General features: G+C 44.8%; 4 protein-coding genes and 1 pseudogene across 22 annotated transcripts in view; all 5 read right to left on the bottom strand.

Moving 5' to 3' along the window:
- The window catches only part of KIF1B (kinesin family member 1B), a 170583-nt gene extending 120903 nt beyond the window's left edge, over positions 1-49680 (bottom strand). For 6 of the 13 annotated variants that reach the window (XM_032758867.2, XM_032758874.2, XM_032758869.2 and 3 more), the window contains exons 1-4: positions 32760-32973; positions 8956-9032; positions 6619-6798; positions 3038-3103 (exon numbers count right to left, since the gene is read on the bottom strand). In XM_032758867.2, the coding sequence (XP_032614758.1) occupies positions 3038-3103; positions 6619-6798; positions 8956-9032; positions 32760-32865 (429 nt within the window). In that variant the 5' untranslated portion in view covers positions 32866-32973. Of the gene's footprint in view, positions 1-3037; positions 3104-6618; positions 6799-8955; positions 9033-32759; positions 32989-49506 lie in introns of those variants that run through there. The other 7 variants (XM_032758878.2, XM_032758879.2, XM_032758881.2 and 4 more) reach the window with 4 other exon arrangements.
- Positions 49681-79190: 29510 nt separating this feature from the next.
- On the bottom strand, positions 79191-232556 carry UBE4B (ubiquitination factor E4B). Of its 6 annotated transcripts, XM_058443713.1 has the most exons (29): positions 231828-232556; positions 192827-193013; positions 165470-165605; positions 159887-159974; positions 158002-158146; positions 155524-155752; positions 154689-155075; positions 153899-154051; positions 143710-143851; positions 141699-141799; positions 139235-139349; positions 134408-134491; positions 131801-131857; positions 130628-130744; positions 130431-130529; positions 128748-128861; positions 126074-126272; positions 124089-124227; positions 116261-116360; positions 114220-114347; positions 111611-111709; positions 108926-109161; positions 102078-102204; positions 99269-99413; positions 92275-92409; positions 89227-89418; positions 81581-81755; positions 80837-80983; positions 79191-80505 (listed from the first exon to the last, which is right to left on the bottom strand). In XM_058443713.1, the coding sequence occupies exons 1-29, from the start codon at positions 231849-231851 to the stop codon at positions 80444-80446; spliced, it is 4062 nt and encodes a 1353-aa protein (XP_058299696.1). In that variant the 5' UTR covers positions 231852-232556; the 3' UTR covers positions 79191-80443. The 6 variants fall into 6 exon arrangements, with proteins under 6 accessions (XP_058299696.1, XP_032614753.1, XP_032614756.1 ...); XM_032758862.2 differs by lacking the exon at positions 153899-154051; XM_032758865.2 differs by lacking the exons at positions 153899-154051; positions 154689-155075 and adding an exon at positions 150358-150405.
- LOC116813953 (U6 spliceosomal RNA) lies at positions 97174-97273 on the bottom strand (annotated as a pseudogene).
- A 15701-nt stretch (positions 232557-248257) lies between the features above and the next one.
- Positions 248258-261060, bottom strand: RBP7 (retinol binding protein 7). Its single transcript, XM_032758859.2, has 5 exons — positions 260953-261060; positions 260420-260546; positions 256833-257011; positions 256311-256412; positions 248258-248826 (listed from the first exon to the last, which is right to left on the bottom strand). The coding sequence occupies exons 1-5, from the start codon at positions 261058-261060 to the stop codon at positions 248776-248778; spliced, it is 567 nt and encodes a 188-aa protein (XP_032614750.1). The 3' UTR covers positions 248258-248775.
- An 11853-nt stretch (positions 261061-272913) lies between these two features.
- NMNAT1 (nicotinamide nucleotide adenylyltransferase 1) overlaps positions 272914-288358 on the bottom strand; it is a 35469-nt gene continuing 20024 nt past the window's right edge. The window contains exons 2-5 of one of the 2 annotated variants that reach the window (XM_032758857.2): positions 286131-286301; positions 282066-282249; positions 276937-277076; positions 272914-275810 (exon numbers count right to left, since the gene is read on the bottom strand). In XM_032758857.2, the coding sequence (XP_032614748.1) occupies positions 275410-275810; positions 276937-277076; positions 282066-282249; positions 286131-286245 (840 nt within the window). In that variant the 5' untranslated portion in view covers positions 286246-286301 and the 3' untranslated portion in view covers positions 272914-275409. The remainder of the gene's footprint in view (positions 275811-276936; positions 277077-282065; positions 282250-286130; positions 286302-288358) is intronic. The other variant, XM_058444354.1, reaches the window with a different exon arrangement.

Raw genomic sequence — 288358 nt, 5'->3', positions numbered from 1 at the left:
ACACCACTGCACTCCAGTCTGGGTAACAGAGCGAGACCTTGTCTTAAAAAAAAAAAAAAAAGAAAAAGAAAAAAAGGCCGGGCGCAGTGGTCCACGCCTATAATCCCAGCACTTTGGGAGGCCAAGGCGGGTGGATCACGAGGTCAGGAGTTCGAGACCAGCCTGGCCAACATGGTGAAACCCTGTGTCTACTAAAAATACAGAAAATTAGCCAGGTGTGGTGACAGTAGCCTGTAATCCCAGCCTCTCAGGAGGCTGAGGCAGGAGAATCGCTTGAACCTGGGAGGCGGAGGTTGCAGTGAGCCGAGACCGTGCCACTGTACTCCAGCCTGGGTGACAGAGTGAGACTCTGTCTCCAAAAAAAAAGACAACTCTGAAAGATAAAGTAATTAATCTATTATGAGAGTAAAATAACAGAACAACAAATATTCTTTCTGACAGCAAGTCATCCTAGAAAGTGAGATGATTCTTCAATCATTGCTGTGTACTTAAATTTGTACATACAATACTGAATCCCTGGAATATATTACATCTTTTGGAAAGCTCATCCCTTTTCACACAAATGTGAGGCAAAGAGAACCCAAATAATCTAGGTAAAAGTTTATGTGCTCCATTCCTTATGCTCTGATATGTGAATCCATCCAAAGCCATCATCATTTCTTTTACTTCTGCACCAACCACTCTAGATGCCACCTGGCAGATCCAACTCACTGAGGACAGTTCTCTTACAGGCACTGTTCTAGGCAATTGGTATACACCACTAAATAAAATAGACAAAGAACCCTGCCCCAGTGAGCTTATGCTTCTAGCAAGGGATACTGATAATAAACAACAAACATAAAAAACAGGTAACTGAGAAACCATGTTAGAACATGATGAGTATGATGGAAAGAAGAAAATAGAACAGGGGAAGAGAGCTCAGGATGTGGGGTAAAGGGCAAAATACAGTATTAAATAAGGTGGTCAAGGTAAGCCTCACTGAGAGTGTGTGATTTAAGCAGACTTGAAGAATGTGAGAAACTTAGTCAAAATGACATCCAAGCGAACATTTCAGGCAGGAGAAGTAAATGTAGAGGCCTTGAAGCAGGAATGTTTCTGGCACATTCTTAAAACAGCAAAAAATGCCAGTATGGGTGGAGCAGAGTAAACAGGGAAGGAAGTAGAAGAGGCAGGTAGAGAGGTCCTGCAAATGTGGCAAGAAACCACAGTGTCAACTAGGAATCTATGCTCCACTCCAATTTAAGCCTGGAAACTCTAATACAAAAGAAAAGGGCATCTTCTTTTATTACCTGTAAGCTCAAAAATTCTATCACCTGATTCAAAAAAGAATAACTATGGGACAAGCTATTCAGAAAATTCATTTTAACGCAAAATATGCTTAGGGCAGCACATTCTCTTTTTGGTGTATGACAGTCACAAGACAGAATTCCTTAGAATTTACATATTTACGCAACACCTTCTAGGTGAAGAAAAAAACTCCAAAGCAATTAAATGAATTAACTAGGAATGAAATGCTGTAAGGCTACAGAGAATCAGAACAAATACCAAAAAGAAAAGAAAAAAAATCTCGAGATTGCTTAAAAGGCAGCCTATTTTTTCAAAACAGACTCATGGTAACAGAACACTTTAATAATTTCAGTTACTATGAAAGTGAATACCAAAAAAGGGTGTGGTGGCGGGGCGGTGAGAGAGAGAGGGAGGAAGAGAGAGAAACAGCAGCTTCTTCTTTTTTCTTTGAGACAGACTCCAGGCTGGGGTGCACTGGCATGATCTCGGCTCACTGCAACTTCTGCCTCCTGGGTTAAAGCAATTCTTGTGCCTCAGCCTCCCGAGTAGCTGGGATTACAGGTGTGCAACACCACAGCCGGCTAATTTTTTTGTGTTTTTAGTAGAGACGGGGTTTTGCCAGGTTGGCCACGCTGGTCTCAAACTCCTGGCCTCAAGTGATCCACTTGCCTCCCGAAGTGCTGGGATTACAGGTATGAGCCCCAAAACAGCTTCTTTAAGCATATACCAAACAGAGAGAATGTTTATCAAATAAGCAAATGTGTATAAAGTAATTCTATAGACTTCATGAAAGAGCCAGGGTAAACACAGGATGGATAATTACTTTCCAAGTTTTTATAAGCAATTTAAAAAGTGGGAAAGGGGGAGATTTGATTATATATATTTAAAACCTATGCCTATCAAAAACCAATATTAACAATATTAAAGGAGAAGAGTTCCCACAAATGAATCAGAAAGACACTGTGAACCCAAAATGTAAACAGGCATATGCATAATTTACAAGATGTTCAACCATACTAATAATCAAAGAAAATCAAAATTTAAGTAAGAGAATACTTACATTATCAAATTAGCAAAGATTAAAAAATAGAAAAATGTTGGCAAGGGCACAATGGGTGCTTACACCCTCCTAGTGTGACTGAAAACTGTTACCCAACTGTTACTTTCCAAAAAGGCATTTGGCAATTCAAATGTATTATTTAAAAACTAAGAAACATACAAAAGATAGTAACTGCAAATAAATGCACAGACTTATGAACAAAGATTTAATTGTGGCTGGGCTCAGTGATTCACACTGCAACCCCAGTACTTTCAGAGGTGGAGGAGGCAAGATTGCTTGAGCCCAAGAGTTCAACACCAACCTGGGCAACATAGGGAAACCCCATCTCCACAAAAAAATCAATTATCCAGGGGTGGTGGTGGCACACACCTATTGTCCCAGCTACTTGAGAAGCTGAGGGGGTAAGATCACTTTGGCCAGAAGGTCAAGGCTGCAGTGAGCTGTGATCATGCCACTGCACTCCAGGGCCTGGGCAACAGAGTGAGACCCTGTCCCCACCACACACCCCCCCAAAAAAAAATTAAAGCAGGACACTATTCATTATACCCAAAACCCAGAAATAGCCTAAAAGGACAAAAATGAAGGAATGGTGAAGTGATCTGTACCACAGTCATAATTTGAAGCCATTTGCGTGATGCTTGAGAGAATGGAAAACAAGGGCCTATGGTGTCAACCCATGGCTGTACTCACCTCTACAGAGTAAGACATTTCTTCATTACAGTTGTCATTGATCTTCTCAAAAAGTTCTTCACATAACTAGGGAAGTAGAATGAGAGAGGCATGAAGAGCACAAATGAGAGGAGTACTAAGTCATCCACGCGTGCTCAATGAATTAGCCAGATGTCCTTTCTCGCTCTATCTCAAAATATATTATGTCATAAATGTCAAGATATGATTAATGCTTTGACTAAAGTCAGTCATGCACTGCAATAACCATGATTCGGTCAATGATGGACTGCATATATGATAGTGATCCCCATAAGATTATAAGAAAGCTGGAAAATTCCTATCACCTAGTGATATCTTGATGATCCTGACCCTGTGTAGGCCTAGGCTAATAAATGTGTGCCTTAGTTTTTAACAAAAAAGTTTAAAATTTTTTTCAAAAATTAAAAATTTGGGCTGGGCATGGTGGCTCATGTCTGTAATCCCAGCACTTTGGGAGGATGAGGCAGGCAGATCACAAGGTCAGCAGATCGAGAACATCTTGGCCAACATGGTGAAACCCCATCTCTACTAAAAATACAAAAATAGTCCCAGCTATTCTGGAGGCTGAGGCAGGAGAATCGCTTGAACCCAGGAGGCGGAGGCTGCAGTGAGCCAAGATCGTGCCACTGCACTCCAGCCTGGGTAAGAGGAGTGAAACTCTGTCTAAAAAAAAAAAAAAAATTGGCCGGGCGCGGTGGCTCACGCCTGTAATCCCAGCACTTTGGGAGGCCGAGGCAGGCAGATCACGAGGTCAGGAGATCGAGACCATGCTGGCTAACACAGTGAAACCCCGTCTCTACTAAAAATACAAAAAATTAGCCGGGCGAAACAGCGGGCGCCTGTAGTCCCAGCTACTCGGGAGGCTGAGGCAGGAGAATGGCGTGAACCCCGGGGGGCTGAGACTGCAGTGAGCCGAGATCGCGCCACTGCACTCCAGCCTGGGCGACAGCAAGACTCTGTCTCAAAAAAAAAAAAAAAAAAAAAAATTTGGCCAGGTGCAGAGGCTCACGCCTGTAAATCTCAGCACTTTGGGAGGCCAAGGCAGGTAGATCACTTGAGGCCAAGAGTTCAAGACCAGCCTGGCCAACACTGTGAAACCCTGTCTCTACTAAAAATACAAAAATTAGCCAGACGTGGTACGTGCCTGTAGTCTCAGCTACTTGGGAGGCTAAGACACAAGAACTGATTGAACTCAGGACGCGGAGGTTGCAGTGAGCTGAGACGGGGCCACTGCCTGGGTGACAAAGCAAGACTCTGTCTCAAGAAAGAAAAAAAAATTAAAAAATACAAAAAAGCTTATAGAATAAAGATATGAAGAAAGAAAATATTTTTGTATAGCTGTACAAAGTGTGTGTGTGGTTTCTTTTTTTTTTTTTTGAGACGGAGTTTCACTCTTGTTGCCCATGCTAGAGTGCAATGGCGCGATCTCAGCTCACTGCAACCTCTGTCTTCTGGGTTCAAGCGATTCTCCTGCCTCAGCCTCCCAAGTAGCTGGGATTACAGGCATGTGCCACCATGCCTGGCTCATTTTTTTGTATTTTTAGTAGACACAGGGTTTCGCCATGTTGGTCAGGCTGGTCTCGAACTCCTGACCTCTGGTGATTCACCCACCTTGGCCTCCCAAAGTGATGGGATTACAGGCATGAGCCACCATGCTGGGGCTGTTTGTGTTTTAAACTAAAGGTTATTATAAAAGGATCAGAAAGTTTAAAAAATTTTAAAGTTTATAAAGTAAAAAAGTTATAGTAATTTAACTAAGGTCAATTATTGAAAGGAAACTGTTTTTAAAACTAAATTTAGCGTAGCCTAAGTGTGCAGCATTTATAAAGTCTACAATAGTGCACAGCAATGTCTTAGGCCTTCACATTTACTCACTACTCGCTCACTGACTCACCCAGAGCAACTTCCAGTCCTGCAAGCTCCATTGTAAGAGTACTATGCAGGTGTGCCATTTTAAATCTTTTATATCATATTTTTACTGTATTTTTCTATGTTTAGATACACAAATACTTACCATTCTATTATAATTGCCTGTAGTATTCAGTACAGTAACATGCTACACAAGTTTATAGCCTCAGAGCAACAGGCTATACAATGCAGTCTAGGTGTGGAGTAGTTTATACCTTCTAGGGTTTGTGTAAGTACACTCTATGATGTCTGTACAATGATAAAAGCACCTAACGACTAATGATGCATTTCTCAAAATGTACCCCCACCCTTAAGTGATGCATGACTATAAAAGGAAAATTTTAAATACAATCTTCTCACTTAATCTTTTTTTTTTCTTACGTTTTTAGGCCCCACACAGTGGCTCATGCCTGTAATCCCAGTACTTCCAGAAGTCAAGGTAGGCAGATCATCCCAAGCCCAGGATGGAGCCCAGGTCCATTCGAGACCAGCTTGGACAACATGGTGAGATCCTGTCTCTAAAAAAATATTTTAAAGGCTGGGCACGGTGACTCATGCCTGTAATCCCTGCACTTTGGAAGACCGAGGTGGGCGGATTGCCTGAGGTCAGGAAATCCAGACCAGGACCAACATGGTGAAACCCCATCTCTACTAAAAATAGAAAAATTAGTCAGGCATAGTGGCAGGTGCCTATTGTCCCAGCTACTCGGGAGGCTGAGGCAGGAGAATCACTTGAACCCAGGAGGCGGAGGTTGCAGTGAGCCAAGATGGCTCCATTGCACTCCAGCCTGGGCAACAGGGCGAGACTCTATCTCAAAAAAAAAAAAAAATTTTTTTTAATTAAAAAATGAGCTAGGTGTGGTGGCACATGGCTGTAGTCCCAGCTACTCTGGCGGCTAAGGCAGGAGGATCACTTGAGCCTGGGAGGTCAAGGCCTCAGTGAGCCATGATCACACCACTGCACTCCAGCATGGGCAACAGAGTGAGACCCTGTCCCAAATAAATAAGTAAATAATGAAGTTATTTTTAAATACTTATGTCTTTCACCATTAAATCTTAAGTGAAACGAATAATGAAAATAAAAATAAATAAATATCTATGTCAGAACTCTTCTTCTTTCCCAAACAATAAAGGATCAAATCCAATAATACTAACTGCTCTAAAAAAAAAAAGAGGGAGAATCTCAGAGTGTTTGAAGTTTAAAGTAATAGTATTAAATTAGGAAAATAAAATGAAAGTATCTCCGAATAGGGCTATCAAAAAAAAAACAAAAATGATCACATTCTTCAGAGGTAATCTACACATGGAATTTGAAAAAAAATCAGATCAACAATATTCCCCCATCTGCAGGACTTAGAACAGAGCTTTAACAAGCTGGTAACACTTTTCAAATGATAAAATAATATGGCACTGGATATATGGCAAAATCATTACAAAACACTGACTTTCCCACCTTTAATGACAGACATGTGTATATGTCAATCCTTCCCATTCAATTGTAAGCTCCTCTGAGGGAAAATAATGGGTTGTTCATCTTTGTGCCTGACATAAAATAATCCCCGCATAAATGTTTGCCAAATAAAAATAACTGTTAAAGCAATTTAAGACTAACAGTAATAATGAACAGAAGATTTTTGTTTTGGTTTGTTTTTCACCTGTGGAATGATGCCAGCCTGGCTTTCTTCTTGTTTACCCATCATTGTATAAGATTTTCCAGCACCAGTCTGCCCATAGGCAAAAATACAGACATTATATCCCTCAAAGGCGTGTAAGAGCATTTCCTTGCCAATGTCATTGTACACACGGTTTTGAGATGCAAAACAGGGATCTTCGGGCTGTAAAGAGTAAAAGGAGAAATAAATGACCTTTTATTAATATTTCTTCCTATACTTACTTGATTGCTTCCATAATAAACAAAAGTGTCTGGAATCAGAACAGTCACCTAAAATTCACTGCATATTTTTTAAGCCTCCTATACACAAGTTTACTTTTCTCATTAAATACACACACATGCACACACACACACTCACAAACACATGCACTATTAGAGTCATCCAGGTCAGCCATACATAAAAATATCTATATAAAATTATCTGGCATGATTACATTTCATTTTCTATAACCTTAAAAGTATCACTCTTTCATTCACAGAGCCAAGATTTTCTTAAGTGGAAAATGAAAATAAAAGACCAAAGGTCAAGTCCACATATAAAAATACTTCTTTGAACTCACTCCAGCTACTGGGACTATTTCTCAATAACCACAGCTTTCAGGAAACAGCATTTCCAATCCCCTTCTCAGTCCCTTCCCTTGACAATTAGGCTTTGTCAATAGTTTAAAACATCTATTCCCCAGGGCGGGGCACAGTGGCTCATGCCTGTAATCCCATCACTCTGGGAGGCCAAGGCGTGCAGATCACTCGAGGATAGGAATTCGAGACCAGCCTGGCCAACAAGGCGAAACCCCATCTCTACTAAAAATTCAAAAACTTAGCTGGGTGTGGTGGCACCTGCCTGTAATCCCAGCTACTCAAGAGGCTGAAGCAAGAGAACTGCTTGAACCCAGGTGGCGTAGGTTGCAGTGAGCTGAGATCACGCCACTGCACTCCAGCCTAGGCAACACAGTGAGACTCAGTCTTTAAAAAAAAAAAAAAAAAATACAAATCAGGAAAAACAAAACCAAAAACATGTAACGAAGAGATGAATGATGCAGAATTAAACTCTATGAACAATCCCTAAGAAGCAGCAACATTTGGGGTTCCACACTGAGTAAGTGTACCAGGAAGGGCCCTACTCTGCATTTTCCTAAATACTGGTGATCTTTTGTTTCCCGTGTGGATCTGCAGCCTCTTTCCTTTTTTTTTTTTTTTTTTTTGAGACAGAGTCACTGCACTCAGGCTGGAGTGCAGTGGTGCGATCTCGGCTCACTGCAACCTCCACCTCCTGGGTTCAAGCGATTCACCTGCCTCAGCCTCCCAAGTAGCTGGGATTACAGGCACCCGCCACCAAGCCCACCTAATTTTTTTTTTTTGAATTTTTAGTAGAGGCACGGTTTCATCTTTCAAAATGTTCAGAGCCCACATTGCTCTACTACAATTAAAAAAAAAAAAAATTGGCCGGGCGCGGTGGCTCACTCCTTTAATCCCAACACTTTGGGAGGCCGAGGCAGGTGGATCAGGAGGTCAGGAGTTCAAGATCAGCCTAGCCAAAAACAAACAAAAAAAAAACAATTTCTCTGTGGTCATTCCAATCTTGCTGGCCATTCCCTCAAAATTCAACTTAAAATTAACAGTACTCGAAGCAATTTTAATTTGGCATTTCCGGCCACGCACAGTGGCTCACACCTGTAATCCCAGCACTTTGGGAGGCATACATAGGTGGATCACTTAAGGTCAGAAGCTCGAGACCAGCCTGGCCAACATGGTCAAACCGTGTCTCTACTAAAAACACAAAAATTAGCTGGGCATAGTGCCACACGCCTGTAATCCCAGCTATTTGGGAGGCTGAGGCGGGAGTATTGCTTGAACCTCGGAGGAGGAGGTTGCAGTGAGCCAAGATGGCACCACTGCACTCCAGCCTGGGCGACAGAGTGAGACTCTGTCTCAAAAAGAAAAATAATAATAATTATTATTATTTGGCATTTCCTAAGATCAATGGGCAATAATGTTGGTAATGAGGATCCTAAGATACTGATAAATAAATCCTTGAGAAATGTCTAAATCAGTATAAATTTAGTGTACATTCAGTATAAATTTGGTGTAAACTATGTTCTATATGTATATATGTGTATATATTTATGTATATGTGTAAACTTTCCATCAACCCAAATACTTTATGAATGAAAATACTATATCACTATATCAAAGAATGAACTCATGCTAGACAACACTTAAGAAGCAAAACTTGAATCTGCTCAGCTAAGAGAAAAGACAAATTGGCAAGGAAAGAGGAAAGATGCAGGAGCTGGCAGCGCTGTGGCATGAGGGTACTCACTGAGGTATGAGACCAGTAGGAATAGTCGAAGCTGAAGGACTTTGGAGCTTCCTTTGGATTCTTTGGGTTAATAATACCTAGAAGATAAAAATGTTTCATTTTGTAAGTCACTCAATTACAAGTTCTTTAGTTAAACATGTTATTCTGTGTGTTCAAAACATCCCAATCAGTAAATTCATACCACTAAATCTGAATAGGGCAATCAAAAATTAATAGGCTGGGCTCAGTGGCTCATGCCTGTAATTTCAGCATTTTGAGAGTCCGAACTGGGTGGATCACTAGAGGTCAGGAGTTCAAGACCACCCTGGGCAACATGGTGAAACTCTGTCTCTACAAAAAATACAAAAAAAAAACTAGCCGGGCATGGTGGCACACGCCTGCAGTCCCAGCTACTTAGGAAGCGGAGGTGGGAGGATGGCTTGAGCCTGGAGGTTTGAGGATGTAGTTAGCTGTTATCGAGCCACTGCACTCCAGCCTATTTTAAGACCCAGTCTCAAAAATGAATGAATGAATGAAAATAATCATAGTTTTAAGAGGTAATTTATACATGGAACATGAAAAACCAGACCAACAGCATTAACTGCGTGTTACCAGTATTCAGAACAGACCCTGGTATAAAGTAGATGCTCAGTAAATATTCTGTGACAATGTTTATCCTCCTTAGGTAAGTTAGCAGCCAAAATTTGGAAATGAACAACATTTCTATTTCTTTTCTTTTTGAAGACAGAGTCTTGCTCTATTCCCCAGGCTGGACTGCAGTGGTGTGATCTCGGCTCACTGCAACCTCCTCCTCCCAGGTTCAAGAAATTCTCCTGCCTCGGCCTCCTGAGTAGCTGGGATTACTGGCACCCACCAGTACGACCGGCTAATTTTTGTATTTTTAGTAGAGACAGGGCTTCACCATGTTGGCCAGGCTGGTCTCGAACTCCTGACCTCAGGTGATCTGCACATCTCCGCCTCCCTAACTGCTGGGATTACAGGCGTGAGCCACCGCACCTGGCCCACATTACTATTTCAAGGCACCTGTTAAGCCTTGAAATATTGGAACACATCAGAAATGGAGCTGGGCGCGGTGGCTCACACCTGTAATCCCAGCACTTTGGGAGGCCAAGGCAGGTGGATCACTTGATGTCAGGAATTCGAGACTAGCCTGGCAAACATGGTGAAACCCCATCTCTACCAAAAATACAAAAATTAGCCAGAAATAGTGGTGTGTGCCTATAATCCCAGCTATTGGGGAGGCTGAGACAGGAGAATCACTTGAACTCAGGAGGCAGAGGTTGCAGTGAGCTGGTATCAATGCACTGCACTCCAGCCTGGGTGACAGAGTAAGACTTCATCTCAAGAAAAAAGAAGAGAAACGAAAATTAGAAAATTATTGAATGAATCCAACCACTATTTGAAAGAAGCTTTTTTTTTTTTTTTTTTTTGAGACAGAGTCTCCTTCTGTCGCCCTGGCTGAAGGGCAGTGGCACGATCTCGGCTCACTGCGAGCTCTGCCTCCCGGGTTCACGCCATTCTCCTGCCTCAGCCTCCTGAGTGGCTGGGACTACAGGCGCCCGCCACCACGCCCGGCTAATTTTTTTGTATTTTTAGTAGAGATGGGGTTTCACCATGTTAGCCAGGATGGTCTTGATCTCCTGACCTTGTGATCTGCCCGCCTCGGCCTCCCAAAGTGCTGGGATTATAGGCATTAGCCACCGCGCCTTGGCCATGAAAGCTCTTTTTAAAGATGTACTTCTGAAGTACTATGTACTTCAGAAAAGCATTTGGTAATGAAGCATTCATTACAAATATAGTGTTATTTCTGAAATCTAAGGTTGACGAGTATGTAAATGATTAGTGTGTGTGTATTTATGTAATGTAGTATATAGTGGAATCACAGACTAAGTCATTTTGGAGTGTAATTAACTGCATGTTACTGAATACTGACCTCAGGTCTGTATTCAGAACAGACCCTGGTATAAAGTAGACACTCAGTAAATATTCTGTGATAATGTTTATCCATCCTAGGTAAGTTAGCAGCCAAAATTTGGAAATGAACCACATTACAGCAAAATTACTTTTTTGACTGAAATGCATGAAGTCTCATCACCCACATTAAAAGTGATTTATTGGGTCATTAATCCAGTCACACTATATTTCAGGGACGGACTATGAATGCTTTAAAGCTTAATCTTTCTCCCTCACTCATACACACAAAGCTTTAGCTCCTCATATTTCAAATGAAACAGAATCTTTATGGCATGTGGTCATGAAATCTCCTCAAAGACTGGACATCTCAACCAATCCACTCCTTTGAGGCAAGGCCACATCCCAGGCTATCAGTGAGATCAGGATTAAAAAATAAATCTGTCTCGCACAGCTGTTGCTCAGTACACAAATAGCAACAGTTGCTACGGTGCTTAGTTCTCTCTCTTGCTGGATTCCACTGGGTATAGCCACGCATTTATATTCCAACCTCAAATGCTGACAGAGTATTAATAAAGCTCACACTGTACATAATCATGTGACAAGGAGACATGGTTCTAGAAAGAACATCTCTCCACATGCAAATGGTAATCCAAGCAAAGAAGTGTACTTCTAACCAAAGAGGTATTAAATGCAAGATTTAAGAAACAGCCAACATTCACAGAACACTTACTCTGAGCCATAAGTACTTTCTGTCTACTAACCTTTTTTTTTCTGAGACAGGATGTCTCTCTGAAGCCCAGACTGAAGTACAGTGGTACAACCACAATTCACTACAGACTCAACCTCCTGGGCTCCAGTGATCCTCCCACCTCAGCCTCTGGAGTAGATGGGACCACAGGTTCATGCCACTACACCCGGCTAATTATTTTTATTTTTTGTAGAGATGGGCGTCTCACTATGTTGCCCAGGCTGGTCTCGAACTCCTGGGCTCAAGCCATCCTCATGCCTCAGCTTCCCAAAGTGCTGGGATTACAGGTGTGAGCCACCACACCAGACCTACTAACCTATTTGATGCTCCCAAGCACTCATTGAGGCAGACGTTTCATTATCCCATTTTACAGATAGATAAACCATCACAGAGAGGTTAAATAAGTTACTCATGGCTCCAGAGCTAGCTAGTGGCAGATTCGGGATGCAGTTTTGGAGTCTGGCTCCAGAGTTCACACTCTTAGCCAAGACACCATCATTTAAATGCTTATTCCCTATATGCGCATTGTCAAAGCTAAAGGCAGGAAGGCATTTTCATGGAAACACATGTACACACCTACATGTACGTGGTCACCCCACTAAAATCACACTGTAGGCATTGTTTAAAATTCTCTTTATTGGCCAGGCACAGTGGCTCACATCTGTAATCCCAGCACTTTGGGAGGCTGAGGTGGGCAGATCACCTGAGGTCAGGAGTTGCAGACCAGCCTGTCCAACATGGTGAAACCCCATCTCTGCTAAAAATATAAAAAATCAGTGCAGCGTGGTGGGACACGCCTGTAATCCCAGCTACTCGGGAGGCTAAAACAGGAGAATCACCTGAACCCGAGAGGTGGAGGTTGCAGTGAGCCAAGATCACGCCACTGTACTCCAGCCTGGGCAAAAAGAGCAAAACTCCATCTCAAAACAAAACAAAAAAAAACTGTCTTTATGGCCTGGCTCGGTGACTCACACTTATAATCCCAGAACTTTGGGAAGCTCAGGCAGGAGGATCGCTGGAGTACAGGAATTTGAGACCAGCCTGGGCAACATGGTGAAATCTCATCTTCACAAAAAATACAAAAGTTAGCTAGGCATGGTGGTGTGTGCCTGTACTCCCAGCTACTCAGGGGGCTTAGGCAGGAAGATCACCTGAGCCCAGGGAGGTCCAGGCTGCAGTTAGCCAAGATTGTGCCACTGCACTCCATCCTGGATGACAGACTAAGACCCTGTCTCAAGTAACAACAACCACCACAACAACAACAAAAAACCCCACAAAAACAAAAAACCTCTCATTTAAAAGTGGGAACTGATGGCTGGGCATGGTCACTCACGCCTGTAATCCCAGCACTGCGGGAGGCCGACGGGGGTTGATCACTTGAGGTCAGGAGTTTGAGACCAGCCTGGCCAACATGGTGAAACCCCGTCTCTACAAAAAATACAAAAGTTAGAGAGGCATGGTGGCATGCACCTGTAATCCCAGCTACTTGGGAGGCTGAGGCAGGAGAACTGCTTCAACCTGGGAGGCGGAGGTTGCAGTGAGCCGAGATTGCACCACTGCACTCCAGCCTGGGCAACAGAGCAAGATTCCATCTCAAAAATAAATAAATAAATAAATAAATAAATAAATAAATAAATAAATAAATAAATAATAAATAAATAAATAAATAAATAAATAAATAAATAAATAAATAAATAAGTGGGAACTAGGAGGACTGTAGTTCCTAAAAGATCTAAAAGATGAATGACCACATAAACTCTACCACGAAAACGGAAATGAGTGTCATATTGTGAGTCAGATTCTAGGCTTCAGTAGCTCAGCGATAAGAACAATGATGAGACAAGGCCTGCCCTCTGAGGTAGTCCTCACCGCTCAAGAACATGGTTATGATAAACACTCCTAGCCTCTAGAAAATTTGCTGTCAAAAAACTTTTAGGCCTCTACACCATAAGACAGGGCCAAAAAATAAATGATAAAGCTTTTTTTTTTTTTTTTTTTGAGATGGAGTTTTGCTCTTGTTGCAGGATCTCGGCTCACTGCAACCTCCGCCTCCCGGGTTCACGTAATTCTCCTGCCTTGGCCTGCCACGTATCTAGGATTACAGGCATGCACCACCACACCCGGCTAATTTTGTATGTTTAGTAGAGACAGGGTTTCACCATGTTGGTCAGGCTGTTCTCAAACTCCTGACCTCAGGTGATCCACCCACCTCGGCCACCCAAAGTGCTGGGATTACAGGGGTGAGCCACCGTGCCCGGCCAATAAAGCTTTTAAGCCATTATTTCACTCAGTCTTTTAGCTACCAATTCTACCAAAAATGACTGAAAGACTACTCAGATTTTATCCCTTTGTTCTCTTCCCCTTAGTAAAAAAAGAAAAAAGAAAGAAAGAAAGAAACTACACCAATGAGTTAACTTCCTCAATTCACACGAAATCCTTTTCCTCTTCCTCAATATTCCTTTTTCCCAGACTTTTAAAGCTTCTGAAACTAACAGATTTTCCTAACTTATATCTTCAAAACCAAGCTGCTTTTATTTTATTTTATTTTATTTTTTTTTTTTTTTTGAGACAGTCTAGCTCAGCTGCCCAGGCTGGAGTGCAGTAGCACAATCTTGGCTCACTGCAACCGCTGTCTCCTAGGTTCAAGTGATTCTCCCGTCTCACTCTCCCGAGTAGCTAGGATTACAGACACCTGCCATCATGCCTGGCTAATTTTTGTATTTTACTAGAGACAGGGTTTCACCATGTTGGCCAGGCTAGCCTTGAACTCCCTACCTCAGGTGATCCACCCGCCTCGGCATCCCAAAGTGCTAGGATTACAGGTGTGAGCCACTGCACCTGCCCCCAAGCTGCTTTTAAAATAACTGCTTCTATCAACAACAAATCCATTTTTTTTTCCCCAGACAGTGTCACAGTCTGTCACCCAGGCTGGAGTACGGTCGCTCAATCATGGCTTACTGCAGCCTGCAACTCCTGGGCTCAAGTGAACCTCTCACCTCAGCCTCCCAAGTAATTGGGCCTATAGGCATGCACTACCATAGCAAGCCAGATTTTAAATTTTTTTGTAGAGATGGGGCTTTGCCATGTTGCCTAGGCTGGACTGAAACTCTTGGCTCAAGCAATCCTCTTTCCTTGCCCTCCCAAAGTCATGAGCTACCATGCCTAATATTCTAAACATATGAAAGAACAATTTAAAAATACTGTATTTACAAAAATTAGCTGGGCGTGGTGGCAGGCACCTGTAACCCCAGCTACTTGGGAGGCTGAGGCAGGAGAACTGCTTGAAACCAGAAGGCAGAGGTTGCAGTGACCCAAGATTGCACCACTGCACCCCGGCCTGGGCAACAGAGCAAGGCTCCATTTCAAAAAAAAAAAAGTTAAGAAATACTGTATTTAGGTGTTTTTTGTGACCTTGAGTATGACTGCACTTCTGTGTCCTCTCTAAAATTGAGGTAATACCTAGTTTACAGAATTAAATGAGTGAAATACTTACACATATGTTAATTTTTCTTAAATAGGTATTTTACCTTGTTTTAAACTCTCAATATTCAGTAGGTATGATAATATTCCATTTGATCTTTAAACCAAGGTAAGAAAAACACACTAGGCCCAGGTTCAGTGGCTCACGCCTGTAATCTCAACACTTTAGGAGGCCAAGGTGGGAGAATCATCTGAGCCCATGAGTTCGAGACCAGCCTGGGCAACATAGTGAGACCCCCATCTCTACAAAAAATAAAAAGCAACAACAAAAAAAGAAAAGTTCACTAACTGATAAACTAAAGCACAATGTAAGAATTCTGTTTCTCTTTTAGAGACAGGGTCTTGCTCTGTCACCCTAGGCTGGAGTACACTGGTGAGATTACAGCTCATGCATCCTCAGCCTCCTGGACTCAAGTGATCCTCCCACCTCAGCCTCCTGAGTAACTGGGACCACAGGCACGTGACACCATGGACGGCTAATTTGTTTACTTTTTTGTAGAGACAGGGTCTCCCTAGGTTGCTCCAGCTGGTCTCGAACTCCTGGGCTGAAGCAATTCTCCTGTTCTAGCCTCCCAAAGTACTAGGATTACAAGTGTGGGCCACCGTACCCAGCCAAGAGCCTATTTCTTGGCAACAGTCAAAGTACGACATTCAAGTCCTTACTTAAATGTGTCAACAAATCTCTGGTGCTCCCCCGACATCATATATCCTGAAAGTGCTTGGACCAAGTCTTATAGATCCTCTATACTGCCCTATACCAAGGACTCAGATGAATGCCCTCCATGTGTCATGTACAACTCTGATTAAATTCCGTACCATTTTCAAGAGCATAAAAAGAAAAACAGTGTATAGCTGTGCAATATATACATAAAATACCAGTAGATTTTACTAACATTCACAGAAAAAAATAGAGAGAGGATTGTATTACTGAAAGACTGGGCATAATTAACACAGTAGTTCTTGTATCAAGGTCAACTGAGCTAAAATAGTGTGTTGGACTTCTAGTTTGTTTCACAGAAAGCAAGCACATAAAAATGGAATTACAGTAATTAACGAATACATTCAACATATAAACCATATTTTCACCCACAAGCTGTTACGAATTTAGTACCCACCCCCAGGGTCACATGGAATCAGTATGTAGGCTTTGTCTAGGACAAGTTACTTTTCCTGCAAAGAATGGACTCCAGGAATATTTTTGAGGACTAGAGTCAGAAAGTAACTCTTTTATAAGTATTATAGACTTCATATTGTTTTAATTCCTATAATCCACCTTTTCAAGCTGCTTTTCAAGCCCTCTTTTACAGCTTCTGTGCCTGAGGCCTTTTCTTCAATCTGGGTTGCTCCGGACACACAGCATACTCCAGACGTGGACCCTACAAGCAACATTCCACAGATGATCTAGGAGCCATCTTTGGCTTTTTTCTTTCATCCTCCACATCTGACGTATCCTATCAGTTCTACTTTCCAAATATGGCTTCTCCCCACCACCATCGTGACCACTCTGGTTCAACCACCACCTCTCTCACTTGGATGACTGTAATAACTCCAGTTATTACCAGATGACAGAACACATCAACCACTGCAGCATGTTTGGGAACTTTGTTCTCCATCTGTATAACATAAAGACTCCCATGAGAACTACATCTTTCATCATCAGAAATCCATGAGTCCCAGTATCTGGTATTGCAGGGGCAGCGAGAGAGATGGGTCCATTCATACATCAAAAGATTATGTCAGCTGAGCACAGTGGCTCACACTTGTAATCTCAGCGCTTTGGGAGGCTGAGGTAGGAGGATCACTTGAGCCCAGGAGTTTGAGACCAGCCTGGGCAACATAGTGAGATCTTATCTCTACTAAAAATACAAAAAATTAGCCAAGTATGGTAGCATGAACCTGTAGTCCCAGTTATTCAGGAAGCTGAGGCAGAAAGATCACTTGCACCCAAGAAGTTGAAGCTACAGTAAGCCGTTACTGCACCACCACACTCCATCCAGCCTGGGCAACATAAAGAGACCCTGTCCCAACAACAACAACAACAACAAAATTGACCCAATATTCAATGATCAAAAGGTAAAGTGACCTTAAAAAAATATTTCTAGAAGACATTTTCAAAGATTTTACCGATGAAGTAGAATGCTGTAGATCAGGGGTCCCCACCCCTGGGCCACAGACCGGTACTGTCCATGGCCTAATAGGAACCAGGCCACACAGGAGGAGGTGAGCAGCAGGCGAACAGCTGTCAGATCAGTGGCGGCATCAGATTCTCATACCAACACGAATCCTATTGTGAACTGCACATGTGAGGGATCTAGGTTGCCCACTCCTTATGAGAATCTAACTAATGTCTGATGACCTGAGATGGAACGGTTTCATCCCAAAACCATATGCCCCCACCCCCATCCGTGGAAAAATTATCTTCCACAAAACCAGTCCCTGATGCCAAAAAGGTTGGGGACCACTGCTGTAGAGGTTTTAATGTGATCCCACTCTAAGTATCTAACATTACCCTAGGTCCATCTATAAGCATGTAATAAACTCTGTAAGCCTTAATTTTTAATTTTCTTATCTGTAATATGGGCATATTAATAATAGTGCCTAACTATACAGTACTGTCATTAATTCTCACATTTTGGCTCAAGGCCTGGCATAAAGTAAATGTCCAAAATATTCTTTCATTTAACAAATACTTGCATGTCTACCACGACCTATAGATACCTAGTGAAAACAAGTCCCTGCCCACATGGAGCTTACATTCTAATGACGGCATCAGACAATTAACTAATACAAATAGCATAATGTTGGAAAGAAAAATAAAGCCAGGTTAGGAGATAAAAGATCACAGTGGAAGTGGTAGAGGTGGCTATTTTAGATAAAAGCAAACAAGCTGCCACCTCTGAGGAGATATTTGAGCAGGAACCTGAATGAAGTTTAAGGAACAGCAAGACCAGCAGTGTAGCCAGGTGCGCAAACAATGATCAAATGTGAAATCAGATAGCCAGCCAGAGGCCAAATTCTGTGAGGTTGTGTGGCCAAAGTGAGGATTTTTAGTTTTATTCTAAAAGTGATTAGGACTGGGTGCAGTGGTTCACACCTGTAATCCTAGCACTTTGGGAGGCCTAGGTGGACATATTGCTTGAGCTCAGGAGTTCAATACCAGTCTGGCCAACATGGCAAAACCCTGTCTCTACTAAAAATACAAAAATTAGCTGGGTGTGGTAGCACACACCTGTAGTCCCAGCTATTCGGGAGGCTGAGACACGAGAATAGCTTGAACCTGGGAGGCAGGGGCTGCAAGTGAGCCAAGATCGTGCCACTGCACTCCAGCCTGGGCGACAGTGCAAGAGTCTGTCTCCAAAAAAAAATTAAAATTACAATTAATTAAAATAAAATAAATGTGACAGGAAACCAGTGAAGAATTTTAAGCAGAGGGGTGACATGATCTGAATGCAAAGGGGTGACATAATCTGATTTATATTTCTTTTTCTTTGAGACGGAGTCTCACCCTGTCGCCCAGCAGGCTAGAGTGCAGTGGCACGATCTCAGCGCACTGCAAACTTCACCTCCCAGGTTCAAGCGATCCTCCTGCCTCAGCCTCCTGAGTAGCTGGGACTACAAGCATGCACCACCATGCCCGGCTAATTTTTGTATTTTTAGTAGAGACGGGGTTTCACCATGTTGGCCAGGCTGGTCTCCAACTCTTGACCTCGTGATCCGCCCACCTCGGCCTCCCAAAGTGCTGGGATTACAGGCGTGAGCCACCACACCCAGCCCTGATGTATATTTCTAAAATATGACTGGCTACTGCATGGGAACAAGGGCAAAAGCAGAGAGACAGGAGGCTATTGCAGTACTTATCTTGACTAGAGTAGAAATGGCAAAAAGTAACTGATTCAGGATATATTGTGAAGGCAAAGATGGCAAGACTTACTGATTGATGTATGTGGACTATGAGAAAAATGGAGAAGGTAAGAATGACTCCAATATTTTTGGTCTGGGCAACTAAAAGAATTTATAAAAATAAAGGAGGAGCCACTTTGGGTGGTCAGGAAGGGAAAAAACAATAGTTATGTTTAGGACATGTTGAGTTTGAGATGCTTCTGTGGCCTTCAAGTAGAGTTCAGTTAGCAGCTGGGTAGACAAGTCTATACTTCTAGAGAGAGGTCTAGCCTATAGAAGTGAATCTGGGAGTTATCATCATCTCAACGACATTTAAGCCCCCCGAACTAGAAGAAATCATCTAGGGGGTCTCTCTTTTCTGGAGAGAGAGATCTGAGGACAAAAGCCTGGTGGACTTTTAACCTAAGGAGGTAAAGAATAACCAACCTGGGAGGAAGGAAGGCAATTAGGAGAGTATGGGGTACTAAGAGCCAAGAAAATGAACTGTTTGAAGTAGTCAGTCACGCTATGTTCCCTACCTTTATTACAATGATTATCATCATAACCACTTACAGGACTCTCTAGAAGAATGAGTTCAGGCTATCTCCTGATTTCCCCAATAACTTGCTCTGCTCACTCTCACCTCGGGGCCTTGCCTCTTGGTTACCATCCAAATCCCATCTGGTTTCAAGGTTGTTTTCCTAAATTTTCCTTCATAAATCTGAAAGGCAGCTTTAACATCTAAGACCTGAATGTATTTTTTTCCAAGTCCAAAGGAAAGATGATCCTTCCTTTATCCTCTCCATACAACTTTTGTACCTTTTCCCTTTTGTCTTCAGGTTTTTTATTCCTAATGGTATAGCCAACACTAACCTTAGGAGAGCTGGAGAAGGGCAGGACACTATAATTTCCATAAAGGCTGACTTGAAGACTTTTATCCAAGATAAACGTAAATGCCATCAAAATGACTATCACAAAATGTTTCAAAGGTCTTAGTTTACTGATGAACCACAACTGACCATCTTCTCTTTCTTGAAGAAGCTTCAAGTTAAGACTTAAGACAGTCTATTAAATTCTCTAATTTTACCCCCTTTTCTCCCTGCCTTATTCACAACTTTGCTACTTTAGCATAAAGATGCAGAAATAACACTTTAATTACTGAGCCCTAGAAAATAAGGCAGTCAAAACAAGATTAGTATTTAAAGGCCTTTTAATTCTCCAGAATAAATTTATCTAATATCTCAGTCTCTAGTAATTATACTGTTGTTGGCAAACTACTAAAGATTTCGCCTGCAACTATAATTAATGTTATCTGTGTGGCAACACTCTAACTTTATATTAACTTTAGTAACCAAGCATGTTTAGGGCTTGTTAAAAATCCCAATGACATCTTCAGCACAATCTTCCGCTCTAAAAGCCTCCTAGAGCAACAATTAAGAAAAATGGCGGCCGGGTGCGGTGGCTCATGCCTGTAATCTCAGTACTTTGGGAGGCCAAGGCAGGCGGATCACGAAGTCAGGAGATCGAGACCATGCTGGCTAACACAGTGAAACCCCGTCTCTACTAAAAATACAAAAAATTAGCCGGGCGTGGTGGCGGGCGCCTATAGTCCCAGCTACTCAGGAGGCCGAGGCAGGAGAATAGCGTGAACCCAGGAGGCGGAGCTTGCAGTGAGCGGAGATCACGCCACTGCACTCCAGCCTGGGTGACAGAGCAAGACTCCGTCTCAAAAAAAAAAAAAAAAAAAAGAAAAATGGCACACAATAAAAATATTTTATACACTGCTTATATTTTAAAACCATAAAACCAAACCCATAGGCAACTCGCTCCCCTCCTCACAATAAACATAGTAAAACACATTGCCATAAAGAAGATTTGAGCAAAAGATCTATAATCATAAAGTTCCTTAATCATTTACAACAAATTTAGTTTCCTACTATTTTACAAAACAGGGATAAATGTACTATATATATTCACTGTATACTCGATCCCAGAATATTAATAAATATACAATAGGAAAATAGGAAAAAAATTATAACTCTTCTATAAAACATGCTACTTAGCATACACATTGAATAAACTCTCAATTAACAATTCTGCTCTTCCTAAGCAAATTTTGAATGATTCTAAAGAGACATGATTTGGAAGGCCTAGATCTCACTCAACCTAAGATGCCCAAAGACATGTAAACTGATGATCATCTGCCCCTTCCCCCCCAGCTTTTTCCTCATAATTTCCCTCCATCAAGAAAATAAATCAAAATAAATTTTAATCTAACAGTTAAATTCAAATTAAGCATAGACATTCAGCATTACTGCACAGAATAGTAAAACTTACTTAATAAATATTGAGAGGTGATATGCTCTCCAATAGTAAGGGTTCTGGAGACAGCCCAACTTCATTTTCTACTTCCCTCAATTAATAGATATGTGAGCCCAGGCAAGACAGCCAATAATACCTCTTTGTCTCAATTCTTTCATCTGTGAAATGGGGAAAGAGTACCTGCCATATAATTATTGCAAGGATTCAGTAAGTTAAAATCTTCCTAATTGTGTCTGGCACAACTTAAGTGTTTGTTGTTGTTAATTACTAATTATGGTATTTTTTTTTTCCCCACTAAAAGGCAATTGTTTTTTGAGACGGAGTCTTGTTCTGTCACCCAGGCTGGAGTGCAGTGGCACGAACTTGGCTCACTGCAACCTCTGCCTCCCAGGTTTAAGCGTTCTTCCCACCTCAGCCTCCCGAGTAGCTAGGATCACAGGCATGTGCCACCAGGCCCAGCTAATTTTTTTGTATTTTTAGTAGAGATGGGGTTTCACTATGCTGGCCAGTCTGGTCTCGAACTCCTGAGCTCAAGTGATTTACCCGCCTCGGCCTCCCAAAGTGCAGGGATTACAGGCGTGAGCCACTGCACCTGGCCTAAAAGGCAATTGTAAAATCTCCCATTTTGCCTCCTCAAGTTTATTCACAGCTAAAGGAACTCTTCAGTAACAGACCAGAACAATGTGGTGCGGAAAGAGTAAGTGTAGTTAAATCATTTCCTCATTGTGTTGCTTCTGATACTTCTGGCCCCACAGTTTTCTGGTAAGACAAAACCAAAAGGGCTTCTTAGACATGACCTACCTTTCCCTGCCATCCCTCTCAATTACAAGTCATGCACCGCATAACGACCTGTCCATCAGCGGGCTGCATACATGAAGGTCTGCATATATGAGTGGTCCCATAAGATTATATTAATAGGCCGGGCGCAGTGGCTCATGCCTGTAATCCCAGCTCTTTGGGAGGCTGAGGCAGGGAGATCACGAGGTCAGGAGTTTGAGATCAGCCTGGCCAACATGGTGAAACCCTGTCACTACTAAAAATACAAAAATTAGCTGGGCATGGTGGTGGGCACCTGTAATCCCAGCTACTCGAGAGGCTTAGGCAGGAGAATCGTTTGAACCCAGGAGGCAGAGGTTGCAGTGAGCCAAGATTGCACCATTGCACTCCAGCCTGGGTGACAGGGTAAGACTCCGTCTAAAAAAAGATTATATTAATAATATCGTATTGTTACTATCATATTTGTACCCTTTCTATGGTTAGATATGTTCAGATCCACAAATACCCACCACCGTCTTACAATTTCCTACAGTATTCAGTACAGTAACATGCCATTCAGGTTTATAGCCTAGGAGCAATAGGCTATACCACAGAGCCTAGGTATGGAGTAGGTTATGCCCTGTAGGTTTGTGTAAGTACACTCTACGCTGTTCACACAACAAAATCACCTACCGACACATTTCTCAACGCATGATTGTATTTAGACGCCCTTTCTCGGTGCTTTCCTAATAGTCATCACATTGCTTTGATTATTTATCTCTATCTAAGGCAATACTAAAATCTCTCTGAAAGCTTTGACACCTAGGCTTGCTGAATAACAAAAACCTAATTTCCTATAGGTGCTCTCAAAAACCTAACTTCATATTTCTTATTCTTATCACCTGTATGTATGTACAAGGCATTCATCCCTAAACAACACAACTAAGAACAGCTTTCACCTACACAATGCACATTCCTTGATAAACAGGTACTACCGAAAACTGAACTATGAATGCCTGCTTTGTCTAACACAGAGACAGAAGTAGCATCCCTTTCATGGTCTCGTGAACTGCATTCCACACTTGGCTAGCTGCCATTACACCACTTCGCACTTCACTAGGCAACTACCAAAAGCAATCACCACCACGATATTGGCTAGACTTTAAAAAATGAATTCCAAAACACCTCTTGAGAGTTGCAAAGAAGGCATTAAAAAAAAAATTGGGCATGGTTGCTTTCTCCTATGAGAAACCAACAAATGCACATATAAAGGCAGCACAAAGTTTACTTTGGATTTTAATTATGACAATCTCAAAGACTACAACAACAACATGCAAAGCACAAAGAAAGAAGACGTTTCCACCAAGATGATTTTTTCCAGTATTTCTCTTAGCCATTTTGATGTGAAAAATATTTATTTAGGTAAAGAAGCTTATTAAATTATATCATGTAATAAAAAGAAATTCCGAATACACAATAGCAAAAACTGCCTCCAACTTAGTGATAGGTTCAATTATTTCTGCCTTTAAACTTTTATTCCCACTGAAAATTTAGACACTAAAACTAACCACAGGCTTGGCATGGTAGCTCACGCGTGTAATCCTAGCACTTTGGGAGGCAGAGGCAGGAGGATCCCTTCAGCCCAGGAGTTCAAGACCAGCCTGGGCAATATAGTGAGACTCCATCTCTACAAAAAAATTAAAAATTAGCTGGGTGTGGTGCCTGTAGTCCCAGCTACTAGGGGAGTGAGGTAGGCGGATCACTTGGCACCAGGAGGTTGAGGCTGCAGTGGGCCATGATTGTGCCACTGCATTCAGTCTGCGCAACAGAGCAAGACCTCGTCTCACACACACAAAAAACTAACCACAAAAACAACTTACATGATTTTTCAAATAGTATGCTATATAGTATACATTATTTCATTTGATCCTCACAACCTGAGACAGCAGACTGGGAAGGCATCAGCAATATTTCCACTCAATAAATGAAGAACCTAAGGCTCAAGTGTCTGGTAACAGAGGATGAATAAAAATGAAGTATGGTTCATAAATAGAATAGAATATTAAGTAGCTACTGAAATCATGTTCTTGAGGAATATTTAAGAAATGAGGGTCAGGTGTGGTGCTTCACACTTGTAATACCAGCATTTTAGGAGGCCAAGGTAGGAGGATTACTTGGGGCCAGGAATTCAAGACCAGCCTGGGCAACAAAATGAGAACCCTGTCTCTATCAAAAAAAAAAAGAACTACCCATAAATTCTTAAATCCATTCAATCTATTTTTATATTGATTTTTCATGTTATTGAAAGTAATGGGTATATCACAAGAAGAAAACAATATTTAAGGTAATTTCCATTACATTTTCTAGCGATCCAACTCTATGTAATCCCCTTTCTGCACTCTGAGTGCTATTTGCGATGGCACTTCTAGATCACTATGGAATTAAAAATGGTTCAGGCCGAGATGGTGGCTCATGGCTTTAATCCCAGCACTTTGGGAGGACAAGACAGGCGGATTACTTGAGGTCAGGAGTTTGAGACCAGACTGGCCAACACGGTGACACCCCGTCTCTACTAAACATACAAAATTAGCCAGGTATGGTGGCACCTACCTGTAGTCCCAGCTACTTGGGAGGCTGAGGCAGGAGAATCACTTGAACCCAGGAGGCAGAGGTTGCAGTGAGCTGAGATCGCACCACTACACTCCAGCCTGGGCGACAAAGTGAGAGTCCGCCTCATAAATAAATAAATAAATAAATAAGGTTCGGCAGGGTGCGGTGGCTCACACCTATAATCCCAGCACTTTGGGAGGCTAAGGTGGGCGGATCACGAGGTCAGGAGTTCAAGACCAGCCTGACCAATATGGGGAAACCCCATCTCTGCCAAAAATACAAAAATTAGCGGCTGGGCGTGATGGCTCATGCCTGTAATCCCAACACTTTGGGAGGCCGAGGCAGGCCGATCACGAGGTCAGGAGACCAAGACCATCCTGGCTAACACGGTGAAACCCCATCTCTACTAAAAATACAAAAAAATTAGCCGGGCATGGTGGCGGGCGCCTGTAGTCCCAGCTACTCAGGAGGCTGAGGCAGGAGAATGGCATGAACCCGGGAGGCAGAGCTTGCAGTGAGCCAAGATTGTGCCACTGCACTCCAGCCTGGGTGACAGAGCAAGACTCCGTCTCAGAAAAAAAATTAGCCAGGCATGGTGGTGGGCGCCTGTAGTCCTTGCTACTCAGGAGTCTGAGGCAGGAGAATCCCTTGAACCCGGGAGGCAGAGGTTGCAGTGAGCCGAGATTGTGCCACTGCACTCCAGCCTGGGCGACAGAGCAAGACTCCATCTCAAAAAAATAATAATAAAATAAAAAAAAAAAAATGAAAACGGTTCAATATCTAGGAACACATTTGTGTTCCAACATTGGTCCTGAATATTAAAGCATATAATTATACTTAAAAAAAAAAAAACAAAACTAGTTGTAATATACCCATATTACAAAATTTCAAAAGTTGTATAGAAAAATAGTAACATTAAAAATATTAGAAAATAATTTGCTCAGCAGCAATAGAATAAAAAAATTAGAAGACAGAAAAAGCAAACTAAAAAACAGTACATATAATCCAATTACATAAAAATCTTAATATGTGTAAAGTGCAAGGAAAAGATCAGAGGAATACAGATCCAGAAGTTAATGGTAGTTCTCTCTGCGTGGTGACATTGGAAATAATTTTGCTTGTGTCCGTATTCATCAAAACTGAAAGAACGGGCAGATCACTTGAGCCCAAGAGTTGGGACCATCATGGGCAACATGGTTTTTTGTAGAAACTCTCTCTACAAAAAATATGAAAATTAGCCAGGTGTGGTGGCACACGACTGTGGTCCCAGCTACTGGAGAGGCTGGGGTGGGAGCACTACCTTAGCCAGGGAGGGCAAGGCTACAGTGAGCCAAGATCGCACCACTGCACTCCAGCATGGGTGATAGAGTGAGACCCTGTCTCAAAACAAACAAAAACAAAAAAACTGAAAGAAAAAAGCACCAAAAAAAATCCATCAAAAGCAGCAGTATGCTGTGGTTAAGGAGGTAAGAATACAGATGACTTTTCTTTCTCATTTCTTTATTATTCACAATGTTCATAATTTGTATGCATTTACATTTATTTTCATGTGGTTATAGTAATTTATACTAGAAAAAGTATACAAATTTAAATGCATTACTTTCTTTTGGTGTTTTGTTTTTTGTTGTTGTTGTTGTTGTTGTTGTTTTTGGATGGGGTCTCACTGTCTCACCCAGGCTGGAGTGCAGCGACACAAGCTTGCCTCACTGCAACCTCCACCTCCCGGGCTCAAGAAATCTTCCCATCTCAGGTTCCCAAGTAGCTGCAACCACAGGCGCGCACTACCATGCTCAGCTAATTTTTTGTATTTTTGGTAGAGACAGGGTTTTGCCATGTTGCCCAGGCTGGTCTCGAACTCCTGAGCTTAAGCAATCTGCGCATCTCAGGCTCCCAAAGTGCTGAGATTACAGGCATGAGTCACCACACCTGGCCTAAATGCATTACTTTCTGTTTTTTTTTTTTTTTTTTTTTTTTTTTTTGAGATGAAGTTTTGCTCTTGTCGCCCAGGATGGAGTGCAATGGCTCCATCTCAGTTCACTGCAACCTCCGTCTCCCGGGTTCAAGTGATTCTCCTGCCTCAGCCTCCCTAGTAGCTGGGATTACAGGTGCCCACCACCACACCTGGCTAATTTTTGTATTTTTAGTACAGATGAGATTTCACCATGTCGCCCAGGCTGGTCTCAAAATCCTGACCCGAGGTGATCCACTAGACTTGGCCTCCCAAAGTGCTAGGATTATAGGCGTAAGCCTATATGCATTACTTTCTAAACTCTTCCTTTCCAAATCTCCATTTTGCCTTTCCTCCATCCTAAATTTTCTTTCTTTCTTTTTTCCTGAAACAGTGTCTCACTCCATTGCCCAGGCTAGAGCACAGTGGCGTGATCACGGCTCACTGCAGCCTTGACCTCCAGGGCTCAAGTGATCCTCCCACCTCAGCCTCTCTAGTAGCTAGGACTACAGGTGCGCACCACCACGCCCAGCTAGCTTTTTTGTATTTTTTGTAGAGACGGTTTCGCCACGTTGCCCAGGCTGGTCTCAAACTCCTGGACTCAAGCAATCCGCCTGCCTCAGCCTCCCAAAGTACTGGGATTACAGGCATTGAGTCACTGCACCCAGCCCCAAATTTTCAATAGTGGACATGAAATCATTATTTGTATCAGTTACGCTGTGCGGCATTTGGTTTAGAAATGTATGTGTGAATGAAAAAGCCTATAAGACATATAATGTGAGTAATAAACAGGAAAAAAAAGTCAGGGCTACTTCTATCCCAACCAAGATTGGGCACTGGGAAAAAAAAAGGTCCTGGCAAAGGAAGGTTGTTAAATATATGAACGAAATTCACCAAAGGGCAAGAGACAATTTGTGGGTAAAAATAAAGTAAAATATCACAGTTCAGTCACTTGATGGAGTGTACCTCATATTACAAGTGAAAACCAATTTTATCTACCTCCTATTTTTGAGTGCATTTATACAGGTTTAATGTCTCCAGATTTACACAAATAACCTAACCATAAATGTAAGCGGTTAGATCATTCACTTTGGCTCATTTCCCTTTTTACCAAGTAATTAGACAATAAGAAATGCTTCTAAAGTGGGAGAACCTTGGAATATAATGGGATATTATTGAACAGAGCCATTTGCATGTGCTTGGGACTCCAAAATGTCAAGGCAGTAACATTTATTTGTGCCATGGAAAATATTTCCTCCAAGACCAGAAAGTGCTTAAATAAAGTTTTCAGATTTAGCACATTCCCTAAACTACTCTTCATACTCTTCTACTTTTTCATAAGAGAGTTTATGGCAGAAACATTCTAGTGCATTCCATCTGCAATCAGTTATAATCCTTGTGAGCAGCAGTCCAGGCCAGCTTGCCAGCAAAGCAGCCTTTTTAATGCAGCTAACGCATGTGTACAGCATATTCATTTCCAACAAGTCTATGTTCAAAATGCATGCCCACTTCCAATCTAAGCCCAATGGTGTTTAAAAAAAAAAAAAAAGCCAATAATACTTTCTAAACATATCATCTTTCACACAAATGTTAAAAATCTCTCACTTAAAAATTATTTGGCATACATATTAGTCAAATTACTAAGAAATTGCCATAGAAGGCTGAAAACAGAAACAGAAAACAAGTAGAAAATGGAAAATGCAAATATTCTACAGAAAAAAGTTCCTCATACAATAGATATAATGGTTCTCATATGATTAATTGCCTTCCAAGAACAGATACCTTTCAAAGGAACCAAATTGACTATAAATCTCTGAGCCAGGACAAAGTATTTAGCTAGAAAACTAACCGGCATTTTTGCAAGGCTGATTAACCTACTGAGGATTTTTGTTTCAGCAGACTAATGCTAATTTAAAAGTCACAAATTACTCCTGCCGAAATTGTACATGCAGGGAAACAATGTGTTATAATCAGCTGAGGGTAGGAGTACCATTATCTAGTCCTAACACTGCCACTAATAAGCTGTAATAAGCTACAAATTCTGAAATTTTTCCCAAATATACTATATGGGTTTTTTTTTGTTTGTTTGTTTGTTTTGAGATGGAGTCTTGCTCTGCCACTGAGGCTAGAGTGCAGTGGCATGATCTCAGCTCACTGCAACCTCCGCCTCCAGGGTTTAAGCGATTCTTCTACCTCAGCCACCTGAGTAGCTGGGACTATAGGCATGCATCACCATGTCTGGCTAATTTTTGTATTTTTAGTAGAGATGGGGTTTCACCATATTGGCCAGGCTGATCTCAAAACTTCTGACCTTGTGACCCATCTGCCTCAGCCTCCCAAAGTGCTGGGATTAGAGGCTTGAGCCACCGTGCCCGGCCCAAATATACTGTATGTTTAGCTTAAATCTTACATCCCAAGGTCCAGCTTAAATGGAATATCATCAATAAATCCTTATATTTGCTCTCTGTCAAACTCACATTTACGCTTTTTTTTTTTTTTTTTTTTTTAAGACAGTGTTTTGCTCTTGTTGCCCAGGCTGGAGTGCAGTGGTGTGATCTCGGCTCACTGCAACTTCCACCTCCCAGGTTCAAGTGATTCTCCTGCCTCAGCCTCCTGAGTAGCTGCGATTACAGGCACACTCCACCACGCCCAGCTAATTTTTTGTATTTTTAGTAGAGACGAGGTTTCATCATGTTGGTCAGGCTGGTCTCAAACTCCTGACCTCAGGTGATCCACCCACCTCGGCCTCCCAAAGTACAGGGATTACAGGCATGGGCCACTGCACCTGGCCTATACTTTTTAATAATCCTTTATTTTGGCTGGGTGCAGTGACTCATGCCCATAATCCCAGCACTTTGGGAGGCCACGGCAGGTGGACTGCTTGAGCTCAGGAGTGGGAGACCAGCCTGGGCAACATGGTGAGACCCCATCTCTACTAAAACTACAAAAACTTGCCGGGCATAGTGCTGCGTACCTGTGGTCCCAACTACTAGGGAGGCTGAGGTGGGAGGATCGCTTGAGCTCAGGAGGCGGAAGTTGCAGTGAGCCGAGATGGTGCCACTGTACTCCAGCCTGGGTAACAAGAGTGAGATCCTGTTTCAAAAAATAAAATAAAATAATAATCCTTTGTTATGGCAATTACCACTTTGATCACTTTTTATCCTGTATTGAAATTATTTTGGCCGAGCACGGTGGCTCACGCCTGTAATCCCAGCACTTTGGGAGGCTGAGGCAGGTGGATGACCTGAGGTCAGGAATTCAAGACCAGCCAGGCCAACATGGTGAAACCCCATCTCTACTAAAAATACAAAAATTAGCCAGGCGTGGTGACAGGTGCCTGTAATTCCAGCTACTCAGGAGGCTGAGGCAGAAGAATCGCTTGAACCCGAGAGGCAGAGGTTTCAGATCAGGAGTGGGAGACCAGCCACTGGTCTCCCAGAGACCACGCCACTGCACTTGAGCCTGGGTGACAGACAGAGCAAGACTCCGTCTCAAAAAAAAAAAGAAATTATTTTAGTATGTCTAGTCTCTCCAACCATAAACTTTAAAAACTCTTTAAGGGAGGCTGGGTACAGTGGCTCATACCTGCAATCCCAACACTTTGGGAGGCCAAGGCGAGGATCACTCGAGCCCAGGAATTCAAGACCAGCCTACACAATATAGTGAGCCCCCGTCTCTACAGAAAATAGAAAAAACTAGCCGGGCATAGTGGCACATGCCTGTAGCCCCGGCTACTTGGGAGGCTGAGACAGGAGGATTGATTGAGCCTGGAAGGTCAAGGCTGCGGTGAGCCACGATTGCACCACTGCACTCCAGCCTGCGTGACAGAGCGAGACCCTGTCTCAAAAAAAAAAAAGAAAAAACAAAAAAAAACAGCCAGGCACAGCAGCTCGTGCCTATAATCCCAGCACTCTGGGAGGCCAAGGCAGGTGGATCACTTGAAGTCAGGAGTTTGCAATGAGCCTGGCCAACATGGTGAAACTCCATCTCTACTAAAAACATAAAAATTGGCCAGGCATGGTGGTGGGTGCCTGTAATCCCAGCTACTCGAGACGCTGAGGCAGGAGAATCACTTGAACCCAGGAGATAGAGGTTCCAGTGAGCCGAGATCACACCACTGCACTCCAGCATGAATGACAAAGTGAGATTCTATCTCAAAAAAAAAAAAAAAAGCTCCTTAAGGGCAGGGTCCCATGGTATAACTCTGTGATCCCTACAGCCTAACATTATAGCAAACTTGCAAATCTGATAGAAGGGATGGAAAGGATACTCAAGGCAGAGCAGAGCCACTCAGCCTATTCTCTAGAAAGGTTTTGGACAAAGCATGGTGGAAAAGCCACTAGGCATTCAGCACTGTGCTGAAAACAACCCTCTTTGGTAGCCACCTACATAAGTAAAATATGTAATATTACCTCCAGTTTATAGTTGAGGAAACCAAAACTTGGCCAGGCGTGGTGGCTCATGCCTGTAATCCCAGCACTTTGCGAGGCCGAGGCGGGTGGATCACCTGAGGTCAGCAGTTTGAGACCAGCCTGGCCAACATGGTGAAACCCTAAAAATACAAAAATTAGCCGGGTGTGGCAGCAGGCACCTGAGATCATGCCACTGCACTCCAGCCTGGGCGACAGAGTGAGACTCCATCTCAATTAAATATTCAATTCCAATCTACTTTACATTCTTTTTTTTTTTTTTTTTTTTTTTGAGACGGATTTTGCCAGTGAGTGCAGTGGACTCCGCCTCCCGGGTTCACGCCATTCTCCTGCCTCAGCCTCTCCGAGTAGCTGGGACTACAGGCGCCCGCCACCACGCCCGGCTAATTTTTTGTATTTTTAGTAGAGACGGGGTTTCACCGTGGTCTCGATCTCCTGACCTCGTGATCCGCCCGCTTCGGCCTCCCAAAGTGCTGGGATTACAAGCGTGAGCCACCGCGCCCGGCCCCGAGCATCTCTTTTTCTTTGACAATTTTTCATAGGATATAATTCACAGAACTGTTTGCAATATTGACACAGAAGAGTGAACTACAATGGTACAGCTGTTTAGCCTTCTACTTTTAAGTTTTTTTAAATATATATATGGGGTCTCAAGAACAGACCCTTTTTTTGAAGCAGGGTCTTGCTCTATTGCCCCGTCTGGAGTGCAGTGACATGAATACAGCTCACTGCAGCCTCAACTCCTGGACTCAAGTAATCCTCCTGCCCTCGCCTCCCAAAGTGCTGGGATTACAGGCATTAGCCACCACACCCGGCCTTCAGATGTTTTTTTTCAAAAAAGATTGTTGCAAGCTGTTATCTGTCAAGTTCAGAGAAGAGTATAAGCAGTGGAGCATTCAAAGTTGTATGTGAACTACCCGAAATGTGGACTGCAATATCTAGCTAGATTTTGATGGAACAAACATTTCCACCAGTAGATTCCTGCACACAGAACACTGGCAAATGGAGCACAAGCTAATGAGGTTAGAATGTGTACTTCAGCAGTAACTTGTGCCTGAAAGGGTGATGATTCTTCTGTATCACAAAATTACAGATTTAAAGACAATAGAGCCTACCTCTATTTTAATTGATAATTTGCCTATGGAACCATATCAAGAAGTTTGGTAGTGCAGGTATGAAAGAAACAACTTAAGTCATTTTTCACCTAAGCAATTCTATAGAGAAACAAACCATGAAGCAACTACTGATAGCTTTAGTAATAATGTATAAGTTTACTATATATTATATCCATTGTTCAACTCAAAGAATCACTGAAAAGTTCTAAGATCATCTTGGCAAAATCAAGTATTATTTAAAATCTAGAAAGAAAAACAATGAATCTTGCAGCCTTGATAGGTATATTTCACATTAGGACTTGGCAAAAAGCACTGTTTATACCTTTATTATCATTAAAATTTCAATTTAATAAGCATAAACACTTGCTAAATTAGTTCAGATATTCAGGGTTTCTCAATTGTACAGGGTAAAATAAATAGTCCATATTTAAATATACCATAGCAAATACCACAGACGAGAATACATTCAGTGGATCATTCAGAATAGCAAAGTTCAAAGTGTTAACATACAAATGTTCATCTATTCTGAACACAGCAAGAAGACAGGGAAAGGAAGAAAGGAAAGTAAGATACACAGCTGAGAGAAAACAACATGTACTCACTGGTCGAGTTGCCTTGCATCTGAATGATGCATTTGGATTCCTTGCTGGTCTCTCGAGAATTGAAGGGCCTTACCCGGACAGCCACCTTCACTGAGGCTCCCGACATTTTAATGGCCTTGTTATATATATATATATATGTATATATGCAGTCCAGAAATAAAGAATCAAATCTTCTTTTGAAGTTATAGCCAAGTTTCCTTTGAAAAGAAAAAAATTCCATATGAGATAGTCAGAATTAAAGCAAGAACTGGCTAACTTAAGCATAAGAACTACTATCTTAGTTCTATTTCTGTTTCCATTTATAAAAACGACATTCATCCCTTTTCTCCCATGCAAATCTTTTGTTTTGTTTTGTTTTGTTTTTTAAGAGATGGGGTCTTGTTATGTTGGTTTTGAACTCCAGGGTTCAAGTGATCCTCCTGCCTCAATCTCCCAAGTAGCTCAGACTACAGGCACACACCACTGTGCCTGGCCTCCCATATAAATCTTATATTCCCAACAGTAAATTATTAAATAGAAAATTAAAGACTAAAATTTGTTTTCCTTTTCTATTATCTCCTTCTTATACCTAAAAAGTCCCTATTTATTAATAAAAAGCATAACTATAAAGTAACAGGTATCTCTCTCTGTATGTGTTTCTGGATCGATCTTCAATAATAAACGAAAAACACAAAATGTTTATTTGCTAAAGAAGTTCCTTAAACAGATAACTTTCCAAGAGCAAACCACTTACTACTTCTCTTTAAAGAAGTGCGTTGGGCCAGGCGTAGTGGCTCATGCCTGTAATCCCAGCACTTTGGGAAGCCAAGCTGGGCGGATCACTTGAGGTCAGGAGTTCGAGACCAGCCTGGCCAACACGGTAAAACCCCATCTCTACTAAAAATACAAAAATTAGCCAGGCATGGTGGTGTGCGCCTGTGATCTCCGCTACTAGGGAGGCTGAGGCAGGAGAATCACTTGAACCCAGGAGGTAGAGGCTGCAGTGAACCTGAGATCCCCCACCACTGCACTCCAGCCTGGGCGACAAAGCAAGACACCATCTCAAAAAAAAAAAAAAAAAAAAAAAAAAAAGAAAGTGCACTGAACTCTCTATACATTAATTATAGTTTGAAACATTTGGTTACATGATGTATATATTGTGTAATTAAACAGCAAAGGACAAAGACACTTTCTAATCAATTCCTTTAACTATGCAGTAATTTCCTTTAACTTCTGGGTTTTCTTTTGTTTTGTGCTTTTTTAAGACGGAGTTTTGCTCTTGTCGCCCAGGCTGGAGTGCAATGGCATGACCTCGGCTCACTGCAACCTCTGCCTCCCGGATTCAACAATTCTCCTGCCTCAGCCTCCTGAGTACCTGGGATTACTGGCGTACGCCACCACGCCCAGCTAATTTTTGTATTTTTAGTAGAGACAGGGTTTCACCATGTCAACCAGGCTGGTCTCGAACTCCTCACCTCAGATTCACCTGCCTCGGTCTCCCAAAGTGCTGGGATTACAAGCGTGAGCCACTGCGCCTGGCCAATTTCCTTTAACTTCAAAGATCCCTCAGATATGCCACTGACTCATGGCAGAGTCAAATCATTACATTTCACTACTGAATGAAGTAATAGGAAAAATGTGAACATTTTTTAGAGGAATAGTTTCCCTCCCAACAGAACAAAGCCAACACTACTGTGTGAAAAGAATCCAAGTAAGTAACTTCGGTAAGAAACAACCGGCCGGGTGCAGTGGCTCACGCCTGTAATCCCAGCACTTTGGGAGGCCGAGGTGGGTGGATCACTTGAGGTCAGGAGTTCAAGACCAGCCTAGCCAACATGGTGAAACCCCATCTCTACTAAAAATACAAAAATTAACCAGGCGTGGTGGCACACACCTGTAATCCCAGCTATTCGGGAAGCTGAGGCAGGAGAATCACTTGAACCCGGGAGGTGGAGGTTGCAGTGAGCTGAGATCGCACCACTGCACTCCAGCCTGGGTCACAGAGTGAGACTCCGTCTCAAAAAAAAAAAAAAGAAAGAAAGAAAAGAAACCACCAATTTTTCTAGTCAGGAAAAACTCTACACTCTATCCAATATAAAATCTTTTTCAAGAATAACCAAACAGGCCGGGCGCGGTGGCCCACGCCTGTAATCCCAGCACTTTGGAAGGCCGAGGCGGGCGGATCACAAGGTCAGGAGATCGAGACCATCCTGGCTAACACGGTGAAACCCTGTCTCTACTAAAAATACAAAAAAATTAGCCAGGTGAGGTGGCGGGCGCCTGTAGTCCCAGCTACGCGGGAGGCTGAGGCAGGAGAATGGCGTGAACCCCAGTGGGCGGAGCCTGTAGTGAGCCGAGATCGCGCCACTGCACTCCAGCCTGGGCAACAGCGAGACTCCGTCTCAAAAAAAAAAAAAAAAAAGAATAACCAAACAAAGGAAAAATCTAAAAAAGAAAAGTAGTTACGATTCCAATTATCAGGAACCACAACAGAACTTAAATCTGACCAATATTTTTTCCAGATAATTAGGAATGCTAACCTCCAACTACACAACACTATAACCGATGTGTTCCCAAGAAAAGGATAAATAAATAAAATAAAAACCAAAGTCACTCTCTACCTCAATGCCCTACCCGTCCAGGCTACCATACAGTGGCACAATCATAGCTCACTGTAACCTTGAACTCCTGGGCTCAAGTGATCCTCCCACCTCAGCCTCCCAAATAGCTGCGACTACAGGCACATACCAACACACCTAACTAATATTTTATTTTATTTTATTTGTAGAGACAAAGTCTTGTTATGTTGTCCAGTCTGTTCTCAAACTCCTGCCTCAGCCTCCCAAAGTGCTGGGATTACAGGTGTGGGCCACCACGTCTGGCCCCTAATTTTCTTTTCTTTTTTTTTTTTTTTTTTTTTGAGAAGGAGTCTCGCTCCATCGCCCAGGCTGGAGTGCAGTGGCGTGATCTCGGCTCACTGCAAACTCCGCCTCCCAGGTTCACGCCATTCTCCTGCCTTAGCCTCCTGAGTAGCTGGGACTACAGGTGCCCACCACCGTGCCCGGCTAATTTTTTGTGTTTTTTTTTTTAGTAGAGACAGGGTTTCACCATGTTAGCCAGGATGGCTTGATCTCCTGACCTCGTGATCCACCCGCCTCAGCCTCCCCAAGTGCTGGGATTACAGGCGTGAGCCACCGCACCCGGCCATCTGGCCTCTAATTTTCTTAATAGCATCATCGCTATTTGAAATTCTTGTTTTTTGGAGCATGTCTATTGTCCATCTCTCACACTGTCTGTCTCTCACTCTACCACCAGAATGCTCAGAGATCTCCTGTCTCGTTTGCTAGCACTTACAACAGTACCTGACATAAGACCTCAGTAAATGTTGATGAAATGAATGAAATGTATTCAGTTGTGAGAATTATCTGTTTAAGTCCTTTGCCTAGTTTACTGATTTTTTTGTTTTTTGTAAATGTTTACATATTTTTATATTAATCTTTTTCTATTTGCTACAATGTTTTTTCTAGTCTGTTTCCCATTTTATTTTACATTAAACTGATGGTTCTTTATTTAAATATCAAATATTTTTATGATCACATGTATCAAATGAAAACAGCATTTATTAACCTTCCCAATCAATGTAGCATGATTTATATTCACTAGTTGAGTACTATGCCAACAGAATGAATGATACATTCAGAAAAAGCAAGACATAAAACACATTGCAACCTCCCAGAGTTCCCTTTGAAATATAGCCATCATCTTAACTCTCCTCATGCCCAAAAAACCATTATCTTCTCCCCTAAACTAGCAATCTCTGCCAATCTTCCCTGTCTATCAACAGTATTCTCCCAGGCCCCGATACCATAAATGTTGGAGTCATCTTTATCACTACTCTTTGAAACCTTGTATTATTACCAACATCATTCACAAAATACCATATGGAAACTTCTAAGATATAAAGTTGCTTTATTCTATCCCTCCCTTCCTCTCATTCCCACTGACATTACCTCAATCCATGTCCTTACTACCACATACCTAGGACACTTGCAATAGCTGGACTGTTCTTTGAGCTTTTAGTCTTTGATCCAATAGTCCTTAAACAGAGTTGTATGAAACAGAATGACACGGGGGTCTTTTGAAAAACAAAGGAGTCTAGATTCTCCCAGTATGGTATTCAACAGTTTCCAGATAGGCCCCAGATAGGGATTTGTTGATTTGGGTTAATTTTCAAAGATTATGTTACAAATACCCAGCTAAGAAGCACTGCTTTAAACCACTGCTTAACCCTGTTGCAAGATCAACCCCTCTAAAGCATGACTTTCAACGTCACTTCCAATAGAAAGAACGTTCTCTTGTTCCTAACATGTAAAAAATGACTGCAAATTGATTTTTAAAAATCAAATATATAAATTCATAAGCTTATGATACTTTTTTTAAAAAACTTCATTAATAGATCAATGGTTACAGAGGGGAAAAAATGCATTATCCTGAAAACAACAAATAAAACAGAATTAAGCATACATCTAGTCTGTATAGCCTGTATAAAATATTCCAGGATAACCAAATAGTCGATGAAGGTAAGTTTTTTCTTTTCTTTTCTTTTCTTTTTTTTTTTTTTGAGATGGAGTCTCACTCTGTCACCCAGGTCAGGCTGGAGTGCAGTGGCATGATCTTGGCTCACTGCAACCTCCTTCTCCTGGATTCAAGCAATTCTCCTGCCTCAGCCTCCCGAGTAGCTGGGATTACAGAAGCCCACCACCACACCCGGGTAATTTTTGTATTTTTAGTAGAGACAGCGTTCACCATGTGGGCCAGGCTGGTCTCAAACTCCTGACCTCAGATGATCCACCCACCTCAGTCTCCCAAAGTGCTAGGATTACAGGTGTGAGCCACAGCACCCAGCTGAGGGTAAGTTCTTTACAGAAAAATTCTAGCTAATAAATGCAGAAGAAATGAAAGAATTATAGAATGTTACCTTTTCCCAACTCTTTTTTTTTGAGATGAAGTTTTGCTCTTGTCACCCAGGCTGAAGTGCAGTGGCACAATCTCGGCTCACTGCAGCCTCGACCTCATGGGTTCAAGCGATTCTCCTGCCTCAGCCTACCGAGTAGCTGGGATTACAGATGCCCAACACAACACCAGGTTAATTTTTGTGGTTTTAGTAGAGATGGGGTTTCACCATGTTGGCCAGGCTGGTCTCGAACAAAGGAAATACACAGCTTAGTAAGTATTCTTGCCCCACTCCCCTTAAAATAAAAACTTTTTAAAAAACCAAATCCTGAATAACATCAAGCTTTAGATCTGACTACCAGTTTAGAAGACATATAGGGAGGAAAGAAGCAACTTAGATGACACATCAAAGATGTAAACAGGCAAATTCAGTATATGAAACAATCTACAGAATAAATCAACCAGTTTCTTCAAACAAATAGCATAATTGGGGAGACAGGGTTTTATAACCCTGGGCTTGTAGGCCAGGCACTGTGGCTCATGCCTGTCATCCTGGCACTGTGGGAGGCTGAGATGGGTGGACCAAGAGGTCAAGAGATCAAGACCATCCTGGTCAACATGGTGAAACCCCGTCTCTACTAAAATACAAAAATTAGCCGGGAGCGGTGATGTGCACCTGTAATCCCAGCTACTTGGGAGGCTGAGGCAGGAGAATTGTTTGAACCCGGGAGCCAGAGGTTGCAGGGAGCCGAGATCACACCACTGCACTCCAGCCCGGTAAGATAGCGAGACTCCGTCTCAAAAAAAAAAAAAAAAAAAAAAAAAGACTTGTGTTATTTATCAACCAAGTACAATGTTTTTGTTTGTTTGCTTGTTGGTTTGTTTTTGAGACAGGGTCTCACTCTGGTTGCCCAGGCTGGGGAGTGTAGTGGCACGATCTCAGCTCACTGCAGCCTTGACCTCCTGGGCCCAGGTGATTCTCTCACCTCAGCTTCCCAAGTAGCTGGGATTACAGGCACATGCCACCACGCCTGGCTAGCTTTTTGTATTTTTAGTAGGGACGGGGTTTCGCTACGTTGCCCAGGCTGGTCTCGAACTCCTGGACTCATGCACTCTTCCAGCCTCAGCCTTCGAGTGCTGGGATCATAGGTGTGAACCACCACACTCGGCCTAAAAATACATTTTTTAGATAATCAGCGTAGTCTGAAGATAGGCTGGGTATTAGATGATATTAAGGAATTTGTTAGGGTATGACAGAACTAAATTGCCAAAATGTTGATAGTTGTTGAACACTGTAGATATTTAAATTTTAAAAAACAAACAAGACTTTTTTCTTTTGTGTTCTACCTAGGACCTATCAAAGTGCTGAATGTTACAAACAAGACAAGAAAGGCTGAAACCTCTTTGGTGGGCTTTAGATATAAAGTACTATGTATTTGTAACTATGAACCAAAACATTAACATCTCTAATACCTAATGTCCCCACATATACACACATACATTTTTCTACCGACACTTGACTCCTCTACCTAGCCATCCTTCCAGCATTTCATTCAGTCTCACATAACTAAAGCCGAAACCTCTCTCCCCAAAACAATACCAGCTCTTTGGCCTCCTTTCTATTTCTTTTTAATGTTCTCACCATTCTGCTGTTCTCACACAGGCTAAAAGCTTGCTTTGTCTATCCATCTAATCAGTCACTAAATTACATGGCTTATATCTATAAAATCTCTCCAACACTACCACCACCATTACCTTTTAGGCTTTCAATTGTTCTCACCCAAGGCCTTCTTAACCAGCTTTCTCTCTCTTCCTCCTACCCTATCCATACTACACAATATCCCCATTTTCTTTTTTAAAAATCTTTTTTATTATCTTTACCACAGTTATCCAATTAGGTGAATTATCCCTTTTCACCTGCCCTATCTGTACCACATAATATTGCCAAGATTCAGCTTCCTGAAGTACAGATCTATTTCTATCACTGTCCACTTCAAAATCCTCCAAGTTCCCCTCCTGTCTACCAAGCAATGACTGAACTCCCCACAATGGCATTCGAAGTGTTCTGCAACATAAACCACCTATTTTTACAAGCCCACATGAACACTGCCTTCCAGCCACATTCTTTTACAACCACCCACCAGAGGGCTTCCAGAATGCATCCCAAGTTTTTCTGCCCCCGTGTTTCCGCTCCAACCTTCCCTTTCCCCACTGTGTCCTTCGTCTTGTTCTTTTTAAATTCCAATTTATTCTTCCAGGACCTTCTCACTTGCTCCCATCTAAAGTCTTGATGGATTCTCTCCACCCCAAAACCAAATACAATTGCTCCTCTATTTAACACTTTTCAAATCATTGACCTTACCCAAGGCACAATAAATTACTTTTTTTATTGTTTTGTTGTTTTTTTCAGACAAGGTCTTGCTCTGTCAAGGGAATCATGGCTCACTGCAGCCTCAACCTCCCAGGCTCAAGCGACTCTCTTACCTCAGTTTCCCGAGCAGCTGGAGCTACAGGCGTGCACCACCATGCCCAGCTAATTTTTTGTTTGTTTGTTTGAGACAAGGCCTCACTCTGTCCACCCAGACTGGAGTGCAGTGGAACCATCTAGGCTCACTGCAGCCTCAGCCTCGAGTAGCTGGGACTACAGGCATGTCCCACCACACCCGGCCTTAGTCAAGTTTCTAATCCTCTACAAGAGGGGTCCTCAACCCCTAGGCCACAGAGTGGTACGGGTCTGTGGCCTGTTAAAAACCAGGCCACACAGCAGGAGGTGAGCGGTGGGCAAGTGAGCATTATTGCCTGAGCTCCTCCTCCTGTGAGATCAGTGGTGGCATCAGAGTCTCATAGAAGTGCAAACCTTACTGTGAACTGTGCATGCGAGGGATCTAGGTTGCACACTCCTTATGAGAATCTAATGCCTGATGATCTAAGGTGGAACAGTTTCATCCTGAGACCATCACCCCAACCCCGTCTGTGGAAAAACTGTCTTTCACAAAACCAGTCCCTGGGGCCAAAAAGAATGGGGACAGCTGCCCTACAACACAGGATGGGTCTTGAATACAATAGTTAATTTTTTTGGTTGAATTCCTATTTAACTGGATGTCAACAAACTAACATTTAAACAGCATTAAATAAAAACCATGAACTGGGGCCAGGCATGGTGCCTCACGCCTATAATCCCAACACTTTGGGAGGCCGAAGTGAACGAATCACTTGAGGCCAGAAGTTCAAGAACAGCCTGGGCAACATATTGAGACACTCTCTACCAAAAAATATTTTTGTTTAAATTAGCTGCGTGTGGTGGCATGCACCGGTAATCCCAGCTACTTGAGAGGCTGAGGTGGATAGATCACTTGAGCCCAGGAGTTGGAGGCTGCAATTAGCCATGGTTCCATCACTGCACTCCAGTTTGGACAACAGAGCCAACAACATCTCTTAAAACACACACACACAAAACAGGCTGGGCACAGCGGCTCACGCTTGTAATCCCAGCACTTTGGGAGGTCGAGGCGGACAGATCACAAGGTCAGAAAATTGAGACCATCCTGGCTAACACAGTTAAACCCCATCTCTACTAAAAATACAAAAAATTAGCCAGGTGTTGTGACACGCACCTGTAAACCCAGCTACTCGGGAGGCTGAGGCAGGAGAACTGCTTAAAGCCGGGAGGCGGAGGTTGCAGTGAGCTATCGCACTACTGCACTCCAGCCTGGGCAACAGAGCAAGACTCCATCTCAAACAAACAAACAAAAACCATGGTCAGGGCTGTACACTCTGGCTCACACCTGCTGTAATCCTGACACTTTTTTTTTTTTTTTTTTTGGTGAGAAATTGTCCCCCTTTGTCACCCAGGCTGGAGTGCAGTGGCGCAATCTCGGCTCACTGCAAGCTCCGCCTCCTGGGTTCAAGCCATTCTCCTGCCTCAGCCTCTCCGAGTAGCTGGGACTACAGGCGCCCGGCCACCACGCCCGGCTAATTTTTGTATTTTTAGTAGAGACGGGGTTTCACCGTGGTCTCGATCTCCTGACCTCGGGATCCGCCCGCCTCGGCCTCCCAAAGTGCTGGGATTACAAGCGTGAGCCACCGTGCCCGGCAATTCTGGCACTTTCAGAGGCCAAGGCAGGCAGATGGCTTGAGCTCAGGAGTTCAAGACCAGCCTAGGCGACATGTGAAACCCTATTTCTACAAAAAAAAAAAAAAAACACACACAAAAATTAGCTGGGCATTGTGATGTGCTAATAACATCTATCCTTTTTAGAAGTTTATATTTAATTACTTTCCCAAAACGACCTAAACCTAAATATTTTTTCTGAATTTACTGTCTCTTGGTAAAACCTTCAGGCTGGGTGCGGTGGCTCACACCTGTAATCCCAGCACTTTGGGAGGCCGAGGCGGGAGGATCACGAGGTCAAGAGATCAAGACCATCCTGGCCAACATGGTGAAACCCCGCCTCTACTAGAAATACAAAAATTAGCTGGGTGTGGTGGCACGTGCCTGTAGTCCTAGCTGCTCAGGAAGCTGAGGCAGGAGAATTGCTTAAACCCAGGAGGCGGAGGTTGCAGTGAGTTGAGATCGCGCCACTGCGCTCCAGCCTGGAGACAGAGAAGACTCCGTCTGGAAAAAAAAAAAAAAAAATCTTGTGACCATCTTCAAAATTTAATGAAAATTTTATGCAGTCATTTGAAGCTACAGTTAAGTGGACTACAGAAAGTTATTCTGTTACTTCTCTACTACTATAAACAGTACCCATTATAATAGACATCCATCAAAGACTTACAGCTTCAAAACTCCCTGCTCCTTTAAAGAATTACTTATGTAAGTCTGAAATCAAGTTTAAAATCCAGCGAGAAACAATAATTTTACAGAGGTGTTTTTTGTTTTGTTGTTTTGTTTTGTTTTTGAGACAGTCTTGCTATGTCACCCAGGCTAGATGGAGTGCAATAGCCGTCTCGGCTCACTGCAACCTCTGCCTCCCAGGTTCAAGCGATTCTCCTGCCTCAGCCTCCCGAGCAGCTGGGACTACAGGTGCGTGCCACCACACCTGGCTGATTTTTGTATTTTTGGTAGAGACAGGGTTTCACTATGTTGGCCAGGCTGGTCTGGAACTCCTGGCCTCGTGACCCGCCCGCCTCGGCCTCCCAAAGTGCTGGGATTACAGGCATGAGCCACCATACCTGGCCTACAGAGTAGTTTTAAGAAGTTATAGGAAAACAACATTTCTTAATAATTAGCAAAAAAATACATCTTCCAAGTTTTGAAAGCCAGAGCAGAAAGGTAGAAAAGGTAACCATACATACTCTAAATCAGCCTGAGTTTTCAAAACTGCTCTGAAAGATTCAAATTGATCTTTCAGTAAAGTGATAAACAAGAATGAAATAATACTAGTTTTTTGGTTGGTTTGTGTTTGTAACATCCCTTTTCTACAGAAAATAGCCAGGATTATATTCCTAAAAAAATGATCAGTTCATGCCATTGCTTCTCCTTAAAAACCTTCAGTTGGTTGCCACAGCCTCAGAGCATAACCTAAAAGTTCAAGGGCCTCCACAATCCAACCTACTTCCCCTGTCTCAGCTTTCCTTGCCCAACTCTAAGCCTTCTTCTCCACTAGCCACCACCTTCCTACACTACACACATGGATTCCTAGAAGCCCAATCTCCCTTCTCAACCTATTACAAGTTCACATCTTTCAAGGACAAGGTCAAATGAGACCATGGAGCAGGATGCATTAATTCATTTCTTAATATCCGTCTGCTTTTCTGAGTAAAAGGGCATACCTTTTATTTTTCTGAGTGAAAGGGCATACCTTTTTTTTCCTTTGCTCCATAAAATCGCTCTACTGATTCCTCAGTTTTCCATTTATTTCATTCTGCCCCTATGTTGCAGTCAGTAGTTCCCTTACCTCTCATATACTAATACTTTATTCAGTAAGTTTGTTAGAATTAAACAGAAATGCAGTCTTTTAAATTCCATACTAGAATTAGCCAGGCATGGTGGCGCACGCCTGTAGTGCCAGCTACTTAGAAGGCTGAGGCATGAGAATCGCTTGAAACTGGGAGGCACAGGTTGCAATGAGCCAAGATCGCACCAATGCACTCCAACTTGGGCGACAGAGCAAGACACTGTCTAAATTAATTAATTAATTAATTCAATATTAGCACAGTTTGTTATACAAAAACAAATTTGAAACAAGTAGCTATTTAAAAGATAATATTTTCCTCTGGATTACATTTTAAAGCGTGAATTATAATTTAAAGAATGAACATGTACCCAAAAATAAATTTTTGTAGCTATGAAAAAGTCCTCCTTATATCACATTTTGCATTTCTCAGTCCAATACTTTCCATGAAGACCAAGCAGGTTTTCGGACCAAACACTGTGCTGCTGACAATGGATATACTGATAAAATGGCCCCCCAAAACTTAAGCATTGGTGTGTGTGTGTGTGTGTGTGTCTGTATGTAGTCACTATTTATTCTTGATTTTTGACTCTGTGGATAAAAGTTAACCATGGGGCATGCTGTGGAAGTTCAAAATGAATCATATATTAGAAAAGCAGGCTAGGCGCAATAGCTCATGCCTGTAATCCCAGCCCTTTGGGAGGCCAAGGTGGACAGATTATTTGAGGTCAGGAGTTCGAGACCAGCCTGGTCAACATGGTGAAATCCCGTCTCTGCTAAAAATACAAAAATTAGCTGGGCGTGGTGGTGCAAGCCTGTAATCCCAGCTACTCAGAAGGCTGAGGCAGGAGAATTGCTTGAACCTCGGAGGTGGAGGTTGCAGTGAGCCAAGATCACACCATTACACTCCAGCCTGAGTGACAGAGCGAGACTCCATGTCAAAAAAAAAAAAGCCTCTTTCTGTATTCTAACCCAATCCAAGAATCAGACTACACAAGAGTAGTCTCCTGACATATCAGATTTTCAATCTCCAATATGGCTAAACAGGCTCAGTCATGCTCCCCAAATGTTTTAACTACTATCTGGCCAGGCTCAGTGGCACATGCCTGTAATCCCAGCACTTTGGGAGGCCGAGGTGGGTGGATCACTTGAGTCAGGAGTTCGAGACCAGCCTGGCCAACACGGTGAAACTCCGTCTCTACTAAAACTGCAAAAATCTGCTGGGCTTGGTGGCAGACGCCTATAATCCCAGCTACTCAGGAAGCTGAGGCAGGAGAATAGCTTGAACCTGGGAGGCGGACGTTGCAGTGAGCCAAGATGGCATCATTGCACTACAGCCTGGGCGACAAGAGCAAAACTCTGTCTCAAAAAAGAAAAAAAAAAAAAAAAACAAAGAAAAGGGGTCTCACTTTTTCACTGCCCAGGTTGGAGTGCAGTGGTGTGAACGAAGCTCACAGCAGCCTCAAAACTCCTTGGCTCAAGCAATCCTCCCACCTCAGCCTCAGGAGTAGCTGGGTACTACAGGCATGCATCACTGCCCTGTTTATTTTTTATTTTATTTTGTAAAGGTATTTGAAGAACATTTCTTCCTTTTACTCAAAGAAGCTGTTGAAAACATTTAGTACATATCTATCTATCTATCTATCTATCTATTTATCTATCTATCTATCTACGTATCTATCTATCTACCTATCTATCTACCTATCTATCCATCTATTTACTGAAACAGGGTCTCACTCTGTTGCCCAGGCTGGAATACAGTGGAACAATCACAGTTCACTGCAGCCTCAATCTCCCAGGCTCAAGCAATCCTCCTCCCTCAGCCTCTGGAGTTATTGGGACTATAGGCACATGCCACCACACCTAGCTAATTTTTTTTTTGAGACGGAGTTTTACTCTTGTTGCCCAGGCTGGAGTGCAATGGCTCGCGATCTCGGCTCACCGCAACCTCAGCCTCCTGGGTTCAAGTGATTCTCCTGCCTCAGCCTCCCGAGTAACTGGGATTACAGGCATGTGCCAGCACACCCAGCTAATTTTGTATTTTTAGTAGAGACGGAGTTTCTCCATATTGGTCAGGCTGGTCTCGAATTCCTGACCTCGGGTGATCCGCCTGCCTCAGCCTCCCAAAGTGCTGGGATTACAAGCATGAACCACCGCGCCCGGCCACCAAATTTATTTTTAATAGAGATGAGATCCTGCTTCACTGCCCAGGCTGATCTCGAACTATTGGGCGCAAGCAATCCTCTCACCTAGGCCTCCCAAAGTGCTGGGATTACAGGTGTGAGCCACTGTCCCCAGCCCTAGTAAGTCTTTATTTTTTATTTTTTTGAGACGAGTTTCACTCTTGTTGCCCGGGCTGGAGTGCAATGGCACGATCTCAGCTTACGGACAACCTCTGCCTCCTGGGTTCAAGTGATTCTCCTGCCTCAGCCTCCCGAGTAGCTGGGATTACAGGCATGCACCACCACACTCAGCTGATTTTTTTGTATTTTTAGTAGAGATAGGGTTTCCCCATGTTGGTCAGGCTAGTATCGAACTCCCAACCTCAGCTGATCCGCCTGCCTCGGCCTCCCAAAGTGCTGGGATTACAGGCATGAGCCATAAGGCCCGGCCTATTTTTTACTTTTAAGATGGAGTTTTGCTCTTATTGCCCAGGCTGGAGTGCAATGGCACGATCTCAGCTCACCGCAACCTCTGCCTCCCAGGTTCAAGCGATTCTCCTGCCTCAGTCTCCCGAGTAGCTGGGATTACAGGTATGCACCACCATGCCTGGCTAAATTTGTATTTTTAGTAGAGACAGGGTTTCTCCATGTTGGCTGGTCACAAACTCCTGACCTCAGTGATGCACCAGCCTCGGTCTCCCAAAGTGCTGGGATTACAGGCGTGAGCCACCGCACCCGGCCGTACGTATCTCTTTATATCAGGATGTTTATAACAATTTTCTCTTAGAACGTCTTTAGAATTTAATACTAGGAAAAAAGGTTTCTCTTGACAAACTATTAGGCTTTCTTTTACCAGAATGAAAATTGTACAATTTATCTTTCCCTTTTTGCATTAAATTCCATGTTTCCAAATTAAATTACAATAACCACATTAGCCGAGGCAATCTATACATTTACTTTTTCTTGTTACACAAATTTTTACTTATTTATATTTTAATAGCTTCACTGTATATATTTGTGGTAAGCTGCTCAAATCCTTTCTAGAAGTAGTAACTGGTATAAATTATAAATAAATAAAAACTTCCTGTAATAGCCTATTCTGCTATTTAACACTGTAAATATGTTGTATAGTTGAAGTTCTAGTTCCTAAAAACAAATAAAACCAAACAACACAGCAAGCTTTTAAAAGTTACATAAAGATCGGCTGGGCGTCGTGGCTCACACCTATAATCCCAGCACTTTGGGAGGCCAAGGCGGGTGGATCACTTGAGATCAGTTCAAGACCAGCCTGGCCAACACGGTGAAACCCCATCTCTATTAAAAATACAAAAATTAGCTGGGTATGGTGGCACATGACTGTAATCCCAGGTACTCGGGAGGCTGAGGCAGGAGAATCGCTTGAACCCGGGAGATGAAGGTTGCAGTGAGCCAAGGTCACACCGCTGCACTCTAGCCTGGATGACAGCGAGACTCTGTCTCAAAAAAAAAAAAAAAAAAAAATGTTGCACAAAGATTTATGTTGAATGAATTTAATAGCCATGTGAGTGGCCAGAAAAACAGCAGTTTCAGAAGACTGAAACCAGCCCACAAACAGAAGTAGCCAAAAGTTCAAGGAAGAAAAAAACGAAATGAGTAACATACTTAGTACTCCAAAAGTGTGAAGTATGCCTCCTGGTTTCAGCAATAAAGGCTGGAAACCAGAGCAACGGCAGTATCCATGAAGTGGGGGGGGGCAGGAGGGGACACTGAAGCCAGTCTGTAGTGGGTTGGCACAGAAGTGGGAAATGCCAGTATCCATGATACTGTCAGAGCCTGGCTATGATGAGCAGGAGAGAGCAAATAGGAATGAAGGATTTATTGGAAGGAACAGAAACGAAGGAGGGTTTTTCCTCCCCCCATTCCTTTATTTATAATAGGAAAGACTTGCACATTTCTATACTTTATTCAATAGCTATTTACTGGGTGCCTACAATGCAACAGGCAGTTCCTGGGAAAAATAATCAGTGAACAAAAAAGATAAACCTCCTTGTCATGGAGGAATTTACATTCTAGTAGGGAGAGGGAGAACATTAAAAATAATAAATCAGGTATAGAGAATAGAGAATGTAATCAGCATCATGGGGGAGTACAGCAAAGTCAGGGGGATCAAGATTGTGGTGGGAAGGAGTGTTGTGCAGGTGCATAAATGAGGTCAGGGTGGGCCTGCTGACGTGCTGAGATTTAAGCAAAGACTTGAAAGAGGTGAAGGAGTTAGCCAAGAAGATCTCAACGGGAAAAGTATTCCAGGCAGAAGAAAGAGTAAGAGCAGCCAGGTGCGGTGGCTCACGCCTGTAATCTCAGCACTCTGAGAGGCTGAGGCAGGCGGATCACCTGAGGCCAAAAGTTCAAGACCAGCCTGGCCAACATAGTGAAACACCGTCTCTACTAAAAATACAAAATTAGCCAGGCTTGGTGGCGGGTGCCTATAATCCCAGCTGCTCAGGAGGCTGAGGCAGGAGAATTGCTTGAACCCAGGAGACTGCGCCTCTGCACCCCAGCCTGGGAGACACAGCAAGACTGTCTCAAAAAAAAAAAAAGAAAGAAAAAGAGGAAGAGCAAGGGCCCTATGGTAGGACTGTGCCTGGTGTGTTAAAGAACAGTGGAAAAGGCTGGGCACAATGGCTCACGCCTGTAATCCCAATATTTTGGAAGGCCGAGGCGAGTAGATCACCTGAGGTCAGGAGTTTGAGACCAGCCTGGCCAACATGGTGAAACCCCATCTCTACTAAAAATACAAAAATTAGCCGGGCATGGTGACACATGTTTGTAGTCCCAGCTACTCGGGAGGCTGAGGCAAGAGAATCACTTGAATCCGGGAGGCAGAGGTTGTAGTGAGCCAAGATCAGGCCACTGCACTCCAGTCTCAGTGACAGAATAAGACTCGGTCTCAAAAAAAAAAAAAGAACAGTGGGGAAGTACTGCAGGGAAAAGAAGAGTAACCAATACTGCAAGTTCCTACAGATTAGAACAGTGCTATCCCTAACAGAGGCCAAGACAGAGTAACCTCTTTCTCACACTGGAGGAAAGAATGGAAGAAGGAGGGCAGAGAAGTTTATAAGTAGAGGAAGGGAAAGCTCAGGGAGTCCATGTCCTTTTTTCCTATGAGGTGGCAGGCAAGGTATTCTGCCAAGCATGGGGCAGTGAGAGGTTTGAGTCAAGGGGTCCAGATTTTATAATAGCAACTGTGGAGAAATGGGGAGGGAACTAAGCAGAACTGCTCCGACAGGGACCAAAGACAGATTTAAGGGAGACCTCAGATTACACCTTAATTGTGGCACTAATCCCCAGCACTATGTAGGTTTCTCCATGACACAGAGTAAGACTGGAGGGTATGGATGGTAGGGATGATGTGAGGCTGGCTTCTGCATAGTAAGTCCTGAAGAATAATTAGAAAGAATAAAAACTGCAAGCAATGCAACCCAGAAGTCGTGGTATAGAAAAGGAAGGAAAAGAAGTAAAATCTGGAAGAGGCTGACGGTTTAGGAGACTTAGAGTAGGAGAACACACATAAAGTGATTATGAAAGTGAAAGCTATCAATTATCACAGTTTAAGACTTGAAGGTGAATTTGAGACCTTAACATGATGACTAAGTTAAAGATGTGGCCATAACACTAAACAACTAGAGCAGAATGAAGCCAATGTTTGCTTAAGTTCAATTCAAGAAATTTTACAGTTAAGGGTAGTTACAAAGGAAACTCAGCATAGTGATTACTTACTAGTACTTATGATCTTGGGGAAGTTACTTGGCCTGTTTTAGTTTCATCTGTAAAATGGGAATAATAGTATTTATTTCATATGGCTGCTATTAGGATTAAATTAGTTAATAAATGTAAAGTGCTTAGGAAAAAGCCTGGCACACAGAAAGTGTTCAATATGAGTAAGCTATTTTATCACTATTGTTGTTCCTGTTATTATTTATATAGTCATTGACATCTGCCAAGATGATGTCAAAAATCTGGATGAAAGAGAGAACTAAGCCAACAATATAGTAATCCAAAAGAGCAATGGGGCTGGGCACAGTGTCTCATGCCTATAATCCCACCACTTTGGAAGCCTGAGGTGGATCACTTGAGCTCAGGAGTTCAAGACCAGGCTGGGCAATATAGTGACACCCCCATTTCTACAAAAATTTTAAAATTAGCTGGGCATGGTAGCGCATGCCTGTAGTCCCAGCTACTCGGGAGACTGAGGAGGATCACTTGAGCCCAGGAGGTCAAGGCTGCAGTGAGCCATGACTGCGCCACTGCACTCCAGCCTGGGCAATAGAGTAAGACCCTGACTCAAGGGGGGAAAAAAAAGGGCAATGGTAGAGGATAGTATGGTTGAATGATATGCTTTGGTATAAACAATGTGATATTAAATATAAAAAATAGGCCGGGCATGGTGGCTCATGCCTGTAATCCCAGCACTTTGGAAGGCCAAGGCGGGCGGATCACAAGGCAGGAGTTCGAGACCTGCCTGGCCAACATGGTGATACCCCGTCTCTACTAAAAATACAAAAATTAGCTGGGCGTGGTGGCAGATGCCTGTAATCCCAGCTACTTGGTAGGCTGAGGCAGGAGAATCATTTGAACCCGGGAGGCGGAGGTTGCAGTGAGCTGAGATCACACCACTGCACTCCAGCCTGGGCAACAGGGCGAGATTCTGTCTTAAAAAAAAAAAGAAAGAAAGAAAGAAAGAAAGAAAGAAAGAAGTAAAGTGTGAGTTCCTTGAAGGTAAAGAACTAAATCTCTACATGCACCCTCAGTTAATGGGTAATGCCTATAGTAAAAGAGCATCAATGAATCAGTGGCCCATTAACCAAACAGTTCAACTCCAAGAAGTCCAAGGCATCTTTTTATTTTTGGCAGGCAAGGTCTGAGCCCAGAGTGGAGTGCAATGGTGCTGTCATAGCTCACTGTAATCTCGAACTCCAGCCATCCTCCCAACTCAGCCTCCGAGGCACTAGGACTATAAACACACACCACCCACACCCAGATTTTTTTTTTTTTTTGGTAGAGATGGGGGTCCTGCTATGTTGTCCAAGCTTGTCTCAAACTCTTGATGTGAAACAATCCTCCCGCCTCAGCCTCCCAAAGCACTAGGATTACAGATGTGAGCCACTGCATCCGGCCCAAGGCACCTTTTGCAGGTTTTTCCTACCACAGTCACATCTGTTTAATTTCTATTCTATCCTGATAAGCTGCACAAAAAAAGTTCAAGAAGTATGCATATTTATTCACACTCTTTCATGGAATCCAAATATTCACCAGTATCTGTTCAAAGGAGGCCATCTTTCAAAGAGAAATACATGAAACAGACACAAAATATCTTTAACTTCAGAGCATTATGAAATTATATCATGTTAGTTTACAAGACCAAAAGGATATGCTTCCTCATGGAAAAGATCTACTATGATTAGCAGCCTGGGAAGGGGATTACAAACAGGAAGGCAGGGGGCCCATTGTCCTTTACTTTGTACCCAGGACAAGACCACAGTGGGAAAATGGGCTAAAAAGCTTTGGCCTTAAGAAAGACCCCGTTGGCAGACTTTCTTGGACACTTATTCCCTGCACAAAATCAAAATGGGAAAGAAGAGAGAGAGAAAAAAGGAAAAGTGCATTCATATCTGGTCTTGAAAAGGAAAAACAGTCTGTTTTAAGCCTTAAAAGTTATACTTAATTGGATAAATTTTGGAAAAACACTTATCAGAGCAGAGCTACACATACTCATAAAATCTGGCCTCCGTATCAGATTCACAATCAGGTCTGATTTTACCAAATGCTGAAATTATTTTTAATCAAAAATGTTCAGATCTTTATACTAATAAAGTAACTCTAAAAATTAAAAACTTAGAAATATTTCTAACTTAGGGCATGGAATTTCAAAAGAGACATTCTGTATTTCTCTCATATTTAGTGTAATGCAAAAAACACTAGTTTCTGTTGAAGTTACATTTGATTCAACAAGTTTTAAAAGTAAAGCTTGATGACAAAAATAACAAAAAAATAGTGTTAAGACTTTGCTTAGCAAAACCTATCTAAATTTTTAAAATGTATACACACACACACACACACACACACACACACACACACATATATATACACATTTTTTTTTTTTTAGCCAGGGTCTTGCTGTTGCCCAGGCTAGCCTCAAGCAAGGGAGGGCTACCTCAGTAGCCACCTTGGGAGGCCACCTCAGTCTCCCAAATAGCTGGGAATACAGGCATGAGCCACCATGCCCAGGTATTTATTTATTCATTTATTTTTGTAGAGACAGAGTCCCACTGTGTTGCCCAGGGTGGTCTCGAACTCCTGAGCTCAAGGGATCCTCCTGTCTCAGCCTCCCAAAGTGTTGGGATTACAAGGCATGAGCCACCGCACCCAGCCCAAAATTTTTTACATAGTTCAACCTGAGAAGTTATGAGAATGTATTTATTAACAAATTGAACTTGAGTGAAAGCAAAGGCCACAAAGAAGAAAGCAGGCATGCCATCTCTCCAGGTCCTGTCCACATCTAGGATGTAGGAAAGAACAGATCTACAGACTCATGCTGAACCCAGTTACTGATCATCTCCAGACCTGCTTTACAATACCAACCTATGTGCAATTCTCATATTCCACCCTCAAACGGTACATTAACAACTCCACTTGCTCTGTAATCCAACAACCATACCAACTTAATCAGAAAGCACCATCTCACTTCTTAGAGGAACACAAGAACTAGATTTTGTTATGACTAAACTAAGGAGACAAAATGCCAGCCTTTAAATAAAATATCCACCATGATATCACCTCTTAAGAGTTATTCAAATCTCATCAGCACACTTTCATCAGGCTCAGACAGGCACATCATGACACAAAGCGGAATGTTCAATGGTGGCAGAACAGCTGCCCAGAGCAGTAAGAGATATGAGCAAGGGATCTGTTGACAATCTAATTTCAGCTACCTCGAGATTCCACAAAGATGACAGCCTGCGTCCTCAGAAATGCCGCCACTAGCCTCGCCCACTATCAGAATACTCTGGTTTACTTCTTCTCTGCAAGTTGAGCGACTCTGAAAATCTATCCATCCAATGCTCTATGGCTACTCGAGGCCTCCATACTGATACAGTGGCCTTAGCAATTCTCAGATCGGCCTATGCACATGTAAAGCATCAGCAGGCCTTTCACAGCCCCCGCGCTGGACGCAGAAGATGAATAGAGAAACATGGAATTTCACCCCAACAAGAATGGAATCTTGAAGGCAGTTCACCTTGGAAGCTCACTTAGCAATCAAGGAAAAAAAAAAGTGATCTGGAAGCTCCATTCTGGCGTTAGGGGCGGGAATGTTTTGTGTTGCATGAACAATGACTAACTTGCTCAAGCAGCCTCCCAACCCCCACAACTTGGCTTCTGGTCTGGCCAGTCACCCTGAAAGCTGCCAGGGCTGTCACTCGGTGCCTTCCAGCAACTGGACTTGGCTCCTAAAGGATTTGTCAGATCATCCTCCCAATATGGCTGCCCGAGTAATCCCAGTCGGCTGAACGCCGAGACCACACCAGCCTTCCTCACACCTGGCCAGCATCCAACAAGCCCCCTCCCTTCCCATCGCACCCCTCTTTCCAGGCCTCGAGCCCTCGGCTCCCCCAGCGCCAAGCGATGACCTTTCCTATCGCCATCTGGCAAAGGGCATAACCACATTCCCAACCGAAGCCCGATGCCCACCATAAGGGGGGAAAGGGGAGAGGGAAAATGAGAAACCATGGCTTCAAACGGAGCACAGCCGTCCCCCCGGGCTGCAACGTGCGCGGAGCCCAGGGAACGGCCAGGCAGCGGCGGGTCTGGAGAGCGCTGGGCACAGCCGGGGCCTGGCAGCGCGGGGGAAACGGAGGGCCGGTGCAGGGCACTGCGGGGGCCCCAGCCGACCGCTGGACGCCAGCCTGGGACTCGCTGCTGGCCTAGGGAAGGGTCCCCTCCCCCAAGGGCGAGGCTCCCGCACCCGGCGCCGGTCCCGCGCTACCTCCCCTCAAACCCCGCCCGGACCCCGACCCGGCCGCTCCTCCCCGCGGGAGCGGCCCCCTCCCCAACCCCGCGGCCGCGGCGCCAACCGCCGCCCGCCCCGCCGCCTTACCTCAGCCGGCTGCAGACCGACAGGCGGACCGGGTCAACAGGAGCCGCGGGGCGCGGGGGCGCAGGGGGTCGGGCACCGACGCACCTCAGCGCGAGCAGCGGCCGCCGCGAGCCGCAGGGCGCCGCTCCGCAGCCCCATCACGCAGCAGCCCCGCACCGCATCGAGGTGGGAGGTGGGCAGTGGGCGGCGGACAGGAGTGCGCGAGTGCGGGAGACCAGGGCGCAGCGACGGCCGGCGGTGACGGCTGCGGAGGACGGGGAGCGGCTCCGACGCGCGCGGGCGCCTCCCAGGACCGCCGCCGTCAGACTGCCCCGCTTCGGTCCTAGCGAAACTCCGCCCGCAGTCGCCGGCGCGGGACACCGCCCCGAGCTGGGCCACTGCGCGTCACCTCGTATCCGCCCCGGCGCCCGCGACGGACGCAGGGTGTGACCAATCACAGCACAGAGCTCGGGGCGGCCAGCCAATCGCAGGGGGAGCCGGGGAGTGGGGCTGCTGCCTGGGGCTGCAGGGACATGGAGCGCCCCCTGGTGGCCCTCGGGCCAGCTTGGTGAGGGGGTGCGGGTTGGCCAAAGCCGGAGCCCGGAGTTCCCTCCCGGGTGACCCCCAAGGGCATTTGTCGGAATCAGCCGCCCCCAGCCACCCCGATAATCCGCCTTATACGGGGACAAAAGATTGACTGAGTGGAGCGGGGCGGGGCCCAGGGGTCCTGACGCCCGCAGAGGAGCTGGGACCAACATGGGAGGCGCCGAGAGTGGAGTCATTGTCAAACGGAAAACATCTCGCAGGCTGAACCGGCCGAACGCGGCGCGGTGGGAGCGGAACCCCAAGAAGGGATGAGCGCATCCCGCGGGAAGCTGCCTGGCCTATTCTTACCGAACCCGAGCACAACACCTCCCACGCGCCACCTCGGGAGAGAAGGCGGAATGAGTAATGGAAAAGCATGACTTGGTGGGCATTCCACTTGTCTCCTTGGGAGACCGCGGAAGGGCTGTGAGGAGAGGAACAAACGCTTTGCACCGTCCCTGAGTTAATGAGCCCAGCCCCCTTCTGGGAGATGCCCTTGAAGGAGGGAGAGTGGAAGTCAGAAACCCGGAGGACACAAAAGAGGTGATTTCTTTAAAATCAGATTTAGGTTCAGCTGGAAAGAAAAATCTCACTGTTCAGAAACAGTTCAATTCAGTACTTAATAAAATATAATCTTCAGTGATAATATATTCAATTATCAGGCCCAGGCCGAGCACTATTACTTTATAAGGTTGTGAATTTTATTTTTTTATTTACTAGCAGACATTGAAAGTAAAATCACATTTCTTCCCCTGAATTAAATACAGTATTATTGTGAGTAAAAGGTATTATGTACAAGCATATGCACTAAAACATCGAAATTAATTTTCTACACTAATAATTCTGGAAAATCTCCACCACCACTCAAGTCCTCAGACTCTTCATCCGCTTTTATTGATCGCTTCTCATTTTACTTAGAATTTAAACTCCACCTACCTGCAAAAGGATTTGACATAGCTTACACTAAAGCATAGAGCAGTGAAATCGTATAGCATTAAAATAGGCATAAAATTCATAATAATAAAATAAAAGACTTTTTAAAAGATGTTTAAGAGGCATGCCTAGAAAGAAAAATTTTTTTGTTTTGTTTTGAGACAGTTTTACTCTCACCCAGGCTGAGCTCAGTGGCACGATATCAAATCTCTGCAACCTCCGCCTCCCAGGTTCAAGCGATTCTCCTGCCTCAGCCTCCCGAGTAGCTGGGATTACAGGTGCCCGCCACCACGCCCAGCCAATTTTTTTTATTTTTAGTAGAGACAGGGTTTCACTATGTTGGTCAGGTTGGTCTTGAACTCCTGACCTCAGGTGATCCACCCGTCTCAGCCTCTCAAAGTGCTGGGATTACATGCATGAGCCACCGCGCCTGGCCAGAAAAACAGTATTTTAAAAATCCAGAGTCAAGGAAATAGGTTGCCACTGAGCACAGAACTCAGCTCTTAGCTTCCTGAAGGCTAAGAGTAAAATAAAACTATAGTAGGTTAATAAACAGGAACTCATCAATTCAACAGTAGACACCACTTCATCATAGCGTGGACCTCCTTGGGTAAGTACTGTGATGAGCACCAGGGAGAGTTACAAAAACCTGGGTGGCTGTATTGTTTGAGCTCTCAATGGAGCACAATCTAAAAAGAATCTAAAACGTAGTGAAGAACCAGGCGCGGTGGCTCATGACAGTAATCCCAACACTTTGGGAGGCCGAAGAGGGTGGATCACTTGAGGTCAGGAGTTCGAGACCAGCCTGACCAACATGGCAAAACCCCGTCTCTACTAAAAAATACAAAAATTCGCCAGGCGTGGTGGGCATGCCTGTAATCCCAGCTACTTGGGAACCTGAGGCAGGAGAATCACTTGAACCCGGGAGGCAGACGAGGCGGTGGTTGCAGTGAGCTGAGATCGTACCACTGAACTCCAGCCTGGGAGATAGAGTGAGACTCTGTCTCAACAAAAAATAAAATAAAATTTAAAACAAAAACGTAGTGAAGAGGGTGTGATTGTGATTGGCAGGAGAAGCAGCTAGCCAAAGGGCACACAGAAGGGTCAATAAAGGCAAAGAAGGCTGCTCCGGGATCCAAGGCCAAACAGCCCACTCTGCATAAGCCTTTTGCCTCTCTGACAGATGAAGTCACACTGTCCAACCAGTTTCTCAGATTACAAATTCTGTATAAAAGCATCTCTTTAAAATAATAAATAAATTACTAGAAAATTGAATGTAGCCATGATCTGGTAGGGCTGTCTCTGAAATGCAAGGATACAAGAACATCAGAAGGCTAGTCATGTGGTGCACTGCCACACTCCCATCACAATCACAATCACAATCAGGTTTCTGGATACAAAATCAACACACAAAAATCCAAAGTGTTCCTTTTTGGTAGGAAGACTTTATTATTACTATTATTTTAGACAGGGTCTCACTCTGTCACCCAGGCTGGAGTGCAGTGGTGTGATCACAGCTTACTACAGCCTCAACCCTTGCCCCGTGGTTTAATCCATCCTCCCACCTCAGCCTCCTGAGTAGCTGGCACTATAGGCACACACCACCACACCCAGCTAATTTTTCTATTTTTTGTAGAGACAGCTGGTATCCAGCTCCTGGACTCAAGTGATCCATCAACCTCAGCCTCCCAAAGTGCTGGGACTACAGGTGTGAGCCACTGAGCCTGGCCGTTATTGCTATTTTTAATGGGATCTTTTTAAAAAATCAAGTCTTCCCGGCCAGGTGCTGTGGCCCATGCCTGTAATCCCAGTACTTTGGGAGGCAGAGTAGGCTGATCTCTTGAGCCTAGGAGTTTGAGACAAGCCTAGGCAACATAACAAGACCCTATCTCTACAAAAAATACAGAAAAAAAAAAAAAGTAGCCAGACGTGGTGGTATGTACCCATAGTCCCAGCTGCTTGGGAGGCTGAGTGGGAAGATCAATTGAGCCTGGAAGGTCAAGGCTACAGTGAGCTATGATTGCACCACTGCACTCGAGCCTGAATGACAGAGTGAGATCCTGTCTCAAAAAAAAAAAATAAGAAAAAGAAAAAAGCAATAAAAACTATTTAATATTTAAGAATAAATGCACCTGTAATCCCAGCAATTTGGGAGGCCCAGGTGGGTGAATCACTTGAGGTCAGGAGTTCAAGACCAGCCTAGCCAACATGGTGAAACCCAGTCTCTACTAAAAATACAAAAAATTAGCCAGATGTGGTGGCGCATGCCTATAATCCCAGCTACTCGGGAGGCTGAGGCAGTAATCTCAGCTACTCTGGGAGGTGGAAGTTGCAGTGAGCTGAGATCGTGTCATTGCATTCCAGCCTGGGCGAAAGAGCGAGATTCAGTCTCAAAAAATGTAATAAATAAATGAGCAAGATCTATATGGGAAAAAGGTATATACAACTGTACTGAAACACATTAAAGAAGCCCTGAATAAATTGAGAGGTATTCTTTATTCTGCAACAAGAAAAAAAATAATAAAGATGCCAGTTCTAAGCAAGTTAATCTATAAACAATGTAATTCTAATCAAAATTTCAACATTTCAGATTTTCTATGGAATTTGACAAGGCGATAGTAAAATTTATATGATAAATATATCCCATGTCCCTTTTTTAAAAAATCATCTAACAAAGCCACCCATGGCAATTTTGAAGAATGAGGTGTAGGGACTTGCCCATAAGTTAGCCAGATTCTCAGTAACATCGTGCAGATTGGTACTCTGTTGTATTGACAAGAATATAGAAATATAAAAATGGAACATCCTGGCTACTCAGGAGGCTGAGGTGGGAGAATTGCTTGAACCCAAGAGTTCGAGGCTACAGTGTGCAATGATCACGCCACTGCACTCCAACCTGGCAACAGAGCCAGGCCTTGTTTCTAAAAAAATAAAATAAAAAAGAACAGAATAGAGTTCAGAAACAGACCACATGGGTATAGGATCATAACATATGACTGCATTGGCATTACAAATTAGCGTGGGGAAATGGAAAATATAAATGATAAGTAGCACTGAAATGATTGCTTAACTATATGGTTACAAAAAAATAGATCCTGGCTGGGTGTGAGGGCTCATGCCTATAATTCCAGCGCTTTGGGAGGCTGAGGCAGTAGAATCGCTTGAGGGCAGGAGTTTGACACCTGGGCAACATGTTGAAACTTTGTCTCTACAAAAACTACAACAACAACAACAAAAATTAGCTGAGTGTGGTGGCGTGCCTGCGGTCCCAGCTACTAAGGAGGCTGAGGCAGGAGGATCACCTTAACCCTGGGAAGGCGGAGATTGCAGTGAGCAGAGATTGTGACACTATAGCCTGGGTGATAGAGTGAGACCCTGTCTCAAAAAAAAATAAAAATTAAAAAGGTGCAGGATAATAGGTGCAGGACAGTGGCATTTATACATAAAGCCTGAAGCATGCATATGAGCACTATACTGTTTAGGACTAAATTTATGTATAGTCAAGTGTGAAAACATGGATGACAATGACAATCATCAAATTCAGGATGAGATTAACGCCTATAATCCCAGCACTTTGGGAGGCCGAGGCAGGCAGATCACGAGGTCAGGAGATTGAGACCATCCTGGCTAACACGGTGAAATCCCGTCTCTACTAAAAATACAAAAAATTAGCCGGGCGAGGTGGCGGGCGCCTGTAGTCCCAGCTATTCTGGAGGCTGAGGAAGGAGAATGGCGTGAACCCCAGGGGGCAGAGCCTGCAGTGAGCCGAGATCGCGCCACTGCACTCCAGCCTGGGCGACAGCGAGACTCCGTCTCAAAAAAAAAAAGAAAAAGAAAAACAAAATAACAGGAAGATGGAAATGTTGACTTGGGTGGAAAAACCAGAGAATTTATTGATTTCATTAATTCATTAATTACTTATTATTCATTAATAACTTATTGTCATTTCATTATTATTATTTTTTGCTTGTTTTTTGAGATGGAGTCTCGTTCTGTCGCCCAGGCTGGAGTTTGGAGGTGCTATTTCTGCCATTGATGATTTTCTGCCTTCCATTTCTTCTCTGGAAATGTCTATTATTGATAGATTGATTGACCAATTGATTGATTTAGAGACAGAGTCTCCCCTTCTCACCCAGGCTGGAGTGCAGTGGCTCGATCTCAGCTCACTGCAACCTCTGCCTCCCGGGTTCAAGCGGAGCAATTCTCCCGTCTCAGCCTCCCAAGTAGCTAGGAATACAGGTGCCCACCACCATGCCCAGCTACTTTTTGTGTTTTTAGTAGACATGGGGTTTCACCGTGTTGGCCAGGCTGGTCTCGAACTCCTGACCTGAGGTGATCTGCCCACTTTCGGCCTCCCAAAGTGCTGGGAGTGAACCACCACGCCCAGCCCTGTCATTATTATTATTGTCTGTTTTGTTTTGTTTTGTTTTGTTTTGTTGGGAAAGTCTCAGTCTCACTCTGATGCTCAGGCTGGAGTGCAGTAATGTGATCTCGGCTCATTGCAACCTCTGCCTCCTGAGTTCAAGCAATTTTCGTGCCTCAGCCTCCTGACGTAGCTGGGATTACAGGCATGTGCCACCACACCCTGCTAGTAGAGATGGCCGGGCACAGTGGCTCGCGCCCGTAATCCCAGCACTTTGGGAGGCTGAGGCAAGCGGATCGCATGAGGTCAGGAGTTCGAGACCAGACTGACTAACATGGAGAAACTTCGTCTCTACTAAAAATACAAAATTAGTCGGGCGTGGTGGCACACGCCTGTAATCCCAGCTGCTCGAGAAGCTGAGGCAGGAGAATCGCTTGAACCCGGGAGGCAGATGCTGCAGTGAGCCGAGATCGCGCCATTGCAATCCAGCCTGGGCAACAAGAGCAAAACTCTGTCTCAAAAAAAAAAATCGTAGTAGAAATGGGGTTTTGCCATGTTGGCCAGGCTGGTCTTGAACTCCTGACCTCAAGGGATCCACCCACCTCGGCCTCAGCCTCCCAAAGTGCTGGAGTTATATACATGAGCCACCACGCCCGGCCTATTGTCATTATTTAATAAGGTGTTTAATACAGTGTATGGGTATCATGTTCGTTTTTTTGTTGTTTTTTTTTTGAGATGGAGTCTCACTGTGTTGCCCAGGCTGGAGTGCAGTGGCGTGATCGCAGCTCACTGCAAGCTCCGCCTCCCGGGTTCACGTGATTCTCCTGCCTCAGTCTCCTGAGTAGCTGGGATTACAGGCTCACACCACCACGCCCAGCTAATTTTTTGTGTATTTTGAGTAGAGACGGGGTTTCACTATGTTGGCCAGACTGGTCTCGATCTCCTGACCTTGCGATCCACCCGCCTCGGCCTCCCAAAGTGCTGGGATTACAGGTGTGAGCCACTGCACCCGGCCATCATGTTAGTTTTTATACTTTACTACCTGTTTAAAAAATACATATGTAATTTATTCTGGGCAAGGTGGGATGCCCCTGTAATCCCAGCTACCTGGGAGGCTGAGGTGGTGGATGTCTTGAGCCCAGGAGCTCTAGGCTGCAGTGCACTTTTATTGTACCTGTGAATAGCCACTGCACTCCAGCGCAGGCAACAGAGCAAGACCCCACCTGTAAAAAAGTAAATAACTTCATAACTTAAAAAATGATAGGTCAGGCTCAGTGGCTCACACCTGTAATCTCAGCACTTTGGGAGGCTGAGGCAGGTGGTCCACCTGAGGTCAAGAGTTTGAGACCAGCCTGACCAGCATGGTGAAACCCTATCTTTACTAAAAATACAAAATTAGCCAGGCATGGTGGCACAGTTCTATACTCCTAGCTTCTCAGGAGGCTGAGGCAAGGGAATCACTTGAACCCAGGAGGCAGAGGTTGCAGTGAGCTGAGATCATGCCATTGTACTCCAGCCTGGGCAACAAGAGAGAAACTCCGTCTCAAAAAAAAAAAAAAGATATTTGTCCAGAGGCATCCCAGCTGTGATGCCACTAGTAATCCTCTGCAGACTGGGTCGGCAGCTACATCAGAGGGCATGGGACCCATCCCCAGCAGCTGAGCCATGTGTGAGGAGCCGAGTGGGTGGGAGACAGCAAACCATAATCCTCTCTCTCTGACCTGGTTTTCAGATGCCCTGGTCTCACAACCTGCACTGTAAAAGGCCACAGCGTCTCGGCCACACATTTGGTAAATGTGTTATGGAAATCCCTTCCTGACTGAGTCCATATTCACTCAAAACTGCCACATGCCGACTCTTGCACTGACAAAAATGTGGGAAGAGCCCAATTTCATTTCTGGCAAAATCCTCTACAGGACCATCCATGCCCATAAAGAGAATCACTTTCCAGTTATTTTAACCAAGGTCAGGTAACACATGTACTTGAGTCCTAGATCATATTGCATGACTAAAAATAGGAACTGCTTCTATTTTTGGATTTAAGAGCCTAGGCAGCTGTCTACCCCATTAAATCTAGAAAATATATGCTTTCCTATGCAAAGTCCTTATAAATATTAATTAATGTCTATTTTATGTAAGTATGTATCTATTAAACACTGAATTAAATAATGACAATAAGGAGTTCAAGACAAATCAATAAATTTTCTGTTTTTTTCCAGTGAATACTTTAACAACCAGGATGCAATCTGGTTTAACTCATTAATATTAATGTACAGTGGCACCACTTATGCCAGGGTTATTTGGAATCAGAAAATCAAAACTGGAAGATGCTTTAGAACTGGTCTGCTACCTAGTCAGGAAATAAGCACAGCAAGTCTCTAGTTTGCTGAGGACCGAATTTTTTTTTTTTTCTTTGAGACTGAGTTTGGCTCTGTCGCCCAGGCTGGAGTGCAGTGGCACAATCTCTGCTCACTGCAACTTCTGCCTCTCAGGTTCAAGCGATTCTCGTGCCTCAGCCTCCCAGCCTCCCTAGTAGCTGGGACTACAAACACCTGCCACCACGCCTGACTAATTTTTGTATTAGTCAGAGATGGGGTTTAGTAGAGATGGGGTTTCACCATGTTGGTCAGTCTGGTCTCAATCTCAAGTGATACGCCCGCTTTGGCCTCCAAAAGTGCTGGGATTACAGGTGTAAGCCACCATGCCTGGCCTAGGGCTGATTTTTTTTTTTTTTTTTTAAACGGAGTCTCGCTCTGTCACCCAGGCTAGAGTGCAGTGCTGTGATCTCGGCTCACTGCAACCTCCGCCTCCCGAGTTCAAGCAATTCTCCTGTCTCAGCCTCCCGAGTAGCTGGGACTACAGGCGTGTGCCACCACACTCGGCTAATTTTTGTATTTTTAGTAGAGATGGGGTTTCAGCATATTGGTCAGGCCGGTCACGAACTCCTGACCTCAGGTGATCGCCTGCCTCGGCCTCCCAAAGTGCTGGGATTACAGGCGTGAGATACCACTCCTGGCCTAGGGCCAATTTTTATATGGTGGCTTCAACTGCCTAGAATCCAGAAGGAAGGAAAAGAAAATTAGCCCAAGAGATTACAAAACTCATGCACCTTCTTCACTGGAAAGTTCCTCAACCTGCATTGAATGTCTCTTTATTGATATTTCACCACTAATTCTAACATGCTGCATTGCTGGAAATCTTAGCTAACCAGGTCGATAGGGGCAAAATGGAAATGGGGGTGGGGGCAATGCTGGAAGAAGGCTTATTCCAACAAAGATGAAAATTTTAAAAGCATATGTAAAATGTCAGAAAACAGCTATTTGACGACATGTGAGTCCAAAGGATGTTTGGCTTTTTCTTTTTTTTGAGATAGAGTCTTGCTCTGTCACCCAGGCTGGAATACAGTGATGCCATCTCAGCTCACTGCAACCTCCGCCTGCCAGGTTCAAGCGATTCTCCTGCCTCAGCCTCCCAAGTAGCTGGGATTATAGGCACGTGCCACCATGCCCAGCTAATTTTTGTATTTTTAGTAGAGACAGGGTTTCACCATGTTGGCCAGGATGGTCTCTATCTCCTGACCTCGTGATCTGCCCCCCTTGGCGTCCCAAAGTGCTGGGATTACAAGCTCATGCGCCTGGCCGGGAAATTTTAATTTGGTGTGTTCTGTTAATTTCCAATGATAAATTCAAGATTTTGTTTTCATCAGCTGTGGGCTCTCGCACACGTGGCCAGCCCTGTAATCAGCATGTCTTGCTGTTTTCCCTGGTCCTGACTGGGGAGCTATCATTTAGGCTAGGTAAGAATACTCTGCATAGATTTCCTTCTTGTGAATTGCAGTTCGTGCATCATTTTTCTGTAACAGGCATTTTTACTAATTAAGAACAACCTTGTATCAATTAACTTTGGTCTTAAAGCCATGATTAAGGAAACCAAATTGTTGTTTACTGAAATTGTTGTGCCAGTGACAGATGGCCCTGGAACACTTGGGCAGGACACAAAGCCTGAAATGGGCTCCCTACAGCATCAGAGCGAGTTCAGTTGCCAGGAAGGATCCCAGAACACAAGAAGAGGGACATTCTAGGCAAAACAGAGAGCTTGGAGCACGATGCCCACAGCTGAAAATACACAGCAGAGTCATGGTATCTCAGGTGGCCCCATCGACTCCTCTGTTCTCCAATGACATCACTAACCCTATTCGGGCTCCAGCTCCCAGTGCCTCATAGAAACTCAACTTTATATATATATTTTGAGACGGACTCTTGCTCTGTCGCCCAGGCTGGAATGCAGTGGCGCAATCTCGGCTCACTGCAGCCTCTGCCCCCCGGGTTCCAGTGATTCTCCTGCCTCAGCCTCGTAGGTAGCTGGGATTACAGGTGCGTGTCACCACACCTGACTAATTTTTGTATTTTTAGTAGAGACAGGTAAGTTGTGCCATGTTGGCCAGGCTGGTCTGAACTTTATATTTCTCTTGCTTAGAGCACAGTCACTTGAGATGAATATATAATTCATGCTGACAGAAAGCATCTACTAGAGAGAGGGCATTAGAGAGGGCTTGAGAGCACCTGGTCGTTCCAGCTGGACTGTTTGGATTCTAATTCTGTCACTTGCTCTGTACTGTGGAGCAATTGCATCGCTTCCATCATCCGGTTTCCTGGTCTCTAAAGTGGGAATGAAGATAATACCCACCTCACCCTCATGTTGTGAGAATCAAAGGAGAGAGTGACTGTAAAACGCAATGTCTGCCCATGTTCATAACTAGAGAGCCATGGTCTCCTTCAAGTCAAGAGACCGGAACTCAAGAAACCCGCTCTCTGTCTCTCTCTCCATCTCTCTCTCATCCTTATCACTCCTGTGATGAGCTTTCCTATCTACAGGTTACAGAATCACAGTATCTGAAATGTTATAAGGAAATGAACCTGCTACCTCCTAGCTGTGGAGTCATGGGCAGGTCAATATCTCTGGACTTCAGTTTTTGACATATAAAATAAGGCAATTAGAGTAGATGAATTGAATTCTAAAGTATATTCAGGCTCTAATATCTTAGCACTCTGTACCTACTGTATTTTTTTTTCTCCCTATCCATAGAGAGGAAGAATTTAAGTTGTTGGTGATAACAGTAATGACAATGGCTGGTATTTATTGAGGATTGACTATCTATAAACCAAGAATCGTATTAAGCACTTCATATTAATTATCTTTTTTTTTTTTTTTTTTGAGATGGGGTCTCACTCTGTTGCCCAGGCTGGAGAGACGTGGCGTGATCTCAGCTCACTGCAACCTCCGCCTCCCAGGTTCAAGCGATTCTCCTGCTTCAGCCTCCCAAGTAGCTGGGACTACAGGCGTGTGCCACCATGCCCAGCTATTTTTTTGTATTTTTAGTAGAGACGGGGTTTCACCTTGTTACCCAGGGTGGTCTCGATCTCCCGACCTCATGATCTGCCTGCCTTGGCCTCCCAAAGTGCTGGGATTATAGGCATGAGCCACCGTGCCCGGCCTTAATGATCTTTTATAATCTTTACAGCAGCCCTATGAAATAGATCCTCTTATTGCTGCAAAAAAGGGAACTCAATAAAAGTTATGGAGCCATGGCTGGGCACAGTGGCTCATGCCTGTAATCTGAGCACACTGGGAGGCTGAGGCAGGCAGATAGCTTGAGCCCAGGAGTTCGAGATCAGCCTGGGCAACATGGTGAAACCCCATCTCTACAAACAACAACAACAAAAAAAACGGGATTATGGAGGCTGAAAAATGTCCTACCCTACAACCCTACCAAAGATACTAGGTCTTAATCCCTGGAACTTGTATATTACTATATATAAATTAGGATCTTTGTAGATGTGAGTAAATTAAAGTTTTGACATGGGGAGATTAACTGGGATTATCACAAAAAGCCCTAAATGCAATCACATGTAGCCTTATAAGGGGGAGGCAGGCACTGGAGGCCAGGCATGGTGGTTCCTGTCTATAAACCCACATTTTGGGAGGCCAAGGCAGGAGGATTGCTTGAGTCCAGGAGTTTGAGACTAGCCTGGGCAACATAGTGAGACCTCATCTCTACTAAAAGAGGCTGGGTGTGGTGGCTCACCCCTGTAATCCCAGCTACTCTGGAGGCTGAGGTGGGAGTGTCACTTGAGCACAGGAGTTTAAGACTGGCCTGGGCAAGATGGCAAGACCCTGTCTCTACAAAAAATCTTCAAAAATTAACTAGGCATGGTGGCGCACACATGTAGTCCCTGCTACTTGGAAGGCTGAGGCAGAAGGATCGCTTGAGCCTAGAAATTCAAGGTGACAGTGAGCTATGATCACGATCAGGGCACTGCACTCCAGCCTGGACAATAAAGTGATACCTTGGCTTAAAAAAAAAAGGCCGAGCGAGGTGGCTCACGCCTGTAATCCCAGCACTTTGGGAGGCCGAGGCAGGGGGATCACTTGAGGTCAGGAGTTTGAGACCAGCCTGGCCAACATGGTGAAACCCCGTCTCTACTAAAAATACAAAAAATCAGGCGTGGCGGCGCACGCCTGTAATCCCAGCTACTCAGGAGGCTGAAGCAAGAGAATCACTTGAACCTTGGAGGCGGAGGTTGCAGTGAGCCAAAATCGTGCCACTGCACTCCAGCCTCGGCAATAGAGAGAGATTCTCTCAGAAAAAAAAAAAAAAAGGAGGCAGAGGGAGATTTTACTAGACATGGCGGTGTGAACATGGAGAGACATATCAGGGAGATGAGGTCACAAGTCAAGTAACTCTGGCAACCACCAGAAACTGGAGAGGTGAGAAACAGATTCTCCCCTAGAGCCTCCAGGGGCATAGCCCTGCCAGCACCCTGATTTTAACCCGTGATACTGATTTTGGACATCTGGCCTCAAGAACTATGAGAGAATAAAATCCTGTTGTTTCAAATCACCCAATTTCTGTTAATTTGTTACAGCAGCCACAGGAAACGAACACAGAGGTAAGTAATTTATTTATGGTCACAGTCAACAGTGGTGGAAACAGGATTCAAATCCAGGAGCTCCTGGCTCCAAACCTCATGCTCTAAAGCACAACACTGGATTTCCCTTTAGAATACATGAAACAGCCAGACACAGTGGCTCATGCCTATAATCCCAGCACTTTGGGAGGCTGAGGTGGGTGGATCACCTGAGGTCAAGAATTTGAGACCAGTCTGGCCAACATGGTGAAACCCTGTCTCCACTAAAAATACTAACAAAATTAGCTGGGTGTGGTGGCGCTTACCTGTAATCCCAGCCACTTGAAAGGCTGCGGCAGGAGAATTGCTTGAACCCAGGAGGCGGAGGTTGCGGTGTCGAGATAGCGCCACTGCACTCCAGCCTGGGCAACTCCAGCCTTGGAAAGAGTGAAAACTCCGTCTCAAAAAAAAAAAAGAGGGCCAGGCACGGTGGCTCACACCTGTAATCCCAGCACACGAAGTCAGCAGTATGAGACCAGCCTGACCAACACGGTGAAACCCCGTCTCTACTAAAATACAAAATTAGCTGGGTGTGGTGGCACACGCCTGTAATCCCAGCTACTTAGGAGGCTGAGGCAAGATCACTTGAACCCTTGAGGCAGACGTTGCAGTGAGCCGAGATCGAGCCAGTGCACTCCAGCCTGGGTGACAAGAGCATAACTCCGTCTCAAAAAAAAAAAAAAAAAAGAATAGGTGAAACAAACAGAGATTGACTAAGTATTAACTAACAAAAATAAAGAAGGAGGAAAAAATCTGAAATTCTATCAATAGCAAGGTAACATTCTAAGTGGCTGATTCAACCACATTCATCCTCTCCGCTGCAAACATCCCAGCTTCAGATGTGTTACTTTAAAAGTTAATTCTCCCACACACTTTACATCAAAATTAGGTCATACCTGCATCCCCGCCAAGAATGGCCAAGAATGAGTGCGCTTGAACAAAAGGATATAGTTTGTAAAAAGAAAAAAGATGAGATATTTATGGCTAAAGAGATTACTTGGCAGCAATTTCAGGCTCTTAGTCCACTCCTGGCAAAGAGAAACAGAAACTGCTTATCTTTTTTTTAAAGATTTGTTTCCTTTTTTCCCCTTCAACTGGGACTCTGTCCTTGATTTTGTCAAAAGGAAAATTGGTAAGAACTAAGAAACTTGATTTTTATTCCCCTCACTTGCTACCTTCCTGACTGAGTTCCCAAGCAAGTCAATTAATAGGAAAGTTGGGATTTGGGGTTTGAATTCAATCCTGGTCTATAATGAGCCCATATTTTTCTCTGCAGGAATGGACCCTCAGTTCCAACTCTGCACACACATTAAATCATCTGGTTTTTACTAGAAGTATCTTATTTTCATCAGTGCATAGCTCCTAATCCACCAATTTGATTCATCTCATCTCTCTCCATTCCCTTTTTTTGCCATTTAAATGGATATGCACACTTTTTTTTTTTTTTTTTGAGATAGAGTTTCGCTCTTGTTTCCCAGGCTAGAGTGCAATGGCATGATCTCCACTCACTGCAACCTTCGCCTCTCAGGTTCAAGTGTGATTCTCCTGCCTCAGCCTCCAAGTAGCTGGGATTACAGGCATATGCCACCTCACCCGGCTAATTTTTGTATTTTTAGCAGAGATGGGGGTTTCACCATGTTGGCCAGGCTGGTCTCGAACTCCTGACCTCAGGTGATCCACCTGCCTCGGCCTTCCAAGGTGCTGAGATTACAGGCGTGAGCCACTGCACCTGGCCACAAAAATTTGAGATAAACGGTCATAACATCAGGCCAGCCTGCAATGCTCTAGGTGAAATATTGTTTGCACCCTAGATTTATAGGACACAAAGCAATAGGCATGGAGAGACCTGCAAATGGGGCTCCTTTGGCTGCCATAGGATTTCTCAATCATCCTAAAGAAATCAGCTGGTGCTGGCTGGGCACGGTTATTCACACCTGTAATCCCAGCACTTTGGAGGCTGAGTCAGGCAAATCACTTGGAGTCCAGGAGTTCAAGACCAGCCTGGGCAACATAGGGAGACCCTGTATCTACGAAAATAATTTTAAAAATTAGCCAGGCATGGCCGGGCATGGTGGCTCACGCCTGTAATCCCAGCACTTTGGGAGGCCAAGGCAGGCAGATCATGAGATCGAGAGATCGAGACCATCCTGGCCAACATGGTGAAACCCTGTCTCTAGTAAAAATACAAAAAAATTAGCTGGGCATGGTGGTGTGCACCTGTAGTCCCAGCTACTTGGGAGGCTGAGGCAGGAGAATCACTTGAACCCGGAGGCGGAGGTTGCAGTGAGTCCAGATTGCGCCACTACATTCCAGCCTGGTGACAGAGTGAGACTTCGTCTCAAAAAAAAAAAAAAAAAGAAAGAAAATTAGCCAAGCATAGTGAAGTGCACCTGTAGTCCCATTTACTCAGGAGGCTGAGGCGCGAGAATTTTCTGATCCTGGGAGGTCCAGGCTGTAATGAGCCATGATGGCACCGCTGCACTCTAGCCCGTGGTAAAGAAAATGTGCGTTGGCTCACATCTATAATCCTAACACTTTGGGAGGCCAAGGCCATGGGATTGCTTGATCCCAGGTGTTTGAGACCAGCCTGGGCAACATAGGGAGAACCTGTCTCTACAAAAAATTTAAAAATTAGCCGGCGTGGTGGGAGAATCGCTTGAGGCCAGCAGGTCGAGGCTGTAGTGAGCCGTGATTGCGCCACTGCACTCCAGCCTGGGCAAGAGACCCTGTCTCAAAACAATAACAACAAAAAAACCCTGGCAGGGCGCTGTGACTCACACTTGTAATCCCAGCACTTTGGGAGGCTGAGGTGGGCGGATCACTTGAGGTCAGGAGTTCGAGACCAGCCTGGGCGACACTTTCAAATAAAAAGAACAACGTTTTTGCATCACTGAAGGCCTCCCTAGATTGTAAGCAAAGACAGTAAAACACAGCCCTCTAAGACAAGGCAACTCTAAGGAAGAAGCTAGGCATTTATTTATTTTTAATTTAATTTTTTTTTTTTTTTTTGAGATGGAGTCTTCCTCTGTCGACCAGGCTGGAGTGCAGTGGCGCGATCTCGGCTCACTGCAACCTCCGACTCCCAGGTTCAAGCGATTCTCCTGCCTCAGCCTCCCAAGTAGCTGGGATTACAGGCAGTGCAACCACGCCTGGCTAATTTTTTAATTTTTAGTAGAGATGGGGTTTCACCATGTTGGCCAGGCTGGTCTTGAATTCCTGACCTGAGGTGATCCGCCTGCCTCAGCCTCCCCAAGTACTGGGATTACAGGCATGAGCCACTGTGCCCAGCCTAAGCATTTAGATCTATAATATTTATATAAACAATTGACTGTTTGTAACTAAAAATTAACCCTACTTATTTATAGCAGGCTTTTCCTTACAAGAGCTCAAAGTTTTCTAAAAAGCGATGACATCAGCAATTTCTTTGTACACCTGTGGTCTTGAAGGTAACATGCTCATTTACAAAAGGACTGAAAGGTAGATAAATAATCTCCAAAGAGGCTGCAAACCCATCAGTGCAGGGAACAGAGACCAGAGACCTAGTGACCAGATAGCCTGACCATCAACCGGCTCTCTGTCTCTTTCGTTTTTTCTCTCTCTCTCGCTCTCTCTCTCTCTCTACACCAACAGACTTTCGAGGTCTCACAAGGTTGGAGATACCACGTTCGATCACAATGCAGTCTGCCTGTCCCCTTTTTACTTTTCCGTTACTGGCCATTTCTCCAACGTGCTTAGCTTTCAACAAAACAGCATAAATAATTTAAACCATCATAAAAAGCAATACGCGATACAGAAGGACACAAGATTTAGAGACCGCCTGCTGGAAACCGGCAACATCAAGGTTTCTTTATTCATCCTGGTATCCCACAGGGGTTGGAAAGACGGAAGCAAAGCTCTGGCTGGTGTTTCTTTATTCTCCCAAGAGTGGCTTATAGCATTTGGGGGCAGGGAGAAAAGGCTGAGCTGCAGTGATTTCAATGAGAGGCTGTGTGGTCACAGGCAAGTAACATAACCTCTCTGAATTTTGGTTTCTTCATCTGTAGAGTGAGTATCTACCACAAGTTTCTCGGGATTATTAGATGGAGGGTTTTTTTGTTTGTTTGTTTGTTTGTTTATTCTTTTTTGTGTTTGTTTGTTTTCAGATGGAGTCTCACTCTGTCACCCAAGCTATAGTGCAGTGGTGTCATCTTGGCTTACTGCAACCTCCGCCTCCCGGGTTCAAGTGATTCTCCTGCCTCAGCCTCCTTGGTAGCTGGGATTACAGGCGCGTGCCACCATGCCTGGCTAATTTTTGTATTTTTAGTAGAGATGGGGTTTCACCATGTTGGCCAGGCTGGTGTCGAACTCCTGACCTCAAATGATCTGCCCACCTCGGCCTCCCAAAGTAGTGGGGATTATAGGCATGAGCCTTTAAGCCCGGCCAGATGGAGTTGTAATCTACACCACTGAAGTGGAGAGGCCAGAACAGAGAAGGAGGCGGATGGAACTGAGAAACCACATCGAGACTGAGAGATCCTGAGGAGAAAGAGGCATTTGGGTTCTGGGAGAGGAGGTGGTGGCAGCTTGGAAAAGAACGGGTGCAGCTCCGGGTGGAAGGGAAGCTGGGAGAGGCTGTTGTGTCTTCTGCCTGCCCCCATAACCCTGTAGTCCTGCACCTCTCAAAAGCAACCCAGGGTGCAGAAGGAGTTTCAGGGAGGCACAGATGCCGGACTGTGTTGAGAGGAGCACAGAGATGGCCAACATCAATAGATAGGCTGACCCAAAGTGTCCCCTTCTCTCCATTCCCTAAAGACCAGCTGATTAAAACAAATGTAAGGCCAGGAGCGGTGGCTCACGCCTGTAAACCCAGCACTTTGGGAGGCCAAGGCGGGCAGATCATTTGAGTCCAGGAGTTGGAGACCAGCCTGGGCAACGTAGTGAAACCCTGTCTCTACAAAAAAATACAAAAATGAGGCTGGGCAGCCAGGCGGCCGGGCGCAGTGGCTCAAGCCTGTAATCCCAGCACTTTGGGAGGCCAAGGTGGGGGGATCACGAGGTCAGGGGATCGAGACCATCCTGGCTAACACAGTGAAACACCGTCTCTACTAAAAAATACAAAAAATTAGCCGGGCGTGGCGGCGTGCGCCTGTAGTCCCAGCTACTTGAGAGGCTGAGGCAGGAGAATGGCGTGAACCCGGGAGGCGGAGCTTGCAGTGAGCCGAGATCGTGCCACTGCACTCCAGCCTGGGCGACGGAGCGAGACTCCGTCTCAAAAAAAAAAAAACAAACAAAATGAGGCCGGGCACAGCGGCTTATGCCTGTAATCCCAGCATTTTGGAAGGCCAAGAAGAGTGGATCACCTGAGGTCAGGAGTTCAAGACCAGCCTGGCCAACATGGTGAAACCCCATCCCTACTAAAAATACAAAATTAGCCGAGTGTGGTGGCACAAGCCTGTAGTCCCAGCTACTCGGGAGGCTGAGACAGGAGAATCACTTTTTTTTTTAATAAGCAGGAAACGTACTGAGAAGGCTTAGTTGCAAGCTCAGTTTTTGTTCTTTTGTTTTATGGAAAAGGAAGAAAAGATTCAGAGGAAAAAAAGAGCCAAGAGGGTGGAGCTGAGAGGCTTGGTGAACAATTCCTGGGCTGTAGGACTGAGCCCTGAACAAGGAACTGGTGACATATGCCTGGCTGGATCTCAGAATTATTAATACTATGGGCCGGTGGCTCCTGGGGGTGCCCTTTTCCACCTTTTTGAACAGGATCATCCAGAATGGGTTTCCCATGCCTGTCCCATCATTGCATGCATGGCGTGTGTGTGCACATGTTGTGTGTGCATGTGGTGTGTGTGTGTGCACGTGTGTCTATGTGGTGTGTGGTGTGTGTGCACGTGGTGTGTGTGTGTGCATGTGTGTGTAGGTAACTTGTATCTTTCATTAACAGATCTTTAAATCCGGAAGATGAACACTCAAGGAACTACGTTCAAAGAATCCCATCTGAGAAGCCTCATCTGCAGCTGGACTTGGTTTCAATGATGAGATGCTGGACTTGATTTCAATGATGAGATGCTGGACTTGATTTCAATGATGAGATGCTGGACTCGAAGCGGATGCCCTAATGGGATGCAGTTTGGGATCTCACAGGAAGGAAAGAATGCATCATTTTGTAGATATGAAGAATGCAAATTGTTGCCAGAGGAGGAAGGTGGCAGATCTTATTTGCAAGATGGTCAGAACGACACCTCCCATCCCAGAAGCTCTTCTCACAGAGTGATGCTGACCTCCCTCCCAGCATGGGGTGGGTTCTGCATTTCTTCCCCTTCAATCCAGGCAGGCTTGTGACTGCTGCTGAAGTGACACTATGTGACTTCCAAGCCTAGGCTCTAAAAGGGCAATACACAGCTTCTGTCTGGTCCTCTTGGAAGCTTTCTCTTGGGTCCTCCAGAACTGTGGAGGATAAAATCACTGTTATTGAACCAAGCCACTCACTCCATTTTGGGGTGATTTTGTTATGCAGCAATCAATAACTGATACAACTAGAATAACAAATACATGAAGAGATTCATTCATTCAACACATATATTTGCCAGGCACACTTACAGCTGCCGAGGATACAGAAAAAAATCTCTGCCCTCCCTGGGCTTACATTCTAGTGGGGGGAAGTAGGCTGTAAACAAGTAAATAATAGATATAGCATGTGAGATAGTGATAAATGCCAAGGAGAAAATGCAAAGAAAGGGAATAGCAAGGGGTGGCAAGGTTAGGTGAATAAATTACATTTTTAAATAGGGTGGACAGGGAAGGACTCACCAAGGTGATATTTGAGTAAAGATCTAAAGCAAATAAGGGAGTGACTGACCCATACGTACATCTGTGGGAAGAGGATTCTTCATAGAGGAAGTAGTCTGGTCCCCTAGCAGGGGCGGAGAGCAATGAGGCCAGGATGGCTGAATTGTTGGAGTGAGGGGAGGGTTGTAGGAGATGAGATCAGAGAGAATGCGAGATGAGAGTTTTGCCTTCCAGGTTATTGTAAGGATTTCTTTTTTTTTTTTTTTTTTGAGATGGAGTCTCAGTCTGTCACCCAGGCTGGAGTGTGGTGGTTAGATCATAGCTCTTTGCATTTGCTGGAGCTTCTGCTCCAGCAGCCTTGAATTTCTGGGCTCAGGCGATCCTCCCACCTCAACCTCTGGAAGTGCTGGGACTACAGGCACACACCACCACACCTGGCTTTAGGGTTTTTTTCCAACCCCTTTCTTTCTTTTCTTCTTCTTCTTTATTTTTTTGAGACGCAATTTTTGCTCTTTTTTTGCCCACACTGGAGTTCAATGGCACACGATCTCAGGTCACTGCAACCTCTGCCTCCCGGGTTCAAGCAATTCTGCCTCAGCCTCCCAAGTAGCTGGGACTACAGGCACGCGCCACCATGCTTGGCTAATTTTGTATTTTTAGTAGAGACTGGGTTTCACCATGTTGACCAGGCTGGTCTTGAGCTCCTGACCTCACGTGATCTGCCCACCTCAGCCTCCCAAAGTGCTGGGATTACAGGCTGTGAGCCACCACGCCCAGCCAAAGTTTTAACAAGATCATCCCACCTGCTTTTCTGAGAAAGGAGGTTAAGGGGAGAGGCAGGAGGACCAGCGATGCTGTTGGAATAATCCAGGAGACAGCCAGCAGCAGCAACTCGGACCAAAGTGACAGGAGGGGACCTGGGGAGAAGTAGTCGAGTTCTGGGATACATTTTGTAGGTAGAACAGAGGGATTTTTTGTTTGTTTAGACAGAGTCTCACTTTGTAGCCCAGGCTGGAGTACAGTGGCCCGATCTTGGCTCACTGCAACCTCCGCCTCCCGGGTTTAAGTGATTCTCGTGCCTCAGCCTCCCAAGTAGCTGGGATGACAGGCGCCTGCCACCATGCCCAGCTAATTTTTGTATTTTTAGTAGAGATGGGGTTTCACCATGTTGGCCAGGCTGGTCTCGAACTCCTGCCCTCAGGTGATCCACCCACCTTGGTCTCCCAAAGTGCTGAGATTGCAGGCGTGAGCCACTGAGCCCAGCTGAGCAGAGAGATTTGTGGACAAATTGGACATAGGAGGAGAGCACAACAGCGGAGTCAAAGATGACTCGAAGGTTTGTGGCCTAAGCGACTTGGAAGGATGGAGTTGTCATTTACTGTGATGAGGAGACTAAGAAGAGCGGGCGTGGGGTGAAGTGTACGGAGTTCAGGTTGGGATATGTTAAGTCTGAGGACCTTTTAGTCATCTGAGATGGCCAGTGTGTACAGTACAGGAGAGAAGTGGGGGTTTGAGATATACATTTGGGGTCAATGTGAGTGGCTAGTAATGAATGAAAGCCGTGATATTGAAGTTATCTAATTGTTTAAAATGGGGGTTAGATCTAGAGCTGACCTCAAGGCCAAAGTCCCTTCCAAAATGCTATGCTGCTTCTCCTTGGGCATTCTGAACTTCTAGCATTCTGGAACTCTGCCATACAGCAGGAGTCGGGAAGAGATGAGGCTGGAAAGGCCAGATGGCCTAGATTCATGTGCCAGTTCCACTACATTATGGTTGTGGAGGGTTAAATTAATTAATACATGTGGCTGGGTGCGGTGGCTCTCATCTGTAATCCCAGCACTTTGGGAGGCCGAGGCGCGTGGATCACGAGGTCAGGAGATCGAGACCACCCTGGCTAACACGGTGAAACCCCGTCTCTACTAAAAATACAAAAAATTAGCCAGGCGTGGTGGCGGACACCTGTAGTCCCAGCTACTCGGGAGGCTGAGGCAGGAGAATGGCGTGCACCCGGGAGGCGGGGCTTGCAGTGAGCCGAGATCATGCCACTGCACTCCAGCCTGGGCGACAGAGCAAGACTGTCTCAAAAAAAAAAAAAAAGTTAATACATGTAACAGTGGCTTGCACATAGAATATGCTCATGAAATGCAAATGATCATCACCAATTCAGAATGACTTTCTTACCAACACTATCTGACACCAGCATCAAGCTCATAGGCTACTGTGTCTCCTTCAATCAAAAACGTACCTTGAGGCCCGGTGTGGTGGCTCACACCTGTAATCCCAGCACTTCGGGAGGCTGAGGCAGGCGGATCACTTGAGGTCTGGAGTTCAAGACCAGCCTGGCTAACATGGTGAAACCGCATCTCTACTAAAAAAAAAAAAAAAAAAAAAAAAATTAGCTGGACATGGTGGCATGTGCTGTAGTCCTAGCTACTCGGGAGGCTAAGGCAGGAGAATCACTTGAACCTGGAAGGTGGAGGTTGCAATGAGCCAAAATCACACCACTGCACTCCAGCCTGGGTGACAGAGCGAGACTCCGTCTGAAAAAAACCAAAAAGCAAAAACCAAAAAAAGTACCTATTCAAATGAGGCCTATTCATGTCACTTTAGCACTCCAATCAAGTTGCTGTGAAATTTACTACTTGATGTACCAAACCCAGAGGTTACAAAAAGTGAACGGTGTGCTCAGCTTTTCAAAAGATATTCGATCAATATCTTTTTAAAACCTACACAACACTGAGTCACAACACAAGGCAGATTTTAATCATCTTTCTCTCAAGGATCATTTCTCTTCTGCCAATCCGATTCTCTTATTTGATAATCTTCCTTTTAGCCGAGACCTACTTTTAATATATTTTGGGATTTATTTCAATATCCACAATTAAGAGACCGCAGACAAACACAAAACAGCAACTCTCGGGACTCTAAAAATGGAAACCCAAACCATCTTCCCCCTGGAGATAGCACAGGCGGGAGACTGACTGTGTCTCTGTCCTATCCGGCGGGTCCTTGAAACCTCTGAATTATTCAAAATGACAAGTGCAGATGGTGGTATAAAGCAGCATTTTATTACATTCATGGGGACAACTGGAGGATTAAAATAAGAGTTTGGAATCTGGGATGGAGAGGAGACAAGCAGTACACACTGGTCAGATAACCACACAAACAAAATTAGGCAAGATGCCAGTCAGTATCCTAATTCTAGAGGCACTAAGCTTAGATATGTAAGTTTAGTAAAAAGTAAACCCAATTAAACAGAATCTTCTGCATGGTGAGAATATGGATTTTTTTTTTTTTTTGCTTATATTGTCTAAAATTTTTGCTATCATGAACTTTTTCCTTATTTATTTTATCATCTATCATCTATCTATCTATCATCTATCTATTTATCTATCTATCTATCTATCTATCTATCTATCTATCTATCTATCTATCTATCTATGTATCTATCTAATTTTTTGAGACAAAGTCTCACTCTTGTCCCCCAGGCTGGAGTGCAGTGGCGCGATCTCAGCTCACTGCAACCTCCACCTCCTGGGTTCAAGCAATTCTCCTGCCTCAGCCCCCCAAGTAGCTGGGATTATAGGCACCCACCATCATGCCCAGCTAATTTTTGTATTTTTAGTTGAGACGGGGTTTCACCATGTTAGCCAGGCTGGTCTAGAACTCCTGACCTCAGGTGATACAGCCGCCTCGGCCTCCCAATGTGCTAGGATTACAGGCGTGAGCCACCGCGCCTGGCCATTTTATATTATATCATATTTTAGATATATATAAATGTTTTATATTTATATATTTTATATTTTAAATATATTTTAAATACATTATATTATATATATATTTTTTTCTTTTTTGAGACAGAGTCTCGCTCTGTCGCCCAGGCTGGAATGCAGTGTCGCAATCTCGGCTCACTGCAAGCTCCGCCTCCCAGGTTCACACCATTCTCCTGCCTCAGCCTCCCAAGTAGCTGGGACTACAGGCGCTCACCACCACGCCCGGCTAAGTTTTTGTATTTTTAGTAGAGATGGGGTTTCACCATGTTAGCCAGGATGGTCTCAATCTTCCGATCTCGTGATCCGCCAGCCTCGGCCTCCCAAAGTGCTGGGATAACAGGCGTGAGCCACTGCGCCCGGCCTAATATATGTATTTTTAAAAATAGAGAGAGGGTCTCACTATGTTGTCCAGGCTGGTCTTAAATTCCTGGGTTCAAGTGATTCTTCCACCTCAGCCTCCCAAAGTGCTGGGATTACCGGCATCCGCCACCACACCTGGCCTCGTTGTTTAGTTCAAATGTGAGCAAGAGAAGCAGACATAAGAGACCGAGGGCCTGGGCTCTGGAGCCTGGACTCTGGGTTCTTAGCCAAGCAGTCAGGTGACATTGGGCAAGTTATCTACCCTCTCTACATCTCATGCACTGATCTACTCTTAAAAAACAGAGATAGGCCAGGAGTGGTGGCTCACGCCTCTAATCCCAGCACTTTGGGAAGCTGAGGCAGGAGGAGTGCCTGAGCCCTGGAGTTCAAGACCAGCCTGGGCAATATAGTGAGACCCTGTCTCTATTTTTTAAAAAAGAAGAGGCTGGGCGCAGTGGCTCACGCCTGTAACCCCAGCACTTTGGGAGGCCAAGGCAGGCGGATCACGAGATCGAGACCATCCTGGCTAACATGGTGAAACCCTGTCTCTACTAAAAATACAAAAAATTAGCTGAGTGTGGTGGCGGGCGCCTGTAGTCCCAGCTACTCGGGAGGCTGAGGTAGGAGAATGGCGTGAACCCAGGAGGCGGAGCTTGCAGTTAGCCGAGATTGCACCACTGCACTACAAACTGGGTGACAGAGCGAGACTCTGTCTCAAAAATAAAAATAAAATAAAAAAATAAGAAAAAAACTCTAGAATAAATAAATAAGAAAGAAAAAGAAAAAAAGAACCTTAGAATAATAGTCTTGTCTTCCTAGAGGATGAAACCCTTAACATTGAGGCCTCGAAGTGCCTGGCATATAGGGAATGCTGGCTAAGTGCTTGCTATTATTATTGCTATTTGCTGTTATTACATGAGCTGATAGAAATGGTTGCCTAAACTGGAGAGCCTAAGAAAAATGCTAATAAAATGGGTTGGATTTGAGGAAGAATCTTTTTTTTTTCTTTTTTGAGACAGAGTCTCGCTCTGTCGCCCAGGCTGGAGTGCGATGGCGTGATCTCGGCTCACTGCAACCTCCGCCTCCCAGGTTCAAGCAATTCTCCCGTCTCAGCCTCCCGAGTAGCTGGGACTACAGGCGCTGCCACTATGCCTGGCTAATTTTTTGTATTTTTAGTAGAGATGGGGTTTCACCATGCTGGCCAGGCTGGTCTCGAACTCCTGACCTCAGGTGATCCACCCGCCTCAGCCTCCCAAAGTGTTGGGATTACAGGTGTGAGCCACCATGCCCAGCCTGAGGAAGAATCTTGAAGGTCAGGGAAGATACTTGAGATAAAGCAGAAGAAACTCAAGAAAGGCCGAAGACTGAATATGACAAAGCTTACCCCCTCAAATCAGCAAACAGTGAAATGAGAACCAAATGTCGAGACTGACATGAATAAGAAAGTTTTCTTTTAAAAATAGCAGCTCCTAATTGGATCCAGGAAAGATCATTCACCACATGCAAACTCATTTGGCTCTTGTTTACCCACCCACCCTGCCCCCTTTTTTTTTTTCCACAAAAAAGAAGAGACTCAAAGAAGATTTCTTCTGAATGTGTATCACCATTTATTGTAGTTTGCGTTAGGAATTGAACAGAGGACATTGTCTGTGGGGGGGAAAAAAGGAAAAGAAAAAAGTATGTTTTTTATAGACTTAATTTCTTCAGAACACTTTATGGTTTCAAATCCTTTTTTTTTTTTTTTACCCCAAAGGAAATTCAAGAATTCAAGTATGTTAAGTAGGGAGCAGTAATACAAAAAGTCTTATACTTGTGTGCGCGTGTGGCTGTGTTTGTGTGTGTTGAAACCCTCTTTTGCTTTGGTAAGGCCAAACACATCATACAAATGACCCTGCCTCAAACTCACACACCCAAGGGTTGAAGAATTGATTTACCCCCAGAGGATAACTGTGAAGGTTGCGAACTGTCACGTAGCATTAAAAAAAAACCCAACCCTCATCTCCCCAAAATACGGCAAGTCACATAAGTCCTGATACACTTACATCCCTAGATTTTGCTGCAGCTGCTCCTCAGATGCCTAATAGAGGCTTATCACAAGGACCAGAGCAGCAAGATTTTCTTTATTTTGTTTAGAATAAAAAAATCTTAAAGGGACATTTCAAAAGAAAAAAAAAAACTGAAATTCAAATTCTGAAAATATCTTGCCTTTTTTATTAATCATGTCATCTAACACCAATTAAAAAAACAAATATGTGAATATGATATAAAAATACGATCCCAGGATTAACACTTGGTAGCAGGCACAGTTATCTCACAGAATATATGTTTGGAGGGCCAGGGAAAGGAGTTTATTTTTGTTTTTGCTTCTCTTAAAAAAATCCACAGCAGTGCAAGTAGGGTCAGGAAGGGGGAGAGGGGAGAAAAGATTCTTTAGCAGCAAAATGTCCAAGGTTCTCTAATCACAATCAAATCAACGGATATTGGATTAAAAAAAAAATTCATGAAGGGATGCTGCCCAGACCCATTAGCCATCACTAAAAGACTTCCGTTGCCCCAAACTGTGACATACGAAGGACGTGCTTTATTACACAAGCAACCATAAAACCTGTCCCTTAAGCTTTTGACCGTGTTTGTCACTTAAACATATGTACAGGAACCGGGCTCCTCCTCTCATCCATGTCCTTTCAGTTCTCAGCGTTTGCTCGCTCTGGGTGGGCCTGGGGTGGTTTGCCACATTTGGCCTCCAACACGTGAACGGCAGCTTCGCTGCGGCTGCTGCTTCTGCTTGCCTCGTTGGCCTTGGCTGTGTCTAGCAGAGGGTGGGCGGCGGAACGGTTTAGTGATCGCTGTTCTGTTTCTCTCTCATCCACGCCTGAATCTGCTCTTTCAGTTCTGGCACTGAGAAAAGAAAAAAAAGAGGATTAATGCCCTAGATGGGAGGGCTCTTCCTGAGAGAGGATGCTTGTCGCTCTGTATAAATGGGAAGAAAAGGCCATTCTTTCCCTCATTGAGCTGAAGACTCCAGAAGGACTGGGACATGAGAGGGAGGGACTGGACGTCTGCAGGGAAAAAGGGCCAAGAGTGTTTTGGGTCTTTGCTACAGAGTGTCATAAACTAGGTAGTTTCTGCATTTGATAAGTTTCCTTCTGTTTCATCTCCGATATGTGACTTGGGCTTTCTCTCTTGGTACTGACGCCAGCGCTGCACCTCAAACTGCGCCCTCCTCTACCTGGTTCCAGCATGCTCTCTGTCAGCGTCTGCCGGTTGAAGGGGTCCGTGGGGGAGTTGAGCAGGTGCCGCAGGATGATGGAGCGGTCCATGATGGTGCCGGAGGGCAGCCGCACAGGGTCTGTCATGAGGGTGTCCATCAGAGGGTCTGCAGGGACAAAGCAAAGCAAACTCTTATCTACTAAGAGAGCCCACGACTGAAAAAGAAAACAAAACCTATTCTACCGGTGAAAAATCTATCCAAAGGAACAGCAATCAAAGGGCCCCTGTGAGGCCCCCAGGTTTAGAAGGAAATCAGCCTTCAATAAAGGCATATACATTGCCTTTTGTAGAGGCGAAGGCGCTCCTTTGTCAGCTACTGCTGGGGGGAGGGAACAGAGAAGAAAGAGCCTGGGACAGACCCAGCAGCAGGCCCCACAGGCTCCGTGGGGAGGATGGCGGGCTGGAATCCTTTGTCTTAGGACTTCTGGGAATTCTTTGAATATGTGAATCCCCACTTGCAGAGGCAGCCCTGCCCTTAGAATCTTCAGGGTTGTTATCTGGCTTTAAGTCAGGCTAAGGATGTTTCTTCCTCTCAATTTACAATATGAGCTAAAAATAGGCAAATGTAATTTAAGACAGATTGTCTCAAAAAGCAGCTCTAGCAAACCATTAAAAAATTAATAGCACAGGACGTCCTCTTGTAATGTTATCGATTTCCAGTTAACTCAAAAGAAATCAGCATGAAAACGACAAGTCCACTTGCCTCTGAACTCATCAGGAGCGTCGCTGTAGTCGATTTCTGCACGTGCGTTCTTGGCCACTATCTCCTCCACTTTCTCGGCGAGCAGCTTAAATTTTTCTATCGCTATTGTGGATTTGATCCCTGCCTTCCGCATCTTTGAAATAACTTCTTCAAACAATTCCTTACTGTAGGATCTCTGCAAAGGAGGGATGGCAATGTGAGACGTAAATGTATGTCAGGTGGAAAAAAGCAAGCTGCAGAAAATATCCAAAGTATAACCCATTTGTGGATTCTCCCCCCCAAAAAGCCCTAAAATTATATATACACTTATATATTTTATATATCCCAGTCTTTATGCATTTATAGCCACATAAAAGTATGCACTTCTTCTGCTTACAAATTGATAAAGACTGGAATAATATGTGCCAAACTGTACAAGGTCACTCCCTCTGGAGAGGGCTGCAGGACTGAGGCAGATGAGTTTTGTTTTTTTTTTTTTGAATTTTTACAGCTAGCACGCATTTCTTTTAAAGTTTAAACATTAAAAAGAGAAGGAAATCTAGTCTATTTCAGTCCTTGGGGGGCACTGTGCCCTGGCAGCCTATAAGAAAGAAGAGGTGAAAATTTCAGCTCTCTTCCACAAAGGTAAGCATGGTAAAAACAATCCACTATTGTTCATACTCTAGAGGAGCTTTCTCCTGTTCACTTTCAAGCCTCCTTCAAGCTCATTTAGTTCAGCACTAGCACATGTCAGGGGCTCCATGGACGTTAGACCACCCTGGTGAACTGATGAATAGGCCTGGGAACAGACACGATTTATGTCCCCAGGAAGGGAAGATGTGGAGTGGAGGACAGGCGCCCACCATGGACCCAGACAAATCTGAACTTGAATTCTGGCTCTACCACCTACCAGCTGTGTGGTCGTAGGCAAATGTGAACCCTCCTGAGCCCAGGTTCTTTGAGTGTAAAATGGGCAGAGTAACATCTACCTCACAGGTGGTCTCATTCATAAAAACCACTGCCATGCCAAACAGCAAAGTATGTTGTAGTTTGTATTTATAGTAAAACATATATGGCAAAAACACTGGCCACTTGCTTAGTGATGATATATATTTGTATTTGTATCACCATCGCAAAACGAGTGGCCAGTGTTTTTGCCATATATGTTTTACTATAAATATATATATATTTTGAGACAGAGTCTTATTCTGTTGCTCAAGCTGGAGTGCAGTGGTGCAATCATGGCTCACTGCAGCCTCAAACTCCTGGGCTCAAGCAATCCTCTCATCTCAGCCACCCAAGTAGCTGCGACTACAGGTGCATGCCACTACGGCCAGTTAATTTTAATTTTTGAGACGGAGTCTCGCTTTGTCACCCAGGCTGGAGTGCAGTGGCACTATCTCAGCTCGCTGAAGCCTCCACCTCCTGGGTTCAAGTGATTTTCCTGCCTCAGCCTCCCAAGTAGCTGGGATTACAGGTGTGCACCACCACAGCTGGCTAATTTTGTTGTATTTTTAGTAGAGACAGGGTTTTGCCATGTTAGCCAGGCTGGTCTCGAACTCCTGGCCTCAGGTGATCTGCCCACCTTGGCCTCCCAAAGTGGTGGGATTATAGGCGTGAGCCACTGTGCCCGGCCTAAACCTCTTTTCTTTATAAAGTACCCAGTCTTGGGTATTTCTGTATAGTGATGCAATGGACTAACACAAGAATATCTGCAAATCATATATCCAATGATACATGTACCATCTGATATCACCTAGCATCCAGAATACATAAAGGACTCTTCTTGTTAGGCACGGTGGCTCACTCCTGTAATCCCAGCACTTTGGGAGGCCGAGGCGGGCAGATCATGAGGTCAGGAGATAGAGACCATCCTGGCCAACATGGTGAAACCCCGTTTCTACTAAAAATACAAAAAAATTAGCCAGGCGTGATGGTGCACGCCTGTAATCCCAGCTACTTAGGAGGCTGAGGCAAGAGAATTGCTTGAATCTGGGAGGTGGAGGTTGCAGTGAGCTGAGATCGCACCACTGCACTCCAGCCTGGGCAACAGAGGGAGACTCCGTCTCAAAAAAAAAAAAGAACTCTTCCAACTCAACAACAAAAACACAAACAACCCAATTAAAAAACAGACAAAGAACATGAATAGACATTGCTCCCAAGAAAATATAAAAATGGCCAGCAAGCACATGAAAAGGTGTCCAATGGTATTTGACATTAGGGAAATACAAATCAAAACCACAATGAAATACCACGTCACTCCCACTAGGATGAGTATTTAAGAAACAAAAACAAATTAACATGTTTAATTTAAACTCCATGATGGAAAGAATATAAAGTAAACAAAAGAAAAAAAATGAAAAAGAATGGAAACTTAAACCTTATACATTGCCAGTGGGAATGTCAAATGGGCAGCAGCTGTAGAAAACATTCTGGCATCCCTCAAAAAGTTAAACATGGAATTAACACATGACCAACAATCCCACTCCCAAGTGTATACCCAAAATAACTGAAAACAGGTGTTTAAATACTTTTACACAAATGTTCATAGCAGCACTATTTACAAGAGCCAAAGGTTGGAGACAACCCAAATGTCTATCAATGGATGAGGATAAACAAATGGTAGTATATCCATACAATGAAATATTATTCAGCCATGAAAAGGAATGAAATACCGATACATTCTACAACACAAATGAACCTTGAAACATGATGCTAAGTGAAAGAAGCCAGACATAAAAGGTTACACACTGTATAAGTCTGTTTATATGAAATATCCCGGATAGGTGAATAGATAAATCCGAAAATAGGAAAAGAGAGACAGAAAGCAGATTTGTGGTTGCCAGGGGCTGGGGCAAGGGGGTCTAGACAGTGACCGCTTTAAGAGTTTTCCTTTTGGGGTGATACATGTTGTGGAACTAGATAGAGGTGGTGGCTGTGCAACGCTGTGACTGTACTACATGCCACCAAATGGTACACTTTTAAATGGTTACTTTTATGTTATATATTAATTTTACCTCAATAAAGAAGAAAAAAATAACAAGAAAATGAAGCATTAAATTTGTGAGATGACTCATTCTGGTAGGTTACAGGAAGGAGCAATTACTTAGGAAAGACTGACTGCATGTGGGAAGCATGACTTTGATGGGATTTTTTATTTTATTATTTATTTATTTATTTATTTATTTTGAGATGGAGTCTCGCTCTGTCGCCCAGGCTGGAGTGCAGTGGCGCGATCTCGGCTCACTGCAAGCTCCACCTCCCAGGTTCACGCCATTCTCCTGCCTCAGCCTCCCAAGTAGCTGGGACTACAGGCGCCTGGCGCCACACTTGGCTAATTTTTTGTATTTTTAGTAGAAACGGGGTTTCACCGTGTTAGCCAGGATGGTCTCGATCTCCTAACCTTGTGATCCGCCCACCTCGACCTCCCAAAGTGTTGGGATTACAGGCGTGAGCCACCGCGCCTGTTTTTTTTTATTTTCTAAGTAGATGCTGAATCTTTTTTCTTTTTTAATGGAAAATGGTGTTAACAGACAATGCCTCATGGACGACAGATAGGCAGTCTGTCCATGGAACTGGCGTCTGCCCATAAAGACACAGTCTAGGCCACTTTAACATCTCCCTATCCTGGTCCTCTTGGCTCCCAGGACCAATGTGGTATCCCACTTCTCTGGCATGGAGCTCTGCCCTCAGATTCCTGAGCATCAAGCTCAGTGGCTCTTCATCCAGGCACCTTTTTGTCGGCCTTCTGGACATGGGTCTTCAGCCTACTCTTGGTATAGAGGGAGAGAAGCCTCTCAGTTTCTTTGCCTGCAAAGCTGTCATTTTCTTCTTCCTTTGTCTTTCCCGGAAAACAAGACATACCAAAGCAAACTAAGATACTGCTGCTTCCAAAGAAGAAAATGCAATTCTACAACCTCTTCCCCAGTGCTTGCCAACCATCCATCCTTCTGCACTTACCGACCCCTGCCCCACCAAAGCTCTCTTCTAAAACAATCAAGTAAGCAGGCCCCTAATCAGCTTATGGCCAATATAAACAGAAAATACCCAACAATCAGCATACACACCACGCTGTGAAAGGAAGCAAAAACTCTTCTTTTTTTTTTTTTGAGACGGAGTTTCACTCTTGTTGCCCAAGCCCAAGCCCAGGCTGGAGTGCAATGGCACGATCTCGGCTCACTGCAACCTCCACCTCCCGGGTTCAAGCGATTCTCCTGCCTCAGCCTCCCAAGTAGCTGGGATTACAGGCACGCACCACCATGCCTGGCTAATTTTTTGTATTTTTAGTAGAAACAGGGTTTCACCATGTTAGCCAGGCTGGTCTCAAACTCCTGACCTCATGATCTGCCCGCTTCGGCTCCCCAAAGTGCTAGGATTACAGGTGTGAGCCACTGCACCCAGCCCAATACTTCTTTTTTTTTTTTTTTTTTGATATGGAGTCTTGCTCTGTCACCCAGGCTAGAGTGCAGCGGTGCAATCTCAGCTCACTGCAACCTCTGCCTCCCAGGTTCAAGCTATTCTCCTGCCTCAGCCTCCGAGTAGCTGGAATTACAGCCGCCTTCCACCGTGCCTGGCTAATTTTTGTATTTTTTGTAGAGATGGGGTTTCATCATCTTGGCCAGGCTGGTCTTGAACTCCTGACCTCATGCTCCACCCACCTTGGCCTCCCAAAGTGCTGGGATTACAGGTGTGAGCCACTGCGCCCAGCCCCAACACTTCTTAAAATATGCCTTTCTCTCCATGTGTCACTGGCACGTGTGTTTGTTTCACCGCTCTGGAAGAACAGGATTATTTAGACATTCAAGGAGCCCCGTGTGCCACTGTGCCAGAAACTGTTGTCTACGACTCAAGCCAGGTGCCACCAGAGGCCACCACCATAACGTAAGGCATGACCAGTCAATGCAATGTGTGGTTGGTCACCAAAGAAAGGCCGCTCAAAGCACTCCTTTGTCACCAACTTGCTTTGCATCACCTCACTGGGCGTGCTGTGCCCACCCACACTGAAACCTTCTGTGTGTTACGTTAAGCGCCTGTGATGTGGCAGCCGCAGCACAACCACACTGGAGAGGGCGCACACTAAACAGCTCTTCCAAGTCTCTCTACAGTAACGATGGAAGAGCCCTGGGGCTTTCCACACTGACCTCTGGCTCGGCTGGAGACGCCAGCTACAGTCAGGTGTGGACTCCACCTCAATGGGTAAGTGCTTCCCTTTTCTTTCCCTCACTGCAGGCTATGACTTGCCTTCTGTTTCTAAATCAGTGCAGTATTATATAGTCGGGGGCTAGTGAAGCAGTATATATACATATAATTTTTTTTTTGGACATCCGTCATGCAACTCTGCCTCCTGGTTCAGCCTTTCTCTGCCTCACCTCCGAGTACTGGGATACAGGTGCCCCCAGCCTGGTAGAGACGGGGTTTCACCGTGGTCTCGATCTCCTGACCTCGTGATCCGCCCGCCTTGGCCTCCCAAAGTGCTGGGATTACAAGCATGAGCCACCGTGCCTGGCCCTTTTTTTTTTTTTGAGACAGAGTCTTGCTCTGTCACCCAGGCTGGAGTGCAGTGGCTCGATCTTCGCTCACTGCAAGCTCTGCCCCCTGGGTTCACGCCATTCTCCTGCCTCAGCCTCCCGAGTAGCTGGGACTACAGGCGCCCGCCACCATGCCCGGCTAATTTTTTGGTATTTTTTTAGTAGAGATGGGGTTTCGCCATGTTAGCCAGGATGGTCGTGATCTCCTGACCTCGTGATCCACCCGCCTCGGCCTCCCAAAGTGCTGGGATTACAGGCGTGAGCCACTGCGCCCAGCCAGCAGTATATATTTTAACATCTCCTACAAGTAACTAAAATTTCCTAACCCTCTTACGGACCACTGCTTTGTATGATAAAACTGCTTTAGACATACAGTCATGTGTCGCTCTGAGAAATGTCTTGTCAGGCAATTTCGTTGTTGTGTAAACATCATAGAATTTACTTACACAAACCTAGATGGCGTGGCCTACACCACGTCGAGGCTCTATGGTATAGCCTATTGCTCCTAGGCTACAAACCTGTACAGTGTGGGACTGTACTGAATCCTGTCGGCAGCTGTAACACAATGGTGAGTATTCTAAACGTAGAAAAGGTACAGTGAAAATACGGTATTATAATACGATGGGGCCACATGCTCTTTGTGGTCCATCACTGACAGAAACAGCACATGACTATGTATTTTTTTTCACTGCAAATCCTTTGTTAAGACCACTTCCCCTGCTACATCAGAAAGCACCTACATATGTGAGTTATAGCTCAATAAAGCTGTCATTAAAAAAAAGTACCTACAATGCTTCTATTGTAATATTACTCCTTTGGATGAGATATGGGTAAGAACCTTCTAGAATGCCTACTGATTATTGACCTGAGCCATGAATAGTATTTGGATAAATAGTGTGAACAAAGACAGAGACACAGAAACAAGCATGGTTCTTTGTGGGCATTTTAAATAGACAGCAGAGAGACTGAGGATATGGGTTCAAGGCCAGGCTGCCCGGACATCGATTGTGCCTCTGTCCCACACTAACTCTGTGACCTCGAGCAAGCTATTTAACCTCTCTGTGCCTCTTTCCTCACTTTAAAACAAAGACTTTCTAGAACCTAAATCAAAGGATTTTGTGAGGACTAAATGGGTGGAGATATGAAAAGAGGGTGAAATGTGGTGTATAATTAATAAACATTAGCCGTGAGGATGTTGAAAATGAGGCAGAACAGACCATGGAGGGCGCCAGCCCTTTATGGGATGACTAGAAGATCACACAGGGACAGCTTTGCCTAAATTGGTGGCTGTGGAAATGAAGCACACATAGACAGATCTGCTCACAGAAGACCCATGGAATAAAGGAGAGGGAAGAATGTAAAGAAAACCACACAAGGTTTTCAATCTGGACAACCCCAAAAATAACAGCACTCTAGCAGGAGACTAGGGAAGAAGATTCTGATCCCTTGAGAAACTGGGCTCTTTTCAGAAATGTAATGGATTTGTCAAGAAGGCCCTTAAAAAGATGGGGTAAGAACTCAACTGGAGAGGGATCAGAGCGCCAAATCTGCTCTTTACTTTTGTTTTTTACTTACTTACTTACTTACTTATTTATTTCGAGACAGAGTCTCGCCCTGTTGCCCAGGCTGGAATGCAGTGGCGCAATCTCAGCTCACTGAAACCTCTGCCTCCTGGGTTCAAGCAATTCTCCTGCCTCAGCCTCCCGAGTAGCTGGGATTACAGGCGTGCACCACCACACCAAGGTAATTTTTTGTATCTTTAGTAGAGACGGGGTTTCACCATGTTGGCCAGGCTCCTGACCTCTTGATCTGCCCGCCTCGACCTCCCAAAGTGTTGGGATTACAGGTGTGAGCCACCGCGTTTTTGAGACAGGATCTCACCCTCTCACCCATTCTGGAGTGTGGTGGTGCAATCATGGCTCACTGCAGCCTGGCCTCAAGCTATCCCCACTGCCTTGGCCCCCCAGAGTGTTGGGATTACAGGCCTGAGCCACCGCACCCAGCCCAAATCTGCTCTTCACACTCAAAGGAAAACAACTCACTCATCTTCATTTACACCAGACAAGTTCCCTGGCCACTGTGGTTATTATCTCCAAATCTGCCAGTAAACTCACAGAGAGACCAACTCAACTCACTGACCTGGTCGTCGGCAATGGCTTTCGCGAACCGAGCACAGTCCAGCTGTAAGTAAATATCCGTCAGTTGGTCCAACAGCTTCTTTGGTTCAAAGCCGTATTTCTCAGGGTTTTCAACTTTCAGGTCACGGCACTTGGGGCCACAGAGTTGCTGAAGATTAAAGTTCAGCATTGCAGCCAATCGGGGTCCAAGTTCCTAGGAAATCACAGGATAATAGGACAATTCATGCTGTTGAGACAAGTGAAAAGGACCAAAAACTCCCATTTCAGTGGAGGAACAGGAATTGGCTGGATTAATCTTCAAAGAATCCTTACAGGTGCTGTGTATCATAAGCTGAAGAAAGACAACATTATATTCCAACTTTACTCCCCATTTCTGATCTGGTAATTCTAATACTTAATGGAATGTTGCAGGCTGATGAAATATTTATTTATAAATACCAAGAGAAGCCAAACTTTTCTTTACATTTATGCTTTTAATTAAAAAAAGTATCACTCCAAATTCATTGAGAAACAAGTAAAAGAGAGAAAATTATACAAATCTTACCATTATCTGAGCCAAAAAAGTTTTGAGTCAGCTCTTCCAGTCAATATTTCATAAACTTTTTTCCCCATAAATGTCAAAAGCCCCTGGCAGTTCAGTCTGTGTCATTCTTATGTACTTATCAGATACAAATAACAAAGTAATGCAAGGAAAGAAGATAAAAGTTATGCCTTGAATAGTTTTAAATCTAGTCAATGAGACAGAGTAAACTTAAAAGAAACACCTAGAAAATCGTAATAATCTATGCAGTAATCTCACAAGGTGACTCAGTACCCACTACGGTTGGGCATACATGGTTTTAAGCAAACCTGAAACAGGAAGACGTGGCTTAGACAGCATTAAACACTGGCCATAAAAGGGACTCATGAAAGCGTTCCTTTAAGTCACAAGGTTTTCATGAAATGTAATAACTGGATTTATACAAATTCAACATATACTTAGCTTTTCAAGAATTTGCTTTTGTACAGAGCACTCCCGTATTTCATTGTTGAGAAGTTGTGAAATAAAGGAGTCATAACAGGACAGAGTTGGTCATTTTGTTTGAAATAGGAGAGATCTGAGCTGGTCAGTAAAGAAGGTGAAAATGCAAACCTTAAAGGTTTGCAAAGTGAAATGCCTTTATACTTTGTCTGCGAAGGCCAGATAGTAAATAGTGTAGCAAAGGAAACGAAAACATCACAGCAGGCACAGGCACATGCTGGGGCCAAAAGAACAGGACTACAGTGTACAGATGGCTCAGATCTATGAGCAGGCCTTAAAATAAATTTATTTATTTATTTTTGAGAAGAGTCTTGCTCTGTTACCCAGGTTGGAGTGGTGTGATCTTGGCTCACTGCAACCTCTGCCTCTTGGGTTCAAGTGATTCTTCTTCCTCAGCCTCCCAAGTAGCTGGGATTACAAGCATGCACCACCACGCCTGGCTAATTTTTCTATATTTAGTAGAGATGGGGTTTTGCCATGTTGGCCAGGCTGGTCTCAAACTCCTGACCTCAGGTGATCCACCCACCTCGGCCTCCCAAAGTGCTGGGATTACAGGCATGAGCCACCATGCCCGGCCTTATGCCAGGTACTTCTATATGTGTTTTCGCTTAATCTTCCCAACAAGTGTACAAAATAGGTGGGTGCTGACCTTGTTACAGAGGAATTAATCAACTATTTACTATCTGGCCTTCACAGAATTCTGCAAACCTTGAAGGGAGGCCAGTGTCTGGCCAGTGAGCTGTTTGTTTCATGCTCCATGGCCTTGCACTTTGCAAACTTTTAAGGGAGGCCAGTGTCTGGGCAGTGAGCTGTTTTGTTTCGTGTTCCATGGCTCTTGCACTGAAATCTGTTTACGAAGAGACATGAGGTGGAAAGTTAAGAGTAGAAAAGAGTTGTCCCCAGGCCAGGGAGTGGCAATAGTGCCTCTGCTGGAGATGACAGGAGTCACATAACAGAGGTAAGAGTAAATACAGAAAATCAGGGGAAATATGCAGTAACGTCATATTCCATTGTAAAGTAAACATGTCTCCACATAGGCAAATGGCTATCGAATCTTAGGTCCCCGTCTTGCCTTCCTCACTACCCTTGTCCTGGCCACACCATAAAACTTCTCAACTTTGTGGTGGGGGTGGCTGAAGCAGGGCAGAGATCTTCAGTGATGCTGCTCAGTTTCAATTTTAGAAACAGGAACCAGGTCTTATTAGTTGAGAACAAACATTCTGACTATTTGCAATCCACCATAAACCCTAGTGATAGCTGGTTCCCATTAACCTTTGGCTTCCTGAGTGTAACAAAGGTATAGCTAAGAGAGCCAAAGATTTTACACGGTCTCAATTATTCTACTTAATATCCTTCCATTGTCAACAGCTGTTACCTTATGCTTTTTCTTCTTCTTTTTTTTTTTTTTGGGATGGAGCTCACTCTGTTGCCCTGGCTGGAGTGCAGTGGCGCGATCTCGGCTCACTGCCAGCTCCGCCTCCCAGGTTCATGCCATTCTCCTGCCTCAGCCTCCTGAGTAGCTGGGACTACAGGCGCCCGCCACCACGCCCGGCTAATTTTTTGTACTTTTAGTAGTGATGGGGTTTCACTGTGTTAGCCAGGATAGTCTCGATCTCCTGACCTCATGATCTGCCCACCTTGGCCTCCCAAAGTGTTGGGATTACAGGCGTGAGCCACCGCGCCCGGCACCTTATGCTTTTTCTATAAGTAAAATATAGGAATCAATAATGGTAAAAATATGTCATGACATCAACATGAATAATCCAATGTACTGTCTAAGCACAAAGTGCAGTAAGATATTTGGATGTGGCTGTAGACTATGTGGTGACATCAGACATCTGCTCTTCAGTCCATCAGTAGAGTCTGGTATCAATTAGCACAACTGGGAACAAAATCAGTAACAGAATTTCACTTATCAATGACTGTGATACTAAAATTTCCAAGACTTCAACAACTGCTGAAGTTGTAAGTGAGAGGGTCTGAATGTGGAGTCCAAACCACCAAACAGAGCACCTGGTTTCTACTCACCGGTCTGAGGAAGGGCTTCTGGACCTGCTTCGTGAGGATATGGAACATGTCCACGGTTTCAGTGGCCAGGGCGAGGTAAGAGCGGGACACACGCTCGTCCTGAGCAAGCTGAGATTGACGAGCCTGCTGCTGATCCTAGGACACATCGAACAGACGCCGAGTAAGGCTCAGTCTTGGTCATCAGCTCAGCGCATAACTGGAAAGTGCGCGATAAACCCAACATGCTTAGGGAATGATGGAACCGCCTGCCACATGTCCCAGATAACTGAAGTTTCATCCTTTCAGCATCAGAGCTCTTTGAGACTTCCAGCCAGGTGACGTTGGTGCCTTATTTAACTCCCATGAGCCTTTGCTTCCTCAATGATAAAAGAAGTCACCATCTGCCGGGCATCGTAGCTGATGGGTGTAATCCCAGCACTTTGCGAAGCCAAAGTGGGCGGATCACGAGGTCAAGAGATCAAGACCATCCTGGCCAACATGGTGAAACCCCGTCTCTACTAAAAATACAAAAATTAGCTGGGGATGGTGGCGCACAGCTGTAGTCCCAGCTACTCGGGAGGCTGAGGCAGGAGAATTGCTTGAACCCGGGAGGCGGAGGCTGCAGTGAGCTGAGATCGCTCCACTGCACTCCAGCCTGGTGACAGAGCGAGACTCCGCTTCAAAAAAAAAAAAAGTCACCATCAACTTCTATTCAGGATGAAATATGATAATAGAACATAGTATCTGACACACATCATGGCACTAAGAAAGGGTAGTTTATTTCCCTTAATAAAAACTTTCACTTAGTCATCATTATGATTATAATTATTTTTTGAGACGGAGTTTCGCTCTTGTTGCCTAGGCCGGAATGCAATGGTGCAATCTCGGCTCACCGCAACCTCCACCTCCCAGGTCCAAGCGATTCTTCTGCCTCAGCCTCCCGAGTAGCTGGGACTACAGGCACGTGTCACCATGCCCGGCTAATTTTGTATTTTTAGTAGAGATGGGGTTTCTCCATGTTGGTCAGGCTGGTCTTGAACTCCTGTTGTCAGGTGATCCGCCTGCCTTGGCCTCCCGAAGTGTTGGGATTACAGGCATGAGCCACCGTGCCCGGCCCTCTATTATTATTGGTTTTTTTCTGTTTTTTTTTTTTTTTTTTTTTTTTTTTGAGATGGAGTCTTGCTCTGTCACCCAGGCTAGACTGCAGTGGCACAATCTCAGCTCACTGTAACCTCCGTCTCCCGGGGTCAAGTGATTCTCATCTCATGTCTCAGCCTCCCAAGTAGCTGGGATTACAGGAGTGGACCACCACGCCCGGCTAATTTTGTGTGTGTGTGTGTGTGTGTGTGTGTGTGTGTGTGATTATTTTTTTTTGAGACAGGGTCTCACTCTGTTGCCCAGGCTGGAGTGCAGTGGCACAATCTTGGCTCACTGCAATCTCCGCCTCCCGGGTTTGAGCCATTCTCCTGCCTCAGCCTCCCGAGTAGCTGGGATTACACGTGCGTGCCACCATGCTTGACTAATTTTTGTATTTTTGGTAAAGATGGGAGTTTCGCCATGTTGGCCAGGCTGGTCTTGAACTCCTGACCTCAGGTGATCCATCCACCTTGGCCTCCCAAAGAGCTGGGATTACAGGCGTGAGCCACTGCGCCCGGCCTAGTTTTTGTATTTTTAGTAGAGATGGGGTTTCACTATGTTGGTCAGGCTGGTCTCAAACTCCTGACCTCAGCTGATCTGCTCACCTAGGCCTCCCAAAGTGCTGGGATTACAGGTGTAAGCCACCATCCGTGCTCAGCCAGTCTTCATTACTTTAAAACTATGAGATGCAGTGTGCCACCGTATTGAGGCCCATGGGGTCTGCCTCTCTGCCTCTACAAGTGCCTGTGGACTACCAAGCTTTTAAAATTTTGTCTTTCCACACTGTGAGGGTGTCACACCACAGAACTGTCAGCATGCTGGCCTCTGGCGCACTCTCCTCCTTCAACTCTGCCATGGGCTGGGGAGGAGATAATAAGAGCTGTTTGACTCATGGATACAATCAGGTACTGCACTGCAGGCTCTGAAATGGATCAAACACAGACCCATCAGGAAAAGCCTCAATTCTTACATCTGTTCAGAGGCCTTTTCTTGTTGGGAAAGGAATACAGCTGGAAGAGTTGAAGCTGGCCGGTGAGTGCCCTCTGGGAAAGTGCTCCAGTCTGTGCTTGATGGAGATTCTGCAGGGATACTGGGGGGCCTGCCGTTCCCTGGTCAAGAATGAGCCTACTGAAAGAAAGGCAGCGCCAGGAAAGACACAAGAGCAGCCAGGCATGAACCATCTAAACGTGTACCTGGGTGTCTCAACAGGCCCTTCTACAGCCTTTGGGCACTGGAGATAGAATAAAAAGGCTCCCAACTCTCACGCAGCTTAGATTCCGTTAAGGAGGATCTGCTTCATAGCAACAAATAAACAGACACACAGTAAGTCTGACAGCGATGAGGAAAAATGAAGCAGGGTCAGGGGTCAGGGAATGCTATTCTGGAAAGGGTGGTCAGGGAAGGTCTCCCTGAGGGAGAGCATATCTGAAGGAGTCAGGAAAATCTGAGGGAAGAGCATTCCAGGTAGGGGAAAGAGCAGGTGTAAAGGCCCTCACGTGTCAGTGGAAGGGCCAGGAGGTGAGTCTGGCTGGGGCAGAGTGAGTGGAGAAGAGACTGTCCAAAGCTGAGAGCAGAAACACATTGTGGGGCCAGGTCCTCCTGTGTGCTGTAGGCTGCTCTCATCATAGGATTTGGCTCTGAGTGAGAAGGGAGGCCCCAAACGGCTGAGCTGAGTGGAGATGTTGATCAGACTGAGATTTTTAACACCATCCCTGATATGGACATGCTCAAGAGTGGAGGTTGAAGACCAAGCAGTGGGCTACTGCAATTATCCAGATAAGAGATGCCAACGGTCTGGAGGTGCTGAGAAGAGGTTAGATAATGGATATATTTTAAGACAGAGCCTAGAGGCATTTGCTGAGAGACGCAGAGAAATCAAGAACAACTCCAAAGCGTTGAGCCTGAGCAGCTGGTAGAATGAAGGCACCATTTACTGAGATTGGGCAGACTCAGGCAGGAGATGTGGACAACATCAAGGGTTCCGTTTTGGACACGGTGAGTCTGAGACACTGATTAGACAAATACTTGGTCTACAAGTCTACAGTCAGATCTGAGCTGGGGAGATACATTCTGGAGTCTGTAGAATACAGGTATTTAACGCCTTTGATACCTGAGCTCACCAAGCAGTGATTTTCACCGGGGGACATCAGGTTATGTGTGGCAGTGTTTCTCACTGCCTGATGGCTGGGGGTAGGAGGGTACGTCCCTGACATTAAATGGCAGGAAACAGAGATCCTAAATGTCCTGCAATATATGGGATGGTTTCTCATCATGAGTTATTATTATACCAAATTCCACTAGGCTCAAAATTCCAACTAGTGCCCTCGTTGAGAAACACTAACCTAGAGAGCACGAGTGGGAAAGAAACTGAAGCCTGAGGGCTGAGTGCTGGAGCTCACCAAGCTCAGACGTCAGGGAGATGAGCAGGAACAGCCAAGGCAGTGGGAGGTAGAAAGCAACTTCAAAGCCAAATAAAAATTATTTCTGAAATAGCAATTGTGGGAACTATTTGGGCCTTTTTCATCCATTAACACAGGAAAAATCAGTATTATTTGTTCAGTTGGCTCATAAACAAATGCTATTATTGACTATGAATACGAGAACGTGCTATAGACCTGCATTCCAACCTCTAAAATATATGCTGGCCGGCCATGGTGGCTCACAACTATAATCCCAGCATTTTGGGAGGCTGAGGTGGGAGGACTGCTTGAGGCCAGGAGGTTGTAGGCTGTAGTGAGCTAAGATCTGCCATTGCACTCCAGCCTGGGTGACAGAGCAAGACTCTCTTTCTTTCTTTCTTTTTTGAGACGGAGTCTCGCTCTGTTGCCCAGGCTGAATGTGAAATGTAGTGGCATGGTATCAGCTCACTGCAACCTCCGCCTCCTGGGTTCAAGTGATTCTCCCACCTCAGCCTTCCAAGTAGCTGGGATTACAGGCACCTGCCACCATGCCTGGCTAAATTTTGTATTTTTAGTAGACACTGGGTTTCGCCACGTTGGCCAGGTGGGTCTCAAACTCCTGACCTCAGATGATCTGCCGGCCTCGGCCTCCCAAAGTGCTGATATTACAGGCGTGAGCTACAGTGCCCGGCCAAGACTGTTTCTATTAAAAAATAATAATAATAATAAGGCTGGGCATGGTGGCTCATGTCTGTAACCCCTACACTTTGGGAGGCTGAGGTGGGTGGATTGCTTGAGGCCAGGAGTTCAAGACCAGCCGGGCCAACGTGGCAAAACCCCATCTCTACTAAAAATACAAAAATTAGCCAGACGTGGTAGTGCATGCCTGTAATCCCAGCAGGCAGAAATTGAGCTAAGATTGCGCCACTGCACTCCAGCCTGGGTGACAGAGTGAGACTCGGTCTCAAAAAATAAAATAAAATAAAATAAAAAATAATTTAATAATAAAAATAGTAAGTAAATAAAATACAAGACCAGCTTGGGAAAACTAGCAAGACTCTCTCTAATATTTATTTATTTATTTATTTATTTGAGATGGAGTCTTGCTCTGTCGCCCAGGCTGGAGTGCAGTGGAGCGATCTTGGCTCACTGCAACCTCTGCCTCCCGGGTTCAAGCAATTCTCCTGCCTCAGCCTCCCGAGTAGCTGGGACTACAGCGGCGTGCCACCACACCCAGCTAATTTTTGTATTTTTAGTAGAGACGGGGTTTCACCATGTTGGCCAGGACATTCTTGATCTCTTGACCTTGTGATCCACCCACCTTGGCCTTCCAAAGTGCTGGGATTACAGGCATGAGCCACCGCCCCGGCCTAATATTTATTTTTAAAGGATGGAACGCTTTATGAGTTTGCATGTCATCCTCGAGCAGGGGCCATGGTAATCTCTGTATTGTTCCAATGTTAGTATACATGCTGCTGAAGCAAGCCTGTGAGACCTTGTCTCTATAAAAAACATTTTTTAAATTAGCCAAGCGTGGTGGTACATGCTTGTAGATCCAGCTATTTGGGAGACTGAGGCAGGAGGATCACTTGAGCCCAGGAGGTTGAGGCTGTGGTGTGCTATGATCCTGCCACTGCACTCCAGCCAAGGCGACAGATCAACACTCTGTCTTTATTTATTAATAATAATAAAAAACAAATAAGTAAATAAAATATAAGCTGGGCATATCAAGCACTGTGAATGGTATAAAGTGGGTGCTACAGAAGTAAGGAGAAAGGTGAGAATTTTCAGCTATGCTGATTGGCGAAGACAAACCTGAGGGGGTATTTGGATAGGACCTTACTCAGAGAATGGGTAGAACTTTAATACATAAGAAGAAAAGCAGGTATAAATGGGAGCTAAACATTGGTATACATGGACAGAGATGGGAACAACAGACGCTGGGGACTACAAGGGAGGGGAGTGAGGGAGGAGCAAGGGTTGAAAAACTACCTATTAGGTATTATGCTCACTCCCTGGGTGACAGGTTGCATCATTAAACCTCAGCGTCACGATACACCCATGTAACAAACCTGCACATGTACCCCATCCCCTGAATCTAAAATAAAAGTTGAAATTAAAAAAGAAAAAAAAAAAAAAAAAAAGGCTGGGCGCTGTGACTCACGCCAGTAGTCCCAGCACTTTGGGAGGCTGAGGTGGATGGATCACCTGAGGTCAGGAGTTCAAGACGGGCCTGGCCAACATGGTGAAACCCCGTCTCTACTAAAAATATAAAAATTGGCTGGGCGCAATGGTTCACGTCTGTAATCCCAGCACTTTGGGAGGCTGAGGAGGGCAGATCACGAGGTCAGGAGATTGAGACCATCCTGGCTAAAACGGTGAAACCCTGTCTCTACTAAAAATACAAAAAATTAGCCAGGTATAGTGGCAGGTGCCTGTAGTCCCAGCTACTTGGGAGGCTGAGGCAGGAGAATCACTTGTACCCGGGAGGCAGAGATTATAGTGAGCCGAGATCGCGCCACTACACTCCAGCATGGGTAAAAGAGCTAGACTCCGTCTCAAAAACAAACAAACAAACAAACAAAATACAAAAATTAGCCGGGTGTGGTGGCAGGCACCTGTAATCCCAGCTATTCGGAAGGCTGAGGCAGGAAAATCGCTTCAACCGGAGAAGCGGGGATTACAGTGAGCCAAGATCGCACCACTGCACTCCTGCCTGGGCAACAAGAGTGAAACTCTGTCTCAAAAAAAAAAAAAAAAAAAAAAGAAAAGAAAAAGTGAAGAAAAAGCAGTCCCCACTTTGACATGAGAACCCCTTATGGAAATCAGTTCTGATTCTGAGCCTGACAATTCCAAGAACAGAATCAATAAGCCTAAGCCAATCTAAGAAGTCACTAGCAACTGTTAAGGGCCTCATAAGCGACCAAGGAAGCATCTCAGTGGCTGCTACGCACGTCAGGAAAGAGCACTGGCACAGCACGTGTTTTCCATGGAACCTGGCAAGCCAGGCCTCTTTTCTATTAATAACTGAATATAAAACCCAAGATCAACTGAAAGGAAAAAAAACACCCCGCCAGGATCCTGAGTGATTCACACAGTTGCCTAGAGAAGCCCATAGGAACAAATCAAATTCTTGTCCAGCAGACATAATTCTAGAGATTTCTTTCCTAATTATGTTCATGAATCTTAATATATTCAGACAATAAAAGCTCCTCTCCAAAAAAGCCCTTTAAAATTAAAAAGGCAGAGAAAGTTTTCAGTGTACATTTTCAAAGACTTTGCAACCCATTTCTTAGCTTCAGATAAGGTATTTAAGAATTTTCCTATTCCAATCCTGAAATATGATTTCATGGAAGGAAAATCCCAGCATGTCAGCTCGCATATCATCAGACCCACAAATGCAGCCCCACAGCAGCTCTGCCCGTGTGCGGAGGCAGATGGCCTGCAAAGCTGTCCAAGCCTCTGGACCACGTCCTCACCCGGGGCAACTGGTCCCACTGTTCTTTGTTCTTCATCTCTTCCTGCACTTCATGGATTCGCTTCAGAGACTCCAGACTTTCATCGAGCAAAAACGTCGTGTCGTTTATCAACATGTTTATATAGCGAACAAACTGCTTCCCGGAGCTGGAAAGGCAATTATATTGTACATGGTCATACATCTCCCTGAAGCAAAATGCCACAGCAAATCCCAGGGAACAGGCGCCTCCACCCAGACTGCAACTATGTCACCCTAAAAGCCTGGCTACCCTGGCACAAGTCAGGCACTGTGGAATTCAAGGACTACCAAGCTTCTCTTTAGATTTTGTTAATCTTGTTTCTTTTTGAGACAGGGTCTCGCTCTGTCGCCCAGCCTGGAATGCAGTGGCACAATCACAGCTCACTGCATCCTCGACCTCCAGGGCTCAAGCAATCTACCTGCCTGAGGCTCCTAAGTAGCTGGAACTACAGACACACGCCACCGCGCCCAGCTAACTTTTGTATTTTTTGTAGAGACAGAGACTTATTATGTTGCCAGGGCTGGTCTCAAACTCCTGGGCTCAAGCGTTCCTCCCACCTCAGCCTCCCAAAATGTTGGGATTACAGAGATGAGCCACCGCACCTGGCCTGGATTTTGTTATTCTTTTAAATTGCTTATGATAAGCTCATTCCAGTGGTATTTGGAGCCACCTTGCATGGTTGATGACAGTCAAGTTCTAAATATTCCAGAATTTTATAGCCAGATTCCCCTGGCACCTTAAATTGGGCAACATAGGAAACAGTCACACCACGGAAAACCAGCAAATGCTGACTCCCCCACCCCGCTTCCCAGAGCAGGCTTACCAGCACACCCCTAGCTCACTCCCTCAATGTTTTTAAGGAGAGAAAACACTTCTTCCAGACTAGAACAGGAAATACGCATATACTCACCAATATACCAAGAAAATGCAAATAATTAAACCATATATAACAGATAAGCAAACAACTGATATAGTTATTCCTTATCACAAAGACTGACACATTGAAGAAAAATTGGAACCTGTAATATTGATAAAGTGGGATATTAACTTACTTTAAAACTGGAAGCTTCCAATCTAAGGAACTGTTCTGCAGATCGTGTTATAATGAGAACTTGTTGGTGAACTGTAATAGCTTGGCCTACCTCTGTTAGACTCTGGAGATGCCAGATTCGTAGACAAAAAGGAAGCTACACTTCAGGGTCTACAACCGTGCAATTACGGGGTGGTAAGCCCATGCCTGGAGAAGAGAAGTTCCTGTGAACAAGTACAGGCAGCCTCGATCTCAGGAACATGGCAAGTTCAGGACAAGCGCTCCAATCAGCACCATTCAGACCAAGCCATGGGCCTGCCTCGTGTCCTAAGCTTGTGCCAGGCTTTAGCTGGAACACAATTCTGACCATAAGAGCAGTTTATGGAAACAAAAAGTTAAAAAGTTTGCTCCACAGAAATCTATCTGGCAAATAGTTATTCCACTGGTAATATGTATATTATTGACTAGTAATTCGGTTAACAAGTATAGCTAGATTTGATCAAAGATCTAACATGGGTTGCAAAAGATCCAAATAGATGGGATAAAATTATTAATTAATTAATTTATTTATTTGAGACGGAGTCTCACTCTGTCGCCCAGGCTGGAGTGCAGTGGTGCGATCTCGGCTCACTGCAAGCTCCGCCTCCCAGGTTCACGCCATTCTCCTGCCTCAGCCTCCTGAGTAGCTGGGACTACAGGCGCCCGCCACCACATCCGGCTAATTTTTTGGTATTTTTAGTAGAGACGGGGTTTTACCACGTCAGCCAGGACGGTCTCGATCTCCTGACCTCATGATCTGCCCGCCTCAGCCTCCCAAAGTGCTGGGATTACAGGCATGAGCCACCACGCCCGGCCTTTAGATGGGATACAATTTTTGAAGAATAATTCAAGAGTTCAGCATCTTCATCTCCCTTTTGTTTTTAGGCACTGGCAGATAATTTAGATGGGATTACTAATGTCCAGGTTTAAGCAGTCACTCAGATTTCAGGTAGGTATATGCAAAGTCTTTAATTAAGGTTTAGGGCCTTACCACAAAGAATGATACTTTAAATGATAACTCTGACCTAACTGTTGCAAAATCTAAAGTCCTTCCAAAATTCAAGAACTAAGATTTCATTTCACTCATTCTGACAACTTCATTTAACACTGTCATCATAGAAAACACCAAAAAAACACTTAACCCATCATCTCGGCATATTTATAGGATCTTTTCTTTTCCCTTTTTTTTTTTTTTGAGACGGAGTCTCGCTCTGTCGTCCAGGCTGGAGAGCACTGGCACAATCTCGGCTCACTGCAAACTCCGCCTCCCAGGTTCAAGTGATTCTCCTGCCTCAGCTTCCCAAGTAGCTGGGATAACAGACATGTGCCACCACACCCAGCTAATGTTTTGTATTTTTAATAGAGATGGGGTTTCACCATGTTGGCCAGGCTGGTCTTGAACTCCTGACCTCAAGTGATCCTCCCGCCTCTGCCTCCCAAAGTGCTGGGATTACAGGCATGAGCCACCACGTCCTGCCCTATACAATCTTTGCTTGTGTACCACCCCCAAAGTATCTTGACAAATCTAAAATTCAGCAATATCTTGCAAGTAAAGCCATTTAAAAAATCCTGCCCACATTTAGTGGCATCTTGTGGTAAACTCAAAGGAGTCTGAGACCAAGCAAACAGTCAACAAGAACCCAGCTGTGCACGCTTTTAAGCTGCAATCCTACCTGCGATTTGTAAGAAAGCAAGTTGTGACACGAGGGGCCCCGTACTCACTTGAACTCCTCCATAAAGGTGCCATGGTGAGCTATGTTTTGCCAAAGGCTTTTAAAAATGGTGCTAATGTGATAGCGAATTGTGAACTTGTCATAAAACTCGCTGGTGGCTCCGGTATGCTCAACATCTAAAGAAGAAAGACAAAGGGACTGAGGGATATGTACTTTCTTGCTTTCCAAATCCAGTTATTGCCCCAACAATGACACTGAGTGAAGGTAAATCTGCAAAATCAGAGAGCTGGTGAAATTTTGCACTTCTCTTGCATGTAAGGCACGACAGAAATTATAAGCTGCTTTTAAAGACAAAAGTTTCACAATGAAGATTTGACAATGACACAACACCTAAAGGAACGGGGCTAGGAAAACTCCCATCATTAGGACGACATCAACTTACCAATGACCAAAAGCTGAATTATCATACTCCCCCACCTAATTTTAAGTTATTAATTTACAGAAATTCTATGGCACCTCAAATGGACATACTTCAGTGGATAAAAAGTTAGGTTTAATTTTATTGAGGGCCATGTATTTACTAAATGTGTCTATCTATTGACCATTTTTGGTGTTGAAAAAACACCAAAGTGTCTATCATCCCTAAATCTATTAAAGAGGGATAAAAATTAAACTTGTTTGTCCAAATGGCAAAAGCTTAGGCATGAGAAATTTCAGAATTCATGACAAATTTTATTATTATTATTATTTATTTATTTATTTTTTGAGACAGAGTCCCGCTCTGTCGCCAGGCTGGAGTGCAGTGGCACAATCTCAGCTCACTGCAACCTCTGCCTCCGGGTTCAAGCAATTCTCCTGCCTCAGCCTCCCTAGAAGCTGGGACTATAGATGTGCGCCACCACGCCCAGCTAATTTTTGTATTTTTAGTAAAGATGGGGTTTCACCATATTGGCCAGGATCGTCTCAATCTCTTGGCCTCATGATCCGCCCACCTTGGCCTCCCAAAGTGCTGGGATTACAGGCGTGAGCCACCGTGCCCGACTATTTTATTATTTTTTTTTGGAGACAGGGTCTTGCCCTGTCGCCCAGGGTGAAGTGCAGTGGTGTGATAATGGCTCACTGCAGCCTCAACCTCTCGGGCTCGAGTGATCCTCCCACCTCAGCCTCCCAAGTAGCTGGGACTGGAGGTGCATCCACCACGCCTGGCTTATTTTTTATGGCTGAGCGTGGTGGCTCTCGCCTATAATCCCAGCACTTTGGGAGGCCGAGGCAGGCAGATCACTTGAGGCCAGGAGTTCAAGACCAGCCTGGCCAACATAGCAAAACCCCGCCTCTACTATTAATAAAAATACAAAAACTAGCAGGGCATGGTGGTGTGTGGCCATAATTCCAGCTACTCGGGAGGCTGAGGCAGGAGAATTGCTTGAATCCAGATACAGAGGTTGCAGTGAGCCAACATCATGCCACTGCACTCCAGCCTGGGCGACAGAGCAAGACTCTGTCTCAACAAGATGTTTTTCACTTTTAATTTTTTTACAGATGGGGTCTCACTATGTTGCCTAGGCTGGTTTCAAATTCCTGCCTCAAGTGATCCTCCCACCTCGTCCTTCCAAAGTACTGAGATTACAGGTGGGAGCCACTATACCTTGTCTTTGATATTTTCTATATTTTTCAAAGAACACATTTTTTTGTGTGACCAAAAAAGGAAACAGCTATTTAAAAATAAAATAAGATAATTAACACCTATCATACTAAGATCTGAAAGTACTTATGTATATTCATTAAGTCAACCTTTCCTTAAAATAAACTAAATGTCATTTATTAATTGTATAAAAGCGTGAGCTAAAGTGTGGAGTGCTGACATAAGGACAGCCTACAAGAGGAAGATACTGGAGGACCAACCCAACGCCTCATATCATCTAAAATGCCCCTAATATCTGCACCCAATTCTGAATATAGTAGAGACTAAGTAAATGTTAATTTATTATGTAGCAATATGTATCTCAGCAGGGCCCTGCAGCTGTATTTCCAGCACTTCGGGAGGCCCAGGTGGGCAGATCACTTGAGCTCAGGAGTTTGAGACCAGCCTGGTAAACATTGTGAAACCCCGTCCCTACAAAAACCACAAAAATTAGCTGGGTATGGTGGCACATGCCTGCAGTCCCAGCTACAAAAGAGGCTGAGATAGGAGGATCACTTGAGCCTGGGAGGTCAAGAGTGCATGGTGCTGTAATTGTGTCACTGCACTCTAGCGTAGGTGACAGAGCAAGACCCTATCTCAAAAAAAAAAAAAAAAAGAAAATGAAACAAAACAATATACATTTCTCCCAACAGTTTTTTTTTTCTTCTTATTCACTTCTCCTGTTCCCTCAAAGTCATACCATCCCAAGTTCTAATTCCCAGGTCCTTGTTCTAGAAGGCTGCAGGTGGACTAGACTTGTGTTGAACCTCTCCCTCCTCCCCCCCAGGTATTCTTGCTGCCTTCTTTCTTTTTTTTTTGAGATGGAGTCTCACTCTGTAGCCCAGGCTGGAGTACCGTGGCAAGATCTTGGCTCACTGCGACCTCCACCTCCCAGGTCCCGGTTCAAACAATTCCCCTGCCTCAGCCTCCCAAGTAGCTGGCATTACAGGCCCCCACCACCACACCCAGATAATCTTTTGTATTTTTAGTAGAGATGGGGTTTCGCCATGTTGGCCAGGCTGGTCTCGAACTCCTGGCCTCAAGTGATTCACCTGTCTCGGACTCCCAAAGTGCTAGGATTAGAGGCGTGAGCCACCACGCCCAGCCTAACTTGAGCATTTTCTAAGCTAGAATACTATCTCTGTGGTGTTAAGAGGAGCTTGTTCCACATACTGATCTTGTGTGTGGCAACTCTAATTTATATCTGAGAGTCCCATCTGCTTAGAGACCAGGACCTAATCAGCCAGGTCTCCACATGGAGGTGATGAGCACTGGGGACTATATCTGTGATGCCTCCCTCAGGGGTACCCTCACACCAGTCCCTTAGTAGTTGTAGGAAGACCAGCACAGTAGCCAGGGGGAACTGTGCTAAAGGGCATCTGGGAGGTTGCTGCCACTTGCTAGCCACTGACCTTCAGCAAGCTTCTTGACCCTTTTAAGCTTCAGTTTCCTCATGTGTGAAGTGGATGTATTTATAGTACTATCTTTAGGACTGCTGTGGGGATTAAGTGAAAGGATTAGTAAGCATTCAATGAGTGGTGGCTATTATTAGTACAGATGTCATCCATCCATGACTAAAGAGGTGGTCCAGGCCAGAGGGCACACATGGCAAAGAGGAAAAAGAACAACCCCCAACCAATTCCTTCTGGAACATTCCCAGCAGGCCTCCGCTAGGCCCAGCACTCGTCTTATAGGCAACAGGCCCAGTTCTGTTCTGTATACACACACACACACACACACTCTCTCTCTCTCGAAGCCACAGTGACAGGCCCAGAACACTGACTACAAAATAAATTTAACTAAAATTGTTTTGTCTTTACTACTAACAATACATGTTTACTGTAGAAAAATTAAGTTCAGATAATAAAATAAAAATAAAAACTATTTATAATGCTACCATTCAAAAATAACCAATGCACTGTTAATATTTTGGTATATATCCTTCCCTACATTCCTTTTTTTTTTTTTTTTTTTTTGAGATGGAGATTTGCTCTTGCAGCCCAGGCTGGAGTGCAACGGCACGATCTTGGCTCACTGCAACCTCTGCCTCCCTGATTCAAGCGATTCTTCTGCTTTAGACTCCAGAGAAGCTGGGACTACAGGTGTGTACCACTACGCCCAGCTAAATTTTTTTGTATTTTTAGTAGAGACGGGGTTTCACCATTTTGGCCAGACTAAGCCTCCAACTCCTGACTTCAGGTGATCCTCCCGCCTCAGCCTCCCAAAGTGCTGGGATTACAGGCATGAGTCACTGAGCCCGGCCAGTTGTTTTTATTATTTTCACTATGCTGCTTTATAAATAATGCTGTGGAGAACATCACTTACAAACATTCATAATTATTTCCATAGAATAAATTTCTAGAAATTAAATTCTTATGTCAGAGTATAGCTATTCAGCTGTTGTCTCGTAGCTCCAAATCCACTCTTTTCAAAAAAATTTTTTTAAATCTCGGCTAACTGCAACCTCCACCTCCCAGGTTCAAGCGATTCTCCTGCCTCAGCTTCTCAAGTTGCTGGGATTACACGCTTGCGTCACCCAGCTAATTTTGTTTTGTTTTGTTTTTGAGATGAAGCCTGTCACCAGGCTGAAGTGCAGTGGCGTGATCTCGGCTCACTGCAACCTCTGCCTCTCGGGTTCAAGAGATTCTCCTATCTCAGCCTCCCAAGTAGCTGGGACTACAGGCACACGCCACCACGTCTAGCTAATTTTTGTTTTTGAGACGGAGTTTTGCTCTTGTTGCCCAGGCTGGATTACAATGGTGCGATCTCAGCTCACTGTAACCTCTGCCTCGCGGGTTCAAGTGATTCTCCTGCCTCAGCCTCCTGAGTAGCTGGGATTACAGGCATGTGCCACCATGCCAGGCTAATTTTGTATTTTTAGTAGAGACAGGGTTTCACCATGTTGGTCAGGTTGAACTCCCGACCTCAGGTGATTCGCCCGCCTCGGCCTCCCAAAGTGCTGGGATTACAGCGTGAGCCACTGTGCCAGGCCTAATTTTTGTATTTTTAGTAGAGACGGGGTTTCACCATGTTGGCAAGGCTCATCTCGATCTCTTGACCTTGTGATCCACCCACCCCAGTCTCCCAAAATGTTGGGATTACAGGCGTGAGCCACCGCGCCCGGCCTTTTTATTTTTAGTAGAGACTAGGATTCACCATTTTGGTCAGGCTGGTCTCGAACTCCTGATCTAAGGTGATCCACCTGCCTTGGCCTCCCAAAGTGCTGGGATTACAAGTGTGAGCTACTGTGCCTGGCTGAAACCCAGTCTTTTTAATGTTTTTTTTTTTTTTTTTTTAGAAACAGGGTCTTGCTCTGTTTCACAGGCTGGAGTGCAGCAGCAAGATCATAGCTCACTGCAGCCTTGAACTCCTGGGCTCAAGCCTTCCTCCTACCTCTGCCTCCTTAGTAGCTAGGACAACAGGCATCTAATTTTTAAATTTTTCGTAGAGATGGGGTCTCGCCATGTTGCCCAGGCTGGTCTCCAACTCCTAGGCTCAAGCTACCCTCCCACCTTGGCCTCCTAAAGTGCTAGGATTATTCGCTGGAGTCACCATGCCCAGCCCACATGCACTCTTTGTAGTTGGCTTTGTGATTCGGGGGCTGGCACTGCAGAATCTTTCCTTTGGCAGCCTGCCCTCTCTAGGGTTGCCAATAGGGGGTGCTGCAGGAGAACTGGAAAACTGAAGGAGAAACAAAGGACTTAGGACCTTGTACCTACTGTCAGCAGTAGCAGTTGGTTCCAATTTTCAGCTTTGTCTTGTACCCCCAGAGCTAGCAACCATGCACAACCCCTGAGAGAGACACCAGCACCAACTGGCCAAGGGCCTTCCACAGAGGACTGGGTCCTAGCTCTGTCCAAACCCTCATCAGGGCAGCTGGGTTCTGAGATCCCCAGGCTCTTCTCTTCGGTCCCCAGACTGAGGGATAGAAGATGGCTACTTCTTGCACCTACTATTTGTTACCCCAGTGCTTTTTTTTTTTTTTTTTTTTTTTTTTGAGACGGAGTCTTGCCCTCTCTCCTAGGCTGGAGCACACTGGCGTGATCTCAGCTCAATGCAACCTCTGCCCTCTAGGTTCAAGCGATTCTCGTGCCTCAGCCACCTGAGTAGCTGGGATGATAGGCGCCACCCACCACGCCCAGCTAATTTTTGTATTTTTAGTAGAGACAGGGTTTCTCCACGTTGGCCAGGCTGGTCACAAATTCCTGATCTCAGGTGATCCACCCGTCTCGGCCTCCCAAAGTGCTGGGATTACAGGCGTGAGCCACCGTGCCCGGCCCCGATAAAAGCATTTTTAAGGCTCTTGGTGTGGGCTGCTAAACTGCCTTTCAGAAAGACTTTAAATTTACATTCTCATGAGAGTTTCATAGCACTAAGTCTGCACACTGGCTATAGGGTAGATTAAGCAGGTTTTTTGCAGGTTAGCTTACTTCTCTACAACCATGTTTGCACCAGGTATTTTCAACTTAAGAAATAAATTTGACAGGTGGAAAGTGTTATTATTATTATTATTATTATTATTATTTGAGATGGAGTCTCGTTCTCTCACCCAGGCTGGAATACGGTGGTGGGATCTTGGCTCACTGGAACCTCCGCCTCCTGGGTTCAAGCGATTCTCCTCCCTCAAACGCCCTGGGACTACAGGTGCCTGCCACCACACCCGGCTAATTTTTTTTTGTATTTTTAGTAGAGATGGGGGTTTCACCATACTGGCCAGGCTGGTCTTGAACCCCTGACCTTGTGACCCGTCCAACTTGGCCTCCCAAAGTGCTGGGATTATAGGCGTGAGCCACCGCGTCCAGACCAAGAATATGCATTTTTAACAAGCTTGTTTTACCCACACTTTGGAAAGTGGGATACAGGATAGTGTTAAAAAACAAATGCTGTAAGTTCAAAGGTAAAATGAACCAGATAATTCCATTCAGATAACACTACCAACTTGTGCTTTTGATACTCTGGGTCTCGGTGCTAATCATCTGACTTTCAGTGGTTCCTGCTGAATCATCAGAGACCAGTAGGTGGAATGGTTGTCCTATTCCTAACTACTCAGGGCAAGAAGAACCAAAAGTACATCCTCTGCAGGCCACATGTTAGTAGGTTATACACACAGGTAGCAGGATATTAGGTAACAGGCTTAGAGCAACATCATCCACTAGCTTTAGATGACCTTACCTAAGTTGGCCTGCCATGTGCTACACTGTGTGCCAGCAACCTACCTGTATAAAACTTCATCAGGGAAGGTACCAACAACTTGGTGGAGAGAGGATGGTTCTCAATCATTTCAAAAAACTTCTGGGTTCGTGGCTGAACAGCAGGGTTGGTCATAAACATGACTTCTACCAGTTTGGCCACCAAATATGGGTTTCGGATGTAGTTCTGGTTGCACAACATCACAACAAGGAACATCACAATATCCTGAGTACAGGGCTCATAAAGCGCCTGGGGAGAGTATCTGAACAGAGGCAAGAAGAGCAAGAAAGAGACCGCTGAGAAACTGCTGAGAAACTCACCTTGGGTGAGGGCTGGTGTCAGTAAGTGAGGAGGGGAAGGCAGGATAAATAGGTTTAGGAGTGCCCTTGAACTTGTTCAGTTTACAGTGACTTTTTTTTTTTGAGACGGACTCTCGCTCTGTCGCCCAGGCTGGAGTGCAGTGGCGCAATCTCGGCTCACTGCAAGCTCTGCCTCCCGGGTTCATGCCATTCTCCTGCCTTAGCCTCCCGAGTAGCTGGGACTACAGGCGCCCACCACCACGCCCGGCTAATTTTTTTTTGTATTTTTAGTAGAGACGGGGTTTCACCATGTTAGCCAGGATGGTCTTGACCTCCTGATCTCGTGATCCGCCCGCCTCGGCCTCCCAAAGTGCTGGGATTACAGGCGGAGCCATCGTGCCCGGCCTATTTTGTTTTTTTTGTTGTTGTTTTTTTTGAGATGGAGCCTTGCTCTGTCACCCAGGCTGGAGTGCAGTGGCACGATCTCGGCTCACTGAAACCTCCGCCTCCAAAGTTCAAGCAATTCTCCTGCCTCAGCCCCCTGAGTAGCTGGGACTACAGGTGCCCGCCACCATGCCCAGCTAATTTTTGTATTTTTAGTAGAGACGGGGTTTCACCATGTTGGCCTGGATGGTCTCGATCTTTTGACCTCGTGATTCGCCCACCTTGGCCTCCCAAAGTGCTGGGATTACAGGCATGAGCCATTGCACCCAGCCTACAGTGACTATTCACACTGTAACAAGACAGATTTAAAACCAAACATGGTTACTGGCTGTAGCATGTTATATTAACTATAAACAAAACCTTTAATTAAATCAGATAAGCTTCACAAAAGATCATCACTACCAAAACATAAAAATTTTGATAGTTTTTTTTTTAATCTCTGCTGAAAATGAGAATGAAATTTTTCAAATAGGTGTCTTTTGTATCACTGTGCATAGAACAAATTTTAAAATGTGACTTGAGTTGCTTAAATTCCAAGGTTGGTTTTTCAACAAATAAACCACGTTTTTGAGTCACTTTTAAAATTTCATACCAATCAAAATCACGTGTCACCAATGATTTGGGTTTTTTTTTGTGTATGTTGCCCAGGTTGGAGTGTAGTGGCATGATCTCTGCTCATTGCAACCTCTGCCTCGATTTGGGCTTTTTTTTTTTTGTTTCATAGAGACGGGGTCACCCCTGTTACCAGGATGGTCTCGACTCTGACCTCTGACCCCCCCGGCCTCCAAATCTGGGTTACAACTGACCACCCCAGACGGAGTCTCACTCTTTCACCCAGGCTGAAGTGCAGTGGCGTGATCTCGGCTCACTGCAGGCTCCGTCCCCCGGGGTTCACGCCATTCTCCTGCCTCAGCCTCCCGCGTAGCTGGGACTACAGGAGCCCGCCACCTCGCTCGGCTAATTTTTTGTATTTTCAGTAGAGACGGGGTTTCAACCTGTTAGCCAGGATGGTCTCGATCTCCTGACCTCATAATCCGCCCGCCTCGGCCTCCCAAAGTGCTGGGATTACAGGCGTGAGCCACCGTGCCCGGTGGGGATTTGGGCTTTTTTTTAAAGGCAGCTTTTATGACAGCAATATAACTTGCTCCGTTTAGTTTTGGCCCTTATTTTAAAATCATTTATACTAATTTTGTTTTTTTCCCGTTGTTTGTTAAAAAACTTTCACAATTTGTATTCTGTGACTGGGGACCTATACTATTTATTTATTTTTTTTTTTTAAGTGATGCAGACTTGCTACGTTGCCCAAACTGGTCTTGAACTAGGCTCAAGCAATCCTCCTGCATGTCTGGGACTACAAGCATGAGCCACAGTGCCCAGCATGACTTTTACTTTTCACAATAGACTTCACATACCACTCCCTCAGCTAGCCATAGGTGCTATCATGGTGCCAAGGGATTGAAATTGTAATTCTTCTAACCTGTAATGTTTTAGAAGTAAAATGTTAATTTGACAAACCAAATAAGGATTTGAAAAAAAAATTAAAACCCTACCATACCAGTTATAAATTCAAACCATTTTTTGGTAAGCATTCTCCAATTTTACAATTGAGACAAATTTTAGTACAAAATATAGATGTGGTATTTCTGGGTTTGGGATGTTCATTCAGACATTTATAAACTGTTTCCTCCTTCTGTTGCTCAGAAACACATATTCAACTATTAGAAATTCAACTCAATTTTCACAGAATACATTATCTGCACTGTTAATCCTGCCTCTGTCTTTGAGATATTATTGGAATTGGACTGGTGCCACAGTTGGATTTATTTTTTCCAGTCTCTAGGCGGCATTCAGTTAAAACAGTTACATCAAATTTCAGGCATGAAATGGAGGTTTGCAACATAGCTCAGAATATTATAGTATTATGCATAAAAACATATTAGAACTATGTAAAATATGAAAGGCACTTACTGTACAATAAAAAATAAAAATTCTGCAACATCTTCTACATAAAACTCAGGCAATGCTGCAAATACCTTGGGGACATCTGAATTTAAAGGCAGTGTTATACTGTCAAAGAGAAAAAAAGCACAATTTATGAAATGAAATTATGGTACATCAAACTACAAGGAGTATTACATTACCATCAGATAAGTATTTCATTTGGGGAAAACACTCATTCTGTAATACAACTATGTAATAAATACACAGGCAAAGAAACTACAACCAGAAATGAACAGGGAATAATGAAGACAGTGCATATGCAAGGGTATGTGTGAAATGTTTTCCTTTTCTTGATTTCTTTTTTTCTCCCCTGAGACGGAGTCTCACTCTGTCACCCAGGCTGGAGTGCAGTGGTGCAATCTTGGCTCACTGCGACCTCCACCTCCCTGGTTCAATTGATTATCATGTTTCAGCCTCCCAAATAGCTGAGATTACAGGCATGCGCCACCATACCTGGCTAATTTTTGTATTTTCAATAGAGACAGGGTTTCACCATGTTGTCCAGGCTGGTCTCGAACTCCTGACCTCAAGTGATCCACACGCCTTGGCCTCCCAAAGTGCTGGGATTACAGGTGTGAGCCACCACACCCGGCCCTTTTCTTGATTCTTTTTTTTTTTGGGACAGAGTCTCACCCTGTCACCACCCAGGCTGGAGTACAGTGGCATGACCTCGGCTCACTGCAACCTCTGCCTCCTGGGTTCAAGCAATTCTTGTGCCTCAGCCTCCCGAGTAGCTGGGATTACAGGCACCTGCCACCACACCTGGCTAATTTTTGTATTTTTAGTAGAGATGGGGTTTCGCCACGTTGGCCAGTATGGTCTCTAACTCCTGACCTCAAGTGATCCACCTGCCTTGGCCTCCCAAAGTACTGGGATTACAGATGTGAGCCACCACGCCCGGCCTTCTTGATTTCTTGTTAAGTTTAATGCAGTAAGTAAAATGGGAAGGAAATAAAAAGGTCAATATTTGGTCATTTTGTGCAGCTCAAACTGTCTGAGACAAGAGAGCTACACATATTTTTTTTTTTTTTTTTTGGGTGGAGTCTTGCCCTGTCGCCCAGGCTGGAGTGCAGTGGTGTGATCTCGGCTCACTGCAATCTCTGCCTCCTGGATTCAAGCAATTCTTGTGCCTCAGCCTCCCGAGTAGCTGGGATTACAGGCGCCCGCCACCACACCTGGCTAATTTTTGTATTTTTAGTAGAGACGGGGTTTCGCCATGTTGGCCAGGCTGGTCTCGAACTCCTGACCTCAAGTGATCCGCCTGTCTCAGCCTTCCAAAGTACTGGGATTACAGATGTGAGCCACCGCGCCCAGGCTTCTTGATTTCTTGTTAAGGTTAATGCAATAAGTAAAATGGGAAGGAAATAAAAAGGTCACATTTGGTCATTTTGTGCAACTCAAACTGTCTGAGACAACAGAGCTACACACATTTTTTTTCTTTTTTTTGAGACGGAGTCTTGCTTGTCGCCCAGGCTGGAGTGCAGAGACATGATCTCGGCTCACTGCAAGCTCCGCCTCCCAGGTTCACGCCATTCTCCTGCCTCAGCCTCCCGAGTAGCTGGGACTGCAGGCACCCGCCACAGCGCCCGGCTAATTTTTTGTATTTTTAGTAGAGACGGGGTTTCACCATGTTAGCAAAGACGGTCTCGATCTCCTGACCATGTGATCCACCCGCCCCAGCCTCCCAAAGTGCTGGGATTATAGGCGTGAGCCACCACGCCCGGCCTACACACATATTTTAAATAATATTTTCCACGCCTTCATGGGTCTTGGGCCAATCTCACCAACATCAGTGAACCAGAGACTTCATAACAGTAAAATAATAATAATAATAAATAAAACAAAAATGGTTGCCTGGAGGAGATGACCAGTTGATGACAAAGTGATCAACAATGTTCTTAGCTCACTCTCTGAATTAGCTGGGTATTCCTGGACCCAGTGCTTACGAGGGCCTAATATTATCTCCAGCTTCTGGCTTCCAATTTATAGATTTCTCTATCAATCAAAGACTTTATAGCAAATTTTAAAGAAAACTTGTCAAAATTAAAGTAACAGGTGTTGACATTCGCCTATTATTGTAACTAATTACAGGGAAAACACCTACCAATATAACTACATAATCTATATAAACGCAATCTGGAAACTGAGAAGTGAATTCTCTTTTTTGGGGGGTGGGGACAGAGTCTCGCTTTGTCGCCCAGGCTGGAGTGCAGTAGCACGATCTTGGCTCACTGCAACCTCCACCTCCTGGGTTCAAACGATTCTTATGCCTCAGCCTCCTGAGTAGCTGTGACTACAGGCATCTGCCACCAAGCCCGGCTGATTTTTGTATTTTTAGTAGAGACACGGTTTTGCCATGTTGGCCAGGCTGGTCTTGAACTCCTGATCTCAAGTTATCCATCTGCCTCAGCCTCCCCCAAAGTGTTGGGATTACAGGCGTGCACCACTGCGCCTTGCAGAGAAGTGAATTCTTGATAAAGAAAGGGTTTTGGTTTTAGTTATCAACTTTGAAGGACAATAAAGACAACACAGCCCAGCCAAGGAGGGACGAGGGAAACAGGAAGAAGCACACTCACTCGGGATATGCGGGGTCCAGGATGCGGAGCAGCAGCTGAATGAGAAGGCCATAAAAATTCAGACATCTTCTCAGGAAGCTCTCGTCAAGTAGGCCAGCATCAGCACAGGCCTTGCACCGTACCAGTTTCTGTGGAAGCAGGGATGCCCCCACCCAAAGATCAGTCAGTAGCTAAGTCCCTACAGGGGGACTGGGCAGGGACTGGGGCCAGGAGATGGGAAATTTGGGTTCCAGAGCTTCTAGAGCTTCATCTCTTAACTAGCTATAAGATGCTGGTTGTGTCTCAAGATCTTTTTCCTGAGAAAAAAAGGCGTGGCAAGCAAACCACTGAGTACCACCAGGTCTAGCACACAGTTAAAGCTCAAAATGTTGAGTTCCAACAGTCACAAGTAAATAACCTGATGAGGAGAGAGTGGCGACAGGGAGGCCCTTTGGGTGTCAGGGTGGTTAGTGGGAAAAAGCCAAACAACCAGTGTTTGAATTCCAGCACCGCCTCTTACGAGCTGCCCTCGGGCAAAATGCTGTCCACTAAGGATGGAATTCCTACCTAGAGGCCTGTTGACAGAATTACACACACATGCATGCACACACTGATGTATACATTTAAGCAGTTTTTTTGTTTCTTATTTATTTATTTTGAGACAGAGTCTTGCTCTGTTGCCCAGGCTGAAGTGCAGTGGCACGATCTCGGCTCACTGGAACCTCTGCCTGCCAGACTCAAGCAATTCTCCTGCCTCAGTCTCTCGAATAGCAGGGATTACAGTCATGTGCCACCATACTCAGTTAATTTTTATATTTTTAGTAGAGACGGGGTTTCACCATGTTGGCCAGGCTGGTCTCGAACTCCTGACCTCAGGTGATCTGCCCGCCTCAGCCTCCCAAAGTGCTGGGATTACAGGTGTGAGCCACCATGCCTGGCCATTTAAGCAGTTTATAGATCCCCTTGAAACACATCTGTGGACTGCTTAGGGGGGTCCACAGACCCCAGATAAGGGCCCCTGGTTAATTGTGCATCTTGAAGAAGTCTAGTCTATTAGTAAATAAAACTGAAATCTTAACTGGTACTAGAAAGCTATGTCAGGTAAACTTTCCACATATTATCCTACTGTTCAACAGAATGCATGACCAGCTAACATTCAGGTTTTTAACTGGAACATGAACAGAAGAAAAATGCATAAATTTGCTATCTATGCTTTATTTGTACAATATCAGCTGGCATATGTTTTTAGCTATGTTTCACCAGCAAGAATATACCCATCTATAGTTAGGTTTTGTGTGATGAATCATTTTCAATTAGAAAGAATGAGGAGCAAAGGAAAGAGATCTTTCCACTACCACAGATGCTCTTTGTCAAATATCATGGAAATGCATGGCTAGATACACTGGATGAGTGTTGGGGCGAGGGGGTGGGAGACAGCAGGTGAGGAGAGCCCTGCATAAGGCAGGGAAGGGGAGGTGATTTTTGTTGTTGGTTTTTTTTTTTTTGAGACGGAGTCTCGCTTTGTCGCCCAGGGTGGAGTGCAGTGGCGCAATCTCAGCTCACTGCAAGCTCTGCCTCCCGGGTTCATGCCATTCTCCTGCCTTAGCCTCCCGAGTAGCTGGGACTACAGGCACCCGCCGCCACACCTGGCTAATTTTTTTTTGTATTTTTAGTAGAGATGGGGTTTCGTGTTAGCCAGGATGGTCTCCATCTCCTGACCTCGTGATCTGCCCGCCTAGGCCTCCCAAAGTGCTGGGATTACAGGCATGAGCCACTGCGCCCGGCCAAGGGAGGTGATGTTAAACTGAGAATCATAAAACCCATTAAGAATTCATAGTCACAGCAGAAGCATATCTATCCATATTCTGTCCTGAGACTGAAACCATTATATACAGATATAAGTCAGGTATCGACAAGTTTTAACATATACTATTTTATCAGAAGGGAAAAGAATAATGAAGAAAAAGTAAGGACACTAAACTGCTCACTCAAGGCATATATTCTGTTGGGAAAATTACCATTATGAGGCTGGTCTATAATTATTCCACTTAACTATACAAACCTTAAGCTGAGTTTTACAGCGCTTCAGCATTTCGCGGTGTCTAGTTGCCAGTGGGGAATCTTTCCATTGGCTTTCATTATTTTTCAAATCTTCTACAGTTCTGAAATCAAAGACTAACAGTCAAATGAAAGAAAACAGCCGGATCCATCTTACCCATTCATCTTGCCCATTTCACTGACTCTCACACGCAGTTTTTTGTTTTCTCATTGTAACATCTTTAAAATCAGAGTATATCTTACAACCAGTGGCAAGTCATAGTTTAATTGGCAGCATTTTTCTTTCTTTTTTTTTTTTTTTTTTGAGACAGAGTCTCGCTCTGTCACCAGGCTGGAGTGCAGTGGTGCAATCTCAGCTCACTGCAACCTCCGCCTCCTGGGTTCAAGTGATTCTCCTGCCTCAACCTCCCAAGTAGCTGGGATTACAGGTGCTCACCACCATGCCCAGCTAATTTTTTGTATTTTTAGTAGAGACAAGGTTTCACTATGTTGGGCAGGCTGGCCTCAAACTCCTGACCTTGTGGTTCACCTGCCCCAGCCTCCCAAAGTGCTAGGATTACAGGCATGAGCCACCGCGTCCGGCCATATTTTTCTTTTTTATTGGTTCCTAAAACAATGATGTGTCTTCGAATGGATGGCGCTATAGATTTGGTGAAAATAATCATCTTTTTTGTTGCAAGAAAGTACATTGTTCCCTTATTTTTCTGGGAGGGAAAAAAAGAAGTCTCTCATGAAAATTCAAGGTTACTTTGCCTATTCAATTACCCAAAACAAAAGGCTATTTTACTAACAGCATCGTCCTTTACAACTGTTCCCTCTGCTCGGAGTGCTCTTCTCTGAGGTTATCTCTGGCTTTGCTCCTTCACTCCCCTCAGGTGTCTGCTCAAACGCCATCTGTCTCTGCAGTAAAGGCTTCCCCATCACCTAATAGGATGCATATTTTGAAGATCGACTCAACACTGTTTCAACCCCTTTCTATCATGACGTTGTGTGTAATACTAGAGGTTGCTACATCTCCAAAAGCTGGATTTCCTAGACTCCCCTCCTGCCAGCATTTCTGTAAGACCTAGTTTCCACCGAGATGAACCCTCACTGAAGGCAGGGTGAGTACTGTGAAGTGATTGCTTGATTGCATGATCCTTCTGGAAGTACAGTGGTAGAGGGGTTTTGGCTGAAGCTGTGGCAGAGGCTGTGCTGTCAGGCTGACCTCCGAAGCAGCTTCCTTGTTCAAAGTATAGCTCTGGGAACCTCTATTACAGCCATTCCAATGATTCAATAACCCAACTAGTTCCCCTTTCTGCTTATCCCAGAAGAACTGGATTCTTTTGTCTATAACTGAAACATGAGTATGGCAGACAAAAGAATGGCTCCTCCAAAGTTGTCACATCCGAATCCTTCGAGGGAACCTGTGAACATGTGATCTCCCATGGCGAAAGGGACGTTGTAGATGTGATTAAGGGTATGGGCTTTGAGATGGGAAGAGTATCTTGGATGATTTGGGAAGGCCCAATGTAATCACAAAGGTCCTTCTAAGAGAAAAAAGGACTCAGAGACAGAGGAGATGTGACAATGGGATAATGGAAGCAAAGGTCAGAGAGAGAAGGAGATCTTCTTGTTGTCTTTTTTTTTTTTAGACTGAGTCTCGCTCTATTGCCCAGGCTGGAGTAAAGTGGCATTCTCTGGCTCACTGCAACCTCTGCCTCCCGGGTTCAGGCGATTCTCCTGCCACAGCCTCCCAAGTAGCTAGGATTATAGGCACCTGCCACCAGGCCTGGCTAACTTTTATATTTTTAGTAGAGATGGGGTTTCAACATGTTGGCCAGGCTGATCTCAAACTTCTGACCTCAAATGATCCGCCTGCCTTGGCCTCCCAAAGTGATGGGATTACAGGCGTGAGCCACGTGCCTGGCCTTGTTTTTTGCTTTTTTGAGACAGGGTCTCTCACTCTGTTGCCCTGGAGTGCAGTGGCACGATCTCAGCTCATTGCAACCTCTACCTCCTGGGTTCAAGTAATTCTCGTATTTCAGCCTCCTGAGTAGTGGCGACTACAGGGTTGCGTTACCATGCCTGGCTAATTTTTGTATTTTTTGGTAGAAAAGGGTTTCACCATGTTGGCCAGGCGGGTCTCAAACTCCTGACTTCAAGTGATCCACCCACCTCAGTCTCCCAAGTGCTGGGATACACCAGGCAAGCGAAGGAGATCTAAAGATACTATGTTGCTGGCTTTGAAAATACAGTAAGGCGGGGTGGGGTGGGGGGTGATGATGATCAGAGGAACGTAGGCAGCTTTTAGAAGAAGGAAAAGGCAAAGGAGATTCTCCCCTAGAGCCTCCAGAGGGAATGCAACCTTGATCTTCTTTTTTTGAGACAGAGTCTCGCTCTGTCTCCCAGGCTGGAGTGCAGTGGCACAAGCTCAGCTCACTGCAACCTCCATCTCCAGGGTTCAAGCGATTCTCCTGCCTCAGCCTCTTGAGTAGCTGGGACTACATGCATGCGCTACCATGCCCGGCTAATTTTTGTATTTTTAGTAGAGACGAGGTTTCACCATGTTGGCCAGGCTGGTCTCGAACTCCTGACCTCATGTGATCTGCCCACCTCGGCCTCCCAAAGTGTTGGGATTACAGGCGTGAGCCACTTTGCTGGGCCGATTTTAGGACTCCTGACCTTCAGAACTGTAATATGTATTGTTTTAAGTGACTAAAGTGGTAATTTGTTGCTGCAGTCATAGGAAACTAAGATAATGACCTATATGGTTACTGGTATTACAAGAGTTTATAGGTAATAGGGCTTCATGAAAAAAATGGGGCTCTGGGATCAGTTCTTTGATTGGGCTGGATGGTGAAGATACAATTAGTATTTGAGGATGGAACACTGGTAGCCCAAGGCTCTGAGTAGAGAAACAGCTATATAAATGATCCCTGGTGATCTGGAACGAGGATGTGGAGTGGCTACCTCTAACTATGTTGCGGAGCTTATAGAAAAAAAAAATGACAGGCTTCAGATTTTAAATTCTTATCTCCAGGAAATGTGAATGAATCAGGAGTTTATAAGGCTGTTGTAAAGGAAAGGAGCAGCTCCACTTCTACAAATTACAGTACAGAAGAAATTAATAACTTTACTGGACCTCTTATCTGAAAGTTAAGGCAAAGACTGGGACCCAAAGAGTTCAAATGGAGGAGTTTGGGAGAAATAGCTGACTCCAAGTACCTAAATCTCTAAATTCCCTGAGCCTTGCTTGCTAGCAGAAGCAGTTTCTATAATGACCTCATCGGAGGTAGTCACCTTGCAGGGTAATGCTATTTTCCCCTAGGTTCTATCCCATCATCCCTCTTTGCTTCCAGAACCACAGCTAGAGTCAGATCAAGGACTGTCCTTACAGCCTTATTACAAAATTAGATGCAAGAGAAGCACATATTTGAAGAAAATAAATGGCAAGATTTGCTAATGTGTTATGCTAGTTTTCTATTGCTGCTGTAACAAGTTACCACAACCTCAGTGGCTCCAAACCACACAATTATAGTCTTAGAGTTCTGGAAGTCTAAAAGGGGTCAGCAGGGATGGTTCCTTCTGGAGACTCTAGGGGAGAACAAGTTTCCTCGCCTTTTCCAGCTTCCAGAGGTTACCAGATTGGCTCATGACCCCAAACCACTCCAATCTCTGCTTCCCCATTACATTCCTTCTCTTCCTCTGACCCTCCTGATTCCCTCTTATGAAGACCTTTGCAATGACACTGGACCTACCCACATAATCCAGGATAATCTCCCCACCTCAAGATCATGAACCTGATATCACAACTGCAAAGTCCTTTTAATCAAGTTAGATAACATATTCACAGGTTCTGAGACCAGGATGTGGGCACCTTTGAGATGCCATTATTCTACCTACCACATATGTACTGCAGAAACATGACGGTTATGTAGGATTATGTATGGGAATGGATTCTGAGGATGCTTGATCAGCAAGAGAAGAAAATGCTGATATACTTCTATGTAGGGCTACAATCACTGACGTGATTATACCTACCAGAGACCCTGAATTCAGTATTATTCTGAGTTGGGAGAGGTTTATATTGTGCAACCAACTAGTTGACCGAAACTTTGAATTGACAGTGACCCATACTGAATGAAGCTGAGTTGCCAAATATTCTTTGATCTAATTCAGAGGAAATGATTCAAAACTTAAAGAGCTTGGAAAATTAAGGTGGATTTACCTTATGTGATTTGCTCAGATAATCCTCTTTCCAATACGCATATACACACCCCAACTATGTCCTAGAAGATACTTCTTAAATCACAGCATTGAAAAATACACAGATGAGGTGAACATAAATTTCTCTGGAAAGCACAATAAAGGCTATGTGCTGCAAGCCGGGAGCAAAGGTTCTAGATGGTTCCATTGAAATGGACCCTCTAAAGCCAGTGGGAGTGACAGTATCCCAGAAGGTAATCCATCGGAGGATAAAGAAACAGATAAATCCACAATCATAATTTGAATTTTTTATAAGCTTCTCTCAGTAATTGATATTATAAGCTGATAAAATCATTAGATGTAAGGAAAACTTGAACAGAAAATTAACAAACTTGACCTAAATAATATATGTGGAACACTAAAAACAACACAGATAGCAGTCTTTTCAGGTCTACTAATGTAAAAGGCTATAAAGTAAATTTCAATAAACTTCAAAAGACACAAATCACATAAAATATATTTTCTTACCATGATGGAATTTAGCTAGAAATCAATTAACAAAAGATACATAGACAAATACCCTAAGAACCTAGAATTTAAATAATATATTTTGAAATAACCCACAGGTTATATAAGAACAAACAAAAATTAGAAAACATTTTGAACTGAGTAATAAGATATGATATACCAAAAATGAGAGATGCAGCTAAGGCCACACTAAGAGGGAAACAAAATAGTCTTAAGTACATACATAAGCGAAAGGGTTAGAAAGGATGATCTAAATATCCATCTCAAGAGGCAGAAGAAAGCCAATTAAAATGGGCCGGGTGCAGTGGCTCACGCCTGTAATCCCAGCAAGGCCTAGGCAGGTGAATCACCTGAGGTCAGGAGTTCGAGACCAGCCTGACCAACATGGAGAAACCCTGTCTCTACTAAAAATACAAAATTAGCTGGGCGTGGTGGCGCATGCCTGTAATCCCAGCTACTCAGGAGGCTGAGGCAGGAGAATCGCTTGAACCCAGGAGGCAGAGGTTGAGGTGAGTCAAGATTGCGCCATTGCACTCCTGCCTGGGCAACAAGCCTGGGAAACAAGAGTGAAACTCCTCTCAAAAACTAAAATAAATAAATAAAAGCAGAAATAATAAGGATCCTACAGACATTAAAATGATAAAAGGATATTATGAACAACTTCATGCCAAAGCATTTTCAAACTTTAGAAAAACTGACACATGATGTAATGAAAATCTAAATAGTCTTATATATGTTAGTTGACTTAAATCCATAATTAAAAACATCCCCACACAGAAAACTCTTAAGCCCTGACAACTTCATCACTGAATTTTTTCTGACATTTAAGGAAGAAACAACATAATTCTTATACAATAAACCCTTCCAGGGAACATACAAAACAGGAGAATATTCTCCAGTTCTTTCTTTTTTTTTTTCTTTTGTTGAGACGGAGTCTCACTCTCTTGTCAAGCTGGAGTGCAGTGGCTCGGTCTTGGCTCACTACAACCTCCGCCTCCCTGGTTCAAGCGATTCTCCTGCTATAGCCTCCCAAGTAGCTGGGATTACAGGCGTGCGCCAACCATGCCCAGCTAATTTTTGTATTTTTGGTAGAGACGGGTTTTCACTATATTGGCCAGGCTAGCATCCAACTCCTGACCTCAGGTGATCTGTCCACCTTGGCCTCCCAAAGTGTTGGGATTACAGGCGTAAGCCACTGTGCCCAGCCCCCAGTCTCTTCTATAAGGCAGCATAACCTTGATACCAAAATTTGAGATGCACTTAACAAGAAATGAAAATTACAGGTCAGGCTTTCTTTTGAACAGATGCAAAAATCCTAAACAGAATATTAGCAAATTGTATATCCAATTAGATATAGAAACATTAATATAAAAGTTAAGTTTACTCCAGGAGTGAAAGACTGGTTTAATAACAGAAAACCAACTGATATAATTCAACCACATTAACAGAATAGAGGAGAAAAAAGTCTAGTCTCCTCAATGGATATGGCAAAAGTATCTAATAAAATTCAACTAGTGCTAAGGGAATTAACTACTGAAATAAAAGGAAATTTTCTTAATCTGGTAACTGAGGATACATAGAAAGCTTTCCTCTACCAACTGAAACCAGATGGAAATTTCGAGGTTATTTCTATTCAACACTGTACTAAAAATTACAGCCTGGGCACTAAGGCACGAAAAAAAGTACAAGAAATAAAATTGTCATCATTTATAGACATGATTATGTGTAGAAAGTAAATCATAAAGAATCTGCAGAGTAACTATTAGAATTAGTAAGTGATTTTTAGGCCAAGCATGGTGGCTCACACCTGTAATCTCAGCACTTTGGGAGGCAGAGGCGGTCGGATCACCTGAGGTCAGGAATTTGAGACCAACCTGACCAACGTGGAGAAACCCCATCTCTACAAAAAATACAAAAAATTGGGCCGGGTGCGGGGGCTCACACCTGTAATCCCAGCACTTTGGGAGGCCGAGGCGGGCGGATCACGAGGTCAGGAGATCAAGACCATTCTGGCTAACATGGTGAAATCCCATCTCTACTAAAAATACAAAAAATTAGCTGGGTGTGGTGGCGGGTGCCTGTAGTCCCAGCTACGCAGGAGGCTGAGACGGGAGAATTGCTTGAACCCAGGTGGCAGAGGTTGCAGTGAGCCGAGATCACGCCATTGGACTCCAGCCTGGACTACAGAGCGAGACTCTGTCAAAAAAAAAAAAAAAAAAAAAAAATTGGCCGGGCGTGCTGGTGCGCATCTGTAATACCAGCTACTCAGGAGGCTGAAGCAGGAGAATCGCTTGAACCTGGGAGGCAGAGGTTGCAGTAAGCTGAGATCGTACCACTGCACTCCAGCCTGGGCAACAGAGCGAGACTCCGTCTCAAAAAAAAAAAAAAAAAAAAAAAAAAGAATTAGTAAGTGACTTAAGCAAGGTAGATACAGAGATATAAATATGATTTAGTTTCTCTCATAGCCAGACTACGCAGGTTCTAGACCAAAAAGCAGAAGTGGCATCATTATTATTGCAGATAACCTGCTCAAAAATATTTGCTTCTGTGTTCCTGTGACTTCTGTTTGTTGGTGTTAGTACACAGGAAAAAATGCTTAGAGTAAGAAACACAACGATGGTGCTAATGAATTGGAAATTTGAGGCTGCTCTCTGGCCATTTTGGACTCCTCATGCCACAGAACAAGCCAAAAAGAGAATTACATGTAGGCAGGAGTAAATGATCTTGGTTATCAAGGGAAACCATGGTTACTTTTTCATAGTCCAGGGAAGAAGGGCTATGTCTGAAACCCAGGGGATCCTTTAAACTTTTAAAGTTTGAAGTGCCTCCTGGTAATGTATGCCCAGTGGGAAAAGTTAATGGAAGTCTGTAGTAACCATGAACAGAGTGAAATACCCAGGGTTCAGAACTCTCAGAAATCAAGGTTTGGATCACTTCACCAGGTAAAGAACTGTGGACAACTAAGCGACATGGATGTGGTGGTGGAGGCAGACAGAGCACTATATAATGTACATACCTCTCCCAACATTCAAAACTACTGTTCACAATGGAATTGCTTGCCCCTGAGAAAAAGTGGTAACTCAGGCAATCCCAGGACACGGTATCATGGCACATACCTATTGAGCTCCCGGATAGCCCGGAGTCTGCGGATATAGCGACGGCAACTAGGCAGAATAGAGAGGTGGTGAGCATGCAGGGTGAGAAAGAAGCACTCCGTAGGGAATTTCGGCTCAGAAAATGGAGGCTGATCACCATCTAGGAAAAATAACATCATTCCCTAAATAAAATCTATTACATGTCTCAATCAGAGAAAAAGCTCAATTCAGAAGAGAAAATTACATTTGAATTTTTATGAAGTTTAAAGATACTTTTTATTTATTTATTTATTTATTTATTTATTTATTTGAGATAGAGTTTTGCTCTTGTCACCCAGGCAGAAGTGCAATGGCACGATCTTGGCTTACTGCAAATTCCGCCTCCCAGGTTCAAGTGATTCTCCTGCCTCAGCCTCCCTAGTAGCTGGGATTACAGGCGTGTGCCACCACACCTGGCTACTTTTGCATTTTTAGGAGAGACGAGGTTTCACCACGTTGGTCAGGCTGGTCTCGAACTCCTGACCTCAGGCAATCTACCCTCCTTGGCCTCCCAAAGTGCTGGGATTACAGGTGTGAGCCACCATGCCCAGCCAGAAGTTTAAGGATACTTTTGCAATTGTAAACTTAAACAATGCTACTTGAAGAAGAGAATTCCTGTTAGCTCCATTCAAGGACCAGGTATTGTACCTCGTTTAAATGTGTATATAGATGTCCATCACAATCTTTATTTTTGAGAGAGGGTCTTACTCTGTCACCTAGGCTGCAGTGCAGTGCTAAGATCACAGGTCACTGCAGCCTCGATTTCCTGGGCTCAGGCAATCCTCCTGCCTCAGTCTCCTGGGTGGCTGGGAACACAGGCATGTGCCACCATGCTGGGCTAATTTTTTTCTTTGTGGAGATGGGGTTTCCCTATTTTGCCCAGGCTGGTCTTGGAACTCCTGGGCTCAAGCTGTCCTCCCACCTCAGCCTCCAAAAGTGCTGGGATTATGGATGTGAGCCACTATTCCCAGCCCGTCAACAATCTTTGGTGATGTTCCTTACCGATGTATTGTATAAAATCTCCATTTTTCAACACAATACAGAAATATTTAAATATCGAAATGGTATTAAATTATGTTAATAAACTACTGATTCCAGAGCCGTTTCCCTGCATATTTCTTTTTTCTAATTTTTTTCTATTATAAATAATAGTACTACTGGGAGGATTTATGTAAACAAAATTATTCCTTTTTCCTCCAACTTTGGGAATATATCCTGAAAAGTAGAATTATTGAGAACAATAGTATTATAATTTTTGCTATGAATCACCAGAATTCACTTTAGATAGGTTAAATAAATTGATTAAATGTCATCTACTTCTTCAAAAACTTACATTCTACTTTATCACTTTGGTTTTGGCTTGTTTATAGATATATTTTGATAACTTGAATTTTTTTTCCATTTGTATCTTTTTTTTGAGACAGAGTCTCACTCTGTTGCCCAGGCTGGAGTGCAGTGGCGTGATCGCGGCTCACTGCAACATCCACCTCCTGGGTTCAAGCGATTCTCCTACCTCAGCCTCCTGAGTAGCTGGGATTACAGGTGCGTGCCACCACACCCGCTAATTTTTGTATTTTTAGTAGAGACGGGGTTTCACCATGGTGGTCAGGCTGGTCATGAACTCTGGACCTCGTGATCTGCCCGCCTCAGCCTCCCCAAAGTGCTGGGATTGCAGGCGTGTGCCACCATGCCCAGCTAATTTTTGTATTTTTAGTAGAGACGGGGTTTCACCATGTTGGTCAGGCTGGTCTCAAACTCCTCACCTTGTGATCCGCCTGCCTTGGCCTCCCAAAATGTTGGGATTATAGGTAAGAGCCACCACGCCAGGCCTACTGTATTAATTTTTATCATGCTTCCCTATCTCATAAGTTCATTTTATGGTCAGGTGGTAACAATCTGTGAGGAATTACTAGCACGCAGACAAGAGGGCAGTGTTTTAATGACCGAGTCATGAACACAGTACTCACAGAGTTCAGTCAGCCAGTCGTTCACATCTTCCATTGTTGCATTCACACGCGTCTCATCATTTGGAAGAGTAATCCGACATCTTGGGTGAAAAATATACGTGGGATCAACTGTTTCTAACTTGATTTTTGTACTTAGTTGCTGCAGTACCCAAAGGAAATTCAGCATAAATCCATCTGTAGACACCAATCTATCATCTGTCTGTGAAAGATGAAAAGAAAAAGTATTTTTAAACATTAAAAAAAATTTTTTTTGAGATGGGGTCTCGCTCTGTTGCCCAGGCCAGAGTGAAGGGGGGTGATCTCGGCTGCAACCTCCACCTCCCAGGCTCAAGCAATCCTCCCACCTTAGCCTCCCAAGTAGCTGGGACCTAAAGTGATCTGCCCATCTTGACCTCCCAAAGTGCTGGGATTATAGGTGTGAGCCACTGTGCCCAGCCAAGAAAAAGTATTTAAAATAACATGAATAGAAATTTTGGCAAACTTTATAAGAAAGCAGACTGAACTTTCAAACATAACTGTATCCTAAAGTCAATGAGAAGACATATATCTCACCACCGTCATTCCATATTAATTCTATATTAGCAGGTGCTACTTGTTGAATACCACCTATCATATAATTATTATTTATATGAGGCATTTTATACATTCTCTTCTTTTCTTTTTTTTTGAGACAGAGTTCCACTCTTGTTGCCCAGGCTAGACCACAGTGGTGCGATCCTTGCTCACTACAACCTCCGCCTCTTGGGTTCAAGCGATTCTCTTGCCTCAGCCCCCCGTGTAGCTGGGATTACAGGCACCCGCCACCACGCCCGGCTAATTTTTTGTATTTTTAGTAGAGACAGGGTTTCACCATATTAGCCAGGCTGGTCTCGAACTCCTGACCTCAGGTGATCTGCCTGTCTCGGCCTCCCAAAGTGCTGGGATTACAGGCATGAGCCACCATGCCCGGCCACTTTATACATTCTTTTACTGAACCATCACAATAATTCTTACAGGTCAGTAATACTGCTGTTAACATTTTATACAGGAGGAAATAAAGACTCAGAGACCCTGAAGTGATTTGCCTGAGCCTCAAAATTAGTAAGTAGAAACACAATAAACATTTCTTTCTTTCTTTCTTTCTTTTTTTTTTTTTGAGACAGGGTTTTACTCTGTTGCCCAGGCTGTAGTGCAGTGGTGCAAACATAGCTCACTGCAGCCTCAACCTCCTAGGCTTAAGCAGGCTTCCCACTTCAGCCTCCTGAATAACTGGGTCTACAGGTGTATGCCACTACACTGGCTAATTTTTTATCTTTTTTGTAGAGATGGGGTCTCCCTGTTGTCCAGGCTGGTCTCGACCTCCCTGGCTCAAGTGATCCTCTCGCCTCAGCCTCCCGAGTAGCTGAAACTATAGGCATGCGCCAGCCACCATGCCCAGATAATTTTTGTATATTTTGTAGAGATGGGGTCTCATTATGTTGCCAGGGCTGGTCTCAAATGCCTGGGCTCAAGCGATCCTCCCACCTCAGCCTCCCAAAGTGCTGAGATTACAGGCGTGAGCCACCATGCCCGGCCTCTTTCTCCTCTTCATTTCCCTCAAGAGCATCAAAACAAGTAGCTCCACTTGTTATCATGTGACATTGTTTCTCTAGGTGATAGCGTCAGCATGCTCCTGCATTAACAATATAACAATGTAACTTGATTACCTCTGTTACAAGAAAATAATAATACAACAATGATAAGAATGATAGTTAATATTGGTTGAGTGATCACTGTGTACCAGGCACCATTCTAACAGCTTTATATATAATAAACCCAGTACTAGTAGTATCCTCACTTAGCAGATGAGGAAATGGAGGCACAGAGGAGTAACTGTCTAAGGTCCCGCAGTTCGTAAACGGTGGAACCATGATCAGAAATCACAAGATCTGTGCTCTTCTCTCTACATGTTTTTTGCTTCTGAGTATACACGTCACATCATTCATTCATTATTTATTACTAATCAAGGAAGGATACCCTTTTCTCCTCTGGCAAAGCAGCTGCAGCCACTGCCCTGTCTCACCTGGACGGAAGCACTCACACCCTTGCAGCTGCCTCCTTGGGTCTGTTCCTGGCTGCCCCCTTCCGCTTTGATCCATCTACATGGCAGCTTTTGTGGTTTCCCTGCTGAAAACCCTCCCGTGACAGTTGTGATCACGTAAACCTAACCCGATGCGCCCTGCCTATCCACTAACTCCAAGACCCGCCATTCCCTCCTGTTCACTCTTCTCCAGCCACAAAAGCCTGCGTGCTGGACTTGTACCAAAGCTGCTTTGTTTCCTCCTTGGGCAGCTCTTTTCTTAGCCACTACAATGGCTGGCTCCTTCCTATGAAACAAATGTCACCTCCTCAGGGAGGCCTTTCCTGCCACCCAGTCAAAAATCACCTTCAGACCTTCCTTCTGGTACCTACAGTTCTTCTCATGTCATTTACTTTGCTCTACTTTCTTCATTGATTATACGACTGTCTAAAATCATGTATTTATATGTCTACTTGTTTATCCTGTGGAACATGGGCTCCACAAAAGCAGGAGGCTCGTCTACCTTGTTCAATACTGTACCCCCATTCCTAGAACAGTGCCTGGTAGGTACTGACTAAATCTGGGTCAGATGAATGAATTTGATGAACAGCGAAAAGCAGTCTGTAGGAATCCTACCTGCATCTGTGCTTTCTTCATATTGGCATTGACGACAGCCGCCATGTAACTGAGAGCAGCCTCACGGGTTTCGCCATTTAACAAAATACTATGCAGAATCTTAAAAAGCTCTTGCTGAAATGTATTTTTAAAAAGAAGAAACAAATTAAAACTATTTTGCACACGATTCCTTTTTGACTTCACGAACAGCTAGCCTACTTCCCACGTTCTCTCCTCTCCCACTTCTACTCATTTCAGAAGAGTCTGAGTGAAAGAATATAAGAAATATCCATATCCAACCATGTCAAAGTAATCAGCATGAAAGCAGAATATGGAGTGGGGGAGGTAGGCAGTTACAGGTTTTTTTTTGTTTTTGTTTTTTTTTTTTGAGACAGAGTCTAGCTCTGTTGCCAGGCTGGAGTGCAGTGGTGCAATCTTGGCTCACTGCAACCTGCGCCTCCCAGGTTCAAGTGATTCACCTGCCTCAGCCTCCCGAGTAGTTGGGATTACAGGTACACACCGCCACGCCCAGCTAATTTTTGCATTTTTGTTTTTTTTGAGACGGAGTTTTACTCTTATTGCCCAGGCTAGAGTGCAGTGGCGCATCTCGGCTCAGTGCAACCTCCGCCTTCTGGTTTCAAGCAATTCTCCTGCCTCAGCCTCCCAAGTAGCTGGGATTACAGGTGCCCTCCACCAAGCCCAGCTAATTTTTTTTTGTATTTTAGTAGAGATGGGGTTTCACCATGTTGGTCAGGCTGGTCTCAAACTGCTGACCTCGTGATCCACCCACCTTGGCCAATTTTTGTATTTTTAGTAGTGACGAGGTTTCACTATGTTGGCCAGGACGGTCTTGACTTCCTGACCTCGTGATCCACCCATCTCAGCCTCCCAAAATGTTGGGATTACAGGCAATAGCCAACGTGCCCAGCCGACAGTTACAGTTTTAATAAAACAGGCTTTGTTACTTCCTTCCCATGATCAAAATCACCTTAGTTACCCAAGCCTGGGACTTCTTTGCCTGTTTCTTTTTTTGAGATGGAGTCTTGCTCTGTCGCCCAGGCTGATGTGCAGTGGCGTGATCTTGGCTCACTGCAACCTCCACCTCCTGGGTTCAAGTGATCCTTGTGCCTCAGCCTCCCGAGTAGCTGGGTAGCTGGGATTACAGGCACGCACTGCCATGCCTGGCTAATTTTTGTATTTTTAGTAGAGACGGGGTTTCGTCATGTTGGCCAGGCTGGTCTCAAACTCCTGACCTCAGGTGATCCACCCCCACTTGGCCTCCCAAAGTGTTGGGATTACAGGCATGAGCCATCACACCCGGCCCTTCTCTGCCTTTAAGTTTGAGAATTGAAGACATATTAATCCGCATTTGGGATAAGCAAGTCAGTGAGGGTGTGTGCAAACTAACAACTCTTGCACACTCTCACAGTGTAAATGCCTAAGGGCCAGCTGGAGGAGGAGCTGGGCCACTAAGCTTAGGACCAGTTCCCAGTGATGCTACATACAATAAGGCAGCATACTGCTGTTGTTACAACCTGTTATTCAAGACACAGGTTACTTACTTATAGTTTATCTTTTTTATGTAAGATCGAATTGGCTTGTTAGCCGTTTGTCTACTGGGCATAGTCCAGTCTACAAAATAAAAGCTCTGTATCTGGAGCTCATCTTTGATACTTCCTCTGGATTTGTTTTCTGAACACTTACCCTTCCGAGCTCTAAATAATGCTGCAATGATTGGCTAACCACACGAGTGTTTTCCAGGGTAATGGCAGGCCCTGAGAAGTATTTTTCAACCACTTTAACCTGGAAAGAGAAGGAAAAAATGCAATCAACATATAATGCACATTTGGGAAAGAATCTGAATAAAAGGGCAGCAAAGTGCAAGTAGCCACTATACTTACATCATCTTCTGCAAAGACTGAGAAGCTAAAGAAAGCCCCCAAGTAAGAGAGTCTCTGCAGCTCCCGCCCACAGCCAGGACTTAAGGATTTCGGCAACCACAACGGCAAAGAAGCAACCTAGGCAGAAGATGGAAGAGGCCAGTCAAGCCGCTGAACAGGCCGGTGAGGTAAAAATGTAATGAAAACCCTCCAGCTCCTCTATATTTTCACAAGATATTATTAAAACTTTTATGTTTCAGCCAGGCATGGTGGCTCACACCTGTAATCCCAGCACTTTGGGAGGCCAGTGTGGGTGGAGGTGGGTCAACTGAGGTCAGGAGTCCGAGACAACCTGGCCAACATGGAGAAACCCTGTCTCTACTAAAAATACAAAAATTAGCAGGGCATGGTGGTGTGTGCCTGTAATCCCAGCTACTGGGGAGGCTGAGGCAAGAGAATTGCTTGAACCCAGGAGGCAGAGGTTGCAGTGAGCTGAGATTGCGCCACTGCACTCCAGCCTGGGTGACAGAGTGAGACTCTGTCTCAAAAAAAAAAAAAGAATTTTTAAGTTTCAGGATACTATTTGATGAAGTTCAAATGAACTCTTCTTATACCACCAAAGGACTCGAATAACTTTTCCATAGCTTTTGTTAGTTTAGTTGTACAATACTTGTCAAGGAAAAAAAAACAGGCCTGGTGCGGTGGCTCACGCCTGTAACCCAACGCTTTGGGAGGCCGAGGCAGGTGGATCACCTAAGGTCAGTAGTTCGAGACCAGCCTGGCCAACATGGTAAAACTCCATCTCTACTAAAAATACAACAAAATTAGCCTCACATGGTAATGCATGCCTGTATTCCCAGCTACTTGGGAGGCTGAGGCACGAGACTCACTTGAACCCAGGAGGCAGAGGCTGCAGTGTGCCAAGATCGCACCACTGCACTCCATCCAGCCTCGGTGATAGAGCGAGATTCTTAGAAAAAAAAGGGAAAAAAAAATCATAGAAATGAACAACTGTAATGCAGGATATAACGTGTCTAACAAAAATGTAACAGTTGAGAGCCTCCCAGACACGTTACCTCTGCCTACACCTAAATGTCCTTCAAGAGACGTTTCCAGGTCATCTCACTGGAGGAATGCCTTCTGGGTTACGATACATTCACTGAAAACGTGCAAGCCCATCAGGTGAGTGCTTACCAAATTGCACACAGGGTGTGTCTTCCCAAACTTGGTTTCACAGAGCTCACCTAGTGCCTAGAAATAAGATCAGAGTCATCTAAATGCCTTTCATCTTAAACTGACTGTCATTTGTAGCATAAAGAAACAGTTTTAACTGCTGCTATAAATGCATTCCCTCTAAAATGGCACACATGCATTCCCTCTGAAATGGCATCAGCTTTACTACTTTTTCTGATTAATAAACTAAAACACATGCAATGTGAAAAACTTGAAATAAAACAGAAATATAAAATGAAACTAAAAATTACTCAAGCTTTACCCTCAAAGATAACCTCTATTGATATTTTCAGCAACAGTTTTCCAGATATTTTTGTGTACTGTATCTATCTGTTTTTTACAAAAAAAAGTTTTTCCACTTCATATCTTTCCATGTCAAAAAGATTTATTTCAGAAACTTTAGATGGCTCCTCTCGCCAGTGTTAAACATGACTATAAATAATTACACTTTAATAAGCTATCAAGTTCAAAACATATTTAAAAACATAACTTGGTTTCAAGATTTCTAGTACTTTTAAGAATTCCAACACTTTTCTTCAGAGATCCAACCATCCTAACATTAGAGAACGATGAAAAACACTTTTTAGGGACATAAACATAATTTAGCATGCCCATGGTAACTCAATCAAACATTATTTTAAACAGTTAATTCCTCTGTGATTCGGACACAGCTCTAGAAGTTGCTACATGAGCCGAAGAGTGCATTTAGGCACTGACACAATGTTGAGATGCCTTTGAGGTAGGGCACCTCGACTCAGAAGGAAGAGGAAGCGTTCTCACTGCCTAGTGCAGGAGTTCACAAACGTGGCTGCATATTAGGATCACATGGGAAGCCTTTGGAAACCCCAATGCCATGCCACACCCCTGGTGAATTAAATCACAAGGTCTGGGGTGGGGAGCCAGGCAGAAACACCTTTAAAGATCCCCAGCTGATTCCAAGGTGATTCCAACGTATGGCACAGCAGGATCCACTGACCTAGAGAATGACCACAATGATTTCTGATTTTAGCTTCAACAATCTTCCGCTTCCTGCCTCTCATTATTGTACCCTCTCACTCACTGTGTCCTCGTTATTATGCAAGCATCAATAATGGCACAAAATGAATCATTGTCTACCACAATGGAGGCCTCTGTCTTTTGAACAAAAGGACATTTTGGTGATATCAGATGCTAAAAGCTCCTCACTGAAACATCAAGCTAATTCACACCACAACCCAAAAGCCAACAATCCCATGAAGGAACATCTACATAATACAGTGATAATTAGTGTTCACTAAAATATTTCATCACTGAACTCAAACAATCAGATTATTTCACTTCCTTTTATCTGCCACAGGCAGAACAATACATGGGGATTCAAAGAATTTTATCAGGAGCCCCAATAACACGTACAATGGAAACAGCTCTGGCATAAATCCACTTAAAATTATTTTTTAAAGTAGGAATTCTGGTTTCACCTTCTAATTTCCCAGCATTCTTGTAGCCTTTTAGTGCCATGACAGGTTTGAATTTTTTAAGTAGATAAATAACACCCTTTGTGTACAGCTCTGTTTTAACATTTATCACAGTATCTGTTCAACTGTTGTGCTGTAGCTCTTATTTTTGCAGTAGATTATAAGTGCCTTGAGGAGAGGGACCTTGTCTTCCTAGCTTCTGTATCCCCAGTGTCTAGCACAGAACAGATCGTCAGTAATGAATTCACGGTATAACGGAATCCAATCAGTGGAATAAGTAAAAGAAATAAGTACAGTTAGAGAAACAACCATGGTCTCAATGTACATAAGACTTAATTTATACACAGAATAAACTAATTTCATTTTGATATTTTTTCTTTATACTTCTGCAATGAAAGTAATTTCATTTTGATATTTTTTCCTTTATACTTCTGCAATGAAGTAATACTTCAAAATATTTTTCTCCCAAAATTTCAAATAAACGATTTCAGAACAGAAAAGAGCTTCTAATTTTCATTCTAGTTTCAGCATTTTCACAACATTCAAGTCTCCCCATGGGAATCTAGTCGAAGCTTCTGTCCACAATGTATGCCTGCTCTAAGTGCGTTAAAGAGCTAAGCAGATTTCTGCTTCCCAAGTAAATATGACCTTAAGAAACAGGGAGGGTGAACAAGAGAGCTACCCTGAGATTTTCTGCACAAAGTAAACACATAAAGATAAAATTGTATTCATTTTCTTAGTATGTACAGCTTTGCCTTTTTTATTTGCATTTTTAATAGGTTTTTTTTTCAAGTAACAAAATTTCATCCCAACTATAGTATGCTCATTGCTAGGAGATAGTTATCTTATTCATAAGCTATACAAAGTACATTGTAATAAGTGCATTTAACTCCTGTCTAGGACTTGGATAGGTGGAAGATGTACCAGGCTGCTAACTGTCTTCACTGATGCATCTCACTGCACACCAAACACTCTGCATGGCCAACACAGTGATTTCATGTTTTAAATTTGAAAACAAGGTTGATCTCATGGACCTGAAAGAAAAGTATATGTCAAAATAATCTGAAAGAAAAACATCCATTGAATGAGTTAAAGAAAAAGAACAAAGTTTTACCATGAGGGGGTATTTAAAGTAGTCACTATCGAGGGAGCACTCTTTGGCAGCAAGAGCCAGGCCTTGTAAAATAGGGATAAATATCTATAAGAAAAAAAAACAAAATCAGAAATATAAGTTTAAGAGAATCTAAGAGTGGGAAGTATGTCAAATAAGGTGCTAGAACTGAATGTCCAGACAATTTCATTCCTTCCCCAGGGAAAAGCTTTTTTGCATATAAAAGTCTAGAATTCAGCCAGAGTGTTGACCTGTTCTTTGACAAGTCTAACCATAAAGTAATACAGCTGAATTCTCCAGAAGTAAGAGGATTTTGGTGAACTCTAATACTCTGACAGGACCCCCAGTAAGTCAACAAAATCGAGTAATTCAACAAAACCCATACACTTGGAGCCTGCTGAAGAACTCTCCAGGAGTCATTGCTCTACTCAATTAAATTCTGCACATCTCAGCAACTAATATGTTCTTGATTACCAAGCATCTATAACCGATTAAAAAATTCAATTAAATGTTCTAATATTTCCTCCTATCTATCTATCTGTCTATCTATCTATCTATCTATCTATCTATCTATCTATCTATCTATCTATCTATATTGAGACAGAGTCTCGCCCTGTCACCCAGACTGGAGTGCAATGGCACAGTCTTGGCTCACTGCAACCTGCGCCTCTGGGGTTCAAGTGATTCTCCTGCCTCAGCCTCCCGAGTAGCTGGGATTACAGGCACGTGCCACTACACCCGGCTAATTTTTGTATTTTTAGTAGAGATGGGGTTTCACTTTGTTGGCCATGCTGGTTTCGAACTCCTGACCTCGTGATCCACCCGCCTCAGCCTCCCAAAGTGCTGGGATCACAGGCATGAGCTACCGCGCCTGGCCCTCTATCAATATTTTTTAAAAACCTTTCCTCATTTATTTTGAGGAAAACAAGATAAACAGGCCAACAATCAACATTATTATTACATTAAACTTAAGTTAGAGCAAAGAGCTAGTTGGTAAATGTTGACATTGACAAAGAAAGCTTTAGTGAGAAAGCCTTACTTCCACATATAGTGTAATTAATACATTAACCTGCTATTGGCACTTAAAGGAACTCAAATCTGCTTTTATACATTTATGATTAATACCAGGTAACACCATGTAAGATTTACTCAGCCTAGCTCATCTTTAAATTTCACAATGCACGCACTGATCAACACATTTAGGGAGTTGGTTAGGATTCAAGGCTAATAACATTAAATAGAAATGTAGTAAACAACAGCTGACAATCTGAATGCCAACAAGTTGTAATTGGAGTATACTACGTAGCCACTAGAAAACTTGAAAAACTCCCCTTCCTACTAATTTCATTCCATGATACTGAGCACCTTAATAATTTAAAGAGCACAGTACAAAACACAGGTGCCCTGGATGACAAAGTGTCTGTGGAGTGTTGTGAGATATCAATACAGCTCTGAAGAGGTCATTCTATGGTTTTTGCAATTCCAACAATCAAGGTAGAAGTAACTTGCTCTCGTAAGCCAGATAAAAATGGAGAAGTAACACTCAGGTGTGGCGTTGGGGAATGCCAACATTGTAATCAAGAAGAAAAGACAAACAGAAGTTCCAGAAGCACCAAAAATAAGTTCGTAACTGGTCGTCCTGAAAAATCTCCAAATTTTTTTTTAGGGAGGCTACAAGTAAAATATAATTACACTTTCTTGTATAGTTATCCTTTTGTGCAATTAGGGCTTCATTTGCAATAGGAAAAATATTACTAAGCATAATCTTTTTCTTTTTCTTTTTTTTTCAGACAGAATTTCACTCTGTCACACAGGCTGGAGTGCAGTGGCGCAATCTCAGTTAAATGCAGCCCCATCACTCGGGTTCAAGAGATTCTCCTGCCTCAGCCTCCCAAGTAGCTGGGACTACAGGCATGCACTTCTGCGCCAGCTAATTTTTTGTATTTTGAGTAGAGATGGGGTTTTGCCATGTTGCCCAGCCTGGTCTCGAACTCCTGAGCTCAGGTGATCCGCCTGCCTCGGCCTACCAAAGTCCTAGGATTACAGGCGTGAGCCACCATGCCTGGCCTGACCTATATATTTTAAATAATTCTTTAATTTTCAAATGAATACCTCCTAGCACTGATTAAAAAATACTGTAAGTGTCCACCTCCAGTCCTAAATTCTAGCTGCTATTTATCTGTGAATATTTCTCAAACATTAAAAGGAGGTAGATATTTCAGTCAAAGATTTAATAATTCACATTTGCCACTCTTTCAAGACAAAAAGGTAAAATGCTGCTTTGCAGTCCAACAGCTCCATCCCAGTTATCATTCCTCTCTAGATAAAACACATGGTAGCACATAAGAAATGACAAAGAGTATTCAACACTGAGTGGCTGAAAAGTCAGCAGAATTCTGGGATTAAAAACAAACAGGTCTGGGCCAGGCGCTATGGTTCACATTTGTAATCCCAGCATTTTGGGAGGCCGAGGTGGGCAGACCACTTGAGGCTAAGAGTTCAAGACCAGCCTGGCCAACATGACAAAACCCCATCTCTACTAAAAATACAAAAATTAGCTGGGCATGGTGGTACGCACCTGTAATCCCAGCTACTTGGGAGGCTGAGGCAGGAGAATCGCTCGAACCCAGAAGGCGGAAGTTGCAGTGAGCTGAGACTGCGCCATTGCACTCCAGCCTGGGTAACAGAGAGAGACTCCCCCTCAAAATTAATTAATTAATTAATAGAATAAACAGGTCTGTGGTGGTCATATAACACTGTGAATGTAGTAAATGCCACTGAATCGCACACTTCAAAATGGTGGTTTGAGGCCAGGTGTGCTAGCTCATGCCTGTAATCCCAGCACTTTGGGAGGCTGAGACGGGCGGATCACCTGACCTCAGGAATTCAACACCAGTCTGGCCAACATGGTGAAACCCCATCTCTACTAAAAATACAAAAAATTAGCCGGGTGTGGTGGTGGGCACCTGTAATCCCAGCTACTTGGGAGGCTAAGGCAGGAGAATCACTTGAACCCGGGAGGCGGAGGTTGCAGTGAGCCGAGATCATGCCATTGCACTCCGGCCTGGGCAACAAGAGCAAAATTCCATCTCAAAAAAAAAAAAAAAAAACCAAAAACAAAACAAAACAAACAAACAAAAAACAAAAAAAATGGTGGTTTGATGTTATATGAATTTCACCTAAATTTAAAAAATGCAGGACTTCTCTGTCCAAAGCTGGTGATGGGGAAACAAACAAACAAAAAACACCCAGAGGTCATTTCATAACCTCTTGTGTAAGTTTGTTTATGAATAAAGTAGGCTCAATATACCCCTTTCAGCTGGTCACTGGGCTGATTTTATATAGAGAGAACTACTCGATTCCTCAAACGGTATCTTCTTGAATAGGAAAAGTATTCTAATTACTACCCATTACCTCTTCAATGTAGTGCATCACTTAAACCTTCCAAGACAGTAATTTTTTTTTTTTTTGAGACAGTCTTGCTCTGTCACCCAGGCTGGAATGCAGTGGTGTAATCTCGGCTCACTGCAACCTCGTCTCCTTGGTTCAAGCAATTCTCTCTCCTACCTCAGCCTCCCAAGTAGCTGGGATTACAGGCGCCCGTCACCACACCCAGTTAATTTTTGCATTTTTAGTAGAGACGGGGTTTCACCACGTTGGCCAGGCTGGTCTCGAACTCCTGACCTCAGATGATCTATCTGCCTCAGCCTCCCAAAGTGCTGGGATTACAGGCGTGAGCCACCGCGCCCGGCTGACAGTGATTTATTTTCCTGAGAGTTCACTTATCCTTCTAGAGAAGAAAAGCTCACTATGTTGCCATTAATATTTCCATTAGTCAGTAAGATCATCACCTAAGATAAACAGTTAGTGAATTCCAGACAGAGTACACAACACTAACTGGAATTTTTATTCTTGGATCCTGGCTGCTTCTTTTACAAATATTTTGAAGACTGCTGAAAACACAATTCCCAAGAATTCAAAGGTCTTAAAATTAACAGTTATAAATAATCTTAGGTATAAAACAGAGTGAAAGGAATCATACCAATTATAGCTATTGCCTCTGTTATTCTCTGTAGTCACAAAAAAGGAAGTGATGATACAGCAAACTGTAAGAAAATTTGATAAGAGCCCTTTCATCAGGGAAAAAACTTGTGTGACAGTTGCTAAAGGCAAAGTGCTTACTTTCCCAAACAGGTCCTTCAAACAGCAATGTTAACGACAAAGTTTCACCTTGGAAGAAACCTTCAAGACTACGTACACAGCTTTATTTTTAAGCACTACATATCTGCATTTTCACCTGGCTTTACACAATGAGATACCAAAATAATGTATAAATACCAAATGAAATAATTAGGAAGATATGAGACATCTTTCCTAGTGGGAAGAAGACAAAGATTCTATATGGCACGCAGGGTGCCAATGAGCTAATATGGTCATTAAGTTAATCTTACAAACTCAGAGAATGAATTTTTGACACTACTTATCTGGCAAATGCATACCATGCCTTATGCCGTCTCTGGGTATTCTTGTTTAAAAAGCTCCTTGAAATCAGGAACGGGGCCTCACATATTTTTTTTCATATTGCCCAAAGCACCTAGCGTAGACCTCGTTTAAAAGATAGATGTTTGACTGATTCGTTGAAATGGGCACATGATTTGAACAATGCAGCTGTCAATCTGATTTCCTCAAAAGAATATTGGGTAGGCCTTCTCTCTAATAACACATGGACGTTCAAATTCAGGCAAAAGTTTTCAATGTATGGTCAGAAATTGGCCTCGACATAGAGGCTCTCAGGCTAAAATTTGCAAGAGCAAACTCATACGACCGTACCTGCTTGAACACTTCTTCATCCTGGTGAGTGGTTCTCACCAGTTCCTGAATGAAGCCATATGGGAGATTCCTACACAGCATATACGGCACTAGGAAGGACGGCTGCTGCAAGGACCTGTGGACCCATGAACATTAGGGACGGTGATGAAGTCAACTCACTACAGAAGCACGTAAAATGTCATGTCAGCAACAACTGCCCAGTCAAAAGTCAAACTTGACATCTCCCAAATATTCTGCAAAATAGTTTCAGGCGAAAGCTAACCCTTCTTACCAATAGTAATCACTTTTTGGTCTTTTTAATGAGACATTATGGGAAGTTTCAAAGAATTCATCTTTTCCTACATAGAGCCCTTTAAAAATGAAGCACTGAAAAAAGGAAGCATGGCCAGGCATGGTGGCTCATGCCTGCAATACCAGCACTTTGGGAGGCCGAGGTGGGAGGATCACTTGAGGCCCAGAGTTGAAGACCAGTCTGGGCAACATAGCAAGACTCTGTCTCTACAAAAGTGAAAATACCAACTGGGCAAGATGGTGTGTGCCTGGAGTCCTGGCTACTTGGAAGGCTGAGGCAGGAGGACTGCTTGAGCCCAGGAGTTTGAGGTTATAGTGAGCACTCCAGCCTAGGCAACAGAGTGAGATTCTATCTCTTAAAAATAAATAAATAAATAAATAAAAATAAAAAAGGAGTATTATATGTTTTTTGTTGTTGTTTGTTGTTTTTTAGAGACGGAGTCTCGCTCTATTGCCCAGGCTGGAGTACAGTGGCGCGATTTCAGCTCACTGCAGCCTCCGCCTCCTGGGTTCAAGTGATTCTCCTGCTCAGCCTCCCAAGTAGCTGGGACTACAGGCACCTGCCACCACGCCTGGCTAATTTTTGTATTTTTAGTAGAGACAGGGTTTCACCATGTTGGCCCCAAACTCCTGACCTCAGGTGATCCACCCACCTCGGCCTCCCAAAGTGCTGGGATTACAGGTGTGAGCCACCACGCCCGGCCGTATTATATGTTTCTCTATGCCTCATCTAAATTGTTGGAAAAAAAATATTAGTAGTGGCTGAGGGCTTATTAATTTTAATCAAGGAACGTTTTTTAAAGTTTTGGTACATGTATATAATTTTCCTTCTTTTTGCACAGTTTCAAAAACATATGGTTATGGCATACGAAATAACATAAGAACACCTAGAATAAATAAATGTAATGTTATGTTTGTGAATTTTTATTTATTTAGTATTATTATTATTTTTTGAGACAGTCTTGCTCTGTTGCCCAGGCTGGAGTGAAGGGGCATGATCTCAGCTCACTGCAACCTCCACCTCCCGGGTTCAAGCGATTCTCGTGCCTCAGCCTCCCCAGTAGTTGGGATTACAGGTGCGTGCCACCATGCCCAGCTAATTTTTTGTATTTTTAGTAGAGACAGGGTTTCACCATGTTGCCCAGGCTGGTCATGAAGTCCTGAGCTCAGGCAATCCATCCGCCTTGGCCTCCCAAAGTGATAGGATTATAGGCGTGAGCCTGGCCTGTAAACTTTTAATTTTTTATTATTTTATTAATTTTTATTTTTTGAGACAGAGTCCTGCTCTGTCACTCAGGCTGGAGTGCAGTGGCACGATCTCAGCTGCAACCTCCACCTCCTGGGTTCAAACGATTCTCCAGCCTCAGCCTCCCAGGTAGCTGAGATTACAGGCACACGCCACAATGCCCGGCTAAGTCTTTAGTATTTTTAGTAGAGACGGAATTTCGCCATGTTGGCCAGGCTAGTCTCAAACTCCTGACCTCAGGTGATTCGCCAGCCTCAGCCTCCCAAAGTGCTGGGATTACAGGTGTGAGCCACCACGCTCGGTCTAAACTTTTAAATGTAAGCTTTTTCCTTTAGATATTTTTTATATAAAAGAAATGAAATATACATCCTTTTTAAAAACTTGCTACCTTTAGAAGACTGAGAGGCAAAGAAAAAAAATTTTTAAAAACAAAATAAAAACAAAAATTTGCAACCTTTATAGGATTCTCAGAAGCAAATAATGTAGCACTTTGGTCGATTCCTAAACTATTCATTCCATTACTATTCTTTATTACTCAGTAACAGAAATTGACCGTGTTATACATGAAAGGTGATGATCCACACATTTTATCAAATACCTCCACCAACTTCAGGCAGTTGCTGTACAGTCAGTTACTAATTTTCTGCCTTGCTTGCCCACATAGTTCAACAATGGTCTATTTCAAAAAGCAGGCAGAATTCTTAAAACATAACTCATTTCTTTTTAAAATATGCTTTGTTCTACTTTAGAAGATGAGGAAGAAAGGAGTCTTTATTTTCACGTATTTTAGCGAAGGAAAGGGACCTTCATTTTACAGGTGAGGAAGGGAGTTATCTAAGGTGGTGCAAGAATGGCTGGAGAGCCTGATGTCCACTGATGGAAGGGCCCTCTGCCTGCTAATGTCAAGCACGTCACGGGTCTTCATACCTGGGCTGTGTTAGGGAGCCTTGTAGCACTAAAGCAGTATGGGATATGCACTGTGAGCGGATGTTGCTCAGAAGCTGGCTGACTGCTGGCTGGCTGCACATCTGAAAAGCAAAGGTGGAAGTGAGGACGACAAGAAACAAACAATACAATTTCATGCTGTTAAAAACAAGAGTTAAAAGGATGGACCATCAGTAAACAGCATGCTTTCCTCTTCCTTTATTCTTAGTGAACGAGCTACAGTAACTGTGCCTTCCAAGTGTACTGCCTCTGCAGAAACTGATGTCAGAGAAGAAAGAAGCGTTAAGTTTGAGGTGACCAAACTTACACTTAAGAACCTTGGAGGCTGAGCGTGGTGGCTCACACCTGTAATTCCAGTACTTTGGGAGGCCAAGGCGAGCAAATCACTTGAGGTCAGAAGTTTAAGACTAGCCTAGGCCGGGCGTGGTGGCTCACACCTGTAATCTCAGCACTTTGGGAGGCCGAGACGGGCGGATCACAAGGTCAGGACATTGACGCCATCCTGGCCAACATAGTGAAACCCCGTCTCTACTAAACGACAAAAAATTAGCCAGACATGGTGGTGCACACCTATAGTCCCAGCTACTCGGGAGGCTGAGGCAGGGGAATCACTTGAACCCAGGAGGCAGAGATTGCAGTGAGCCGAGATTGTGCCACTGCACTCCAGCCTGGCGACAGAGTGAGACTCCATCACAAAAACAAAACAAAACAAAACAAAAAAGACCAGCCTGGCCAACATGGTGAAACCCCATCTCTACTAAAAAAAAAAAAAAAAAAATTAGCTGGGTGTGCCAGGTGCAGTGGTTCACACTTGTAATCCCAGCACTTTGGGAGGCCAAGGTGGGTGGATCACCTGAGGTCGGGAGTTGGAGACCAGCCTGACTAATACGGAGAAACCCCATCTCTACTAAAAATACAAAATTAGCCAGGCGTGGTGGCTCATGCCTGTAATCCCAGCTACTCGGGAGGCTGAGGCAGGAGAATTGCTTGAACCCGGGAGGCAGAGGTTGCGGTGAGCCGAGATTGTGCCATTGTACTCCAGCCTGGGCAACAAGAGTGAAACTCTGTCTCAAAAGAAAAAAAAAAATTAGCTGGGTGTGTTGGCAGGTGTCTATAATCCCAGCTACTCGGGAGGCTGAGGCAGAATTGCTTGAACCTAGGAGGTGGAGGTTGCAGTGAGCTGAGATAGCACCACTGCACTCCAGCCTGGGTGACAGAACGAGACTCCGTCTCAAAAAACAAAACAAAAAAAACCTTGGAGACGTGCCCACTCATTTCGCTTCCGCTAAGGCTAAGTACAACAAAGCCCAAAGAAGGCCCTTTACAAATATGAAACTAACCAGTCGATGACGAGGTTCGTTTCTAACGTAAAACTAAAATCAGAAAATTAAATAGGAATAAAATGAGAAAACAATGAAGCCAGTCAAGAGAAGTGATGGGAAAAGGGTAGCTTACTGAGTTTAAGCCCAGCCTTGCAACTTATTATTTATGTGATTCTGGACAAGTACTTAATCTCTCTGAGAGTCATTTGCATAGTCATACATTGGAAAAAGAATGCCTATGTTATACCAGGTTCCACTGCACTAACAGAGCAACTGTGAGGATACAAGCTAATGTCGACCTGGCACAGTCCTCGGCAATCTACGGAGGCTCCATAATGTTGGTTATTTCAACAAACCAGTAGAATTATCAGGGCCATATGAGTCACTGGCGTTACCCAGCTACAGTGTGGTCAAGAGAGGACTCTGAAGCCAGGCCATCTAAGTTCAAACCTTGGCCTTGTCTTCACTAGAATGTGAGTTCCACAAGGGCAGGGATCCCTGTTTTGTTCGACACATCCTAAGTTCCTAGTACTGTGCCTGGCACATGGCAAATGCTCGATAATTGCTTTACTGATTGAATAAGTGAATGAATGCTCCAGGGGTGGGGATAATCAAACAAATAACTAAGCTTTTTTTTTTTTTTTTTTTTAAGTTAATCCATTTCATGTTACCTTTGGTGCTTTTTTTTCCTCTATTCCAACTCGGTCGAAACACTCGATGAGGTAGTTCAGCATATCTGTCTCTTTGCAGGTTTCAATGGTGAAATGGTCACTGTAGGAATCCCAATTACTTGCTCCACCAGAGGCTCCCAAACTTTAGAGAAGACAAAAAGAAATTATGATTCTTATCTCTTATTTTTGGCAGAGTTTGCATTTCTGCAGCAGAAAGCCTGTTAGGATCCCTATACACATAACAAAGCACAAACACCCATGCGGCCAAGATCCACCCTGACTGCTTGTTTCATCTGCTCCAAAGCCAACGATAGTAACTTTTGGTAGCATTTTAGGGACCTAAGAAGGGCTGCTTCTTACTGCAGGTGGCAACTTATAAAACCGGAAGCACTAAGAAGTGGTACCAAGTGTTAAGCATTGGAAGGGACATCACAGGTACTTTAACCAAAAAGAATGGCATCACTCAGAGACCTGTAGGTTAAAGCCAGACTATGCTACTGCTGTAATCAAACTCTTTAGGGGAGAAGTTATAAGGGACTGACAAAATAGCCCTCATCTTTGTGATTTCTACCGTGGATCTCAAAAGCCCTCATCTAACATTTGGCAATAGAACCAAAGGTTAAGAAACTCTCCCGTTAGGAGGAGACATGAACATATTTGCTATAAACATAAAAACTCCAAAACTATCAGTGAAAAAGGTAAAGTAGTACAGTAAAAGACAAAACAAAATATTGTACTAGGAGTAACCAGACGTGGGTTCTAGTCTCAACCCCACTGCTTACTTGTTACCTGAACCTAGAACCTCTATCTCTTTTGCAGTGGGGTTTTAATGAAATAATGTGGAGGTGCTTTGTAAAATATCAGCAGTCTATACTGTGAAGCACTGTTATGTTAGTAATAACTATCCTCTGAGATAAAAACCAAACATAAGCACAAGAGTTAAATTTGAGGACATTAAACAAAGTTAAAATCAATCATTGACAGGCCACATAACAAATCTGGTGTTTAACTCACAAACGGATTTGATATACACAAAAGACACATATGGATTAATTATGACAAAGGAAAAAGTAAGGAGTACTGAAATGAAGACAATGAGAAAACATAAACTTAGCAAAAAAGCTACATACAGAAGATGATAAAGGATGGTAATATGGCCGGGTATGGTGGCTCATGCCTGTAATCCCAGCACTTTCGTAGACCAAGGCAGGTGGATCACTTGAGGCCATGAGTTCAAGACCAGCCTGACCAACAGGGCGAAACCCTGTTTCTACCAAAAATAAAAAAATTTATTGGGCGTGGTGGCACACGTCTGTAATCCCAGCCACTCAGGAGGCTGAGGCACAAGAATCACTTGAACGTGGGAGGAGGTTGTTGCAGTGATCCGAGATCATGCCACTGCACTCCTGCCTGGGCGACAGAGAGAGATGCTGTCCTAAAATAAAAGAAAAAAAGTATGGGAACATCAAGAATGTGAGAGACACATCCCTACTTCAACCCAGGACACAGAATTAATGTCTAGAAACTAACAGGACCAAGAGGAATTGACATGTTTTACAGACAGATATGCATAACTAATTTTGTAACACATGCGCCACATAACAACATTTCACTCTATGATGGACCACATATACCATAGTGGTCCCACAAGGTTATAATGCCATATTTTACTGTATCTTTTCTATGTTTCGACATGTTTAGATACACCAATACTCACCATAATTGGCATAATCATCTAATTGTCTAGAGTGTTCAGTACACTAACATGCAGTACAGGTTTGTAGCCTAAGAGAAACAGGCTGTATATCACATAGCCTAGGTGTGTAGTAGGCTGTATGATCTAGGTTGTGTAAGTATACTCTATGATGTTCACTCAATGACCAATCTGCCTAACGATCCATTTCTCAGAATGTATCCCTCTCGTTAAGGGACACATGTCTGTATGGACATCATTGTCCTTAGACTTCTGGAAAACTACACATAATTGACCTTGGAATAAAGGTATGATATTGGCCAAGTGCGGTGGCTCATGCCTGTAATCCCAGCACTTTGGGAGGCTAAGGCAGGTGGATCACTTGAGGTATAGGAGTTCGAGACCAGCCTGACCAACATGGTGAAACCCTATCTCTACTAAAAATACAAAAAAATTAGCCAGGCGTGGTGGTGTGTGCCTGTAATCCCAGCTACTTGGGAGGCTGAGGCAGGACAATCTCTTGAACCCAGGAGGCAGAGGCTGCCGTGAGCTGAGATTGCACCACTACACTCCAGCCTGGGCAACAGAGCGACTATGATATTGGCTGGGCACGGTGGCTCATGCCCGTAATCCCAGCACTTTTGGGAGGCCAAGGCGGGCAGATCACTTGAGGTCAGGAGTTCAAGACCAGCCTGACCTGCTATCAAAAAAAAAAAAGTATGGTATTAAAGTATTTCAGTAAGAAGGAGAAAACAATGCTACTTTGAAATCCAAGGCGTTCAGCCCAGAGTCCAATAAATTTGAACTCCAACAACCTGTAACATAGGTCTGACAGGTGAAAGCGAAGGGAGACAGTGAGGCTGAGAAGCAGTCAAAGGAACAAGGCAGCCAACTCCCTGCCGACTGAGTAGGTAACTAAGCCACCCACAAAGCCCTCGCCAGAGTCATGACAAGGCTGGGCAGGTCTGTGTGGGATCCCTTAACAAACAAAGGCAATTAATTATTGTGTCTTTTTTTTTTTTTGAGATGGAGTCTCGCTCTGTCACCCAGGTTGGAGAGCAGTGGTGTGATCTCCGCTCAGTGCAAACTCCGCCTTCTGGGTTCAAGCAATTCTTGTGCCTCAGCTTCCCAAGTAGCTGGGACTACAGGCGTTTGCCACCATGTACAGCTAATTTTTGTATTTTTAGTAGAGACGGTGTTTCACCATGTTGGCCGGGATAGTCTCGAACTCCTGACCTCAAGTGATCCATCTGCCTCAGCCTCACAAAGTGCTGGGATTACAGGTGTGAGCCACAGCACCTGGCCAATTATTGTGTCTTTATAGCAGCTAATTTTTTGGTATACTTTATTAATTAATGCCAGGATCTGGTATCTGTTGACTGGCTTGGTAACTGAAAAGTGAGTACTATAATAAAGCACAGGAAAAACACACACTAGAACAAACAGAAAAAGCCATCAACCAATGAGAGAAGTACAGGGAACCCCCCGAAAGGAAAAAAGAAGTATCTATCCTTGTTTGTAGCAATTTTAGTTAGTTTCAAGACCTGCGATCCCTCCTCTGCTGCTAATATTCATAACTCAGTGACTATATTCACTGCACTTTGCAAGGATGAACTTTGCTAAAACAGGCTTGTACCTACACACAATTGAGGGTAATTTTCCTATGAACAGCTCTTGCAGATGACAATGAAAATACATCTTCTTCATGTTTAAAATGAAAATATGAAACTCTATTTCTTGATAATAAGCCCCATTTTTCTCACATCTTTACATTTCTGGGAAGAAACGCATCTTTTTTTTTTTTTTTTTTTTGAGACGGAGTCTTGCTCTGTCACCCAGGCTGGAGTGCAGTGGCACGATCTTGGCTCACTGCAACCTCTGCATCCCAAGTTCAAGCGATTCTCCTGCCTCAGCCTCCTGAGCACCTGGGACTACAGGCGCACGCCATGCCTGGCTAATTTTTGTATTTTTAGTAGAGACGGGGTTTCACCATGTTGGCCAGGATGATCTCAATCTCCTGACCTCGTGATCCACCCATTTCGGCCTCCCAAAGGGCTAGGATTACAGGCGTGAGCCACCGCGTCCGGCCAAAAAGCATCTTATGTTTGATGTCAATAGGTCCTTGCCAGCTGCCAGGCCTCAGTCTGATGCAGCACCCCCAGCTAGCATGTGAGCGTGCATGTGAACTCATCATGCTTGGATGGCGCTGGCTCATGTAAATGCCTCTGAAATTACTCCCATTCCTAGCAATACATCCTACTTCATTTTAACTTAAATTTGAAACCCTCACTGCCACTTGAAATATTTTCACAAACTGTTCACTCACACATGAAAAGTGACAATGTATGTAGAAGACTATGTAGACGATTGCTTTTCTTGTGCCAGGCGATGCAAGGAAAGGCACTCAGGATATATGAGAGAATGTTTAAAGCTAAAAGAGCTCTGTGTGTTTTGGTGATGATATGGTTGGGATGTTTGTCCAAATCTCACGTTGAAATGCCGTCCCCAGTGTTGGAGCGCGGGCCTAGTGGGAGGTGACTGGATCATGGGGGCAGATCCCTCACCAATGGCTTAGCACCATCCCCTTGGTGATGAGTGAGTTCTCGCTTAGTGAGTTCACGTGAGATCTGGTTGTTTAAAAGAGTCTGGGATATCCTCCTCCTCTCTGTTGCTCCTGCTTTCACCATGTGACCTGCCTGCTCCCCTTTCACCTCCTGCCATGACTGGAAGCTTTCTGAGGCCCTCAAAAGAAGCAGATGCTGGTGTCATGCTTCTTGGACAGCCTGAGGTACCATGAGCCAATTAAATCTCTTTTCATTATAAATTACCCTTTCTGTATGGCAATGCAAATGGACTAACACAGTGATCACCAGCCAGGCACCAAACAAGCTGACTTGCAGGCAGGGGGTGGGGGGAAGTGAAACAAAGCTTTAACCAAACAGGAAATGTAGCATCGACCTCAGTATTTGTCAATATGTTTCAAAATTATAATATTAATCCTAAAGGTGCCAGGGTAAATCATGATCACAAGTAAGAAAAGTGGCCAGTTTCACTAATACAAGCATAAGTGTCAATGGTCAAAAACTGATTTACAAGAATTTTTAGATTCAAACTGAAGGAGGTAGATTCAAATTTTGAGTGTGATACTGAAGGAGAAAGCGGTATATAGTACATGCATAAATTTATGCTATAAAGAAATATTTCTAAACTTTGGGAGGCTGGGGGGTGGGGGGACAGATCACTTGAGGTCAGGAGTTCAAGACCAGCCTGGCCAATGTGATAAAACCCCGTCTCTACTAAAAATACAGAAATTAGCCGGGCATGGTGGCAGGCGCGTGTAATCCCATCTACTTGGGAGGCTGAGGCAAGTGAATCACTTGAACCTGGGAGATGGAGGTTGCAGTGAGCTGAGATCGCACCACTGCAACCCAGCCTGGGAGACAGAGCGAGACTCCGCCTAAAACAAAACAAAACAAAAAAGAAATATTTCTAAATGTTTAAAGTAGTATTTAATATTTTCCCTCAGCTGTACAAAATTCACGATGCTTTTACGACTGTGACATCCTAAAATCTTGGAAATATGTCATATTTAAGTCCTAAGAGCATCTAGAAAATTATACCTCCCTCTGGGAGAATATGCAAAGCATTTTTTGACAACTATATTAGCAGTCCAATGTAACCAAGTAATTACTTCACATAATAGAAACAGAGCTGCATCCTTCTGAAGACACAATGTAAATGTGCCTAGGGATTACACACGCATCAGATCTGTGCAGACTGAATCCTATTTTAAATGCACCAATAAAACTTGCTCTTAAAGGCACTCTGTTTCAGTTTCTTCTATAATTACCCTCCCATTTACTGACTTCTCAAATGCAGCCTTTGGAATTTGCATTTTCTTTCTTTTTTTTATTTTTTTGAGACAGAGTCTTGCTCTGTCGCCCAGGCTGGAGTGCAGTGGTGTGATCTTGGCTCGCTGCAACCTCTGCCTCCCAGATTCAAGTGATTCTCCTGCCTCAGCCTAGTTGCTGGGATTATAGGCACATGCCACCATGCCTGCCTAATTTTTGTATTTTTAGTAGAGAGGAGGTTTCACCATGTTGGCCAGGCTGGTCTTGAACTCCTGACCTCAAGTGATCTGCCCACCTCGGCCTCTCAAAGTGCTGGGATTACAGGTGTGAGCCACCGCACCTGGCCTTGCATTTTCTCATAGCAAGGCAAAGTCAGAGTTGTGCAGGTTTAAGCACTATAAATTCATTTAACAAATGTTGCTAATGGATGTTCTGTGTTCTAGGCACTGCTGTAGGTCCTGGAATAGTGCACAGAACTAGGCAGATGAAGAGCGACGGTGTGCGTGCGTGGGTGCGTGTGTGTTCTATATAATGTTTGAGACAATGAGGTCAGTGGCCACCCTCTGATAGACCTGAGGAGAGTGAGGGAGCTGGCCATACTGCTGTCTAGCGGGGACAGTGGTCCGAAGGGGAGAAACAAGTACAAAGGCCTAAGGCAGGAGGGAGTATTATGTGCAAAGAACAGCAGTCCAGTATATGAGCTAGGGGAAGTAGGCGAGTAGAGGGAGATTAAGTTAGAATGGGGCATGTATGTGCATGTGTGCTTGGTGTAGGGGTGTGTGTGTAGTGTATGTGTGTGTATAGTATGTGGAGTGTACGTGAGATGCAGGGCCTTGCAGAAGACCATGGTCAGAGGCTTTGGATTTTACTCTGTGTGAGAAGGGAAATCACTGGGAGTTCTTAGGGATAGACATGGTGGAAAGACCATGTGTGTGTGTGTGTGTGAGAGAGAGAGAGAGACAGAGAGACAGAGAGAAAGAGAGGGACAGGGTTTCACTCTATCACCCAGGCTGGAGTGCAGTGGCATGCTCATGACTCACTGCAGCCTCTAACTCCTGGGCTCAGGCAAGCCTCCCACCTCAGCCTCCAAAGTGATAGGATTACCTGTGCTTGCCACTGTGCCCAGCCAGAAGGATTTCTTTTCCACTGTTTCTGTTTCAACCCCAAGCAGTGACGATCGGCAAAAAGAGGAGAGTGAATGTCAACGTTTTTCACTATTCACTAATTCTCCCTTTCTCTACTCATATAAGGTTTGTGACGGTGAAGATTTAACCTCCTTCACCGAAATATCTACAGTTAAAAAACAAACACAAAACCACCAAATTTCTTTCTAGTCATCAACTTCCTAGGAAACAATTAGAAACATTTTCCTCAGGATAACTTCTACGGTATCTTTATCACAGGGTAATTCTTTTTTTTTTTTTTCTCCAGATCAACTTCCAGCTCTTATTTATTGATTTATTGATTTTTATTAACTTTTATTTTAGGTTTGGGGGTACATATGAAGGTCTGTTACACAGGTAAATTCCTGTTAAGGAGGTTTGCTGTACAGATTATTTCACCATCCATGCGTTAAGCCCAGCACCCAACAGTTATCTTTTCACATACAGTAATTCTCACTTCACTCACTTATGCCACTCCTGCAAAAAGCAGTTCTTTATAACTCAAACAGTTCTTTTCTCAGAAGTCTGCAAAACATTACAGAAGGAATGTTTTACCTTTTTAAAATTAATACTTATCGTCACCCCTATAAATACTTAACATATATACATGTATGTCCCAACTACTTCCAAAAAGATTTGTAAGACATCAAATCCACTGGGCCAGCAGATGGAGAGAGCGATCCAACCCCTGATGATTCTTTCTTCTATGACATTAGTCTTACCAGGCGAGAAGTGGGTGTTAAAATTGCTTACTTCAGAGTAAACAAAATTCTGGCAAGATCAATGAGAAAGGGGGAAGGAAAAATACTATTTCTTTGCTGACTGCTCAAAGTAACAAGGTTTTGGCTGGACGCAGTCGCTCACGCCTGTAATCCCAGCAATTTGGGAGGCCGAGGGGCTGATCACCTGAGGTCAGAAGTTTGAGACGTTGGGAGGCCAAGGTTGGCAGATCACCTGAGGTCTGGAGTTTGAGACCACCCTGGCCAACATGGTGAAACCCTGTCTCTACTAAAAATACAAAAATTAGCCAGGTGTGGTAGCATGCGCTTGTAATCCCAGCTACTTGGGAAGCTGAGGCACGAGAATTGCTTAAACCCAGGAGGTGGAGGTTGCAGTGAGCCAAGATCGCTCCACTGCACTCCAGCTTGGGTGACAAAGCGAGACTCCGTCTCAAAAAAAAAAAAAAAAGTAACAAGGTTTTTTGCTAGCTCTTCTTGGCTCTGACCCTACTTAGAAGCCCCTAAGTTCTTCTACTTGTTTACATAGTCATGTTATGTATTTTTACCCATGCTTTGGCATTCTTTTTTATATCAACTAAGAACCTATAAGCTGCCAAAATCTGAATGATCACAGTTCACTGTAACGGCCAATAAGGGACATACCAACTGACTGAGATGGCATTTTGTAACTAAGGCGCAAAATGCTGGCACTTCCTTGCCAAAGGAACCGAGTAGATGCACAGACTCTTGGCAGCAAAAACAGTAGTAAGGAACAAGAACAAACAAGACCTATTTGGGCAAAAATGGAAAAGTGGGTGGCAGCACGGTGTGGTGGTGAACGTGAGTCTGGATTCAGGATGCTCGAGTCTGAATGTATTTCTATGACTTTGACCCTCTTGTCCATCCCCCCCGCCCCGCCCGTGCCCCCCGCCACTTCCTCACAGTAGGCTACAGCGAGGAGTAAAGGGGCTGATGCACGGACAGCGCTGACACCACATCTGGCGCACAATGCTCCATGAGTATTTGCAGCTATTTTTATACACTTGGTAAATTTTATTCCTCCTAGCAGGGAGAGAATTTAGATCTGAGGCAAGGCTGGGGTGTTAGAAGTCCAGAAAGAGAGGTATTAGTAAAAGCAGCGCACAATCTGATACGGTTGTTAGAGAAAGTCACAACTAAATAGGCCAGGGAGAGAAAATTTCTCCCACAGAAAACGTACAGTAAAACAGATAACACCGCACTTTCACCGTGTGGAAACTGATTCCTAGGAAGGATGCCTGCTTTATTACTATAATCATGCGATAGGATTTTATCTACGTGAAAAAGATACTTTCACCTATGGGAAATTTACTTGAGAAATGGTGACAAAATGTTCAACGTAATACAAATATCAACCTTCCTGAATCAATATTCAACCTTGTAGCAACATTCCTCTGTCTCTTTATATATTCTCTAATGATTCTTCTGAACACCATCGAATTGAATGAGGTGTACCTAACTCCTACTGCAGTCTCTATTTATAGCCTGGAGTTATTTTTGAACAGTGCTGGGCACAAACACCAACTCAGTCCATAGGAAACTTCAATTTAAGAGCAAAATTGTAAGACAATGAGTCAGACAATTAGAAAGAAGGTGCTATTATATTCTCTTGCTCAAAGTCACCTACACAACCCAAGTAGTGCTTTTCACTCGGTTTCCAGGGGTAAACATTCAGCAACATCCGGAACTATGTTTCAGCCTCTGCGGTCATTTCAAAGGCTCTTTAAACAAATGGGGTCTGGCTTCACTGAGGTCCAGGAGGTGCTAAGAGAAATTTAAGGCTAGACATGAAAGCAAAGTCACAGTTATGCCAGACGGTATGACCTCATATGTTCTTCGATGGACTGCCCAGACTGAGCTCAATGGGGGTGAACGGGGGGGGGGGGGGGGGGGGGGGGGGGGGGGAGGCTGGAAGCGGGTGGGAAGGGAGCACACACATACACGCACACACACACACACCTCCCCCAAATCCCAGCCCCTCTCCCGTTACTAAATAGCAGCAATCCATGCAACTGTACTTAAGAAAACATGCCTCAGAGAGTACAAGTTGTCACATCTGGTAGTTCACAATAACATTCTCGCAATAGATAAATGAAGGGTCCCTTATTTCAGATCTAAAGGCGGATAAACTTGATGACTGATCTTTAATCTGTTTTCATGCTTTTGAAAAATGATTATACATAAAGTATTCCTCCAAACTTGCCAGGCGACAACTCTGAAAATTCTCGGGCCAGACACAGTGGCTCACTCCTGTAATCCCAACATTTTGGGAGGCCGAGACGGGCAGATCACTTGAGGTCGGGAGTTCAAGACCAGCCTGGCCAACCTGGCGAAACCCTGTCTCTACTAAAAATACAAAAATTAGCCGGGCGTGGTGGCGGGCGCCTGTATTCCCAGCTACTTGGGAGTCTGAGGCAGGAGAATCGCTTGAACCCAGGAGGAGGAGGTTGCAGTGAGCCGAGATCGCACCACTGCACTCCAGCCTGGGCAACAAGAGCAGAACTCTGTTTCAAAAAAAAAAAGAAAGAAAGGAAGAAAAAAAGAAAATTCTCCTATGTGCTACTTCATCCCATGAGAAGGTCTGAACACATCAATATACTCTGGAGCCCACCTCATTTGACTATATCCTGCCTGGATTCAAAGCACACCCCTTGTTAGAGCTTATAGAAGTTAGTTCCTAAGCATCTATGCACATGCAGGGGTAAGACTCCATTCCTCTGATACCTGGACCCAAACTGGACACAAGAAAAATCATCACCACCACCACCACCTTCATCATCACCATCACCATCATCATCATCTTCTTCTTCATCTTCTTCATCACTACTGTCCCCAGAAAGTGCGAGGAAGAGGAAGGAGAAAGGATTGTCGTACATACTACCACAACAAAAGCAAAAAAGGCCATCAGAGAACAAAGAAAAAACAAGAGGGGGAGAAGCTTTTGCAACTGCTGTCCTTTTAAATAAACCGTACACTGAAACTTTTGGCCACTGACATGCAGAAACATAATTCACCTAAATTATAGGACACATACAGGTACATTTGAGAGAAGGGGCCACTGGATTAGTGGAATTCTGATACTACTTCCTTCTAAGAGACTGAACTTACATATAACTAAAACTCAACACATCAGGGCATGAACCGACCCACCCCACTCACCATAAGTAAAAAACACCAGGCCCAGATTTGCTCCCATACCTGCTTGGTCTGATTGCATTTCAACTACCACTGGCAACAGGACAAAAGGCCAAAAAGGGTTCCTGTGTGCCCCAACTCTCAAAGGGAAGAAAGGGATTCACAATAGAATAGAGCAACCCAAACTTTCTAGCATGATTAGAGCCCGGCAGAAGCATGGACTCAGAGTACGTGCCTACCAAACTAGTTAGCAGCACAGGTTAATAACCCAAAACAACAATTTAACAGAGTCAGTGTCACACAGCACTTCTTCCAAACTGTGTTAAACTCCTTTCCCTGCACCGCAAACACACACACAACTCTCCTGTGGGATAAATACCTAGGAGAGATCCTCAGGGAGGAGGGGCGTCTGCTCGCGGCACTGGGTGAGGCGGGTGGTGGGGGTGGACCCGTGCTGCTGGGCCTCTGTCTGGAACTGCTGGCGGGCACTGCTTGGGGGCTACTGGCAAGGGCAGGGGGACTTGGGGAGCTCGACAGAATGGAGACGCCTGAGGACGCCGATGGGTGAGTGACAGTGTAGGGGCGATACCGCGGGGATGAAGGCTGGCTTCCCGCAGCAGTTCCAGAGGCTGCACTGTGAGGACTGAGGGGAGTGGAAGGCACAGCCAACTGGCTGGCTGCACGGGAAGGTGAGGCAAGAGACGGGCCCATCACGGGAACAGAGCTCCAGAAACTGGGAGTGGGAGCCGGACTACTTTCATAGAGGCTAAATTAGTTGAGAAAGGGAGGAAAGAAGAGAAAAATCAAAGAAAAACTTGAGATAACTAACTAACACAGAAAATATCAAGCTTTTAAAGGAGAATCATTTCAGTTCAAGTATAGCAGATAAACATCGAAATAATTATAATCTAATTGCTCTATTGATCTAGAGGCTATACTTACAAGACACTAAAGTCCCCATTCGAAGAATGATGTAGTATACACAGCCAACTGCTTCTAAAATTTCATCTAGCAATATCTTAACCATAGAGAGCCAAAAAATAATAATCTAGAAAAGAGAATTCCACTTCCAATGACTAAATCCACCTCCCCAAATATGATATATGCCATACCCTGTACGACACTGATTAACACTGTCAACAAACATTCCCTTCTCCTATGTACTTCACAGTTATTTTACTACCAGTTAGATGTGCAAAGAGAACCACACTGACCTAGACAAAGAGCTGGCACCAAAAGAACCCACGTTGCAGAACATGGGGCTTGTTCCTGGATTGGAGCCAGTGTTTAGCAAGAGATTTCTGTCTGGTGACCGTGCTGCTGCAGCAATTGGCTGTGATGTGGCTGTCAGACTGGCAAATGGGTTTTCATCTCTGGTCTGAGTGGACATCATTAGCACTTCCATTAAAATCTGGCCAATCAAGTCCTTAAAATCGGAGAACACTGTTGGAAAGGCAGAATAAAGAACAGGTTACACACAGTTCGAACACAGGTTACACAGCCCTTGAATAAGCCAGCTGCCCCCGAGTGGTTTGATGCAGTATTCTGGATTAGATTCTGGAATGGTAAAAGGATATTAGTGGAAAACCTGGTGCAACCTAAATAAAGCCTTGTGTTTAGTTAGTAGTAATTTCTTAGTTTTGACAAATGTACCATGGTTATATAAGATACTAACGTCAGGGGAAACTGGGTAAAGTATATACAGGAACTCCCTGCACTAACTGAAACTATTCCAGAATTAAAAGTTTATTAAAAAGAAAGTTGGGGTACAATCATTGAGAGTTACCACTGATGAATATTAATTGTAAAAAGAAGCTACTCCCAACTATAAAGGTTACTTTATTATACTACAAATGCAACTGGGTTAATATTTCTTAGTCTAGATATGTTTTATAGATAGTAATAAAATTATTAAGTCCAAGGTTCAAAAGATTTTATGAAGGGTCCAAAATCTAATCACCATGTGGCTTTCAGGAGCAAATGCTACATTCTAGCTTCCTTCTTATTCTTTATAGCTCCCATTTGATTTACTGTTAGTCTTTAGATACATTTTAAATACCACTAAACAAAAGTTTTAACTCATGGAAATTTTATCTGATTTGGTTATTTAAATTGCCACTTACATGTGTAAGACAGATTTGAGAATCTTAAGATTTACAATAAGAATAACAAGTAGCAGAGTTTCAAATACATGGTCTGCTCCATTAGCAGAGTTAATAAGTAAAATCAGAAATAGTCTTATCTATCCTCCAGAAATACAAAGGACTTTTTTTTCCCCTCCTCAGAAGACAGACAGCATAGAAAAGAGAAAGGTGATCTCCTTGATATTCACGCATCCATTTAAAATCTATCTATTGAGGGACTATTTTGTGCAAGATATCCTTCTAGGGATACATCAATGAGTAACACAGACAAAAATCCCTACCATGAGGGAAGTTACATTCCAGTGATAGGCCAAAAAAACCACTCCAGCACACCTCCCATACCTCTTCTGCATTCCAAATGACTGCTGTAAAGAAAAAGGATAGTGCCCTATGATGCTGATATCTTGCTAAGAGTTTTATTATTTTGTTACAAGCTTGGCCTCTTAAAGTGGAATATCAGAAACACAGCAAAATGTCATTATGTTCTATCTTGCTATGCAATTTAACCAAATAGAGCAATTCCACCGTCTATACGTGGCTTCATAGGCACTTCAAGCAGGTATAGCTCATACAGAACACTTCTCTCAGGATGCCTGGAGACCACCTACTATATCTATACTTCATAAGAGGAGGTAAGGCCAGGCTTGGTGGCTCAAGCCTGTAATCCCAGCACTTTGGGAGGCCGAGGTGGGCAGATCACGAGGTCAGGAGATCAAGACCATCCTGGCCAACACGGTGAACTCCTGTCTCTACTAAAACCACAAAAATTAGGCCAGTCACGGTGGCTCAAGCCTATAATCCCAGCACTTTGGGAGGCCAAGACGGGTGGATCACGAGGTCAGGAGATCGAGACCATCCTGGCCAACATGGTGAAACCCCGTCTCTACTAAAAATACAAAAATTAGCTGGGTGTGGTGGCGCATGCCTGTAATCCCAATTCGGGAGGCTGAGGCTGGAGAATCGCTTGAACCCCGGAGGTGGGGGTTGCAGTGAGCCAAGATTGCACCACTGCACTCCAGCCTGGTGCTAGAGCAAGACCCTGTCTCAAAAAAAAAAAAAAAAAAACTACAAAAATTAGCTGGGCGTGGTGGTGCGCACCTGTAGTCCCAGCTACTCCGGTGGCCGAGGCAGAAGAATCGCTTGAACTCAGGAGGCAGAGGTTGCAGTCAGCTGAGATCATGCCACTGCACTCCAGCCTGGTGACAGTGAGATTCCGTCTCAAAAAAAATAAATAAATAAAGAGGAGGTAATGCTCTAAGCACCTTCTTAGTACAAAGAGAAAAACTCCAACCCCGAGAAAATGGAGACCATTAGCTTATTTACATAGTATTGTAGAAATCATGAAAATGAAAAATAAGTTATCGATAAGATCAGTGGAAAGGGAAGAAAGTGGCTAAACAACTGTGTCTTCATCAAGAAGTATCCCTGTCATCAAAAATACAACCCAAGAGCAAGACGGAGTGAATGTGGATAACAGAGGGCAAAGATCTCACATCTTATTTTCTTGTCGAGTACTCTGCAGTTAAGACTGCTGAGCTAGATTCCTACCTTCTTTTGGGTTCTGCTTAAACTGTGCAGAAAGAGAAGAAAGAAAGATGACATCTCTGTCCCGGTCCTTCCAAGAGACACGGAAGATCTTACAGACCAGCTGTAAGGCCTGCTCTTCAGACACTTCAGGGCCTGAGGAAGGCTCCTGGTGAAGAAGAAGATTTGCAGGTTAATTTCAAATAAGAGGTATGAGTTAGGTACTTCAATAGGAATATGTTATTCTGATTTAATTCATTATTAGTGATGATATTTTAAAAATGCATGAAACCATTCACCCACTGATTAGGGGAAAAGTAAGCCTATTCCTATAACATCAAAGTTACAACATCTAAGTCTCATGAGCTTACAATACATCTATGGGGAGCATTAAAGAGCAAAGATGGCCGGGCGTGGTGGCTCACACCTGTAATCCCAGCACTCTGGTAGGCCGAGGCCAGTGGATTACCTGAGGTCAGGAGCTCAAGACCAGCCTGGCCAACATGGTGAAACCCTGTCTCTACTAAAAATACAAAAATTAGCCAGGCGCAGCCTATAATCCCAGCTACTCGGGAGGCTGAGGCAGGAGAATCGCTTGAACCCAGGAGGCGGAGGTTGTGGTGAGCCGAGATCGCGCCATTGCACTCTAGCCTGGGCAACAGAGTGAGGCCCTGTCTCAAAAAAAAAAAAAAAAAAAAAAAAAAAAAAAAAAAAAGAGCAAAGGCATTATCAAAAGTCACCAAAGAAAAATATGTGACAGAGGATGTACATATCCTATCTATTTACTTTTCTGAATTCCACAGGACCAGGTTAACATTCTAGGTGCATGACCAATTTTCCTCCAGGAATTTTTCAAAAATGTAACATTTCTTATTACATACCACCACAGATAAAATAGCATATAAAAAAGAATTTTGTAAACATTAAAGAACTACACAAAATAAAGCACTGCACCACTAGGAGGCTACAGTGCAACTTCTTATTTTTTCCTTTTTTTGTTTGTCTTTTCTTTGTTTACAGTGCAACTTCCAATAATCATTAACATGTGTTGCTAAAGGATTCCTAATAATTTACTAAACAGAAAGTGATGTAATTATCTATATTAATACACACACACACACACACACACACACACACACACACACCCTAAATGCAGAGCACTAAGCTCAGGTGATATTCAAATATAAAAGCTTCATGTTTTCCAAAACCTTCCGCTTGCTACTAGATTCTACATATTCTTGCTTCAATTCCCAGTCATTTTCCTCAGAATACTGCTAAAGATGTGACGATCTACTTGCTTAAAAGCAAAAGACCAGGCCAGGCATGGTGGCTCACGCCTGTAATCCCACACTTTGGGAAGCCAAGGCAGGCGGATCACCAGGTCAGGAGATCGAGACCATCCTGGCTAACACGGTGAAAACCCAACTCTACTAAAAATACAAAAAATTAGCCGGGCATGGTGGCAGGTGCCTGTAGTCCCAGCTACTTGGGAAGCTGGGGCAGGAGAATGGTGTGAACCTGGGAGGTGGAGCTTGCAGTGAGCCGAGATCACACCACTGCACTCCAGCCTGGGCAACAGAGTGAGACTCTGTCTCAAAAAAAAAAAGCAAAAGATCAACAGAAAGAATTCTAATTTGCTCTAAATTAGGTCCTATTACAACCTAAATTTACTGATAAAATCATGGCCCTGAACCAAAAACAGATGGATATTATCAGATCAAAGGACTGAGTTACACTTCCATGAATAAGGGTAATCTAGGTTATTCGTTTTTCCTCAAAAGAATAAAAATAATCACCTGCCTAGGACTTCCTGATTTCGGGTGGCCCCACTCTAACAGACTCTACAGATACAAGACATGAAATGTGTTTATTTCTATTACCTGTACCAAGGGCTTCATCGCTTACCAACCTTATCACTGAGGCTCCGCTTTTCTCTTCTATCATTTTCATCAACCTCCATGTTTTCAATTCCTGAATCCACATCCACCTGGGACATGCTTAAAGTACAAAAGACAAATAAGCCTTTTACCTTTTATAAACCCACACAATGTCACTGTAGCTGCTGGGTAAGAAAATGTTTTAAAATATCAGTTAAATCAATCAGGAAAGCAAAATGATAATGGTCCATCTTTTTTCTTATTAATTTTTAAGAGTTCTTCATAAATTAGGATCTAAACAATTTGTCTTCTTATACATGTTGGAAATATTTTTCCTAAACTGTCATCTGCTTGGGCTTAATTTTTAAAGTATATTATTGGCCGAGTGCAGTGGCTCACGCCTGTAATCCCAGCACTTTGGGAGGCCAAGGCAGGTGGATCACCTGAGGTCGGGAGTTCGAGATCAGCCTGACCAACATGGAGAAACCCCACCTCTACTAAAAATACAAAATTAGCCGGGCGTGGTGGCACATGCCTGTAATCCCAGCTACTCGGGAGGCTGATGCAGGAGAATCACTTGAACCCAGGATGCAGAGGTTGCAGTGAGCCGAGATCGCACCATTGCACTCCAGCCTGGGCAACAAGAGCGAAACTCCTTCTCAAATAAATAAATAAATAAAAGTATATCATTAAAGTAGTTTATCTATATATAGTATTTTAAAATGACATAAAATTCAACCAGGCCAGGTATGTTGGCATGAGCCTATGGTCCAAGCTACCTAGGAGGCTGAAGCTGGAGGATCACTTTAGCCCAGAAGTTTGAGGCTGTATGCACTATTACCGTGCCTGTGAATAACCACTGTATCCCAGCCTGGGCAGCATAGCAAGACTCTGGCTCTAAAAAAAATTAAATAAACATTTTTAAAAATTTAATTAAGAAAATAGACCAGGCACGGTAGCTCACGCCTGTAATCCCAGCACTTTGGGAGGCTGAGGTGGGCGGATCACAAGGTCAGGAAATTGAGACCATCCTGGCTAACACGGTGAAACCCCGTCTCTACTAAAAAATACAAAAAATTAGCTGGGCGTGGTGGTGGGCACCTGTAGGCCCAGCTACTCGGGAGGCTAAGGCAGGAGAATGGCCTGAACCCAGGAGGCAGAGCTTGCAGTGAGCCGAGATCGCACCACTGCACTCCAGCCTGGGCAACAGAGCGAGACTCCGTCTCAAAAAAATAAAAAATAAAAATAAAAAATTTAATTAAGAAAATAAAAAACTCAACTGAAGTCTTATTACAAAAACTGGTTAAGTACATATCATTTACCCCCGATTAAACAATTGCCCTAGCACCATTTACTGGAAAGATCATCCTTTTTACATTAATATGAAATCTCCTATGTCACGTGTCCAATTTTCATTAATGAGTGGGTCTATTTCTGGAGACTCATTACTGTTCTGTTAGACAATTTGTCTGCCCCTGGCCAATACCACTTTGTCTTAATTACTAAAACTTCACAAATCTTGATATCTCCTAGGTCAATGTCTCCACTTTATTCTTCTACTTTAAGAGGCCTTAGCTATCCTTGGCTCTTTCCTCTTCTGCACATACTTAGGAATCAGCCTGAGGAATTCCTTAAAAACCCTCCTGGGATTTTGACCAAAATTTTTTTCACTCTTAAAGATCAAATTGGGGAGAAGTAATATAATTATATTACTGAGTTTTTATTACTCTCCAAGTACTAAGATCTTCTTTAAGGTCTATCAATAAGCTTTAATAATTTTCTCTATAAAAATTTTATACTTCTTTTGCTAAATTTATTCCTAGGTACCATATGTTAATACTTTTTAATGAAACTGTGAATGGCACCTTTTTAAAAATTACATTTTCTAACTTTTTGTTGTTGGCAGACAGGAATGTAACTGATTTTAAATACACACTTCTTATAAGCAACTTATTTATTTATACATAGAAAGTTTACACGTAAATAACTTTTTCTTTTTTAGACAGAGTCTTGCTCTGTCACCCAGGCTGTAGTGCAGTGGTGCAATCTCGGCTCACTGCAACCCCTGCCTCCCAAGTTCAAGCAATTCTCCTGCCTCAGCCTCCCGAATAACTGGGATTACAGGCATGCACCACCACATCCGACTAATTTTTTTTGTATTTTTAGTGGAGATGGGGTTTTACCATGTTGGCTAGGCTTGTCTTGAACTCCTTACCTCAAGCGATCTGCCTGCTTTGGCCTCCCAAAAGTGCTGGGATTACAGGTGTGAGCACTGTGCCCAGCCAACATGTAAATAATTTATCTGCAAATTATTACTGTTGTTTCTTCCATTCCCAATCCTTACTTGTTTTACTGCACTGCTAAATACAAGAAGAAATAGCAGTCATCCTTGTTCTTATTGCTGATTTTACAGAAAATGATGCTAACTTCTCACCATTGAATAGGAGAGTTACTGTAGTTTTTTGGTAGATGCCCTTTATGTTAGAGTAAGACAGGCTATACTGTAGTAGCACATACACTCTGAAATCTTAGAAGCTTAACGCTGAAAGGATTTAGTTCTTGCTTACACAAAGTCTGATGAGAGTGAAGCATCCTTACTCCATCTTTAATCTATGCCATCTGCAATACACAGCCTCCAAGGTCACTGGAGCAAGAGAAGAGAGGGATGGAGGAGGAACATCGGCTCAACTGCCTTCATCTAAAAGTGACACATGTCACTCTAGTTCATAGTCTACTGGACAGAACTAGTCATTGGCCCCAGTCTAACTGTAAAAGAGAATGAGAAATTCTGGGGAGCATGTGGAATATTTGGTGAACTTTGTCTGTGCCACACTGGGAGTTTAAAGATACTCCTTTCTGTTCCTCATTTTCTTATTATCATGAATTAATGTGGAATTTTATCAGACTCTTGCAGCTACCAACATTATAAGGATTTTCTTTTTAACATACAATATGGTAGATGATATTTATAGATTTTCTAATATTAATGCATCCTTGCATTCCTAAAGTAAGCCTAAATTGATCATGATATACTATATTTATATTATATTGTATTATTTTAAAGCAAACTTAATTGAAATATAAGACGCCTGTAATTCCCGCACTTTGGGAGGCTGAGGTGGGTGGATCACCTGAGGTCAGGAGTTTGCGGCCAGCTTGGCCAATATGGTGAAACCCCAACTAAAAATTCAAAAATTAGCCATGTGTGGTGGCCCATGTCTGTAATTCCAGCTACTCGGGAGGCTGAGGCAGGAGAATTGCTTGAACCCGGGAGGCAGAGGTTGCAGTGAGCCGAGATCGTGCCACGGCATTCCAGTATGGAAGACTGAGTGAGACTCCGTCTCCAAAAAAAATAAGGATAAATGCTTGAGGGAATGAACACCCAATTTTCCATGATGTGTTTATTTATTTATTACCTTTTTTGAGACAAAGTCTCACTCTATTGCCCAAGCTGGAGTGCAGCGGTGCGATCTCAGCTCACTGCAACCTCCACCTTCCAGGTTCAAGCGACTCTCCTGCCTCAGCCTCCAAAGTAGCTGGGACTACAGGTACACGCCACCATGCCCCGCTAATTTTTGTATTTTTAGTAGATATGGGGTTTCAACATGTTGGCCAGGCTGGTCTCGAACTCCTGACCTCAAGTGAACACCTGCGTCGGCCTCCCAAAGTGCTGGGATTACAGGCGTAAGCCACTGCTCCTGGCCTGCTTTTTTTAAATAGTATCTTTCAAACCAGTAGAGAAAAAAATGTGGAATAAGAGTGAGCAGAAGGAAATCTCTCCAACTCTCTATTCTCCCTTTTTGATGTTTAGATATATCCTGGACCCCTGTTGTCTTTTTTTTCTTTTTTAAAGCTGAACATCTGCATTCACTACAATTTTAATGTTCTACCCAGAAATTTCAATCCTAGATACATTTCAGGAGAAACCAAGGACTCTGTCCTCTGTATCTCTAAATATCTTTTATATTTTTCATCTGCTTTGTTCTTTGTGGTACGTTCTGGGTAGTTTCTTCAGCTCTTTCGGTTTGTCAATTCTTTCTTCAGCTATGGCTAACCCCTATTTAACTCTTACAGCAAGTTCTCAATGCAAATTACCTTTTCATTTCTAGATATTCTATTTGGTTATTATTATTATTATTATTATTATTATTATTATTATTATTATTATTATTATTTTTGATGCAGTCTCACTCTGTCACCCAGGCTGGAAGGCAGTGGTGTGATCTCAGCTCACTGTAGCCTATGCCTCCCAGGTTCAAGTGATTCTCCTGCCTTAGCCTCCCAAGTAGCTGGGACTATAGGCATGCAACACCATACCCAGCTAATTTTTGTATTTTTAGTAGAGATGGGGTTTCACGATGTTGGACAGGTTGGTCTTGAATTCCTGGCCTCAAGTGATCCATGTCTCTGTTTCCCAAAGTGCTGGGATTACAGGTGTGAGCCACCACGCCCAGCCCCTTATTCATATTTTTAATTCTCCTTTTTCTTTTTTTGAGATGGAGTCTCACTCTATCGGCCAGGCTGGAGTGCAGTGGCACAATCTTGGTCCACCGCAACCTCCGCCTCTTGGGTTCAAGTGATTCTCTTGCTTCAGCCTCCCCAGTAGTTGAGATTACAGGTGCCTGCCACCAGGCCCAGCTAATTTTTTTATTTTTAGTAGAGACAGGGTTTCCAGGTTGGTCTTGAATTTCTGACCTCAAGTGATCCACCTGTCTCGGCCTCCCAAAGTGCTAGGATTACAGGCATGAGCCATCGAGCCCGGACTTAATTCCCCTTTTCATCTGTTTAGCCCACTGACACGAACCGAGGGCACTGCTTCAGGGGAGAGGAGCCAGGTCCAAGGAGTCTGACTTGCTCAATCATGAAAGGAATCAATACCTCAGCCACTCTTATCACCCATTTTTGGCGCATATGCAACACAGGAGGGCTCTTTCAAGATACCCTGATCCTTATGAAGCAAACAGGGTATTTGGCTTACCTGTCTGAAATATTCCAAACTTTTAAATTTCACTAATCAGTAGAAGTTTTAGGGAGAGGCATATGCTTGCCAACTTTATATTTACAAAATGAGAACAATAGATTTTTTTTTAACTGACTACACCATTATTTCATAAAAGACATTTAATACACAAGTATAGTGGGCCATGCACAGTGGCTCATGCCTGTAATCCCAGTCCTTTGGGAGGCCGAGGCAGGAAGATCTCTTGAGGCCAGGAGTTTGAGACCAGCCTGGCCAACAGGTGAAACCCTGTCTCTACTAAAAATACAAAAATTAGCCAGGCATGGTGGCACACACCTGTAATCTCAGCTACTCAGGTGGCTGAGGCAGGAGAATCACTTGAACCTGGGAGGTGGAAGTTGCAGTGAGCCATGATCGCACCACAGCACTCCAGCCTGGGCGACAGAGTGAGACTCTGTTTCAACAACAACAGAAGTGTGAAGAACATTTCTGAATAATACAAAATCTTTAAATTTAATACATTTGACACTAATTTGCTAAGGACTGGCATGGGTCTCTAGCTGGCATTTCTGACTATGGACCAGAAACTAAAGTGAATTGGATCTTTCTCTTTCCCTAAATAAAAGAGCATATTAGAAAACTGGCTTCATTTTACCTTTTCTCACATGAGACACCATCGATATCCATGCTCTGGGAACGTGAGAGAGACTGAGATTGCGTTTCAAGGCTATTAGAGGGCGAGCTGCTGAGAGAACTGACTCCTTCACTGCTCTGGCTTCGATGGGCTACTCCTAAACAGAAAACACAGGAAGGATGAAGCCCCATGTGAAATAATGTTCAAGTTATTTGTAATAGTGACAATAAACATGCACAATCTGCAGTCACACCATCATGACATTGCAGCAACCGAGGAATTTCTATCAGAAGATTATATAAAAAGCTGGAAACAATAATAAAATCATAGGAACATTACTAAGAAATACTAAGTTATCAATATACTTCATATGAGGTCAGTAACAGAGCTACACCTAATGCCTAAAACTCACCCCTCATCACCTCTCTTGCACCAATTCAAACTATGGTCCACAAATACAAATTAACTTCCATGATAGTCCAGAAAAATCCTTGGAATGCACCCAAAAGAAGATATATTAATAAACTAGGCCGATGCAGTGGCTCATGCCTGGAATCCCAGCACTTTGGGAGGCCAAGGCAGGTGGACCACCTGAGGTTTGGAGTTCGAGATTAGCCTGGCCAACATGGTGAAACCTCATCTCTACTAAAAATACAAAAATTAGCTGGGCGCCCGTAATACCAGCTACTCAGGAAGCTGAGGCAGGAGAATCCTTTGAATCTGGGAGGAAGAGGTTGCAGTGAGCCAAGATCACACCACTGCACTCCAGCCTAGGCGACACAGTGAGACTCCATCTCAAAAACAACAAAAGGATATATTAATAAACCTATAGAAAAATGTGTGATAAAGCGAGTATAATAAAATGTTAATGAGGCTGGGTGTGGTGGCTCACACCTGTAATCTCACCATTTTGGGAAGTTGAGGCGGGTGAATCACAAGGTCAGGAGATCGAGACCATCCTGGCTAACATGGTGAAACCCCGTCTCTACTAAAAATACAAAAAAATTAGCTGGGTGTGGTGGTGGGCGCCTGTAGTCCCAGCTACTCAGGAGGCTGAAGCAGGAGAATCACTTGAACCCGGGAGGCAGAGGTTGCAGTGAGCCAAGATCGCGCCATTGCACTCCAGCCTGAGCAACAGAGCGAGACTCTGTCTAAAAAAAAAAAAAAGTTAATAATAGAAACGAGATGGTGAGTATATGGGCGTTCCCTGCAAAATTCTCTCAACTTTACTGTATGTTAGTGCAATCAAACTAGAACTCAGGATTAAGAAACTCACTCAAAACCGCTCAACTACATGGAAACTGAACAACCTGCTCCTGAATGACTACTGGGTACATAATGAAATGAAGGCAGAAATAAAGATGTTCTTTGAAACCAACGAGAACAAAGACACAACATACCAGAATCTCTGGGACACATTCAAAGCAGTGTGTAGAGGGAAATGTATAGCACTAAATGCCCACAAGAGAAAGCAGGAAAGACCCAAAATTGACACCCTAACATCACAATTAAAAGAACTAGAAAAGCAAGAGCAAACACATTCAAAAGCTAGCAGAAGGCTAGAAATAACTAAAATCAGAGCAGAACTGAAGGAAATAGAGACACAAAAAACCCTTCAAAAAATTAATGAATCCAGGAGCTGGTTTTTTGAAAAGATCAACAAAATTGACAGACTGCTAGAAAGACTAACGAAGAAGAAAAGAGAGAAGAATCAAATAGATGCAATAAAAAATGAAAAAGGGGTTATCACCACCGATCCCACAGAAATACAATCTACCATCAGAGAATACTACAAACACCTCTATGCAAATAAACTAGAAAATCTAGAAGAAATGGATAAATTCCTTGTCAAATACACCCTCCAAGACTAAACCAGGAAGAAGTTGAATCTCTGAATAGACCAATAACAGGCTCTGAAATTGTGGCAATAATCAATAGCTTACCAACCAAAAAGAGTCTAGGACCTGATGGATTCACAGCTGAATTCTACCAGAGGTACAAGGAGGAACTGGTACCATTCCTTCTGAAACTATTCCAATCGATAGAAAAAGAGGGAATCCTCCCTAACACATTTTATGAGGCCAGCATCGTCCTGATACCAAAGCCTGGCAGAGACATAACCAAAAAAGAGAATTTCAGACCAGTATCCTTGATTAACACTGATGCAAAAATCCTCAATAAAATACTGGCAAACCGAATCCAGCAGCACATCAAAAAGCTTATACACCATGATCGAGTGGGCTTCATCCGTGGGATGCAAGGCTGGTTCAACATACGCAAATCAATAAATGTAATCCAGCATAAAAACAGAACCAAAGACAAAAACCACATGATTATCTCAATAGATGCAGAAAAGGCCTTTGACAAAATTCAACAACCCTTCATGCTAAAAACTCTCAATAAATTAGGTATTGATGGGACGTATCTCGAAATAATAAGAGCTATCTATGACAAACCCACAGCCAATATCATACTGAATGGGCAAAAACTGGAAGCATTCCCTTTGAAAACTGGCACAAGACAGGGATGCCCTCTCTCACCACTCCTATTCAACATAGTGCTGGAAGTTCTGGCCAGGGCAATCAGGCAGGAGAAGGAAATAAAGGGTATTCAATTAGGAAAAGAGGAAGTCAAACTGTCCCTGTTTGCAGATGACATGATTGTATATCTAGAAAACCCCATTGTCTCAGCCCCAAATCTCCTTAAGCTGATTAGCAAATTCAGCAAAGTCTCAGGATACAAAATCAATGTACAAAAATCACAAGCATTCTTGTACACCAATCACAGACAAACAGAGAGCCAAATCATGAGTGAACTCCCATTCACAATTGCTTCAAAGAGAATAAAATATCCAGGAATCCAACTTACAAGGCATGTGAAGGACCTCTTCAAGGAGACCACTGCTCAATGAAATAAAAGAGGATACAAACAAATGGAAGAACATTCCATGCTCATGGGTTGGAAGAATCAGTATCGTGAAAATGGCCATACTGCCCAAGGTAATTTATAGATTCAATGCCATCCCCATCAAGCTACCAATGACTTTCTTCACAGAATTGGAAAAAAACTACTTTAAAGTTCATATGGAACCAAAAAAGAGCCCGCATCGCCAAGTCAATCCTAAGCCAAAAGAACAAAGCTGGAGGCATCACGCTACCTGACTTCAAGCTATACTACAAGGCTACAGTAACCAAAACAGCATGGTACTGGTACCACAACAGACACATAGATCAATGGAACAGAACAGAGCCCTCAGAAATAATGCTGCATATCTACAACTATCTGATCTTTGACAAACCTGACAAAAACAAGCAATGGTGAAAGGATTCCCTATTTAATAAATGGTGCTGGGAAAACTGGCTAGCCATATGTAGAAAGCTGAAACTGGATCCCTTCCTTACCACTTATACAAAAATTAATTCAAGATGGATTAAAGACTTACATGTTAGACCTAAAACCATAAAAACCCTAGAAGAAAGCCTAGGCAATACCATTCAGGACATAGGCGTGGGCAAGGACTTCATGTCTAAAACACCAAAAGCAATGGCAACAAAAGCTAAAATGGACAAATGGGATCTAATTAAACTAAAGGGCTTCTGCACAGCAAAAGAAACTACCATCAGAGTGAACAGGCAACCTACAAAATGGGAGAAAATTTTCGCAACCTACTCATCTGACAAAGGGCTAATATCCAGAATCTACAATGAACTCAAACAAATTTACAAGAAAAAAACAAACAACCCCATCAAAAAGTGGGCGAAAGACATGAACAGACACTTCTCAAAAGAAGACATTTATGCAGCCACAAAACACATGAAAAAATGTTCATCATCACTGGCCATCAGAGAAATGCAAATCAAAACCACAATGAGATACCATCTCACACCAGTTAGAATGGCGATCATTAAAAAGTCAGGAAACAACAGGTGCTGGAGAGGATGTGGAGAAATAGGAACACTTTTACACTGTTGGTGGGACTGTAAACCAGTTCAACCATTGTGGAAGTCAGTGTGGCGATTCCTCAGGGATCTAGAACTAGAAATACCATTTGACCCAGCCATCCCATTACTGGGTATATACCCAAAGGACTATAAATCATGCTGCTGTAAAGACACATGCACACATATGTTTGCTGCGGCACTATTCACAATAGCAAAGACTTGAAACCAACCCAAATGTCCAACAACGATAGACTGGATTAAGAAAATGTGGCACATATACACCATGGAATACTATGCAGCCATAAAAAATGATGAGTTCATGTCCTTTGTAGGGACATGGATGAAACTGGAAAACATCATTCTCAGTAAACTATCACAAGGACAAAAAACCAAACACCGTATGTTCTCACTCATAGGTGGGAATTGAACAATGAGAACTCATGGACACAGGAAGGGGAACATCACACTCCGGGGACGGTTGTGGGTTGGGGGGAGGGGGAAGGGACAGCATTAGGAGATATACCTAATGCTAAATGACGAGTTAATGGGTGCAGCAAACCAACAAGGCACATGGATACATATGTAACAAACCTGCACATTGTGCACATGTACCCTAAAACCTAAAGTATAATAATAAAAAATAAAAAAAAAACTTTACTGTATGTTTACAATTTTTATAATAAAATGTTGAAAAAAATACAAGTGGACTCAACAATGTCCTTTGATATAGATTGATCCATTTATTGATTGAACACCTTAGTGGAAATTAAAAACCTCACACTTTGTTGCCCTCACAGAGCTGACAGTACAGTGAAACTGTAGTCACTAGTACAGGGACAGATGATTTCTCACAGCAATTTCCCATCAATGTCTTTAAAATCATGTTTTACATTGAAATTTTAAAAATTACTTTAACTCTATATCTTCCTATGAAAAAAGAAGAATGTTTACCCAGGCATTTGAAAATACTTTAAAATATATATACCTATGGTGCTGAAAAGGAAAATGACACGTTTAAAAAAACCATTGGCTGGGCACGATGGCTCACGCCTGTAATCCCAGCACTCTAGGGGGCCGAGGAAGGCGGATCATTTGAGGTCAGGAGTTTGAGACCAGTGTAGCCAATGTGGTGAAACCCTGTTTCTACTTAAAATACAAAAATTATCTGGGCGTGGTGGTGCACTCCTATAATCCCAGCTACTTGGGAGGCTCAGGCAGGAGAATCACATTAACTTGGGAGGCGGAGGTTGCAGTGAGCCAAGATCGCCCCACTGCACTGCAGCCTGGGTGACAGAGCAAGACTCCGTCTCAAAAAAAAAAGGTATGAAAAAAGAAAACAGAGAAACTTGAGTTACCCGTTGTAGTGAAAACAATTACTGAATAAATACAATTTTAACCCTTCCAGCATTCTATGAAAGTAAACTTGCCACCTTTTAATGTTTCTCTTCATAGAAGAATATTACAAAACATTTATCCATTCCTGAAAGCAGTTCTTCACGTGTACTAATTTATTAAAACTTCTGCAGGACTTATGAAGGAAATAAGAAACTAAATTTTCTCTCTTCCTAAGACTCAAGTAAAATACACAAGGCATCTACTGTAGTGAGAATTCTGAAACAAGTTCACAGAATACAGTAAAACTTTTGATTCATTAATTTCAGGAAATATAACCCAAAGTAAGCCCTGAAAAAATACTTATTGAAGGAATAAATAATATAGCATCACAAGGTTCTTAGGAGAATATTATTTTACCTACCACAATTAAAGGCCAAGTAACTTTTTAGTTAAAATTAATCAATAATAAACTTCAATGATCATTACGGTAGCAAATAAGCACGCTTTAAAATTTCTACCCTACAAAACAAGTTATAAAATTAAAAACACAATTACAAATTGTTTTAAAAATGTATCTGTAGCATAGTATAGTATGTGTACAATAATACTGTAGTAATATAGCTCCAGTGTATATCACATAGTGTAACATACTACATTTGTAATATTTTTATAAGGCATCAAAGAGATCATCTGAATTCATTTTTTCCTGCATCTTCCACATGATCTTCACATTTCGGATCAAGTGGGGCAATTCTGCAACAATTTATTATGTATACAAGTGCTCCTCAATCTCTAAACACCAGGGGACTCCATTCCTTCTTTTCTTTTCTTTCTTTTTTTTTTTTTTGAGATAGAGTTTCACTCTTATTGCCCAGGCTGGGGTGCAATGGCACGATCTTGGCTCAAAGCAACTTCCGCCTCCCGGGTTCAAGCAACTCTCTTGCCTCAGCCTCCTGAGTAGCTGGGATTACAGGCATGAGCCACCAGGCCCAGCTAATTTTTGTACTTTTAGTAGAGATGGGGTTTAACCATGTTTGTCAGGCTGGTCTTGAACTCCTGACCTCAGGTGATTCACCTGCCTCAGCCTCCCAAAGTGTTAGGATTACAGGCGTAAGCCAAGGTGCCCGGCCTCTTTATTTTCTTTTAAGAGATGGGTCTCAGCCAGGTGCAGTGGCTCATGCCTGTAATCCCAGCACTTTGGGAGCTGAGGCGAGCAGATCATGAGGTCAGGAGTTCGAGACCAGCCTGGCCAATATGGTGAAACTCTGTCTCTACTAAAAATACAAACATTAGCTGGGCATGGTGGCATGCACCTGTAGTCCCAGCTACTTGGGAATCTGAGGCAGAAGAATCGCTTGAACCTGGGAGGCGGAGGTTGCAGTGAGCCAAGATCGTGCCACTGCACTCCAGCCTGGGTGACAGAGCAAGATTCTGTCTCAAAAACAAAACAAAACAAAAGAGATGGGTCTCACTATGTTGCCCAGGACTGGAGTGCAGGGGTGTGATCCTAGTGCACTGTAGCCTCAACCTTCTGGGCTCAAGGGATCCTCCTGCCTCAGCCTCTGAGTAGCTGAAACAAAGAGCATATGCCACCATAACCCATTTCTCTCCTTTCTTAAATTTAAAATACTGATGGTCAGTCATGCCTCACATCTGTAATCCCAGCACTTTTGAGGAGTCAAGGAGAGAGGATCACTTGAGGCCAGGAGTTTGAGACCAGCCTGGGCAACACAGAGACCCTGTCTCTACAAAATACTTAAAAAATTAGTCAGGTAGTCCGGGCGCAGTGGCTCACACCTGTAATCTCAGCACTTTGAGAGGCCAAGACGGGTGGATCACTTGAGGTCAGGAGTTCGAGACCAGCCTGACCAACACAGTGAAACCCTGTTTCTACTAAAATACAAAAATTAGCCTGGCGCAGAGGCAGGAGCCTGTAATCCCAGCTACTAGGGAGGCTGAGTCAGAAGAATCGTTTGAACCCAGGTGGTGGAAGTTGCAGTGGGCCAAGATCGCACCACTGCACCGCGGCCTGGGTGACAGAGCAATACTCCATCTTAAAAAAAAAAAAAAAATTAGGCACGGTGGCATGCACCTGTAATCTTAGCTACTTGAGAGGGTGAGGTGGACGGATTGCTTGAGCCCAGGAATCAGAAGCTGCAGTGGGCTATAATCATACCACTGCACTCCAGCACGGGCAACAGATGGGTCTTTTTTAAGACCCTGTGTCAAAAAAAAAAGCACACACACAAAAACCTGATGGTGTCTTTGATTTTATTTAGAAATCAATGTGAATTAAATATTGCGACTAAAAACACATCAAATCAATAGTACAAAATATCACTGTCTTCAAACCTCACACACTCTCTTGTCTTCATGCCCTCTCCCACCCCAAACTTGGTCAGGAAGCCAAGTCTCAAGGAATATGGGTTTTTTCTTCCTTCATCTTCACAAAGCCAGATATTAAAGAATTAAAAAGCGAACATAATCTGCTGTAACCCTCTTTTAGAAGATGAATAAACTCCCCACATATCAACTATAGAACAAATCTTCCACAAGTGCGGTGTGTAACACAGAACGGAGAAAGCTATGTCTGCTTCAGGAAACAGGAATTACCAACCTTCCAGGCGGCAGTATCCAACTTCTATAACTGAGAAGAGTTTGCTAAAGGAAATTACGCATTCTATGTGGGAAGATCAGAACATCAAAGGACATAAAAATTTCATGTCTGTAAGACTTTCTCCTAGTATTGTAATATTTCCTGAATGATGTTCCCTTTCAAGTACAAACTAGACCAAATATCTACCTTTAACTTGTAATAATAGGCCTGTTCCAGTATTACATACACACACAAACACACAAATGCACAGGCTTCTAAATTCCACCATAAAAAGAGCACAGAATTGTCAAAAGGGTCCTTGAAACCTCAATAAAAGGTCAAGTGTGGTGGCTCACACCTGTTCGTCCAACAGATTGGGCGGTCGAGGCAAGAGGCTTGATCAAGACCAGCTTAAACAACATAGTGAGACACGATCTCTACAAAACATTTTTTAAAAAACTAAAACGCCTCAATAAATCTGTTTTGTTGGGGGCATTGGTCTGAAAGGTAATGGCCAACCATCTTCCCTCCTCTTTTACAGATAAGAATATCTAGGTCTACAGAGTCTAAAAACTTCCCTTAGGACCTTTTGGCCAGTTAGAAACAGAGCAAAGAGTAAAACACAGATCTCAGCCAGGCATGGTGGCTCACGCCTATAATCCCAGAACTTTTGGAGGCCAAGGTGGAGCAGATTGCTTCAGTCCAGGAATTCAAGACCAGCCTGCGCGACACAGGGGGACCCCGTCTCTATGAAAAATACAAAAATGGGCCGGGCACGGTGGCTCACGCCTGTAATCCCAGCACTTTGGGAGGCCGAGGCGGGCGGATCACGAGGTCAGGAGATCGAGACCATCCTGGCTAACACGGTGAAACCCCGTCTCTACTAAAAATACAAAAAATTAGCCGGGCGAGGTGGCGGGCGCCTGTAGTCCCAGCTACTCGGGAGGCTGAGGCAGGAGAATGGCGTGAACCCCGGGGGGCGGAGCCTGCAGTGAGCCGAGATCGCGCCACTGCACTCCAGCCTGGGTGAAAGAGCGAGACTCCTTCTCAAAAAAAAAAAAAAAAAAAAGAAAAATACAAAAATGAGCCAAGCGTGATGGTGTGTGCCTGTAGTCCCACCTACTCAGGAGGCTGAGGGGGGAGGGTCACCTGAGCCCAGGAGGCTTAGGCTGCAGTGAGCCACAATGGCACCACTGCACTTCGGCCTGGGCAACAAAGTGAAACCCTGACTGAAAAAAAAACAAAACAAAACACACAGGCTGCCTGATTCCTAGTATAATGCTGTAATTCCTTTACCCCAGACTGCTGAAGAGTCCTTTGGATCAAAGATTTTAAAACAAAGTTACATGTTTTATACACTCAAAAATTACAAAGGCAACCAGGCGTGGTGGCTCATGCCTGTAATCCCAGCACTTTGGGAGGCTGAGGTGGGCGGATCAAGGAGTTCGAGACCAGCCTGGCCACCATGGCGAAACCCTGTCTCTACTAAAAATACAAAAAAAAATTAGCCAGACATGCTGGTGCACGCCTGTAATCCCAGCTACTCGAGAGGCTGAGGCAGGAGAATTGCTTGAACCTTGGAGGCAGAGGTTGCAGTGAGCCGAGATTGAGCCACTGCACTCCAGGATGGAAGACAGAGTGAGACTCTGTCTCCAAAAAAAAAAAAAAAAAAATTATAAAAGTAAAACTTAAAAATAATTAGGTTTATAAAAGGAGTCATTCATTCTATTAATCAAAATCCTAAAGCTTATTTATATAGATCTTGACAATGAATTAAGCGAAAGCGTAATATTCATGGAAAATACAAAGTATACTTGCACTTTATTTGGCCAACACCAAGTCTCACCCCCGAAAACTTTTTTTTTTTTTTTCAGAGACATGGTCTCAGTGATACCTGGGCTGTGGTACAGTGGCAAGATGATAGTTCAAGGCAGCCTGGAACTTGGGCTCAAATGATCCTCCTGCCTCAGTCTTCTGCCTCAATGCTGATTATAATAAACATACTCTATTTCGTAGAGCAGACTGACATTTTGTTAGCAGCTAATTTCCTGATAAAAACATTTTGTTCTTGGCTGAGCATGGTGGCTCATGCCTGTAGTCCCAGCACTTTGCGAGGCCAAGGTGGGAGGATTACGAGGTCAAGAGATCGAGACCATCCTGGCCAACGTGGTGAAACCCTGTCTCTACTAAAAATACAAAAATTAGCTGGGTGTGGTGGCCCATGCCTGTAGTTTCAGCTACTCGGGAGGCTGAGGCAGGAGAATCACTGGAACCCGGCAGGCAGAGGTTGCAGTGAGCCAAGATCGCACCACTGCACTCCAGCCTGGGCCATAGAGTGAGATTTCATCACAAAAAATGAAAACGTTTTGTTCTTGTGACTAAACAAAAATAAAGTGGGCTGGGTGTGGTGGCTCACGCCTGTAATCCCAACACTTTAAGAGGTCGAGGTGGGAGGATCGCTTGAGCCCAGGAGGTTAAGACCAACCTGGGCAAAATAGAGAGACCCCGTCTCTACAAATAATTAAAAAATTAGTTGGGCATGGTGGTGCAAGCCTGTGGTCCGAGATACTCAGGAGGCTGAGGTAGGAGGATCACTTGAGCCCAGAGGTCAAGCTTGCAGTGAGCCATGATTGCATCACTGTCCCCCAGCCTGGGTGACAGAGGGAGAACCTGTCTCAATAATAATAATAAAATAATAAAATACGGTCAGGCGCAGTGGCTCACACCTGTAATCCCAACACTTTGGGAGGACAAGGCAGGTGGATCAGCTGAGGAGTTCAAGACCAACCTGGCCAACATGGTGAAACCCCGTCTCTACTAAAAATACAAAAATTAGCCAGGCATGGTGGCGGGCACCTGTAATCCCAGCTACTCAGGAGGCTGAGGCTGGAGAATTGCTTGAACCTGGGAGGCGGAAGTTGCAGTGACATTGCGCCACTGCATGCCAGCCTGGGCAACAGAGAGAGACTCCGTCTCAAAAAAATAAAATAAAATAAATTTAAAAAACAAATAAATAAAATAAAATGACATTTCAAGTCTGTGAAGAACAACAATGGTATCTTAAATACTGGGATAAGAAAACCAACAGCCCGAATTAGAAAATCACTTTGATCTTCATATTTACAAGATAGAATATTCCTCTCCTTAGTGTCAAAAGGCAGAATCATGCATAGAATCATACACTGGAGTCAGTAGACCAGGACTGCTCCTTGGAGAACTGGCTGATTTCTAGGGCTGGGGCAGGAAAAATCCAAGATAAGTCTAGAGCATCATATGGTGCTAGAAAGACAGTGCTCAAAAAAATAAAAGAAGAGGCAGGTCAAATGGATCAAGGATGCAACTTGAAAGAGCTCCCATGGTCAAAGCTGGAATAATTCCTGTAAAATAAGTAATGTTGCTACTGAAATCATAACCCAAAGTATAAAATAAATCTGTGTGAGTTCATACTGATCTAAGAGATTAAATACGTAACAGGGGAAAAGGGACAAGTTTTCCTTATAGAATTCCAGATTACATATGTACTTCCCCACTCCAGTAGGTGAAGTTTAATTCCCACCCCTTAAGTGTGGCATGGACTTAGGAACTCGATACCAAAGAACTGAATATGGAAAGGGAAAAATACTAAGCTTAAGTGGAGAAACATGGCCAGCACTAACTCAAGCATGTGATGATGTTTAACAGCACCAGGGACATCATGTGGATATTACATACCCCTGATATGATGTGATGGGAAGGGCACTTCACCTATGTGACATAATCTTCCCCAAAACCCACAACCCCAGTCTTATCATGAGGAAAACACCAGACAAAGCCAAATTAAGGGACATTCTACAAAGTAATGACTAGTATTCTTCAAAACTGTGAAGATCATGAAAACAGAACGGAGATATTGTTGTAGACCAATGGAGACTACGGAGACTCATGTTTAGTTTAGTTAAAATCATATCCAGGCTAATTCCTTAGTTTTGACAAATGAACCAGATATTAACATTAGGGGAGACTGGATGAAGGGTACACAGGAATCCTGTATACTATCTTCATAACTTTTCTATACATTGAAAGTTAGTCCAAAATAAATGTTTATTTTACAAAGAAACTAGGACTGGACCCCGGTTCCATCATTTCTAGTTTTATAATCTTAAGCAAGTCTTCTTACTCAATATTTTTACCTATGCTCTGGTAATACTGGCTTCTGTGCAGCCTACTTCATAGTTCTACTTTGAGGAGCCAATGAAAAAAACCAATGTGAACGTGTTTACAAGTTCTATAGATACACCTGTATGCATCAGATGAGAACAGAATGAGAAATCAGGGCAAACTCCAGTGTAAAGAACAGACTTGCCTTGTTACCACAACATCTGGTCCGGTCTTGTCCACTTTTTTTTTTTTTTTTTTTTTTTCTCTTTGAGACGAAGTCTTGCTGTCGCCCAGGCTGGAGTGCAGTGGCACGATTTCAGCTCACTGCAGGCTCCGTCCCCCGGGGTTTACACCATTCTCCTGCCTCAGTCTCCCGAGTAGCTGGGACTACAGGTGCCCGCCACCTCGCCTGGCTAATTTTTTGTATTTTTAGTAGAGACGGGGTTTCACCGTGTTAGCCAGGATGGTCTTGATCTCCTGACCTCGTGATCCACCCGCCTCGGCCTCCCAAAGTGCTGGGATTACAGGCATGAGCCACCGCGCCTGGCCCTGGTCTTGTCCACTTTTAGCATATCTAAGTACTAAAAAAGAGAGGGGGAGGCCAGGCGTGGTGGCTCAAGCCTGTAATCCCAGCACTTTGGGAGGCCGAGGCAGGAGGATCACTTGAGATCAGGAGTTTGACACCAGCCTGGCCAACATGGTGAAACTCTGTGTCTACTAAAAATACAAAAATTAGCTGGGCGTGGTGGCACATGCCTATAGTCCCAGCTACTCGGGAGGCTGAGGCACGAGAACTGCTTGAACCTGGGAGGCAGAGGCTGCAGTGAGATCATGCCACTGCACTCCATCCTAGGCAACAGAGTGAGACATCATCTCAAAAACAGAGAAAAGAGAGAGGGAACCTTATCCCACCACTGTTGAATGACTTTTCCCTCTCAACCTATCATTTCAAATAATCACACAAGTGTAATTCCTATGGATCCACTGACGCTTCTATATTGACATTACTTGTTAAAAACAACTCACAATGAACAAACAAATGTAAATTATAATCCACCTAACTCTTGTAGCTAAAAAGGATATATGCATATAACTGGATTTTGAGTCCCCCCACACCTCATTTATCTCTACATCCAAGGTCACCTCCTCTCCCCTGTACCCCTCCCTGATAACTAAGAATACATTTCACAGTGCATATTTAACAGTCACTGAACACTTTGGAAGGCCAAGGTGGGTGGATCACCTGAGGTCAGGAGTTCAAGACGAGCCTGACCAACATGGCGAAACCCTGTCTCTGCTAAAAAATACAAAAAATTGGCCAGGCGCGGTGGCTCATGCCTGTAATCCCAGCACTTTGGGAGGCCAAGGTAGACAGATCACGAGGTCAGGAGATTGAGACCATCCTGGCTAACATGGTGAAACCCCGTCTCTACTAAAAATGCAAAAAATTAGCCAGGCGCCTGTAGTCCCAGCTACTTGGGAGGCTGAGGCAGGAGAATGGTGTGAACCTGGGAGGTGGAGCTTGCAGTAAGTGGAGATTGTGCCACTGCACTCCAGCCTGGGGGACAGAGCGAGACTCCGTCTCAAAAAAGAAATAAAAAATAAAATAAAATAAAAATTAGCTGGGCGTGGTGGTGGTGCCTGCAATCCCAGCTATTCAGGAGGCTGAGGCAGAAGAATTGCTTGAATCCGGGAGGCAGACGTTGCAGTGAGGCAAAATCACGCCACTGTACTCCAGCCTGGGGAACAGGGCGAGACTCTGTCTCAAAGAAAAAAAAAAAGTCACTGAATACAGGAGGGCTTTGAGGATATTTTCTAAATATATGGTGGCCCCATCAAATGGATGCTGTTAGTGAACTCTGTACTTGTTTCTTAGTACCTAAGTTTCTCTATAAAATGATAGAACTGATGTTAAAAAAAAACCTCTAACCCTTTACAGTTCCATTAAAATTATAAATTATGTGTTATTTTTTGAAAACCATGCTGCATAGTTTACAATAACAAATCTAAATACTCCATTATGCATCCCCTGTCAAAACAGTGACAAATTTTATAGAGAAACTGAACCACACAACCTTGGCTGGTGAACATTTTCTGACCCTTCACAAAGGCTTTCCCCTCAGGTCAGGGTTAAACTAGTCTCTTTCATCTACCTCATTCACGGAGCCTCAGGAAGATGTGTCACTTGATTAAACAGAACCGCCTGAAGTCAAGAGGCCCGAGGCCACGAGGTAACAAGTTATTTTCATTCTTTAGGATCACAATATTTCCTGTCACTAGGAGAAGGAGAAGGGAACGAAGGAGTTTTGCTTCACTAAGGATAGGGGATGGGTATGGTGACAGGCCAGGGTGTGGCTCTCAGTCCACTTCAGGGGACGAATCCTGCCAAACCTGACCAATGTCCACTTGCTGGAGACTGGCTAGGGCTTAATGTTAAGGCTCTCCAGGTATGAACATTCAACTCTAGGTGTTAAAGGTGACAAATTCTTCTGAATCCAAAGATTTCAAAATCTTAACTTTTTCTTAAACTTACTTCCCTTGGATTCCAACTGGAAACTGGAGAGAGGCCGGGTACAGTGGCTCATGCCTGTAATCCTAACACTTTGGGAGGCCGAGGCAGGGGGATTGCTAGGCCCCAGGAGTCTGAGACCAGCATCACCAACATGGTGAAACCCTGTCTCTACTAAAAATACAAAAAAAATTAGCCAGGAATGGTGGCGGGCGCTTGTAATCCCGGCTACTCGGGAGGCTGAGGCAGTAGAATTGCTTGAACCTGGGAGGTGGAGGCTACAGTGAGCCAAGATTGCGCCACTGCACTCCAGCCTGGGCGACAGAGCAACACGACATCTCAAAAAAAAAAAAAAGAAAGAAAGAAAAAAAGGAAAACTAAAGAGAGATGGCGAAGAAAACTCCCAGTGTAGTCCCAAATCAATGCAGTCAACCCTACTACTTCCTGGATACCTACTATGAGCTCAACAGATAAAAGAGAAACCCAAGGTAGTTTTTTTTTCAGAGCTTTCGATCTAGTTTGGAAGACAAGACAAATGCACCCAAAACTAAGAGTGGTTTGTGTGGCACAATCTCTACTGGTTACAGGCCTTTTGGGGTGAATATGTTGACTGGGACAGCAACAGAGAACATGCTCTGAAAATCAGGAGAGTGAATTACATGAAGAGGGTGGAACATGATGATAGAGCACCTTGCAAGCCCTCGGATTAGATTATAATTGGAAATAAAGAGACGAGGAAGGCTTTCAAGCAGGTGAGTGACATGTATTATCTCTCCTACCAAGTGATAAGATCCTTAAGGGACAGAAACACATGGTATAGAAACCACTCTCACACACAGTATTTGCCCCTGTGCCTTTGCTAGGCTTGGGCACATGACAGAGGCCATGCAGTACCATGGCACAGTTCACATCCCACTGTGTGGGGAGAGTGCTAGTGGGCAGTTTGGAGTCAGAAGCAGCAGCTGGTAAAACTACAAGCACAGCAGAGGTTGCAGGACCAGGTTAGCAAAAATGGGGCAGGGGGTGGGGGCTGCAGATAGGGAAAAGGGCAAGAATCAACCCCAAGTCAAAACAGGAAGTGTATTGATTCCCAGCACTGCACACTTCTCAAGAACAAGATATCATCAGCACTTTAACCAGATTTACAAAGTAATTAGTATGACCCTAGGAATAATGTTGTAAGATAAAGCCCAGAACTAATAAAACATATCCCTTTGGTGGCCTGAAGGCCACTCCAATTCGAGGAAGTACCCATGCCAGCATAGGACACACCTGTTCCAACTCAGAATTAAAATGTATAAGCAAAAAACAAAGGATTTCAACCTCGTCTAGGAGCCTCCAGAACTCAGTAGCCTTTTAGGGGTCCTGCTGCAGCCCTCAGGCCTTGGGGCTTCTGTCTGAACCTCTACCTCTAGCCAGCTGCTTAACCACCCTCGAATTCTCTCTTTCTCCCAAGCTCTGGACCAAGTAGAAGAGAAAAAAAAAAAGGATTTTAATATAGCAATCAATGAAAGGACCAAAGTTAGAATTTCATTGTCATTGTGGATAGCATTCTTAGCCAAAGACTTCTTACCATAAAAGAATGGCTTTGATCTTGTTGACATTCCTACAGAAGTACTAATAAGCAATCATAATGTTCATTAAAGACTCAAAATTGGAGAAGGAAAATCAGGGGAAATTGAAGATGACTGCTCCAGCCCTGCCTTGCATCAATCATTTGCAAGTCCATTCTTGCCCCAGGACCTTTGCATCTGTTTTTCTTCTGTCTGCAAAGATTGCCCCACAGATATCCACTTGGTTTGCTTACTCACTTCATTCAGGCCTCTGCTAAAAATGTCACATTCTTCTAGAACCAGAAATACCATTTGACCCAGCAATCCCATTACTGGGTATATACCCAAAGGAATATAAATCATTCTACCAAAAAGACACATGTACACATGTGTTTATTGCAGCACTATTTACAATAGCAAAGATACGGAACCAACCCAAATGCCCATCGATGATAGACTAAAAAAAGTGTGGTACATATACACCATGCAATACTATGCAGCCATAAAAAAGAATGAGATCATGTCCTTTGCAGGGACATGGATGAAGGTGGAAGCCACCATCCTCAGTAAACTAACACAGAATCAGAAAACCAAACACTGCATGTTCTCACTCATAAGTGGGAGTTGAACAATGCGAACACAAGGACACAGGGAGGGGAGCAACACACTGGGGCCTAATAGGCGGAGGGTGGGGTCAAGGGGAGGGAGAGCATTAGGACAAATACTGAATGCATGAGAGGCTTAAAACCTAGATGGCGGGTTGACAGGTGCAGCAAACCACCATGGCATGTGTGTACCTATGTAACAAGCCTGCACGTTCTGCACATGTGTCCCAGAACTTAAAGTTAAAAAAAAAAAAAAAGTCGCCTTCTTAATAGGACCTACGGTGATTATGTACACACACCCAGTGGTACTTATGCCAACATACTGCTCTCTTTTCCTCTATAATTATCATCATCTGAAAGATTTTATGGTTTTGTTTGTTTTTGTTTTTTGAGACAGAGTCTCACTCTGCTGTCCAGGCTGGAGTGCATGGCACAATCTCGGCTCACTGCTACCTCTACTTCCCAGGTTCAAGTGATTCTCCTGCCTCAGCCTCCCCAGTAGCTGGGCCTACAGGTGCGCACTACCACACCTGGCTAATTTGTGTATTTTTTTGTAGAGGTAAGGTCTCGCTATGTTGTCCAGACTGGTCTTAAACCCTTGGGTTCAAGCAATCCTCCCACGTAGACCTCCCAAAGCACTAGGATTACGGGCATGAGCCGCCATGCCCAGCTGGGTATTTAAATTGTTTTCTCTCACTAAAATATAGGCCACATAGCCTACAACAGAACCTACTGTATAGGGAGATTTAAATAAATATGTATTAAGTGAAGCCTACATGAATTTAGAGAATTCAATAAATCAATGTAACAACCAACATAAACAAACATATAAAATAGATAAAACATACCAAGCAAATTTGGAGGGATAAGAATAGGCCAGGAACAGTGGCTCATGCCTGTAGTTCCAACACATTGGGAGGCCAAGGTGGGAGGATCACTTGAGCCCAGGAGTTCAAAACCAACCTGGGTAACATTGTGAGAACTCGTCTGCACAAATAATTTAAAAATTAGGATGGGCGTGGTGGCAATCTCAGCACTTTGGGAGGCTGAAGCGGGCAGATCACCTGAGGTCAAGAGTTTGAGACCAGCCTGGCCAACATGGTGAAACCTCATCTCTATTAAAAATACAAAAATTAGCTGGGCGTGGTGGCCAGTGCCTATAATCCCAGCTACTCAGGAGGCTGAGGCAGGAGAATTGCTTGAACCCAGGAGGTGGAGGTTGCAGCAAGCCGAGATCACGCCATTACACTCCAGCCTAGGCGACAAAAGCGAAACTCCATCTCAAAAAAAAAAAAAAAAATTAGCCAGGCATGGTGGCGTGTGCCTAGAGTCCCAGCTACTTGGGAGGCTGAGGTAGAAGGATCACTTGAGCCTGGGAGGTTGAGGAAGCAGTGAGTCGAGATTCCATTGCTGCACTCCAGCCTGGGTGACAGAGAGGGACCGTCTCAAAATAAAACAAAAAAACCAATTATAATAGGATATGGAAGGATGTTGTTCCCTATATTATATAAAGGAATAATACTGTTGTTTTGCCGGGCACAGTGGCTCACACCTGTAATCCCAGCACTTTGGGAGACCGAGGTGGGTGGATCACCCGACGTCGGGAGTTTGAGACCAGCCTGACCAACATAGAGAAAGCCTGTCTCTACCAAAAATACAAAATTAGCTGGGCATGGTGGCACAGGCCTGTAATCCCAGCTACTCAGGAGGCTGAGGCAGGAGAATCGTTTGAACCCAGGGGGTAGAGGTTGCAGTGAGCTGAGATCATGCCATTGTACGCCAGCCTGGGCAACAAGAGTGAAACTTCGTCTCAATAATAATAATAATATTGTTGTTTTTTAAAAGTAGAATTTTAAAAAATATGTAAAATGTTATTATTTATGACAGTTAACATTCTGTACAATAGATCACTAAAGCTTTTTCCTCTGATCTAACTGAAATTTTGTACCCTTTGACCAAGATCTCCTTCCTCATCCACCCCCATTCCCCAGCCTCTGGTAACCACCATCTACTCTCTATTTGTATGAGTTCAACTTTTTAAGCTCCCACATATGAGTGAAAACATGCAATATTTGCCTTTCTGTGCCTGGCTTAGTTCACTTAGCATGGTGTCTTCCAAGTTCATCCATGTTGCCACAAATGACAGAATTTCTTTCTTTTTGAAGGCTGAATAATATTCCATTGTGGATACATACCACAGTTTCTTTTCCCATTCATCTGAGGATGGATTATTTAGGTTGCTTCCATATCTTGGCTACTTGGAATAATGCTGCAATGAACATGAGTGCAGGTATCTCTTCAGCATATGAATCTAATTCCTTTGGATATATACTCAGAGTGGGACTGCCAGATCATATGGTAGCTCTATTTTTAGTTTTCTGAGGGACCTCCATATTGTTTTGTAAAATGGCTATATAAATTTACACTCTCACCAAGGTAGAATTTTCTTTCTTTCTTTCTTTTTTTGAGATGGAGTCTCACTCTCACCACACTGGAGTGCAGTGGTGGGATCCTGGCTCACTGCAACCTCTGCCTCCTGGGTTCAAGCGATTCTCCTGCCTCAGCTTCCAGAGTAGCTAGGATTACAGGCACCCGCCACCATGCCCAGCTAATTTTTGTATTTTTAGTAGAGACAGGGTTTCACCATGTTGGCCAGGCTGGTCTCAATCTCCTGACCTCATGATCCCCCCATCTCAGCCTCCCAAAGTGTTGGGATTACAGGCGTGAGCCACCACACCCAGCCAGTAGAATTTTCAATCAGATAAATGCCTGTGTGAAAATGCTCCAAAAAAATCAACAATGCATAGCCAGGAGCCTGAGAAAGTGACTATTTGTGTCTGTTCTCTGTCAAGTACACGACACCAGCATCTGCACCTCTTCACAAGTTCATGCCCTCATGCTAAACAGTGAGCCCCTAGAGGCCCCTGAGACTTACCCGTCCTGCATCCCTAGCTCTCAATACAGTGCCCAACAGACAGAAGCCATTTATTAACTATTCAAGTGCATGAATGGAAGCAGGATGAAGACCATTTGAGTCAACATGTTAAAGAATAATTTTAAGTTAAATAATCATTACGTAGGTTAAAAACTAGCAGCCAAAGAAAAGAAACAAATTCTGTTTCTGATCCAGACCCCAGAACTAGCCCAGAGGCCAAATATATCATCTGGCTTCTCACTAGTTCCAAAGAGGCCCCACTGTTCATTTCTGCTCCCAGAGCAGAGGATCTTTACCTGTGGTCCACAGATGGAAACAGATGTCAAGGGGCTGAAGCAGTTTGACTAGTTGCTAAGTCTTTCATTTAAATCATTAATAAAGAAGCATATAAATAACTATATTACAATCTTTAAAAATATGTTGATAACTATATTCCTATATAATTGTGTAATCCTATTTTATTACACACATTTAAAAGTAAATTTTGAGGTCAGGTGTGGTGGCTCACACCTGTAATCCCAGCACTTTGGGAGGCCGATGGAGGAGGATCACTTGAGGTCAGAAGTTCAAGACCAGCCTGGCCAACATGGTGAAACCCTATCTCTACTAAAAATACAAGAAAATTAGCCGGGCCTGGTGGCGCATGCCTGTAATCCCAGCTACTCAGGAGGTGAGGCAGGAAAATCACTTGAGCCCGGGAGGCAGACTACGCCACTGCCCTCCAGCCTGGGCGACAGAGCAGGACTCCATCTCAAAAAATAATAATAAAAGTATATTTTGAGAAGCCAATCAAAGGCTTCCCCAGTTTGCCAAAGGGAACCATGGAATGAAAACAATTGAGAACTCCACGCCTGTAATCCCAACACTTTGAGAGACTGAGGCAGGAAGATCGCTTGAGGCCAGGAGTTCAAAACCAGCCTAGGCAACATAGTAAGTCTTCATCTCTACAAAAAAATTAAAAAATTAGCCGGGCATGGTGGCACGCACCTGTAGTCCCAGCTACTTCTGAGGCTGAAGCAGGAGGACCACTTAAGCTCAGGAGTTTGTGGCCGCAACGAGCTATGGTCGCACCACTGTACTCCAGCCTGACTTTGTCTTAGAAAAACAAAAATGAAACCTGCCAGCTCTAGAGAGTATACAGGCAACTGAAAGACCTATTCCACTAGACCTAATAATCCTGTCAAGATGAAAATGGCTGATAAAGGATCTGTTGGGGGACTCTTGAGCAATCATGACCTCCTCTTCAGAGGTCACAATAGCGAGGAAGGTTAAGGCCTTCGTTGGATATACCCAAGATGTCTGATAGGCAAACATCAAAGAGAAGACAAGCATAATTCCAAAACAAGGCTGTAAAATAAAATCACCCGAGACAGTTAAGAAGTTCTGAAGATTAAGCAATCACAAATCATCTAAAGATAAGGGAAGAAACTAAGAAAACTAGACTGTCCTCCAAAGAATTTAATAAACACAGATATTAAAAAGGAAATGAAAGAACATCTCCTCCCCAACTAGGCTAAAAGCTCTTTAAGGAAAGAAACTGAGTCTCCCTCATCTTTGCATTCCCATGACCAAGTACTGTGTCTGACCTGCAGTAAGCCCTACATTTTAAATATAAAAGTAGCATAATCAGCCAGGCACAGTGGCTCACATCTGTAATCCCAGCACTTTGGGAGGCTGAGACAGGTGGATCACCTGAGGTCAGGAGTTTGAGACCAGCCTGGCCAACATGGTGAAACCCCGTCTCTATTAAAAATACAAAAATTAGCCAGGTATGGTGGCGCGCACCTGTAACCCCAGCTACTCGGAGGCTGAGGTGGGAGAATCACTTGAACCCAGGTGATGGAGGTTGCAGTGAGCCAAGATCGTGCCACTGCATTCCAGACTGGGTGACAGAGAGAGACTCTGTCTCAAAAAAAAAAAAAAAAAAAAAAACAAAAAAAAAAACTAGCATAATCAGTCTTAACTATAAAAAAAGTGGCATTTATCTGTAGGAAAAGCATCACTCATATATATATATAAAGTTCTAAGAGGGCCAAGAGCAGTGCCACATAACAATGCAGTAAAACATGAAGAAATGTCTGGAATGGCAAGTCTGGAACAGCAATGACCTGTGGACTTGGTTCCATAGGCACTAGTTATGTTACCATGTACATTTGAAATATTTTATATAGTAACTTTTTTTCTAATTTTAGAAGAAAATTAATAGACTGGGGATTTTTAAAATTCTGCTTGGCGGTCAGCACACCAGGAAAAACAGAGACAATCCAGCTGGTTGTGGTGAGAGGAACAATGTCAGCCAGCTGTTTTTCAAAAGAACTCAAATCTTACTTCGCTTCTAACATTTCCAAGAAGAAATATTTCTTTCGTTCATTCAGCCACATAACTCCTGGCATTTCCAGACTGCTTTCCATGTGCTAAGCACGGTGCTGGGGGTAAAGGGATGAGCAACACTGGCAAGGCTCCTGCCTAACCTTACATTCAAAGGGAAGAGGAGATGCAGATCAAAAACGAAGAAATAATATTCCCATTTGCAAGGAGGGTCTTAGCAGATGTAAGCAAGTTAAAATAAGCTCATACTCAATTAGGGTGGTCCCTAATCCAGTGGCTGTCATAAGAGGGAGATTTGGACACAGACACACACAGAACAAAGATAGCCATGTGAAGATGGAGGTGAAGACTGGAGTTATGTTGGCACAAGCCAAGAAATGCCAAGGACTGCCAGCAACCATCGGAAGGCAAAAGAAAGGATTCTCCCCTTGTGGGGGGGCATGGCCCTGCCAACACCTTGGCTTTGGACTTCTAGCCTCTAGAACTGTGAGAAAATAATACTGCTGCTGTAAGCCTTCAAAAGTTTGTGATAGGTTGTTACAGCAGCCCTAGGAAACCACAGAAGCAGATGGCACTGCAAGAAGCTGAGACTAGGCCAGGCGCGGTGGCTCATGCCTGTAATCCCAACACTTTGGGAGGCTGAGGCGGGCGGATCATGAGCTCAGGAGTTCGAGACCAGCCTGGCCAACATGCTGAAACCCAGTCTATACTAAAAATACAAAAATTAGCCAGGCTTGGTGGCGGGCGCCTGCAATCCCAGCTAATCGGGAGGCTGAGTCAGGAGAATAGCTTGAAACCGGAAGACGGAGGTTGCAGAGAGTCGAGATCGTGCCATTGCACTCCAGCCTGGGTGACAAGAGCGAAACTCCATCTCAAAAGAAAAAAAAAAAAAGGCTGGGACTACAGATGGGAGAAGCAACTGGAAGGACCCCCTATAGCTTCTCAATCCTTGCTTTAGTTACTTGCAACTGAAAACAGCCCAACTAAGAGGGCCACCAAATGACTGCTGCCAAGCACTCCTGGATGAAGGACTTTTTACCATGGGTGGCACCCCACCCAGTATTTGTCTCTGTTAGCACTTCTTGGCCAGGCATGGTGGCTCATGTGTGTAATCTCAGCACTTTGGGAGGCCAAGGCAGGCGGATCACCTGAGGTCAGGAGTTCGAGACCAGCCTGGCCAACATGGTGAAACCCCATCTCTACTAAAAATACAAAAACTAGCTAGGCATGGTGGTGGGCACCTGTAATCCAGCTACTTAGGAGGCTGAGGCAGAAGAGTTGCTTGAAACCAGGAGGCAAAGGTTGCAGTGAGCCAAGATCACGTCACTGCACTCCAGCCTAGGCAACAGAGTGAGACTGTGTCTCAAAAAAAAGAAAGAAAAAAAGAAAGCACTTTTTGAGTCTGGAACAAAAATTTCTCAATCACATTCAGTGGATAATAAATCTACCCACTAGACCTATGTCTAACTTCCAGGACCACAGAAAATAAACACAAGCCATCACCTTCCTCATGCCAACTGTTTAAACTCTTTAATGGACAGCTATCATATTTTCTTGAAATTTCTTTTTCTTTTTTGAGACAGGGTCTTGCTCTGTTGCCCAGGCTGGAATGCAGTGGTGTGATCACAGCTCACGGCAACCTCCACCTCCTGGGCTCAAGCGATCGTCCCACCTCAGCCTCCCGAGTAACTGGGACTACATGCGTGCACCATCACGCCCGGCTAATTTTTTGAATTTGTAGAGACGGGGTTTTGCTATGTCGCCCAGGCTGGTCTCGAACTCCTAGGCTCAAGGGATCCTCCCACCTTGGCTTCCCAAAGTGTTATGATTACAGGCATGAGCCACTGCACCTGGCCTGAACACAGAATAGATGTAATCTGTCTTAAGAAAGATTTTCTGTTTGTTTTTTCACTTGTTTATTTAGGAAATCATGAAAATCTGTTTATCCAACCCACCAAAGCATGGCTAATAATATCTAACTGTTTGTGACTATGAATAATGATGACTATGTGAGAAACACAATCAGGACTACTTGGCACAGAGGTGCCCGGGCAAGAACTAACCATTTAGGGAATGCCCAAGCCTTTCTGTTAGTTTGTGATAACAGCATATGGGCTGTTACACAATGTTGCACTTACGCTTTAGTGGGGCCCCTCTGGCTCTACACTGAGAACTGACTCAAGTGAAGCAAGGGTGGGCATGAGAAGACCAGTTAGGAGGCTGTTCCAGAAATCCAGGCAAGAGATGCTGGTGCCTTGGACCTGGGTAATAGCGGTGGAGGTGATGAGAAGAAACGAGGTGGTGAAAATCTGGTCTGCCTCTAGTTTTCTGACAGGTCTAGAGCAGGGCCAAGCAAGCTCTAGTCCACAAGCCAAATCTGGGCTACTGCCTATTTTTGTAAGTGAAGTTTTACTGGAACACAGTTACACTTGTTCATTTACATATGTTCTATGGCTGCTTTTGTGCTACAGAAGCAGAGATAAATAGTTCTAACCTTACAGCCTCCAAAGCCAAAAATATTTGCGATCTGGCCCTTAACAGAAAGAGTTTGCCAATCCAGGTCTAGAAAACATGAACTGTCATTTATTGAGATGGAAACCTGGGAGAAGATAAAATGTGAGGAAACAGCAAAGCTTGATTTGGGGCATGCTAGCTGTGACATGCCTGGTAGACATCCAAGCAGAGATGTCAGGTAAAGCGCCGGATGTGTCAGCCTGAGGTTCAAGGAGCAGGTCCAAGTTGGAGATGAAAGCTTAGGAATCATCAAATGAGGGTAATTAAAGCCAGGACACTGGATGACATCAGTAAGAGAATAAACCTGGATGGAAAGGACAAGAGGTTAAATATTGAGCCCTTGAATCCTAACATTTAGAAGTCAGGGAAATGAAAAGGAACCAGGCAAACAGTGAAGAAGGAACAGATACAGAGAATGCACGAAAACCAGGAGAATGGGCTGTTCTAGAAGCCAAAAGAAAAACGTGTTTCCAGGAGAAGAGGGTGAAAGCCATGTCTAACGAGGCTGATGGGTCAGACCAGACAGTGACTCAGAGCAACCACAGAGCAACCACGGGAGGCCTCGCCTGACTGCAGTTGATTCAGCAAAGAGTGCAAGGGCAGAAGGGGATGGGGAGGACAGGCAACTCATTCCAGAAGTTCTGCTGCAAAGGTTTTGGTGCAGAAATGTGGGGGAGAAGCTGGCAGGGGGAATTGGATCAAAAGAGTTCCTTTTGTTCATTCCCATGATGGGAAAAGTAATAGCATTATATAGGCTGTTAAAAAAAAAAAAAGGCCACATGAGATGGAAAATCTGATGAAGCAAGAGAGAGAAAGGAAGTGCTGGAGTGAAGGCTGAGTAACTGAGGGGAGATGGGATCTAGGGTCCAGGCTTCATTAGGAGCAGGGACAATTTGTGCATAACAAGAACCGGGCAAACATACAGGTAGGCAGATGGATGTGATGACTGAGGCTGATGGAGGTTCCCTGCCTAGGTTCTGCCTGCATCTGTTTTCTCAATGAAATATGAAGCCAGAGTTAGGTGTGGTGGCACATGCCTATAGTCCCAGCTACATGGGAGACTGAAGCAGAAGGATCATCTGAGCCTAGAAGTTTTAAGTTGTAGTGCACTAGGATCACGCCTATGAACAGCCACCACACTCCAGCCTGGGCAACACAGTGAGAACTCATCTCCAAAAAAAAAAAAAAAAGAAAGAAAGAAAGAAATGGGAAGCCAGGCCACCAGCTGAGAGAGTGAGCATGGAGAATGAGGTACTGCACACTGGAGAAGGTATGAAACAGATCAGCAAAGTGAGTGAACTGGGAAGCATGGTGCAACGGCCTGCCAGTATCAAGGGTCTACCTGAGTTTGTGATCCTGAATTTGATTTTTTGTTGTTGTTGTTGTTGTTGTTGTTTTTGAGACAGAGTCTCACTTCATCACCAGGCTGGAGTGCAGTGGCACGATCTTGGTTCATTGCAACCTCCACCTCCCGGGTTTAAGCAATTCTCATGCCTCAGCCTCCCTTGTAGTTGGAATTACAGGCAGGTAGCACCACGCCCGGCTTTTTGTATTTTTTTGTGAGACGGGCTTTCACCATGTTGGCTAGGCTGATCTCGAACTCCTGACCTCAACTGATTCACCCACCTTGGCTTCCCAAAGTGCTGGGATTACAGGCATGAGCCACCACACCCAGCCATGTAATCATGAATTCGAAATGAGACAGACATTTCAAAAGTTTTCAATTAGTTCAAATGGTTTCAAATGGTTCTGAGTTTTTCTATAGCCTTATTCCAGTGCATGAGACAGAATAGGTGGGGAATGGGATTTAACCAAGATCCTGGTTTAAATAAGCAAGTAAGACAAAGTGAGAGAGGTTCTCTCCAGGACAGATTCCAGCATTCCAGGTATGGCCTGACCAGGGTAAGGCAAAGAACACTGTTGTCAGTACTGTGTCCAAGGAAAATCACATTTAGAATCCTGAACCCGTCAATCCTACCAGAAGACCATCAGAGCTTCTCAGAGACATACAGAGGAAACATTATAGTCAAGGACCTTCTTTATTACTAATAGATGTTTTGGTTGAACCACATTAGGTATAATGTTTATATATATCTATAGTCTACATTGATACCTAACGAGAAGTACAGCAACAAAAACTCTGCAGATACTTTTAATTGACACATGATTCTAGATCAAGAAGACAGATGATTTAGAAGGCTGACTATCAAATTATTAGATGATATTATGATCAATGCAGGCCTCTTAGCACCCCCTTTACGCAACGAGAATCCTAATAGTAATTATTATTATATGACAATAATACTATATTTGATAGAAAAGTTCACAGACAAAAGAGAGATATTTTCAAATACACAGTATGAGAAATATCATCATTTCCCAACAAAGACAGTCCTGGATATCAAGCATCAGCTCATTTATTATAAAGAAATAAACTTTTACTTTTTAATGAGATAGTTCTAAAACATCCTATCAGGTAGTTTTATCCTCTGAAAAGTTAAAGAAAAAGTACTGTGCCAATGTAGAATGAAGACGAGGAAATCTGCAATTAGAGGTGTTCATTTTGACCATTATTTTAATCTTGCATTTTCAGATTATTTTATGTTAAAACCATCAACCAAATTCATAACATCAGCAGAACCAAATTCAGTCTTAATCATCTTGTCATCAGAGATAATACCTAAACCTGTTTGAAAAAAAAAAAGATGGAAGTTATGGAAAGAAAAGCAATTGGTTTAACAGATTGCAATAAAAAAAATGGTGATAACACAACACATTGCAATGATATTTAAACTACTGCTTGGAGGATTTTAAAGAGCTCATGTCTGCTTCATTTTAATCTGTTCTGGAAACATCACAACCATCAGCTTAACAAAAAGCTAAGAAGAATTACAAAAGAGTCCCAGGTATGAAGCTTGGGCTTACCTGATGCACCTATCGGGGAGGTAGCTGGGGTCATGTTGTGGACATTGAGACCAAGACTCTGAGAGGGTCCTGGGGCTGATGCCGCTATGGGAGGCCCTGGAGGGTTCTCCCTCTGGGGAGAGGTGAGTGGGGTGGTTGGCTGAGAGGTCTGTCCACCAGCAAGTCGTGCAAGGCGCCTCCGTCGAATCTACAACATAAGGGGAAAAGGGCATTCTATAACTAAACAGCAGAAACACAATTCTGCCAGAGAATGACATTATTCATAACCACACCAGAGCTTAACAACTAAATATGCCTTGAGCAAAAGTACTCTTCTGAGAGAATAACTCGCTCTACCAGTATTCTTACAAGCTCTACCACTTGAGTTTTTAACAACTGTATCTTGGCCAGGTTCAGTGGTGCCTGCCTATAGTCTCAGCTACTTGGGAGGGTGAGGTGGGGGGAATCGCTTGAGCCTAGGAGTTCAAGACCAGCCTGAGCAAAGCAGTGACACCCCACCACTAATTCACACATACATAAATACACACATACATACAAACATAAATACATATATACTGTATGTTAGTTCCCTTACCATCTCTGTTTATCACACCTCCTTGGCTGATATGGTGAATTTACAGTAAGCATATTACACTTTATTTTAGAGAGAGTCTCTCTGTCACCCAAGCTGGAGTGCAGTATTTCAATCATAGCTCACTGCAGCCTTGAACTCCGGGCTCAAGTAATCTTCCCATCACGGCCTCCTAAGTATCTAAGACTACAGGTGCACACCACCATGCCCAGCTAATTAATTTTTTTTTAATTTTTGACAGAGACGAGGTCTCACTATGTTGCCCAGGCTGGTCTCAACCTCCTGGCCCCAAGTGATCCTCCCACCTTGGCCTCCCAGAATACTAGGATTATGGGCATGAAGCACCATGCCCAGCCTATGCTTGTAACACACTAAAGCTTGTTATTTTAATAAAATGACCTAACTTTGTCACTTAAAATAGGTAAGATTTAAAAATAAATAGCCAATTGGCCGGGTGTGGTGGCTCGTGCCTGTAATCCCAGCACTCTGGGAGGCTGAGGCAGGAGGATCACAAGGTCAGGAGTTCGAGAACAGCCTGACCAACATGGTGAAATCCTGTCTCTACTAAAAATACAAAAATTAGCCAGGTGTGGTGGTGTGCGCCTGTAATCCCAGCTACTGAGGCAGGAGAATCACTTGAACTCAGGAGACGGAGGGCAATTGCAGTGAGCTGAGATGGCGCCACTGCACTCTAGCCTGGGCAACAGAGGGAGACTCCATCTCCAAAATAAATTAATGAATAAATAGCCAATTTAATTCACTAAAACAATGAGAAACAAAAGTTATACTAAGACACAAATTTAACCATCGCTTGTAGGAGCAAAATGATCAGGTTTTCTTTTTTTACTTGATTCAATAAAAATACAACCTGCCACTTCTTCCTTTTAACATATAATTAAAGAGCAACACCTTATTGAAACAGAGAAATTAATCCATTCATTCAAAATGTATTTGTTGAACTCCTACTAACAGCAGGGCATCTCCAAAAGCTTCCTAACAGATTTACCCATGTCCCCTGAGCAAAAGCCAGATGTAAAAAAAACAGAGTGGATGATTCCATTTCTATAAAATTTGAAAATAAGAAAAACTAAACTATACCATTAGTTTGGATAATGGTTATCCTTGGTGGGAAAGGGGCAGGAAGAAGCTCGGGAGAGGCAAGAGTGAGAATCTAGGGATCTGGTAATGGTGTTTTTTGTTTTTTTAATTTTAACTGGATACTAGTGTCACAGGTATGTCCACTTTATGAAAACTCACTGGGTTGTATACTTACAACTATGAGTAATCAGTTCACGGGTATTCATCTTATTCTTCTTCATAGTTTATATGTTAAATATAGTTTTCTGTATAGAATGTATTTTTTTTTTTTTTCTGAGACGGAGTTTCGCTCTTGTTGCCCAGGATGGAGTACAATGGCACCATCTCGGCTCACTGCAACCTCCCCCTCCCAGGTTCACGTGATTCTCCTGTCTCAGCCTCCCAAGTAGCTGGGACTACAGGCATGCACCACCACACCCACCTAATTTTAAATTTTTTGTAGACATGGCATCTCACCATGTTGCCCAGGCTGGTCTCAAATTCCTGGGCTCAAACAATCCTCCCACCTTGGCCCCCCCGCAAAGCGCTGGGATTACAAGTGTGAGCCACTGTGCTGCGCCAAGTTTCATTATCTTACAGACAGCTAAATTTAGGAGTTCATGCTTGATTTCTAATTCAAATTCAACCTTTATTACTTGACTACTTTACTTATCTGGAGCCTATCCAGATAAGTCACTTAACAGCTCTGTGCTTCAGTTTCTGCACAATGGACATCTGTACACTGTACATCTGTACAACGGGGATGAAATCATCGGCCGAGGGGAGTCTGAGGCGTTGGATCATTTCAGGTCAGGAGTTCGAGACCAGCCTGGCCAACATGGCAAAACTCTGTCTCTACTAAAAATACAAAGATCAGCCGGGCATGGTGGCACATGCCTGTAATCCCAGCTACCTGGGAGGCTGAGGCAGGAGAATCGCTTGAACCCGGGAGGCGGAGGTTGCAGTGAGCCGGTATCGCACCACTGCACTCCAGCGTGGGTGATGAAGTCAGACTCCGTCTCCAAAAAATAAGAAAAAAACCAGTATCTTCCTTATAGGGTTGTGAGAAAACCACCACCCTGTCCCTTTCCCTACTTATTTTTTCTCCGTGGCTCTGATCTGCCCTGTGACATGTGTGATACATTTATTTGTGTATTGCTTAGTTACCATCCCCCTACTTGAAGTTTCTTAAAAGCAAGGACTTCTGATGCACCAGTGCCTAGAACAGTGTCTGACACATGGTAGGTGCTCTCTAAATATCTGATGAATAAATGAGAAATACTAGAAAAATGCACTGAACATAAAATTGACTAATTTATTAGTTGACATTATCATTATCATTGGAAGAGCATACCTACTATTGTTGGAAAAAATATGAAGTCACCTTAAACCTCAATGCCAAGTTCAGCCCAAGATGTTAAATTCGGATGTTCTACTCAGTGATATAAACAGAGAATAAATGTTCTGACTCACTGTAATACGCGGTTGAAGAAAGAAAGGATTCTAAGGTTTCAAAAAAGGTTGAAGAATCAAGACTTTGTGAAGCATGTTGCAGACTATTAAGCAGGAAGAAAGAGTTAAGAGACAGAGGCAGGTCTATACATGACAGAAGGGGTAGGAGAAGATTGGGAGAATGCATTTTGCCCCATCTTAAAGATCTGCTGGAAAATTTAGGAAGAGCCATGCAGGGGGCAGTGTTCTGGGCTGCCCACAGCAGGGCTCTCAGTAGAGGATGACGCCCTTCAGTGCTCTGACTGCCTTCTACCTTGGTGGCAGCTTTGAACTGGTTTAGCAACCTAAGACTCTGGGAATATCTGGATAGGGGACTCACAAGAGAATGGCTTTGTGCAATCACAGGTATAAAGGTTTACCTCCAGCCTGGGCAACATGGAGAAACACCAGCTCTACTAAAAATACAAAAACTGGCCGGGCACAGTGGCTCACGCCTGTAATCCCAGCACTTTGGGAGGCCAAGGCAGACAGATGGCCTGAGGTCAGGAGTTCGAGACCAGCCCGACTAACATGGTGAAACCCCATCTCTACTAAAAATACCAAAAATTAGCCAGGTGTGGTGGCATGCGCCCGTAATCTCAGCTACTCAGGAGGCTGAGGCAGGAGAATCACTTCAACCCGGGAGGAGGAGGTCACAGTGAGCCGAGATCGTGCCACTGCACTCCAGCCTGGGCGACAGAGTGAGACTCCCGCTCAAAAAAAAAAAAAAAGAAAGAAACCAGCCGGGCACGGTGGCTCACCCCTGTAATCCCAGCACTTTGGGAGGCTGAGGTGGGTGGATCACGAGGTCAGGAGATCAAGACCATCCTGGTTAACATGGTGAAACCCTGTCTCTACTAAAAATACAAAAAAATTAGCCAGGCATGGTGGTGGCCACCTGTGTAGTCCAAGCTATCCAGGAGGCTGAGGCAGGAGAATGGCGTGAACACAGGAGGTGGAGCTTGCAGCGAGCTGAGATCACACCATTGCACTCCAGCCTGGCCCACAGAGTTAGACTCTATCTCAACAACAACAACAACAACAACAACAAAAAACAGGTGGGAGGATCACCTGAGTCTGGGAAGGTCAAGGCTGCAGAGAGCCATAAACTCCAGTCTGTGTAACCCGGTGAGAGCCAGGTCTCCAAAAAAAAAAAGTGTATAAAATTAATTTGAGTACTAAGAGATGCAACCTCACTTTTTATCACAAACAGAACATATGAGATACACACCAAAAAATAGTTACAACACACCAAAATATGATTAAACATTTTTCTCATTGTTTACTTGACTTTTTCATCATTAAGCCCAGAGGACTGGCATAAACTCCTTTAAGTTAAACAAAAGTCCTTTTTAAGAGAATTTTGTTTTCCCCTATCTCACAGAGAAAAAAAAAAGTATAAAGAACTTCCAATTCCTCAATTTGTGTCCTAAACCACAACTCAAAGCCACACATACTAATCATGAAATCTCATTCCTAGAGTTTTTCTTGTCTCAGTTCTTATTTCACAAACGACATTAAAACAGGGCTTTCTCCTAATTTGTTATATGATGCAGCACTTCCTACCCTCACGTTCCTGATGAACTAAAAATAGATTCAAAACAGTGAAGGCCATTGTGATTTCAGGCAGAAGCTAAGACAGGATGGGCCAAACTGTTCCTCTTATTTTTAGCAGTTTGTGGGGAAAAACACCCATAAAACATTGTTATAAGTTTAATAAACAGTCATTTTCTACTTCAAAAAAAAGTGAATTCCAATATAAAGAAAAATAATTGCAAATACTTTCTCTTTGGGGTAGTCTCCTTGTAAAGATGAAGATAACTCCTAGTTCTGTTTTGGTTTTTTTTTGAGACGGAGTCTTGCTCTGTCGCCCAGGTTGGAGTGCGGTGGCGTGATCTTGGCTCACTGCAACTTCCGCCTCCCAGGTTCATGCCATTCTCCTGTCTCAGCCTCCCGAGTAGCTGGGACTACAGGTGCCTGCCAAAACGCCTGGCTAATTTTTGTATTTTTAGTAGAGACGAGGTTTCACCTTGTTGGTCAGGCTGGTCTCGAACTTCTGACTTCAGGTGATCTACCTGCCTCAGCCTCCCAAAGTGCTGGGATTACAAGCGTGAGCCACCCGCCTGGCCAATAACTCCTAGTATTATTATTGGTTTTATTTTCTTTTTTCACAGCTGGCCATGTTTAAAACGTATTAAATGCTACGACAATTTCACAGTAGGCCTAATCTAAGCCCAACAATGTTTCTCCAAAAAATGCACTTACGTCCGAACCATCACAGCTCTTGTGATCTAAAATTTGTCAGTTTCCTTAAAAAAAAAAAAAAAAATTACATGGTCAGATGTGGTGGCTCACACCTGTAATCTCAGCACTCTGGGAGGCCGAGGCAGGGGAATCACTTGAGCTCACAAGTTCAAAACCAGCCTGGGGAATATGGCAAGACCCGCCCCCCCACAATCCCACAAAAAATAAAAAATTAGCTGGGCATGGTGGCACATACAATGTGTAGTGCCAGCTACTAGGGAGACTGAGGCAGGAGGTCAAGGCTGAAGCGAGCTATGATTGTACCACTGCACTCCAGCCTGGGTGTCAGAGTGAGACCCTGCCTCTAAATAGAAACAAAAGGGAAGGAAGATAGGAAAGGAGGGAGGGAGGGAGGGAAGGAGGGAGGGGGACAATGATATATGTTATATTCACTTTGATGTCTACTGCTTTTAAAATGAGGTATATTTTTATGTTATGTGTATTTTCCATTTTTTAAAAAAATTGAATTGGAAAAGCCGGTTGCAAAAGGGTACACATAGTGATTCCATTTATTTTTTAAAAGGATGTAGATTTACATTATAATGAACATTATTATTAGTGCAAATTATACATAAATGCAAATGGCAACGACATAGTAAATTTCCATTTTTCCTCATCTTTCTTCTTTCACAGAATTTCTGATGAAAAGAATGAAAACCATTACTTCCCACTACATCTACCGTGGGAAAACATTCAGATGAAAGTGTAGCCCTGCTCCATAACGTCTTCACTCCAAAACCCAGGGTGAAAGAGCAGCCTCTAATGGGAACACTAGCAATCGCCCAGGCAAAGGGCAAGAGGCAGGGCAAACTCCACACTGGCCCGGCGGTGACACATTCAATTGTGTTCACATTTAATTGGCCAAAACAGTCACAGGGCCGAAACTACCCCCAGCAAGGTGGGGAAATAGAACCTTCCCCAGACAGGGGTGGTGAATATGTGGACAATACAGTGAAGTACAGCGGTCTCCTCTTCCTTCAACACACAGCTGGGCGCTGGTGGTTGCTTACTGTGGAGCTGCGCCTTCCTCCCCCACACGCTCCTCTCCTCCCCTTGCCCCTTAACTGCTCTGTGTCCTGTTCCCTGACCTGGATCTTTGCTCAAATGTTACCTTCTCAATGAAGCCTTCCCTTCCTTCCTCCTAGTTCCCATCTGCTTTAGTAGTTCTCCATACTTTCAAATAGCTCAGCCAAAACCAACAAGTATGCGTGGGTCTATAGATGTATACACACACATTTATATACAGACAGAGAAAGTGAATGTGACAAAAAATAAACTGATAAATCTAGGTGAGTCATTCAAATTTTCTGCAGATTTAAAAATTTTTAGGGCCAGGCGCGGTGGCTCACACCTTTAATCCCAGCACTTTGGGAGGCCAGGCGGATCACTTGAGATCAGGAGTTCAAGACCAGTCTGGTCAACAAGGTGAAACCTCACCTCTATTAAAAATACAAAAATTAGCTGGGCATGGCAGCGGGCACCTGTAATCCCAGCTACTCAGGAGGCTGAGGCAGGAGAATTGCTTGAACCTGGGAGGTGGAGGTGGCAGTGAGCAGAGATTGCGCCATTGCACTCCAGCCTGGGCGACATAGTGAGACTCTACCTTAAAAAAAAAAAAAAAAAAATCCAGAATAGAAAGTTGGGGGAAAAGTTAGACCCACCAGTACGGCTTTTGTTTTTTTCTCTAGCCATGTACAGCAGTGCACAGTAGGCACAGAGATGGACTAGCCAGGGCTGTTGAGAGAGGAAAAGGAAGTGAGAAAGAGACGAGGTGATAGAGAGTGGAAATGAAGGGTAATGATAATGATGCAGACACAGGAAGCCCTGGCAGCATCTGGATTCTTGATTCCAGTCTCTTCCTGTGACCCAGCTATCTTTCTATCCCTAGGTTCAGAAAGAAGACTCCTGTATCCTTAAAATAAATCCCATTTTTGGCTTAAGCTCAATAAGATGTTCTGTTACTTACTGCATGTATGCATAGAAATACTTCAATTCCCCGGAGATGCAATCAGCAGTTTGCTTGTGCATAGAGTATCACCTTTTTTTCACTATCTTATTAGGTTTTCAGGATTCAAATTCATTTACACTAACTGTATATTCATGTAATAACTGAATCACCTCAGAGAGCAATTTTGAAAATCGAGCCACATACAAATGCTATGTGCTTATTACTTGACTTGAGTTTCTTTTTCAGGACAGGTAGGGGTTAGGCAGACAAGGAACAAAGGAGAGGTTGGGAGGCTTTGTGAGCACACACACTGTTTAGGGAATGCTGAGCAGTTGGTAAGAATGAGTGTGTACGGACATGGTGAGGCACAGACAAGAAAGACAAGCTGCAACAAGCTCATGACGAGCTGTGAATACCATCCTAAGACACTGAACTTGTTCATGAAGGCAAGGAAGAAATCCTTTGAAGGATTTAAGCAGGGGAATAACCAGGTCAGATGTACTTTTCTTTTTTTTCATTGAGACAGTTTCATTTTTGTTGCCCAGGCTGGAGTGCAATGGCATGGTCTCAGCTCACTGCAACCTCTACCTCCTTGGTTCAAGCGATTCTCCCGCCTCAGCCTCCTGAGTAGCTGGGATTACAGGCACCCGCCACCACACCCAGTTAATTTTTGTATTTTTAGTAGAGACAGGGTTTCACCATGTTGGCCACGCTGGTCTCAAACTCCTGACGACCTCAAGTGATCCGCCTGACCTGGCCTCCCAAAGTGCTGGAATTACAGGCATTAGCCACCTCGCCCAGCCCAGATGTACCTTTTAAAACAAATCACTCTAGCTACTGTGTGGAGAATGAATGGAGGCAGGCCACAAGCAAGCCTGGGCAATGGGCATAGGAAAGGGACAGCTCCAGAGATACTTGACGTGTGTCCCCAACGGAACTTGGCTGTTATTTGGAAGTGAAAAGTGAGGAAGACGAAGAATCTGGATTTCAGGCCTAGATACCTAAATGAATGGTAAAATACCCTAAAATTGAGAATACAGAAGGAGATTGTAAGAAGATGGTTTATGATTAGATTACTGAGTATGAGGTACCTGGGAGAATACCCAACCAAAAATGTCCTACAGGTTGCCGACATCTGTTTTGTTTTCGTTTTTTTGAGACAGAGTCTCACTCTCTGTCACCCAGGCTGGAGTGCAGAGGCACGGTTTCAGCTCACTGCAACCTCCGCCTCCTGGGTTCAAGCGATCCTCCTGCCTCAGCCTCCCCAGTGGCTGGGACCACAGGCATGCGCCACCACACCCAGCTAATTTTTTATTTTTATTAGAGACAGGGTTTCACCATGTTGGCCAGGCTGGTCTCGAATTCCTGACCTCAGGTGATGCCCCTGCCTTGGCCTCCCAAAGTATGCCCAGCCCCAACACCCGTTTTATTCGCCATCACTATTTTCTTTCTTTCTTTTTTTTTTTTTTTTTTTTGAGACGGAGTTTCGCTCTTGTTGCCCAGGCTGGAATGCAATGGCGCAATCTCGGATCACTGCAACCTCCGCCTCCCAGGTACAAGCCATTCTCCTGCCTCAGCCTCCCGAGTCGCTGGGATTACAGGCATGTGCCACCACACCCAGCTAATTTTGTATTTTTAGTAAAGATGGGGTTTCGCCATGTTGGTCAGGCTGGTCTTGAACTCCAGACCTCAGGTGATCCACTTGCCTCAGCCACCCAAAATGCTGGGATTACAGGCATGACCTACCGCACCTGGCCTCACTATCATTATTTTCTTGTTCTATGAAAGATTTAAAGTGATTAACAAAAAATACATTAAGAAGGCTGGTGTGGTGGCTTACGCCTGCAGTCCCAACACTTTGGGAGCCCGAGGTGGGCAGATCACCTGAGGTCAGGAGTTCGAGACCATCCTCGCCAAAATGGCAAAACCTCATCTCTACTAAAAATACAAAAATTAGCTGGGTATGGTGGCTCATGCCTATAATCCCAGCTACTCGGGAGGCTGAGGAAGAAAAATCCCTTAAACTCAGGAGGTGAAGGTTGCAGTGAGCCAGGATCGTGTCATGGCACTCCAGCCTGGGCAACAGAGCAAGACTCCACCTCAAAAGAAACAAACAAAAAAACACACATCAAGTGTATTTTCAATTTAACTTAATTAAATTAACAAGTTTAACTCAAAGAGATAAGGAAATCCCAGATACTCAGGAAGCTGAGGCAGAAGAAAAGCTTTAACCCAGGAGGCGGAGGTTGCAGTGAGCCGAGATCATGCCACTGCACTCCAGCCTGGCAACACAGTGAGATCTCGTCTCAAAAAAAAAAAAAAAAAAGAAAGAAAAAAGAACATAAAGCCAGGAGTGAGATCAGCACACACTACACACATACAGCAACACAGTAAGTAACGGACAACACTCCTCAACTCAGCAGATGCTTAATGGCAAAACAAGATTCAAAGGAAAAAGTTTGAGAGTAGCCCAAATGAAGAGATCCAAGGTGGGAGGATCACTTGAGGCCAGGAGCTCAAGACCAGCTTGAGCAGCATCAGCTTTGCTGGTGCGGCTTGATTTCTGGGTAGAGTTGAGAGTACCTGGGGCAGGCGTCCAAATCCTGGGACCCATGAAGGCCAGGAGGACCTTCAATTCCCTCAAGATTTTCAAGGAGATCCCTTACCCCAAAAAATCTTAAAAGATGACTCTCCCAGGCAATGCCCTTCACTCAATCCTCCATAAAAACTTGCTCAGGGCCAAGTGTGGTGGCTCACCCCTGTAATCCCAGCACTTTGGGAAGCAGGCAGATTACCTAGGGCCAGGAGTTCCAGACTAGTCTGGTCAAGATGGTGAAACCCCATCTCTAATAAAAAGATAAAAGATTAGCTGGGCATGGTGGCGCACACCTGTAATCCCAGCTACTTGGGAGGCTGAGGCAGGAGAATTGCTTAAACCCAGGAAGCGGAGGTTGTAGTGGGCCAAAATCATGCCACTAGCACCCCAGCCTGGGTGACAGAGACTGTCTCACCAAAAAAAAAAAAAAAAAAAAAAACCAACTTGTTTTGCACAATTACAGAAATTGTGCAATTACAGTTGTCTGTTCCTCTCTTCTGATATCTCCCTTTTACACCTTGTTATTAAAGGGTGGATTCCAGTACTATAAATTCTACAAGTAAGTATACCATAGGTTTGCAGTATGCTTCATTTATGCATCTCATTTATATCTTATTGTCTTCTGAGGTAAAAATAAAAACAGAAACAGAAGGTGGAAACAAACTCTTGTCCAGGGCCAGGTGCGGTGGCTTACACCTGTAATCCTAGGATTTTGGGAAGCCAAGGTGGGAGGATCACTTGAGGCCAGGAGCTCAAGACCAGCTCGAGCAGCATAGTAAGATGCCTTCTCCACAAAAAAATTTTAAAAATTAACTGGGCATGGTGGCCTGTGCTTATAGTCGTAGCTACTCAGGAGGCTGAGGCAGGAGGATCACTTGAGCCTAGTGAGCTACAATTGCGCCACTGCACTCTAGCCTAGGCAACAGAGTGAGACGGGCTCCAAAAAGAAAATTGTCCAGAATCTCACTAGCTCACTAGGGATTCTAAAATACACAGCAAAATGAATCTCTACCCTTAGAAGTCAAGGTGCTTCAGGAATGGCTTATTTTCTGATGACCACATGTAGGAGTACTTCAATGGCTACTAGAACCCCAGAAAGGTTTGTATTTTGTTTTGTTTTAGTAAAGGAAAATGCCATACATAAACATTCAGGACTCATCTGAACCTTCTGGAACCAGCTCTCCTAGGGAGGTCAGAGAGAAAATACAGTCATGGGCTGCATAACAACATTTCAGTCAATGACAGACCACATATACCACGGTGGTCCGGTAAGATTATAATACCATATTTTTACTGTGACTTGTCTATGTTTAGATACACAAAAACTCTCTGTTACAGTACAATTGCCTATAGGATTCAGTATAGTCACATGCTGTACAGGTTTGTAGCCCAGAAGCAATACCTAGGCTATATCATAAGTATCCAAGGAGTTATACTATAGAGCCTATGTGTGGAATAGGCTATGACATCTAAGTTTGTGTAACTACACCCTATAGTGTTCACATAATGATGCATTTCTCAGAACGTATCCCTGTCATTAAGTGATGCATGACTGTAGTTGCTTGTTTTAAATCACCATGTAGGTTACATTCATCTACCCCCAACCTTTTCCAACCCCCTCCACACACACACAGGGACCTGATGACTGAATAGAACGGGACTGGCTCCCAGGAATACAAACAGGCTCTCTTGCTTCTCCTCATTGGTCATGCCTTAACATGGTTCCTCCACATCCCCTACTCAAGCAGGGTCTTAGTAAACAAGTAAACAAAGCACTAGCAAAGACCCCAAAGTTGCCACCCCTCAGCTCTCCTGGGTAAAAGGAGCCTTTCCTTGGCTGGGGCTGAAGACCTATGCCCCAGAGGTGCCACTCTGATTGTGTGAAAGGAGTGGAGACAAAAATGCCTAAAATTAAAATGGGAGCCTCCAGATCCGCTCAACAACTTCGGACGCCTACAGCTGTGTCACTGTGACACGTGGAGGTGAGAAGCATAGAGGAATGGGGCAGACCGGGAGGGTGTTGTCGGGATAGGGATCGGCTGCTGCCCTTCGTGCCTCGGCCTTGCCCTAAGCAGCCATGCCTCCATGGCTTTATGCACAGCCTCTTCGTCTCCTGGGAACTGCATGAGCTCCATGGGCTTCAAGTTCCTCCTGTTCAATTCATAGACAATGGGAATACCAGTGGGCAGGCTCAGCTCCATGATGGCCCCTTCCGGGAGAGCCTCCCAAGGCTCGACTGTGCCAGAAAAGCTGCTGCCAGGGGCCTCAGCCAACACCTGTTTCCCCTCCTGGATACGGGGAATTATTTCTTCATTCCAAAAGGGCAGAGCTCTGACAATAGTGTCCTTCAGACTCTTACAGAAGAGTAGGTGCCCTACAGTGAAGTCTGCCCACCAGCAACCCTTGCTGCTGTTGCTGTGTAATAAATGTTCAGCTCCATCAAAGGCATCCAGATCTTTTTGTTGTTGCTGTTGTTTTTAAGACGGAGTCTCGCTCTGTTCCCCAGGCTGGAGTGCGGTGGCGCAATCTCAGCTCACCACAAGCTCCACCTCCCGTGTTCACGCCATTCTCCTGCCTCAGCCTCCCAAGTAGCTGGGACTACAGGTGCCCGGCACCACACCTGGCTAATTTTTTGCATTTTAGTAGAGAGGCGGTTTCACCATGTTGGCCAGGTGATCCGTGATCCGCCTGCCTCGGCCTCCCAAAGTGCTGGGATTACAGGCACGAGCTACCGCGCCCGGCCGGCATCCAGATCTTTATCTGGCCCTCATGGTTCTTGACAACAGCTTCTGCTTTACTGAGGCCAGTCAGACCCTTACTCCATGAGGTGCACCAAGTCATCACTATTGGGAGCCACATCTGGTCAGTGGCATCCAATACTGTCCAGGGGGTCGGCATTGCTGTCTTCTGCCCTGAGGTGACGCAGATGTCAAAATCACAGCCAGCATTTCTCAGTGCCTCCCAGAAGGCTCAGGGCAGTGTCACATCAGCTGCTGAAGTGCTTCTCCAGGTGCCAGGCACCCTTGCACCACCTGCAGGCGGCAGCTGGTGGGCTCAGGATGCAGCACTGACTGTGGTCACTGTGATTCCAGATTCCCCGCTGCCTGGCTCCCAGTGCACATCACTCCCCCAGCTCTGTACCCCATGCCCCCTACCCAGCTTCTAGTAACCCTGGCCCAGCACCCAGCACCCCATGCCCCACTGCCTGGCTCCTGTGCACTTTCTCCAGCACAAGTTTTAACACATATAAACCTAACAGCTCAGTGAGCCCAGCTTCCCTAAGTCTGCACTAACAAGTAAAGTACCAAGGCTTCCAAGCAATTGAGAAATGTTATAGGATGAATATGACAGAGTGGAAAGAGACGGGGGTAGAATGGCATGGTCACCCTGCAATCTCATTTTTCCAGTCATTTTCTGCTTCACTTTCCAGGTTACTTACCCAACTCAAAAAATGTTTACCCAACAGTTACAAAAAGCTTGATTGATCAACCACATTTCTTCTCCAAAGAATATCATGACTATGTCCAGGACTTACTCCCAAATCAAAACCCTAAAGCATCTAGTGCTTTTACCCAAGCACTCCGCTACAGCTCAAACATGTCACCTCTAGAAGGCGATCATCCATGTCGGCTCCTGGCCTCAGCCCAGGGTACTCCTGGCACTCCCACTTTAATTGTAACAGAGTCCCTTTCACTCTCATAAGAGTCCCTGTGTGGACATGACCTGAGGTCACTCCACATCCGACAGTCCAGGTGCTCCTTCTCCTCTAACCTCTCTTTACCTACATACCCTCCACTGCCTCCCATGCTTGCTTCCCTGCCACCGGAATGCAGGCAAGGCAAGTCACCTTCCTCCTCCATGAGAACTTTCCCAGGTGAGTAAATATCTCAAAAATAAAGCACAAAATACTTAACAAAGGTCAACCTCTAGTAATTACTAGCAAAATACACATTTTTCTTTTCTTTTTTTTTTTTTTGGTGAGACAGGGTCTTGTTCTGTCACCCAGGCTGGAGTGCAGTAGCATGATTTCAACTCACTGCAGCCTCAACCTCCCCAGAGAGGACTGCTTGAGCTCAGCATTTTGAGACCAGCCTGGGGAACACAGCAAGACTCCATCTCTATAAAAAATAAAAAAATTAGCCTGGCATGGTGGTGTGTGCCTACTCAGGAGGCTAAGGCAGGAGAACAGCTTGAGCGCAGTAGTTTGGGACTGCAGTGAGTCATGATCATGCCACTGCACTCCAACCTGGGCAACAGAGACTCTGTCTCAAAAAAAAAAGAAAAGACTGTAAATGGTATTTTCTCAGGGAGAAAAAAAAGGTTGTGACCCTCTAATTCTCCAAAGCCAGGCAGTAATTATACCTTTTTTAAAATACAAGGAATTCTACGAACTGTAACAAAAATTGTTAATTATGTTTTTTGCATCTAATTGATAACATGAAGAACGTTAAATATGCCTAACCCCATTCTGCCAGCTGGTGAGAACTAAGGACCAAAGGCATAAAACTGCCTAATTAAAGTGTTTTCTTGAGTCACCCATGATACTTAAAATATTATTACTTCAAATTAGAATAATAAGGGGCCAGGCGTGGTGGCTCACATCTGTAATCCCAACATTTTGGAAGGCTGAGGCGGGCCAATCACCAGAGCCCAGGAATTCAAGACCAATGTGGCAAAACCCCGTCTCTGCAAAAAAAAATACAAAAATGAGCCAGGTGTGGTGGCACATGCCTGCAGTCCTAGCTACTCAGGAGGCTGAGCTGGGCTGGGGAGGCTGAGGCTGCAATGAGCCATGAATGTGCCACTGCACTCCAGCCTGGGTGGCAAAGTGAGGCCTTCTCTCATGAATAAATGAACGAAGCAGTCCACCTGAAAGTGAAACAGAGACCAGACCATGTGCAATGGGTGAGGGCAGTGCTACCCCAGGCCCCATCTTCCCAAGCTCTCTACACAATGAGCAATTGCGTAGCTAGCGCTGGCCAGGATCCCAGCTGCACCTGTTTCCAGCTGGGTTATCTCTCTCAGCCTCGATTTCCCCATTTGTAAGAAGGTGACAAAATATTTCTTATCTTATAAAACAGTCATCAGAAATAAAGGTAATATAACAAACAACTTGAATTAGTATGTATTTATCAGCTTATAGTCTATCTCCACCCAGTACAATACAAGCTCCAAGAGAGCAGGGATTTGGTCTAGTTTATTCACTGCTGTATTCCCAGCAACTGTAACAGTACCTAACTCCCAGAGAGCACTCGGTAAATATTTGCTGAACAAATGAAAAGTGTTTACTTGACACACAGTAAATAGTCTTTTTTACAAAAATAATTTCAGCCTGGTAGTTTTCTCCATCCCTTTGCTCTTTTAATCTTCCTCTTAGGCTCAGACACTGTTTCCCCTTTGTGTAGGGTTCTGCTTTATCTAAATAATATGAGTATGTACAAAAGCACTAAAAAGCATCTCACGTGTCATCTAATTGTGAAATTAGGAGCAAAAGAAACCAAAAAGATCAAAAGCCTAAAACTGCCAAACATTACATGGCAGAGACACATGCTGAGCGTAGAATAATTTTAACTGCATTCTGTTATTTAAAGAAGGTTTCTTGCTGCAGAAACTTTATGCCCTTTATAAACAAAAACATCCCAGGGGATAGAAGTGGATGGTATGGTCTCCATTCTCATCTTTGATCCTACTTGGTTCAGCAGACGCGATGAACTTAGACGACTAAGCATCCACCACTTCTACTTCTGGTTTTGTTTTGTTTTGTTTTTTTGAGAGAGTCTTACTCTGTCATCCAGGCTGGAATGCAGTGGTGCAATCTCAGCTCACTGCAACCTCCATCCCCAGCTTCAAGTGATTCTCCTGCCTCAGCCTCCGAAGTAGCTGGGACTACAGGCACGTGCTACCACACCTGGCTAATTTTTGTATTTTTAGTAAAGACAGGGTTTCACCATGTTGACCAAGCTGGTCTCAAACTCCTGACCTCAAGTGATCTGCCCACCTTGGTCTCCCAAAGTGCTGGGATTACAGGCATGAGCCACTGCGCCTGGCCAGCATCCACTACTTCTAACACTATTCCATAAAACTGATTCTAGTAACTTTTGCCCCATGTTGGCCGGGTGTGGTGGAGGAAGGCTTAAGGTCAGGAGTTAGAAACCAGCTTGGGCAACATAACGAGAGCCCATTGCTACAAAAAATTTTTTAAATTAGCTGGGTGTGGTAGCAAATGCCTGTAGTCCTAACTACTCAGGAGGCTAAGACAGGAGGATCACCTGAGCCCAGGAGTTCGAGGCTACAGTAAGCCATGATGCTGCCAGTGCACTCCAGCCTGGGAAACAGAGTGAGATCCTATCTCAGAATAAAGAAAGGAAAGAAAAGAAAAAGAAGGAAAAAAAGAAAAGAAAAGAAAAAATGATGAAAAGGTGGCCTACGAGACACTTTCACAAGCATTTTTTCCAATTGGCATTCATTAAAATTCTCCCACTCACAACCCATTCTAATCATAACATTTCAAGCCAAAAGATGCTTTATTCATGTTTCCCTAAACTAGAAATCACCAAACCTTTTGGCACAAGGACATCTGTTCAAAGTAAAAACACACCAGGTGCGGTGGCTCATGCCTGTAATCCCAGCACTTTGGGAGGCCGAGGCAGGTGGATCACCTGAGGTCTGGAGTTCGAGCCCAGCCTGATCAATATGGAGAAACCCCATCTCTACTAAAAATACAAAAATTAGCTAGGCGTGGTGGTGCATGCCTATAATCCCAGCTACTTGGGAGGCTGAGGCAGGAGAATCGCTTGAACCCGGGAGGTGGAGGTTGCGGTGAGCCAAGATTACGCCACTGCACTCCAGCCTGGGCAACAAGAGCAAAACTCCATCCCAAAAAAAAAGAGAAAGGTAATATTACAGATATCAAGGGAATGGGTACTGTTGCAAAAAAAAATGCCCCACAAGTGTTACCATGGCTAGACTGGAAGAGTCTACAATGTTTCCCAGCATGCTGCTGGCATTGTAGTAAATGAACAATGGCAACAGTCTTGCCAAGAGAATTAATACGCATATTGAGCACATTAAGCACTCTGAGAGCCAGCATCATTTCCTAAAACTCATGAAGGAAAACGATCAGAGAAAGAAGAAAGCCAAAGAGAAAGGTACCAGAGAAGCACACTGTGTGAGAACCAATGGGAGGAAGCCTGAGCTGTTGGAACCTATTACCTATGAATTCATGGCATAAGAGGTGTTAAAAAAATAAAAGACCTCTGAACTGTCAAAATGTTTCTCTTCATTGAATAGAAGTGTGGTGTCCCCTCGCCCAAAGAACTATTTAAAGCAAATTTTAATTGTGTCCTAATTCATTATGCAATGTCTTTACTATCCAAATTTAATGTATTTCTTGCTGAAAGATGTGAGGTGGCTTACTGTGCAACAAATTACTCAATTGGTTAAAAAACGGCCAGATATTACTTACAAAATATTTGTATTGGTTTGAAGATAGCCCCTCTAAATCATCATGGAAGAAATAAAATAGCTTACAAAAATAAAAATTAAAAAAAGAATATGGAAATAAATGCTTATGTGTCAAAAATCTTGTCTTTTTTTTAAATCTAATATTTCTAATTACTACCCCAACAACAAAAAAAGATTTGATGAAGAAAAATGAGTTATCTAAAGATTCAATATCAGCCAGACATGGTGGCTCACACTTGTAATCCCAGCACTTTGGGAGGCCAAAGCAGGAGGATCACTTGAACCCAGGAATTCAAGACCAGCCTGGGCAACATAGCAAGGCCCCGTCTACAAATAATAAAAGAATTAGCCAGGCATGGTGGTATCACCTGTGGTAACAGATACTTAGAAGGCTGAGGTGGGAGGATTGCTTGAACCCGAAAGGTCGAGGCTGCAAGTGAGCCGTGAGCATGCCACTGCGCTCCTGCACTCTAGCCTGGGTGACACAGCAAGACCTTGTCTCAAAAAAAAAAAAAAAAGTTTTCAAAATCAGCCATGCAGAGGGTAGGAAGAGCATTAAGAAAAACAGCTAATGCATGCTGGACTCAGTTACTAAGTGATAGGTTGATAGGTGCAGCAAATCACCACGGCACACGCTTACCTATGTAACAGACCTACACATCCAGCACATGTACCCCAGAACTTGATTGTGCCATTGCACTCCAGCCTGGGCGACGAGCAAAATTCCATCTCAAAAAAATTAAATAAAAAATAAATAAATAGGCCAGGCGCAGTGGCTCACACCTGTAATCCCAGCATTTTGGGAGGCCGAGGCGGGCAGATCACGAGGTCAGGAGATCGAGACCATCCTGGCTAACACAGTGAAACCCCATCTCTACTAAAAATACAAAAAATTAGTCAGGCATGGTGGTGCATGCCTGTAGTCCCAGCTACTCAGTAGGCTGAGGCAGGAGAATGGCGTAAACCTGGGAGGTGGAGCTTGCAGTGAGCCGAGATTGCGCCATTGCACTCCAGCGTGGGCAACAGAGAGAGACTCTGACTCAAAATAAATAAATAAAAGCCATGCACGGTTGTAAACACCTGTGGTCCCAGTTACTCGGGAGGCTGAGGTGGGAGGGTCGCTGATGAAATTAGGAGATGGGGCCTTTGGGATGTGATGAGGTCCTGAGGTCGGAACCCCTGATGACCTGTGGATTAATGCCCTTATAAAAGAAAGCCCAGGGGCTCCTTTGCTCCTTCCTCCAAGTGAGGACACAGTGAGAAAACAGGTATCTATGAACCAAGAAGTTGGTTCTCAAGACACTGAATCTCTTAGCACCTTGATCTTGGAACTTCTCAGCCTCCAGAATGCAGAACGGTGAATAACAAATTGCTGCTGTGTACAAGTCACCCACTTTATGGCATTTTGTTATAATAGTCCAAATGAACTACGACATCTACCCAGGCATATATCCACCCACACAGAAAAAGTCAATGACAACCAAGATCAGCTACAGAATGTTCGGGGCCCCATGACAAATGAAAATGCAGGCTACCTTGTTCAAATGTATTAAGAATTTCAAGACAGCAACAGCAGAGCATTAAACCAGGCATGGGGCACCTCTGCCTGCAGTCACATGCCTGTGAAGCTGGCCCTGGTGACAAGTATAGACACAGGTCTAACAAAAGACCGCGATTACAGACATGATTCCTGAGGAGTGCCTGGCACGATGGGTGCTCAATACGATCTACTCGGACATCTTAGAAGTTCAATTCCCAAAAAGGTCCATTAAAGCAGTGTGCTACCTCATCTAGTCAGAAAATCTAACTAATTAAATCACATGGGCCGGGCGCAGTGGCTCATGCCTATAATCCCAGCATTTTGGGACGCCAAGGCTGGAGGATCATTTGAGCCCAGGAGTTCAAGACCAGCCTGGGCAACATAGTGAGACCCTGTCTCTAAAAAAAAAAAAAAAATTAAAAAATCAGCCAGGTATGGTGGCATGCACCTATAGTACCAGCTACTCGGGAGGCTGAGGTGAGAGGATTGCTTGAACCCAGGAGGTGGAGGTTGCAGTGAGCCAAGATGGCACCATTACACTCCAGCCTGGGTGACAGAGCAAGACCCTGTCTCAAAAAAAAAAAAAAAAAAAAAAAAGACACTATTAGACATCTAGAATTTATACCAAGCACTGACAGGGAACAAAGAAGCAATGTCCATTGAACGTGTCATGTTTATTTAGAAAGGTCATTTCTCAATCTAGGACCCAAAAGATACCTCTTTTCCCAATCTTGATATTGCTGCCAAAGAACTGGACAAGATGCCAAAGATTTAGCAGCTGGTGAGTAGTTAATACAATGACATCCAATTCAGAGATGTCTCCCCGTGCTAGAAGGGGTACAATTCTTTCAGAAGACAAAAATAACTCATCTGATGGGAGTAAAGTGTGTCACCTCAGGCTGTATTCTTTAGTCCTGATATGCAGAATGTTTCTCCTGGGACTCCTCGGGTCCCCTTTCTGCACACTCTTCTCTCCCTTTCAAAGCTCTTCACTCCACCTTCACCCTCTTAGTACATTCAGGCCACCAATCACTCCACGTTTTAGAAAAAGTGGTAGCAGTGTGGCTCAATACAAAAGATGGCTCCTGGGTCAGAAGAGATTTTTGGAAGTAATGGGTCGGGGGAGAGGATTCCAACCCAACCTTTCACATAAGCCATGGTCTATTTGCTACCTTAACTAGTAAGATACCACTATTTATGCTGTTGGCATTATTATATGCAAAAGATTTGCTAGATGTTATATGGACACCAACTGAAACTCCAATTATACACAATTCAATCTTACTTTGAGAACTAACTTGTCCCAAGAATCCACTCGGCCAGGTCACTACACCATGCACACTTCATATCACTCCAATTAATCTGAAGAACGGTGCTATGAGATGGTATTCCATAGCCCCATTTTATAAGTGAGGAAACTGAGGCTCAGAAAGATTAAGTACTTTCCCGAGAATCATCCAGTTTGTTGGTCCAAATAAAATCCAGGTAAGAGCCAGGAACAGTGGCATGCCTGTAGTCCCAGCTATTCAGGAGGCTGAGGTGGGAAGATCATTTGAGCCCAGGAGTTTGAGGCTGCAGTGAGCTATGATAATGCCACTACACTCCAGTCTGGGCCATAGAGCAAGTCCTGTCTCAAAACAAAAGGCAAACAACCAAAAAAGCCTGCAGGTATGTCTGACTCTGAATTAGAATTCTGATAATAAGGCTTTTTTCATCAAGTGCCTACCTTAACCTAATTAACACAACTTAATGAAGCAAACAAATAAACTATTGCAACACAAGAATTGGGAGGCAGGCCCGTCTGGGAAGTGAGGAGCGCCTCTGCCCGGCCACCCCCTCTGGGAAGTGAGGAGTGCCTCTGCCCGGCCACCCATCGTCTGGGAAGTGAGGAGCGCCTCTGCCCGGCCGCCCCGTCTGGGAAGTGAGGAGCGCCTCTGCGCGGCCGCCCCGTCTGGGAAGTGAGGAGCGCCTCTGCCCGGCCACCCATCGTCTGGGAGGTGAGGAGTGCCTCTGCCCGGCCACCCATCGTCTGGGAGGTGAGGAGCGCCTCTGCCCGGCCACCCATCGTCTGGGAGGTGAGGAGCGCCTCTGCCCGGCCGCCCCGTCTGGGAGGAAGTGAGGAGCGCCTCTACCCGGCCACCCACCGTCTGGGAAGTGAGGAGCGCCTCTGCCCGGCCGCCCCGTCCTGGAAGAAGTGAGGAGCGCCTCTGCCCGGCCGCCCCGTCCGGGAAGAAGTGAGGAGCGCCTCTGCCCGGGCGCCCCGGCCGGGAAGAAGTGAGGAGCGCCTCTGCCCGGCCGCCCCGGCCGGGAAGAAGTGAGGAGCGCCTCTGCCCGGCCACCCATCGTCTGGGAAGTGAGGAGCGCCTCTGCCCGGCGACCCATCGTCTGGGAAGTGAGTAGCGCCTCGGCCCGGCTGCCCCGTCTGGGAAGTGAGGAGCGCCTCTGCCCAGCCACCCATCGTCTGGGAAGTGAGGAGCGCCTCTGCCCGGCCACCCATCGTCTGGGAAGTGAGGAGCGCCTCTGCCCGGCTACCTATCGTCTGGGAAGAAGTGAGGAGCGTCTCTGCCTGGCCGCCCCGTCTGGGAAGTGAGGAGCGCCTCTGCCCGGCCGCCCCGTGTCTGGGAAGAAGTGAGGACCGCCTCTGCCCGGCCAATCCGTCTGGGAGGTCTACCACGGAGGCCAGAAGCAATGTGGGGGCTGGACGTGGTGGCTCACGCCTGTGGTCCCGGCACTCTGGGGGGCGAGGCGGGTTGATCACTTCGGGCTAGGAGTTCGAGACCAGTCTGGCCAACTTGGTGAAACATGAAAAATACAACAGACAAACCAACCAACCAACTCAGTGACAACAAAACAGGTCTACCCTGGAGTCATACTGTAATTTTTTCTATTTTCCTCCCTTTCTGATCCTTTATCCCACTTTCTTTTTCTTCCTCTTCCTTCTCCCTCTTCTTTGTCAAACAGAGGATTGAGTTATTATCACTGATCCATATAAAGTCCCTCTCTCATTTATTTTAACTCCCACCCCCCATTTCTATTCCCTGACTTCCCATGTGCAACCTTCCTAATATGTTTGATACGCAGGCTGGTTGTGGTGGCTCACACCTATAATCTCAACACTTTGGGAGGCCGAGAAGGGAAGATGGCTTGAGGCCAGGAGTTGGAAACCAGCCTGGGCAACATAGTGAAACTCCATCTCTATTAAAAAAAAAAAAAAAAAAGAATAGGAGTCCTGAAAAGACATGTTGTATCACTGTATTCATTCAGGCATTGAACAAGTATTTGTTTTGAACCACTCTGTGCCAAGCCCTGTGCTAGGACTTGGATAAAAAGCAGTAAACAAGAATAGCCAGGAGTTTATATCCCAGTAGGAGCTACACCAAGTGAATAAATAATTCAATGCAGTGTGGTTAATGTTAGGAGAGAAGTGATTTTAATGAAACCCCTTTCCTGTTCCTCCAACTTCTCCCTATCACCTACTCCTTCAGCTGCTACAGACCCTTAGTGGTTTTGGAGAGCTTGGGGTCACACATTTGGCTACGCCTGATATATCTCAAAACCTTTCAGATCAGGCCAGGCACAGTGGCTCATGCCTGTAATCCCAACACTTTGGGAGGCCAAGACAGGCCAATCACCTGAGGTAAGGAGTTCAAGACCAGCCTGACCAACATGGCAAAACCTTGTCTCTACTAAACATACGAAAATTAGCCAAGTATGGTGGTGCATGCTTGTAATCCCAGCTACTTGGGAGGCTGAGGCAGGTGAATTGCTTGAACCCCAGAAGTGGGGGTTGCAGTGAGCCAAGAGCGCCACTGCAACCCAGCATGGGTGACAGACTCTGTCTCAAAAAAAAAAAAAAAAAACAGCCTTTCAGATCAGCAAGCAGCTACCAATACCAATATCCCATATTTGCCATCTTCAGTTTTTTTCCAATGTTCTCATATTTCTATCATCAATTTCAAAAGAATGAATGTAACAGAGTTTGCCCAGGGTAAGAAGTAAATGAAACATTTCTCTTCACCATTGACTTGTTTTTCTAACTTTCTTTTTTTTTTTTTTTTTTGAGACAGGGTCTTTTGCTCTCTCACCCAGACTGGAGTGCAGTGACACAGATCACAGCTCACCACACCCTGGACCTGCCAGACTCAAGCGATTCTCCCACCTCAGCCTCCCGAGTAGCTGGGACCACAGGTGCATGCCACCATGCCACCACACCTGGCTAATTTTTGTATTTTTTTTTTGGACACGTGGGGTCTCCCTATGTTGCCCAAGTTGGTCTCAAACTCCCGGACTCAAGTGATCTGCCCAACTTGGCCTCCCAAATTGCTGGGGTTACAGGCATGAGCCACTAGGCCCAGCCAACACTGTTTTTTAATTTAAAAAAATTTTTTTTTTTTTTTTAGAGAAAAGGTCTTAGGATATTGCCCAGGCTGCCCTTGAACTCCTGGGCTCAACTGATCTTCCTGCCTTGGCCTCCCAAGTAGCAGGGATTACAGCCATGCATCACTGCGTCTGGCTACAGTGTTCTAAATGTCAAAATCCTAATCATCTTTAAAGACTAATTCAAATCTTCCCAGTCCCCTCCCTACATTCCCCATCAGAATTAACTGCCCCATCGGCTGTACCCTCTTTACTGAAATGTCTATTTAGCACTTGAAGTCTAGCTGGCTGTGTTCCTGTGTCCCCAGCTGGAGCCTGAGGTCACTGAAGGTAAAGACCAGGTCTTTGTCATATTCAAGCAGCATCTCCACATAGTCAACCCTTAGTAGCTGGCACAAAGCCCAAAAATATTTGTCGAAATTAAGCAAACAAATTAAATAATATTCAAGTCTCCTACCCTTAAATATTTGCCACTCAACTATTTTTTTAAGCTCTAAAAACTATAATATGATCCAATGTTCCCCATATTATGTCTCAAAATTTATTATTTGGAACTCTTCAGGCCCAAAACCTCATGCTAGGAATGATATACAAATATATCTCTATGTCTTTACTTCCTCCCTTGGGGAAAGAGAGAGAAGCAGAGTGTTGAATGAATAAAGAAAGTAGTGATTATAGCAGAGAATGGGAAAAGTTAAAACAGAAAAAGATATGCTCACCACATGTTTTCTTGTCACTTCTAAAACTCATGGCTTCCGCCAACTACAGACGGCTTCCCAGTGCACCCCTGGAGCCTACGCCTCACTCCTGAGCTCCCTCCCCTCTCCTCCCATTCTCTCTTGAACTTGCTCCAGTCAGCAATGAAATCAGTCTTGTCAAGATAACCAAGGGCCTCCATGTCGCCAAATCCCATACTCAAGTCTTGGTCCTCCTCTAATTTTATCAACATTAGACACAGTTGAGCATTCCCCCACATCATGAAATACTTTCTTCCCCTGGACACTGGATTCCATGCTCTCTAGACTGTCCTCCAACCTCAGTGGCTGTTCCTTATCAGTCTCCTTTTCTGAGGCCTCCTGATCTCCCAACCTTTAATTGCTGGAATGGATGGAGGCTCAGTCCTCTTCTCTTCCGCATTTATGCTCACTCTCTAGGTAAAATCTGTCCATTCTCATGATTTTAAATACAATGACAACTTCCAGATTAGTATCCCTAACCCCAACCTCCCCCCAAGAACTGCAAACTCCTATACAACCTACTTCACATCTCCACATGGATAAAGAACAGGCAGCATATTCATAATATGTTCAAACCAGATGACAACGTCTCCCTCCCAATCTTCTCTTTCCGTTTTCCCCATCTCAGTAAATGACAACTCCATTTTTTGAGCTGCTTAAGCCAAAATTCCTGGTATCCCTGTGATAGAAAAGCTAGTTGCCTCCCAAAATGCATTCAGGCCGGATGCAGTGGCTCATGCCTGTAATCCCAGGGCCTTGGGAAGCCGAGGAAGGAGGATTGTTTGAAGTCAGGAGTTCAAGACCAGCCTGGGCAACATAGTGAGACCCTCATCTCTAATAAAAATTTAAAAATTAGCTGGGTACAGTGGCACATGCCTCACAGTTACTCAGGAGACTAAGGCAGGAGGATCACCTAAGCCCAGGAGTTAGAGGCTGCACTGTACTCTAGCCTGGGTGACAAAAAAGACCTTGTCTCTAAGAAAGTAAAATAAATAAAATAAAATGCATTCAGCCATGTTTGCATTTGAGTGCGGCCAGGAGAGTAAGCTCTAGCCAAGGAGATATAAGTAATGATATATGGGCTGAGCACAGTGGCTCACGCCTGTAATCCCAGCGCCCTGGGAGGCCGAGGTAGGCGGATCACGAGGCCAGGAGATTGAGACCATCCTGGCTAACACAGTGAAACCCCATCTCTACTAAAAATACAAAAAACTAGCCGGGCGTGGTGGCAGGGACCTGTAGTCCCAGCTACTCAGGAGGCTGAGGCAGGAGAATGGTGTGAACCCAGGAGGTGGAGCTTGCAGTGAGCCAAGATCGCACCACTGCACTCCAGCCTGGGCAACAGAACAAGACTCCATCTCAAAAGAAAAAAAAAATGATATATGAAGCTTTCTGACCATGCTCTTATGGGACAGAACATGCCCTCTCCTCCCACTTGAGTCCCTTCCTAAGGACTGGGATGCAGATTTCCTCAAAGAAGCTGGAGCAGCCCTCCTGCCCTATAAGCTAGAGGATGACAGTGCACAAAACAGCATGAGTCTGGCCCCCTAGCAGGCATGGAGTTACTAAGCCAGCTCTCAACCACCTACCCAGATTTTCACTTGAAATAGAAAACAATCAACTTCTATCTTGTTCAAGCCATTATTATTTCTGACCTCTGCCACAGCAGTCAAATCAATATCCTAACTAATACACAGAATTTGGAAGCTGGAAGTAATCAACCTTAACAGAATACAAATATGTAACACTGGCTTAGGGGTCAGCCTGGGCACAGATATTGTAGGATGGAAGAATGGCAACCCTCGTAGGTCACAATAAAACATTTGGCAAAACCCGTGAAATCTTAGGAAACAGCCTGCATGCCAACATGGCCTGTAATTCTAGGGGAACTGGTCGAACAATACAAAATTTGGTGCTTATTGGCTAAGAAGTCCCGCAAGCATGAAACAGACTCAAGCCAAAGCTTGCAGATTCGCATGCAAAGATGAAAGGGAATATAGATCTGCCTAAGGAACGCCCGCGGTCTACAATCAAAGTTTTCAGAGTCTGGTAATTTGGGGCTAAGTAGGGTTGAAAAAGCCTACTCCTTCAATATCCAACAGGAAGCAAGCTGGAGAAACTGTTTAGCCCTACAAAGAGGATAGCCTCCAATGTCCACTTCAGACCTGACCCCAGAGGAAAAGAAACACAGAAAAACTCTCCAGAGAATAAAGTCAGAGGCTACAGAGGGCCAGGCACCAGGGAGCTCCTCCAAGAGACCAGAAGCAAGGTTGCCAGAAAGGCGAGGTCAGAACCTCACAGTACTGCCCGGGCAAGGAAGCGCTCACAGCTCAGCCTGGCAGGAGTTGACAATGGCTATGGACCAGCACAGGGTATTACTACCCATTCTTCCCTTTTCCAAATAGGAGTTTCTACTTCCATTATCCTAACCTCTCCACCACCGTATGGGGGACAGCAGAGCCCCTGATAACTTTGTTTTAAACTAAAGATTCCTGGAATGGACATCACCAAGGGATTCTGGACTCTGAAGTTGATCCAGGGTTGTCTCTCTTGGGAGAAGGGTTTGGAAAGAAAGGCATAGACCATTCTCCCTTTCTGATGTGAGAGAACGTATAGCTGAACACATGGCTGCCTAAGAAAAACTGTATTTTTCAGCCTTCCCAGCAAGTAGCTGTGGCCATGTGACTTGGGTTCCAGCCAGTGAGAGGTAAACAGGAGTGATCTGTGCAACTTTCAAGCTGTGCCATGAAGGGGCACATGACCTCCCCTCCCCTCTCTGGCCAGAATGCAGACATACAACGGCCAAAAGATGGAAGCCATATGGTAGGAAAGTAGGTACAAGACAGAAGGCACCTGGGCTCCTAATGAGCACAGAGCTGCCATACCAGCCCCGGCCTCCTACCCAGACTTCTATTTAGAGAGAAATAAACATCTATCTGGCTTAAGCAGCTGCCACTTCATGTCTCTCTGTTACAACAATCAACTCGATGATAAACCAACTCATCCCGGCACCTTCGACTCCACTCTTTCATACCCCACATGCAACCCACTACCCAATCCTATTGGCTCTACCCACAAAATGTATCTGACCATCTAGTGTTTGACCTTTTCTCCCCCTCTCAACCACTAACCCCAGTTGGTGGCCCCACATCGTCTCTCACTGGGACTCCTTCGATGGCTGCCTTTCTCTCTGCTTTTGCTCTTTCCTCCTTATTTATTCTCTTCACAGCAGCCAGAATGCCCAGGAGGCAGAGATTTCTGTCTGTTTTGTCCATGGGTGTATCCTCATGGTCTAGAACAATGCTGGACATAGACCATATTTCATCAAATATGTCAGATTATAAACTGTACCATTATTTTTCACCACCAAGAAAAACAAAATATGGCACATTAAATCACAACAAAATGCCTGAACAACAGACAAGGACACAGTTGTCGTCAGTTACACCAGGCTCTCATAGCTTTGAAATTTCTCTCTGAGGAATGTGGGAGTGTCTCTGACCTAAGGTTGCATTGCCTGAGTGTGAAATGCAATCCTCCTAACTGTATGTTCAGTTACAAAATGTGACATGGCTTCACACACTAATGGATTTCTGCCTCTCTGAAGCTCCCTAATGTGGGGGTCCTCAACCCCTGGGCCACAGACCAGTACCAAGCAAGCACGCGAGTGACGGAGTGAAGCTCCATCTGTATTTACAGCCACTCCCCATCATTCGCATTACTACCTGAGCTCCGCCTCCTGCAAGATCAGCAGTGGCATTAGATTCCAATGGGAGCATGAACCCTACATTGAGCTCTGCACGCGAGGGATCTATGTTGCACCCTCCTTATGAGAATCTAATGCCTAACGATCTGTCACTTTCTCCCATCACCCCTAGATGGACGGTCTATTTACAGGAAAACAAGGTCAGGGCTCCCACTGATTCTACATTATGGTGGGTTGTATAATTATTTCATTCTACGTTACAATATAATAATAATAGAAATAAAGGGCACAGGCCAGGCACGGTATCTCATGCCTGTAATCCCAGCACTTTGGGAGGCTGAGGTGGGTGGACTGCTTGAGCTCAGGAGTTCAAGAACAGCCTGGCCAACATAGTAAAACTCTGTCTCTATCAAAAATACAAAAAATTAGCCGGGCATGATGGCGTGTGCCTATGGTCCCAAGTACTCAGGAGGCTGAGGTGGGAGGATCGCTTGAGCCCAGGCGGTGGAGTTACAGTGAGCTGAGGCCATGCCACTGTACTCCAGGCCTGGGTGACAGAGCGAGATGGGCAGGCGGCGGAGGGAGGGAGGGAAGGGAGGGAGGCGGGAAGGGAGGGAGGCGGGAAGGGAGGGAGGGAAAGGAAGGAAGGAGCACAACAAATGTAATGTGCTTGAATCATCTCAAAACCATCCCTTCCCCTCCCCACACCACCGCCCATGGAAAAACTGTCTTTCACGAAACCAGTCCCTGGTGCCAAAAAGGTTGGGGACCGCTGCCCTAATTCACTTGGTGGTGTTTGGCAATTAAATATGGAATTAGGCCAGGCGCGGTGGCTCACACCTGTAATCCTAGCACTTTGGGAGGCCAAGGCAAGCAGATCACTTGAGGTAAGGAGTTCAAGATCAGCCTGGCCAACAAGAGTAAAACCCCGTCTCTGCTAAAAATACAAAAATTAGCCGGGCATGGTGGCACGCACCTATACACTTATACTCCCAGCTACTCGGGAGGCTGAGACAGGAGAATCGCTTGAACCTGGGAGGTGGAGGTTGCAGTGAGCCAAGATCCTGCCACTGCACTCCAGCCTGAGTAACAGACCAAGACTCTGTCTCAAAAAAAAAAAAGAAACATGGAATTGTGGAATTGTGGTCACTCCCCCAAAAACAAACATTTTCTTTAGAGACAGCAAATAGACACCCCACCTCCTGTTTCCATTCCTCTCTGCATAGAAAGTAACACTTGCTTTTATTGCTGAATCTAAGTGTAATTTTTTGGAAGGCATTTAAAATGGCAACTAAATTTAACACTGTAGCACTCAACTGAAGGGGTGATTACATGAACAGGTATAACCAGGTTCACACCTAAACAGGAAATGACAACTATGTCACAACTGCCACCTGGCCAGCAGTGATTACACCATCTATTTATAAGAAGCATCTTGGCCAGGGGCATTGGATCATGCCTGTAATCCCAGCACTTTGGGAGGCCGAGGTGGGCAGATCACGAGGTCAGGAGATCGAGATCATCCTGGCTAACATGGTGAAACCTCGTCTCTACTAAAAATACAAAAAAAATTAGCCAGGCGTGGTGGTAGGCACCTGTAGTCCCAGCTACTCGGGAGGCTGAGGCAGGAAAATGGCGTGAACCCAGGTGACGGAGCTTGCAGTGAGCCAAGATCTCGCCACTGCACTCCAGCCTGGGTGACAAGAGTGAGAACCATTTCAAAAAAAAAAAAAAAAAGAAGCATCTCAATTTCAAAGATACTAAAATGTGATGAAAACAAGGAGGAGGAGAGTACATCTCAGAAATGACTGAAAAACAGTTATGAGAACTCAGTAAGTTTTTACTGAAAGTTGGCCAGGCACGGTGGCTCACACCTGTAATCCCTGCACTTTGGGAGGCCGAGGCCGGTGGATCACCTGATGTCAGGAGTTCAAGACCAGCCTGGTCAACATGGTAAAACTCCAATTGTGCTAAGAATACAAAATTAGCCGGGCACGGTGGTGCATGCCTGTAATCCCAGCTACTTGGGAGGCTGAGACAGGAGAATTGCTTGAACCCGGGAGGCGGAGGTTGCAGTGAGCTGACATTGAGCCACTGCAGTCCAGCCTGAGTGACAAGAGTAAGACTCTGTCTCAAAAAAATTAAAAAAAAAAAAAATGAATGACTTTACCTCCTGCCACTGTGCCCCTTGCACAGCAGGCTCTAACCATGGTTGGCCTCCTTGCTATTCCTGGAACAGCTCAAGAATGCGTTTACCTCAAGGCCTTCTGAACCTGCTGTTCCCTTTACCTGGGAACATTCTTCCCCTAGGAAGCTCCCAGCCATCCCTGAAATTCTTTTCAAGACCACCTCCTAAAAGTGCACACGTTACACATATCTGATAGTTCTCTGTACCTTTAGGCCACAGAAATACTCTGTAACAATACTCCATCCCTAAGTATTTCTCTTCACAGGACTTCTCATTAAATGACACCTTATGTGAACATGTTTGTTTGTTTGTTTTTGAGACACAGTCTCGCTCTGTCACCCAGGCTAGAGTGCAGTGGTATAATCTCGGCTCACTGTAACCCCTGCATCCTGGGTTCAAGCTATTCTCCTGCCTCAGCCTCCTGAGTTGCTAGGATTACAGGCGTGCACCACCATGCCCGGCTAATTTTTGTATTTTTAGTAGAGACAGGGTTTCACCATGCTGGTCAGGCTGGTCTCGAACTCCTGACCTCGGTGATCCACCCGCCTCAGCATTCCAAAGTGTTGGGATTACAGGCGTGAGCCACCGTGCCCGGCCATGTCTGTGTGGTTTTTTTTTTTTTTTTTTTTGAGATGGAGTCTGGCTCTGTCACCCAGGCTGGAGTGCAGTGGCGCAATCTCGGCTCACTGCAAGCTCCACTTCCCGGGTTCAGGCCATTCTCCTGCCTCAGCCTCCCGAGTAGCTGGGACTACAGGCGCCTGCAACCATGCCCGGCTAATTTTTTGTATTTTTAGTAGAGACGGGGTTTCACCGTGTTAGCCAGGACCATCTCGATCTCCTGACCTCGTGATCCGCCCACCTCGGCCTCCAAAAGTGCTGGGATTACAGGCGTGAGCCACCGCGCCCGGCCATGTCTGTTTTTTATCCATCTCCTCCCACTAGGATGAAGCTCCATACAGCAGAGTTTGTCTGTTATCAGGGATGCAGCTAGTAAACTGTAAGCACTGTTGAATGAACCGTTTACAGGAAGACATTTCCACTAGATACTACAAATGCCATGTGAGAAAATGCACTTTGTACAGAGAAGTCTTTCTGCCTTCTTTCCCTACAAGAGCTTGGGGCTATTTGATGAGCTCCACTCTCAGCAATAACAAATGGGGAATGAAAGTCCACTGGAGGGCTGGGCCTGGCGGCGGGCGCCTGTAATCCCAGATGCTCGAGGGGCTGACACAGGAGAATCGCTTGAACTCGGGGGTCAGAGGTTGTAGTGAGCCGAGATGGCGCCACTGCACTCCAGCATCATGCCTGTAATCCCACAACTTTGGGAGGCTGAGGTGGGTGGATCATTTGAGGTCAGGAGTTCGAGACCAGCCTGGCCAACATGGTGAAACCCCTCTACTAAAAATACAAAAATTAGCCCGGCAGTAGTGGCATGTGCCTGTAACCCCAGCTACTTGGAAGGCTGAGGCAGAAGAATCACTCGAACTCAGGAGGCAGAGGTTGTAGTGAGCAGAGATCGTGCCACTGCACTCCAGCATGGGGACAGAGCGCGACTCCGTCTTAAAAAAAAAAAACAAAAACAAAAGAAAGTCCACTGGGGCTTCTACTTCCTATCTCAGAAGGGACAGTAAGGATGCTATAAATGTGGCCGGGCACAGTGGCTCACGCCTGTAATCCCAGCACTTTGGAAGGCCGAGGTAGGGGGGATCACCTGAGGTCAGAAGTTTGAGACCAGCCTGGCCAACATGGAGAAACCTCATCTCTACTAAAAATACAAAAATTAGCTGGGCATGCTAGCGGGAGCCTGTAATCCCAGCTACTTGGGAGGCTGAGGCAGGAGAATCGCTTGAACCCAGGAGGTGGAGGTTGCAGTGAGCCGAGATCACGCCATTGCACTCAAGCCTGAGTGACGAGAGCGAAACTCCATCTCAAAAAAAAAAAAAAAAAAAAAAAGAATGCCAAAAAGGTTATAGTTGGCTGAGGTTAATTTTGTTTTAGAGGCAGTAAAGCGATAGAAAACTCTGGAGTTAGACTCTGGATTAGAATCCAGGTTCTACCACTTACTAGTTGTGTGCCTTTCAATAAATCAATTTCTATTAGTGTCCATTTTCTTATCTGTAAAACAGGGGATAAGAATGCCAACCTCGGCCAGGCATGGTGGCTCACGCCTGTAATCCCAGCACTTTGGGAGGCCGAGGCAGGCGGATCACAAGGTCAGGAGATCGAGACCATCCTGGCTAACACGGTGAAACCCTGTCTCTACTAAAAATACAAAAAAAATTAGCCGGGCGTAGTGGCAGGCGCCTGTAGTCCCAGCTACTCGGGAGGCTGAGGCAGGCAGATCACTGAGGTCAGGAGTTCGAGACCAGCCTGGCCAATATGGTGAAACACCGTCTCTACTAAAAATACAAAAATTAGCTGGGCATGGCTGGCAGCTACTTGGAAGGCTGAGGCAGGAGAATCACTTGAACCCGGGAAGCAGAGGTTGCAGTGAGCTGAGGTTGCGCCACTGCACTCCAGCCTGGGCAACAGAGGGAGACCCTGTCTCAAAAGAAGAAAAAAAAAAAAAAGAAATGTGCTTTCTCCAAAATCTGCTGCTTCTCTGGAATTCCTTATTCAACCCCTATCTATCCTTCTCCATAGCTAGAAACCAAGGTGTCATTTCTCCATCTCTCCTCCCCTCCCCTCCTTCACAACTAACTGATCATCAAAACAGGGTTAACCACAGTCCTTGGTATTTTTGGTGTCTGTCTGCTCCCCTCCATTCCCACATGCAATGCCTTAGTTCCCTTGGACTCCACTGCCTCACTCCTATAGAGCAACAAGGGCCTCCTAATATGTCTTGCAGTCTGCAGCCACCTTCTCCCAAACTACCCTTTACTACCTTGCCACCCATCTTTCTAATCTCTTAAAATCCCTAAAGGCATTTTACAGAGAAAGTTCAAACTCAGCTGCGCGCAGTGGCTCATGCCTGTAATCCCAGCACTTTGGCAGGCAGAGGCAGGTGGATCATTTGAGGTCAGGAGTTTAAAACCAGCCTAGTCAACATGGTAAAACCCCATCTTTACTAAAAATACAAAAAAAAAAAAAAAATTAGCAGGGCATGGTGGCATGCACCTGTAATCCCAGCTACTTGGGAGGTTGAAGCAGAAGAATCACTTGAACCCGGGAAGCAGAGGCTGCAGTGAGCCAAGATCATGCTACTTCACTCCAGCCTGGGCAACAGAGCAAGATTCTGTCCCAAAAAACAACAACAAAAAGAAAGTTCAAACTCCTAAATGTTTCTGACAGCCCTCCAAGATCAGGTACCTGCCACACACCCAAGGTAAAACCCACCTCTCCAGTCACACTACTTGGTGCTGTTTCTTGAGCTCCCCGATTTTGAGCCAGTTCCCAGGGCAACTGCTACTCAGCATAAGTATCACTTTTTCTTGAAAGTCTTCACTAAGACCCTGCCCCTCCAGGGGCCCCTTCTCATGTTTCTTAAGTGAGTTGTGCATACCTCCACCATAGCACCTGGCACTATTCTATAACTGTTGGATTCCTATCTATCTCCTCTACTCGAATTTAATTATAATTTCTTTTTTGTTTGTTTTTCTGTGTGTGTGTGTGTGTGTGTGTGTGTGTGTGTGTGTGTTTTGATGGAGTCTTGCTCTGCCTCCCAGGCTGGAGTGCAGTGGCACAATATCGGCTCACTGCAACCTCTGCCTCCTAAGTTTAAGCAATTCTCCTACTTCAGCCTCCCGAGTAGCTGGGATTACAGGTGCACACCATCACACCCAGCAAATTTTTGTATTTTTAGTAGAGATGGGATTTCACCGTGTTAGCCAGGATGGTCTCGATCTCCCGACCTCATGATCTGCCCGCCTCGGCCTCTCAAAGTGCTGGATTACAGGCGTGAGCCACTGCGCCTGGCCCCAACTCCCAAATTTTTAACGCGACAAGCATTTAAAAAAAAAAAAAAAATTGGGAGTGGGAGGACCAGTACCAAAAGCCCTGATCACATCATGAATGCATTCATGCAAAACAGCACTTCTACAGAAAAACTATGTATATCAAAACAGAGTGGGTCAGTGTTACATAGGATATTGATACAGAAGCTGTGGTGAATTTATGTCAGTTGTTGAGCGGTAGAATAAAAAGGACTTTCGAGTCAAGAGCACTGGCTTTGAATTCCAACCCCATCACTTCTAAGCCAGGTCGCTACGGACAAGTTACTTAACCTAAATCCCAGTTTCCTAACTTGTAAAATTAGGAAAATAGTACCTGCTTGATTATAATGTTTTCTCTAATGAGACAGAGCTATCAAGTGCCTGGCACAGAACAGGCTCCTAAGGCTGTTGTTTAATGTCAATTTTCTTCCACTTACAGAACACTGCTAAAAAGTCCAAGGTCACATATTCTGCATTTGGGAAGGAATACTTAAAACACTTTCTAAAATCTTTTTTTTTTTTTTTTTTTTTTTTCTTTTTTATTATACTTTAGGGTTTTAGGGTACATGTGCACAATGTGACAATGTGCAGGTTTGTTACATATGTATCCATGTGCCATGTTGATTTCCTGCACCCATCAACTCGTCCTTTAGCATTAGGTGTATCTCCTAATGCTGTCCCTCCCCCCTCCCCCCACCCCACAACAGTCCCCGGAGTGTGATGTTCCCCTTCCTGTGTCCATGAGTTCTCATTGTTCAATTCCCACCTATGAGTGAGAACATGCGGTGTTTGGTTTAAAATCTTTTTTTTTTTTTTGAGACAGAGTTTCACCCTTGTTGCCCAGGCTGGAGTGCAATGGCATGATCTCGGCCCACTGCAACCTCCGCCTCCCAGGTTCAAGCAATTCTCCTGCCTCAGCCTCCCGAGTAGCTGGGATTACAGGCATGTGCCACCACGCCCAGCTAATTTTGTATTTTTAGTAGAGATAGGGTTTCTCCATGTTGGACAGGCTGGTCTCGAACTCCCGAACTCAAGGGATCTGCCTGCCTTGGCCTCCCAAAGTGCTGGGATTACAGGCGTGGGTCAATGCGCCCGGCCAACACTTTCTAAAATCTTGACCACACCCTGAATCCCAGCCAACCATCTTGCAGATGAACTAGGTCATAAAGAAGAGTAAGGAGAGAAAAATCACTTATGCAACCTCATTACCACTGTTGAAACACAGTTTAAAACACCTACTTGGCTGGGCATGGTGGCTCACGCCTGTAATCGCAGCACTTTGGGAGGCCAAGGCGGGTGGATCACTTGAGCCCAGGAGTTTGAGACCAGCCTGGGCAACATGGTGAAACCCTGTCTCTAGAAAAAAATACAAAAATTAGCCGGGTGTGGTGGCATAAGCCTATAGTCCCAGCTTGGGAGGCTGAGGTGGGAGGATCACTTGAGCCCAGGAGGCAGAGGTTGCCAAGATCGTGCCACTGCATTCCAGACTGGGCGATAGAGCCAGATCCCGTCTCAAAAATAAACACACCACCTACTCACAGCACCACCTTGAGATACGAAAAACAACACGAGTAGGTTATAGAATTAATATAATGTAAATAATGATGCCTTGGAATATAGGTTCCTGAAGAGAACGAACTTAGTCATGGTTCTGCAATGAACCTATAGGCAGTGAACTATAGGGCAATGAACTCACTGTAATACAATAAATAAATAACAAACAACAATGAAGTTAAAGTACTCTAATTAAAAGCACAAGACTACTGGGCACGGTGGCTCATGCCTGTAATCCCAGCACTTTGGGAGGACGAGGCGGGCGGATCATCTGAGGTCGGGAGTTCAAGACTAGCCTGACCAACATGGAGAAACCCCTTCTCTACTAGAAATACAAAATTAGCCAGGCGTGGTGGCGCATGCCTGTAATCCCAGCTACTTCGGAGGCTGAGGCAGGAAAATGGCTTGAATCCGGGAGGCAGAGGTTGCAATGAGCCAAGATCGCACCATTGCACTCCAGCCTGGGCAACAAGAGCAAAACTCTGTCTCACAAAAATATAAAAAAAGCACAAGAATTCTAGGTGATCTATGAGAGGGACCAAAAAGTGCACATAATGTAAAAGTTCCTAAAGCTACTAGTCTGGTTATACCAGCCTTTTTCACGGACTGTATAATCATACATTTTCATTTTGTTAAAATATGAAACTCTGCCTTATCTAATTTCCTAAATTAAAAGATCACTGCCTTGCCTGTTTTAACCCTGAAATATAAGCTTGAGGTTTCAATAATATAAGTGTATTATTTTGTAATCAAATCAATGTCACCTACCATCTCTGACACAAGTTTCCAACTACAGAGTAACAATACGAAGGCAAAAGCTTTGGAAATGTCTCATGAGAATTGCTTACCTAACCTCAAAAATTTTTAATTGAATTAAAAAAAAAAAAAACTTCAAAGATATTTTTCCCGAAAAACTATTTGTCTGGCTCCCACTGTGGGAGGCTGAAGTGGGAGGATCGCTTGAGGTCAGGAGTTTGAGACCATCCTGGGAAACATGGCAAGATCCCCATCTCTACAAAAAAAAAAAATAAAAAGTTTAAAAATTAAAAACAAACAAATATTATTTGTTCTAGGTTCTGCTGAGAGTAAAATTAACAGTTATTGAACCCGCCCTTTGTGTTCTGGACAACTAATTTGTTGAAGATAATTTTACACTGATCCTGTATTAGTGAATTTAATTTTTTTCATTTATTTTAACATTCTGTTGACCTTGAAAAAAGTTTCTTCTATTTCTTTCACAAAGGTTACATGTGTTCCTCATATGGTCACAAAAAAAGTTCCACCTTCCTCAAGGACCGAGGAAAGTGAAGAGACACATTTTAGATTATACAATATCTTGACTGGTCTGTAATGCCTCACTGGTTTGAAAAGAATTTTTTGGTGAAAACTCAAGTATGCAAAAGCCTCTAAACCAAGGACTTTTAACAGATCATCAAAAAAAAAAAAAAAAGTAATTTCTGGGAGTAAAGGACTACTAAAAAACTCTCCCTGGCCGGGCACGGTGGCTCACGCCTGTAATCCCAGCACTTTGCGAGGCCAAGGCAGGCAGATCACAAGGTCAGGACATCGAGACCATCCTGGCTAACACAGTGAAACCCCGTCTCTACTAAAAATACAAAAAAAAAATACAAAAAACTAGCCAGGAGTGGTGGCGGGCGCTTGTAGTCCCAGCTACTCCAGAGTCTGAAGCAGGAGAATGACGTAAACCCGGGAGGCGGAGCTTGTAGTGAGCCCACGTTGCCGCTGCACTCCAGCCTGGGCGACAGAGCGAGACTCCACCTCAAAAAAAAAAAAACAAAAAAAAAAAAAATTATCTCTGCCTTAAGAGAAACTACTCACTAGAATTAAAGTTAATGAAAAACGGAGGAGGTAGAGAAACTTTTAAAAACCACATAAAACAGGCCGGGCGCGGTGGCTCACACCTGTAATCCCAGCACTTTGGGAAGCCGAGGTGGGTAGATCACGAGGGTAAGAGATGGAGACCATCCTGGCCAACATGGTGAAACCCTATCTCTACTAAAAATACAAAAAATAGCCGGGCGTGGTGGCGGGCGCCTGTAGTCCCAGCTACTCCGGAGGCTAAGGCAGGAGAAAGGCGTGAAACCGGGAGGCGGAGCTTGCAGTAAGCCGAGGTCGCGCCACCGCACTCTAGCCTGGGTGACAGGGCGAGACTCCATCTCAAAAAAAAAAAAAAACCTACATAAAACAAGGCGATTCTAAGGAGATCTCTTGATATTTCCTACGGAATGAAAGGAACTGTGTAATATTCTCTTCACTTAAGATTACATTTCTGATGTATTTGAAAAAAACAAAGTCAGTAACGCAGAATGGGCAATCCTGATTTTCCAAACCAAGTATCCAAGTATCACAATCCACAAAATCATTTGCTTCCTTTCCTACCTGACCCTTAACACACCACTTGCATGTCCTATCCCTGGAGAATTTCAGTCCCTAAGTAAACACACTAAGTACTCTGTAGCTAAAACTGGAGCATGGAAGCCTTGTAGTACAATCAACCTGATGGATGACTGCTTTCCTAATACTGTAGGGAAGTTTATATGATGAACCAGTGGAAGAAATGTGGAGGTAGGCTAAAGAGACTATGGCCAGCAGGGGTCCTGAAAGGGAAGCCCCCAATTTGTAAAAAGGAAGAGAAAAGACAGTAGAATCATAGGAAATTCCTTGTACCCTAATTGCCACTGCTTTTTGGTTTTGTTTTTTTTTTTTTTTTTTTACAACAACCTAACTTATTAAACAATCTTTAAAATATCAAGAAGTAGATCTGTATAACTCCTTTAAGAAATGAGAACAGGAGAGAGTTTAGAAAGTCATTTGCTTCCACTTGCTTCCTGTTCAGTCTCTGCTACAGCAAAACACAAGTTTGAAAGATTCAAGAAGTAGGAAAAGATAGAATGTAATAGAAGAATGCCAGAAGTCATTAGTGGTCTATTAAGTCACTAGAATATAACTCGAATTCTCTAAACTGTGGAGAAGATACATATTTTGTTAAATATCAAAGAATCTGTCTGTAAACCACTCCTCAAGCAAAAATATATGTTTAATCAGCTTATACAGTGAAATACCACACATATCTGGAATTTCAAACGCTTTCTTTAAAAATATTCACCCACCATACATTCTCATTCCAACCAAAATTGTTCTTTAAATTCCTGAAGACACAGACACACACACACTTTAACTTGATGTAAATCTAGCCCTTCTCGTTTGCATACCCTGAAGAAAAGAATAAACACCTCAAGATGCTCTCTCCTCTTGTTCAGACTCTAAAAGACACTCGGAGAGAAGCAAATGGAGTTCAGAATGAAGAAAGAAGGCAACAGAATAAAGGAGAATAAAACCAGAGACCCTATCGGGGAGTCACGTTATTCTTTGAAAATATAATCTCCGTTCCTTCTCCAAACCCAAAGGCCAGACAGCACTGGCGCAATGTCATCCCTGCCCAAAGCGCTAACGAGTTGCCAACTAATCCCTCAAGGTGTCCCCCAACCTCCTCACCTCATCAGCGCTCAGCTCCTCCATCGCTTTCCTCTTAATGGTGAAAGGCGTTAAGGAGAGATCCTTCTGTTCTCGAGACCACGGCGGGAGGAAGGAGAGTGGAAGGTGTCTATCAGGCTGTCTGGTCCCCCGAATGGGGGAGGTTTCAGAATTGCATAGTCAGAGGTTAAAAAATAAGAACACGAGAGGCACTGAACTGCCTTGGCTCCGGTCACTCCAATCGCCCCAGAGACTACTACAGTCGCTTGTTCCCTGAGCAGCCTCCTTTGGCCGCCACTGCTGCTGCTACAGGGTTATCTTAAGGCGCCACTTACTACCCTCTGCTTCCCAGGTTACCCAGCTAGGCAGCGCGGTCTCCAGTTCGTCTCGTGCCCCGAGCCTGCTGTGTCTTCGTGATAGTGGCGCGGTAGCTGCGTTCCTACAGGAGATCGTGCTCTCCTTCCTACCCTTTGCCCCTGGCGGGAACTGGTCGACTGCAGAGTGGATACCCCGAGGTAAGGCGACCCCACAGCCGTCCTGGCAGAGCCCAGCACTGTAAGGGAAGCCCCTCCCCTCCCAAAGCAGGCCGGCCACGCCCCGCCTCCACGCCGGAGCCCGGGTAGGGGGGAGGGGGAGGATGGGATGCGCGTAGCTCTGGCTGGAAGAGTAAATCCTCCTACCCCTCCACCCCTACTCTTTCCCCCTCGCCCCACCAAGTATTATTCATCAAAACAACAGGGCGGCCATCTTTGAAAGGGATCACGTGACCCCCGTCAGGGAGGCGGGGCTTCTGGCGCCGGGACGTGGCAGCCAATAGGCCGCGGGCGCCGCGTCGCCGAGTTCCTCTCGCCTGCGTCCTCTCCCCGCCTCCGTCCCACCCCGTCCCGCGCAGCCGCGCCGGACGTGGGGAGGGGCAAGGGGTGGTGGGCGGCAGGGCGGGGCGTTGCCACGGCGACCGCGCTGGGGCTGCGGGCGCGGCGGGCCTGAGCCAGGTAGGCTGGCAGGGGGAGGAACGGCTCCCAGACGCGCGCCGGGGAAGATCCGCCAGAAGGTGGCGCTGGCCCGCGGCCCCGCGGTCCGCAGCGCCTCCGTTGTTGCCAGTCGCCTGCTTTTCTGTGACTTGGGAGCCTAGAAACACCTCATCGCTCTCACTGGACTGTGCGCGCCCGCCGCCTAAGCGAGGGAAAAGAAAACGGAAAACGTCTCCTTGACCCCGGGAGCGTGATCTACCGTATTGAGCGCTCATTTTCTGAAACATCTGCTACACACTCTTCCACCTCCTCCAGGAAAGCCCAGTTGGAAGAAAACACGAACACAAGAACTCCCATTCATTTTATTTTACCTTGGCCTTTTAGAGAGATACTTCCTGGGTTTTTTTTTAAGTGTGTTCAAAAAGTATTGGTAAAATTTGAAAGTATAAATGGATGAGAGACCCAAATCACTGAATTGTACACAGCAAATGCAAGGAAGACGTTTGGAGTCAATGGGGGAAAACCATCCTCAAGTGCACAAGAATACAAATATTTAGCCGAGCGCGGTGGCTCACGCCTGTAATCCCAGCAGTTTGGGAGGCCGAGGCGGGCGGATCACGAGGTCAGGAGATCGAGACCATCCTGGCTAACACGGTGAAACCCCGTCTCTACTAAAAAATACAAAAAATCAACCGGACGTGGCGGCGGGCGCCTGTAGTCCACGCTACTCGGGAGGCTGAGGCAGGAGAATGGCGTGAACCCGGGAGGCGGAGCTTGCGGTGAGCCGAGATCGCGCCACTGCACTCCAACCTGGGCGACAGAGCGAGACTCCATCTCAAAAAAAAAAATATATATATATATATATAAAATATAAATCTAAGTTGAGCGATCAAAGTAACAGTACCATGAAATTCCAGATTTTGCCACAGACGAAGACTACAAGTGGATTGGATGGCTCGCTAAACCATAAAGACTGCATTCCAGAATTAAGAGTTACAATGTATTTGCTACATGCCTAAAATAGGAACCTGACTACTAGATATGTAAGGAATTTGTGAGTAAAAATATGTAAGGAATTTGTGAGTAAAAATAAATCACTGCTGGCTTTGCATATTATCTGCTCTCCAGGAAAGGAATTCTGTGTAAGCCAGAACTTGAACCCCGGTGACATTGATGTTAAAAGTTTACTTTTTTTAACCTCATTATTGCCATCTAATTTACATACCATACAATTCACCCAATTAAGGTGTACAGTGGTTTTATTATGTTCACAGTTCAGTCATCCTCACTGTCCAATTTCAGAACATTTTCATCATCCCAAAAAGAAACCCTCAAAGCCATTAACAGTCACTCCCAGGCCGGGCGCAGTGGCTCATGCCTGTAATCCCAGCACTTTGGGAGGCCAAGGCGGATGGATCAAGAGGTCAGGAGTTTAAGACCAGCCTGGCCAAGATGGTGAAATACAAAATACAAAAATTAGAAGTGCGCGGTGGCGGGCACCTGTAATCCCAGCTACTTGGGAGGCTGAGGCAGAGAATTGCTTGAACCTGGGAGGCAGAAGTTGCAGGGAGCCGAGATAGTGCCACTGCACTCCAGCCTGGGCAACAGAGCGAGACTCCGTCACAAAAAAAAAAAAAAAAAAAAAAAAAAAAGGCAGTCACTCCCCATACTCCTGCAGGATAACTACCTTCTGTCTTGGTGAATTTGCCTATTCTGGACATTTCACATCAGTGGAGCAATACACCGTGTGGCCTTTGGGGTTTGGCTTCCTTCACTTATCATATGTTTTCAAGGTTCATGCATATTGTAGCATATATCTGTACTTCATTTCTTTAATGCCAAATCTATCACTGTATTGCTATAGCGCATTTTGTTTATCAATTCATAGTGATATTTCGGTTGTTTCCACCTTTTGACAATTATGAGTAATGCTGCTATAAACATTCATGTACAAGTTTTTGTTTGGACATGTGTTTTTATTTTTATTCCTTTTAGGTATATACCTAGGAGAGGAATTGCTGGGTTACATGTTTGACTTTTTGAGAAACTGCCAAACTGCCTTCCAAAGCAGCTGCACTGCCACCAGCAATGTTTGAGGGTTCTAATTTCTCCACATCTCTACCAACAATGGTTTTTGTCTGTCCTTTTTATTGTAGCCACACCAATAGATGTGAAATGGTATCTCTTTTTTTTTTTTTTTTTTTTTGAGACAGAGTCTCACTCTGTTGCCCAGGCTGCAGTGCAATGGCGCGATCTCTGCTTACTGCAAGCTCCGCCCCCAGGGTTCATGCCATTCTCCTGCCTCAGCCTCCCGAGTAGCTGGGACTACAGGCGCCCGCCACCACACCCGTGAAATGGTATCTCTTTGTGGTTTTATTTTTCATTTTCCTAGGAGCTAATGATGTTGAACATCTGCTTAGGTTTATCTTCTTTGGACAAATCCTATTCATTCATATTCTCTGTTTTTTTTTTTTTTTGAGATGGAGTCTTGCTCTGTCACCAGGCTGGAGTGCAGTGGCGTGATCTCAGCTCACTGCAACCTCCACCTCCCAGGTTCAAGCGATTCTCCTGCCTCAGCCACCCAAGTAGCTGGGACTACGGGCACCTACCAGCATGCCTGGCTAATTTTTGTATTCTTAGTAGAGATGAGATTTCACCACGTTGGCCATGATGGTCTCGTCTATCTCTTGACTTCGTAATCCGCCCACCTCCACCTCCCAAAGTGCTGGGATTACAGGCGTGAGCCACTGCACCCGACTTTTTCTTTTTCTTTTCTTTTTTTTTAAGACAGAATCTTGCTCTGTCACCCAGGCTGGAGTGCACTGACACACAATCTCAGCTCACCGCAACCTCTGCCTCCTGGGTTCAAGCGCTTCTCCTGCCTCAGCCTCCCGAGTAGCTGGGATTACAGGCATGGGCCACCACGCCTGGCTAATTTTTGTATTTTTAGTAGAGACAGGGTTTTGCCATGTTAGCCAGGCTGATCTCAAACTCCTGACCTCAAGTGATCCACCCACATCGGCCTCCCAAAGTGCTGGGATTACAGGTGTGAGACACTGCACCCGGCCCTCTGTTTTTTTGTGTGTTTTTTTGGTTTTTTTGTTTGTTTGTTTGTTTTTCTCCCTCTGTTCATTTTTAATTGGGTTATTTGTCTTCTTATTGTTGAGTTATGAGTTCTTTTGTTTTTATGTTGTTTATATTTGTACGATTCCCAAACTATTTTTCTTTTATTATTATTTTTTGAGTTGTAAAAGTTATTTACGGCCGGGCGCGGTGGCTCACGCTTGTAATCCCAGCACTTTGGGAGGCCGAGGCGGGCGGATCACGAGGTCAGGAGATCGAGACCACGGTGAAACCCCGTCTCTACTAAAAATACAAAAAAATTAGCCGGGCGTGGTGGCGGGCGCCTGTAGTCCCAGCTACTCCTAGCGGCTGAGGCAGAAGAATGGCGTGAACCCGGGAGGCGGAGCTTGCAGTGAGCCGAGATTGCGCCACTGCACTCCAGCCTGGGCGACAGAGCGAGACTCCGTCTCAAAAAAAAAAAAAAAAAAAAAAAAGTTATTTACATATTCTGGATACTAGTCCTTTATCAGATATATGATTTGCAAATATTTTCTCCCATTCTGTGGATGTCTTTTCACTTTCTTGATTGTATAATTTGCAGCACAAAAACAAAACAAAAATACAACAAAAAAAAAACCTTTTAATTTGGGCCTGATATAGTGGCTCACACCTTTAATTCCAGCACTTTGGGAGGCCGAGGTGAGGGGATCGCCTGAGGCCAGGACCAGCCTGGCCAACATAGCGACCCTATCTCTACAGAAAAAAACAAAACAAAACAAAAAAATAGCCAAGCTCATGGCCTGGCGCCGAGGCTCACACCTGTAATCCCAGCACTTTGGGAGGCCGAGGCGGGTGGATCACCTGAGGTCGGGAGTTAGAGACCAGACTGACCAACGTGGAGAAACCCCGTCTCTGATAAAAACACAAAATTAGCTGGGCGTGATGGCATATGCCTGTAATCCCAGCTACTCAGGAGGCTCAGGTAGGAGAATCACTTGAACCTGGGAGGCGGAGATTGTGGTGAGCCGAGATCACGCCATTGCACTTCAGCCTGAGCAATAAGAGCGAGACTCCATCTTAAAAAAAAAAAATAGCCAGGCTCAGTGGTGCCTGCCTATAATCCCAGCTACCCAGGAGGCTGAGGCAGGATGATCACTTGAGTCCGGGAGATCATGGCTGCAGTGGGCTATTATCATGCCATTAACACTCCAGCCTGGGTGAGAAAGTGAGACCTTGTCTCTAAAAACTACACTGAAAAAAAAATTTTTTAATTTGATATAGTCCAACTTATCTATTTTTAGTTTTGTCACTTCTGCTTTTACTGTAATACATTTGCTTTTACAAGTCATATTTTTTTTTTTTTTTTTTTTGAGACGGAGTCTCGCTCTCTCACCCAGGCTGGAGTGCAGTGGCGCGATCTTGGCTCACTGCAAGCTCCACCTCCCGGGTTCCCGCCATTCTCCTGCCTCAGCCTCCCGAGTAGCTGGGACCACAGGCGCCCGCCACCACGCCCGGCTAATTTTTTTACTATTTTTAGTAGAGACGGGGTTTCACCCTGTTAGCCAGGATGGTCTTGATCTCCTGACCTCGTGATCCGCCCTCCTTGGCCTCTCAAAGTGCTGGGATTACAGGCGTGAGCCACTGCGCCCGGCCTACAAGTCATATTTAATAGTTTAATATTCAGATATTGTAAGAAAGCGTCCTTCCCATTTTGTGGTTAGAGAAAGTGAAAGATACAATATCTAGTATATATTGAGTATTCAAGAAAATGCAAGATAAAATACTGTTGTACATTTATTTGCTGAGTAATGATATTGTAAAAATTATTATACCACAGAATTTCATTCACCATAAATTCCATGTTCTGTCTAGCTTATCAACGATTCAACGTTTTATTCTGATAGATGGATTTTCTGACATAGGATTGATTTTTTTTCAAGATGTTTCACTATTTTAAGGCTAAGAAATACATGGATGTTTTTCCTGTTTACAGGGGAATTCCACTCCTTTTCTTTTTCTTCAACTCTAAAGTACTCTTTCAGCAAATAGAATGTAATTTTATAGAATCAGAAAAATTAGAGACAAGGCGCAGTGGTTCACACCTATAATCCCAGTACTTTGGGAGGCTGAAGCGGGCAGATCACTTGAGGTCAGGAGTTCGAGACCAGCCTGGCCAACTCTCTACTAAAAATACAAAAATCAGGCCGAGCGTGGTGGCTCATGCCTGTAATCCCACCACTTTGGGAGGCCGAGGCAGGCGGATCACGAGGTCAGGAGATCAAGACCAGCCTGGCCAACATGGTGAAACCCCGTTTCTACTAAAAATACAAAAATTAGCTGGGCGTAGTGGCTCACGCCTGTAATCCCAGAACTTTGAGAGGCCCAGACAGGCAGATCACCTGAGGTCAGGAGTTCAAGACCAGCCTGGCCAACATGGTGAAACCCCGTTTGCACTAAAAATACAAAAATTAGCCAGGCATGGTGGCAGGCGCCTGTAATCCCAGCTACTCAGGAGGCCGAGGCAGAAGAATTGCTTGAACCCGGGAGGCGGAGGTTGCAGTGAGCCAAGATCACACCATTACACTCCAGCCTTGGTGACAAGAGTGAAACTCTGTCTCAAAAAAAAAAAAAAAAAAGGCCCAGCGCAGTGGTTCATGCCTGTAATCCTAGCACTTTTGGAGGCTGAGGCAGAAGGATTGCCTGAGCAATCTCAGGAGTTTGAGACCAGCCTGGGCAACACGGTGAAACCCTGTCCCTACTAAAATACAAAAAATTAGCCAGGTGTCGTGGCATATACCAGTAGCCCCAGCTACTTGGGAGGCTGAGGCAGGAGAATCACTTGAACCTGGTAGGCGGAGGTTGCAGTGAGCCAAGATCGCACCACTGCATTCCAGCCTGGGCAACAAAGCAAGCCTCCGTCTCAAAAAAAAAAAATCAGCTGGTTGTGGTGGCTCATGCCTGTAGTCCCAGCCACTCAGGAGGCTGAGGCAGGAGAATCGCTTGAACCCAGGAGGCAGAGGTTGCAGTGAGCCGAGATCACACCACTGCACTCCAGCCTGGGCAACAGAGTGAGACTCCATCTCAAAAAAAAAAGAAAAATTAGAAACGAAGTCTCTAGCCATATAATGTACTTCTCAGGGTAATTTTTTGTTAGTTTGTTTTTTGAAACAGGGTCTTGCCCTGTTTCCCAGCCTTGAGTGCAATGGTGCAAACATGACACACTGTAGCCTCGACCTCCTGGGCTCAAGCAATTCTCCCACCTCAGCCTCCCGAGTAGCTGGCTTACAGGCGCATGCCACCATGCCAGGCTAATTTTTAATTTTTGTAGAGATAGGGTCTCACTATGTTGCTCAGGCTGGTCTCAAACTCCTGGGCTCAAGTGATCCTTCTGCTTCAGCCTCCCAAAGTGTTAGGATTACAGGCGTGAGCCACCACACTCAGCCTCCAGGGTCTTTTACAGGATGAATCTCTTTAACACACTTTTTAGTACCTTTACAGTTGTGTTCTAACTTGTCTAAGTGATGGAATTTCCACCACTTTCCTTAGGAGAAGCTTTCCTATAATATCATAAATAACAGTGTCTCAGAGTTGTTTGTAATACGTAGCCCATATTTTCATTGTTTGGTTCAGTTTCTTCCATTTAAGCACTACATTACCTCCTTTGGACTGTGCAAAATACTCTGTCTGCCTCCCTTGGTAACTGCCAATCATCAGGACCTTAGTTAGTTCTTAGAATTACCTGGAAACCAGCACACACAAAAAAATGTTTTTTACCTAGCAACAAATAAAGGAGGAGACCACAGAACAAACTGAAACGTGAGACTGAAATAAAAGGTATGCCTCAGTGGGTGGATCACCTGAGGTCAGGAGTTCAAGACCAGCCTGGCCAATATGGTGAAACCCCATCTCCACTAAAATTACAAAAATTAGCTGGGCATGGTGGCACACGCCTGTAATCCCAGCTACTCATGAGGCTGAGGCAGGAGAATCACATGAACTAGGGAGGCAGAGGTTGCAGTTAGCCTAGATGGTGCCACTGCACTCCAGCCTGGAGGACAGAGCAAGACTCTGTATCCAAAAAAAAAAAAAAAAATGCCTCCTAGTTAATGAAGAGGTTTTTGTGAAGGTAAATTCTAGAATTTGTAATATTTTAGGATCGCTTTTATTCAAGTGCCAGAGTATAGACAGCTCACCAGGTCAAGGTATGTTTTTCTGATAATCTTCCTGATAATCTACAAAACTAGAGCCAGCAATCTTCCTGATCTTCTTAGATCTACAAAGCCACCTACAACTGTAAGGATGTGCTGTTACCTCGGCTGCCATCAAAGATCAACTCCTTCATCTGGACTCTGGATTCCTTTCTCTCCTTTCTCTCTCACCTTCTCAAGGACTTTGGTCCAGCATTTATCCCCTCTCATCTGCAACATCACACTCTTCTCACTGGACACACCTGTGGTAGGAACACCAACTTTCTTTCATTTATGTACTTGTTTGTTTGTTTGTTTGAGATAGGGGTTTGTTCTGTAATCCGGGCTGGAGTGCACTGGCATGGTCACTGGCTCACTGCAGCCCCAACCTCCTGGGCCCAAGCAGTCCTCCCACCTCAGCCTCCTGAGTAGCTGAGACTACAGGCATGAACCATCACACCCAACTAATTTTTGTATTTTTTGTAGAGACAGGGTCTCCCTATGTTGTCCAGGCTGGTTTCAAACACCTGGCCTCAAGTGATCCTCCTACGTCAGCCTCCCAAAGTGCTGGGATTACAAGTGTGATCTTTAAACACATACTAACTTGGCTGGGTGAGGTGGCTCACGCCTGTAATCCCAGCACTTTGGGAGGCTGAGGCGGATGGATCACGAGGTCAGGAGATCAAGACCATCCTGGCCGACATGGTGAAGCCCCGTCCCTACTAAAAATACAAAAATTAGCCGGGCATGATGGCAGGTGCCCATAGTCCCAGCTACTCAGGAGGCCGAGGCAAGAGAATCGCTTGAACCTGGGAGGCAGAGGTTGCAGTGAGCTGAGATCGTGCCACTATACTCCAGCCTGGGCAACAGAGTGAGACTCTGTCTCAAAAAAAAAGGAGTTGAGATCAGCCTGGGCAACATGGTAAAACCCCATCTCTACTGAAAATACAAAAATTAGCCAGGTGTGGTGGTGGGCGCCTGTAATCCCAACTACTTGGGAGGCTAAGGCACAAGAATCCCTTGAACCCTGGAGGCGGAGGTTGCAGTGAGCCAAGATTGCACCACTGCACTTCAGCCTGGGTGACAGAGCGAAACTCCATTACAAAAAAAAAAAAGACTGTTTTGCAAACTCCCCTAAAGATTGCACCCAGAAGTTATAATGAAATCCTTATGAGCACATTGAGGAAATATCAAAAGGAAAACTCTTATCTGTGGAGGACCAAAGACTTTTAAGGGCAAGAAACTGAGGGAAAATAATCTGCTACAAAAGGTCTCAGGAAATGAAGATTCTTGCTGTGGACAGAAACAAAGAGAATATTAAAAAGTATTCATTATAGGCCAGGCGTGGTGGCGCACGCCTGTAATTCCAGCACTTTGGGAGGCTGAGGCAGGCGGATCATGAGGTCAGGAGTTCGAGACCAGCCTGGCCAACATGGTGAAACCCCATCTCTACTAAATATACAAAAATTAGCCAGGCATGGTGGCCCATGCCTGTAATTCCAGCTACTCAGGAGGCTGAGACAGGAGAATCACTTGAGCTTGGGAGGTGGAGGTTGCAGTGAGCCAAGATCGCGCCATCGCACTCCAGCCTGGGTGACAAGAGCAAGACTCCATCTCAAAAAAAAGAAGTATTCATTATAAATATATTGACTGAATTTCACTGTCTGAGACTCCAAATGAAAAGGCTAGGCCAGGTGCAGCGGCTCATACCTATAATCCCAGGACTTTGGGAGGCCGAGGCAGACAGATTGTATTAGAAATGGCAACCGAGAGACATATTAATTCATTTTTTAAAATAAGCCTATTACATGCAGAGTGGCCTTGTTTGACATTTTTGCAAATCTCTTTAATGTCTGGCTTAATAGAAGACAGCTGAATTCTCCGATGTACTTCTGGGTCAGGTCAGTTGTGATGTGGTCTGGCAGGAAGTCTCCTGAAGACTCCCATATGCTCATGAGAGAGAGAGAATGAAGAGCAAATATCATCTCTGGATTATTATGGAAATAGCTTTGATCTCACAGATACCCTTAAAAGGTCTCGGGATCCCCGGGTCCTCAGATCACAGTTTGAGAACACTGTCCATTGGGGGCATAATCCATTTGCCATCAGTTTGTCACATACCTCCAGCAGGCCAAGGTGGGCAGATCACCTGAGGTCAGGAGTTCGAGACCAGCCTGGCCAACATGGTGAAACCCCCTCTCTACTAAAAATGAAAAAATTAGCTGGGCGTGGTGGCAAGTGCCTGTAATCCCAGCTACTTGGGAGGCTGAGGCAGGAGAATCCCTTGAACCCAGGAGACAGAGGTTGCAGTAAGCAGAGATCGTGCTGCTGCACTCCAGCCTGGGTGACAGAGCGAGACTCTGTCTCAAAAAAAAGGCAGGGCCCCGAGGCTTCTGCCTGTAATCCCAGCACTCTGTGAGGCCAAGGCAGACGGATCACTTGACCCCAGGAATTCAAGACCAGCCTGGGCAACATGGCAAAACCCTGTCTCTACAAATAATACAAAAATTAGCTGGGTGTGGTGTTGCACAACTGTAGTCCCACCTACTCAGAAGGCTGGGGTAAGAAGATTGCTTGAGCCCGGGATGGGGAGGTTGCAGTGAGCCAAGATTGTGCTACTGCACTCCAGCCTGGCAACAGAGTGAGACCCAGTTTCGAAAATAAAGTACTTGTTTAAAAAGTCTTCCTTACCATGCTTTAGCAAATGTCATTGAATACTTTTTTCTTTAATAGTTAATACAGGGCCGGGCACGGTGGCTCACGCCTGTAATCCCAGCACTTTTGGAGGCCGGGGTGGGCAGATCACGAGATCAGGAGTTCAAAGCCAGACTGACCAACATGGTGAAACCCCATGTCTACTAAAAATACAAAAGTTAGCCAGGTGTGGTCGCGGGCACCTGTAATCCCAGCTACTCAGGAGGCTGAGGCAGGAGAATCACTTGAACCTGGGAGGCGGAGGTTGCAGTGAGCCAAGATTGTGCCGTTGTACCCCAGCCTGGGCAACAGAGCGAGACTCTGTTTCAGGAAAAAAAAAAAAAAAAAAAGTTAATACATGTAAGTTTTTAGGAATGTTTTAAAATTTGTGAATATTTCTATGAAAATTTCAGGGCATTTCAAGTTTTCTTATGCTATAATTAGTAGTAATAAGACCGGGAGCAGTGGCTCATGCCTGTAATCCCAGCACTTTGGGAGGCCAAGGCAGATGGATCACGAGGTCAGGAGTTAGAGACCAGCCTGGCCAACATGGTGAAATCCTATCTCTACTAAAAATACAAAAATTAGCTGGGCGTGGTGGTGTGCGCCTGTAATCCCAGCTACTCGAGAGGCAGGAGAATCACTTGAACTCAGGAGGCAAAGGTTGCAGTCAGTCGAGATTGCACCACCATTGCACTCCAGCCTGGGCAATAGAGTGCGACTCCGTCTCAAAAAACAAAAAATAGTAATACTCTGAATCGATGGCATCCATTAACCAACTTGGCTTTGCTGACAGTGTGGTACATTATGATTTATATTAACTCCATCAGTGTCAGTATTTTACGTAAATTAACCACAAATTTAAATCTTTTGCTTCACTCTCTCATTACTTGGATTATCAAATAATTCAAGAACTTATTCGTTGCAGCTATTCAAAATTTATACTCATAATGAATTACTGCTTTTGGCATGACCTAGAAACTTGTTTTTTGTTACAATACTTCTCAGTGTCAGAATAATATATATTGAATTCATCACTCATTTTTTTTTTTTTTTTTTTTGAGACGGAGTCTCGCTCTATCACCCAGGCTGGAGTGCAGTGGCGCAGTCTCGGCTCTCTGCAAGCTCTGCCTCCCGAGTTCACGCCATTCTCCTGCCTCAGCCTCTCCGAGTAGCTGGGACTACAGGCACCCGCCACCACGCCTGGCTAATTTTTTGTATTTTCAGTAGAGACGGGGTTTCACCGTGGTCTTGATCTCCTGACCTCATGATCCGCCCACCTCGGCCTCCCAAAGTGCAGGGATTACAAGCGTGAGCCACCGCGCCTGGCCCATCACTCATTTTTATGACTGTTTCATATTCTCAGGACCTAGTAATAATAATAATAGTGAACTTCTAGGAATATATGCTGAATTGAATTCAATCTAAGCAATTATGATTAAATACTTGTAAAAGTTAACTATAGTAAACCTCAGAGAAGATAGCCTCTTGCTTTTTTTTTTTTTTTTTCGTAGAGATAGGGTTTTGCTCTGTTGCCCAGGATGAAGTGGAATGGTGCAATCATGGCTCACTGTTGCAACCTTGAGCTCCTCAGACTACGGGGATGTGTCACCATGCCTGGCCAGCCCCCTGAGACAGGGTCTTGCTCTGTTGTCCAGGCTGGAGTGCACTGGCACGATCTTGGCTCACTGCAGCCTCAACTTCCTGGCTCAAGCTATCCCCTCACCTCAGCCTCTGGAGTAACTGGGACTACAGGCATGGACCACCACACCCAACTTTCTATTTTTTGTAGAGGTGGGGTCTCAGTACATTGTTCAGGCTGGTCTCCAACTCCTGGGCTCAAGGGATCCTCCTGCCTCAGCCTCCCAAAATGCTAGGATTACAGGTGTGAGCCACCATGCCCAGCTACCTCTTGTATTTTGAAATGACAAAAAGACCTTTTACATATTATATTTTCTCACTTGTTTTGTTCTACCATTCCTAAATGTCTTTCCAAACTGTAGTTTGTATCATGTAGTAAAGTTTAATGAAATATATATTTGGTTTTTCTCCCTGGTTCTAGCACAGGGCTCCTAAATTCCTTGGAATTTCCTGAGTGATAGGAGTGTCTGCTATTCATAAGGCGCCCCTTTAGAACACACCAGAGTCTATGCTAATGATGTGACTCAGGGTGGGGGCTGCTCACCAGAAAGACCAAATTAGAGAACTTTGATTAGAGGGTGGAAACGGTTAGCCCCACCCCAACCTCCTGGGAGGGAAGGGGACTGGAGATGGAGCTCTATGAAAACTCCTGAACAAGGAGGTTCAGTGAGCTTCCAGTACCAGTGGAGGGTGTCCAGGTTTTTGGCGTTTTGAACAAAGAATTTAACAAGGGCCAGGCACAGTGGCTCACGCCTGTAATCCCAGCACTTTGGGAGGCAGAGGCGGGCAGATCACAAGTTCAGGAGATTGAGACCATCCTGGCTAACATAGTGAAACTCTGTCTCTACTAAAAATACAAAAAATTAGCCAGGTGTGGTGGCGGGCACCTGTAGTCCCAGTTACTTGGGAGGCTGAGGCAGGAGAATGGCATGAACCCGGGAGGTGGAGGTTGCAGTGAGCCGAGATCGTGCCACTGTACTCCAGCCTGGGCAACAGAGCAAGACTCTGTCGAAAAAAAAAAAAGAGTTTAATAAAACACACAACCAAGAAAAAAAATGAAGCAACAACAGCAGAGAGTTATTGAAAATGAAAGTACATTTCACCAGGTGGGAGCGGGCCCCAGCAGCCACTCAAGGGCCCTGGATACAGAATTTTCTCCAGTCCAAATACCCACTAGAGATTTTCCATTGGCCACTGGGTGTTCACCCACGTAAATGAAATGAAGTAGTGGCCTGTAATCAGTCTGATTGGTTGCGGAAAGCAGAGGCGGGCAGATGACGAGGTCAAGAGATGAAGACCATCCTGGCCAACATGGTGAAACCCCATCTCTACTAAAAATACAAAAATTAGCTGGGCATGGTGGGTGCTAATGCTAATGCATTATAGTTAGTGTATGATGAGCCGTGAGGAAGACCAGAGGCCACTATCATCACCATCTTGGTTTTGGTGGGTTTTCCTGGCTTCTTTACCACAACCTGTTTTATTAGCAAGGTCTTTGTGACCTGTGTCTTGTGCTGTCCTCCTATCTCATCCTGTGACTAAGAATGCCTTAATCTTCTGGGAACGCAGCCCAGTAAGTGTGGGGGGATTACCTGAGGTCAGGATCACCTGAACGCAGGAGGTGGAGGTTGCAGCGAGCTGAGATGGTGCCACTGCACTCCAGCCTGGGCAACAGAGAGAGACTCTGTCTCAAAAAAAAAAGGTAATTAATTAATTAATTAGAGGTACTTACAATTTCCCATCTGCCACAGAAAAGGTAAGGGTTGCAAAGCGGTAGCCTCTGGTCCTTTTATTACTTAGGCTTGGAAAGTTAGGATTTTCCTTTCACTTTAGTTCTAGGAAGTCAGCCCCAAACAGCCTTAGGTTCCCTGCCTCCAGACCCTGGTCTCCTGCCTCAAACATATCCATGCACTACAAGGGTGGTGCACCTGCAGAGGGCAAGGAAGCTCCGCAGCCCCCCACTAAACCTTGTCCCATGCATCTCCTCCGTTTGGCTGTGCCTGAGTTGTATTCTTTTTTTTTCTTTTCTTTTTTATTTTTTTGAGACGGAGTCTCGCTCTATCTCCAGGCTGGAGTGCAGTGGCGTGATCTAGGCTCACCGCAACCTCCACCTCCCGGGTTCAAGCAATTCTCCTGCCTCAGCCTCCTGAGTATCTGGGACTGCAGGCGCGCACCACCATGCCCAGCTAATTTTTGTATTTTTAGTAGAGACGGGATTTCACCATGTTGGCCAGGATGGTCTGGATCTCTTGACCTCGTGATCCACCCGCCTCAGCCTCCCAAAGGGCTGAGATTACAGGTATGAGCCACTGCACCCAGCCAGAGGAAGAAATTCTTACCAGCCAAGTTTCTGGTCTCTCTCTCTGTATATGTTGTGTAAACGGTCAATGCCACTATTTGTCTTCTCTGCAAGGGTTTGATTAGTAGAAAAAAATGATTTGTCAGACTAGTCTTAGGCTGTAGCAAATCTGGTGTACTTTGTGCTAAGAATTTGTCTTTCTGTGTTGTTCTGTAATGAAGAGGGGAGTATCACGGGATAGAACGTGGGTTTAGGATGCCTATAAGCCAAGTTTTCAAGCCAGCCCATCAGGCTGGTCAGTTACAAATGTTGCTGTGGGTCCCTGAAACCAATGCCAAATGAAATTTCTCTGCCTTGTCTTGTGTCCTTAAGAGCTTAACCTTGTGGCCATGTGGGGATACTTTATCTTGGTTTCTGCCATCTAGAGTACAGGAATTTTGGGGTTCATGTCATAGCCCTAAAAATTATCTTGAGCAGGCTGGTCGCAGTGGCTCACACCTGTAATCCCAGCACTTTGGAAGGCCGAGGCGGGTGGATCATGAGGTCAGAAGATCGAGACCATCCTGGCTAATACGGTGAAACTCTCTCTCTACTAAAAATACAAAAAAATTAGCCGGGTGTGGTGGTGGGCGCCTGTAGTCCCAGCTACTTGGGAGGCTGAGGCAGGAGAATGGCATGAACCTGGGAGGCGGAGCTTGCAGTGAGCCGAGATCATGCCACTGCACTCCAGCCTGTGCAACACAGCGAGACTCTGTCTCAAAAAAAGAAATTATCTTGAGCAGTTAAGAGCCTTTGAAAGCTTGAATTTGGCTACTCTAGACTTCTTCTGGGAATAGCAATAGAAACTGCCCAGGGCTGGGTGCGGTGGCTCACGCCTGTAATCCCAGCACTTTGGGAGGCCAAGGCAGGTGGATCACAAGGTCAAGAGATTGAGACCATCCTGGCCAACCTGGTGAAACCCATCTCTACTAAAAATACAAAAATTAGCTGGGCATGGTGTCACGCACCTGTAGTCCCAGCTACTCCGGAGGCTGAGACAGGAGAATCGCTTGAACCCGGGAGGCAGAGGTTGCAGTGATCTGAGTTCTTGCCACTGCACTCCAGCCTGGCAACAGAGTGAGTCTCTGTCAAAAAAAAGAAAAAAGAAAGAAACTGCCTAATGCTGTGTAGCTCAGTAGCTACGGCTTTGTCCTTTGACAAGGGTCATCTGGGTTGAATTCTTGGCTTCTGGAATGATTCCTTTCTGGTTTGTTATTTGTGTAACTTTGCCATTATTAAGGTTATTTTTCCCCCCATGGATAGCTTCTGATTTCCTGTCTTGGATTTTCCTTTCTCTAAACTACACTTGGGGAGATTCTAAATCTTGTTAAAAAAAAGAGGAACTGCTGGCCAGGCGGTGGCTCACACCTGTAATCCTAACACTTTGGGGGGCCAAGGTGGGTGGATCACCTGAGGTCAGGAGTTCAAGACCAGCCTGGCCAACATGGTAAAACCCCGTCTCTACTAAAAATACAAAAATTAGCTGAGCATGGTGACACACGCCTATAATCCCAACTACTTAGGAGGATGAGGCAGGAGAATTGCTTGAAGCCAGGAGCCAGAGGTTTCAGTGAGCCACTGCACTCTAGCCTGGATGATAGAGCAAGACACTGTCTCAAAAAAAAAAAAAAAGAAAAGAAAGGAAACAAAAATCACCATCCCAGACCCCTGTCAATATCACCATCTGTCCATGCCTCAAAGTCATCTGTCCCCCACCCCCAGAGCTCTGGCAGCTGTTCAGGTTGCTTGTTTTGGCCAGCTTCCTCACTAGCCTTGAAGGCAGGAATGACAGCTTGTTCATTGCTGTGTCTTTCGTGCACCTGGAAGACTTTCAAATATTTTTTTAAATGCTAGGATTTCCTGAATGGAAAAGGAAAAACTTCAGAGTCATTTGGACAGGTTTATTGAAGCTGAGCAGTTTCCCCATAATCTAGATGACTTCAGGTTACAGGCTGTGTGGCTCTCTCCAGCCACGAGTCCTCATCACCAAATGGGATAGATAAACATCTGTTTGGTCTGCAATATAATTTGGCATAAAGCTGCAGCCACAAGTGGGCTCTGCTGCTGGATATGGATCAGGCTCTCTGGAATGTCTGTTTGCACACTTGACCTTCACAGAACATTTCCTAGGGCATAAGGAGGAAGGGAATAAGAAAGATGAGTTTGCATGTGGTCTGTTTTTACTCTCAACACTTATTTTTTATTGTATTTTAACCCTTTTCTGGAACACGTTTTTTTCTTTTTTGAGATGGGGTCTCACTCTGTCGTCCTGGCTAACTACAGTGGTAAGATCTCAGCTCACTGTAACCTCTGCCTCCCAGGCTCAAGCGATCCTCCCACCTCAGCCCCCAAAGTAGCTGGGACACTACAGGCACGTGCCACCATGCCTGGCTAATTTTTGTGTTTTTTGTAGGGACAGGGTTTTACCACTACCTAGGCTGGTCTTTTTTTTTTTTTTTTTTTTTTTTTTTGAGATGGAGTCTCACGCTGTAGCCCAGGCTAGAGTGCAGTGGTGCAATCTTGGCTCACTGCAACCTCCACCTTCAAGTGGAAGAATTGCCTTCAAGCAATTCTTCTGCCTTGGCCTCCCGAGTAGCTAGGATTACAGGTGTGTGCCACCATGCTCTGCTAATTTTCGTATTTTTAGTAGCGACGGGGTTTCACCATGTTGGCCAGGCTGTTCTTGAACTCCTGACCTCATGATCTGCCCGCCTCAGCCTCCCAAAGTGCTGAGATTACAGGCATGAGCCACCGCGCCTGACCCCTAGGCTGGTCTTGAACTCCTAGCCTCAAATGATTTTCCTGCCTTGCCCTCCCAAAGTGCTAGGATTACAGTGATAAGCCACGGCACCTGGCCTACTCTCAACACTTCTGACACCAAAGGTGTGGGTTTTTAAATGCCTGACACCAGTTGTGTGGTGTCTTTTCCAGTCCCACTTCTCCAACTCTCTGACACCAACCAAGTGTCCAGTAAACCAATTTAATTTGGGTACTAACTACCCAGAGTTAGCACAGACCACATAGGTTAAGGATGCAGTCTCACAAGACTCCCCCCAACTTCAGACACCTGTCACAAGTTTGGGACCTCCCATATTTCTGACTGACCAGCTACAAATCAGATTTTCCCACAACCCCTCCTCGGGCTTGATAATTTGCTAGAAGGGCTCACAAAACTCAGAAAGTCCCTTTACTTACTATTACCAGTTTATTATAAAATAAACAACTCAGAAACAGCCTGATGGGGCCGGGTGCACATGCCTGTAATCCCAGCACTTTGAGTGGCCAAGGTGGGCAGATCGCCTGAGGTCAGGAGTTCTAGATCAGCCTGGCCAACATGGCAAAACCCTGTCTGTACTAAAAATACAAAAATTAGCTGGGTGTGGTGGTGCATGCCTGTAATCCCAGCTACTCAGGACACTTGAGGCAGGAGAATTGCTTGAACCCAGGAGGTGGAGGTTGCAGTGAGCCAAGATTGCGCCACTGCACTCCAGCCTGGGCAGCAGAGCAAGACTCCATCTCAAAAAAAAGAAAAAAGAGAAAAGAAAGAAAAGAAAAGAAACAGCCTGATGGAACAGACGCATAGGGCAAAGTAGGAAGGGGGAGCATACAACCCTCCCAGCACCTCAATGTATTCACCACACACATGAATGTTCACCATTCAACATGGAAGCTCTCTAAACCCCGTGGTTTAGTTTTTAGTGGATGTTTCAGCACATAGGCATGATTGATTGATTAAGTCATTGGCTATTCGTGATTAGTTCAATCTCCAGCCCCTCTTCCCTCAGGGATGAGGCTGAAAGTTCCAACCCTCTAATCCTGCCTTCGATTTTCTGGTGAGCAGCCCCCATCCTAAAGCTATCTAAGGACCCTCAGTAGACAGTCATGTCATTAGCACACAAAAGACCCTTTTTCTGATTTGGAGACAGGTCCTTACTCCTTCGCCCAGGCTGGAATGCAGTGGTGCAGTCATGGCTCACCTTAGCCTCAACTTCCTGGGCCTAAGTAATCCTCCCACCTCAGCCACCCAAGTAGCTGGGACTACAGGCACCCGTCACCACACCCAGCTAATTTTGTTTAATTTTTTGTGACAGAGTCTTGCTCTTGTTGCCCAGGCTGGAGTGCAATGGCGCTATCTTGGCTCACTGCAACCTCCACCTCCCAGGTTCAAGCGATTATCCTGCCTCAGCCTCCTGAGAAGCTGGGACTACAGGTGCCTGCCACCATGCCCGGCTAATTGTTGTATTTTTTAGTAGAGACAGCGTTTCACCATGTTAGCCAGGCTAGTTTCCAACTCCTAACCTCAGATGATCCACCTGCCCCGACCTTCCAAAATTCTGGGACTATAGGTATGAGCCACTGCCCCCAGCCAATTTTTTATAGAGACAGAGTCACACTATATTGTCCAGACTGGCATTAAACTCCTGGACTCCAGTGATCCTCTTGCCATGTCCTCCCAAAGTGCTGGGATTACGGAAGTGAACCACCACACCCAGCAACCAAATATTTTTTAATATATCATGGTGGCTGGGCGCGGTGGCTCACGCCTGTAATCCCAGCACTTTGGGAGGCTGAGGGGGTGGATCACCTGAGGTCAGGAATTTGAGACCAGCGTGACCAACATGGTGAAACCCTGTCTCTACTAAAAATACAAAAATTAGCTGGGTTTGGTAGCGGGTGCCTGTAATCCCAGCTACTTGGGAGGCTGAGGCAGGAGAATTGCTTGAACCCAGGAGGAGGAGGTTACAGTGAGCTGAGATCAAGCTACTGCACTCCAGCCTGGGCGACAGAGTGAGACTCTGTCTCAAAAAAAAAAAAAAAAAAAAACATATCGTGGTAAGTAAGAATCATTCCATGAGTATCCTTAGAACAAAAGTACTTCTGTGCCCTGCTTGGGCAGATTTCCAGGATATGCTAGAGAAGGATGTACACAATTTGGTATTTCTCTTTTTTTGTTTGTTTGAGACAGTTTCACTCTTGTCATCCAGGCTGGAGTGCGGTGGCGCGATCTTGGCTCACTGCAAACTCCTACTCCCAGGTTCAAGCGATTCTCCTGCCCCGGCCTCCCAAGTAGCTGGGATTACAAGTGCCTGCCACCACACCAGGCTAATTTTTGCATTTTTAGTAGAGACAAGGTTTCGCCATGCTGGCCAGGTTGGTCTCAAACTCCTGACCTCAGGTGATCCACCCGCCTCGGCCTCTCAAAGTGCTGGGATTACAGGCGTAAGCCACCGTGCCTAGCCTTCCTTTTCTTTTCTTTTCTTTTTTTTTTTTTTTTAAGACAAGCTCTTCCTATGTTCCCCAGGCTTGACTCAAACTCCTGGGCTCAAGCGATCTTCCCGCCTCGGCCTATTCAGTAACTGGGACTACAGGCAAGTGCCACCACACCCAGCTGTTGTGCATAATTTGAACATTACCTCTTACAACCAACTAATCTAAATCCTCGAACATGTGTATATATTCTTTGAAATTCCATATTACATATTTGCGAAGGCAGGTTTCTTACTTTTTTTTTTTTTTTTTTTTTTTGAGACAGAATCTGGCTCTATCCCCCAGGCTGGAGTGCAGTGGCATGATCTTGGCTCACTGCAACCTCTGCCTCCCGGGTTCAAGCGATTCTCATGCCTCAGCCTCCTGAGTAGCTGGGATTACAGGTGCCTGCCACAGCCTGCCTAATTTTTTTTTTTTTTTTTTGAGATGGAGTTTCACTCTTGTTGCCCAGGCTGGAGTGCAATGGCATGATCTCGGCTCACCACAACCTCCGCCTCCCAGGTTCAAGTGATTCTCCTGCCTCAGCCCCCCGAGTAGCCGGCATTAGAGGCATGCACCACCACTCCCGGCTAATTTTTTAAAAATATTTTTTAGTAGAGACGGGGTTTCTCCATGTTGGTCAGGCTGGTCTTGAACTCCCGACCTCAAGTGATCCGTCCACCTTGGCCTCCCAAAGTGCTGGGATTACAGGCGTGAGCCACTGCGCCCGGCTCCGCCCAGCTAGTTTTTGTATTTATAGTAGAGATGGGGTTTCATCATGTTGGCCAGGTTGGTCTCGAATTCCTGCCCTCAGGTGATCCACCTGCCTCAGCTTCCCAAAGTGCTGGGATTACAGGCGTGAGCCCGTAATCCCATGCCCGATCTCTTACTTTTTTATTGTCAGAAGAGTATGAGATTTGTCTATCTAGAATCAAAATGTCTTCAAGGCCTTGGTAATCAAAGACTACCCAGACCCAACTTTAAGGAAAGTGCTCTAGTTTTGTTCTCATGGGTCTCACCGAGATTTCACACATACAGTGAGGCAAAAAAGCACAGAGCTGAGAGCACACATTCTTGTCAGACCTGTATTTGAATCTTCACTCTACAGTGTGAAAATACGTAATTCACAATCAAAGCTGATGAAACTTTAAGTTATTTTGAGTCTTAAAGGAATGTGATTATGGGACCTGAGTCATGTGAAAGGCAGCTGTAACCTAGACAGCTATAACCTTAATTTCTCTGGTTATAGATTAGCCTTTTTCTTTACCTACACTGTTTTGTAAAAAACTAAAGGGCACCAGAGAAGGCTTCCCTCTACTGTTGATCTTAATCACAGACTCACTTCCCTGTTTCTTCTTTTTTCCCAAAGCAGGTGAATCTCTTCCTTCTCTTATACAAAGACCTATGACTATCACATTGTCTAAGATGGAATGTTAAATATACTCTTAAGATGACAGCAAGAATGAGGAGGAAGAAAAATAAAATAAAGAATGTTAAATATATTATTTAAACTGGAAAGAAAAAGGAAAAAAAACTGAGTGGTAACTAATCAAATTCCTGTAACTCATAAAACAGCTTTGTATAGAAAATGTTGTAATCCTGCGAAACTTCTTTGTTTTCTGTCTATATAAGTAAGACCTTGCCAGGCGGGGTGGCTCACGCCTGTAATCCCAGCACTTTGGGAGGCCAAGGCGGGCGGATCACCTGAGGTCAGGAATTCGAGACCAGCCTGGCCAACGTGGCAAAACCGTGTCTCTACTAAAAAATGCAAAAATTAGCTGGGCATGGCCGTGCGTGGTGGCTTACACCTGTAATCCCAGCACTTTGGGAGGCCGAGGTGGGCGGATCACCTGAGGTCGGGAGTTCGAGCCCAGCCTGACCAACATGGAGAAACCCCGTCTCTACTAAAAATACAAAATTAGCCAGGTGTGGTGGTGCATGCCTGTAATTCCAGCTACTCAGGAAGGCTGAGGCAGGAAAATCGTTGAACCCGGGAGGCAGAGGTTGTGGTGAGCCGAGATTGCACCATTGTACTCTAGCCTGGGCAACAAGAGTGAAACTCCGTCTCAAAAAAAAAAAAAAAATTAGCTGGGCATGGTAGCGGGTGCCTGTAATCCCAGCTACTTGGGAGGCTGAGGCAGGAGAATCCCTTGAACCCAGGAGGTGGAGGTTGCAGAGGGCCGAGATCACGCCACTGTACTCAAGCCTGGATGACAGAGGAAGACTCTGTCTCAAAAACACAAACAAAAACAGGCCAGGCACGGTGGCTCACGCCTGTAATCCCAGAACTTTTGGAGGCGGAGGTGGGTGGATCACCTGAGGCCAGGGGTTTGAGACCAGCCTGACCAATATGGTGAAACCCTGTCTCTACTAAAAATACAAAAATTAGCCAAGTGTTGTGGCATGCGCCTGTAGTCCCAGCTACTTGGGAGGCTGAGACAGGAGAATTGCTTGAACCCAGGAGGCAGAGTTTGCAGCGAGCTGAGATCATGCCACTGCACTCCAGCCTGGGCGACAGGGCAAGACTCCGTCTCAAAAACAAAACAAAACAAAACAAGCTGTAAAATAATAGTTGTCAGCATATGGCCTCTAGGGAATGTTTTGGAGTGATTGACTTGTCTGAAACTGGATAATGGAAATGGTTGTACACCTGTATACATTTACTAGAAATTATCAAACCGTACACTTAAAACAGGTGCATTGTTTGGTACATAAAGTATACCTCAATAAAGCCATTAAAGAAAAACACCTCAAGTCCAACAGCTTAAAAGTAAAAGAAGAAAAAGAAAAAGAAAAACTCCAAAAATTACATTCCAAGAAATTAAATTTTTATTACAAGCGACCATGCCCGTAATCCCAACACTTTGGGAGGCCCAGGTGGGCTGATCACTTGAGGCCAGGAGTTCGAGACCAGCCTGGCCAATATGATAAAATCCTGTTTCTGCTAAAAATACAAAATTAGCTGGGTATGGTGGTGCATGCCTGTAGTCCCAGCTACTCGGGAGGCTGAGGCAGGAGAATCGCTTGAACCCAGGAGGCAGAGGTTGCAGTGAGTTGAGATTGCACCACTGCACCCTAGCCTGGGTGACACTGGGTGACAGAGGGAGAGACTCCATCTCAAAAAAAAGACATTAACTTTTCAGCTTGGGTGTACTGACCCCATTTCTTTGGAGTCTGTGTTTCCTGGGTGGCCGTCCTCATCTTCATGCCTGAATAAACCCTTATTTTATTTTTTTTTGAAAAGGCCTCTGTCGCCAGGCCGTAGTGCAGTGGTGTGGCACTGTCACTGCAACCTCCGACTAACTGGTTCTAGCGATTCTCCTGCCTTAGCCTCCCAAGTAGCTGGGATTTACAGACATGTGCCACCATGCCCAGCTAATTTTTGTATTTTTAGTAGATACGGGGTTTCACCATGTTGGCCAGGATGATCTTGATCTCCTGACCTGTGATCCGCCCACCTTGGCCTCCCAAAGTGCTGGGATTACAGGCATAAGCCACCGCGCCCATTCTGAATAAACCCTTTTAAACTGGATTCTGATGCTTTTGACAGCAGCCTTGGGGAATTTCAAAATCCCAATTTATTTGTGAATGGGAAAAATAGAGTCCTTTTCCCAGGATTGTGATGAAGATTAAATGAGATAACGCACTCAAAGGATTGAGCACAGTAATTGGGCCCAAAATAATCATTCCAAAGATGTGAGCTACTATATCAATCTATGTATATCTATGTATACATAAAGTTGCTATTACATATAATAGGTAAGAATTGTTCCATGAGTATTTGCATGTTATCTTCCTGCCTCTGTCGGAATATTCGGCTGTTTCATTTAATATAAGATGAGATTATAGGCATGCGCCACTATGCCTGGCTAATTTTTGTATTTTCAGTAGAGATGGGCCAGGTGTGGTGGTGGCTCACGCCTGTAATCCCAGCACTTTGGGAGGCCGAGGCGGGCGGATCATGAGGTCAAGAGATCCGAGACCATCCTGGCCAACATGGTGAAACCCCGTCTCCACTAAAAATACAAAAATTAGCTGGGTGTGGTGGTGCGTGCCTGTAGTCCCAGCTACTCAGGAGGCTGAGGCAGGAGAATCTCTTGGACCTAGGAGGTGGAGGTTGCAGTGAGCCAAGATCGCACCACTGCACTCCAGCCTGGTGACAGAGCAACACTCCGTCTCAAAAAAAAAAAAAAATAGTAGAGATGGGGTTTCACCATGTTGCCCAGGCTGGTCTCCTGACCTCAAGTGATACACCCACCTCGGCCTCCTAAAGTGCTGGGATTACAGGCATGAGCCACCACGCTTGGCCTGATGTTTCCTTTCATACTGTATCGTCTCATTGAGAACAAAATGTGGTGGATACCAGGTGGAGTTTGTCTCCTTTGATCCAATGGGTCCAGCCTCTGTTCTTCTTTTCTCCCTTCTGGACACAGGTGAGCCTGTCATTGTCCCAGATAACCAAGCTCTGCATGAGGAGAGGAGAAAATGTTAGCTTGTCCTGGCAGGATCCTCAAGTGTTACGAAGTAGAATGCCAAGTTACCCTTGCAAAATTAACACCCTACTTACTGCTTTTTTTTTTTTTTAGACGGAGTCCCGCTCTGTCACCCAGGCTGGAGTGCAGTGGCACGATCTTGGCTTACTGCAACCAACCTCCACCTCCCGAGTTCAAGTGATTCTCCTGCCTCAGCCTCCCAAGTAGCTGGGATTACAGGCTCCTACAGCACACCCGCCTACTTTTCGAATTTTTTTGTAGAGACAGGGTTTTGCCATGTTGCCCAGGCTGGTCTCGAACTCCTGACCTCAGGTGATCCGCCTGCCTTGGCCTCCCAAAGTGTTAGGATTACAGGCATAATCCACCGCACCTGGCATTTCCTTGAATTTTACCTTGCATTTTCTGTTGTCCAGGCCTCTGTTATCTTCATCAAATTCTTCTCCAACTTTAAATTTCACAAAGTAGTTCCTTAGGCTGCTGTTCGTGTGGATGCTAAAAGAATCCCCATTCTGCTCAATCACTTTCTGTGGCTTCAGTAACTTGGCTATTTTACGAGTGGCAAAGTCAATACCTTAAAAATAATTTTTAAAAATATTTGAACATTCGCTTGAGATGCAAAAGTGAAGAATTTGCTAGCTTTCTCAAAATCACCACATGTAATTGTTAGCATTTCCAGTACGACTTCAATGTTGTTTGCTGGCAAAATCAGACCTACAAGGAATCATCCTGGCAAACTGCCAATCACAGCCTGATGAAAAAGTTTGCAAATGCCAGGTGCAGTAATCCCAGCGCTTTGGGACACAGAGAAAGGAGGATTGTTTGAGCTTAGGAGTTTGAGACCAGCTTGGGCAACATAGCAAGACCCTGTCTCTATAAAAAAATATAAACTGTAGGCCAGGCGTGGTGGTTTACACCTGTAATCCCAGCACTTTGGGAGGCCAAGGAGGGCGGATCACCTGAGGTCAGGAGTTTGAGACCAGTCTGACTAACATGTAGAAACCCCATCTCTACTAAAAATATAAAATTAGCCAGGCATGGTGGCACATGCCTGTAATCCCAGCTACTTTGGACGCTGAAGCAGGAGAATTGCTTGAACTCAGGAGGCGGAGGTTGCGGTGAGCCGAGATCACACCACTGCACTCCAGCCTGAGCAACACAGCGAGACTCCATCTCAAAAAAAGAAAGAAAGAAAAAGAAAATCAAAGGGACAGGGTTTAGGCCTGCCAACCCAGCCTCAGTCATAACTCTGTCTTTTTCTGCCTTATATATTTACACTTTGAATTAAGAGAGCATTTGAACAGTTTCTCAACAACAATGAAAACAGAACTCAAAAACACTGGATTCATGTATATACCTCTCTCTCTCTCTCTCTCTATATATATATATACACACACACACACACACACACACACACATATATATGTATACTTTTTTCTTCTTTTTTTTTTTTTCCCGAGACACAGTCTCACTCTGTCGCCCAGGTTGGGGAGAGCAGTAGCACGATTTTGCTCACTGAAACCTCCCCTCCCGGGTTCAAGCAGTTCTCTTGCCTCAGCCTCCTAACTGGAATTACAGGCTTGCATCACCACACCCAGCTATATACTACTATGTATTTATAATTTTTTTTTTTTTTTTTGAGACAGGATCTCATTCTGTCACCCAGGCTGGAGTGCAGTGGTGCAATCATGGCTCACTGCAGCCTCGACCTTTCAGGCTCAAGTGATTCTCCTATCTCAGCCTCTCGAATAGCTGGGACTACAGGCACATGCCACCATGTCTGGAAATGTTTTAAATATTTTTGGCTGGGCACGGTGGCTCACGCTTGTAATCCCAGCACTTTGGGAGGCCAAGGCGGGCGGATCACGAGGTCAGGAGATCGAGACCATCCTGGCTAACACGGTGAAACCCCGTCTCTACTAAAAATACAAAAAATTAGCCGGGCGTGGTGGTGGGCGCCTGTAGTCCCAGCTACTCGGGAGGCTGAGGCAGGAGAATGGCATGAACCCGGGAGGAGGAGCTTGCAGTGAGCCGAGATGACACCACTGCACTCCAGCCTGGGTGACAAAGGGAGACACGTTCCATCAGAAAAAAAAAAAAAAAAAAAAATTAAATAAATAAAATAAATAAATAAATAAATAAATAAATAAATATTTTTTTTGTAGAGATCAAGTCTCACTATGTTGCCCAAGTTGGTCTCGAACTCTTGGGCTCAAGAAATCCTCTCACCTCAGCCTCCCAAAGTGCTGGGATTACAGACATGAGCCACCCTGCTCAGCTAGAATTCTTAAATAAGCTTTAAAAAAGAGTTCCACAGGGAAACATGGAATGCTAAGAAGATGAAGATTAGGGTTTGGAATCCCAGTTCCACTTAGTGCCTTTGAGCATATTATGTAGCTAGAAATAAACACCACTATTTTAAATAATGGCCAGGTGACGTCTCAGCAGGGAGCTGAAAGAAGTCGAGAAGCCACACAGATTTCTGGGAAAATAGTTTAAGGCAGAAATCCAGGGAGCCCTGGTACTCTGAGGAAGGGTGTGCCAGTGTGTTTCGGGAACTCTGAGGAGCCTAGTGTATCTGCTGCAGAATCAGGGATAGGGAGGAGGAAGGAGAGGAGTTAGAGATGAGATGTGATTCTGCCAGCCGCAGTGGCTCATGCCTGTAATCCCAGCACTTTGGGAGGCAGAGGCAGGTGGATCACCTGAGGTCAGGAGTTCAAAACCAGCCTGGGCAACATGGCAAAACCCCATCTCTACTGAAAAACAAAAATTAGCTGGGCATGGTAGTGGGCCCCTGTAATCCCAGCTACTCAGGAGGCTGAGGCGGAAGAATTGCTTGAACCCAGGAGGTAGAGGCTGCAGTGAGCCGAGATCATGCCACTGCACTCCAGCCTGGGCAACAGAGGCTCCGTGTCAAAAAAAAAAGAAAGAAAGAAAAAAGAAAATGAAAAAGAAAACAAAAATTGCCCATGGGTCAAGGGTTCAGGGATCGGCCGGCACGGCAATTTCCCAGATTCCTAAAGCTACAAGAAAAACTACACCGTGGCAGGGCGCGTGGCTCACCTGTAATCCCAGCACTTTGGGAGGCCGAGGCGGGTGGATCACCTGAGGTCAGGAGTTCGACACCAGCCCGACCAATATAGTGAAACTTCTTCTCTACTAAAAGTACAAAATTAGCCGGACGTGGTGGCTGGCGCACGCCTGTAATCCCAGCTACTCGTAAGGCTGTGGCTGGAGAATCGCTTGAACCGAGGAGGCGGAGGTTGCAGTGAGTTGAAAGTCCGCGCACCGTTGGCACCGCGATGAGGGCGGGAAGCACAGCGCGGGGCCCCCGGGAGCAAGAACGCCGCGGGCACCCAGCCCTCGCGGGAGGCGGCGGTCGGTGCACGCCCCGGGCCGAACCAGGCTCTGCACTCCCGCGGGTGCCCGGACCTGAAGGGTCGTCCGCTGGCTCCGGGATTCTGCATCCCCGACCCGCTCCGGGGGCGCCGAGGCTGCGGGGACCTCGCTGCGGGAGCGCGCCCGGGGCCCCGGGACCTGCGCGGAAGGCGGCTGCGGGGAGGGTCGCCGGGCAGAGGCTTCGGTCCCGGGCGCCCCCTCGCCGGCCGGACCCCCAGTCTGCAGTCTCCGCAGGTGTGCCGCGTGCGGGTAGAGACGGACATGGGACTGGACGCGGGGACTCAGGGGCGGATGGGTGGGGGACCGGCGGCCGGAGGGACAGGGGGTGTGGAGAGACGGCCGTGGGAACAGGGGGCGGGTGGGCGCGGGGAAGGACGGACTGGGGGACTGAAGGACTGGGGTCCCGCGCCCGATGGACGGAGGCGCCAAGGACCAGCGGACTCGGGGGGCACTGGGCGACGGTGGGCGCAGCAGGGCGGAGACACGGACAGCGGACGTACCTACAGGCCCGGCCCGGCCGCCTTCGCCTGATCCCAAGACCCACGGCGAGCCTCGCGCCCCCGCCGCCTCCCCTCCGCCTTACCTAGGGCCAGCATGTAGCCCTCGAAGTTGTCGCTGCTGAGCAGGGTCCAGGTACCGCTGAGGTCGGCGGGCATGGTCGGGCGTCGCGAGACAAACCCCGGTGGGCGGCCGGAGGCTGGGGCCGGGCCCTATAAACCAGGCGGGGCGGGGCGGGGCGGGGCGGGGCGGGGTGGGGGCGGTGCGCGGGAGGCGCTGGTGGGGCCGCGTGGTACCCACTCGCCCCTAGAAGCCGCTGCGCTCCCGGCCGCCTCCGCCCGGTGCTCCTGGCTCTGCCCAGGAGCTCGGCAGCTCCCCCCTTTCCTTGGGGCTTCCTCTCCTACTGCTTTCTCATGTCCCAGACTGTTTCGGGCCACATTTTCTTCCCTGCTTATATGTTAATGACCCAGGGATGATCTTCAAACTCATGGCATTGAATATTGTCAGCTTCAAATAACAATATACCTCTCAACGTAACTCTCCTGGTCTCAATAAATAGGAGTTTATTTTTCTTAACAAGCAGTCCTGAGAGAAGTGATTGCTGGTGATGATTCGCACCTTGGTAACGCCGCAGCTTCGTCTCTTTGACTCTGGTGGCCTTTTATTCCTGCTTGTTACCTCCTGGTCATGAGCTGGCAGCTGGGTTCCCAGCCAGGACATCCACATTCAAGGTGGGGAAGAGGGAAAGGACCAAAGGTCAGTACCCCTGCAGCACAAACCTCCCCATCTCCTTGAAGTCTGGATAGTTGGAAAAAAGAAAAGAAATTACTCAGCAGGTTTCTGTGTACATTTCATTAGCCAAAACTGTATCAATGCCACTTCTAACTGCAAGGGGGCCTGGGGATTCTAGTCTCCAGCATTTAGCCTCAGAGTAGAGAAAAGCAAAGGAGAAGGGGTGGGAATATGGGCCAACCTACAACATTAGCCACAAACACCGCCTAGATATGCTGGCTCCAAGATTGACTGACTGATTTTATTTTTATTTTTTTCTTTTGAGACGGAGTGTCACTCTATCGCCCGGGCTGGAGTGCAGTGGTTCGATCTCGGCTCACTGTAACCTCCGCCTCCCAGGTTCAAGCGATTCTCCTGCCTCAGCCTCCCGAGTAGCTGGGATCACAGGCGCCCACGACCACGCCCAACTAATTTTTTGTATTCTTAATAGAGATGGGGGTTTCACCATGTTGGCCAGGCTGGTCTCGAGCTCCTGACCTTGTGAATTGCCCGCCTCGGCCTCCCAAAGTGCTGGGATTATAGGTGTGAGCCACCGCACCCGCAGTATTTATTTATTCATTTATTCTTTTTATTTTATTTTATTCTATTTTATTCTTTGAGACAGAGTCTCACTCTGTTGCCCAGGCTGGAGTGCAATGGTGCGATCTTGGCTCACTGCAACCTCCGCCTCTTGGGTTCAAGCAACTCTCCTGCCTCAGCCTCCTGAGTACCTGGGATTACAGGTACCTGCCACCATGCCTGGCTAATTTTTATATTTTTTAGTAGAGGTGGAGTTTCACCATGTTGGCCAGGTAGGTCTCGAACTCCCAACCTTAAAAGATCCACCCACTTAAGCTTCCCAATGTGCTGGAATTACAGGCATGAGCCACCACGCCCAGACTGATTATTTTTTGAGACAGAGTCTTGCTCTGTTGCCCAGGCTGGAGTGCAGTGGTATGATCATGGTTCACTGTAGCCACAACCTCCTGAACTCAAGTGATCTTCCTGCCTCAGCCTTCCAAGTAGCTACAGCTACAGGCATGTGCCACCATGCCTGACTAATTTTTTAAATTTTTTATAGAGATGGAGTATCCCTGTGTTGCCCGTGGTTGGTCTCAAACTCCTAGGCTCAAGCAACCCTCCAACCTTGGTCTCCCAAAGTGCTGGGAGTACAGGTGTAAGCCACTGTGTCCAGCTCAAGATTTCTATGTCAATTTCTGACCTCTCCCATGAGTTCCAGACTCAAATATAATAAAAGCTAGCAGGCCGGGCACAGTAGCTCACACCTGTAATCCCAGCACTTTGGGAGGCCGAGGTGGTGGATCACCTGAGGTCAGGAGTTCGAGACCAGCCTGATCAACATGGTGAAACCCCATCTCTACTAAAAATACAAAAAAATTGGCCAGGCGCGGTGACTCAAGCCTGTAATCCCAGCACTTTGGGAGGCCGAGGCAGGTGGATCACGAGGTCAGGAGATCGAGATCATCCTGGCTAACACGGTGAAACCCTGTCTCTACTAAAAATACAAAAAAATTAGCCGGCCATACTGGCGGGTGCCTGTAGTCCCAGCTACTAGGGAGGCTGAGGCAGGTGAATGTGTGAACCCGGGAGGCAGAGCTTGCAGTGAGCCGAGATCACGCCATTGCACTCCAGTCTGGGGGACAGAGCAAGACTCTGTCTCAAAAAAAAATACAAAAAATACAAAAAATTAGCCAGGTATGGTGGCAGGCACCTGTAATCCCAGCTATGTGGGAGGCTGAGGCAGGAGAATCGCTTGAACCCAGGAGGCGGAGGTTGCAGTGAGCCAAAACCGTGTCATTGCACTCCAGCCTGGGCAACAGAGCCAAACTCTGTCTCAAAAAAAATAAAATAAAAAATAAAAGCTAACATTTGGCTGGGCACAGTGGCTCACGCCTGTAATCCCAGCACTTTGGGAGGCTGAGGTGGGTGGATCGCCTGAGGTCAGGAGTTTAAGACAAGCCTGGCTAACTTGGTGAAACCCCGTCTCTACTAAAAAAATACAAAAGTTAGGTGTGGTGGCACACGTCTGTAGTCTTAGCTCCTGGAGAGGCTGAGGCAGGAGAATCACTTGAACCCGGGAGGCAGAGGTTGCAGTGAGCAGAGATTGTGCCATTGCACTCCAGCCTGGGGGACAGAGTAACTCTGTCGCCAAAAAAAAAAAAAAAAAAAAGCTAACATTTGTTGAGTGCTATGTGTATTATTATTTGTTGCAAAATCCTACTTCTCCAATAGTTATTTTATTAACTCCCTTTGACAGAGCCAAAAACTGAGGCATAGAGAGGTTAACTAACTTGCCCAAGGTCATATAGTTGGCAGAGTCTGGATTCAAACCCAGGTAACCTGCCCGCACGTTCAGTGCCACTTCTTGCCTCCTACTTGACGTCTCCACTTGGCTATCTTAAAGGCATCTGAAACTTGACACAGCTAAGCTAGAAAGTGTAAGAACAAAATTTTTTTCCAGCTCTCCTTATCTCCATATATTCCATTAGGCCCCTGGTTGCTCAAGCTAAGAATCCAGTAGATTTGTGAATTTCCATCTTCTCTGCTGGCCAAAATCCAGTCCCTCAGCAAGTCCTCTTGGTTCTACCACCTTAACCGAAGTCCCCATCATCTCTTGCCAGGACTACTTATAAAAATCTTTCATCTGGATCTGCTGCTTCCCCTCTGAGCCCCTCAAAACAATTCTCCATACGCAGCCCTGGCAAGATTTTAAGGAATATAATTCAGATCTTCTCACTCCTTGCTTACAGCCCTTCAGTATTGTCCTATTTTTCTTTTTTCTTTTTTTTTTTTCTTTTGAGATGGGGTGTCGTTCTGTTACCCAGGCTGGAGTACAGTGGCACAGTCTCGGCTCACTGCAACCTCCACCTCCTGAGTTCAAGCAATTCTGTCTCAGCCTCCTGAGTAGCTGGGACTACAAACGCATGCCACTACGCCTGGCCAATTCTTGTATGTTTTAGAGATGAGGTTTCACCATATCAGTCAGGCCGATCTCGAACTCCTGACCTCAGGTGATCCACCTGCCTCGGCCTCCCAAAGTGCTGGGATTACAGGTGTGAGCCACCGCTCCTAGCCTGTCCTATTTTTCTTAAAAGGAAATTTGTACTCTCTCATGGTTAGGTTCACAAAGTCCTTCCTGGTTTGGCCCCTGGCTACTCCTCCACCGGAGGTACATCCTGTCTCCCCCAACTCATTTCCTCTAATCACATCACACCCTTTCCTTCAGAGTCTTGGTATTTGGCGTCCCCTCTTTCTGGGATGTTTTTCCTCTTAGTTTTTGCCTGGTTAGCTCCTTTGGCTTCCAGCTCAAAAGTCACTATTAGGGGTACAGTCTTGTCTTTTTCTTTTTTTGAGAGCAAGTCTCGCTTTGTTGCCCAGGCTGGAGTGCAGTGGTGTGATCTCCACTCACTGCAAGCTCCGCCTCCCGGGTTCACACCATTCTCCTGCCTCAGCCTCCCACGTAGCTGGGACTACAGGCGCCCGCCACCACGCCCAGCTAATTTTTTTGTATTTTTTAGTAGAGACAGGGTTTGACCGTGTTAGCCAGGAAGGTCTCGATCTCCTGACCTCGTGATCCACCCTCCTCGGCCTCCCAAAGTGCTGGGATTACAGGGGTGAGCCACTGCACCTGGCCACAGGGGTACAGTCTTTTCTAGTCATGGTCTCCATGGAGAGGAATTGTCCCTAAACACCCCTGGCCTCTGCTCATCCTCTTAGGATTGGAACAACTAGGACTGAAGGAGTGCCTGGGACATGGAACTCTTGCTGCTAAAATTGGAAAAGTCCCTGGTAAACTGGAATGAATGCTTGCTCTCAGGGCAATGGCCACTGAACCATTTTTGTCAACTAGGTAGAGGCAATCTATAAAAAAATTATAATCCTAGGCTGGGTGCAGTGGCACATGCCTGTAATACCAGCATTTTGGGAGGCCGAGGAGGGAGGATCGTTTGAGCCCAGGATTTTGAGATCAGCCTGGGCAAGATGGCAATGTCTCGTCTCTACAAAAAATAAAAAACTAGCTGGTTGTGGTGGTATGCACGTGTAGTTCCAGCTACTCGGGAGACTGAGGTGGGACGATCACTTGAACCTGGGAGGTCGAGACTGCGGTGAGCCTGATGGAACCATTGCACTCCAGCCTGAACGACAGACTGAGACCCTGTCTCAAAAAAAAAAAAAAAAAAATATATATATATATATATATATAAACCTAAAGTATTTATTTACTTATTTATTTATTTAGAGACAGAGTCTTGCTTTGTCACCCAGTCTGGAGTGCAGTGGCTCAACCTCTGCCTCCCGGGTTCAAGAAATTCTCCTGCCTCAGCCTCTAGAGTAGCTGAGATTACAGGCGTGAGGCACTGTGCTCAGCCCTTTTGTTGCTTTTTTATTTTTCGTCTTATTTTTCAGTTGGTTTAGAATGTAGACAGAAAAGTACTTGGATATCCTCAAGAACTTGAAAATCACCTTCTCAGAACAGCCTTCCTATATGCTCCTAATACACACTTACTCCACATCACATCTCTGCTTACGTCCTTTGTCATTATTATAATCCATAATTATCTTTTTTCTTTTTTATTGACTGCCTTTTCCATGAAACTTTCCAGGGCAGAGCCCATGTTCATTTCATTCACCACTCCAGTATCTCCAGGGTCTGGCACAGTGCCTGGCAAGTACTCAATAAATGTTTGTTGACTGACGGACTGACTGGCTATGACCTTTTCCAAGGGAGAAATGCCATTTTCATTGAGAAGCCAGAGTGACTTCACCTTGCCCATAATGAGCTAGCTGTCGATTCTCGTAACCATAAGACATTCATTCCAGGCTTGCTGCGGTGGCTCACGCCTGTAATCCCAGCACTTTAGGAGGCCGAGTTAGGAAGGTCACTTGAGGTCAAGAGTTCGAGACCAGCCTGGCCAACAGGGTGAAATCCCATCTCTACTAAAAACAAAAAGTAGCCAGGCATGTAATCCCAGCTACTGGGGAGGCTGAGGCAAGAGAATTGCTTGAACCCGGGAGGCAGAGGTTGCAGTGAGCCGAGATTGCACCATTGCACTCCAGCCTGGGCGAAGAAGCAAGACTTTGTCTAAAAAAAAAAAAAAAATCCAGATGACTAAGAGAACAGGATATGCAGAAATCTTACTTACTTCCTATTCTTAAAATCTTATTGTTCTAAAACTTGGCCTGAAAATGAAAATCACAGAAAAAACTAATAATAGTTTTAACCTTCGCGCTGGTTGGTATGGCTTCTGGCCAGCTTGAGCAAGGGTCATCCATTATGGACAGGATTTAATTTCAGCTGAAGTAGACATAGACTCCACTTGCCATAGGATAAAGAGTAATTTTTTTCCTTTACGACTCTATTATCTTTCTAGACAGGACTCAAGGTTACCTCTGGAAGGAGAATAATTTATTTGGTCAAATTTGAGCCCTTTCTTTCCTTCTGTTTGGTGCTGGCAAAGTAAACCAGAAGATTACAGCCAAGACTGAGGTCCTGAACCTGTGTACAAGCACTGTTCTTCCTAGACAGCAACGGATGGGGATTGCTGAGGGCCACTTTATCATGGAACCTCTCATCTGTTGCTTGATGGAGTCTGATGCTGGTTCAGCAAAGACTGGCATGGACCTTGTGGTGGACTCCACACCATCCATACCTCCCCTCCCTACTGCAAGAATGCAGTGCCAATAGGGAGTTTGGTCCAGCTCCTGAAGGTAGACCTGGATTAGTGTCAGGCTAAACCAATCCTGGAAACCCTATTAGCTTAGCCAGTGATCAGCTTTAGGGAGAAGCAGGTTTAAATGACTGAATCAGCCAGTGAGATGTGATGAGGAGTTTGAAAGGGCTGTTGGGAAAGATGTTTCTTTGATTTTAACAGAGCCATGGGGAGCCATGAGGAGTCACTCCTGAACATGAACAAGGAAGCCTGGCTACTGGTGACCCTCCTATAACTCAAGGGCACTAGATTTAAGACACTGTGACTAGAAGACTAGAGGGATGGAAAGAACCCGGGTCCCCGATGACAGTGTTGATTCACAGCACCTACAAACCTACACACCTTCCATTCTGCCCTATGTCTGTACTTCTGAGTATAAATGTCCGTGTTTAAACCACTTTGAGTTGAGCTTCCTGCTACTTGCAATGAAAAAAAATTCTGATACATTTTGAAGCAGGGTATTTCCCTGACCCCTTCATTGGCAGGAACTAGAATGCCGGGGCGCTGGAACCAGCCAGCCGCTTTGGCGCTGGCAGGGGCCATTCCACTCACTTGGACCTGCTGTGCTCCACCCCTTATGGGAGGTGGAGCACGCAGGTGAGCAGGTATAGGAGCTGGGGCGAGTGCTTTTGGGCACCTGCAGGAGCAAAACTTTGTGTGGGCCCTGCAGCAGCATCTGGTGAGGGTGCATGCAACCCCTGAAGCCTCGGAAGGGGTGTTACAAGGCCCTTTTAGCTTTGCTGTCCATGGACAGCTTAAGTGTTAACAGCTCAGGGGAGGGTCAGTGTGACAGCCGTTTGCACCCGCACTTGTGGTACCCGAGTTCTTGTCCAGTGTCCAGGAGGAATGAGATAGCACAAATGAATTGAAGATGGTAAATGCATGGAAATTTATTGCCAATGAAAGTGGCTCTCAGTAGGAAGAGGAGCTGAAAAGAGGATGGAGCAGGAAGGTTCTTCCCCTGAAGTCCAGTCATCCTTGGCTGAACTCCTCTTCAAAGCTACATCATGAAGCTGTCCCTCTGAAGTCAAGCCACTTCTTTCTGCCATCCAACCATAGTCTCCAAAATCTAGCTGCTTCTCCTCTCTCTGCTGGCTGAGTTTGTTTGTTTTTTTTTTTTTTTTAGACTGAGTTTCACTCTATCACCTAGGCTGGAGTGTAGTGGCGTGATCTTGGCTCAGTGCAACCTTCACCTCCTGGGTTGAAGTTATTCTCGTGCCTCAGCCTCCTGAGTAGCTGGGATTACAGGTGCCCGCCACCATGCCTGGCTAATTTTTGTATTTTTAGTATAGGTGGGGTTTCGCCATGTTGGCCAGGCTGGTCTTGAACTCCTGACCTCAAGTGATCTGCCTGCCTTGGCCTCCAAAAGTGCTAGGGTTACAGGGTACTGCGCCCAGCTGAGCCTGGGGTTTTCACGGGCACAGGATGGGGGGTGGGCCATGGGTAGTTATGGAAAAGGTAACTTTCAAGAGAGCAAACAGGGATGTAAATGCTCACTTTGGGCCATAGTATCAGGCTTTTCGGCTCCAGGTGGGGAGCCCTCATTGGGGACCCACCCTCTTCTGCCTAGAATTTCTCTGTCTCCTTTCCTTATCAATATCATAAATAAAATCAAGGTACTTTTGGCTGGGCACAGTGGCTCATGCCTGTAATTCCAGCACTTGGAGGGGCAGAGGTGGGAGAATCACTTGAGGCCAGGAGTTTGAGACCAGCATGACCAACATGACAAAACCCCATCTCTACTAAAAATACAAAAATTAGCTGGGTGTGGTGGCACACGCCTGTGATCTCAGCTACTCAGGAGGCTGAAGCACGAGAATCATTTGAACCCGAGACTGTCTCAAAAAAAAAAAAAAATCAAGGTACCCCCCCCTTTTTTTTTTGAGGTGGAGTCTTGCTCTGTCACCCAGGCTGGAGTGCAGTGGCACGATCTTGGCTCACTGTAACCTCTGCCTCCCCAGGTTCAAGCAATTCTCCTGCCTCAGATTCCTGAGTAGCTAGGACCACAAGTGCCTGCCACCATGCCTGGCTAATATTTTTGTACTTTTATTAGAGACGGGGTTTCACCATGTTGGCCAGGCTAGTGTCGAACTCCTGACCTCAGGTGATCCACATGCCTTGGCCTCCCAAAGTGCTGGGATTACAGGCATGAGTCATCACACCCAGCCAAGGTACCCTTTCTTCTTAAGCAGCTTTCTTACGATTATTTATCTATTTGAGAGCAAAATTATGGTTCAGTTTCGAACATGCTTAAGTTGCTGAAGATACAAATGTTAAATAAACTACTACTTTGGGCCAGGCGTAGTGGCTAACGCTTGTAATCTCAGCACTTTGGGAGGCCGAGGCGGGAGGATCACGAGGTCAGGAGATTGAGACCACGGTGAAACCCCGTCTCTACTAAAAATACAAAAAAAAAAAATCCAAAAACATTAGCTGGGTGTGGTGGCAGGCGCCTGTAGTCCCAGCTACTCGGGAGGCTGAGGCAGGAGAATGGCGTGAACCCGGGAGGCGGAGCTTGCAGTGAGCCGAGATCGTGCCACTGCACTCCAGCCTGGGTGACAGAGCAAGACTCCGTCTCAAAAATAAATAAATAAATAAAATAAACTACTACTTTGGTTGGGTGTGATAGCTCACGCCTGTAATCCCCGCACTTTGGGAGGCCAAGGCAGGTGGATCATTTGAGGTCAGGAGTTCAAGATCAGCCGGGCCAACATGGAGAAACCCTGTCTCTATTAAAAATACAAAAGTTAGCCGGGCACGGTCGTGTGCGCTTGTAATCCCAGCTACTCAGGAAGCTGAGGCAGGAGAATTTCTTGAACCTGAGAGGCCTCGGAGGTTGCAGTGAGCTGAGATCGTGCCACTGCACTCCAGCCTGGGTGACAGAACAAGACTCTGTTTCAAAAAAAAAAAAACCCAAAAAAACCATACTTCATGCTAGACCAGCTTATGAAGTGGGAAATAAGTAAGTAAATAAAAATTTTGAAAATCACTTTATGAATACTATTGTTTCAACATGAGTGTGGCTGAAGACTTGGGTCTTCTGCTTTGGTGACATTGATACTTTTAGCTGTACTATTTCATTTTTTTTGAAACAGGGTCTCAGTTGCACAGGCTGGAGTGCAGTGAGGTAATCACAGCTCACTACAGCCTCCAGATCCCAGGCTCAAGCAATCTTCTCACCTCAGCCTCCCAAATAGCTGGGACTACATGCACAAGCTACCATGCCTGGCTAATTTAAATTTTTATTTATTTATTTATTTATTTATTTATTTATTTATTTATTTATTTATTTAATTTTGAGATGGAGTCTTGCTCTGTTGCCCAGGCTGTAGTGCAGTGGTGCAATCTCGGCTCACTGCAAGCTCTGCCTCCCGGGTTCACGCCATTCTCCTACCTCAGCCTCCCAAGTAGCTGGGACTACAGGCACCCGCCACCACGCCCGGATAATTTATTGTATATTTAGTGAGACGGGGTTCCACCGTGTTAGCCAGGATGGTCTCGATCTCCTGACCTTGTGATCTGCCCCGGCTCACTGCAAGCTCTGCCTCCCGGGTTCACGCCATTCTCCTATTTATTTATTTATTTATTTATTTTGAGACGGAGTCTTGCTCTGTCGCCCAGGCTGTAGTGCAGTGGTGCAATCCCGGCTCACTGCAAGCTCTGCCTCCCGGGTTCACGCCATTCTCCTACCTCAGCCTCCCAAGTAGCTGGGACTACAGGCGCCCGCCACCATGCCCGGATAATTTTTTGTATATTTAGTGAGACGGGGTTCCACCGTGTTAGCCAGGATGGTCTCGATCTCCTGACCTTGTGATCTGCCCGCCTCGGCCTCCCAAAGTGCTGGAATTACAGGCGTGAGCCACCGCGCCCTGCTGCCTGGCTAATTTTTTAAAAAAATTTTATAGACATAGGGTCTCACTATGTTGCTCATGCTGGGCTCAAGTGATCCTCCTGTCTTGGCCTCCAAAGTGCTGGGATTACAGGTGTGAGCCACCACACTGGACTTATTACACCTGTTTTGTTTTTGTTTGTTTGTTGAGAGGGAGTTTTTGTTCTTGTTGCCCAGGCTGGAATGCAGGGTCATGATCAGGGCTCACTGCAACCTCTGCCTCCTAGGTTCAAGCAATTCTCCTGCCTCAGCCTCCCAAGTAGCTGGAATTACAGGTGCCTGCCACCACGCCTGTATAATTTTTTTTGTTTTTGTTTTTGTTTTTTTTTGTTTGTTTGTTTTGTTTTTTTGAGACGGAGTCTTGCTCTGTCCCCCAGGCTGGAGTGCAGTGGCGCAATCTCAGCTCACTGCAAGCTCTGCCTCCCGGGTTCACGCCATTCTCCTGCCTCAGCCTCCTGAGTAGCTGGGACTACAGGCGCCCGCCAACACACCCGGCTAATTTTTTGTATTTTTAGTAGAGACGGGGTTTCACCATGTTAGCCAGGATGGTCTCGATCTCCTGACCTCGTGATCCGCCCGCCTCGGCCTCCCAAAGTGCTGGGATTACAGGCTTGAGCCACCGCGCCCGGCCAATAATTTTTTGTATTTTTAGTAGAGACGGGGTTTCACCATGTTGGCCAGGCTGGTCTTGAACTCCTGACCTCAGGTGATCCACCCACCTTGGCCTCCCAAAGTGCTGAGATTACAGGTGTGAGCCACCATGCCCAGCCTGAGCCACCATGCCCAGCCCTGTTTTGTTTTTTGAGACAGGGTCTGGCTCTGTTACCCAGGCTGGAGTGCGATGGCACAATCTCAGCTCACTGTAACCTCCGCCTCCTATGCTCAAACCATCCTCTCACCTCAGCCTCCTAAGTAGCTTGGACTATAGGCACACACCACCACACCCAGCTAATTTTTGTATTTTTGGTAGAGACAGGGTTTTGCCATGTTGCCCAGGCTAGTCTAGAATTCCTGGGCTCAAACAATCTGCTACCTCTGATTCCCAAATTTCTGAGATTATAGGCATGAGCCACTGTGCCCAGCCAGTACATGTTTTTTGTTTGTTTGTTTTTCTAAAGATAGGATCTTGCTATGTTACGCAGGCTGTTCTTGAACTCCTGGCCTCAAGCAATCCTTCCACCTTGGCCTTCCAAAGTGCTGGGATTACAGATGTGAATCACCAAGCCTGGCTGAGCCACCATGCCGGCGCTAGCCAATATACTTGTATTAATGTACAAATTGGACTCTAGCATTCCTCACACTGAAGTATTTATGGGTAAAATTACACATTTGGGATTTGCTTTAAAAGACTCCAGCAAAACAAAACAGGTGTAGATGAAGATGGGCAAAATGTTATGCTTGAAGTTGATGGGTACGTAGGGGCTCATTATACTATGATCACTAATTTTGTGTGTTTGCTATTTTCCCTAATGTTTTACAATGTAATTGTCAGGTTATCCATTGTTTTGGAAAAATTTATTGGGCAGCTTAACTTGATTTGGGAAACACTGTCCACGGCAAGTCATCTAGACTTGGTAAGACATGTGAGGGAGAAATGGATCTGAATTCCAGTTCTGAAACTGAGGTGACAGTTTCATTAAAGGACAGCAAGGGGACAGCAATCATGCCTGCAGAGTCAAAACAGAGAATAATGGGACCAGGCACCACTATGACAGGTCAAAAACCCTATCTGGGCAGAGCGTGATGGCTCACACCTGTAATTCCAGCACTTTGGGAGGCCGAGGTGGGCGGATCATTTGAGGCCAGGAGTTCGAGACCAGCTTGGCCATCACGGTGAAACCCTGTCTCTACTGAAAATACAAAAATTAGCCAGGCATGGTAACACACGCCTGTAATCCCAGCTCCTTGGGAGGCTGAAGCAGGAGAATTGCTTGAACCCAGGAGGCAGAGGTTGCAGTGAGCCGAGATCGCGCCACTGCACTCCAGCCTGGGCGACACAGCAAAACTGTCTCAGAAGCAAACACACACACACACACACACACACACACGTTAATTATGGCCCATATCACCTTCTCCCTCGGATTCCACTTTTCTATTCCAAGGAATTGCTAACACTGGGCAAGTTCAGCCTAGTCCTTCTGTGAGGACTGAATACATCGGACTCATCTCCATCAGACTACCACAAACTGTTGTTGAACGCTTTATTTGTCCTCATTTAGGGTAAATGAAAAATTTCAAGATTTGGTTACAACTTCATTCTTTGAAAAGTAGTATTTTACAGAAAGAGAGGTTACGGGTACTGGCTCTGAAGACAAAGCTTAGATTCAAGCCCAGCTTCACCATTTATACCAGTCCCCTGATTTTGCTGTTTCCTTATGATATAAGGCACTCAGGAGCACAAGCCAAGCACACAGTAAGTGTTCAGGAAGTGCTGGCATTATGAAGTTCAAACAGTACCATTGGTAAATGAAGTTCAGATTTCAGAGGTGGAGACTGTGTGTGCAGCCTCACAGCTAAGTGGATGCCATGGTGAAATGTTTAGATCATAGGCCTTTGAGAAGAATTATGAGAATGTTAGAGGAATGGCCCTCCCTTAGCACCCAGAAATAAATGTTAAAGGAGGCTATTTCATCATATAAGAACTTCCGGACTTCTGGAAAAGTGAAAAGAGAAGCTTGGGTAAGGAAGATGAAAGCCCTCCCACCACCCTGCATGCTGACCTAGGGCATCCTTCCTTCTACTCTGTTGTTAGATTCTCATTATGGCCAAAAAAAAAGCATTCCTTAACCTAAACCATCCCCATGGCTCAATCTCCACCCCTTCATCACCAAGGAAAAGCCACTTCTCTTATCTGAAAGGCCTGCTGTTCACATAGGCAAACTACCACAAAGGCTCTCCATCATCCAGATGAAGATGCCAATCAAGGACTTTTACTGCAGGTTTGTTTGCCACATTCAAATTACACAATGTAAGGGGTAAAGGGTACAACACATAAAATCCCCAGCATCAAACAAACAAGCCAAACAAAACACCAGCATCACACATTTCCTCTAAATTCACAGTACAAAAGCAAATTATGGAAATGATGCAGGAGGAAATAAACAATGGCATATTTTCTTCACATCAGTCATTAATATTTATTCCCCTGTGAAATTCATTGTTCTAACTTCCATTATTCAAAGTGGAAGTTCTGTCCTTGAGGACACCCAAAATTATGCTATTATGTGGCGGCATCAACAGCATCCTCGGCGTTGGGAGAAAAAGCCAAGCTTATTCTCTGTACAAAGCTTGTTCTTTGTACAAAGTTGTTGCTCCATAAATAATGCAACAATAGGATCACGCTGGGTGCGGTGGCTCCCGCCTGTAATCTCAGCACTTTGGAAGGCCGAGGTGGGCAGATCACCTGAGGTCAGGAGTTCAAGACCAGCCTGTCTAACATGGCGAAACCCCATCTCTACTAAAAATACAAAATTAGCCGGACATGGTAGTGGGTGCCTGTAATCCCAGCTACTTAGGAGGCTGAGGCAGGAGAATTGCTTGAACCCAGGAGGCGGAGGTTGCAGTGAGCCAAGATCGCACCACTGAACTCCAGCCTGGGAGACAGAGTGAGACTCCATCTCAAAAACAAAAAACAATAGGATCATTGCACCCTTACCAGGTCTCCTGCAAGGGTCCCCACATGCCTTGTCCAGTGAGGTCCTGAGGTCAGTAGTCACAGCTGAGCAGGGCACAGGCAATTCTAAGTAGGAAGGCACAACAGTATGAGAGAAGTTTCCAGCATTGGAACCTTTCTGCAGTTTACACGACACTTCAGATGAACTAGGTGTAGTTCCCCAGAGGAAGTCCAAATTCAGTTCTGATAGCTTCATCTTGCTCTATCATTACTTTTCAAGGCTCCTTCAACTCTTAAACTCCAAGAAGCTAAGGAGGAGAAAATGACCGTCATCTGTAGGATTTGAGGCTCCAGCCTTTCACTGACTTGGCAGATGGATCCTGAAACCTGCTAGCTGTTAGGCTTTTTCTTTTTTTTTTTTTTTGAGATGGAGTTTTGCTCTTTTGCCCGGGCTGGAGTGCAGTGGCATGACCTTGGCTCACTGGAACCTCTGCCTCCCGGGTTCAAGTGATTCTCCTGTCTCAGCCTCCCAAGTAGCTGGGATTACAGTCATGCGGCACCATGCCCAGCTAATTTTTTGTATTTTTAGTAGAGACTCCATCTCAAAAACAAACAAAAACTTATTTTAGCTTACCATTGATTTTTACTAAATTTTTTTTTTTTTTTTGAGACGGTGTCTTGCTCTGTCACCAGGCTAGAGTGCAGTGGCATGATCTTGGCTCACTGCAACCTCCACCACCTGGGGTCAAGTGATTCTCCTGCCTCAGCCTCCCAAGTAGCTGGGACTACAGGCACGTGCCACCACACACAGCTAATTTTTGTATTTTTAGTAGAGATGAGGTTTCACCATATTGGCCAGGATGGTCTGGATCTCTTGACCCCGTGATCCACCTGCCTCAGCCTCCCAAAGTGCTGGGATTACAGGCGTGAGCCACTGTGCACAGACGATTTTTACTAAACTTTTAAGCTTTAGTTTAGGCAACAGATCACAACTTCTTTCCCCAGTTATTAACGCCCAGATTGTTTCAGATCCCCAAATGGGAAGTCCGAAATATCATGCTGTAGAATTCCTATGTCTTAGCTTCTGCAGTGTTTCTCTGCAAAGGGGCCAGGATGACCCCAGCATTCCTGTCTTCACTCTCAGAGCTGTACAAATTATGCTTTTCAATGTATTCCTGGACAAGATCTGGTACCAAGTAGCGAATGCTCTGACCCCTTCTGAGGGCTCTCCGGATTTTTGTGGATGAGATGTCATTAGTGATCCATTCATTCACCACGTGAATGTTGCTCTGGTGTTTCCACAGCACATCCGATTCATAGATAAACTTCTGAGCATCATTTCCAGCCCGAGTAACACATATGAGCCCATAGTTGGCCACGATTTGGGTGATGTCTTCACTCTTCCACAAATTGGGAACAGCAAAGGACTCCAATAAATCTGCCCCACACAGCAGCTTGACCTTTGGCACAGCTGGGAAGAATAAAACAGAGCTTTGGGGTATGCTTTTTCTTCCCCTCTACCTCCTCCAAGTGGAAGGGGGTTTACTTTTCTAACAACCCACTGTATCAAAATGAAGATATGTATGTGCTTTTCAAGAATGAGGGTTCAGGCCGAGTGTGGTGGCTCTAGCCTGTAATCCCAGCACTCTGGGAGGCCGAGGCGGGTGGATCACTTGAGCTCAGGAGTTTGATACTAGCCTGACCAACGTGGTGAAATACTGTCTCTACTAAAAATACAAAATTAGCCGGGGGTGGTGGCACATGCCTGTAACCCCAGATACTCGGGAGGCTGAGGCAGGAGAATCACTTGAACTCGGGAGGCAGAGGTTGCAGTGAGCCGAGATCGTGCCATCGCACTCCAGCCTGGGCAACAAGAGCAAAACTCTGTCTCAAAAAAAAAAAAAAAAAAATGACAGTTCACAGTTTTTATGAGTTTTTATGAGAATCAGATTCCCAAAAGAGACCCAGGACACCTCAAAGATTAGAGACCACTGCAGGAGAAATAAGTTCCAAGTGCCTTTTACTCTCCTTCACTTCATGCAACTAACAAGGGGCATTTTCCAGACACCCACAAGTATGCAATATAAAATGAAAATAAAGGCCAGCCATAGTGGCTGACACCTGTAATCCTAGCACTTTGGGAGGCCGAGGCAGGAGGACTGCTTGGGGCCAGGAGTTCAAGATCAACCTGGCCAACATAGCCAGACCCCATCTCTAAAAAACCAAAAAAATAAGGCCCAGGCGCTGTGGCTCACGCCTGTAATCCCAGAACTTTGGGAGGCTGAGGCGGGTGGATCACAAGGTCAGGAGATCAAGACCATCCTGGCTAACATGGTGAAACCCCGTCTCTAATAAAAATACAAAAAAATTAGACAGGAGTGGTGGCAGGCACCTGTAGTCCCAGCTGCTCTGGAGGCTGAGGCAGGAGAATGGCATGAACCCAGGAGGCAGAGCTTGCAGTGAGCTGAGATCGTGCCACTGCACTCCAGCCTGGGGGACAGAGCGAGACTCCGTCTAAAAAAAAAAATACACAGGGGTTTGCTCAGCTATAGAATCTTATCAACTCTAGTCTGTGGATCCTGCTAAAACATACAAACCATTTGTTTTTGGCTCTAGGGATTTCTTTTGACTAGAATCTTGTTTTTCAGTCCACTTCCTCTTCCTTCCAGGCCTTTCTAGAGTAGGTGAGTTCTGCTGGTGGTCACAGTTACTAGCCTCCAATTTCTCTTGGTGGTGTCTATAAAACAACAAAACAACAGAATATTTCTCTTTCTCACATGCTCCATTAGAATATATCGTTAACATTATTTATAGCCGGGCACGGTGGCTCACACTTGTAATCCTAGCACTTTGGGAGGCCGAGGTGGGCGGATCACAAGGTCAGGAGATCGAGACCATCCTGGCTAACACGGTCAAACACCGTCTCTACTGAAAATACAAAAAATTAGCTGGGCGTGGTGGTGGGCACCTGTAATCCCAGCTACTTGGGAGGCTGAGGCAGGAGAATCACTTGAACCTAGGAGGCAGAGGTTGCAGTGAGCCAAGATCACACCACTGCACTCCAGCCTGGGCGACAGAGTAAGACTCTGTCTCAAAAAAAGAAAAAAAAAAAAAGAGTATCATTAACATTATTTATTTATTTATTATTTTGAGATGGTGTCTTGCTCTGTTGCCCAGGCTGGAGTGCAGCGTGCGATTTCAGCTCACTGTAACCTCTGGCTCCTGTGTTCAAACAATTCTCTTGCCTCAGCCTCCCGAGCAGCTGGGATTACAGGTGCGCACCACTACGCTTGGCTAATTTTTTTTGTATTTTTAGTAGTGATGGGGTTTCACCATGTTGGCCAGGCTGGTCTTGCACTTCTGACCTCGAGCGATCTGCCCGCCTCGGCCTCCCAAAGTGCTGGGATTATAGGCACCTGGACAACATTATTTATTATATGCCACACATTACACTGAATCCTTTACATCGATTATCTGATTAAGTCTTCTCAATATAAGATGACTGTTGTGGAAGACTAAAAAACATTAAAAATCTTCTCAACCGGGTGTGGTGGCTCACACCTGTAATCCCAGCACTTTGGAAGGCCAAGGCGGGTGGATCACCTGAGGTCAGGAGTTCGAGACACAGCCTGACCAACATGGAGAAACCCTGTCTCTGCTAAAAATACAAAATTAGCCGGGTGTGGTGGCACATGCCTGTAATCCCAGCTACTCAGGAGGCTGAGGCAGGAGAATTGCTTGAACCCAGGAGGTGGAGGTTGCAGTGAGCCATGATTGCGCCATTGCACTCCAGCCTGAGCAACAAGAGCAAAACTCCGTCTCAAAAGAAAAAAAAAAAACTTCTCAACATCCTATATCATAAATATTATTATCTCCATAAGGGAGGGGAAAAAGGAGGCTTACAGTTACAACTCTAGCTGCTAGCAGAGTCTATGAGGAGGTATTCATTAACAATTTGATTGAGTGAATGTTTGGGGGTTCTTTTGGTTTGTTTTTTAGAAATACAGGCTCACTCTGTTGCCCAGGATGGAGCGCAGTGGCACAATCATAGCTCGCTGCAACCAAGAACTCCTGGGCACAAGTGATCCTACTGCCTCAGCCTCCCAAATAGCTGCGACTACAGGCATGTGCCACCATGTTCAGCTAACTTTAGTTTTTTTGAGAGATGTGGTCTCACTATGTTGCCCACACTGGTCTTGAACTCCTGGCCTCAAGCAATCCTGCTGCCTCAGACTCCCAAAGTGCTGGGATTACAGATGTGAGCCACCATGACCAGCCTGAACGTTTTGGTTATTACAAAGCGACTATATTATTGCCACCTTGCGGATAGTTTCACTGAAAATACTTCTGGTTTTAATGTGCTGCTCATCTCTTATATCAGAATTGTTTATTACCCCATTGAGAGAGGACACTGACTAATTTGCCTAAGGTCATTTAACTTACAAGTATTAATAGCAGAGCCAGGACTTGAACCCCAGCAGTCTGGTCCAGAGCCCACACTCTTGACCACTGAAGAGTGTGGCTTAATCTTGTAACAAAGAACCAGAACACCAAGGAGAAGGTCCTAGAGCGGCAAGGGCCTGAGGCCTTAAACAAAGGGGCCCTAAGCAGGATTTGTGTATAGCTCTATTCTGGGCTGGCAGCAGGGTGCCCACTGTTTTCGAACTGTGCAATGTTACCCAAATAACATCAACTACACTTGTGGGATCCAACTGTGGGCCTTTATTCCCCTACATCCCAACCCTTCTGAGCAGCTGAGTTGACTATTTAATGGGCGATAAGGTTACTATAAAGCCAGAGGGTTGGGTAGGGCTGTGGCCCAGGAACTTGGTCCCTCATGGGAGAATTTTTTGCCATCAAGCAGTGGAGACTCTTATCCCTGCCAAGTCTGAAAAGGAAGTCCTCTTGAGAGATCACTGTGTGAGATGCTTCCTACTGGCTCAGTGCCCAATCCTGCCCAACACACTTCCCAGAGGTCCTTGCAGCAGGTTCTGGACTTGACTGCGATTCTGCTAATGAGATTCTCTCCTGAGAGATTTGGAAGGCAGGAGGAGGACAGAGGCCATCATCCTGGGACTGTGGAGCCTGACAAGTAATCCTTTTTTTTTTTTTTGAGACAGAGTCTTGCTCTGTCGCCCAGGCTGGAGTGCAGTGGTGCAATCTCGGCTCACTGCAGCCTCCACCTCCCGGGTTCAAGCAATTCTCCCACCTCAGCCTCCCAAGTAGCTGGGACTACAGGTGTGCACCACCACACCTGGCTAATTTTTGTATTTTTAGTAGAGACAGGGTTTTGCCATGTTGGCCAGGATGGTCTTGAACTCCTGACCTCAGGTGATCCACCCACCTCGGCCTCCCAAAGTGCTGGGATTACAGGCGTGAGCCACCATGCCCGGCCTGATCCTATTGTTGCACTATTTATAGCCAGTAATCCTTTCTAGTGTGGGTGTGGTGGCTAGACACTGGAGTCCACTGTCCTGTCACCAACTTCAGGAGACTGAGACAGTTTAATAGCAGCAGAAGTGGAATTGGTTTGTTGAACCAACATCGGAGGAGTGGCCTTGACTTCCACTTCTCCAGCTCTTTTACTTTTTTTTTTTTTTTTTTTTGAGACAGTCTCACTCTGCTGCCCAGGCTGGAGTGCAGTGGCACAATTTCAGTTCACCGCAACCTCCGCCTCCCAGGCTCAGGCAATTCCCCTGCCTCAGCCTCCCTAGTAGCTGGGATTACAGGCACGGGCCCAGCTAATTTTGTATTTTTAGTAGAGACAGGGTTTCACCATGTTGGCCAGGCTGGTCTTGAACTACTGGACTCAGATGATCCACTGGCCTCAGCCTCCCAAAGTGCTGGGATTATAGTCATGAGCTACCATGCCTGGCCTCAACTCTTTTAAGTACTTTTTGCCTAAGTACTTAAATTTCTTTCCACTTAAAATACCCAGAGTGGTTTCTGTTTCCTAGTCTGAACCCTAAATAATACGGTCAGTAACTGGAGGGTTCAGAACTCTAAGAACAGATACTAAACAGAAAGGCTTTTCAGAAAGCCCTTTCATTTAAACTCAAGATAACAATAGGCCAGGCATGGTAGCTCACATTTGTAATCCCAGCACTTTGGGAGGCCTAGGTGGAAGGATTACTTGAGGCCAGGAGTTTGAGATCAGCATAGGCAACATAGCGAGGCCCCATCTCCAACAAAAAAAAAAAAAGAAAAGAAAGTTTAAAAAAATCAAAATAACATTAAGAAATAATTAGGTGTCAGCCGGGCGTGGTGGCTCACCTCTGTAATCCCCGAGCTTTGGGAGGCTGAGATGGGCAGATCACCTGAGGTCAGGAGTTAAAGACCAGCCTGGCCAACAGGGTGAAACCCCAGCTCTACTAAAAGTACAAAAATTAGCCGGGCGTGGTGGCAGGCGCCTGTAATCCCAGCTACTCGGGAGGCTGAGGCAGGGGAATGGCTTGAACCCGGGAGGCGGAGGTTGCAGTGAGCCGAGATCATGCCATTGCACTCCAGCTTGGGCAACAAGAGTGAAACTCTATCTCAAAAAAAAAAAAAAAAAAAAAAGAAAAGAAAAGAAAAAGAAAAATAATTAGGTGTTGGGAGGCTGAGGCAGGTGGATCACCTGAGGTCAGGAGTTCAAGACCAGCCTGGCCAACAAGGTAGAACCCCATCTCTACTAAAAATACAAAAAAATTAGCGGGGTGTGGTGGCGGTCACCTGTACTCCCAGCTATTTGGGAGGCTGGGGCAGGAGAATTGCTTGAACCCAGGAGGCAGAGGTTGCAGTGAGCCAAGAATGTGCCACTGCACTCCAGCCTAGGTGACAGAGTGAGACTCCGTCTCAAAAAAAAAAAAAAGAAATAATTAGATGTCACTTACTCTGGTTTTTGAACCCTTAACTAGAACTGCTTCAAAGGTATGGGGACAGAGATCTGTGACTCCCCCCAGATGCTGTCATGGAAGCAGCACACAAATCAGGCCTGTCCATGATCAAGCAGCACTGGATGCTTCTCTTCCTTAAATTATCTGCCGGTCTCTTTTATACTTGGGAAGACTGATGATAATAACATCTTCTTGCAATTTTCCCTTTCTCATTTGGGGCACAGACAGGCCAGGCAGGCTTCCTCTATTTTTCTAACAGTGACATCACATAGTAGCAAGTACGCAAAAATCTTTTTTTTTTTTTTTTTTTTTTTTGATGGGGTCTCCCTCTTTCCCCCTTTTTTGAGATGGAGTCTCACTCTGTCACCCAGGCTGGAGTGCAGTGAAACAATCTCGGCTCACTGCAACCTCTGCCCCTGGGGTTCAAGCGTATCTCCTGCCTCAACCTCCCAAGTAGCTGGGATTACAAGCATGCGCCACCATTCTCGGCTAATTTTTGTATTTTTAATAGAGACGAGTTTTCACCATGCTGGCCAGGCTGGTCCCGAACTCCTGACCTCAGGTGATCCACCCGCCTCAGTCTCCCAAAGTGCTGGGATTACAGGCATGAGCCACTGCGCCTGGCCGCAAATAACTTAAAACATAATTAAAGACACAGAGGGGCTAAGACCCATCCTTTGGTGCAGTGCTCTACAGTCTTGTAGTAATCTTCCACAGGAATGGCTTACAATACACGTGACAGTTTTGCAAATCTGTATGTTCACAGATGTAAGCAACATTGAAACATTGTAAAAACATAAGCGGCTTAGCCATTTACACAGAACTGACAAAGTTGATTACACCATAAATACCTTAGCACCTTAAGAGTCTCTTTCCACTCCTTCTGAAGACTTTCCCATGTATCAACTTCTACCCATTTGGAATTCTTGGTAGCAAGTTCTGCCATGATGACCCGGTGATAGGCAGGAATGAGTCCTTTCTTCTTGTAGGCATCACCAACAGGAGAGATGATGCCTTTGACAACTGTGTATCTTCCTGGATAAAGAGTTAGGTTTTACACTAGGTAAAACAAATTAGACTTTATGCACAGGAAATATTACGATCAATATTATTTGTTTTGTTTTGTTTTTTGAGAGAGTCTTGCTCTGTTCCCCAGGCTGCACTGGACTGATCTCAGCTCACTGCAACCTCCGCCTCCTAGGTTGAAGCGATTCTCCTGACTCAGACTCTCGAATATCTGGGATTATAGGCACGTGCCACCATGCTGGCTAATTTTCGTATTTTTAGTAGAGATGGGGTTTTTACCATGTTAGCCAAGCTGGTCTCCAACTCCTGACTTCAAATGATCGGCCTGCCTCAGCCTCCCAAAGTGCTGGGACTGCAGGCATGAGTCACCATACCTGGCCAATATTGTTTTATAATCACAGATTCTCTTTCTTTAGGGATTCCAGCTTATTAGCTGATTGATCAATTAATTGACTGAAATTATGGTAAAATATACCCAAGTGTACAGTTCTATGATATTAACTGCAAATACGCTGTTGTGCAATCATCGCTCCTGTCCATCTCCAGAATTTTCTCATCTTCCCCAACTGAAACTCTGTACCTTACCTCATTCCCCTATACAACTAAATTTCTAGTGATATTGCCAAATTACTTTGTAAAAAGCCTTAATTTGTATTGTCCACCTAGATGTATGCGAAAGCCCATTTCTCAGTGTCATAGGCAAATACTGAGTTTTAGCATCCATCCATCCATCTACCTATCAGCATATTATATGATCACTTATGTAACAAAAAAATCGAGGCCAGGTGTGGTGGCTCACACCTGTAATCCCAGTGCTTTCCGAGACCGAGGCAGGAGAATCACTTGAGCCCAGGAGCTCAACACCAACTTGGGCAAAACAGTGGGACCCAGTTTCTACAAAAAATTAAAACATTAGGCCGGGCATGGTGGCTCACTCCTGTAATCCCAGCACTTTGGGAGGCCGAGGCAGGTGGATCACGAGGTCAGGAGATCGAGACCATCCTGGCTAACTCGGTGAAACCCCGCCTCTACTAAAAATACAAAAAATTAGCTGGGCATGGTGGCGGGCGCCTGTAATCCCAGCTACTCGGGAGGCTGAGGCAGGAGAATGGCGTGAGCCCGGGAGGCGGAGCTTGCAGTGAGCTGAAATCGCGCCACTGCACTCCAGCCTGGGCAACAGAGCAAGACTCCATCTCCAAAAAAAAAAAAAAAAATTAGCCAGATGTGGTGACATGCCTGTAGTCACAGCTACTCAGGAGCCTGAGGCAGGCAGCTCATTTGAGTCTGGGAGGTAAAGGCTGCAGTGAGCTGCGATCACGCCACTGTACTCCAGCCTGCCCAGCCAGAGTGACAGAGTGAGAACCATTTCCAAAAAAAAAAAAAAAAAAAATCTGTGTATACACACAAATGTTTGCATATAAATTCATACAAAGAAGAGTGGAAGAATACACATTAAACTGTTACGGTTATGTTATGTTATGATGGCTCATGCCTGTAATTCCAGCACTTTGGGAGGCCGAAGTGGGAGGATCACTTGAGAACAGGAGTTCAAGAGCAGCCTGGTCAACATGGTGAAACCCCATTTCTACTAAAAACACAAAAATAGGCTGGGCATGGTGCTGTGCGCTTGTAATCCCAGTTACTGGGGAGGCTGAGGCAAGAAAATCGCTTGAAGGCCGGGCGCGGTGGCTCACGCTTGTAATCCCAGCACTTTGGGAGGCCGAGGCAGGCGGATCACGAGGTCAGGAGATCGAGACCACGGTGAAACCCCGTCTCTACTAAAAATATAAAAAATTAGCCGGGCGTGGTGGCGGGCACCTGTAGTCCTAGCTACTCGGAGAGGCTGAGGCAGGAGAATGGCGTCAACCCGGGAGGCGGAGCTTGCAGTGAGCCGAGATCACGCCATTGCACTCCAGCCTGGGTGACAGAGCAAGACTCCGTCTCAAAAAAAAAAAAAAAAAAATTAGCCGAGCATGGTGGCGGGCGCCTGTAGTCCCAGCTACTCGGAGAGGCTGAGGCAGGAGAATGGCGTGAACCCGGGAGGCGGAGCTTGCAGTGAGCCGAGATCACGCCACTGCACTCCAGCCTGGGCGACAGAGCAAGACTCTGTCTCAAAAAAAAAAAAAAAAAAAAAAAAGAAAATCGCTTGAATCCAGGAGGTGGAGGTTGCAGTGAGCCAAGACCGTGCCACTGCACTCCAGCCTGGGCGACAGCGAGACTCTGTAGAGTCAAGGTTTCGCCACATTGGCCAGGCTGATCTCAAACTCCTGACCTCAGGTAATCTGCCCCCTCTGCCTCTCAAAGTGCTGGGATTACAGGTGTCAGCCACCGCACCCAGACTATTCATGCATTGTTTTTTGTTTTTTTGTTTTTTTTGAGACGGAGTCTCCTCCTGTCACCCAGGCTGGAGTGCAATGGCGCCATCTTGGCTCATTGCAAGCTCCGCCTCCCAGGTTCACGCCATTCTCCTGCCTCAGCCTCCCGAGTAGCTGGGACTACAGGCGCCTGCCACCACACCCAGCTAATTTTTTTGTATTTTTAGTAGAGATGGGGTTTCACCGTGTTAGCCAGGATGGTCTCGATCTCCTGACCTTGTGATTGCCCGCCTCAGCCTCCCAAAGTGCTGGGATTACAGGTGTAAGCCACCACGCCCAGCCTCATGCACTGTTTATGAAAACTTTTAGTCAGGTGTGGTGGCTCATGCCTGTGATCCCAGCACTTTGGGAGGCCTGGGGTTGGGAGTTTAAGACCAGCCTGACCAACATGGAGAAACCCCGTCGCTACTAAAAATACAAAAAATTAGCCGGGCGTGGTAGCTACTTGGGAGGGTGAGGCAGGAGAATTACTTGAACCCAGGAGGTGGAGGTTGCGGTGAACCGAGATCGCGCCACTGCACTCCACTCTGGGCAGCAAGAGTGAAACTCTATCTCAAAAAAAAAAAAAAGAAAGAAAGAAAGAAAAAAGAAAACTTAAAAAGCTGTGCCTGACCCTGGAGTTTTTATATATGCTAAAGTACAAGCTTTCGCTTTTTGCCTTAAGTAATGGGAAACTCCTGAAGTAGATTAAGCACAGGGATGACAGAATCAAATTCTTTTTTGGGGGGAGGGGTGGTCAGGGTCTTGCTCTGATGTCCAGGCTGGTGGGCAAAGGTGCAATCATGGCTCACGGTAGCCTAGACCTCCTGGGCTCAAGCAATCCTCCTACTTCAGTCTCCTGAGTAGCTGGGACCACAGGCACATGCCACCATACCTGGCTAATTTTTACAATTTTTTTGTAGAGATGAGGTCTCTCTGTGTTTCCCAGGTTGGTCTCAAACTCCTGGCCTCAAGCGATCCTCCCACCTCGGCCTCCTGAGGCACTGGGATTACAGGTGTGAGCCACTGTACCTGGCTGTATTTTCTATTCTCCAGGCCACAGCCAGATGCTCAATTCTTCCCTCATACTTCACCCTCTTTTTTGGCTAAGAATTCACTGTACAAGGGAGCAGGACAGCATGTTTGTGCCCAGTCGATGAAATGTGTATTCTGAAACAGACCCAGCCATGCTGGTTCTCTAGTCTTTTTTTTTTTTTTTTTTTTTTTTGAGATGGTGTCTCGCTCTGTCTCCAGGCTGGAGTGCAGTGCGGCCATCTCGGCTCACTGCAACCTCCGCCTCCCGGGTTCAAGCGATTCTACTGCTTCAGCCTCCCGAGTAGCTGGGACTACAGGCACAGCGAATTTTTGTATTTTTTAGTAGAGACGGGGTTTTACCATGTTGGCTAGGATGGTCTCGATCTCTTGATCTTGTGATCTGCCTGTCTCAGCCTCCCAAAATGCTGGGATTGCAGGTGTGAGCCACTGTGCCTGGCTGGTTCTCTATGGTCTTAAGCCGCTTTTGGTTACTGCTCCTACCTGTTCCATTCATGTAGTCCTTGGCCAGCTCAAACAACCTGAGGTGCATGTTGGTGATGGGATTGAAGGAACCACAAGCAAGGAGAACCACTTCAGTCTTCTCGGAATTTTCCATGGTAAGAACTTGAATTTGTTGATCTAAATGGAAAACTGTGACACCTCCCTTGTTGTCTACAAAGGAAAAAGAAAATAAATTCAGTTATGCATTTTTTTTTCCTAAGATGAGGTCTTGAGGTCTTGCTCTGCCACCCTGGCTAGAGTGTAGTGATGAAACCACAGCTGACTGCACCCTCAAACTCCTGGGCTCAAGTGATGCTCCCACCTCAGCCTCTCAAGTAGCTGAGAACACAGGCACATACCAATAGGCTGGCTAATTATTTTAAAAACTAATTTTTGTAGAGATGGGGGTCTTGCTATGTTGCCCAGGCTGGTCTCAGACTACTGGTCTCAAGCAATCCTTCCACCTCAGTCTCTCAAAGTGCTGGGATTACAAGCATGAGTCACCACACTCAGCCCAGTTATAGGTCTTTTGATGTCCTTCCACGTTCTCATTCCCAATAGACGGATTAAAAGTATTTGGCTTTGGCTGGGCGCGGTGGCTCACACTCGTAATTCCAGCACTTTGGGAGGCTGGGGTGGGCGGATCATGAGGTCAAGAGATCGAAACCATCCTGGCCAACATGGTGAAACCTCGTCTTTACAAAAAATACAAAAATTAGCTGGGTGTGGTGACGGGCACCTGTAATCCCAGCTACTTGGAAGGCTGAGGCAGGAGAATCACTTGAACCTGGGAGGCGGAGGTTGCAGTGAGCCGAGATTGCGCCACTGCACTCCAGCCTGGCGACAGAGAGAGACTCCATCTCAAAAAGAAAAAAAAAAATTGGCTTCAATCATTATGCTAACTATAAAAATGCTTCCACATCTCCATCCCTCCTTTTCAATGTGAATTTGCAGCTTCTACCATGAAGAGATGGAAGTGACTTCTCCACATTTTTTGACTTGCTTTAGCCAAAAGAATGTGGCACAAATGATAGTGTGGAGGATGCCAGAACATGTGGGAGAGCACTGATGCTCCCACTGATAGACATTCAACCACCCCACACGTGGGGAACACGGCCATCCCTGACCAGCCAACAACTACAGTCCATCTGCTCAGACACATGAGCAAACCCAAGTGAGATCAACAGAACCTGGCTCAGATCGTCAAGCCAACAAGCTGACCCTAGTCTCAAAAACAAAAATTAGTGTTCATTATCGTATGTCACTCAAGTTTTGTGACTGCACTACTGTGGCCACAGTTAATAAACCTGGAAATTAAGGCCATGCAATGCCTCACTGAGTACGTCTAAGACTTGGCAATACTCAAAATACCTGTGTCAAGACTGTTCATTTGTAGCCCAATAGCAGTCAGACATAACTGCTAGGCTGACCAACTTGCTTTTGTTCAGATTTTATGCTCTCAGTGGACAAAGCTAGTGAATGGCGCATCAGGACTAGAATTTAGATTTCCTGACTCTTAAGCTCTCTCACCAAGAAGAAAAATGGGAGATAGGCTGGGCGTGGTGGCTCATGCTTGTAATCCCAGCACTTTGGGAGGCCGACACGGGCGGATCACGAGGTCAGGAGATCAAGACCACGGTGAAACCCCATCTCTACTAAAAATATAAAAAATTAGCCGGGCGTGGTGGCGGGCGCCTGTAATCCCAGCTACTCGGAGAGGCTGAGGCAGGAGAATGGCGTGAACCCGGGAGGCAGAGCTTGCAGTGAGCTGAGATCGCGCCACTGCACTCCAGCCTGGGTGACAGAGCGAGACTCCGTCTCAAAAAAAAAAAAAAGAAAAAAAAATGGGAGATAAACTGGAACAGTGTAGATTGGAATTGAGCCCTCTTATAGCTAAGGAGTTGAGAAATACAAACTTTAACCCCTTGGACAATGGGAACCTTTGAAGGTTTCTGAGCAAAGGAGTGACAACAGCGTTCTCAAAATAATATGACATGGGTGTTAAAAACCCTTGCTTGGTTGTGTGATCTTGATTTGATCTCTTAACTCTGTTTTTAGGTTCTTTATCTGTAAAATGGAGATAATGAGAAGGCCAATCTCAGTTACTTTGAGGATTAATCCTGAGGATAATACACGGCAAGGGGCTTAGCATATTGCCTGACACAGTGTTAAAATGAATGGTAGCTGTAATTTTTGAGGAAAGTGATGTTACTGATGATGGTGATGAT

Source organism: Hylobates moloch, unplaced genomic scaffold (assembly GCF_009828535.3).
Source record: "Hylobates moloch isolate HMO894 unplaced genomic scaffold, HMol_V3 SCAFFOLD_9, whole genome shotgun sequence".
Classification (NCBI taxonomy): domain Eukaryota; kingdom Metazoa; phylum Chordata; class Mammalia; order Primates; family Hylobatidae; genus Hylobates; species Hylobates moloch.
This window is presented reverse-complemented; position numbering and strand designations above follow the sequence as displayed.

Coding starts and splice junctions, on each gene's coding strand:
- UBE4B (XM_058443713.1), bottom strand. CDS start 231,851: ATGGAGGAGCTGAGCGCTGATGAG. Junction 143,852..153,898: donor TGTGTCCAGTTTGGGTCCAG/GTATCAGAGGAA, acceptor TCTTCTCTAAAG/TTTGGGAGCCTCTGGTGGAG. Junction 130,530..130,627: donor CAGTCTTTGCAGAAGATGAT/GTAAGTATAGTG, acceptor TTCTCTTTCCAG/GTTAAAGTGGTTGAAAAATA.
- RBP7 (XM_032758859.2), bottom strand. CDS start 261,060: ATGTGGATGTCCTGGCTGGGAACCCAGCTGCCAGCTCATGACCAGGAG. Junction 257,012..260,419: donor GGGCTACATGCTGGCCCTAG/GTAAGGCGGAGG, acceptor ATTATTTTTAAG/GTATTGACTTTGCCACTCGT. Junction 248,827..256,310: donor AAGGAGACAAACTCCACCTG/GTATCCACCACA, acceptor CTTATGCCCTAG/GAAATGTTCTGTGAAGGTCA.